The sequence below is a fragment of the Centruroides vittatus genome, unplaced genomic scaffold (assembly GCF_030686945.1).
Source record: "Centruroides vittatus isolate TY-2023 unplaced genomic scaffold, ASM3068694v2 scaffold_1014, whole genome shotgun sequence".
Taxonomy (NCBI): domain Eukaryota; kingdom Metazoa; phylum Arthropoda; class Arachnida; order Scorpiones; family Buthidae; genus Centruroides; species Centruroides vittatus.
Window position 1 is genome coordinate 260,473 of NW_027122665.1, and position 214,377 is coordinate 474,849.

At 33.8% G+C, this 214,377-nt stretch overlaps 9 protein-coding genes and 2 non-coding genes across 19 annotated transcripts in view; 7 read left to right on the forward strand and 4 right to left on the reverse strand.

The window, feature by feature from the left end:
- LOC136986140 (uncharacterized) overlaps positions 1 to 10,060 on the reverse strand; it is a 16,575-nt gene extending 6,515 nt beyond the window's left edge. Inside the window, exons 1-3 of the mRNA XM_067283611.1 lie at positions 9,931 to 10,060; positions 9,575 to 9,630; positions 9,384 to 9,485 (exon numbers count right to left, since the gene is read on the reverse strand). Coding sequence (XP_067139712.1) covers positions 9,384 to 9,485; positions 9,575 to 9,630; positions 9,931 to 10,036 — 264 coding nt within the window. The 5' untranslated portion in view covers positions 10,037 to 10,060. The remainder of the gene's footprint in view (positions 1 to 9,383; positions 9,486 to 9,574; positions 9,631 to 9,930) is intronic.
- LOC136986136 (uncharacterized) overlaps positions 1 to 20,864 on the forward strand; it is an 88,230-nt gene extending 67,366 nt beyond the window's left edge. The window contains exons 1-7 of one of the 4 annotated variants that reach the window (XM_067283607.1): positions 13,371 to 13,455; positions 14,592 to 14,687; positions 14,980 to 15,035; positions 15,125 to 15,226; positions 16,796 to 16,882; positions 18,373 to 18,408; positions 20,640 to 20,864. In XM_067283607.1, coding sequence (XP_067139708.1) covers positions 14,994 to 15,035; positions 15,125 to 15,226; positions 16,796 to 16,882; positions 18,373 to 18,408; positions 20,640 to 20,690 — 318 coding nt within the window. In that variant the 5' untranslated portion in view covers positions 13,371 to 13,455; positions 14,592 to 14,687; positions 14,980 to 14,993 and the 3' untranslated portion in view covers positions 20,691 to 20,864. Of the gene's footprint in view, positions 1 to 13,370; positions 13,456 to 14,554; positions 14,688 to 14,979; positions 15,036 to 15,124; positions 15,227 to 16,795; positions 16,883 to 18,372; positions 18,409 to 20,639 lie in introns of those variants that run through there. The other 3 variants (XM_067283604.1, XM_067283606.1, XM_067283605.1) reach the window with 3 other exon arrangements.
- A 5,447-nt stretch (positions 20,865 to 26,311) lies between these two features.
- TRNAG-GCC (transfer RNA glycine (anticodon GCC)) lies at positions 26,312 to 26,382 on the reverse strand. The gene has a single exon. It is a non-coding gene; the product is annotated as a tRNA-Gly (tRNA).
- An 869-nt stretch (positions 26,383 to 27,251) lies between these two features.
- Positions 27,252 to 29,999, reverse strand: LOC136986156 (ATP-dependent RNA helicase DDX19A-like). Its single transcript, XM_067283640.1, has 9 exons — positions 29,887 to 29,999; positions 29,464 to 29,556; positions 29,272 to 29,374; positions 29,045 to 29,159; positions 28,692 to 28,869; positions 28,297 to 28,534; positions 27,893 to 28,055; positions 27,616 to 27,807; positions 27,252 to 27,396 (listed from the first exon to the last, which is right to left on the reverse strand). Exons 1-9 carry the CDS (start codon positions 29,997 to 29,999, stop codon positions 27,332 to 27,334), a joined length of 1,260 nt encoding a protein of 419 aa, XP_067139741.1. The 3' UTR covers positions 27,252 to 27,331.
- Positions 30,000 to 39,327: 9,328 nt separating this feature from the next.
- On the forward strand, positions 39,328 to 40,152 carry LOC136986127 (nicotinamide N-methyltransferase-like). Its single transcript, XM_067283593.1, has 2 exons — positions 39,328 to 39,526; positions 39,613 to 40,152. Exons 1-2 carry the CDS (start codon positions 39,333 to 39,335, stop codon positions 39,950 to 39,952), a joined length of 534 nt encoding a protein of 177 aa, XP_067139694.1. The 5' UTR covers positions 39,328 to 39,332; the 3' UTR covers positions 39,953 to 40,152.
- A 13,494-nt stretch (positions 40,153 to 53,646) lies between these two features.
- On the forward strand, positions 53,647 to 73,684 carry TfIIFbeta (transcription factor TFIIFbeta). The gene is made up of 9 exons (XM_067283617.1): positions 53,647 to 53,775; positions 57,792 to 57,862; positions 57,972 to 58,126; positions 61,546 to 61,578; positions 62,580 to 62,664; positions 67,021 to 67,117; positions 71,148 to 71,291; positions 73,338 to 73,447; positions 73,543 to 73,684. The coding sequence occupies exons 1-9, from the start codon at positions 53,722 to 53,724 to the stop codon at positions 73,556 to 73,558; spliced, it is 765 nt and encodes a 254-aa protein (XP_067139718.1). The 5' UTR covers positions 53,647 to 53,721; the 3' UTR covers positions 73,559 to 73,684.
- Positions 73,685 to 74,877: 1,193 nt separating this feature from the next.
- Positions 74,878 to 183,044, forward strand: LOC136986141 (peripheral plasma membrane protein CASK-like). 5 transcript variants are annotated; one of them, XM_067283612.1, is made up of 23 exons: positions 74,884 to 75,047; positions 77,282 to 77,394; positions 77,488 to 77,593; positions 79,749 to 79,826; positions 82,565 to 82,740; positions 84,474 to 84,649; positions 87,051 to 87,173; positions 88,473 to 88,556; positions 90,620 to 90,728; positions 91,252 to 91,376; positions 103,915 to 103,992; positions 104,531 to 104,617; positions 119,458 to 119,645; positions 124,388 to 124,467; positions 127,244 to 127,329; positions 130,194 to 130,262; positions 148,146 to 148,175; positions 158,919 to 159,156; positions 159,566 to 159,715; positions 165,943 to 166,023; positions 171,519 to 171,721; positions 179,481 to 179,561; positions 182,346 to 183,044. In XM_067283612.1, the coding sequence occupies exons 1-23, from the start codon at positions 74,983 to 74,985 to the stop codon at positions 182,523 to 182,525; spliced, it is 2,706 nt and encodes a 901-aa protein (XP_067139713.1). In that variant the 5' UTR covers positions 74,884 to 74,982; the 3' UTR covers positions 182,526 to 183,044. The 5 variants fall into 5 exon arrangements, with proteins under 5 accessions (XP_067139716.1, XP_067139713.1, XP_067139714.1 ...); XM_067283613.1 differs by having other exon boundaries at positions 91,255 to 91,376; XM_067283615.1 differs by lacking the exon at positions 159,566 to 159,715 and having other exon boundaries at positions 74,878 to 75,047.
- Positions 183,045 to 184,835: 1,791 nt separating this feature from the next.
- Positions 184,836 to 185,586, forward strand: LOC136986138 (uncharacterized). Its single transcript, XM_067283608.1, has 2 exons — positions 184,836 to 184,991; positions 185,060 to 185,586. The coding sequence occupies exons 1-2, from the start codon at positions 184,936 to 184,938 to the stop codon at positions 185,469 to 185,471; spliced, it is 468 nt and encodes a 155-aa protein (XP_067139709.1). The 5' UTR covers positions 184,836 to 184,935; the 3' UTR covers positions 185,472 to 185,586.
- A 5,991-nt stretch (positions 185,587 to 191,577) lies between these two features.
- TRNAG-GCC (transfer RNA glycine (anticodon GCC)) lies at positions 191,578 to 191,648 on the reverse strand. The gene has a single exon. It is a non-coding gene; the product is annotated as a tRNA-Gly (tRNA).
- A 1,009-nt stretch (positions 191,649 to 192,657) lies between these two features.
- LOC136986132 (thialysine N-epsilon-acetyltransferase) lies at positions 192,658 to 203,039 on the forward strand. 2 transcript variants are annotated; one of them, XM_067283597.1, is made up of 6 exons: positions 192,658 to 192,791; positions 194,288 to 194,382; positions 194,463 to 194,514; positions 196,382 to 196,465; positions 197,551 to 197,687; positions 202,761 to 203,039. In XM_067283597.1, the coding sequence occupies exons 2-6, from the start codon at positions 194,323 to 194,325 to the stop codon at positions 202,929 to 202,931; spliced, it is 504 nt and encodes a 167-aa protein (XP_067139698.1). In that variant the 5' UTR covers positions 192,658 to 192,791; positions 194,288 to 194,322; the 3' UTR covers positions 202,932 to 203,039. The 2 variants fall into 2 exon arrangements, with proteins under 2 accessions (XP_067139698.1, XP_067139700.1); XM_067283599.1 differs by lacking the exon at positions 192,658 to 192,791 and adding an exon at positions 192,836 to 192,888.
- Positions 203,040 to 205,288: 2,249 nt separating this feature from the next.
- On the forward strand, positions 205,289 to 207,601 carry LOC136986149 (V-type proton ATPase catalytic subunit A-like). Its single transcript, XM_067283630.1, has one exon. It carries the CDS (start codon positions 205,354 to 205,356, stop codon positions 207,208 to 207,210), a length of 1,857 nt encoding a protein of 618 aa, XP_067139731.1. The 5' UTR covers positions 205,289 to 205,353; the 3' UTR covers positions 207,211 to 207,601.
- The last annotated feature ends 6,776 nt before the right edge of the window (positions 207,602 to 214,377 follow it).

Genomic DNA, 214,377 nt, shown 5'->3' on the forward strand with positions numbered 1-214,377 from the left:
TATAGATAAAATAAAAGATCCTGAAATAAAAAAAAGATTGGCCATAAATATGAAACGCTTGTTGAAAGAAACACACCACCACAGCAGGAACAAGTAGATGAAACCTGGAATCAAATAAGAAACAAGATCAACCATTTACAAGAACACGACATCGGATTCACTTAGAATAGAAAGAGACAGAGACGGATGACATCAGAAATTTTGGAGCTTATGGATAACAGACGGAAACATAAAAGAAACGATGGAAAATACAGAGAGTTAAATAGACCCATAAGAAAGAAATGCAGGGATACAAAAGAGAAATGGATGTCTGATAAATGAAAAGAAATAGAACTGTTACAAGAAAAGTGTGATACATTCAACATACATAAAAAAGTAAAAGAGATGTCGAACCTGTACAGAAAACAACCTGGATCAATTCTTAAAGATAAAAACGATAACATAGTCATAGGCGTCGAAGAAACACTGAAACGATGGAAAGAATATATTGAAAAACTTTTTGATGACAGAAGACCCGACGATCCACCACCTACAACCGATATTAACGAAGAAATTCCTGAAATTACAAAACAAGAGGTTGTTTGTGCCATAAATATGCAAAAGAATGGCAAAGCTACAGGACATGACAGGATCCATTCTGAAGTTATGAAAGCTATAGCAGAACAAGAGGGTACAGGATTTAAATTACTAACAGAATTCTTCAATACCATTTATAAATGTGATAGAATACCTAGAGATTGGCTAAAGTCCACCTTCATTCCTATACCCAAAAAGATTGGTTTGTGGCCGTCAGCCATATTTTAGTTATATATATATATGTATAGTTATAAGTTCTGTATTTTGCTTCTATTTTCTTGTCTCATTCCTACTTTCGTATCTTATTTCATTACTACTTTCCATTGTCTCAAAGCGACTCATACGTGAACCGTTATCGCTCGAAGGGAAGGGTTGCCCTTTCCAAGAACCAAGTGTCGAACAAAGGAGATTAAGACTTTCCCGAAATTGGGGATATGGACAAAGAAAATATAGGCCCAAGGCAGTGTAAGAAAAGAAGAGAGACATCGGACGATACAGACGGAGCAAGTAGTGCTCCAGACTGAGGAAAAAAAGAGGCTACGAAGATCTCTAAGGCATCGAGAGAGCTGAAGAATCTCGACATAGAGCTACTAGAGGAGTAGAGCGAGACTACGATTTTGTGTGTGAGCGTAAAAATCATCGAGGACGTTAACCTCACGACCTGGACCCGGGTACTTCCTATCTGCCTTTTCTCTACTTTTCTTAATCTATCCTTTCCTTTCCTTGTTAGTTTTAAGATAGTTATAAGATTAGTTGTAAATTAGTTATTAGGTTCCATTTTTTATCTTCATGTTCGTTTGTGTTACGCGCGCGATGTATATATGTGTAGTAACAGGAAGTGACTTGCCTTCCCCCCTGTAAAGTTATAGAAGTAACTATATCGAGTTGAGATTCGTGAAATAAAAGAACCGCATTTGAAAGAAATAAAAGGTGAGTAGTATAGATTGTATATTTTCTCTCTGTGTCGTTAATTGTTATCGTTACTCGCGGACTCGCAAATATTTCCTTTCGAACCACCACAGAGGACCTATTCTGAGCTCTTCCGATAACTGAACGAGAGCGATACACGGGACATTCGATAAGTCGCCTTAGCGAAAGGCAGTTAACGAACCTTAGACAAATCGCTATTCTGTGCTTCACGTTAAGTGGGTTTCGCTACGGGTAGTCGGTCGAGATGCGTCTGGGTTCCATGCTATCGATAGCTATTACGCTTTAACCAATCACAGTTTAGTTAACATTGTATTTTGTCACGTGACTGCAACCCGCCATTTTCTAAGCGAAGCACGTGCTTTTAGCATTGTCGTGTACTAGCGCTAGTGATATAGTTTTGTTTTGTTTTAAAATGTCTGGGTCTATTACTGGGTCTATTTTGTCAGCCCATCCGTTAAGCAAATATTTGTTTTTAAAAATTATAATTTATGTGATAGATAGTCATATATGTATAGTGTATAGTTTACTGTTAAGTTACGTATATAGAATGTATTTTTTTTAAACTAAAACTAATGAATTAAAGCCGACATTAAACTTAGATAAAATCTACAAAATAAAGATTTCTATTATTACATAATGCTAACATTTTACAATTATACAAAGTATGTCTAAGTTTCTTTGTATATTTCTATATAACTTCATATAATTAATGTATTTTTTAATTCATTCATTAAGAATAAAATGACAAACTTAATTTTGCCACAAGTTCTACTTCTATAAACCTTATAACCAAATTAGAATTAGTATTATGTTTAAATGTCAAATGCAATACATCTTATTAAATGTAAATATTATTTGCATAGACATGGAGTGACTGGAAAGCAAACATTAAAAGTAAAGTTTCACAAATAAAGAAAATCAACGTTTCAAACAGGAGGTGGGCCTTCAGTTAATCAAAAATTAACTGAAGTTGAAGAAAGAGTATTAAATTTAATCGGTGTTACTGCTGTCCCCTCTCTCCAATTGCTCGTGAAGTAAAATCATTCTTACACGAAAAGACGCCATATTGTTTTCACTTTCGTTAAGTTCCTAACGGCAGCTCGAGAGTGAACGATAACATAGGCTTAGTTATCGCACGTGGCTATCGGCACCGAAAACGAAACGTACGGCTCGGAATAGCATTTTCACAGTTGATTAAACGCGAATCACGTGGTTCCGATAGAAACTGGTTTTTATCGTATTCGTTAGCTTAACGATACTACTCAGAATAGGTCCCCAGGTTCTCGGTGTGATGACTACCGCTTGTTAAATCTAATGTTTCATGTGCTCAAAATCTTTTTAAAAATCATCCATAGACGTATATACAGGAAATGTGAACTAGATATTGATGAAACACAGTTTGGATTTCGTAATGGGCTTGGTACACGAGAGGCACTCTTGCTTAAACGTATTAGTTCAAAGATGCACGGATATGAACGCCGATGTTTATGCCTGCTTTATAGACTATCGTAAAGCTTTTGACTGCGTAAATCACCAAAAGATGATTGAGATCTTAACATCAATTGGCATTGACAAAGGCAGTCTGCGTGTCATCGGCGAACAGTATTGGCGTCAAACAGCAGAGGTCAGACTTGAAAAAGAAACTTCTGAAACCACGTTAATTAAGAGAGGAATGCGCCAAGGTTGTGTGCTATCCCTCCTCCTCTTTAATATATACTCAGAGGCTATATTCAAGGAAGCCTTGGAAGACGGTGATTGTGGGATCAACGTAAATGGCAAATTAATTAACAACATTAGATACGCGGATGACGCAGTGGTTATGGCAAATAGTCCGGAAGAATTACAACAACTGATGGACCGTATTGTCGAGTACAGTGAACCGCATGGTCTCTTTATGAATTTTACCAAAACCAAACTTCTTGTGTTCTTTGAGAACATAAGAAATTCTGTTTTGGTAAAATTCATAAAAGAACAAGGAAAAATGCAAATCTTGTCATTCACAGGAACACTATCGTGCAGGTATCATCTCTCAAATACCTTGGCACAATAATAAACGAACAATGTGACCAGCGTAAAAAAATAAGAGCAAGGATCGAACAAACCAGAACATCGTTTATGAATATGAAAAATTTTTTTATTAGATCCGATTTGAGTTTATGTCTGAGGATTCGAATGTTAAGGTGCTACATCTTCTCTGTCCTGCTGTATGGATGTAAAAGTTGGACTCTAGACCCCAAACTGAGAAAATAATTGAAGCTTTCGAAATGTATTTGTACAGATGAATACTTCGAATGTCATGGGTGCAAAAGATTACTAATGTTGAAGTCCTGAACCGCATGAACAAACAAACAGAACTCCTGCTGACCATCAAGATCAGGAAAACACAATACATAGGTCATATAATGAGAGGAGAGAAATATCGAATACTTAGATTAATATTAGAGGGAAAAATACAAGGAAAACGGTCTGTTGGTTGAAGGACATCACAAGGTGGGTCCGGAGAACATCTATGGAGATATTCCGAGCTGCTGCATCGAGGACACCATTAGCTATATGGATCGCCTACCTTCGACAGGAGATGGCGCATTAAGAAGAATTACACGACTTACCGAAAACAAAATATACAGGTTAAACTACGAAATGATATTTTATTGTTGGACCATAAAAAACTAACATATAGTATTAATACGAGAAAATTAGTTTACGCAAACACCTTTCTTTTTTATCCCAAACAATTATGGCCAGCTGATACCAAGAAAAACAAAAAAATACCCATCAAGAAGAACTCATTACGAATAATCAACTCAACTCTTTTCCGTCGTTAATTGGAACGGTCAAGGAATCAAAAATAAAACTTTATAAATTCTTTCTACTCCAAATATAATCCTGGTTTTTTAGCAATAACTGAAACCTGGATCACTTCTGATCTTTTTTATAAATCTAAATTTTTTAAAGAATTCATAATAGAATCAGTTCCGGCGCAAAAATCAATGGGTCCAGGCCGTCCGAGTAGAGGCATATGTATATTAATAAAAAAGAATTTCTGTAAAATAATAGATACGTTACAGTCAAAACCCGTTTTTAGTTAGAACGCGTTTTAACTGGTTGAAACTAGTTTATACTGGACGTCTTTGTTAAAACCCGTTTTGTCTAATTCATTTTTGACTAGCAGTCAATTCTAGTTTTAACTGTACATGTTTTGATTTTGGATAAAACTAGTTTTAACTTTTAACATTAGTTAAAACTAATTTTAGCTACATAAATATGTTTGGGGGAAATAAATAAAGTTGTGTGTAGTGATTCGGGGAAAGATGCCTAACATTTCGCTTATGAAGGAAATTGTAGCCATAATTTGGGTTTTGGAGGCCTCTGACGAAAATATCATATTCTTGAGCATGTTTTTCAAATAAAACTTTGGAGTATATGAAAAATAATTGTGTATTGTGTTTGCAATGACGACTTTTTTACTGTCTGGCATTTTAGGCATCTCACCCCAAGTATCCGGGTGAGATGCCAAATGCCATTAGGGTAAATAACAAATATAATTGCATAAAATTAATTTTTGAATATCTTAACCAAATTTAATTTATTGCATATGTAGTACAAAGTACTTCATAGTAAGTATAACAGCGCAGTATAAGTATTGTTAAGTTTCCGCCCGTTCTAACGTGCTCTATAGCTAGCCGAAAACTTTTTTCAGTCCAAAAAGTCCTTTTTTTGAAAAGTCCTTATATAATTTCTATGCGTATCCTGCAATAAAACGAGAAAACAAAAATTTATTAAAAATAGGCATATTTGAATTCAATTAACAAAAAATAGGCATGGTACCCCAAGAAAAATGTGGCATCTTTTCCATTTGTCGGGGTAAGATGCCTAGTGAAGTCACGTGTTCTAGCGTGTCTGATCGGGATCCGCGGTAGCTAACAATGGAAACTTTAAAACCTTAACTACATCACACATTAATTGTTTTACGCAATTTTTAATAAATTCTATTTTAACTTTTAGTTTTAAAATGATTCTAGAAACATTTTACAACAAAAACTTCGTTCTTATCTTGCTTTTATTCTTCTCGGGTGTAGAAAATGAGGTAACGGTAGCAAACTACAGCTTTCCGCACTCATTATTGGCCCAACGATTCATCATACAAACACATGACAATATCTGACGTCACCGTTTGAAAATATCGAAAAGTAGGCATCTTTTCCCGAATCACTTTATATGTTGCAGTCAAAACCAGTTTTTAGTTTGGATGCATTTTAACTAGTTGAAACTAGTTTATACTGGGTGTCTTTGTTAAAACCCGTTTTGTCTAGTTAAAACTAGAATTTACTGCTAGTCAAAAATGAATTTGAGTTAAAACTAGTTTTAACTAGACAAAACGGGTTTTAACAGAGACATCTAGTATAAACTAGTTTCTATATAAACTAGTTAAAATGCGTTCTAACTAAAAACGGGTTTCGACTGTAACAGATATAAAAAAATCTAATAACTACATTTTACTCCTCGTTTCATTAAATAAGCCTATACTGTCAAATAAAATTAGCAAATTAATAACACTAATAATTGCTTATATTCCTCCCAACGCTTTAGCTACACTAAAGGATACTCTCAAAATAATAGAAACTTGGCATTATACTTCCCCCCTACACTATTATAATAGGTGACTTTAACTGTCGAATAGGTGAACTAATAGACTCAAAATAATACGGTCCTAATTCTTTAATATATAATACTCGTTATTCTAAAGATAAACAGAGCAATAGGCTGGGAATAAAACTCATTGAGACTGTAACTGACCAAAAGATGTTTGTCCTTAAATGGCCGGATTAAACCAGATATCCCAGCCGAATATACTTGTCTGACTTATACCGATTCATCGACTATAGATCTTACAATTTGTTCAGAACTATTTTTGGATTGTTGCTTAGAATTCTTTACGACCACTTTTGATATTTCTGACCATCTCCCTACTATAGCTAAATTCCTATTATTCCCTGCCAAGAAACTGGATAACCCATATAGCAATAAATTTAACATAAATTATAAAACTTCGAGTTACAAGACGGAAATAGAGAAACGTTTTAATAAAATCCCCGAAGTGACACTTTAAATAGTGAAGACATTTATAAATTAATGATAATTATAATGAATGACTATATATATTAATAATAACGAAAAATTACACTTATTAAAAAACACAGAAAACTTTACGCTTCTTTTATCGATATTCAAAAAGCCTTCGATTCAATATATGTCCCGTTACTAATACATAAATTAAAGTCTTGCGGTGCCAGTGTTCAATTCACCTCAACTGTTTCTACTTTATTTTCAAACTACAATATAAAGATCGAGCATGGAAATAATATCTCCCCATATTTAACCCTTTCTCGCGGCATCCTCCAAGGTGATCCACTTTCTCCATACCTTTTTAATTTTTATCTAAGTAGCATTGACCGTCTTTTTCTCGAACCAAATGACGGAATAGTAATAAGCAATAGAGTCTTCCACTATATCCTATTTGCAGATGATCTCGTTGTTATAGCGCCGACTAAAATTTCATTACGAAGGAAAATTAACCAATTACCAGTGGCGTAGCGAGGGGGTCTATCGTGCACCGGGCGCCACTGGCAAAGGGACGTCCAAATGGTCTCCTAGACAAACTATATGTGTTTCTGGAGGGGGAGAGGGGCGCCAATAAAGTGTCGGGTGCCAGTTATATTCGCTACGCAACTGCCAACTACATTCATACTCAAGTTCGATTTATCTAACAATAAACCCAGTTAAAACTAAAATAATTATCTTTCGTAATAATACCGACAAAGAATCAAAAATTTACTACGATAATACAAATTGTTAACGAAGTAAATTACTTGGGAATCAATTTCGATTGGAATATAACCTTTAAATCTCATATTTCAAAACTCAATAATAAAGTAAAGCAGGCTATAGATAAAAATAAGAGATTACGTCCCAATCTGAAAACGTCCAATCTAATTATTCATATGAAATTATATAACTCTATCGTTAATCCTATTATTTACTACGCTAGCCCCATTTGAAGCCTGGACTATCTTTATACATTAGAATCTTTTCATATCTGCTATCTACGCAAGATATTCCATTTAGAAAAAACTGTTCCTGGTTATGCGTTACGTCACGAATTAAACCGTATTTGGTCTTTTCCGTTCCTATTGAAACGCATCATTAAATTTTACTATAGACTTAAATTTAAAAGCTATAACAATGCAGCCTTTTTACACCGAGAAAATATCAACCAAAGTAATAACCTAAAATCTAAACAGTTATGGCAGTACAAATTAAGTAAAATCCTTAATTCTTTTGGTGTTTCAGAATTACTTTTTAAAGATACTGTAGTATCCAAGACTGGAAATACGGTTATTCACTCCTTTTGAACTCTCCAATATCACACTCCACAAATAAAGGCCAACTCTCTCTAACTAACAGCAACTATCACTCCCGGTACACAGATCTATTTAAAATTCCATCTGTTCAACCATATATGTTGCAATCTGTCAATTTGAATGTAAAACGACTTATCATCCAACTCCTTTTGAATAAACATTCCCTCTTTAATTAATGGTACCTATATAGGTTTCTCGAACAAAAAATGCTTTTTATGTAACTCCGGCGAATTCACACCACATCATTTATTATTAAAATGCCAAAAACTTAATAATGTACGTGAACAATATCAAATAGTTCGTATCTGCAATTGTAACTCGTTAATTGAGCTCTTAACAAAATTAAATAACATCAATAAAAAGGATTTATATAAAATTTATAATTATCTTATTAAAATAATGGACAAATACAAAATTCTAAGTTAATATTATTCTGAAAGTAAATCTTGAAAATTGTAACGGAATAAATATAACCATTTTATCTTAAACAACTTACGTAAGATCCTATGGTTATAATACAGGATTTTCCGCAAAATAAATGTAAGAACTGGTAAACAATAAAATGATGTATAGTAGATATAATACTGCTGTAAATTACAAATGTTAACTTATCCAATTAATCGTTTGTAACCCCCGTAACAAGGAAATTATTCCCATTGCTAAATTGATTGATTGATATTCATTACGCATTCTATTGTTAAAAAACTTGTATAATTATTAAAAATTATTTTTAAAAATTTCATTATAATATAAATATTCTATTTGAACAAAATTTCACACTTATATAATAAAATACACAAATGGTACAATATCAAATAAAAGTTTTATAGGCCAAAATTTAATGACGAGATGCCAATCTGTATAGTAAATCTATGTGACTCGAGAGTCGAATCGGGAAGGGTCTCGGTCAGTGGCGTAGCTACCGTGGGTGACACCCGGTGCGGATACCGTGGTGTCACCCCTTTTAACTCTTTTATAAAACACTGTTAAATTGTAATATCTTCGCATTGGAGCAACTCGAACGCTATATTGAATATGCGACGTCGCGACGTACGAGTTTAGATTTACAGAATAAATCATGGTAAGATTTTCAGCTGGTGCGAGCTCTCGTAGCGTCTCCTACTAGCGAAGAAACTGTCACGTGAAGGCGAGCCGTTGGCCTTCTTTTTTTTTTTTTAGGTACAGGCCTACCGGGTGTAACCCCTACGCGGGTGACCCCGGAGCGGGTCGCCCTCACCGCTTCCCCTCTAGCTACGCCTCTGGTCTCGGTAATTTTTCATAGACTCGCCTCATCATCGCCAACTACCTCCATCGAGGACATGGTCGAACCCAAGATGGGTATAATTTAAAAGGCCTTCTTAATGCCCTCGTTTGAAAAAAGTTTATAAAATTTTTATAGTAAAGTATTAAGAACTATATTTTATATATAAATAAAATATAAGAAAATATGATTACATCACGATTCAAAGAACAAACTTTGTCTAATTTCTCTTCTACGGTTTCATCTTTTCCCGTTTCAGAAACTGAATTATAACAATTTTCAAATATTTCGAAACCCTGAAAGACATTTTGCAATGAATCATTTTCAAATACTTATTATCAAATGAAATTAATGTAATTTTTAAAAATCGAACGTCGATTCTTACTCTTGTAGATTCGAACCTTCGTACACATGCAATCATCGACACTTTGTCTTTCACATCTATTAAAGTATAAAGTGCACAATATTAATTGTTTTACAAGCAGTAGAGTTAATTACAATATTTAAATTGATGTGAGAGACTCGGATCCAGGACTCTGACTCCATCTCGGACCCTAGAGGTCTATATACAAGACCGCTCGAGCAAGATTGGAACCAAATCGGTCTCTGTATCGACCTTAAGGATTCGGTGGTGTCAGTCCTGACGTGTCATCGTGACGTGGTGCCGACTCTCTGGTCACATGTACATATATAGTCAAATTTTATATTTCAAATAGGCCTACTTTTTAAGAAATGTCTTACCGCAATATCGATCTAATAAGCTTTTCGAACAACTCGAGTATAATCTTCCACCTAATGCACCACCTAAGAAAAGGAAAACGATCAAAAAGAAACCTGCAAAATGCATTTTACAGCTTTGTAAGAGCTACGTTTCTTGAATTTTCAACTCTTAAATGATTAAAATCATGCGATATCTTTTATAGCCTGAGAGTCATAATTAGATGCACCTATTGAATGTAATTAATATGCTACCTTGAAATCATCTACTCAAGGATGACACGTACAGATCTAATTTAAATAATAAAAATCGTTTTAAGGTATGTAAAAAAAGTGTCTTTTTGAGATCTGAAAATAACTATTCTTATTAATAATGAAGAAACATATTTAATAAAAATATTTACTTTATTAAATATTAAATAATAGTATTATTATAATTAAACATTATTTTTAAAAAGTTTAATAATTTCAGAGTAAGGATTATAGAAAACCTGTCTAAAACGAATCTTCCATAAAAAATGTTAACGAGAATTTGTCTATTAATTTTTATTCCTGTGTTATAATTGTACGTTAATTGTCCGGAAAGTATGTACGAAAATGCAACACTGGAGTTTCAACTCTATCGAGAAGAGTTTATTAACTATAAAAATAAAACATCCTATAACACTAGAACATACCAAGTAGAAAATTCTATTATCGCATTCCGTTTTATACAGGTATGAAACAAAACACTAGCGATCGAATCCGAATGTTTCGTTTAAAACAAGCTAAAATTTTAACAATTAAGTGATACTATTTTTAAATTATTCTACGTCGAATTTCCGGAACAAACGTCACGTATGCCCGCGGCGTTGCCTTGAAGTCAAAAATTGGGCGTTGTCCGGGTGTGGTTGTCAAAAAGTGCGTTTCGAGAGCCGGCTAAACGCATCACGAATAGTATGTGAAGTATATTTCAGAAATCAAAAGAAACTCATTTATAACATTATTTATTACGTCCAATAATTATATAAGGAAACAATAATTATGGTACACATCTATTAATAATTTAAAATATATTACAAAGTGCGAAAGAAAACTTTTCACCTTTTACAGTACGCAACGAGCCAAAGAGTTTGAAAACTGAGGAGTTATACAATAAAATCAAAGCAATCAATTACTTTTTTCAACGAAACTTCCTCGTTACGTTTACAAATCTTTTCAAAGGACATCTTCATAATAAGAGTTTTTTGTACCGAAATTAATTCAGGTGTCGTAAGTCTAGAATTTGCAAGGTTGTTATTATTCACGGCGCGATTATATGTGAGAATGCGAGGAGTCGAAACAAACAAAAAATATAAAGTGATAAAATTTAAACGTTAAACACTCACCAGTTCTTGATATATAATTTTCAATGCCAATTAAATTAATAAAAATATAAACCGAAAAATCAACTTAATTAAAAAATGTTTTTTATCTGTGATAAAACAACGTTTTTTTAATAACGAACAAGAAAAAAATTATTAAAAAAAGTAAGATTCTAGAAAAATTAATTTAGTGAAAGTAAAACACCGAGGAAACGTATTATATAAGAAGCATAATTAATAAAATACTTTTCTGGTCTTAAAACTAGTCGGAGGTTTATAAAATTTTAAATTGCAAGCCACATTAATCATGTTTAGATGTTTCGTATACTGTATACATGGAAATAAAAATCATATAATTTACACTTATTTGTTAAAATATCCAATTCCTCTCAAAGTACGTTTTAGGGTCTTTTTTAAACCCTTTCTGTCCTGCCTACAGTAAGACGGTCTTTTTAGCGAGCTCACTATGGATTCGGCCATGATAAACCAACAACGGGGCTCCGAATGGTGAGGGACGGAACTCGAGATATCTAGACGGACAACCTCGAAAAACTGTAGGGGTTTATCGACCCGACGGGATTCGATCTCAGGTACCCGAGAACGACTATCCTCACCACTCGGCTATCTAGCTGTCGTTCTTGCGATCTTGTGAATTGTAATTATACAAAATAACACGCGATTTGTAGAAAAATAGTGAATGATAATTATATATATTCTATAGGAATGTTCGTATATAAATATACGTATATAAAATGTAAAATATTACGGTAAAAATATAGGTATCCTGCTCCAAGATTTCCACCTTAATATGCAGAGCAAGCTTGCGTGACTTTTAGATACTGTGAGCTGTTGGCAGCACCTTTACTAGCGACAGGGAATATATCCATGCCGAACGGGTCAGTGGATAGGAGCCAGTCTAAGGCTGGATCACTGGTTTATTATCATACTTAATCGCATTAAACTAAATGACGCGACTAAAAGAAATTGAGAATAAACCGAGTTCAGATAAATCTAATAGTTTAGGCAATGGTTTAGTTAAAAGTAACGTACAAAATTAAACGTCTTGTTACCGAAATTTAAATTGGAAAGTGCAATAAATTTAAAAGCTGTACTGTCGAAAATGGGCATAACAGATTTATTCGATCCAAGCAAAGCAGATTTGTCTGGTATCAGTAATAAGAGAGATTTATATTGGTATTCGTGAAACCGTGCCAGTAATCGTTCAGTAAATCGAACACAAATCATTCATTGTATTCATTCAGACACTTGGCAAATCTCATCATTAATTTTTATTTAGTTGATACGTGTTCATCGTATTTGTACACGTTTCGGGCAGTTCATGCCCCTCCTCAGCCAACTAAAATAGAAGTTCACAAGTTACAACAATATAAAAAACATATATATAAAGACAGCAGCGCCGCTAGCTGTTTGAGCGCCAGTCTGCAATACCGATTATCCCGCCCGTTTAACTACGACTACCTACGCTGAGCTTGCCAGCAATACCAATTTGCTGCCCCCTGGACGTGCCGCCCGCGTGCGGTGCACGTCCGCTTATGGCGGGCCTGTATAAAGATCACGTGTTTTAAAAACATATTTTTAGGTTACAGATCTCGGAAAGTTAAAAGTATAAAAATCCCTTTGCACATTCAACTTCTCGTTATCCAAAGAACTTTATACATTAATCATCACGTTTGAATCGATTTTTTATAATAATACCGTAATTTACATAACTAGTTATTTCATACAAACCGATTCCTTTTTAAATTACAGATCTTTGTAAGGTTTAAACCTTTAAAACTTCATTACACATTTAACTTCTTGTTATCTAAAAAGTTTTACATTAGTTATCCCGTATACATCTATTTTGATAACAATACTATAAGTTACGTACAGTACCTAGTTATTCGTTTTTCATCAAAATCGAAGAAGTTTTTTTATACAAACACATCTCGTTGGCTTTTCCCCTTTTTTAACACTTTTAATTGAGTCTGCTTGTTGTCATTTACATAATTATTAGAGTACGGTACCTTGATATCAGAGTAGCGACAATGGGTTGTCAAATTTTCTATTGGTTAGTTGTATCACGTGGTTAAAATCCCCATGTTCCATCGAAAAGTGCACGCGGCTCTGTATATTTTGAATAGGAAGTGTTTTTTAAAGTCGTTTTTAAATAAATCTAGAAGTTTTTGAACTCATTTGACAATAGGTAAGCATGAATTTGCTACATTTTTATGTTTACGTTCATATTTAAACTTTAATATAAGACAACAAATGAAAAAAGTCGATAGTTAGCGTAGCTGTTTACATCAGATTCGATATCCGCTTAACTCCTCAGTTTTCAAACTTTTTTGGCTCGTTGCGTAGGCCTACTGTAAAAAGTGAAAAGGTTTTCTTTCGCACTTCGTAATATATTTCAAATTATTAATAGATGTGTACCATAATTATTGTTTCCCTATATAATTATTGGATGTAATAAATAATGTTGTTATAAATGAGTTTCTTTTGATTTCTGAAATATACTTCCATAATATTCGTGATGCGTTTACCCAGCTCTCGAAACCCACTTTTTGACAACCACACCCGGACAACGCCCAATTTCTAACTTCAAGACAACGCCGCGGGCATACCTGACGTTTGTTCCGGAAATTCGACATAGAATAATATAAAAACAGTATCACTTAATTGTTAAAATTTTAGCTTGTTTTAAACGAAACATTCGGATTCGATCGCTAGTGTTTTGTTTCATACCTGTATAAAACGGAATGCGATAATAGAATTTTCTACTTGGTAGGTTCTAGTGTTATAGAATGTATTATTTTTATACTTAATAAACTGTTCTAGATAAACTTGAAACTGCAATGTTGCATTTTCGTACACACTTTCCGGGCAATTAACTTACAATCTTAACACAGGAATAAAAATTAATAGACAAATTCTCGTTAACATTTTTTATAGAAGATTCGTTTTAGACAGGGGTTCTATAATCCTTTCTCTGAAATTATTTAGCTTTTTTAAAAATGATGTTTAATAATAATAACACTATTATTTAATATTTAATAAAGTAAATATTCTTATTAAATAAGTATTCTTATTAATAATGAAGAACATATTTTCCGATCTCAAAAAGACACTTTTTTTACATACCTTAAAACGATTTTTATTATTTAAATTAAATCTGTACGTGTCATCCTTGAGTGAATGATTTCAAGGTAACATATTAATTACATTCAATAGGTTAATTATGACTGTCAGGCTATAAAAGATATCGCGTGATTTTAGTCATTTAAGAATTGAAAATTCAAGAAACTTAGCTCTTACAAAGCTGTAAAATGCGTTTTTCAGGTTTATTTTTGATCGTTTTCCTTTCCTTATACGAAACGACCTTATGTGGAAGATTATACTCAAGTTGTTCGAAAAGCTTAGCAGATCGATACTGTGGTAAGACATTTCTTAAAAAGTATTTTTATTTGAAATATAAAATTTTGCTATATATGTACTGTACATGTGTCCAGAGGGTCGGCACCACGTCACGATGACACGTCAGGTCTGACACCACTGAATTCTTAAGGTCGATACAGAGACCAATTTGGTTCCAATCTTGCTCGAGCGGTCGTGTATGTAGACCTCTAGGGTTCGGGATGGAGTCAGAGTCTCTCACATCCATTTGAATATTGTAATTAACTCTACTGTTTGTAAAACAATTAATATTGTGCACTTTATATTTTAATAGATGTGAAAGACAAAATGTCAATGATTGCATGTTTACAAAAGTTCGAATATAAAAGAGTAAGATACGACGTTCGATTTTTAAAAATTACATTAATTTCATTTAATAATAAGTATTTGAAAATGATTCATTGCAAAATGTTTTTCAGGGTTTCGAAATATTTGAAAATTGTTATAATTCAATTTCTAAAACGGGAAAAGATGAAACCTTAGAAGAGAAATTTTACAAAAGTTGTTCTTTGAATCGTGATGTAATTATATTTTTTTATATTTTATTTATATATAAAATATAGTTCTTAATACTTTACTATAAAAATTTTATAAACTTTTTTCAAACGAGGACATTAAGAAGGCCTTTTAAATTATACCCATCTTGGGTTCGACCGGTCGAAGATTTGTTTTCGTTTTGCAGCAGCTTGGATTGAATGACCATTCATCCCTCAAGTTGAATGGGTGAGAAAGAGAGTTGAAGTGCCCTCAACCCTCTTTCATTTGAAACAGCCTGTTTGAAACAGCGAGAGGGTGCAAGGGTGCAACTTGTTACTATACTATGTATTATATTATTATAGTACCGATTCTTATAAGCTTTGTTCATCGCTTAACATCGTATGCACTAATAGAAAGTTTTATAACAACTTCTTTGAAACTTATAATTAGTATGTTTAATAATATATGTATAATAGTATGTTTTAATAAGTATGGTAACTCTGCCTGTGTAGGCAGTGTTACCATACTTAACTTACTAATACACGTGTCCGTACATATTTTTGTGAATTGTCCGTTTTGTCCGCATTTCCAGTGATTGGGCGTTTTTTGTTAACTCTAGTTACGTGGTTCTTAACCTGGTGTGCGTGCACCCTGAGGGGTGCGAGAGAGCATTTCCAAGAGTGCGAGAGAAATTTCAAAAATTTATTTAAAAAACAGCTAATGCGCATATGGAAATGGAATTTGAAAAACTAGACTTAGAACAGTTCTGGTGTAAAGTTAGAAGCTTATCCACAACTGGCAAAAGTAGTGCTAGAGACACTTTTATCATTTGCCACCACCTACCGTTGTGAAATGGGATTTTCAGCACTTTTCCACATCAAAACAAAAGCCAGAAATCTCTTAAATGCATTTGATAACTTACGCCTGACTCTCAAAAGAAGAGCCTCGTTTTAATAGAATTATTATGAATAAACAACAACCTACCCATTAAAATTTAAATATTGCTTTTTGTGTTATATAGTAATATATATTGTAAATAAACGCGGCATTTGTTTATGCAATAAGTGTTTTTTCTTAAATAAAAAAAATATATACACTCATTTTTTAAGGGGGTGCAAGAGCTTATTTTCATATTCAAGGGGGTGCTGACCACTAAAATGGTTAAGAACCGCTTCTCTAGTACTACCGCACATAAAACTGTGAAATTTTCGTTTTTGGTAACAGTGTAACGTTAAATTTAGAATTTAGAAGTTGGCTATCCGATCAGTCAAAATACATCGGTTTTTCGGTCGTGTTTCATTTCCGATATTGCGCCCACCAGTTGATGAAACCACTGAACACTGGTCGTGAATTTGCGCCTCGCTAATAGATTGGCCACGTGGATTTTTTCTTTATTCGCGTTTGTAACATCTAAATAGGGACCAGTTTCCCGTAAAAGACCTCCCGGAGGACATTTTCCTCGGCAGATCACCCATGTCGTGTAGCCGCAATCGAATAAAATCATTTCTATCATTGTTTTCACTTCAACCTTCCAGTTTCGGAACCAATCATCAATATATAAAATATACAGTATTAATTATACAATATTTTTAAAAGCTGTAATAATTTTTCAGGAACACATAGGCTTTTCTAATTGTTGTGAATATGCAGCAAAACTGGACCTCCTGAAAAACAGAGGTAGATTATACGATGTTGTGGACGTAAGTATTAATAAAAATGTATTTTTTGAATTCCAAAACAAAAATGTAAAAATTTTAGGAGGGGGATCAGTTTTTCACCGGTCGCCGTACTTTCTCCCTGTTATTTATAACAGAGCCGGAAAAGTAAAGGGGTTGATTAAATTTATAAAAGAAACTTGAAATACTTTTTAAAGTAAATCCTGGATAATTTTGAAACAGCCTGTTTTATTTACAATCCGTTAGTCTTATTAGTAAGAGTTAAATTTCAAAAATAAAAATTAAATTACGTTATTTGTTACAAATCGAAACGCTCTAAATAGAAATGTACTCAATGTTATATTTCACATTGAGTACATTTCATAATATACAGTGACTCTAGTTTATAATTAAAATTTTTAAAAAGCCTAGTAAACATTTTGGTCACGAACCATTACAAATATATTGGGTCGCACCAGTGGCGTAGCGAGGGGGTGCAAGGGGGTCTTTTTTTTTTCTTTTTTTTTTCATTAGAGATCATCACTTCCCCTCTCGGGGATCAGTCTCCCCGCACCGCTGACGCACAACGGGGATATAAACTAGCATACATGGGAATCCTCATCCAAAACGTAACAACAGAACAGTACATATCGAATAAAAGAAAGTACTAAACTGAGCACCCAGCTCAAAAAGTAAAATTAACATCGAAATAGAGCCACTTTGCTCTTCAAAATGGTACAAAAAAAGTCCTTTAACTTGTTAAAAGTAGTTTCCTTCCTAATAAGATGGTACAACTCACAGGGCCAAGCTAACCCTTCCTCCAAAGCCGTCCACTTTAAGTAATACCTGTCCTCTTCCCATTGAGTACAATCGTACACAAGATGATCAAGAGTTTCAATTTCCTCTCCACAGGCACACGTAGCATCACTAGATAAGTTGAACCTTCTCCGATAATTGCCCAGACCATCATGACCAGAAAGGCACACCAAGATTGTCCGTTGCATTCTGAACCATTTCATCTGACTAAGCCTCTCTTCAACATTGGGTAGAAATGTAAAAGTTCTTCGTCCTTTATCGCTGTGTATCCAATCTTCTTGCCATTCCCTGATTGACAAAATCCTCAGCTCCTTCTTTACCCAGCTGATAGGAACATAATGGAAAACAAAATCGTTACCAATAGCCGCCTCCTTTGCCAAGTAATCCGCACGCTCATTACCAATGATACCGGCATGTGCCCGAACCCATTGGAATCCACGGGTCTATCATGCACTGGGCGACGCTCGCAGAGGGGCGCCCAAATGGTCTCCAACACAAACTATATGTGTTTCTGGAGGGGGGAGGGGGCGCCAATGAAATGTCGTGCCCCGGGCGCCTGTTATGTTCGCTACGCCACTGGGTCGCACGAGCAAAAAGTTTGAGAAACGCTGGGCTATTGTGTCCATGTAAGGCTAAACATATCTTAAATTTTAAAAAAATTTAAAAATTGTACCGTGGATTGCATTTAGATTCAAGATGAATTATTTTTATACTTTCAGCTCTGTTTATACGTTCAAGAAATGACAGAAAATAAGGTAGGTAAAATTTTATCTTAAATTTTAATTTCTTGTAATGTCTTTATTATTTTCTTCATTATACAGTAATTACTTCTTGTTGTTTCTATTAAAGATCTTATAGGAAGTATCACGTTATATTAGTTATTAGCCTAACTTCTGTTACAAAAATTTAACTTTATAAAATACTGCTTATGATAGGGCCTAATACTTTAAAAAAACTTTTAAAATCTGTCGAATTTGATATCTACTATAATTCGTTTTGAACGTTAAGATTTCACTTAGATGACACTCTTAAACTGAATTTTACGTTTCTAAAATATACAATTATCAGTCGAAGCATTCCACATTTTACTTTAATTCGTATAATTATCCATACGTGGATAAATCATTTCGTCGTTATTATATTTTCTATAAGACAATGTTTGACGTAATGTCTAAAACAAATTTTCAAATATTCAATATCGACGATGAGGAGTGAGAAAGTCAACACTACTAATGCAGAACACGACGTTACTCGATTAAATAACGTGCTGCCAATATCTATAAAACGATAGCGTACTTTGAAGCAAATTATTTCGATTAATAATATTAGTTATTAATGAAAAGTAATGATTATTATTATAAGAAAAACGTGGCACTCGGAGTAATTGACAGCTAAAGAAGTTAATTTAAAAACCGGTCATTTCTAAATTAATTTGGGTTTTACTTTTAAAGTAAAGAATTTAAAGCAATGCAAAGGAAAATATATTTCTTCGATATAGGCCTAAACAAAACATATGGACTTAATTAGCAATGCCTTACCGTCCTTATTTGTAAATGTTATTTTTTACTGTCTACTTGGACAATGATTATTACTAGGAAGTTAACTGGTGTTTAATATTTGATACAAAACTGACAGTTACATCAGAAGTCAGATTTAATAAAAGTTTTGTTTTCTGATGTAACTGTCAGTTTTGTATCAAATATTAAACACCAGTTAACTTCCTTGTAATAATCATTGTCCAAGTAGACAGTAAAAAATAAAAGATATGGACTGATTACTGTTATCGATCGCCTCCGTTAATATCTATAGTAAAAAATCCATCGACGAATGGCTTAATTTGCTGGCTTGCTCCCAGCTATATTTGGTCGCGCCATCTGTTACCATATTTTACTAAAAACTTTTTAGTAATATAATAAACTTTTTATATTTTTCACTATTATAAAAGGGCAAAAAGCTTAATTTTGAGGTTAGAGATGAGTTTTATAAAAAAAAAAACAAAAACAAATTGTAAGTGCCAATAACCAGTAAAGTTGTCATTAAGTCCGACCCTACTGGAGAAACACACGACCCCGTTTTCTTCCCACTCCCTCGACCTTTAATTAATCACTAAAATTTAACAGCATAAATCCCGACAAACAAATTTTCCTCCAAAATTCAGAATTTTCGACAAAAACACGGAGTTATTAAGCTTCAAACAAGGTGGACAAAATCGCGCCCCATACTCACACACATACTAACATCCAAACATACAAAAATTACCCCCCGAATTTTTTGCATTTCTTGACGTTGACGTTCCACATTTGTTGTTTGAAATCCAGCCCAAAGCCTAGTCATGTATTGAGGCACATTTAGCGTCATGAACACATCCGTTGGCGATTAGCTTGCTTCCAGCCTTCTAATAAATTTTCCTTCATAAAGTTGTCTTTGTGGCATTATTATTTTGCTGTCAATGTCATACGATAAAGCAGTTAAAGATTCCTCTATGTTGGCATCCTACCGCTCTGGGGGACCCGGAATCGAAAAATTGCCAGGAATTTTTTGGGTGTAGTCCGACCGAATATGTCGACCGTCGTCCCTCACTACCCGGCCTCTCCATTGTTGACCTGGCCGAACCCATAATGGGCTTGCTAAACAAAAGCCCTCTTAGTGTCCACAGGACAGAAAGAGTTTTATAGTCCTCTATGGTTAAACCGCGACAGAAACAATGCCATGCTACTGTTGTACTTTTAAAGAGTCTGCATGTCTGCATACATTGAATTAATTCGTACTTTTTAATGGCGTCTTCAACTACAACCTGGATCGTTTTACTAACTAGATACGTTCACATAAATTGCTTTCTACCTATAGATTAGACGATTATTCTTATTTTCTAACAGACGTGTGTGTAATTCATGTTATGTTGTACTCGAATAATATGATTTGCTTTTTCAAATGATATATTTTAAATTATTATAACTAATTAAAGAAATTTTTTTCTTTAATTTAGAATTGTGGACTCTATACCAATCGCCCTGTCCTGAAGTTTTATGATCCCTGATGTCAGTCTTCGGATGTTTCGATCGAAAGAAGATAAAAAGTGAACATTTGATGTTTTATCATCATCCAATGGCGAAATTGACGTTTAAAATATATTTGTATTTCTAATTATTACCATAAATGTAACAAATATATACAAATATTTTACATGCTAAATAAAAAATTTAAAAAATAATGGTGACTGGGACTAACAAAAATTAAATGAGTTTATTCATTTTTAAATTGAACAATTTAAAATGAATTGCTAAAAATTACATCCGATTTCTATGAACTTAATTTTAATAAAAATAATTGAAATTTTTCTTATATATGTTCCTCCTTCATCAAATAATCAAAGCTAGAATTATAATTTTTAATAGTTTTTAATCATTGCAAAAATAAAAAAAATGTTGCTTGTTTTTTTAAAGTTTATTTTAAAAATTCAATTAATCTAAATCATCTGAAAAGTCAACGTTTGATCATAAAATTGTTAAGATCCTTACAGTAAAAAAAAAAACATTTTTTCTTAAATCTCTGTTTTTTGTAGTGCTAAACAAAGTCAAGTTAAATACTGTACTTATAACACAAATTTTTTAAATTATTAGTCAAACATCAAAAGCTTCACACAGCAATTGTTTTTTATGACGACAACAAACAAGGAACTACAAAATTACAAAAAAATTTGATTTCTCTTGTGACAAACTTTTATTTGTATCAAATTTTTCAAAATGCCCAAGAGCATTACTACGTGTGACAAAATTTCAGGGCAGCGAATCAAGTAAATGTTATGCTGCAAAACTGCTCATCACTACAAGACGCCATGCTACACAATTAATATAAATAGGTCAGTCAATATTAATTCAAACATTCCAATTGTCGATAGATTGTGATAATTCATTTAAATATATAAAAAACATATTAGAAAAAGCATTGAATTGAAGTTTATCTCTCTGATCACGAATGTATACAAATTTTCTTTCAAAGTGTCGAAATATATCACTATAAAATTTTCCTCTATAATTTAATAATTACGTTACATAACTTCTATTCATATTCTTGTTAAATGTGTTCTGTAAATGGTTTAAAACGTTTTATTTTATTTTTTTTCAATAGTAAAAACATTGTATTCATATGAAATTCAATAATAGTATTAATACCCAATGAGCTGTACAATTTTAACATATTGCATATAAAAATGACAGATTTTATATGTATAAAAAAATGTAGAGTATTTCTGTTTTAATAATTTGATGAAAATCACAGAATACGTATCAAATTTCTATTATTCAAATAATTTATCTGAAATAAATGTCAGATTTTTTAGGATGTTTATGTGAGGGGCTAGCCGGGGGTGGAATCGGGATATTACTCGTTACCACTTAATCGGCAGTTAGTCTGCGGGAATAATTCTCAGTTGTCGAACGGATGGTGTTAATGAGTGAAAAATGCGGAGAGAGATTATCTCGTAATCACCATTCTCCTACGTCAGGCTCCAGTAATTAAAATAAGCGCCTTAACTCGCGTTTACTTCTATTTATAGATATCTGTGACGTCTGAGTGACGACGTCCGAATAAAATTATAGGAGTGACTAAAGTACAGTACCTATAATCTTCGTTGCCGCTCATCGGTGGTGACCAGACCCTGAACACTGGGAAGTTCGGTCGTGGGTTCGCGCCGCGACTCGGACAGGCTGGCTGCTAGGAGTTTTCCGGGTTATGTGTTAGCCAATAACGACTGAATAGGAGGCCAGTTCCCCGCAAAAGTTTTTCCGGAAAACACTATTTTCTGCACGTGCGTTTAGGCCGTTCGATATACGGCTGGTTCTTCGGTCGCGTAGCGATTATATACACATGTTTAGTCGGAGAAAGAGCCTTTCTGAGCTAAAATCTCCATATCAAACACCTGTAGGAGAAGAAGAAAAAAAGTACCTATATTATCAGAGTAGCCATACGAGTCATCGCCGCCATGTTCTGTCAAATGTAATCCCGTGGTCTATGGGTTTACATTAAGAAATGACGATTTTTTTTAGTTTAATAAAGCATTTTATTCGTTCTTTTTTATTCAAAAATATGATGGATGAATAAATCTTACAGGCTCGATAAGTTTAAATCTCTAGCATTAGTTTTTTTAAAATGAAAAATGAATTTTGTTTACTTATTAGAAAAACTTCTAGATCGAAATTCCAAACGTTATTTTAAAGCAAACGCAAGAAGTCAGTCAGTAGTTAATGAAATAGATATTCAGCTTGTCAAAACTACTACTGTATTTACTAATTTGACAGGATTTAACGTTGGAATGTACGACGTACGCATGCTTATGCACCATGCAAAGTTAAAGCTGGGTGTGGGCCTGACGTCTCCTCTTCTCTCCGGGGATAGCTTTTGTGTTTTATTATGTTGTTTGCGTTTAACGTCCCGTCTTTATATTGTAAAAACTATCCATTTTTTTCTTTAAATGAAATAAAGTTACAGTAGTTTGTTCTTACACATTGTGGAGTAAAGATGTGTTTCTTTTCTTGATGTGTTATTTCACTATGTAAAACTTTCAATCTATTATATTGAAGTACTATAATACTCAACCAAATAAAAATTATGATATTTGTATTTATAGTGCATTATTGTATGATAAAAAGTAATTTAATAAAATTTTGTACGAGTTTAAAGATTTTTATATATACATAATAATTAAGTAAGTTCATAGTGATAAAGCATATCAAGATCGAAAGGATATGCAGATAAAATATAAAAATTTATTAAATGAACAATATATTTTTATTTGTAACAGTTTCATATTTTATTACATCAATAATAAAAAATATAAAGGTCAAAGGCTAACACCCACCTCTTTAATTGCTAGATTTGAAATTTAAAACAAAACAATATACTGTATAAAAAAAATACAATACAATACATTTGCAGTGGCATTTGATGAACTGAAGTGCAGAGTGAATGTGAAAAAATATGGCTAATTTTGTAGCTTACCCATGGATTTACTTGCATAGGGATTGGTTAAATTTTTCCAAATAAAATTTTTTATATCAATGTTTTGACTCTCGACCACATTATAATATTGGTAGAAAATATCTTCCATGTCTGAAAACATATCAAAAGTTGTATTATTACAAAAAAACATGGAATTAAATGAGGAGTATCTAAAGAAAAGAGGAGTATTTTAAACATGTTTTTGTTATTGATTTGAAAGAAGCATTGCATATGATCCTATTATCTAATCTTTCAAAAAACAAACTTTGTAAATTTCTTTAACTGTATTTATCATATTTTTGTTTTATATTTATATTTTTTATAGATTTATAAAAATTTTCAAGTGTCTTACATTTGAATTTAAATAGAAAAAAAATCTTATTACATGATTACATGTCATATCGCATAGAAGCTTATGATCTGTAGAAAAATAAGAGTAACTACGAATTTCTTCAGTAGTGAAATAATCTAAAAAATTTCATCTCATTAATTAAAAGTCAATAATTTAATAAATCATATCTCAAAATTTAGAATGCATGAAAAAAGAATAATTACTAATAAACAATAATTTTATAAATATTTATGAAAAGAGATATTCACACAAATAATTTTTATTAATAGACTTTTACTAAATTCTCATAACATAGGCCTACCATGTAAATGCATGAAAGATAAACATGTAAACTATATCATATATATATTCATTAGATGCAGTTTGGATTAATAAATATAATGTGATTAAAAGTTTACACGAAGCCTTAAAGCCAATAAAACAACTGAATAGTTTCTACACTCGCAAAACATTTGTAAACAAAATATGTAATCGTTATTTTAAATTTCAATGGAATTGACGGTCAATTCCTTAACATTCTTTCCCTCGACATCCACAAAGCTTACGACTTCGTTAAACATCACCACAACAACTTCTTAACTAACAGGAAGGTTACGGTTAAATGGAGAAACTATCTCTCTTCACAACTCACACAATCCAGAAAATATAAACCGAGAAAACAAATTAATTAAAAAATGTTTTTTATCTGTGATAAAACAACGTTTTTTTAAATAACGAACAAGAAAAAAATTATTAAAAAAAAGTTAGATTCTAGAAAAATCAATTTAGTGAAAGTAAAACACTGAGGAAAAGTATTACATAAGAATCATAATAATAAGATAGTGATATACTTTTCTGGTCTTTAAACTAGTCAGAGGTTTATAAAATTTTAAATTGCAAGCCACATTAATCATGTTTAGATGTTTCGTATACTGTATACATGGAAATAAAAATCATATAATTTACATTTTTCTATTAAAATATCCAATTCCTATCAAAGTACGTTTTAGGGTCTCTTAAAATAAATGAATTTATCTACAGTATTTCTAAGTAAAAATTGAAAGTGTCTGTAGAAGTAATTTTCTAAAATATCCTTTTTCGTGATAAAGTTTTAATACTTATTACTATAATCTAGACATGTTAATCCTTAAATATACAAGTATATTTAAGGATTGGCCACAAGTATACTCCACGACTTCTAATGTGGCCCAGAGAAACAAAAACGTTGGACACTCCTGATCTATACCGAGATTTATGATGTGTTCCATCTTGATGCGTCACGAATATTGATATTGCACGATGATTGCCTTTGTACGACGTTTTGCTATGTTAATACTTCTTTTGTTAAGGTACATTGTCTTTTTCTCACCATACTGAATATTTTTTCTTTTTACCATACAGCATTGCATAGCCTCTCCTGCATTACTGTTCGTCAAAACCATCATAAACCTTACCATTTTACAAAGTCGACCTTTTACCATTGTTTGATTGTATAATGTCTTAAAAAATTTTTTCCAGTTCCAACCAAGGTAATTTTTCCCAGCATAAGCCAAAAAAATTGCATATTGCTAGAAAGGAGGGATTTTCTGTTTCCTCACTCGGCATTATAATTCCTTTTGCACTTTGAAATAAATGTTAAAGGTCTATTTCTAAGAGTTCGCATTTTTTGACTCCCCGAGAACAAATAATATATTTTGAAAGCTGTAAATCAAAATAACACGTGTCCGGCATTATTAAATTATTTCGTTTCTTATTTTAAAACCATCTTGTATAGTAAAAATCATTGTTTTTATATATATAGTTTTTCAGAAAAACTGATTTTGTTTTAAACAATATTCTCGCCAGTTCTAACAAAATTATCGCCTTTTTTCTTTTATTCATTCCAGAAAAGGAACTGCTTGCTATTTTAATAAGAAAAGTGGCTAAAATTCCGTAAATACTCTGAAGTAGAACGTAAAATGTCGGTAAACTCACGAAAGTAGACAAAAACAAGCTACCGTAATTTTATTGGTTTATTATAGGGTCACGTGTTCCGAGTTGCAACGTCAACGAACAATGTGTGACCACGAGAAAACGCGCGCGACTCGCGCTTGTTGCGGTTGCAGTCGCCTGCGCGGCTGGAAATCGCATAGTGTGACCAGGGCTTTAGGAAGCGCTGGGTGGACTTTATGGAACAAAGGGGGCAGTGGATCGAAAAAGTTTGAGTATCACTGCTTTAAATAAATAAATTATTAATCCATTAACATTAAGATAATTAAAAAGGCAGGATTAACTATGTACAGGGTTCCTCCCGACAATCTCTCGACCCTTCTGCTTGTGCAAAATAAAAATGCATCGGCCGGGAATCGAACCCGGGCCGCCCGCGTGGCAGGCGAGCATTCTACCACTGAACCACCGATGCTGGACGCAATGGCACCTCTATTTATACATTTATAATGTCGTCGACCCGTATTCCAAACTGGTTTTCCACTCGTCAACGGAAAAACGATCTGTCTTCTTCCCGCTTACGTTAATTAAAATTACTTTAATATAACACTGCTCGAATTACTTACGGGTGTTTCACAATAATGCATAACGGACAACCTCGTTTACTAGCAAATGCATACGTGACGTCGCTGCTTAAAGACAGAAAACATCATAACGTATATTTAGATTCACGTCTAGGTATTTTCGTTTTGAAATTAGTAAATTAAAAAAACAAATTAAGTTACCGGAACAAGCGATATAAATTAGAAATTGCACTTAAATTGCGTAATAGGTTAAGTGTTGTTATGGAAATAACTGTTATTAGGTTGAAAAGTATTTAGAAATTTAAAGATCCACAATTACTGATTTAGATGCAGGTGTTCGAAAGTTGCGCCTTATTCTGTTTTGCACTAAATAAATATTGAAAAAAATTAAGAAAACTTAAGCCACATTTGTCATCAAAGTCAATAATTTTATTTACAACTAAACATCAGTTTTTTTGCCAGTAAAAAACACTATACAGCATCTGTAAGGCGACCTTCTCACCGGAAAGTGTATTAGAACAATAACGTTGATTATTTTAGATTATCTGTTTACTGGTAATCACATACAAATTAAAACTCTGCACGCTTTCGTCACATCAAACATGGAAATATGATTTCAGAAGAATCCGTAAAATGTGCTTATGTGTATAAAATGCCAACTCGAGGTTGCTCGAAATTTACAAAAATGCACTTAATATAAAAAGCTTCGGGATCATCCTTCGTGTCTATTTTACACGGCTCTATTCCATACGTGGAAATTTCTATTGTTTTTAAACGATATTCCTTTTACAAAGTTGACAAAATATGCAAAATTTTACGGCTCAAGTCGTACCCGAGGACTCAATCCTGTTCGAGTTTTTCGATTTGGTCCACGTCTTCGGCATCCAATAGGGTGATCTTGCGCTCTGAAACAGAAAATTCGCAACGTTTAAAATTTTCGTTCGTGTTCAAACTTAAAAATCGTCTAACTACTAAACAAAAATACAAAAATTTACTATAGTATTTGTTTAAATTAATTTAACAAAAGTCGAGAAATAAAAAATATTTTTGAGTGTGCAGAATAACAATTAAAACATTTGTTTTTCTGCACACATTTACGTGTTAAAGAAAACACGAAAACTTACTGAAGTAATCTTCAATTTTTTCTAACATGTCCATTGTTCTTTTTCCATCTATCATGTTTATGGCAATTCCAGGTTTTCCGAACCTGCCCGTACGCCCAATTCGATGAAGGTAGGTCTGGCAATCCACGTGACCATGCTGATCGACGGGCAAATCAAAGTTTACCACTAAAGTAACTTGTTCGATATCGATACCTATGGAAAAAAATTGCATCTTATTAATATTATGTCCAAGTGAATGCAATTTCCATTAATTTAACAATAATAAGAACTCGCATACCTCTCGCACAAACGTTGGTCGTAATGAGGACCTTCACTTTTGCATCTCTAAACATCTCGATGACAGCAATTCGTTGCTCGATGGACAAATCGCCGGATAAAAGGCCAACTGCGTGTCCCTCTTTTCTCATCTTTTCGGACAGCCAAGCAGCGGCTCGTCTCGTCTGCAATATTAATTTAAAATATTTCAACTTTTTATTATAGGAAATGAAATATCTAATGAGTATTTTCTCATTTCTCTGCTCGTTACGCAAACTTTTGCCTTAAATATAAACGATATTCAACGGCGTATTAACAATTCCTTACAAAAACATTTTAAATACAAGTTTAATTTTCGTCTAATTTTCCATAATTAATTAATTCGCGATTACTAGTTTACAATATACACGAATAAACAAAACTTACCTGGCAAAATATAATTGCCTGGCCAATGGATAAAACTCCGTAAATATTCGCTAACGCATTAAATTTCTCCTCGATATTTCGGCAAAGCACGTAATACTGTTTGATGTTGTTCAGGCTCTCGTCTTCTTTCTTCAGCCGTAAAACAACTGCATTAGGCACAATCAATTCGGCAAAAGCCACGATTTCTTCGGTGTAAGTGGCAGAAAACATCATCACCTGGCACTCGGGTGAAAGTTGACTGTTAAAAACACAAGCCATTAATTCTTTCATCGACCACTCGCAGGCCGTATTTAAAAAGCTAAAAATAACTTAATGTCTCGCTAATGTCCTAGGTAAGAGGCGAAGACTCTCTTTTTAATTTTACAGGGGATTTCATTAAAAAAAGGCTAACTTACTTGTGAATTCGGATCGATTGATCGTGATAGCCGTGGGTGGCGATCATGATATCGGCTTCATCCAGTACAAACACCTTAATTTTCTTCGGGTCGAACAATTTGAATCTCCTGCTCCAATCTAACATTTTGCCGGGGGTTCCAATAATAACTTGCTCCGATATCTTTTCACCTCTGCCCACTAAAGGCAAAAAATAAGCGATTATTTCACGATTACTTTCGTAAATGTAAAGGTTCCAGTGGCCCTCCTCGTTGCCCAATACTCATCAGTGAAGCAGGAATATTGGTGAGTAAGAGGCTGTCGGATGGATCGTTACTCGGACAGAAAGACGATAATATTTTAAAACAAGACTTACGTGTTTGTCCTTTTACTCCAAGACGAATTCCAATTTTCGGACAGAACTTTGTCATTTGCTTTGCAACACATCCGGTCTGTTCTGCTAACTCGTAGGTTGGCGACAGAATTAATAACTGAATTCGAAATAAAATGAATTCAATTTACAAATTCTAAAAGTTTCTATTTGCTTTCCAAATTTAATTCTTTGACAAGTTTCTTATATTAAATAAAATTAACATAAATTACCTGTGGAAATCTCTTATGTGGATCCACTCTGTTCAAACCGGCCAGCAAAAAAGCGGCAGTTTTTCCAGTACCACTCTGAGACTGAGCAATCAGATTTTGAGGTCTGTTTTATGACAAAAATTATCGAAATTACGTACTTTATAATTACAAACTGCACATTTATAAATAAAGTAGAAAAGTAAATGTACTTACGGATCCGCCAGTAACGTCGGAACTGTTGTTTCTTGTATTTTAGATGGCGCATTGAATCCCATTTCGTAAACACCTCTCAGAAGTTCTGGACGCCTGCACATGCGAATAGAAATGTGTAATTTGTATTATCACGTTACTAAAATATAACAAAATAATTGTAAAAGTAACAATTGATGAGATATTATGTACAATTTACAGTCAAAATTTCTAATTGTTTACTGCATTCCGTTTACGCTTTAAAGTCATTTCCTTCGCGTATTTACAGAAATATCCAATAAAGAATTGAAAAACTCATCTAAAATTATACCGTTTTGAACATAAATTTATAGCCACGTCAATTAATACTATAAGGAATAACACTTTTCACTTAAATATATGCCCGATACATAATATTTATTTTAAAGTGTTGAAAATTACACTTACAAGTTTAATTCTTCGAAAGATTTGACGGAAAATAAAGGAGAATTTGGGTTCTTTCTCTCGACTTCCAAGTTTTGAGAGGTACGAACAAGTTTCGTATGTAAAAATTTTCTCATTAACGATGTTTCGGCAAGGGAAATTTCTAAAAACGTAAGAAAAATATTCAATTTCTTCAATAGAATAATATTCGTGTAATACGGTTAATCGCTTTAGCATTAATATGTGAAAAATTGCTAGAATTTAGAAAAAACAAAGAAATTTAATGGATTTAAATCACTTCGTTGCTAATTTTTAAGCGATAACAACAAAATTCATCGTACCAGCTTCGTCGGGTTCGCCATTAACAATAGAATTTTCAGGAAAAACGTTTGCTGCAATCTTCACCGCGGGTGCCAAGTCATTTGCAGATTCGATCTTTATACTTTCAATCTGTAAAATACAATTAAAAAGTATTTAAACTCTCATCTCTTCATTATTAAAATTAAGGAAGGATTTTGTTCGATTTGACTCTAAGTTGGACTTTTTTAAAGTACACATCATACAGGAAGCATCTATGTTTGGTTTAACCGCTTACCTTCTGCGATAGACTTTTCTCTCGATCTTCTGTCCGTAGACCGCAACCTGCCATCTTTCCATCCATATTTAGCTTCCAAATAACAGATTAAAAGATATTTTAAAGAACTTCTTCAATCACAGACAACTATCGAAGTGAACTCCGTAGATTCTCGCTCCCAACTGACCAACGTCACTCTCTCGAAAGACAGACAATGTCACCTGGCGTCAAAAAGTTATTGTAGGGGCTCGAACAAAGCCTTTCGGTGCCGTGTGCAAAAGTGTGTCTCGCATACGTTAATTAGTTAAACGAACTAAGACCCCCAACTAAGCAAAACACTTGGAGCGTGAAAATACGCACAAGTAGCATTGTCTTTAAGCCTAGCCATAAATAAATGGCCTTTTCTTTTCCATTAAATAATAATATGCTTAAAAGCACGAGGCCTTAATTGATCTATAACCTTCGTAGGGTGAGGCGGTATACGCGAATATCTTCAGCTTTGAATCAAGCTCTATACAGAGGAAAGTTAGAAATTAACTAATGAATATCGAATGAAATTTTGACGAAAACGAGTTTTATTCTCCAAATTTAACGTAATTAATGTGATTGAAATTATTATTACACTTAAAAGCCTTAAAATATCACAGAGATATTCTGTATACATTACATAGAATGTATTATGAATTCAAAAAAATATGTTATTAAAGTATCCGAGGAGTTTCTGTTCCTAGATATTGATCTGTATTTATGAGGTGAAAGTAAATTGCTCCTTTTACAGACACCCACGAATCAAGAATATTTTTATTTGTTTTAAAATGCATTCTATTGTTCTATTCGTAAGCCCCTTGCGGCTAAATCCACTTATCTCACTGGTCACAGGTGGGATACGGTTGCCTTCGACCCGCCATTAAAATGAGAAATTTCTGGAATGGCACGTAGTTTCCTGGAATGTATTTTCCGGAAATCTTTTTCGACTCGGGGTAGGGCACGAAGTTACAATTGGCGAAAATATAGAAAATAGTATATGTCTTTCTCACAATACAACAATTCTTTGGCAATCCGTTAATTCAGCCGGAGCGTATAATTCTAATATTATTAAACATATTTGTTTTTACAACAACAAAAGAGTCGTAAACAATACGTCAGGACTTATTACATTAGCAAGCAAACATCTAAAACACTTATTAAGCTTTGGTTATCGCAAAACGCTATAATTTAAATACTACAATTATTACGAACTTTAGCTCTTTCTTCAGTTTAAATATTGTTACACATGAAACCAATGAACTTTATAAAAATCCAGCAACGAGTTGCATTAACTACATTTAAAACTTTTACCATTTAACAATAAGCCATTAATCTCTTTATTATAGAGAACCAATCGAACGACCGAGTACGTGTGGTCAGTGCAGTTCGTGGGGTTACTACGGTATAATCGAATTTGAAACGGTAATAATCTATAAGCTGAAAAACTTGCGCATGGAGCGACTAAAATGGTGATACTGAGGTATATTCTGCACGTTCGTGCAAGTATTAAAGTTCAATACACTACTCGAAATGGGGAAGGTCAACATGTATGATCCTTTGAAAGAAGTAGTTAGGGTTTGGTGAAGTACGAGAAGTAAAATATCCATAAAGCTCTTTGACAACAACACCCCTTTTATATAACCCCCCGTGTGACGTAATATATCGTCGAGATGTTTACTGCGCAATTGTAAAGTTGTCGACACGGTTTTTTAAATATTTGATTGTTAATAGTTTTATCATTTTATCGTTTTGTAATATGTTTCTTCGGTTGTTCAGTTGCGGCAACGCGACACTTGGCGATCTGCCTAGGGGGATGCCTTCCGGGAAATCTTTTTAAGGGTAACTGGCCCCTATTCGGGCTTTACAGAGGTGGGAAAAACCCGGAAAACTCCGCGTGACCAGCTCGTCTTGGCGAATCCACGACCCAACTCCCGGTGTTTTCGGGGAACGGAACCGCTCGGCCACCGGTAGCCCGACTCTTGTAATAAATTCTTTAGGACAATTTTTTTTCCTTATATTTGACAGATGCTCACTTAACTGACCAGGTCTATAAACACCGTTGTCGAAGTGCATTTTAAAAGATACATAAAACATTAATTGTTTCCCGTGTGTGACAACCCTTTCATTGTAATAATATTCTACGTATGCGTAATAAAATATATTTGTTTTTAAAAATCTTTTAGTACTTTTCATTATTATAAAATGGGAGAAAGCTGTTTCGAAGTTTGACAAAAAATAAAATAAAATAAATGCTAATAATTAGTAAAACCTTTATTAAGCCGGAGCCCATTCGAGATACGACGAACAACACCACTATATCTGCCCACCCGTCGACCTTTAACCACTAAAATTTAACAGCATTAATTCACCTAATACACAGACCTCTCTGCCAAATTTCACAAATTTTGAACAGGACCTTTTATGCTTTAAAGTGAATGAACAAAATCGTCCTCTCCTACTCACACATACACGAATTTTTTGCATGTAGCGACGTTACGAGGTTCCATGACACGAAAAATATAAAAAAAAATTTGGCGGGTCATATTTTGACCATTCGGCATACTTTCACTCTTATATACAATAGATCCTGAAAAGTGAAAGTGCTGAAGTAAACTTAATTCTTTTAGATCACACTCGGTAGATTTTACTTTCCATTTTTTTGTCATAGAATCGAGTTTGTTTCTCATTTCCCGGTATTTTGCTTGTCCCGGGATACGATTAATTATTTTCAAGATATACAAAATATCACGAAATCAAGTGATATGATTATTTTTAATTTTTTAAAGTAATTTAAAACGTTCCGCAACCTCCAAAATCATATTAATAATGCCGTGTAAGATATACATTAAAAATTTCCTATGAATTACGTATACATTTTCACATATGGAAAAAAGTTTGCTAGAAACTGCATACAACAAAATGCTTTGAATTGAGTTGAAAATTTGAAAAAAAATTGAACTTAGATCAAACTTCTAACTTAAAAGGTACAGTAGAGCGTCGATAAGTGGAACGTCGGTAAGTGGAATGGCCGGAAAATGGAACGATTTTCAGTCGGACTGTGTCGTGCTGAATCGAATGTTTTTGATACTAGATTTACTTCTAAAGTATAATTTTCATGTTTTTTATATTCTTTAATATATTTATTTTGTCTGTACAAAATGCAGAAATAATTTTTAACGATACGATAGCCTCGATGATTATTATAAAAATTTTCGTTAGGCTTAAAATCGACGAAAATTCAACACGAAGCGACACGCAACGGAGAAAAATTTGAACATCGGACAGGTTAATGTATTTTTTCGTACAAAGTCGGAAACTGGAACAAATCATTAACTGGAAGGACCCCAGTTCCCAATTGGTTCCACTTATCGACGCTCTACTGTAATTTTCGTTTTTTAAATAAAACATAATACGAAATATTATTGTAAATTTTTATAAGATTTTAAAAAGCAAAGATGGTCAATTCTCCAATCACACGATGTAGTTCTAATGAAAAATCTTGCTACCAAGAATTCCCTTGCCGATTCAATCGATGTGGGTGGAATCGTTTTTAATGCATTTAAGAGAAGACGGATGTTGTGTTTTTTCAGATTGTGTTACTGCTCTCTAGTATTCTCGATCTGTCTACCTCGGCTGCTTGAATAGAAACATCGAGCTTATAGCCCGATAATTCGGCAGTCCGTTTGTCTTTAATAATCCGGTTTATGAGGAAAACTTCATACTCGCAGACTCCGTACTCGTTTGTATCCTGGCCCAATTTGCACAACTTGGCGTTACGCTGTTATAAAAGCTACCGGGCATGGTTAAAAATTAAGACAGCGTAAGCGCAATTATTACAGTTTCCGACAAATAAAGAATTTTCAGAGTCCTGCCACACACAAGCGGAAAAATGAAAAAAAAAACTAATAAGTAGGTTTAAAATTAATGAATACAAATGTATTCTGACAGTATATGATTTAATTGTACTTTCTATTTGCAAAATGTTTTCAACCTTAACACAAAATAAGAATAAAGTGAACTTTTAAGAAATTTGCGGGATTTCCGGGGTTAATATTTATATTTCACGATTTTAGACTTTAAATCGATTAGACAGTTTGTGTTCATTTTTAAACATTTTTGGAAGCTTTCGTGAAAAGAAAGAAAAAATAGTCAAAATATATATAGTTAAGCCTGTACATAAATTATTAATATGGGATGCCTTCGAGATTCCCGAGAACTCGGGACGAAAAGGGATTGATGGGAATTATACACGTTTAATTATGGACATGTTAGCGTTAAGATAGGATTGATTAAAGAGTTACAATAATGGAGATTTTGGATTTAGTGTTTATCCGTGTTAAGCCCGTATCTTTTTTTTCGTATTAGGCAAATCACTGTAGTTTTCGTTAAAAACGGAGATACGATATAGGTTATTCACATTATTTATTATATTGGTAATTAGAAAATGTTTTCGTTCGTGTAATGGCAAAAAATTGATTTAATTATTCAAAATTACATTTTCTCTGATCAGAAACTTTGAATCTTATAAACAAAATGTAACTTTTGTTTGTTGCGGTGTTGTACTATTTATAAACGAGTTTGTTTGGAAATTTGTAGTAGAATTTCGTGTTTTCCATAAAATTATCATTCATTTTGGGTTTATTTACATACTCTTTTATGGTCCTGTTACATCTAATTTTATAGAAAAGTTCCCGAAATTCAATTCGTTTCCGCAAATGACGAGAAAAATTCATTATAGCAATTGAATATGTGACGTCGCTGCTTAAAGACAGAAAACATCATAACGTATTTAGATTTACGTTTAGGTATTTTCCGGTATATTTTACTGTATATACCGTAAATATATACCAGGGGTGCCCAACCCGCGGCTCAATAAATGCGTAAACAAAACCGACAAATTTTTGAAATTTTATTTTTATTTATTCATTTTAACGGCATAAACTCAAAAAAGAAGTTTCGCAAAGCCGTAACCCTTTATAAATATTTTATATTTGAGTGGAAAGGAAATGTTTTCAAATACTTGGAAATGTGCGAATGAGGAAAGAATACTAAATAAAGCTAGAGTCGTAACTCAAAGGATTATAGACCCAATTCGGTGAAAGGAGAGAAAGGCCAAAAGATAAAAAGTAGTGAGAAAGGTTAAATAGATCTTCCGTTATGCAAATATTGACCCTTAATTTTCCAACCTTTTTCATTTCATCTTTTGTTTTTTCTCTCCTTTCCCCGCATTTGGGCCTATAATCTTTTGAGTTCCAACTCCAGCTTTATTTAGTATTCCTTCCAGCGTTGCAAAATTTGGCTATCTTTTTTTTTAGTTTGGCGTAAAAAAAATATTATTTGGCGCATTGGATACTTCCTGGGTTACATATTTATAAATATATTAGTTGAATAAAAATGCACTTTAAAATGGTGTTTCGTCGTTTTTTATTAATTAGAGACCCAAATAAAACAAATATTTGTTTTTTTCAAATAAATTTTTGTTTGTCTCCTTTAAACCCTTTCTGTCCTGCGTACAGTAAGACGGACATTTTAGCGAGCTCACTGCGGATTCGGCTATAATAAACGAACAATTGGGCTTTGGATGGTGAGGGACGGACGATTTCGAAAAACTGTAGGGGTTTATCGACCCAACGGAATTCGATTTCAGGTCCCCGAGAGCGGCTACCCTCACCACTCGGCTATCTAGCTGTCGTTCTTGCGATCTTGTGAATTGTAATTATACAAAATATTCAAATTCATCGGGTCAAAATAATTTAACTACTAAACACAAATACTACAAATAAAACTATCGATCCATATTTAATAAATTAAATTGTTGCATTTTGTATTTAAAATAAATAAATTATAACAAAATACAATACGCTGTTTTTGTGTACAACAAAGATGGTCTTTCTTATGACTGTTATGATAATACTTACCAACGTTTTTTACAAATGTGTTTATATTACGCGTATTAATATTTATTATTATTAATGATTTATTTCTATTAGATGAATCACAACAAACAGATTACGTGTTGGTGTCGACTAACATTCGCATCGGGTTCTTCCCGAGAACGTAGATGTCGTAATGTAATGGCGAATGTTCGCAGACCCAAGCAGCTCAGCTTTTAGAAGTTGACAGATGTTAATTTTGTAAATATTAATTTGCTTAAGTGCTGTCTCGGGTTTTGGGAACGGCACCCAGTGCGCTGATAATCACTGGTACTGCTGCTACTGGTTTGTGCCACAATCTTTGGAGTTCAATTTTCAAGTCCATGTATCATGTAAGTTTTTCTTGTTTATTATCATTAACCCTGCTGTAACCAGGAATCGCGACATCAATAATCCACACCTTTTTCTTCTCGACAATGGTTATGTCTGGTGTGTTATGGGCTAGGACTTTATCGGTTTGCAATCTTACATACCATAAGATTTTTATCAGTGACTTTTGTGATATGATCTCACCAGTTGTTCGAGGTGAGTAAACCATAGTTTTTGCAAATGTTCCAGTGAATCATCTTGGCAACGCTGTTGTGCCTCAATTTGCAATCAGTCTGTGCAATCTTTATGCATGAGCTGGAATATAGTCTATGGTTACATCCGATTCATTGCGGTCTGCATTTAGCGTTAGTTGATGAATTTTCAACTTTAACTTTGACGGCATTTGTTCTAATCGCTTGTTCTGTGCAGAGAGAATGAGGCTTTTAATTTCTTTCTTTAATGTTCCTGTTGTCAACCACTGTCATGTTTTGGTTTTGTCCACTTTTCCGTCAATATTTTTCACAAATTGACCATGCAGTGCCTTATTTTGCCAACCTTCTGTTCTTTCCTTCAATGTTTTTTGGTGATATTTTTTTTTGTGCCTTGAACCTTCAACAGGTTTCAAATTCTTCACTTCCATTAATGCCCATTCTTGGCTATTGTTAATGTAATCAGTTAGAACATGTTCTTTTTCTTCCACTGTTTGACGCACCTGCAAAAGACCTCTGTCCCAGATTTGCAGGGCAGATACAGTACAACCTGTCAGTGTCATTGCATGGATGTAGGGCGTAGTGAATTGTCATCAATTTTCTTGTTTTCCGATCTAGGGCATCTAAATTAGCCTGCGTCCAGTTCACAATGCCAGCAGTGTATCCAACAATCGGAATAGCCCAGGAATAAATGTTTATTATTGTATTTCCTCCATTCAGCTTTGTCTTCGAGATTTTTGCGATCTTTTGGGTGTATTCTTTGCTAACAGTTGTTTTTACTTGATTGTGTTTAATGTTATCTAACTCGAACATGTCAAAGTATTTGTAGGCCTGTTGTTGGTTATATTTAATAACCTGGCCATTTGGCATCTTCATTCCCTCACTTCTTGTGAGTTTTCTTTTGGTCACAGACACAGCAGCACATTTTTCCAATCCAAATTTATCGAAATGTCTGAACTGAACTGATACATACCGTGTTAGTCGATGAGTGAATTTCACTTTCTAATTTTCCATAGTTTCAGGCCATCCATATACAGAAAATGAGAAATTTTTGAGCATTTCTAGCTGTTTGATATCCCAAATTTGTTCTTTTCAGGATCAATAACAACGGGACCATTTCTATGACAAACGGAAGAGGTGGCAATGAGTCACCTTGGAAGATGCATCTCTTGATGTTGCCCATTTCATATTTTTCATTACCAAAAAGCAGTTTGTCTTAGACGTTTCCATCGCTTTTTCCGTGAATTTTATTTATAACTATTATAAAATGACAAAGAGCATAATTTTCAGGGTAGGGATGAGTTTTATAAAAAAAAAAAAAAAATTGTAAACGCTAATAACGAGTAAAATTGTCGTTAAGTCCGACCTTACTGGAAATACATACGACTCCTATTATCTCCTCGCCCCTTTAACCACTAAAATTTAATAGCATTAATCCGTCTAATAAGCAAACCATCCTGCAAAATTTCAGAAATTTTCGACAAAAATCGCAGGAGTTATTCAGCTTCAAACAGTGTGATGAAAATCGTGCCTCCACACACAAACACTAACATCTATATATAGAGAAAAAATCCTAGAATTTGTTTGCATTTTTCGACCTTTCAAGGTGTCCCGAACCGAAAAATGTAAAAATCTTGAAGGTCGTTTTTTGACCCATCGCCATACTTTCCCTCTGTTATATATCACAGCCGGAAAAGTAAAAATTGCTTCTACATTGAAAAAATTGTAAGATACAATAAAATTTTCTTACTCAGAAGAAAGCATTGCTAAAATTAGTTAATGAGATAGAATTAATTAGTTAATTTTTACTGTACTTCCCTGCACTTACAGAATATAACATGGAAAATATGGATGATCGGTCAAATTTTATCCTTCCCAAAAGTCTCATTGTATCACAGAACTAGATAAACAAAATAATTTGAAACTTAGAAGGGTTATTTCTATATGTATATATGGGGCATTGATGCAATTAAGTTTTGGTAAAGGTCAAGGAGGTCGTGAGTCATATGTCTAGTAGGGTCAGATTTAATGAAAATTTTACTCGTTATTAGCATATTTACAATTTGTTTAGCTTGCTCCTACTCCCAAAATAAGGCGCCTTTTTAACATTAGCAAAATACAAAGGATATGAACAGTTAATGCCTTAATAATAATGTAAATCCGTCATTTTTTTAAAATCTCTTTAACTTTAAGTAATTAAATCTATTTTTATAATACAGCATAATATATAAAATTTGAAAACTTGAAATTTTAAAACTGAATAAATATTATAAATATTTTCACGACGAAAACAGGACATTCATAGGGAAATTTCTAAGTATTTTTTGTCTCTTAAAATTCATAATTATTGTTTAAATATTCTTGAAACCGTGTTCATAATTATTATTTTTTTGAAATAGAAAGTACTGTATTAAAGGTATGAGATTACTCGACGTTAGATCCGGTCCTACAGTTCACAGGATCGCCTCTGCCACCAAAGTATTTTCGGAAATTGTTCTTTCTGAATATGCCGATGCAAATCGTCAAGAATTACAAAAATGGCTGAACAACGAGCCAAATGCACTCGATTGGTCCGCTTTCGTAGCAATGACAGCCAGACTAGAAAAATATGGGTAAATCCAATTTTACTAATATAAGTCTGGTCGTTTATGGGAAATTTTAATTCCAAATCATTATTTTTGTTATTAATTTTGAACAGAAACACAGAAAAAGGAATTAAAACGATCGAATCGAGAATAAGGCAAAGAGTTAAAAGTGTGTTGCCCTGCGACATCTTCAAAGAAAATTTGGGTCTGAATCCTTCGGACGTTGGAAAATTCGATGTCGTTTTTACTTCTTACTGTTTAGAATGCTCCTGTCCTACCGTCGAAGCTTACACATCGGCTATTAAGAAATTAGAATATTTTCTCGTTCCGGGCGGAGCTTTGATAATGATTGTAATTATCGACAGTTCTTACTGCATCTACGTCAACGACTCGGAAAAACTTAAATTTTACGATTTGTCTGTAAGTGAGCAATTGGTGAAGGAAGCTTTATAAGAAGCCAATCTCGATATAAAACATTGGTACTTTAACAAGGACATAGGAGAAGACAATACTACCAAATGCAAAGGAATTTTAGTTTTGTCTGCGTTGAAAAAAACTGATTAATTTCGGTAAATTAATAATATCCTTCGTACAAATTGTAGCTAATTATTACCCGTAAAGTGGAAAATTATATGGAGTCTTAATTGGCTGTCTTCTGGATTTAATGCTCTGGATTCTATTTTCGTTATTACCTGTATTGAAGTTTATATAATATAACATTAATAATATTAGATTAAAGTCACGTTGCAATTAATTTCATTGGCAAAATGAATTGACTAAGTTTTTGTTTAACGTTTCATAACGTTGCATATTTTTGTTTTAGTTGAATTTTTAATGCAGATATTTAAAATTATTTAAGAGCGAGTCATTTCATCGATTTCGGTATGAGATCTAATTATAAAATTATGTTACTTATTGTTCTTATCTGTGTTTTAAAAATAAATAAACACGTGTTTAAAGCACAATTTATATACGAACGAATTATAAATTTATTTATGTTTATATAAGGAGAAAAATGATTAATTTGGTTGATTCATATTCTTATTCTCCAGTTATTTCGCTGAATAATTGGTCGCGGCGGTTTTCTTTATTAAATAATTTTTGTTGATATACAGTAGAGCGTCGAAAATTGGAGTCAATTGGGGACTGGGGTTGTTCCAATTAGTCATTTGTTCCGATTTCCGACTTTGTACGAAAAAATATATTAACCTGTCCGATGTTCAAATTTTTCTCCGTTGCGTGTCGCTTCGTGTTGAATTTTTCTCCGTTGCGTGTCGCTTCGTGTTGAATTTTCGTCGATTTTAAGCCTAACGAAAATTTTTATAATAATAATCGAGGCTATCGTATCGTTAAAAATTATTTCTGCATTTTGTACAAACAAAATAAATATATCGAAGAATATAAAAAACATGAAAATTATACTTTAGAAGTAAATTTAGTATCAAAAACGTTCGATTCGGCACGACACAGTCCGACTGAAAATCGTTCCGATTTCCGGTCATTTCGATTACCGACGTTCCGATTAACGACGCTCTACTGTAATCGTGTTGTAAATATAATTTTGGCAACTAATAATTGTAATCTTGGCTATTTTCGATAATTGTATTATGAGTACATTGTATGCGCGGAGAATTATTGCAGGTTAATGTAAAGAAAAAAAAAATGATTAAGAAAATAAAGTTATATGCAGTTATATAGAAATAAATAAAATTTTAAAAATCTATTTTTAATGTATGGTTTCTGTAATAAATTAAACTGTAAACAATGTTTTATCGAAGCATTCTGATTTCATTGATTTTGTGTAATATAACGAATAAATGAACCAGGAACAAGTTGCTCAACTTTCCCGGCAACATTTAAAATTTTGGTTGCGCCATCTGTTATCGTATTTTATTTTAAAAACTTTTTATATTTATAACTATTATAAAATGACAAAGAGCATAATTTTTAGAGTAGGGATGAATTTTATAAAAACGAAAATAATTGTAAACGCTAATAACGAGTAAAATCGTCGTTAAGTCCGACCTTACTGGAGATACACACGACTCCTATTATCTCCTCGCCCCTCGACCTTTAACTACTAAAATTTAATAGCATCAATCCGTCTAATAAGCAAACCATCGTGCAAAATTTCAGAAATTTTCGACAAAAATCGCAGGAGTTATTCAGCTTCAAACAGTGTGAACAAAATCGTTCCCCACACATATAAGCACATACTAATATCCATACATACAGATTTTTTGCATTCCTTGACGTTTCAATATGTCGAAAAATGTAAGAATCTCGAGGGGGTCATTTTTTAATCGATCGCCATACTTTCCCTATGTTTTACGGCATATTCAATACGTTTAATGTTGTTTTGGTATGATTTTTAACAAAATTACAAACACTGTTTGACAACAGTTATTTTAAATTTTTTTTTGAAATTTCTGTCGGGTGTACTTAGTCTGTGGAAAATATTATCTGCAAAACTTCGATAAGATTTTCACACATTAAGCCACAAAGCCACGTCAAGGCGACACCCATTTTGTGGTAGTTTTTTGATTTCCAGAAACTGACCCTGATTGCTCGACAGAATAGCAATCAGAGAATAAAACTGGATATTCGTTGCTATTCGATTTATTCAATACACTGAAATTATTTGCACAAGAAACAAACCAGAAATCTCAATGCTTGTCGTCGCAATTAATTGTTCTTATTGGAATTTTCAGTACAAATTTCTCATTTAAAATTAAATATAGCAACGAATAAAAGATTACTTTGAAAACGTAAATAACTCGTAATAACGTATGTGTATATTAATTTAAAATATATAATTATAAAATACGTATTACATAAGTATAATATATAAGTATATTTAATTTATAATTAAATTCATATATGATTTCTAATCATGATAACCAGGTCGATGTAGGGCACATCAAGTTGCTGATTTATTTAGAAAATGTAGGCCTATGTAGAAGCAAAACAGGAAGAATATGAAAACCAAAATCGCAAAAAGGAAGTAAAAGAAAATAGATTCAAATACTGTAGACAGAAATTTTATGTACAGTACTTTGTTTTCGTAATATTAGACGTTACTTATGGAGAACTTTTCGGTATAATTAATGAATTGCGGATTTTTTGTGTTACCGATTAAGAAGGAATGACAGCAAAATTATAAATAATATTGAGAAATTCATAATAGAATGTTGTTCTATTTAATAAATTTATATTTTAAGATTGGTCATTATCTGTACGATATGTATAGTTATGTTATCTGTAGGATTATGTATAAGATTACATAATAATGGGCAATTTATACATCAGAATTATGTGACTGACATAATGCCAGTATTTTGGTTTCTTCTGTTTTTGAAAATATCATTCATAAAAAAATTACTCTTTATGTAGATAAATATAACATTTTAAATAGTAGTCAGTATGATTTCAGACAAGGAAGATAAACTCAAGAAGCCGTCAATGTATTCTAAGAAAAGCTGGTACCTGCATTGGACAAGTCATACTTTGTTTTGGGGCCTTTGTCGATTGCTATTGATATATTTGAATATTTTAAATTACAGAAAATCGATATACTGCATGTGGTGTTATGTATAATTGATTTCCATCATATGTAACCGAAGAAAACTGTTAAAATTGAGACTGTTTGTCAAAGACCTACTGTTTTTATTTAATGAATATTTCAATGGCTTTTTTGATTTTATGAACGACGTTATAAGTTATGTTGCATTACTTATGGAGATCTCTTAAAATTCAATATACTAGTGAATAATATAAATTTCAAAGTACAGTAGAATGTTTATGAAAATATATTAGGAACTGTTTCAAAAATCGATTACACTTTGTATAAAATTAATTATTAGAAACTACAGAACGGATGATTTTATATTAAAACAAGTGAAAACTGTTAAATCCTGGCATTATATTAAATGAAATATTACACTGCATGAATGTATCGATGTGGTTAGCATCAACAACTGCACTCAAATAAAAGAAAAATAAAGAACGGGTATATGCCTATTTTTATGTCAATACTTTTTAATGGTTTTAAAAGGTCAACTAATTATAAAATTAGCAGATATTTAGGCTACAGTTGTAGTGTTGTCGGTTATCCGTAGGTCAGCGAATGGCCTCGCTGTCTCTACAAAATGCCACAAGAGTCCTACGACGGTAACACAACGTGGCGAGATCATCCCGCCACTAAAATAAGCATGAAACCCATTGGATGTAAGTGTAAGTATGGATACTCGGTTGAAAGTTCGAGGAAAAAACGATCAAGTCTACTATTACGCGTTTGTAAACTGAACCTACCATTTTCTAGATTGAAAAATATAGAACAAGATGGTGAACTTAATTTAGTGAAAAAACAATCATAATTCTCTCCGGAGCCATGTAAAGAAAACGCAGTTGCTGGAAAAACGATTATAACCCACTACATTTGCAACGACAATCAAAAGTCAGTCACATGACTGCAGTAGCCAATAAGAGCTTGATTTTTCAACACGGCGTTGACAACGTACTGATTATTGCGATAAGTCACAGTTATCAATATATGTTACAATCGCCACTAACCTCGTTTCATGTGGTTATATTTTTCGCAAACCCGTACACGTGCTAAAACTCGGAGGCATCCGGCCCGAGACATCAAAAGTCGCAAGCTTATTTTAGTGGCGGCATGATCTCGCCACATTGTGTTATCGTCGTAGGACTCTTGTGGCATTTTGTAGAGACAGCGAGGCCATTCGCCATCCCACCACGTCCTGATAGCAACACCGTCACCTGAAAATAAGGCTCTTACCCGAGTATCCATACTTACACTTACATCCAATGGGTTTCATGCTTATTTTAGTGGCGGCATGATCTCGCCACGTTGTGTTACCGTCGTAGGACTCTTGTGGCATTTTGTAGAGACAGCGAGGCCATTCGCCATCCCACCACGTCCAGATAGCAACACCGTCACCTGAAAATAAGGCTCTTACCCGGGTATCCATACTTACACTTACGTCCAATGGGTTTCATGCTTATTTTAGTGGCGGCATGATCTCGCCACGTTGTGTTACCGTCGTAGGACTCTTGTGGCATTTTGTAGAGACAGCGAGGCCATTCGCCATCCCACCACGTCCTGATAGCAACACCGTCACCTGAAAATAAGGCTCTTACCCGAGTATCCATACTTACACTTACATCCAATGGGTTTCATGCTTATTTTATTGGCGGCATGATCTCGCCACGTTGTGTTACCGTCGCAGGACTCTTGTGGCATTTTGTAGAGACAGCGAGGCCATTCGCCATCCCACCACGTCCAGATAGCAACACCGTCACCTGAAAATAAGGCTCTTACCCGGGTATTCATACTTACACTTACGTCCAATGGGTTTCATGCTTATTTTAGCGGCGGCATGATCTCGCCACGTTGTGTTACCGTCGTAGGACTCTTGTGGCATTTTGTAGAGACAGCGAGGCCATTCGCCATCCCACCACGTCCTGATAGCAACACCGTCGCCTGAAAATGAGGCTCTTACCTGAATGTTATGAACGTGAAAGTTTAATCTTGTGGATTTATATTCTAATTTTCGTATTACAAACTTTTAGTTCCTCCTTAAATGATTATTAAATATTTGATATAAACTTACTAAACGTATTTTGTTACTATATATTTTTAATTGTTTACCTAATAATTACAATTGTAAGTGAAATATTTGTGTGATTATAAGTCAGTTCAAAAACGATTTTAAACATTTGCTAATCAAAATGTTTAGTTTAAAATCGACTCAATTACTACTACTAATGTCCGGTATGGAGCCGAACCCAGGTCCTCTTCAAAAAACTCCAACGAAAAGAGGTAGACCACCAGCAAACCGAATTACGCAATCTTCTTTTAATACAAAATCAACTGAAAGTGAAAGCAACTTGATTACCGAGTAGTATACTCGGTAATCAAGTTGCTTGGTTGTACTCCACTCTTTGTGGAGTACAACCAATGCAACTTGTTGTGAATTCAACTCTTTGTGTTGAGTATATCAACCACGAAGAGTGGAATCGACTGCTCCGGTAAGTGAAAACTCTACTTTGAATCCTTCATGTGCAACTTTAAATATGGAACTATCGGACACTACAACTGCACTTCCTTGGACGAAGCTAGTCGATTTGATTACTTCTAGTAACGAAAAAATAGAAAATCAATTTTCTTTAATCCGTAAAGAAATTATTACTATCCATAATTAAATTAGTGACTTTACTAGTCAACTTCAGACTATTAGAGATAGAAATGATAATCTTGAATCTGAAATTACAAAATTAAGAAAAGAGAATGAGTTGCTCCAGTTTAAGATTGATGCACTGCATAATAAATTAAATAATAATAATAATTTAATAATATATGATTATTCGAAAACATTTGCTGACGGGAATGAAGAAGACATATTGAATTTCTTGAATCATTCACTAAATATTCCATGCAAAATGGAAGAAGAAATTAAATCAATTCACAATATTCTTAACTCAAAAATTAATATCTTATGCTTCACTTTAAAATCTAATCAATTGCGAAATCAAATTATGATCACCTTCAATAAACGAAAACAAAATAAATCATTGGGACCATGGCAAAATTTAAACACGTCTGTGGATTTGGTTGTTAATTCTCGTAAGAGAAGAAAAGCTTTATTACCTCACTACATTGATTTAAAAAAACGAAATACACAGGTTAAATTACGAGACGATTTTCTCCTAATCAAACAGAAAAAAGTAACTTATAGTTTTTCAATAAATCAACTGGTATATGCAGAGAATTTTTTAGACTATACGACTTGAATAATTCCGATAATCATCAACCTTCGATAATACTTAATAATGAAACTGATTATAATAAAAATCAAGAAAAAACTTACCTAAACATAATAAATTGGAACTGTAATGGCTTATTGAAAAAAATTGTAGTATTGGATTTAAATATTTATTACATAATACTGATATAATGGGACTAACGGAAACCTGGTTGACTTCGTCACATGAAGGATTAAAAAATAAATACATTGAATATACTGATATATCAACCGTGGCGCATAAGCCAGTTGGCCCTGGTCGTCCGTACGGCGGTTTAAGCTTACTCATTAAGAAAAATATAGGGGTAATTAAAAATATACAGAAATTTGATAACTGTATAGCAGTCTCAATCCAAATTACCAATCCAGACTTACATTTTTTGGTAAACAGATTGATAGCCATTATACTAGTTTATATCCCTCCAGATCAGCTTCAGATTTTAAATGACGTCTTTAAATTCATTGAACAATGGAAAATCATTACTCCTTATGTTATAATTATAGGCGATTTAAATGCGAGAATTGCAGAAAAAATGGATATGGAATATAAGGGACCCAATTTATTAATCCAAAACACTCGTAAATCAAAAGATAAAAAATATAACAAAACAGGACTTCGACTACTAGAATATATGGATCAATTACAACTTTATATACTGAATGGTAGAATTAAAAATGATTATCCGTCTGAATTTACTTGTCTGACTAACACTGGCTGTTCAACAATAGATTTAATGATATGTTCAGAATTAATGATAGATTTATGTACACAGATTCAAGTATTAAATTATGACCTCTCTGACCATTTTCCCATAAGATTGTCCATTCAAATTTCAAAAAGTCAACTATATAAGATTGAACCAATATCATATCAAATAACCAACTATAACTATCAACATTACCAACTTTCAATTAGTAACAGAATTAAATATTTATTGAACCATACTCCAACGGAGGGAATAGAAAAATATTTACAATTTGAACTAGTATTAAAAGAATTTATACAAATACGTAATTCGAAATATAATATATCACATAAATTTAAGAAGCCGTGGCATGACATGGATTGTTACAAGCTTAAAACTCAGAAGAACAAAGCTCTAAAACAATTTAGAATAAATTATTCTGATGAATCTTTTAATTGTTATAAACAACTTAAAACATCATATTTCAATCTTCTAAAAGTAAAAAAATCAAACTATTTTAAAAACCTACAACAACGTATCAACTTACCCGTCATCATGGAATTCCGCCAATCTACTTATGATCTACAAAAAAAAGGGGGGGGAAATAGAATAGCATTAAAGAATTATCGACCCATCGCACTTTTATCGACTATAAGAAAATGTTTCACATCCATATTAGCAACACGTTTTCAAAAATGGACTACAAACCAAAATCTAAATTCGAAATTTCAATTTGCTTTCATCAAATCTAAAGGAACCGAATCGGCTATATTCTTGTCAACTTCTCTAATTCAAATATACTTAAGGAAAAAATGAAGGAAAATTTTTGCCGCATTCATCGATATTACTAAGGCCTTTGATTCTATACACTTACCGTCTTTGGTTAAAAAACTAAAAATACTGGGGGCAGGTAATAAATTTGCAACTACTATTATGAATCTTTTTTCCTCATATAAAATCAATATTATTTACGGAAATCAGCGGTATCCTGAAATTACTATAAATCGAGGAATTCTACAAGGTGAGTCTCTGTCTCCTTATCTGTTTAATTTTTATATTAACGATATCGATAAGCTATTTTTAAATGATTCAGAAGGCATTTATATATATGGAAGAACATTTCATTACATTTATACGCAGACGACCTGGTTCTATTGGCCCCAACCAAAGTGACTTTACAACATAAACTTAATAAAATCAATGACTATCTGAATTCCATATCCTTGTCAATTAACATTGCTAAATCAAAAATAATTATTTTCAGAAACAATATCAAACTTGCAAATCTAGAGAAATCTTTTTATATAAATGATCAACCTTTAGAACTGGAACTGGTCAACAATATAAAATACTTGGGTACGATTTTCAACTGGAACGGTAAATTTCAGACTCACTTGAAATATCTCAATATAAAAATCAATCAACTAATTAATAATACTCTCTATTTAAGTGCTAGTTTAAAAATTACGAATTTAAAACTTCATATGAGACTGTTTAACTCAATAATAATGCCAGCTATTTTATATGCCAGTCCAATTTGGGCCATAGATATATTCTATGACTTGGAAAAATTTCACATCATATTTTTACGTAAACTATTTAAACTCGAACGTACTGTCCCAGGATATGCAATACGTGCAGAAACCAACAGATGTCAACTTTTCCCCTTCTTTATGAAAAGACTAATCAAATTCTATTACTGATTATTGAACACAACAGATGATGATAATAAATTTTTACTTCATATTATGAATACTCAAATGAATAACGACAATATCAACAAAATGACATGGAGCTATAAGTTTAATAAAGTTTTACAGTCATTTGGAGTATCTATATCCCTATTTGACAACTATACTGACAATTGGAAATATGCCTATACTATGATGATAGACTCAGTAATCTCTCATCCGATGATTGGTGATCAAAACGCAATACTGAATTCAACATACCACGCTTGGTATTTACATATTCTAAGCCTACCTGCTCAATCAAACATATCACAATGGATACAACTTTAAATATTAAACGTTTATTACTTCAACTGAGACTCAACCATCACTCCTTAATTGTAAACAATTCATATATTGACTTTTCAAGATCGTGTTATTGGTGTAACTCTAATTCTTTTTCTGCACTTCACCTCAGAGATTGTTCTGCTTTGAAAAATTATCATCAAAAATTCCAAACATCAGTCCTATTTTCTACAAATAATGAACTAAATTATAGATCCACACTGGGCAATCTAACAAAAATGAATATGTACAAAATTGTTTATTTCTTTACTCATATTACTAACGAATTGAATGTTTATTGTACGAAATGATTATATGTTTATATTGTCTATTTGTCAATATTCATGCAACTAACTTAATGTTTGTACTTTGTTTCTTTCTCGTACATTAACCAATTCCCCCCTGTAACAATGTCTCCTTACTATGAATAAAGATTATTATTATTATTTAAATAATCAAAATGTAATGTTTCTCAGTAGCGCGTTATAGTTTCAAGGGACCGAGACAAATTTGAATTAGGGCGCCCCATTTAGCCTAATCATCAGTGTGACATCATACATTTTTCTTCGGGGTAATTTTTGAGAGAAATATTTTCTTGTAAAAGATTGATTCTCGGTTTCTTGTTGCTAGGGGCTCTAGGCAATTGGCCTTTTGCCCATAGGATAATGGGCCACTGATATTTTTACCGTTATAAGATGTCTTGTTAAGGTATATTCTAAACTTACGAAATACTTTCAATGAATTTCAAACTATTACGTTATTTGAAATTCAAATGTTTCTTCGTGTTTTATACAGGAAAATTGTGGAAAATGATCATTTATATTAAATATAATGTCAAGGAAACGCTTTTATATAACTGCGAAATTCTTGTATTTGTGAAATATAACGTTTATACAATTTTTAAAACTCTTTAATTTAAAAGAACTAAAGTCGTTTTAAAAGTTAAGATATTTAGCAAAAATAACTGGAATATTCAATCACAATTGAATAATTAAATAACTGCAATTAATTCATTACAACGATAAAGTTATAAATGGCAACTACGATCCAGACCAGAAATGATCAAATCTCCTCAGAATCATAAATATATTCAATATCCAAAAATCTGAGTAATTAAAATGTATTTTCATTTACGAAGGCAGCCAATTAAAGAAGTGTGTGAATAAGACTGTATAGAATTAAAAATACATTACCAGAAAATTAAGACATACAAGGTGAGTTAGAGTTACCGAAATGATTATAACTGTCTATCAGCCTTAAAAATCCGGTTAGTGTTTGTATACTACTCGATTTAAATTGTCTATTAATAATCTTCGAATTCCAAGAGGGATTGTCAAGTCAAAAGATCAGCGGAATGAAAAATCAAAAGAATGGAAATACAGTCAAACCTGTTTTTATGCGGGGGATAGGGACCGCATTAAAAAAGACGCATTAAAAAAAATCGCACGAAACTTCACGAATGGCTGTAAATAATAGTTTTCGCAACACAATTAAAAAATATTTTTTTATGCGGTCAACAGGGACCGCATAAAAAAAGTCTCACATAGAAAATAACTCAAAACCGTACGAAATAGAATTTATTGACAACAGATGTCAGCACTTGACTGCATCGTCTGGTCTATCGTCTGTTTTACATATTTTTGTCCAGGTGGTGTTTTGTTGACTTAACGTAATTTATTTCATTTTTCGCATATTCATGCAATAATATTACTATAATAAGTGCATTTATGCTATAATAAGTTTATTTAGCTATAATAAGTCAACGTGAGACATGACGAATCGCACGAGACTAGTCGCCAACTATACCGCACAAATAAAAATCGCACATAAAAAGAGCGCATAAAAACAGGTTTGACTGTACTTCTATTAACAATACACGGTCGTCATTAGCATATTTGCATCTCAAGGCAGTGTTAAGCGTGTTTTTTCAACTTACGTTAAGTTGAAAAAACGCAAGTTAAGTTGCAAGAACGTAAGTTAAGTTAAACTTATGTTCTTGCAAACGTTAAATAATTTATATATTAGCATTGTGCAACTTATAAAATATCATTTTCTTTAAAATAGTTTAATTATATTATGTATACATTTTATCTTAATAGTTAAATTTGTGTATTCAAAAAATTAATTAATCAAATTAAGTAGTTATTCTTCTAATCATTATATAACTGAAATTTAAAATGTTTAGTGATACCACTCGTATTATAAAATTTAAGTCATTATTTACAGACCATTCAAATTAATGACAATTCAGAAATCGGATTAAATATTAGAAATTTGTCATAAAAATTAAAAATTACTGTAATTATTGATAGAAACTTTTATCAGATTGGAATTAAAATATAAATTTTCTAATAATAAATGAAATCTTATCGAGAAAATTAAAATAAAACTCGAAATATTATTCAGAGGATTGTCCAATAGTTAGTTAATACAAAGTTTCTCACTAGTGACAGAGTGGACAAAACAAATGACTACTGATCACTGGTAGTTGGCCCTAACCAACAGACTTCTGCATTTTCTTCACGTGTCTAACGCATAAATACAGGCCAATTTCCCACAGAAATCCCTCCTCGGGTACTCACGCTTCAGAGATCGCCCGTCTGTTGTACTACCTTATCCCATTAATTCAATTAATAATACAAAATTTTAAATCAACTTTTAAGATGAGTTTGGTTTATTGTATAGACCTTAAAAATTGCAGCTTTTAAAGTAATTAATTATTTTATCAAATATTACAAGAAGTATACCTGACTGATGGGTAGTTGAAATCTGTCAGTGAACTGCCTACGACTTTGAAGAATCCGGAATCAAAATCGGGCGAATACTCCAAGAATATTTGGATAGAGCTGGTCTGTCTCGGATATGTCGGGCCCCGTCCTCAACATCCTGTCGAACGCACAATAGGCATGGTTAAAAAGGTCCTCTTACAACCCAAAGGGCGGTAAGAGCCAAATGAGAAAGTATATTTACATTAGAGTATGTTCAATTTAATCATTATATTAAGAATTTAAAAGAAACATCTATTGAAATACTGAATAAATATAGAACAAATTAATAAAATTTTTAAAACGTCTTACTTTTTACTTCGTTCAGAATCTTCGAAACTAACAATAGTCTTGTTCTCAACAATGGCAAATGTTTTGTTGCCCGAAACAATTTTTGTTACTGTAGAAACCTTTGACATTTATTCGAAAATACATAAAAATAAATTTAAAATATTTTTTATCTATAAATAAAGTATAAGTTTTGAAAACTTTATTTCAATCAACCAGAGACGAGTTGTTCAACTTTCCCGGCAACATTTAAAATTTTGGTTGCGCCATCTTTTCAGGCAAATGATTTTCAAACATTTTATAATCCACCTATGAGGTAAATAGTCATATGTCTTTCTGTAGTCAATCCATACCGTGTACAGATTTATTTTCTGCCTTCTGCAGTTTTCCAGGATCATTTTGTCAATCAAGAGTGGGTCTTCTGTGCCTGTGCTTTTTCTTTTGTTCCCTTTTTGTTCTGCTGGTAGGATGTTGTTTAGTTCCAAAAATGTTACGATGTTATCAGCTATAATGCCAGTAAGTGATTTGAACATAGTTGGTAGGCATGTTATTGGCTTGTAATTCGATGGTATTGTGCCTTTTGCTGGGTGTTTTTGTATGAGGTAGGTTCTGCCAGTTTTTAACCATTCCTCAATTTCACAGTTTTGCAGTGAATTGTTGAAATGATCAGCCATGATTGGATCTAAACTGGTCAAGTATTTCAACCAAAACTCATGCACTTGATCGTTTCCAGAAGACTTCCAGTTTTTGATTTTTTAAATTCTATTTATTTACCATATCTGTTGTTATTAGCGAGGTTGATGCCGAAGTTTTAAACGTGAAAACGTGCACGTCTGACGTTCAGCGCCGCTTTCCTGTAAGCCTAGAAGTTTGACAATGACGTTTGGAATGTCGAGCATGATTCCACTGACTTTCCAAACACCATTGTCAAACTTCTAGGCTTACAGGAAAGCGGCGCTGAACGTCAGACGTACACGTTTTCACATTTAAAACTTCGGCCTCAACCCCGCTATTGACAGACTATCCACATTCTATTCACTTGTCTCCTCTTCAAACGTTTTTATCCAGCTTATGTTATGTTTATATTCTTTTCCATTTTCCCATAAATTTCTTTAAAACTGTGTAATTTGATCTTTATTTAGTTCGGTGATGATTTTTCTATCACAGTTAATGTTTTGATGGCCGGATGGCTGAGCGGTCAAGGTTAGCAGCCTGCCGCCCTGGGGGACCCGGGATCGAATCCGGACGGGTCGAAAAATCTCCAGGAATTTTTCGGGGTGGTCCGTCCGGATATGTCGGTCCCCGTCCCTCACCACCCGGCCGCTCCATTGTGGGCCTGGCCGAACACATAATGGGCTTGCTGTAAGAGGCCCTCTTAGTGCCCACTGGGCGGAAAGAGTTACAAAAAAAAAAAGTTAATGTTTTGGAAGAACCTTCTCTGGTCAGAATTATTATTATTATTATTTTACTTTATTTATTTATTTATTTATTGTTTGTAATACAAGAAACGAAAGCGTACGTTTTGCATCTAGCAAATTACAAATTGTTTATCTCAAAAACTGGCAACACTAGTTGAAGAAAGTATAAATAGTGGCGCCCTCTGGCGAGAGCAGCAGTTTAAAGTAAGTCGCGGAATTCGTCGTCATGAGCGGCGATTTGGATTGTACGAATGCTAAAAGAGGCGTTTGGCTGGTCAAGGTAAGTAAAATAAAAACGTTTCGAAGACACATTTGAAAAAATTTCAAATTTTTAATCAATTTTTACGTTATTTACGTACTTTGAAAGCGCTATTGAACGAACGTGGCAGGAGTTACTTTTAGTTCATTCGCTTAACAGTAGTCTCGGTAATCCGACATAATACCGAAACCGATTAAGGATTAAGGAGATTGCCGGATTATTGGAAGTAAGACGAATTCAATGGCGCACAAATAAGTTTGACAATTTAATAATGCATCAAAACATAATTTGGATTGGATTATTGATCAAAACATCAGTCAAGTGTTGCCAATGTAATTTGGTGGATTTACACTAAATTTAGTAGAAGTACAGTATTTTTGATGGGATTTCGGGGACTCGTTTTATATTTACAGTGTTTTGTTATGGTACTGTACTGGTTTTGAGTGGCCCGAGATGACGGGTCTAACGGTGTCTTATGTGGTGCCCGAGCTTCGGTGTTCGAGCTCGGGCTAGATATCGTGCTGCTTTTAGTGGAAAGTTTGTGTGATTTGGAGATGGTGCTAGCAATACCCAAGAGTTGACTACGGTCTGTGTATGGGAAAGATTGTCTTCAGTGGTAAACTGATTGGCACATTCCCTACTGATGATGGCAGTTTTTGCTTAATGTGTCGGGTAATATGTGAATTTCGTTTTATTTCTCTCGCTAGTTGGCAGAACGACAATTCTGTTAATTCTTATAACATGTGTTAATTGTAAAGAATTGTGCATTTAACAACTACTATAACAAACTTCCTTGTATTCCAATACCGGAATGTGAAGCTTTCGTAATGCTGTTTATAATGGCAGTGACAAGTTTATCAAATGGGGAAGAAGCTGGAAGAAACTTGCCACAACTAAGCGATTGATGGCCGATGCTCATTGGTTAATATCCGAGTTGATTCTTTCTGCAGGCAGACTGTAGTATCAGATTAATGGATGTGTTGAACTAGTAAATGGCCACATTACTGAGACTGTATCGTATTTATACAAAAAGTATCGAAAAATATTTTTTGCTCATTCCTTTATGATGATGATAAGAGTTAATTCGATGTTTTTCTACCTTTTTCTAATAGCTGCATTCCCCAACTTGGTAATTTCTTCTGGTTCCCCGTTTCTTTATTGATGTGGAGTTGTATAGTGGGTGATCAGTTAACGAACAGTTCAGATTGTAAACAAATCGGACAACGAACACTTTTGCAGATGATTTTTATGTTCGGACATCAAACACAAGAAGCAACACTCCACTTAAGATTTGTAAAACTATATTTTATTGGCATACATGGTTTATGGAACGAGACTTTCACAGTTGTATAAATAACTTTTTTTTGCACTAGTTAATTTCTGTTCTCTGAATTTTTATAAGTGATTTTCTGAACTTTTTATTTAAAAAACTGATAATATTATGGGGCCTAAAAAGAGTGGAGTGTCAAGAACTTTGTTCACTATAGAAACTAGGCAAGAGATAATAGTCAAGGTAGAGAGTAGGCAGATGTCTGATATTGTAGGTAGATACAATCTTAACTAAGAAAGATATAATCAAAAAGACTGAAGCATATAAAGGAGTAATGAAAATTGCATCTGAGAAACAAAGATGTGCCATCTGTGAAAAAATGGAGAGATTGCTTTTAGTTTGTTATTAGGCTACATGTAAATAAACATAGTAAGAAACTATGTAATTTTTTATTTACTTTTTAGGGTCACCAGAATGAATTAAATTAATCAAATTCCCACAAAAATCTATGGTAAATCGATTATCAGTTAATGAAAAATTCGGATAGCAAACGCGGTCTTGGAATAGATTACGTTTGTTAACCGATCACCCACTGTACTTTTTTCATTTTTAATATGTGCAAGAAGTGTTATGGTGCTACTTTGCATAATATTTTGCAGCACCTGCAAAATGTCGTTGTCACCCTAGTGGAAAATCAATAAATTAATCTACGGAAGAATGCTTTATCACTGCGTCAAGGGATACTTTACATATCAATTAGTTGAATTTAGTGTGCACAGATGACGCAATGTGATTTGATGTTTTGTAAAATGTTTTTGCTCATAAATTGGCCCATATTGAACTATACCTATACAGCTGATCCTTGATAATCCGACAGGTATGGGACCAAAGGGGTGTTGGATTACCGAAAGTGATTACATATTTGGCATTGTTTTGCTAGCAGTAGCCTACAATATTCCTACATTTTATGAGTAAAATGCTGCCTAAGTTAATATGGAAATGAAACACCCATTTCGGTTAACTAAAACATGTTTATTAAAAGAAATATGGAAGCCAATAAATGTACAGTACATACAGTATGTATAGGCATAAATAATACAGTACGTACAGAACTGCTTACAGAAAACACAAGAAATGTGTGTCATTGTGTAAGAATTGAGTGGGGAGGTTCATGTCGTGACATCCTTCTGTGCAAGCAGACACGTAACGGGACAGGGACTACGGTGGCCTTGATGGGAGGTATGTCGGATTATCAAGGGTCAGCTGTATATTGAATGGTAACGTTAATCTGTTGAACCCAGTTTATAAACCACTAATTGTCACTATATTCTAATTCTAATGGTAATGTTGAATATATTGAACCCAGTTTATAAGCTACTAATTGTTACTACATTCTGATTCTTTCCTTTGATGGCTAACTTGCATATTGAATGTTTCCTTAAAGGTAATTGTAATTGATGCTTGATGATTCACTTTATTTTATTGATAACATTGTTTGTTAATGATGTGATTATTATTACAGTAGAGCATCGATTATCCGACCCCCGATTAACCGACCGCGTTCTAGTCAGCAAATTCAAATGTCCGCTAGTGATGTGGTGCTACAATATTTGGTTATGTCTTGGCTACTTTAATATTATTTTTGTTAAATTTTTGCATGTTTTAGCTGGCAGCACTGGCTCGACCATGAAAGGGAGGCTAGTATTTAAACCAGGGCTAATACACTATACTAATAATGTATTTTTTCATACTTTTCGGTTATCCGACCAACCCCAGTCCCCAATTGAGTCGGATAATCGATGCTCTACTGTATTATTATCTTTTTATACCATGCATAACTGTAGAGTGGCAAATTGGCAAAGGTACAATGTGGGGCAAACATGTCTGTGGTCCTACCACCTTGTTAACTTAAGTCCAAGAAATTTGTGTTTTGCAGTTTCATTATTATAAATATTGAGGTGGATAAATGTGCATTTTAGTTACTACGACTCTTGTTTTTATCATTCTCCCAACCTGACCTCACCAATTCCCCACCCCCCTCGAAAGCCCAAGCAACACCAAGTATATGCAGATAGTATAAGGTATAATGTAAATTAGAGTTTAAATATATCAGCCAAATTTTACCAGACTACTTTTATGTTAACGTGAAAAGTTCTGGTAGCATTTGATTTACAGATCAAAATAGATTAAGTATGTTACTGTGAAAAGACACTCATAGTTATTAAAAACATATACGAATATTAAGTTACAAAGCAGCAAGTGTAAAAGTACAATCGAGTTTTGATTTAGTGACACCACTTATTTGCCTTTGAAATTGTTTCTATGTTGAGTGCGTAACTATCTCAAACAATGAAAAATATACTTAGGAATGAGATCTATATGCAAGTTTGGGAGTTTTAAATGAGTATTACCTATCTTTTGGAGTAAGTTTTGTTTGTATCAGTACATTGCAAATATTCTACATAAAATTTTAATTTTGTACAATACAAATTTTATTTCTCAAAAATATAATTTGGTCACCTCTGCTGATGAGAACGAAAACATCGGTTGTCGTCTGAAGGTTATTTTGTATGTATTTCAAAAAGACACATTCCGGGAAAAGTGACCGTGTTTAAAGGCAGATGAAATTAGAGGTTCAACTGTTTTTATGAAAACTTAAATATGGTACAATTAGAGGTTCAACTGAATTAGAGGTTCAACTGTACCATATTTAAGTTTTCATAAGAATGTATTATTATTCTGTCTTAATAATATTTTCATTGTTTAGGTTCCCAAATATTTATCGTCCAGATGGAAAAAAGCTCCTCCGAAAACCGAAGTCGGACGTTTAAAAATAAGGTTTAAATTTTAATTTTTGTAAATAATATCAATTACCTTCAACATTATTTTTAAAACTTATATAACTGTTTGAATTTAAGTAAACAAATATTATTCTCAAATTGATTAGGGGTGCTATGGGTAAGCCAGACATTAAATTCACTCTGAATGATGAAATAGTAAACATGAAAGAACCAACAGAGAAAACGGGAATTCCTAAAGAACATCAGTTTGCAGTTAATAAGATTTTTAACCAAACTTTAGCAGTTTTTTCTAGTACAAAAAGTAAGTTTTTAATATAATTTTAGTTTTTAAAACTATTTGTGTAGAAATACGGGTCTTCCGAAAAGAATGCTATTATTTTAAATTACAGGTATACCTCGAGTTACGTCATTCTCGATTATACGTCGTTTGTCAAAAAAGTATATGGAAAAATAAAAATCGAGTTTAAGTCATTTTATTCGACTTTACATTTGTCCGCCACAAATATTGAATTTGTAATATCACTAGAAAAGCGTTAAAAGCACATAAAATTATATTAAAATATGTACATTTACAATAAATGTTAATATAATTATTGTAAATCCTAGAGAACGAAACACGAAAACATCTGTGTTTCTGTGTTGTCGTCTTATTTAGTGGTCTTTAAGTGCTCATTATTAGCATTTTTCACCGTAGTTTGACTTATGTCATAACTACATCAGTAAATTCGACTTACGTCGCCTCTCCTGGAACCAATTACCGACGTAAGGTGAGGTATACCTGTACTATAATTATATTAATTACACTGTTCTACATCAAAATCTTCCTGTGAAAGAAAACGTGATTTTTTTTTTTAATGTACTTTAGTGTGCAGAATATGAATCTGCAGTCCAAAATCTTCTATTAACTGGTTTTTTTTTTTTTTTTAATACCACTTTCTTCAGAAAAATGCCTCTTTAGACAAACTTTCTGTTACCATTGTTTGAATAAAATATAAAATTGGAGAAATCATATTTGCTTAATATCAGGAATATTTTTAAAAGGACTCTCCTGGGTCAGGTGCTACATCTTAGCAGACCACATGTGTTGAGTGCCTGGGGACCCCCCCGTTCACCCACCTGTTAGATGTGGAGGTGTGTCCTGTCAACTATATAAGATCTGGCAGAGATCCAAGGAACTCGGACACACTGTTTTTCTCTGACTCAACATGTCGTGTATGCAAAAACCAGCTGGACTGTTTTTGTTACATTTGTAGAGAACTGACTTTGAAAGCACAATGAAAACACCAACTTCTCTAGAGAAGAAACATTAGTTTCCTTAGTTAGAAGAAACTTGGACAGTTTTCCAATATTTTAATGTATGTTGCAACATCTCATATAATAATTAACATAATTATAATAATTTAAAATGGTAGCATTGTTTTTAGAAGATCTGATATTTTAAGTTTTTTTGTTATTTACTACTATTAGTGAAAATAACAAATGTATGTTTGTTTCATATATTACATTGTATTAAACAAATCGAGTATATGTTCCTTTATCAGAATCTAAACGAATATAAAGATTCTTGCTTTAAATCTTGCTGAATTTATTTTAGTATTTGAATTATTTACATATTTTCTGATAATTAATTAGTATTTTTAATTAATATCTTTGTACTTATTTAAAGTAGTAATATTTGTTTTTAACTTGAAACACTAGACTATTTTAATATGACAAAGTGCAGTTCTATATTCTAAAAAGATATACAATAGGGTCTCGATTGTCTGAGGTAAGTTGGACAGATGCCACCTCAGATAATCAAACTTTGGAAAATGGACAACTGGTCATTTCACATTAAAAATTAAGAATGTAAAAGATTTATATATTAACACCTTTAATCCTCTCTTTATACTTTATTTTTACAATGTTTCTTATATTTGTGAGCCTGGGAGAGTGTCAGAGGAAGTCCGACTGCCCCTTTCATGGCAACAGGTCGTTGACCTACCCACTTGTCAAGGATGGCTGTTACGTTTTGTTACGCGTTAGGCGTAACAAAACGCGAGTGGAGGGGAGGTGAGATGGGGTTGACGATAAGGTGTGGCCGACGGTCAAGTAAAGACTTCATTTATAACAACAAAACAATATTTATTAAAATCAACGAAAAATTTACTTACAATTCTAAGTTCGCTAAGCTACAATTCTAACTTTCAATTATGCGTAGGAGGAGCTCGAGAGAGAGAGTTTACAGATATCACTTCATACCTCTTTGCAAAGTCTGTAGACGACAGAATATCCAAAATTATAGGCACTAGGTCAAATTTCCGTGACTCCGCTGAACAATTAATTCGTGGCTCGTCCAAGAGCACGTACGACTGGCAGACCGAATGAGACTCCCCTGAGGGGGGGAAAAGACGCAGTTTTTATAGATTTGCCGTGGGAACTAAGTCACGAAATCATTGTCGGACGGAAGAAAATGATGAATTCGGATGTTGAGTGTACAGTTTTATGATGTTACAGTGTGCGATCGGTTGCCTTAAAAGGAAGAATTATAAAATTTCCCACAAATTCTGTTTTTCGTTTTTTTTTTAAATTGTAGGAATAATTAATTCGGAAAAACTAGATAAAAACCCGAATTTCACATACTGTAATCATAAAAGAAAGTTTAAAACTTCCATTTTAAGCTTTCTTTTATAAATTACTTTCTTATAAATTCTTTTATAAAAGTAGTGCATTCACTCACCATTTTGCCCTGGATAATGCAAAACCCTGATTAATCGGGGGGTTCTGCCATTACAAGCATATAAATGGATGTGTTGTTAATTTATCATTTTCCATGTTTTTATTATAAATTGCATTCTAAAGTTTTTAGCTGTGTATTATATACTATTGTTGATTTTGAGCTGAAAAAATTGTAGACGTATAAATTCCCCACTTTCGTCCATCTGTCTGTCTTTCCATAATTTCTAGAACAGAGTCAGATAGATGAAAGAGAAGATCCGATAAGGAGACCCCGGATTAACTACGTACAAACTTCCAATGGAAACCGAAAAGTCACGTTATTTTAATTCAAAAAATTTTTCCCTGTAAGGTGATAGTAGATTTTTCCCTGATTTCCCTGATAGTGACTGGCACGATTCTATTTGTAAAGGAAAAGTATGATGTACGGTGTAAGCCACTACTAATTTGAGGTAGAGAGCATATATTTTAAATTAAATAAATTAAAAATTTGATTAAAAATTGCAGCATGTTATGATTAGTTTCTCATTCCGTTAATATCATTATTAAATTAAAGTAAGACTTGTCATTCTTGAATTGCACTTTTAAGAAAGATGCAATAATAATTTATGCTTTCAAAATACATTTCACTGGTGTTTTTTAATTATAAAACATATTTTGGGTCATTTCGTTGTTTCATTTTTATCCAAACATAAAAAAATTGATTGATTGATTTTATTTGGATATCAAAATTGAAAAAATTTGAGGAAACGAAGTTGCCTTCTGATGATTGGACATTGAGGAAAGAAGACAATTTAGTTTCTTTAAATTTTTAATTTTGGAAAATTTTGTTAGTCATTTTGATTAGGTGAAGATGAAACAAGAAAATACTCCAAACTGTATTTTCTAACTAACAGAAGTCACGTCAGCTTCTTAAAATGATCAGTTTAATGCTGCCTTAGGTGAAATTAATAGTTAAATTTATGATTTATACAATAATTTTTAATTAAATTGTTTTTTATTTAGATGATAATTCCTGTGGACCAGAAACTCAAACAGGTATTACATTTTTTTTTATAAAGATTTAATATATTATAATTTTGTTTTTATTTCAACACTTTAATTACTGATAGGCACTACTTAACAGCTGGGATTTGTTCCAAGAAATGCATCATTAAATGGCTTTGTTGTTACACAAACATCAAAGCATGTACTGTACTTAAACAAATTTTATATGGTATAGTGTACTGCTCATTTAGGCTATATGTAACACAATTGTAACACATTGATAAGTATTTGCCTCTCTAAATACATCTATACTTAAAAAAAACAGGCAGTTATGAATTTTTCAGCTCCATTATAATTTATAAGACCTAATTCATAATTTGAACACTAAACTATGTGACAGATTAACATACAATATATGCATAAATATATTTATGAATATGATTTCAGATGATGCTCCCAGTGTTATTGGATACTGAAACTTCAGTATCATTGAAAGTAATTAAAACTCGATTCCAGATTTCTTGAAAACTTTGATTTTTATGAGATACATTAAAAAAATAAATTTTTTTTTATTATATCATTTACAATATACTGTATAATTTTAATATTTGTGATTCAAGAATATAATAGATAAGGTGTGTTTAATCTTTTTAAATGGCAGACAAAATAAAATGTGGTCTCCATATACGGAACTTTACATTTTCTAGGTCTTTGCAATTTCTGTGCAGCCTTGCCAACAAGTTGATTGTAATCATTTGCTTGATTGAAATAAACAGTAAAAACAATTGATAAAGAGTGTACACAAAAAAAAATAATAATATAATATATCAGGTAACATACAAAAAGATTGATGTATAATAAAAAGTTACAACAAACCTATCTGTGGGATCTTTACTATATTTGTCCTGATGGACTGGATTATGTATGTTAGAGGGCCATAGGTTGCCACCACAGGAATAGGTTATTATTTAAAATAAATGTTTAAAAATTCTCTAAAAACCGTTGATACTGAAAATTTTATTAATTATGGAAAAAATTTTGTTCTGATATAGGAAGTGGACTTGTTTTGGAAGGTCACGTTATACGTAAAGGAGAATGCCGTCCCATGGGAGACGATCAATATATGAAGTTAAAAATGTAAGTCGGTCTTTTGATATTCTAATGTGTAATGTACTTAGAAATTTTTTATAATTTATTCAATAAAAACTGATTATGAACTAATAAAAACTCAAACTGTAACTTTCTTAATCAGTACAAAAATCCACTTTAATAACTAATCAACAGGAGTCAGTATATATAAACTGGGAAGAAATGAAGATCATAAGATCTTTAAAAGGGAGAAACAACCTCAGATATGTAGAGGCTTTGGAAATCTAAGTCTGAGAAATAGGAAGGTCAGTGAACTTTAAAGACTAATGAAGGGACAGTATGATATTGGAGGAATTCTAAAGGTTTTAAGTGATTTGCAATTTTAAACCTCAGTTTTCTCATTTAATTTTAAGTATTGTGTATTACTACTTGGCACATGTCAGTTGTTGGAATGCACTATAACCTCACTGAGTTTAATCAAAATCGGTAACCTGAACTTCATCCTGCTTCTTTGTAAGACGTGCCTTGAGCTGATGATCTTCTTATCAAGTCCCTAGATGAATGTAATTTGCATACTTATTCTCTTGTTACTTATTTTGATGAAATGTTATAAGTTTAATTTAATTAATTTTACTCTATAAATTTCAACCAATCACAAGATTACACGTTTTGTAATACATTTGATGTTTCACATTCCATTGCATTTAAAAAGATTGTTCTAAATGCAGTACAGCCTGACGATGGCCTTTTAAAAGGGCTGAAAATGTTTGCTTTTAGTTATTAAATGGGTTTTTTATGTTGATTTAAGAAAGGTTATAATAAATTAATAAAACTCAAACTATAATTTAGATTCTTAGTACCTACACAATAAGAGCTATTTGGGTGTGATTTTGTTATGTTTTACAATAAAAATTTAGCCACTTTAATTTTATTAATTATTTTAAGAGTTTCTATTGAAAAGTGTTTGAAGTTTTTAAATCTTTCTTTTTGAGTTATGAAGACATTTTAACATTTTATGTTTAAAACAAAATATGAAAATATCTTAATTTTTTTTTTTTCTTAATATAACAAAAGAAATGTAGAAGAATATCTTTACAGTCAAGGACAGATAATTACTTCAAATAGAAGAATTGCAGCTCAAACTAAATCTTGGGCCCCTGGAGTCGCATATGGAAGCAAAGTTATCGTGTTAGTTAGCAAGTTCAAAAAATGCCATCGGGCAGAGTTTGCATTTGCTAAACAAATGGTCTTTTGAGAAATGAACTTCAGCAGACATTACCAAAACAAAATATTGTTGATGATTAAATTTATTTCTAAAAGAACACAAAATAAAATTTGTAAAAATATTTATGATCTTTAAATCAAAAGATATAAATACAGGCACTCCTCACTTTATGACCTATCTGCTTAACGACCACTTGCACTTACGACCAATCGAGTTTTGACCTGCAATTCGGGGAATCCCCTTTCTCAGCTTGAGTGGTGAATGGTGGTTGAGCTCAGTCAGTGGTGAATGGTGACATGCGCACTAAGCGTACTATAATAGTCTTATAGTAATATAATAGGCTAATAGCATACTATAATAGTCTTTTTATGAATAAATTTGAAGTTTGTTGCATAATTTGTATAATTTTACAATGATCCTATATTCCCGGCGCAAGCTCCTCGCTTATCAACCAATTCGCTTGACGTAGTCGTCGGAATGGAACTCGGTCGTAAAGTGAGGAGTACCTGTATATAAATTCAATGATTAAAAACAATGGGATCAGTATAATTAATAAATACTAAAAATAAAGAATATTCTTAGTTTAAAAACAAGTAAAAAAATACTCTGACTTCTTCCAACTTCAAGGAACATCCACTGATGAGGCTTACTTGTGAAGCGAAATGCCTTTGGAGTATATCAATTGTAGAAAAAAAATGGAATAAAAATACTGGTAATAATGAAAGTTTAGGTTTTTTCATCATTTGTTTATCTGTTTAACTTGTATTGTTCCTCGAAGTCAGAGTATTTTTTACTTGTTTTTAAACTAAGAATATTCTTTGTTTTTAAACTAAGAATATTCTTTATTTTTAATATTTATCAAAAGATATGTTTTATGATATTTTATATAATATCTTTAAATCAACACAGCATTATTTTTGTAGATTTGAGTAACTGTTTAAGGCTACTGTTTCTAAATAGCAAAACCCTTTTATGATCACAAGTTTGCACAGAACCCAAAACTAGTCATGGAACCCAAGTAGGCTTAAGCTTAGGTGCCTAGAAGAGAGGGTGCCTGAGAACAAAGAAAGAAAACATAAAACTAATGGTTTGATTGATATATTATTTGATGTCACTTCATTCTATTCAGCAAAGGAGGGCAAACTCAGGTGGTACTTAAACTGCTACCACCCAATATTACTCTAGTTTAATTTACTTTAATCTGTGGTCAGACATCTGATTGAATGGACATTTGTCTGAATGGATACTTTTTTCTCAATGATACCCCTCATGTTAATTGTCAACTTCTACTCAAAATGCTCTTTTTTTTAGTTTTGAAAACTTTGATTAGTTTCATCATCTAATGATGATTCTAATTCACTGAAGGTATGATTATGAAGCAAAAGCTTTCTATCTCCTCTTGTCATTGGTATGAATTCCATGATCTGTAAATAATTAAAAAATATGATACGTAAACGTTCTGTTTAAATATCATATTTTTAAAGTTTAAATTCTATGTTCTACGATACTGTAAACTATACTGAAAAAACTTCAAATTCTATTAAAATGTACCAAATGAGGACTACTCCTTTATATTGTTATTTATGTATTTTGGTACATTTATTGCTGTAATTTTTACATAACATGTTATCTTAGTTTACACACATTATAATCATTATTTTATTTATTGTTGTAAATACACTTTATTATTATTATTACATTTATAATAATTTAAGCCAATCATCATTTATTTTTACGCAGATTTTTATTGATTTTATTTTTAGTTTTTAATATTTCTACACTTTCAATTTCCTACAATATGCATTATATTTGTGATAAGATCTTGATGCATTTTTCTTCAATATTACAATTATTTAGTTAAACTTGATTTTCTTTTCCGTCATTTCAATACTTCAATGACAGTCCAAGACAATTTTCACATATGGAGATGACTTTTTATTGGAAGTCTGCCCCTGTAATAAAGTGCAAATTGGAAACAGCATCCTTTGGTAATTTTTGCCAAATTCATAACATAATACATAGGTTTTTACTTATAATTACCTTTATTTCAACTTTTACAATTTCTTTATATGGGAGTTTTACACTTTTACTTATTATCTGTGAATAATGTTATCTTTTCACATTCTTAGTCTAATTCTCTGACTCTTATTAATGGGAATGTTGCACCTGCTTGTCTGGGTACATTTCTTGAAGACTGGAAACATGGGAAACAGTCTTCGAAAAATGATGGTGCATGGGTACAGGGTGCAGGACAAAGGGGCCTTGAAATGGCATATCAAAAGAATGATCAGTATTATACTTTCATTTTCAAATTTTAAATTTTAATGCTTTAAGGGCCAATTCTGTAATGGTTTTGGCTTTTTTTTTAAAAGATGAAGCCAAAAATAAAATCTAGCACAGGGCACATGAAAGCTAGTTATGGCACTGATGAGAGATTTTTAATGCAATTTACAAGCGTAGAGAACAGTTTTCGTAGAGTTGTTTTCTACTCACTGTGAAACCTCAGACATTCCACGGTATGTCTTGGGGTTCCACTCCAAGATGCAATTATGTTCTATGGAATACTGGTGGAGAAATGTGGGTTTAAGGTAATAAATTGACAAATTAAAATACACCTATTCCTCGATTTGCACGGTTTCGCTTTTATGCGGATTTTAAATGAAAACAAAAAAAGTTTTTGAGACAGCTGTTGGTGGCCGTTCACGGGTTATTCTCATATAAATATCAGGGAAAGACAGGTTCCTAAACAAATGTGCATCAGTTACTGTAAATACTGAAATACATCACGATTTTTTCAATCCAATACACTATCCCTATAGATAGGGAGCAAAAAAAATTGTTCAAAACATAAATTTCTATTTGGTGTAAAATTACGAAATTTGTTGAGGTCATAAACAACATCCATTAGAATGTAAATAAGCATTGTTTGAATTATTTCGAAAAATTCTATTGGGTATCTCATTTTACACGGTTTTGGTTTGCGCGATTTTTCTAGGATGTATCTACCATGTAAATCGAGGGATGAGTGTAGTTCAGAAATTTTGTCTTGATAAATTACAATTTATAGAACACGTAAATCAATTTATTTATTTATAATAATAACTTTTAATTAATTCATAACGATAAATTTATTTAAAATAGAAAAATTTTGTATATTAATTAAATTTAATACTTTTAAGGCATACTATAATTCAGGCAAGTCAACCCGAACGTCAGGTGAAGCATTTGAAAAAAATTGTTCAAAATTATAAACCGATATCGGATCATAAGAATAATGTAAGTGATTTTAATTTAATAATTTGTTGTAAATACATGATGTTGTACTACCAAAAGTATTAAACATTATGTTACATTGTTTTCAAAATCGTTAATTTTATAAGCAATAATATAGTAATAATATTTCATGATAATGATTATAGGAAGGATAAAAATTAGTGATGTAACGAATATTCGGTTACTACCCGGTATTCGGCTTATTTTTTCACTATTCGGCCGAATACCGAATATTTAATCACTATTCGGCCGAATACCGAATACCTAAAAACAGGAGTAAGAAATAACAAAAACACAGTAAATTAATCATTTTGGTAACTTTTATTAATGCTGAACATTAAACTATCATTATTAAAGTTAATAAGAAATAGCGTCTAACTCTAGTATTAAATTCTTTCGTAATTAAATAATAATATAGCCTTTATCTAGTCCGATATCTTATGGCATTGATGGCGTGTAGGTTAGAATGTATCGGGCATCAATGTTATTGTTTAGTTAATTTTGTTATATTCGTATTTGTGTATATTTTAATATTTTTTACGATATTTTAAAATGATTTACGAAACGTTTCATTGAAACTTAGATAAATAATTCTTTCATTAAATACGATATTTCTAGAAGATGAGTAACTAATATATAAGTTATTTTATATATAAAGCAAAGAATGAGCATTTCTCCTTATAAGCAAAAGATAATATTTGAAATCATGTTAATTTAAAAAATATTGACAAAAACAATAGAAACAAAATATCACAAAACTTCACAAATAATCTATATATCCCCAATAATCTATTTGAACTGTTCCACAACTGGAGAGAAACTAGACCATATGTCCCCACTAAAGTATATCCTTAGGGTACACTATTCAGTCTACAAATATGTAGTAAAAACAAATTTTAGTGTTTAATTAAAGAGTTAGAAAGATCGATTGCAAATAAAATAACTTATAAGTTATAACTTACATCAAAATACCAACAACTGCCAAATCATGTCGGGCTATTTACGGTTATTAAATAAATTATAAACCAATTTGGCACTGGAGGTAGACGTTAGGCTCCATTTCATATTAACTTTAATAATTATAATTTAATTAATTAATTTAAATAATTTAGACTTACTGGAAGAAAAAATTGTAGTGACAGCGGGCCAATAGAGAGCAGGGTGCGCGATTCTTGCCATAATGCGGTTTGCGCGCCAATTTTTGTACGTGCGTCAATCAAGCCAAATAGTTTGGCCAAATATTCGGCCATTCGGTCACGTTCCTGGCTGAATATTCGGTATTCGGCTGAGGCCGAATAAACTATTTGTTACATCACTAGCACTAATAAAAACCCATGGTTTCTGAAGGTACAATATTTTGAGTGGTGCTGCAGGCATTCAAGTAGATCTGCCATATTAAATCGGGCTACTTCTCTGCGATTATTTTTAATTAATTTCTAAATAATTTGTCACTAGAGGCAGGTAAAAATAATTGTAGAGAAATAGCTCAATTTAACATTTGGTACATTACTAATATATCTGTTTTTGTGATGATTGTGTTCAAGTAGATTTTGAACCAATTGTTATTAGCCTGTTTAAGTATATTCCTCTATCTACAGTAGATGTAGAAGGATCAATTTTGCTTTATAAAAGTATCATATCAGATAAACAATGTAATTTTAAACCGAAAAATTTAGAAACGTGTTGTTAATTTTAGTAAAATAAAGTAATTGTTGATGTCTGCATTTCCAGTTTCCAATAGGTTGACAGGTTAATTTTAATAAATTAAAGTAAAACCTAAATTTTACATTTATTCTAAACTGAGAACTGCGTGTATATAGAAATAAAACTACTGTGGATTGGAATTCTAACCTTTAACACACACATTGGATTAGTGTATTTTTGATTACATTGAATTATTCCAACTTATCTCCACCCAATTCTAATTACTGTTTTAATGGAACACACTATCAGTTTTATTACTGTACTGATTAAAGAGATATTTTTTAAATCATTCCTAAAATGAGATGTTGTACAGGAAAATGTTAATCTGGAACCTGTTATCTATTATTCTAAATAGGAAAAATTATGTTAAGACATGATTCAAAACAACTAATTTCTGAAAATATAACTAAAACTCAATGCAGTACCTGTACAGGATGTATAGTAAAACTCGTATACACTGATATGTGAGTGACACAATATTCAATGCACAGTAATGAATTCAGCACAAAGACAGAAAAATGAGAAATACATGTTATGAGAAATGAATGAAAACACATAAATGAACACATGAGAAATACGTGTGTGCATGAGTGTTTATGGTAGCATTTTGAGCTTTCTGTTTACATTATTTGTGTGCAAAAGGCATCAATTTTGTACTTAATTGGTTGTACTCTATGAGTTTGTAATTGATTTTTTTTGCTGTCATGCATTACTATAAATCCTGTATATAAGTTAGAAAACTATTACAGTTTATGAAATGGGGTCTATTCCGCCAATTATAAAAGTGCAGATGATCGTGTACATTCATTCTCATGAGTTTCACATGTTGAATAGTTTTGTGTCTGTAACTTTTACAGATATGTTGTTAAATACAGTAGAGACTCGTAAATCGACACCCCGGTAATCGGCACAATTTTCAGTCAGACTGTGTCGTGCTGAATCGAACGTTTTTGATACTAAATTTACTTCTAAAGTATAATTTTCATGTTTTTATATTCTTCAATATATTTATTTTGTTTGTACAAAATGCAGAAATAATTTTTAACGATACGATAGCCTCGATTATTATTATAAAAATTTTCGCTAGGCTTAAAATTGACGAAAATTCAACACGAAGCGACACGCAACAGAGAAAAATTTGAACATCGGACAGGTTAATATATTTTTTCGTACATAAACCGTAATAGGAACAAATCCCTAATCTGAACAACCCCAGTCCCCAATTGATTTCGATTTTCAGTTCACTACTGTATTCTAAAATATGATTTGTTGGCAAACCAATCATGCTATACATGTGTCAATATTATAATGTAGCATAAAAGTGTAATCTGCATATCTGTACTCACATAAGCCTATGTTTCTATTTGAAGAATATATTCCTATGAATAGTGTGTGAATATCAGTGACATTAATTCATACTTTATCTTTACATTTGTCAGCTACCAACTATTTAGATATTCATGAGAGTAATCTGTTTTGCTTTGTAAGAAGACACATTAAGATATTTCGGAGATACATTACTGTTTTGAAGAAATCTCTTTTAGATTGTTTGCACTTGTGTGGATTAAAACAAATTTGCCAGCCGCCGTGATCTGTGACATACGACTCTGCTCTCTTTCTTCCCTTAGGGAAATGGCAGAGAATACACATATCAAAGTGCCTTAATTAAAGGAAATGGTATGATCATTAAAGAATTTGATACAATACACTCTGACTCTGTTTTGGACATTTGTGCTTAGTAAAGCAGAACAATACGTTTGGCAAAGTAAATTCTAGTTTTAATCATTTATAAATGCTGATTCTTATGCAAGTCAAGTGTCCTCATTCATCAGTTTGTTTTTATGGTGTGTGGTTTGTGATTTAATTCATTTTTACACTGCATTTGCTATTGCTAACAATATAATGGGCACATCTAGTTGGCAAGCAGGTATGCAAGTGAACTGACAACAGACTGTTTCGTACAAAACAAACTATCTTATTGGCTTGCTTGCTTAGCTACTTGCCACCTAGATGCAGCCATAACTCAGAGATTTTACAGATAAACTTCTTGCTCGTATCATGTATTATAAAACATATTATTTATTTAAATATCTAAAAAGAATTAACTAATAGTAAGAATTATCAAATTTTCCAGCACCTGTCACACTATATTAGATTTTGTTTCTCAAAATTGGTAATTTGAATTTGTCACTCCTCATTTGAGTTCATCTTTAAGCTAATTTAATTGAATATTAAAGTTAATTACAAATATAATGAATTTTACATATTTAATATACTTTTGTGAAAATAAAAATAAATTCAACTAAACAAAATGAATTGCCAATTACAGATTGAATTTGAAATAAAGAAGAAAGCCGAAGGAAAGAAGTCTCGTGAAGACAAAGAAAAAGTAATGGATCTGTTATTTTCGGCTTTTGAAAAGCATCAGTATTACAACCTAAAAGACTTAGAAAAGATTACACATCAACCAGTCGTAAGTTATTACCTCGTACATATATTATGATAGCTTTATTTGATACATTATTTAGATTAGTCTGTATAAAATGGGCGTTTACAGTCTGCCAGATATCCAGTAGAATTCCTTCTCTTGATAAGTTTGAAATATGTTGTTTGATATTTTTAATGTGCTGTGAATTCAATTTAGTTACACATTTTCTTTTAGATTCTTTTTGAAGATCTTTAAGTTGTATTATACAGTATTGTTAATTTTTCCTTCTGTCGAAAGTTCGGATCGGTTGTTTTCTTTAGTTTTAGTGACTCTGTAGAAGTTTGCTCTTTAGTTTTTAATTAGAAATTTAAGCGAGAAGTCCTGTTACTTTCTCATTATGTTCGGATAACTTGGAAATATTCAAAATAAGCTATTAATAAGAGATTGCCAACTCTTTTGTGATTGGCATTTATGATCGAATCAAGGACTATTGATAATTACTGCCGTACTTCAGTTACTTCAATAAAGATTGATAGAATTGGCATTGGAATAAATTAATCTTTTGTTTGATCTGGCTATCTGTGTTTTCCCTCTGTAGAAACTGAGTGTTTTTTTTTTTCCCCGTACCCATTACGGGTTTGGCCGGGTGACAAGGGACAAGGCACAATGCATCCCACTTAATTAAGAAGAATTTGTAGAGTCAATGACTCTGGTGCAATCCTAGGTCCACCGACGGCTTACATGCCACGGTGGACCTAGTGCCATTCATCGTCCGAACTTTTCTAAACTCGATTGACGAGTGGATTGTCGAAACTCTAAATTTTTTAGGCCAGGTTGACACAGATTCTGTTGATCCAAATTTAGAATTTTGATGATTTGCTGCCATTGACCAGATTTTTAACAATAGGAAATTTAACCAAAATTGTAGACAAATTCTTCCCGAAAGGGACCACCATTTATTTCTTGTGTTCCATGATATACACATTTGTGGTGACAGACCTTTCTTTATAGGCTACATGTTACCAGAAGTAAAAAAAGTCCTTTATAGGCATGTAGCCTGTAAAGAAAGGTCTATTGCCACGAATGTGTTTAGTCTGGAACACAAGAAATAAATGGTGGTCCCTTTCGAACAGAATTTGTCTACAATGTCGGTAATAATCTCCATCAGACGAAAAAATTTACAAAGGAAATTTAAGGTTTTAACGACTTTTTTTGGATGGATTTTTTCACACAGAAAAAGTATTTAATTAAAAGATATATCACAATTTCCTCTTTTGGTAAGATGTTTGAGTGAATTTATAATCCGGATTTTAAATAAAATCTAAGCAATTAAATGAAATTGTTCAGATTTTATTTAACTCCAGAAATTTGAGACTTATAAATCCTGATTAGGATTATGCCTTAAACATTTTATACAGATTTAAAAAAAGGAATTATTATAAACATTTGTGAAGAAATATTCTATGCTAAGCAAAAGGAAACCATAAGTAAGAAATTAATTTTCTGGAATTCGGGAGAAATTAAAATATATTAACAAGAAAAACCTGTTAATTTAGATAATCCTCACATTTCTTAAATAATTTAAACTCGAAATTTGTTTACAGAATTTTAAATTAAATGCTATTTTTTTATCCATCTGAAGTCTGGGATTAAGTAGGACAAGGCTTTAAAAGTGGCCAGGATAATGATAATTAAAGAGTAGGAGTTTGGAGCTTCACACAGAAAGAACTATCGGGTAAATCTCGACTAAATTTGGTATACATAACGTCAGGAGCATGCGGTTTCGATTTTCGGGTTGAAAAAATGTTAGTTTGAAATTCAGCCACCAGGAGGAAATTGGCGCTGGTCAGAACGTAGAATCGCTTTTTTAAGAGTGCCAACAGTCGGAGGATTGCCGAATTTCTCCCGATCTGTGCAGAAAAACATTTTCGGGAGATACTCGCCTGGCCCGAAATGCTGTAGAGTGGCATCACTTCGTATGATTTTGGTTCCAATCGAGTTGTTTTTTTTTTTAAAGCAAAGCGTTAAGCTTTAGTTAGTTAATTTTCGGTAGCTTGCGGAGTCCTAATTGCGAATTATTGTCGTTTGTAGCCTTACCTGAAGGAAATACTGAAGGACATATGCAATTACAATGCCAAGAATCCTCACAAAAACATGTGGGAGCTGAAACCAGAATATCGACATTACAAGGATTCCAAATCGTAAATATTTTTCTTTTGTTTCCTTTGCATGCGGATTTCGCTTAGAAAAATTGGCCAATTTCATTTTAATTCCCGGAAACTTTACTTTTTTCCAGCGGTTCCTGCCCCTAAAAACGTCGTCCGTATTTATTTGAACGTATTTTATATGGATCGAGGAATTCGCCAACCGCTTTTCTTTATAACAACGCTCGATTGTACGAATAAAACAATGTTTAAATAATAAAAAAAAAAAAAATGTTTGTTTGTCGTTCATCGTTATAACGGGGTCTCGGTTATCTTAGAACAGTTTCTGGTGTAAGGCAATTTGGCCGCTCGGTTTAAATAACGGGATTTAAATATGGACACCCATTTAATAGGTCTCTGGAAGCTCGTGCTCGCCCAATTTGCTAGGTATGGAGAATTTTCGAAATATCTAAATTAACGGTTAGTTCCAAAACGTGAGAAAAACATTTTTACGCTTTAAAAGTATCATCCGAAGCTAAGATTATGTATTAAATAAATATTAAAGAGGATGATTTAAAGGCGGAGTGACGGACTTGAACTATCGGACGGAGTTTAAGACGTGAGATTATTGCATTATTAATTAGAACACTTAAGAGTCTCTCTAATAAATATTCATTTAGGATCGTTAAATATCGACCGTACCAAAACATCCGCTTCGTGACTTTCGTAGACAAACTACCGGTCCACTCTCACCGCGTGACTCGAGTTTCCGCTCCAAAATCTAATTTTCAAATTTTTTTCCGCCTTGTCTCTACGCAACGCGAATACAGAGCGACATTTTTCCCCCCTACATAAACACGCAGAGTGGACGGCGCGTTGAAAGTTTTCGTGTAGTTTTATGTCGGGCTCGTCGGAATACGTGTTACTTTTAAAGCGGTTCTTCGCAACCTTCTATAAAGGGAGAGTTACGATAAATCGGGGTATTTTTTTAAAATCCTGTCTTACGTGAAAAAGGAAGTCGATAGAGCTTCCCAACGTCTAACTTCCGGGTGGGAAAGCGCCCTCTTTCGGTCCGTTCCGGTTGCGACCGGAAGAGGGGACGCGACGGGTTTGGCGGAAGGGAAAGCCGGCGCGCTTTCCGGAAGCGCCACACACTTACGGGATATTTACCGACGAAGTATTTTCGCCTCCCTGCCCGAAAAGCACATAAATTTCCTTTAAAATATTTTCTTTACAAAGCCAAGTAAAGGCGTTCGCGTCGAACAGGGAGTTGCTTCGCGCCCCAGTGTAAAACGGAAACCGAGTCGTCGGCGAAGAGGATAAAGAAAACGTCTCCCGGGAAACGTTAAACGTTCCGACTCCCTTTTAACCGGGAGGAAAGAAACAGCGGAAAACCCGAATCGGAGGGGAAAAAGGGGTCGTTCGCGGGAGGAAATCGGCGCGCAGCGGTGTAGAGGCATCGGAGCGTGCGCGGAGGGAGCGAAGGCGCCGATCGATGCGTCGGCCGACGTCGGACGAGAGGAGGATCGGGCGGAGCGGGCGGACGCTTGCCCGGAAGCGGCGGAGCCATCGCGGTCCGAAGACGCCGGGTCATGGCCGAAATCGACGACGAAGTCATCTTCGACGACGTCTACGAGCTGCGCGAGGTGGTGGGAAAGTGAGTAGACTTTCGCGAGTCCCCCATCCGTCTACTTCCGGTCCCCGCGGATGAAAGGGGGCATCGATCGACTTTCCCCTCTCCTCCTCCTCCTCCCGTTCCCCGCCTCCATTCGCGCGGATCAAACGTTCCGAAGTGCGTGATTTCTGGAAAATTCCGTCGTTGCTCCTCTCTCCGCTACGGAATCGACGCGCTCTTCGACCCTTACTTCCGTTTCCGTTTTTTTTCTCCCGGGAGAATGCTTTAAATCCGGGTTACGGATGTTCCCTCGGTCCGAATCCGATTGGTTCGGTCCATTTTCCGAATCGCCGACAGCGCCGAATCCTCGACTAACGGACGTCTCTTCGCTCCTTCCGATAACTGTTTTCTTCGCCGGGGATGTCAGTTCGAGGTCGGATGCGCTCCTGGACCCGATTTTCGCCATTAAATTCTGCGGCGCTTTCGTTACTTAAAGTGTCCTTCAATCACTTTATTAACCTTTTGTTCTCTCGCAAAGGGGTGTTATTTACTTATTTTCTCCAGTTCCTGTTCTCTTCCGATGTCTATGAAACGAAGTCTCTCTTTCCGGAACGGTTCGGCGTCTGTTTATCGATATCTAAGATTAATTCGATCTTTTCCTTGAAATTTTAAGATTTTTCTCGTGTTTTTTTAAAATTATTTTCCTCCCCTACCGTTACGATCTCGTAACTTAGCAGGAAGAGAAGAGAAAAATGAGGAAGGACGGAATGATTCTCGTCTCGGTCGGCAGATGTCGCTTTTAAATATCGATGCGCCCCTTATCGGAAGATTTTAACCACGGAATATTATAAATGCACGAAATAAATAACCGGAGGGATTCTACTTAAATTATTTAATCTTGAATCGATCGTAATTTTTTGATATATCGTTCGAATTCTGTTGTTTCGTTCGCTTCTTTTTCTTACCATTTTTTTTGCCGTTCACGTCACGATTCCGGAGACGGCAGCGGCTCGACTCGAGTATACGAAGAGGAAGAATATAAACTACCGAATGGCAGTTTATACCAGGCTTATTCGATGCACGTTTATTCCGGAAGTTTCGGATACAATCTTTTAAACAACACGAAAACAAAAGTAACGAGATATAACGTTTATATCCGGATTTCGATGGAAGAATCTCGGGAGACCTTTTCAGTTCTTCAGCTGGAATCCATGGACTCTGAGTGTTTGTGGATAGATTTCAGAGAGCCGTAAACTTGAAATACAAAATTATTACATCTTTATTGTCAAAACTTCTTTGTTGAGTTAATAAAGAAACACGAATTCGTACATTTAAAATTTTGTGAACTGTTTCAATATACAGTTAACAGACACCTGTCCATAACGGTCAGATTTTTCGGTCACGCAAGAATACATTATAGAGAGTTTTCACTGTATAATTAGTTTCTTTTATGATCCTTTGTATTTTATTTTACACGTTTATAAACATTATTCCGAGAAAGAGTACTCTCAAGGGTTCATAGCGCAAATAATCTATTATATACAATTCACGTGTATTCAGGCAAATATAATTTCTTGTATAGAGCGGCGTATGACATCAATTTGATGTCATATTCAAGGTCTCAAGGTGTTCTCCTGCTCGATTAAGATCAGTTAAAGGCAAACCTTATCTAGAATCGTATCACGTGCGCTATACCGACGTCTTTGTTTACGAAATACTTCAAAACAATGCTCTGATGTTTTCGAGTATATTGATGGAAGAAAATTAGTGGTTTTTTTTCGAAAGCATGCGATTTCCTTTCAACTACCAAGAAAGCGAAACTGGAGGTTAAAAACCGATGCGAGCACCCCTAGCCTCGTTAATTTAAGTTAGAAACAATGGGGCGTGCTCATTAACAGAGATTGTGTTCGGGGGCTTAAATAGGAAAGTAGAATTTCAGAAACGAGGATGACTTAACCCTATATTTTTCGGCCTTTTTCTAAAATTGGCATCCTCTAACTTGAAAATTTTTCTTGCAGCACCCCTACTTCTGTATCAATGTAGACTTATTGCTCTTTTCGTAATTTTAACACGCGTAAAACATGTTATGGCGCTACTCGGGTGTATATTTCACTCTTGAAATGTCGTTCTGGTATCCTTGTGTGCGAAAACCACCCACTTAACCAGTCCATCGTGTGCATGTTTACGGACACCTTTCTAAGGAAAACTCGATATCCGCCATTTTGTTTTTGGGGAGTAGGAAGTTATACCGGATTTATATTTATGTTTCGGTTTAGGGGACCCGTCAGCATGGTGAGGAGATGCGTGCACAGAACCACGGGTCGACAGTTCGCCGTTAAAATCGTAAACGTTAATAAATTCACCTCTCTGCCTACCCTAGGCATGGAAGGTAAGTCCCTGCTTTTTTTTTCTTTTGTCACGCGTTTACCAGTTTCTATTGACGAACCAATGCCTTTTTTTTGTTGTTGTTTTTTGTGAGCAGATCTGAAGAGGGAGGCCACCATTTGTCATATGTTGAAGCACCCTCACATCGTAGAGTTGTTCGAAACGTATAGCTCTGACGGTATGCTATATATGGTGTTCGAATAGTACGTATTCGTTTAGTTTCTTAGCGTAAATCAATTACGTAATAAATCACTGTAAGATACTTCCTTTATTATCTATCGATCGATCGATTTTCGAACTCTTCCGCTGGCTTTTCCTAACCCATATATGGTTCTCAGCAATACCAGATCCATAATCTTTAGAAAGGAGTGCACGAGGAAGCACAATACCTGAGGCTTAACTCAGGAAAACCCGTTGAAGGGTGGTGCAGCTGCACTCTGCGCACCCCCTAAATCCGGTTTTGGTTCTCAGTCGAACCTGGTTCCTCCAGATTGGCAAACTGATTGAGTTATTACCTAGGCATCTGGCCAAACTCCATAGGCTGCAAACTATTTTTCCTACATTTTGATTAATATATATACATATATGCAATTGCTGTTGAAATATATGCAGAATATAACGAAATTTAAAATCAGTAAACCTTGGAACTAAAAACAAGTCGATGCGACGGATACAAAAATGGCGCAACATTCAGTTTCGTAGGAGATTCTTAAGCAATCAGAATATTCATCTATGACAAGTTAAAGTGGCTCGGAAGGTCGATCGATTTGCTATCGCCAAATGAATCGTGTATCCTTCGATCAGCTTCATAATTGCATCATTTTGATCCAATCAATCATGAATGATTCATCACTAGTGCTGACGTAGAGCCTAATATAATAGCGCGTGCTTTCTTATTACGTTTTTGTATACGTAATCGTATTTCTCGATCAAATTAAAAATTACTTCTTTTCATAATCTATAATATGTAATATGTTTATGAACTATATCATCATCGATAGATAGAATCACAACTTTAAGCTTTTTTTGCTGTGATTGTAAAATAACACCGTAGATTAACGACGTGGCTTGGAAATACGCGTCTTTGCGCCCTTACAACCACCAAATGTTATTTTAGTAAGGAAACGTTCGTGAAGCCAGACATAGGTTTGTAAATATGGTTGATCGAATAAAGCAACGCAATGCATGAACGATCTTCCATGTGGATGCTTCTGGAAGATCGTCCGAAAATCTCCCGGAAGGACTTTCAGGGAGATACCTCTGGAAGGACTTTGTATAGGAAATTGCGGTTTATTTAGGCTTTAGGCAGCTCGAAAAAGTCGGCATGGCCAGCCCGTTAGTCGGGTGAGAACCCATGACTTTAGTGGTTTTATCCTTCTGGTTGTTAGTGGGAAAATGTCTACAATTTGCCATTTTATTCATTCAATAGATCGTTATCGACATAGGGTTTTGCATGTTAATCCTTAAATTATATTTAAAACTTTTCGTCGTAAATATGTTGTTTATACTTTTTTTTATTCTCAAAATATTAAGAAATTTATTAAATTTTTTTTTAAACTTGTGTAGTAATTTCGTGAATAATTTTAAACGCTATGATAAAAAATTTAATATATATTTATTCTCTCACTCCTCTTTTTTAATAAAAATCTTTTGGAAAAATATTTTAAATAATGCTACATTTTTATGTTATTAAATTCGATTGATTTTTAAAATTAATTTAATTTTCTTACATACAGAAAATTAAATAAAAACATTTTAAAAAAATAATTTATTCATATACTTTTTTGTAGCTAGGCGGACATTTTGAACAAATTTTTATTTTTATTTCGATATTTAATTGTGAACGATGACGAAATCATCCGTAAAATAGAGGGCGCATCGAGATGGCAAGCAGCTAAGTTATCAAACCAATGATAGAGTTCGTTTCAAATGAAAACCGATTGCCACCGCGATGCGCCCTCTATTTTAATGTTTAATTGTTCTCAAGATATCGGATTTTTCTAACATTAATTATCTTATTTAACATCATTTATTTTGACAAAAAACCCTATTAACGTGCCATTTTGATACTAGAAAACTTTTACAAATATAAAATTTAATTTTACGCCATTTTATTTTGGTATATATACTAAATTTAATTAATTAATTAATTTATAATTGTTATAATTAACAAGAGATGGCGCTCTGGCGGCCTGCCTCATGCCAAGTTGCTTAGTAATTATTTAGTCTTATAGCCCGATAAAGAATCGTTTATTATTATTATTTTCTTTCAAAAAATTAAGAAAACAATTTTAAAGTAATTTATAAATTTACAATAAAAAATAAATAGAATTCTTTTTTTAACATTTTAATTTATAGCATGGAAGGTTCCGATTTATGTTTCGAGATCGTGAAAAGGGCATCGGCCGGATTCGTTTACAGTGAAGCTGTTGCGAGGTAGGAATTTCCACTCCCTCCTATTTTTTCCAATATTTTTTCATTAATTAATAAAAATGTTAATAAACTATTAAATAATTTATCAATAAATTTTCCGAAACAGTTTTTAGTTTTATATACTTTAATACAGTCAAAACTGAAAAACGGCCACTGACGGGAACAAAAATGGCCGCCGTATGGAGATTTGTTCTTTATACAAATCGTTATTTTTGAACCGATCTGGACGAAAATTTGTATGAATATTGCTTAGACCCTGGAATCGACACGGCTATATATTAATCCCAAAATATTGGCGTAAATATATAGATTCTGCTTCCTTTACATGTAGTGCCATCTGTTGGCAAAAATAATAAATAAATGTTAATTGTTGTTGGTTTGTTGATAATACATTGTTTGCTTTTTGATTGTTGATAATTGATTGTTAGTTTGCCTTCCGACTCCTACCGACCCTAGCTTAATGACTGCCTAATGGCATCATCATTGCGGAATCATGTTAAAAAGTAGTCCCTTTCAACGAATATGAGGGTCTATCTATTGGGAGACAGATCTGCAGCGAAATTTGCTAAACAACTTTTGCATCTCGGGATGGCAAATTCACTGAAGATCCGGATACTAATTTGATAATACTTACTTATCCACAAATGGATATACGAGAGAGCAATATTTGCATTTAAAAACAAATGCCTTGGCGAATGTACCCTTGAAAATACCAACCTTATACCAGCTTGAACCTTTCGGCTAGAGGAGTGTGTAGTTCATATGTGGCTTTAAACTCCAGAAGAAACAGGAGAAGTGATCGCACAGCGACCGAAGAGACGGCCTTATAGAAGATGGCCAATCCGGGAAGACAGAAGAGAGGTCACAGACGCGACCAAAGCCGGCCTTATAGAAGACGGCCACCGCGAGAAGGGGAGATAGAAATGCCTTCCGGGAGGACTTGGGGGAAGCTGGCCCCTATTCAGGCGTCATTGGCAAGGAGGAAAACCCGGAAAAAACTCCCGCTGCCAGCTCGTCCGAGTGAGGCGCGAATCCCCGATCGAACTCCGGTGTTTAGGGTCTGGTCACCGCCATTATGAGTGGAGACGGAGTCCACACCAGCTTGAACCTTATACCTGATGAGTTTTTAAACCACCAGGTATAAGATTCAGTTGGTTCCATGTTTTTGCTTTGGCGAAATTTGGATCACCAAAGTTTTGCAATGGAACAAGAATGATCTTTTATCTTTGTCTCGCAAGCCTGAGCAATTTTTTTTCGGTTTCATTATTATAAATACTCGGGTCAATAAATGCAGATTTTAGTTACTAGGAACATTGTTTTTATCACCCTCTTTCAATTCCACCCCTGAAAAACCCGAGCAACCCGGGCACACGTCGCTAGTAGTTGATAAAGCCTTATCACAACAGCTTGGCACGAAATTTTTATTATTTATATTTAATTTATTTATTTGTTAATATAGTCATGTACTAATTTATTTTATAATTAGTTAAATAGAAACTTTTAATTTTAATCTTATTTGAATCCTAAAATTTCTCCTTTACTGCATATTATTTTTAATTGTATTCGGAAACGGTATCGACATTCACCTTTCCTTAACGAACATCGTCCATCGAGAGATCAAATAATTTAATTATCGATTGAGGGCCGAAATATTAAAATATTTTCTTGCCTCTTTGTAACGCTAAATTTTCAATTTAGTAAATTTAATTTAGTGTTGTTTATTTAAAGCTAATTTTATTCTAATTAATGTAATTAATACTATGACTATTCGTCCTTTCTATACCGCTGAATTGCAAAATGGAATCTTAAATATTGTAGCAATTCGCTTGTGCCAGTAAATATTGGTGGCGTATGAGTCGACCAAAATGGCTGCCACAAAGGGTATAGCGTGCTTGACAACGTACGAGAGTTACTTGTGTGTTGTCTTTTTAATAACTTTTCTCTCTGTAGTCAAAACGTTTTATTCGTATTTGTATCCGACATTAATCCTAGTTGATTTCGTAGTTGTTTTAGTCACGAAGAAAGAAATGATTTAAGGGTTTTTAAGTGCCATTCTTTTTTTTATTCTATATTTCCACACTGTTGGAAGCGCATGAGCATCCATAGCATTTAGGCAACGGTTTTTCATTTTACTTTTATAAATTTCCACCTTTTCCATCTCCAACGCAATGGATGGAGAGTGCACCGTTTAAATGACTTTAGCCTCTTCCCATTTTACAATCGCTCCTTCAGCCTGTGCCATAATTGATAATAGTGTTGTGTCCTTTGTCAAAATTGTATGTATGTTCTCGCAGACGTGCCGCCAGGTTTCTTCTAGTCACACCCACATAATCTTTTTCGATTCCTAACTGTTGATCTTCAAATGGAATTTTATATACCCCAGCTTTACTTTCTTTTTTACGCTGTCTTTATAGTTCCGTAGCAAGCTACAGATATTAGGTGCTCTTTTATAGATCATTCTCGATTTTTATAAGAAAAAGAGCATTTGATACAACGTTGACAAACGACACAACAACAATTTTAAACTTTGTTAATTTGTTTATTAGACATAAATATTTTTTGCCGGGAAAGTTATGCAACTCTTTCCTGGAATTTTTTATTTATTTTTTTATTTTTACCTATTGTTTGTACATTTGGAAAACTTGTAAATACTTGTAGTGTACTGTATATTTAAGCACAGATATTAATTATATAATGCTTTCATGTACAGTACATAAAAACGTTTAATAATTCCTTTTCAGCCACTACATGAGACAAATTTTGGAGGCGGTTCGTTATTGTCACAGTAATAATATTATTCATCGGGACATCAAACCTCATTCTGTATTATTGGCATCGAAGGAAAATTCTGCTCCTGTGAAACTAAGTGGATTTAGTTCCGCCATCCAACTGAATAATGCCTCTTCGGTAGAATCGGGTAAGATGTAACTTTATATTAAATTTAATACTAATTTGTAATATTTTATAATACGCGTGTGGCCATGAGAAAGGATTGAAATTTTCTGTGTGAAACTCGTGGAAAATAAATCGTCTTATATCTGCAATTGACATTAGGATTGTAGGATTAATGGATAATACAACGCAACACATAGGCGATCTGTCAAGTTGGTACCTCTCGGGTGGCTTTTCTACGGGAAACTACCCCCTGTTTAGATGTTACACATGTGAAGGAACCTGGAAAATATGCGGCAGCTCGTTGGTCAGGTGCAAACTCGTGATTAGTGTTTAATGGTTTTGTCCACTTGGCCATGGCAGGCACTAAAGTAAAGGAAACGATCATTATTCCTTCAAAAATATATGAAAATAGAAAGTTTTAATGTCTATTCGTGGACGGCCGGATGATCGAAGCGGTTAAGGCATCAGCCTACTGCTCTGGAGCACCTAGGATCGAATCCGGATGAGCAACACTAGAAATCTTTCATGGACGATCTAACCTGGATTTACTGAGCCTGGCCGCTTACCATCCGGTCTCATTATAGGCTTGACCGAACCCGTGAAGGGTATGATAATAAATCTAGTTAATATATATCTTTATAAGAGTGTAAATCTATTCTAAAGTTAAATATTTTAATTATATAATGTAAAAAATCTATTCATATTATCTTAAATATACCAATTGATATTCTTTCTTGCTAATGCAGTATGCGATAAATGTGCCTCAATACACTGCGATGGCAATGGTCCTCGAGCAGCCATTATCCCTGTCCTGCGTAAAAATTCAAACGTCTACTATCTAATAATTACATGATGTATTAACCGATTATACTATTCATGCACTCGATCCTGCTCAAGTTCCAAGTTTGTGGAAGAAACAATAGAACTAATCTCTACTATCCAATCTGGATATCCACGGTAAAAAGTTAAGAACTCGCGTGACGTCAGTCACATCTGACCTCCAGAGAGCCGACCAGTGGTCGAAGTGGATACAACTATCGAACATGACTGTCGGTCGCGGGTTGGCGCCAAGTGACCAGCGCTCGAAAAACTTCACGTGACCAACACATGAAATTTTTCGAGTTTTCTTCATGTTTGTAAATAGGCGCTATAGAAAGTCCTCTCGGTAGGACCTTCCCCATTGGAATATTGCTCAAGTGTTGCACTGCCTTATTCCACCAATCGACTTTCTGGAGGATCAGGATTGGCGGAATACGGCAACGCAACACGTGGACGATATGCCAAGAGGAGGCACCTCCCGGGAGGACTTTTCACGGGAAACTAGGTATTACACCACGTTAAGTAAACCCAGAAACTGGTCAGTCTGTTGATCAGGCTAGTGTTTGGTGGTTTCATCGACTACTATTATCCACCCTCCAAAAGATAGGGAAGATGCCACGAGCATCTTCCCTATCTTTTGGAGCCCTATTACAACTATAGTGTGCCCGTCCTTATGTCCGATTCTGTATGAAAACTCAATTTATTGCATGCATTTTAATAAAACTAATTATCATAGTCGTATACTTAATATCAGATACACGAATGACACCAATTATAATTTATACATTTTAAAATAAATAAATAAAATTTGATATTGTTGTATGAATAACGTTTAAGCCTTTTGTTGGTTTATGTGGTTACAATATTAAAAATAATAATAATAAAACATGTGGAAGGCATTTGTATGCGAAATATATTCTTTGATGTTTATATTAGGTCACGTGAGCAGTCCCCATTTTATGGCACCGGAAATGATCAAGAAGAAATCGTGCGGGAAAGCTGCCGACATATGGAGTTGTGGAGTATTGTTATACGTTCTCCTGAGCGGAAACCTACCTTTTCTGGGCAATAAGGAACAGCTACACGAATCGATTTGCAGTGGGCGGCTTAATGTACGCACTACGGGGAAGACCTCATTACTTCCTAAATGGCTAGTTGCTGTCCTCTGTCCACACTCTGTCTTCACTTTAAAAAAAACCACTTCTATTTATTAAAGTTTCCTTTATAAAATTACATATTTAAAAAAAATATATATATATTATATATTAATATGTTAGAATAACTTGAAATAATTAAAATAATTCTATTATTATTATTAATTTATGTAAAATTCGAATTTTACTTTTTCGAACAGTTAATTCGATTGAAATAACCAATGGGGTTTCGGTACGTAAGCGTATCCTCACGCGCGATTGGTCATTGGAGTATTACGCTATCTTACGTAATCGTAAGTGCGGACCGGTACACGTTCAGGTCGCTGATTGGTTAAGCTTGTAGGCACGATCTGGGACAGATCGTGCCTACAAGCTTCTAGCGAAGGATTATAACGAATATCTTAGGTTTTATCCAATCAACGATTAATTCTTTTGGAATTTCTTTTCGGAGAAAAATTGGCTCTCGTTGTAATGGCGATTGGCTCACATATTTAGAGAAATACTACACAGTTAGTAAATAGAGCATGCAATGCCCCAGTTCAAACATGACTCGTGATCCTCTGTGATGGATCTCGTAACGATTCCATAAAGAATTTGGTGGTTTTTCTGTGAGTTTCTGAGGGGATTATATCATTTGCGAGTGACCATCGAATTCTGCAAAAAAGAAAAATAATTGCCAACATTTATTTTTAGGGGTAAACACGTCACGATGGCGATATAAAAGATCTGCAACGTTGATGTGCTGGACTTTTCCGGCATTTTTTATTTGTTTTTATCCCTAATAATTGCTAGCATTGCTTTTATAAGTCTTCAGATTGGTTCGGGAGAAATTAAGGGGATGAGGCCGTATCTCCCGAACCAATTGTCCGATTTCGCTGTAAATTTCTGAAAACATTCCTTCCCAATATATAAATTTCCCTGCAAAATTTCAGAAAATTTCGACAAAAGACACGGGAGTTATTAAACTTCAAAGTTGGTGAAGAATCGTGCCTCCCCACACGCACTAACATACATACATAACCTACAGAAAAAAAGAAAACTCGAATTAATTGTTAAATGCCAGGCCTCGCTATTCGGTCGTCCCCATTGTTGGCCTGGGCAAAAAAAGGGCCCTCTTAGTGCTCACAGAGCGGAATTTACACATAAGCTGCAGCTTAGGGCATTGTGTTACGACTCTATAACTTAAGGCCTCGAGTTTTTACATGTATCAATATTTAGTGGAAGGGAAGGGTTACAGCTTAGCGCCCCGGCCAAAAATGAAAAAAGGCCCCATATAAATTAGCTTCTAATAGACGTTAAAGCAAAGAAAACGTTACTGTATTAATCTTTGGCGTTTTAATTCGCACTTACTTATAAGATTGGCCTCCATTTTGAATCATCGGTCATTAAAGATACGTAAATAACGGCAAATTAAGACAAAATTTATCTATAAACTAGCTGACCCGGCAAACGTTGTTTTGCCATATAAATTATTTCTAGGTAATTTCTAGTGTAGACAAAAAATAACTAACTTATTGTAAGTGTGTAAGGATGTGGTATATGCGTGAAATAGGCATGGAGCGTTGTGAACGATGAGGGAATATAAAAATAACAAATGCCAAACATTATTATTTTTAAGTTATTATAATTTATTTTTTAAAATTATATATCATTAATTAATTACGACAGCAACACTAACAAACAATATCAATTTCTTAATGCTATAGCGTGAACAATATTTTTTGTTAGCCCATCTTTAGCTAACACAAACAAACTGGATGGTTTACCCACTCGAGAGCATGCCACGTATAATTGTCCGTGTGAAAAACATGGCGTGCTCAAATCTAAGCCACAAATAGACATCGTTTGGCCTTGGGATTTGTTGATAGTCATTGCAAATGCCAATCTAATCGGAAACTGAATACAAAAAAGATGATAATTGATCAGTTATCGAGCGGGATGAAAAATGATTAAATTACTAAAATGGCTATTAAAAAATAGGGGTTGGTGATAAAAGGGTAAAAATTTAGGGTTGTATGTATTTTTTAATGCCACATTATAGAAAAATAAAAACAAAAAATTTTGTCCAAAAATTAAAAAAAAGGTTAAGGGTCAACAACCCTTATCACTTAGGGGTATGAAAAATAGATAGTAGCCGATTCTCAGACCTACTGAATATGCATATAAAATTTGGTAAAAATCGGTAAAGCCGTTTCGGAGGAGTAAGGTAACTAACATTGTGAAGACGAAGAATTTATCTATAAGATTTTGATATTTAACAACGAAATGAGATTTATTATTATTATTATTATTATTATTTCTGAATTAGATAACTTTTTACGGTGTTTTCTAACCTTGATAAACTATATTTTATCGGCAGATGTCCAGTTTGGCTTGGCAATACATCAAAGAATTTGCCAAAGATTTGGTAAGGAGGATGCTGGTTTTGGACCCTTTCGAGAGAATTACGGTGGACGAAATTCTAAAACATCCTTGGATAAAGGTAATTATAGGGCATAATTCATTATCGTTCGTTTGTGACGTAACAGAAGCCCTGAAACATCGGTCATGAAAATCCTTCGTGTTAACGTAACGAAGAAGGGCAATTTTCGTGTTTTAAGATAAATTTTAAAGTGCTGCAGCTACGTGACGTCCTGGCAGAAATGGAAAACCTGCAGAATTTATAGAATAAACCCGATTATTAATATTCCCTGGTCGATAATTACCCCGAATTAACGTACTCGGATGCCGTTCGATAAATTATGAATGCTCACTTTTTAGTATATTACAGAAAACGTTAAAAGTTTTATAGTCTTTTTTAATTAAAAAAAAATAAATAAATAAGATAGATAATGGGATTATTTAATAAGTAAAGGGTACTTTAAGGGGCAAGCTTCTTCTTCTTCTTCTTCTTGGATCGAAAGTGGTAAGCAGCTAAGTAAGTAGTCTCTTTAAATATGAAACAGGACACGCTATTGGTTTGTTTTCTTTGCTTGTACCTTAAAACGTATCCAGAGTTTTATCCACTAAACGTTAGTCGTGGGTCGACTAATAAGCTGATCGTGTGGTTTCATTTACATGTAAATAGGGCCAGTTTCCTACAGAAGGTCTTCCTCTCTTGACAAATCGCCCAGGTGTTGCTTGCCTTATCTTATTCACCTGTTCTTGGCGCGGCATACTTTCGGAGGACGTAATTTTTATAAAGGTTAATTCTTTAAAGAAATCGCAATTAAAATTAAAAGTTTAACGTAAAAACTCGTGTTTTGTGTATATATATATAACAAATAAAGGAGTTGGAAACAATTCTGTCGGCTCGGGCCTATCATTCGCGAGTCTAGGGCCTGTCCTGAGCATATTAACTACTTTTTAGTTATATTTTACCTTCTGTGACGTTCGATAAGAACGTCACAGAAGGATTTTATATTTTCTTTTCATAGAAAGAACGTTTAGGCAGGTTGAAAAATGACGAATCGTCTATCCTCTTCTATTTTGCATCGATCTGCCATCGAATAAATGCAACGAAATCCGGAAATTTAAATTATTTATTACTCTATTTTTAAACTTTTAACCATTATTATTAATAAATAATACATTTTTCTTGTCTATTCGTTATTTTTTCAAAAAGTAAACTCGAGTAACGTTCCGAATAGTCAAACAAAGCGAATTTTCCATCATGGAAACGTAACTTTGTCTTCTCGATTCGGATGTAATTTTCGTCGCAATTGTTCCATTTTTTTTTTATAAAGAAAATAATTTATTTTTCAGTTAATTATGGCTTTAATTGCTTCATTTTTTCCCGTAGGACAGAGACAATTGTGCCTCTAGGGTTCATTTACAAATCACTGTCGAAAATTTAAAACGATTTAACATTAGAAGGAAGTTAAAGGTAAGTGAAGATATTTGCTCTTCGTTTATATTACTGTGAATTTAATTACACGCGAGTAATTCAAAAATGTAATCGTCATTCAGACGATTACAATTTTTAATCCTGAATGGATGAAATCATCGCGTATCTTACGAGAAAAATCAATGAAATCCGGATGATGAGGATGGTGGAGCACGGAGATGAAGAGAGTGTGGAGAGTCAAGCGTAACTTACAAAAATATACGTGTGTTTTGAAAAATTACACGCAAATTACGCAGGATATTACGTAATTATTCTATTCTAATCGTCATATTTGCTCGAAACTCCAGAAAGGACTCAAGTGTTGATCAGAAAGGGCCAGCATCACTCCTTTCTGGATTGATGCTGGCTCCTTCCTGGAGTAATGCTTAAGTTTACGAAACAACAATGCAATTTAATAATTGAAATTTAAACATTTTATTAAATTATGACGCATATTTAACATTATTAGAATCATCCCAGAAAGTAACTTAACTTATTTTCCAATTTATCAAGGTGATGATGAATCTCGATTTTCTCTTTATTACTTGACCAAAAAGGGATGTGACGATGTCGTCGGAATATTAAGCGGATCGTTGGTGGCGTTTAAACGATTTTTCTTTTGTATTATGTTTTCGAAATAGCGTTTTAATGCTGTTAATTCGAGGTTTCTTTCGGATAATTAACCCATCCAAGCGTAGCGTGTAGTATTTATTCACGCATTAAGTTTTTATGAAAACTATCTGCCCGCAAACTCTCGGGATTATCCTAAATCATTGTTTGGCCATAACAGAGGCCTACCAGTGGATTACGTGTTATGGGTTCGCACCTGACCAATGCCATGTAAAGTTTACCGGGGTTTTCACGTGTACAGGGGCTAATTTTTCAACAGAAAGTCCTCTCTGAAGCATCCCTCTTGAGAGACTTACCCCATCAAATCAAACTTTAGTCATAAGAGAATCTCATGCTTACAAGAGATACGAAAGAGGAGGAGGAGGAGGAGGAGGAACAGAGAGGAAGAGGGATGAAATTTTTCCTCCTCCTCTCTCTTATCTAATATTTACTAAAGTAAATTTGCTCTCTCTCTTCATGCCAGTCCCCATGAACACGATCCCTCACTTACCCTCACAAATTTACTCTAAATACACTGTACAACCCGAAGAAAGATTCAGTTGTTTCACGTGATATTCGGACAGACAGACAAATAGACTCCTGAATACACGTACAAAGTTTCATACAAATCAGTTCGTGTAATAAACGAACGAACGTACAGAAAGATAATGGAGGAACCTGTCTGCCAGCTGTAAAAGGTTAGTATAACCCCTGTTTTTCCAGACTTATGGGGCACCCTGTACAATCATCCTAAGGATTCGTTGGTTCTTCCTTTTTATATTTTGATCCTGCATAAAGGAATTACTAGCTTATTTACTGATTTATGGGGAGGTAGATTAGATAAATATTTGGACGAAAATACTATAAAATTAAATATTAAATGTAAAGTTATGGTCTCCCATAATGGTGCCGTTAAATCTAAGCATGGTTACTGATGAATTGATGGTATAGAGGCGAAGCTACCCCTGTAGTTCCTCATTAAAAATATATAGCTGTGGCTTTTATGTTTGTGGAATGTTAATTGGGCTACGAGTCTTAAAAAAATAATATAAATTTTCGTTAAATCGAGGGATGATGCTGATTATATTCGTAAATTTAAAAATACTATAGTGAGGGATTTTTAAATATTAATAATTAGTTAATAGGTTCATCAGTGTCTGCAAATTACTCGACTCGATTTAGTGCCAGTTTCAAAACTGAACAAATTGTGGCGCTAAATCGGGGTTTGACTTAACGCCATTGTTAAGAGCCAACGATTTGGCTTAGGAATACACTTATATACACAGTCTTTACGAGCGCCTGAATGTATGTTTTCCCTCGTATTTCTCCGCTTAGAGGGAAAGACTGATTTACAGGATGGCATTTCGAACGGCGAAGATAAATATAGAATATTATTCACTATATACGAGAAAATATAAGCGTGTGACGTATCTATAACGTTGTTTTGTTTGCAGGAAATGGTATTGTCGGCCGTATCCAGTCCCAAATGGTACAATACGTACGGAGACCAGACCTACGACAGGTTATCCACGTACAGCATGGAAGACGAACTTACTTCTTCGGGTATTACTTCTTAATTCTCACTTTAATTTATTAAATAACTAGCTGATATTTTATTTAATGTTTTCGTACAAAAATACACGCATTAAAATTTATATAACGAGTAAGAATGTAATAGAAATTTACTCTAAATACACTGTACAACCCGAAGAAAGATTCAGTTGTTTCACGTGATATTCGGACAGACAGACAGATAGACTCCTGAATACACGTACAAAGTTTCATACAAATCAGTTCGTGTAATAAACGAACGAACGTACAGAAAGATAATGGAGGAACCTGTCTGCCAGTTTCGAAGAGACGTCGTTAGTCGAAATTTTGTCGCTTCGAGTTTCTTTCGGATTCGAAAAATACGTCTCGGTTTACGTAATTTTCCGGCATTTTTTTTTTTTTTTTACAAATAAGATTAATTTCTGGGTTAGAAGGGGGAACGAAGTCGTTCGTTACTCCTTTACGTAACGTTTACACCCGTTTATAGCGACGACGTTATTATTGAACACGAGGAACTAATTATTGTAATTATTAGCAGGCGCAGTTTCCTTGATACTGGACAGTTTGGAAGGCATTCAATGCCTGATTGAGAGTCGAGATCAGGATTGGACTTATCTCTCATCCGTTTTGGAGAACAGACAACTGCACAGTCTCTTAGAGGTAAGGCTTCTTTTCGTAACATCAATAGCCTACATCTTTCCCGTTCCTTCTATTAAACGTAGAGTATAGAGAACCGCTTGGTTATGTTACGTTCTAACCTTCTTAGATGCGCATTTGGAGACATTTTTACGTCGATCATTTACAAATATATATTTTAAACGTTTATACATTGCTTGTTACGCTCCTTCCTCCGTTTCCAGTCAATCGCTTCTAGTCCTATGACCCGAAATGCGCGTATAATTAGATTTCCGGTGTTAACTGCGCTAAATCGGGGCATTAAAATATCGACGTTACGCCGTAGCTCCGATAGTTACAACTTTTTCTCACCAGATGTCGCGACAGTCGTTAGATGGGGGACATTTTTCTAGCCGGTTTCTATTTATAGCGTAACAGAGAAACGAGACGTTACGATTCGCTTTTCTTTATTTACTCGGCGTAACAGCGGTAGGGAAATTTAGAATTTATCTACAACATCTCGGAATTCTCTCTAAAAGGGGAAGGAAAAATTAACATTTATCTCGACGCGAACACATTTTAATATTTTGCAGACGGACAGATCTACGGACGTTCGATTTTCCTTGTTTTAATGTTGAAACAATCGACTTCGGAATCGAGTAATTTCCGCATCTTCCGGTTCCGATTCCGGAAGTAGAAATGTATCTCGGCTCGTTACGTTCTGACCGGAAGCGATCGTATACGTAACGATAAATGGTAATTACCATTCCGGAAGTGACGGCATCATTTCTCAATTACGTAATGAGAAAAAAAAAAGGATTCCGGACGAGAATAACGACCGGTTACGCCTTGTTTAGAATCGTTACACGGATTACAATACCTGGGAACTGGATAATTGATAATTTACCGTCTGCTTTAGAGTTACGTTACGTTGGTATTTAAATATGGAACGTTGCGGATGTCTTTCTTCTTAAGTGGATAGCGTAACGAATGTAAACGAAGGCCTTTGTTTTCCATCTCATTTGTAAGGAGATGGTTCGAATCCCACTCGTCGTTAAGCTTCCGCCCGCTTCGTTACGGAGAAACTCACAAAAAAAAAGACTCGACGAAGTAGAGAAATCGAGCGGAAATCCAGGCCGAATCGACTTCCGGCCTCGTTCTCGGTCCGAAAGGGGCGGTGACGTAAAGCGCGCGCGCGCGCGGCGGAGCGGGAAAGGAATAAGAGGGGGGAGAGTATTCTTCGGCGGTCATGGACGGAGGGCGGAGGGTCCGTGCGAAATGTTCTTCCTATACGGAATGGTCAAGCGTCGGACGCGTAACGACGCCTTCCGAACGCCCGTCGAGGTGAGTTTACGTCACGTCACTTCCTTTACCGGTAATTTCCCTACTTTTACCTTAACGTTTATTCATTTTCGGGATTTTTCCCTCGATTTTAAGCGCGTTATACATCCCGCTAAAAACGTAAATCTCGCGCCTAACTCTGCAAAATAGGAAAAAAAAAAATCCCTAAATTCGGACGTTTCCTGTCGGGAGTTAGGACCGCTTCCCCCGTATAACAATAACTATGTCACTTTGGCGTTTGACTACTAAAGAGGCCTCCTCTTAAATTATCTGGAGGGTAATTTCCGGTAATTTAAGAGGAAGCGACTCAACCCCGCTCTTCGTAATTAAACTTTGACACCCTCGAGACTAACCCAGGGCCAAACGTAGTAGCTACTTAGAAATAAACGGCCGGGCGGAGAGACGACGGCGCTACTTCGAGGTGGGGCGACGCCACACTTCGGAATAGCGACGCCCGTTGGCAAATTGAGTTTGGGGAATTTTCGGAATTCTTTGACGTCTCTTGGAAAGTTTGGATGTGTTAGATCGACGTGTTTCGTGGAGTGGGGAGGAAAGAGACGGATGAGGTAATTTTACGAAAAGTTGGAAAACAAACGTCTCTTACACGTGACGTCCCTGGAGGTTTATTCATGTGACATCACACAAATACATTTCTTACAATAGATTATCTGTTAAAATACAGTAAAACCGAGTTACCGCTTTATTCGGGTCCCGTTTTGGGCAGATTTTACCTTAATAATCTACGTAAAAAACTGAAGTAACGCGTAAAGGGCGTCGCTATATGCGGGAACGGTTGGTTTAAAGTGTGCGCCGTTGAAGACGCGGTTTAAGTGAATAAAACGTCCCCGTTTAAAGCGTTATTTATAGAGAGCCGTAATTAATATACAGAATACGCCTTAGGAAATTTTGCCAATATCGAACTCTTCCTTTATAAATTTATCTCTTCTATTTTATTAACGAACCGCCATTTTTTCGACCCGCCCCCTGTCGTTATTCTAAGAAACGGCGATATACAAAAATTATCGGCCGAAGTTTCTTTTCGACGTAATATCGGGGAATAAGCGTTTCTCCTTCGGAGTTACTTTTCGCGATTAGTTCACCTGTAGGTCCGAAAGTCGCCGAGCGATTAATTAATTAATTCGTTCTCGCCCATCCACTTGTCCTTAGATTCGGCGTTCTAAATATTTAATTAAACTTATAAAATGTTAAAATATTTAAAATCCCTATATAAAAAATGCAATAAAAAGAAGACATTTTTAGAACTAATTTTCGATCGTCGTCTTTCCTTTTTGGTATTCGTCCTTTAAATTCGGATTAATTTTTAATTAGTACGAACGACTTTTTACAGTTTCATTAATTACGAAACGAATATTTAATTATTCGATTATTTTTTATTATTATTAATTTTTACAAATTATAATTATTTATTAATGACTTCGAAGACAGGTGTAATATTAAGGTATTGGTTGTTGCCATTTTTAGAATTTAAAAAAATAGACCTTAATTTCTTAAATGTACGTCACAGAAAATGAATAAAGTAACGAGGTGGCGCATTTTCATTTTATCCCTTGACGTTGGGTGTCGCCTTAATGTTGTCCCCCTACGCGTGCAGACGACAAAATTAACGTGACAACGTCAACGAAAGATTAAAACAATTTTTAATTAATACGAACAAATTTTTATATTTCCGTTAATCACGAAACGAATATTTAATTATTCGATTTTTTTACATTTCATACAAATTGTAACTATTTATTAATGATTTCGAAAACAGATGCAATATTATCGCCCGTTTCAGTTGTCGAAGATGATTGGTGGAACCAGTTGACGTTGGCTGTCGTCATATTGTCGCCCCGTGTATATCGGCCTTTAGATATTCCGTATACATATAGGCCGATACACACGGGCGGCAATGAGCGCCAACGACAGGTTTTTCTATTGTTTAGGTCAAAAGACATGATTCATGGAACTAGACGTTCAGGCCGATTATGGACTCAATTTTGAAATCGACGGGTTTTATTTTAAGGTATTACACTCGTAGAAGTAGAAATAAAGTAATGGCGAACAGACGCCCGAAAATTGAAGCTAACTGACGCAAAGCAACATGGGATTTTAGTATAAAAAATTATTGCCTTTCTGCTTTCATTAATGACAATACTTAATTTTTTTTATGACATTTGAGTATTGCGCTTAATCGTACATTTAATAATTCACGAATAACGAAGCGTTCTATAATGTTTACGAGAAAGTTCCGATCACAAGTATTCATGAGCTTTTTACAAGAGTGACGCTATTTAGGAAGGATACCGAAGTTTAATATAGTTTTGTCTATATATGGATGTTTACTACAGATTTATTTTAGAATTCGCTTGACTTCACAACATAATCGTCTGAACATCGTGATCCGTTTTACATCCGCCATATTTAATCCAGCTATTAATGTTTTACTCGCTGTATTCTATAAGTTACGTTACTTTACATTAATAAAATGCTTCGTTGCAGTAAAAAATATCTCGTAAAAGTACGTAAGTAAAAACGAACGTTCTAAAATAGCGAAAATGTAAGTTTTAGATAGTAAGAAGGACTAAATATGGCGGCACTCTACTGTATGCGCTATTCGATAAATCTAAAACTTTATTGTTTACTTTTGGTCAAACCCTAAGACTCCGCTGACATGTTTTTAGTCTAAATATAGGAATCGAGAAAAATGAGTGTTTTCGTTTCATTTCTATAGCGGGGGGTGAAGAAAAACTTAATCCCCGTCTTCGTAACTTTGAAGTTTCTTTGAAGTGGCTCAACTAATCGAACGATTCGCTTGGTCGAGTCCAAATAAATATATATATTTGTCTCTTCCGGTTCGGTCGCTCGGTTAATTCCGAGGATGGAATTTTCCGAGATTTCGAATTGGGAACGACGACGTTAGAGGAACGTTCGCGACTAACAATTCCGTTTCGAGTTATTGTCCGGAATGCCTAATTTCGAATCGAAAGTATAATTAATCAGAACAAAGGAGGAAGTGCAACGCTGTTAATTAAATCCTGGAAAAGGAAACGAGAGGAATTGGTAAGTAGAATTTTATAGACAGAATGTAGAAATGACTACGCGATCGGATATTTAATATCGTCCACCCCGATTTAATGTCTATTTTCTTTTACGTTCTACGTTTTAAGTTTTATCTCTGTCTGCGTTTTTCCGCGGTCATCCAGAATGTAACGAAATAAAAATTGTGTAGGGCACCTAATTTTTCGGGGTCCAGTACAATTTTATCTTTTCGCGCCCTCTGTATGTTCCTGCTTTTATCAACTCGAAGCTAAACTGAGCCTGGCGTTGATAAATGTAAATAAAGACAAGGCATATATAAGGCCTTCGAAAGCTTTGAACGGGCCCCCTTTGCTATTTTTTAACAAATAAAATACGTAGAATGTTTCTTTATTAGTAAGTAGCGGTTCATTTTTTATTAATAAAAATAGCTATTGGGGTAAAAGCACTAGGGGTCTTTAAGATTTCTTCAGGTCCTAGCTCCCCTCGGGTATATGAGGTCTAACAATTTATTTATTAAAGGAACCGCTAATTACTATATAACGCATATTAAATTTGGAGGAGGGGAAGACTCTTCCCTCCCCCAAATTTAATATGCGTTTCGCTGTATAAGGTTGACGTTTCTGTTATTCTTCGCGTTAAACCGGATAGGCGATAATAATACTTTGATGAAATAGAAAGATGTAAGAATAACAAACACATAGATACGTGGAAATGGTTTCACTATTGTTACCACAGGCAGAATCTGTCGATAGATTTATTGTCCCTTCGGATATCTCGAAATAGTGTCGCAGAATATAATAAAATGTCGAAGTTAAGTCGAAATCGAAGAATTATTACGCGAGTTTTAAGAGTTTGAATGTAGATTAAACGTATTCTCACTCGTCTTAGGAACACGCAATATCGAAAAAATTACGCTTCTTAATACGTAAAAGCGGAGATAAAGAAACTGACGTAAGCAATGACGTGGTTTTATATAAAACGAAGTGTTATTGGATCGCATACGTCACAGACAGATCCGAAATTCTCCTTATTTCGATGCCATTTTTGAATACAAAAAAGAAACATTCCGATAATTAATATAGTTTACACGCCATATATGTCAGCTTCCGAAAGATGAAATGCCAAATAATATATCTTAATAATCGTTAAAAACTTGAAATGTCAAGCGGACAGCCGGACTTGTTCATTGGGCTATTAAGGCTAAATAATTGATAAACAATTTGACAGGAGGCAGACCGCCAGGCTGCCATCTCTTGTTAAATATAATAATTATAAAAATTTGATTATAGCTAGTGACGAGAGTGATGTACAGTACCTTTGCCGTTTTATAGGAATTATACATTTGATATACTGTATAAATAATAAAGATTACGTCGTACATGGCGTAAAAAAAACGAAGATTAACACTTAGATTGAATTTTTTCCTCATCAATTACGTCAGAAAGTGTTCGACGTTTGGATAAAAACGAAGAAAATCCACACCTTTTTAACTCTCCTTATACTGTAATTAAAATTTATAAGAAATCTGTGATAAATGGCCGTACGTTTATGAATCATCCATCAAAAACAAATGTTTATTTCTTTTTAATTTTTTTAAAAATTACTATTGTCATCGGACATTTAATACAGACGGAAAAGAAAGCCAATGAAATAGCCCGTTTCATTTGAAACGGGCTACTTCATTGGCTTGTTTATCCGGCTAAAAACTCCGTTTAGCGTATTATTAAGTGTATTATGTTTTAATACTGGTGTTAACGTTATAGGTAACGAGATTACGTATACGCGTGATGTGACGTAAGCGGAAAGATTGAGGCAAACTTTACCCGTTTACGTTGCAAAAATTTAATTCTTTACTGCACGAAAGGTTCATAAAGGTCGTTTACTAACGATAAATTACAGAGTGGGGAAACGATCACGTGATAAAAACAACAATTAAGCGAACATAATTAGCAAGTGTTACGTCATTAAAGACCGATCATTAGCAATTGATACGCTTCTCTACTTTCGAGTACAGCCGTACTTCTAGAAACGGAAATTCAATTATTTTCTTGTATTCTTCTTTTGTATGAAGTTGGAAAATGTTATCGACATGTTTGACGTTCTGTCCCCTCCCAAATTTCCGAATTCCCCTCCGACAAAAAGTTGGCTGGAACAATTTCTAAGAGGGGGGAACGTATTGAATTCTTTAAACAAAATGGCGTACTATTTGTTCGAATGCCGAGATTGATTCGTTATTAAAGATGAAAGAACTGGGAACCGGCATGGAAAATATCAAAAATTGATGTACTTCGTTTATATTTCTCAAATACGTCATCGATTCATGTAAATATTTTATGCAATTCCCGCAGGAAAACCGTTCTAATTCTTTAGAAATCATTCCGCTGTTTACATTTTAAATTAAGTAGACTTACTCTTGTTGTTTACAAATTCCTGTTTCTCCTTCTGTAATAGTGGTTTTGATTGTCGAGGCCCCAGGCAAGTGTAAACAATCGGGCCTTCTGTATATTGTGAATATTTATTTATTTAATGTAAAGGCCGTATCGCACCGTGTGAAACCAGAGCTTTCGCTAGAGACCCGCGTAACATTTAAATGACAATAGTCAGCACGCGATTCAGAAATCTTTAGAGAGGGTGTAGAAAAGAAACAATCTTTTACTACCCGAGATACCCGGCTTTATTCGAAAAATCCTCCAAAAGGGGGTGCAGTTTCGCCCTGCACACTCCTAAATTTGCCTTCGCACAAGATGGCCTGTCTAGTTCTTCTATAAGGGCAGAAGTTCGATGGGATATTTGGAATTTTTTCCTTGTTTTTCGTGTGTTTATTATTCATCACACGTAGATAGATGATAGTGTAAGTAGAAACAGACCTGTTTAACACGATTTTAGTGAATCAACTGGCTGTTTAGTTGATCTAAATCGTACGACCTGCTTCGCCCTTGGTATGGAGACTCTTAAAAGAGCGAAATCTTAGACCAGGGGTCGATAACCTGCCGTTCTGGAACCGCACGTGGCTCTTTGAGAATGTTTATGTGGCTCCAAACGTCACTCTCCGGTATATAGAACGTCTCCAATACACTTCAGCAGCCAATAAATGACTATATTTTTCAGAACCACGGGTTTGAAAACGATTGTGTCAGAGCCCTTTTTTCGTTGTACGCAAGTGTGAAAGCTTCACAGGTTTTTTTGAAAGCTCGTGGCCAGTATCTGCGTGGCTCTTTATGTATCTGTGGAGTGGGAAATTGATACTGAATTAATAATGTAGGAATTTAGATTGAAAGCATTTTCAAGCTTTCAAAGAAGGCTGTAATTAGAGAAGTCTGTACAACGATGGCTAAATAGATAATTACAGAGCAGCGGAAGAATTTGTAACGAAAGCTCCTTCACAAAATTGCTTTTGAGCACAAGCATTTTGCACGGAAGCACACTTCGTTTTCAATATTTATTATGCAGCATTTTCAATCGACAATACTTATTCAAGTGTTTGATACGCATTGTTCATTTGCATATCTCGAAGCTCTTGGCATTTCGGTTTGTCGAAAAATTGGCCCTTCTGGCAAGAAAGGGTGCAAAGATCTAAGTTACGCGCGCGCCTGCTGCCATTGTGTGCTTCATTTTACATTGTTAATTAATTTTTTATAATGTATTAGTTACGTGACTCGTTCGTCGCGACTCCTACTCTTACCGATCATTAATCGGCGAGGAATACGAAGAACTCGTTTCTTTACGCGCAATTTGATTGGATGCTTATGTATTGTACGACCACTCTCGACCTTTGATCTTTTCCTTTCGAGAAAATGGAAAACGTTAGTGTAAAAATGAGAAAATGGACGATGAAAATTAGTTTCTAGATCGATTTTTCCAAAATTTTACTTCGAAATTACGCGCAATCGTTAAGTTTAAACGCCATTTTTTTCCGCGTAATATTTATAAAAACTATTTCAGAAATTAATTGTTGTTCAAATATACATTTACGAAAATAAATAATTAAAATTAATTTATTTTATATTATATTTTAGCGCGTAAAATATTTAAAAAAAATTAATCTCACTAAGAGGAACACTAGTCAATAAAAGGGTTACATTATGACGTATTATGACGATTATAATTAATCATTTCGAAACTTTATACAGAAGTAATCGAATATTAAATCATGGTTTAAATATAGATTTAATAACGAAACATTTAAATACAGTAAAACCTGTATAAAACGGAATCGCACGATATCGAATATTTTTTTTTTCGGTACTCTGCAATGCCGGCTTACACGGGTTTTACTGTATCCCCAATCTTCATCTTCTATTGCAATCTGCAACCCTTTCTTTAGAATTTCGTAAATATATGAAATTATAATTTTTCGGGTTAAGTAATAGAATTTCGCCCTCCCCGAAATCGCTTAAGAAGGGGGACGTAGTTTCCTTTCACGACGGGAAAATCGAAGAACGTCATATATCATTGGCAAGATAGGAAAGTTAAGAGGAAGATCGATGGCGACGGAGACGATCCCCTCGAGATTTTCAAAAACGCGCGGGGAATATCGCGTGGAAATTCGCTTCGAATGTCCTGAACACGGACTTCCATAAACGAAAATTGGAAATCGTCCTAACCTCGCGGGTCTTATCAATTCTTCTATCACTTTTACTTCGTCTTCTTGGATCAATAGAAAGAAAGAAAGAAAAATTTATCACCATCCGCTCCCGCTTATTAATTAGAATGGGGGCCATTCAAGTATTACATCAGCAGTTTATGGGTCAGGGGGATTCGTTTGTATCTGACGATTGCTGAAGAGTGGGTCCAGTATTTGGTGTGGGTTTGCGCCTGAGGAGTTTTTTCTTCAAATTTGTAACACCTAAATAAGGGGCCAGTTTTCCATAAAATACCATCCGGGAGGGCTTTCTTGGTGAGGCACTGGCAACATTAGGAGATACATAGGAGTTTAAAGTAGGAACAGACACGAATTTTAATTTAAATAAATAAATTGGTCACGTTCTTTGATAGACTGACAGACACAAGATATTTCAGGGGGTACAGAATAATTTTGACAGTTGCAAGCCCCGAAATACCCTCGTAACTACGGAAAATACGCTACGTTGGAATGTTTAGGGCCACTTTTCGACCTCCATATCTTATTTAAACAAATAATAATATTAATAATAATAATAATTTTGCGTGCATCTCCGGAGACGTAAAGTGGAAGAATTTTTAAGATCGATGAGCTCAATTTCCAATTCTCGTTTATCGAGACGAGATTTGGTGTGATATTCGAGGCGATCGCGATCACGCGATATTCCCCGCGCGCTTCTCTAAATAGTCGGAAATTCTCCTCTCTTAATCGATCTTGCTCCCGCTACTCCTTAAATTTCCTTTATCGAAGACGATTGAAGACGACAGGAGGAGGGGGAAAACCCTCCATTAATCGTTATTAAGAGTTTGTTTTGAAATTCGGATTAAATGTCGTTAATTTAATTGTCCGACGAAGAATAACTTTGAGGAACTCTTATGTAAACCCCGAGAATAATTCGTTAAATCGGGGGAAACGTCAATGAAGAATATTCCCTCCCTACCGGGGAAGGCCTGACTTAAGACTTGTGGGCCTAAGCTATAACATATAACATCGCTTCCTGTCCACCAAATAATGATAGATTTAAAAATGTCAGGCCCTAATCTATAGACTACTAACTCCAGGCCCTAAGCTGCTTACTTGCGAATCCGGCTCTGCTGCCAGTTACACTTTTGAGGCCTTACTGTGTATTAGAAGCGAGGTAGCTTTAAAAAGATTTTAAGTAATAAAATTTAGTGGGGGGTTAAACACTTTCTGTTCTTATAATACGAGATGCGATGGAGTGAAGTCCTTGTAACAAATGTCTTTTTGAGGTTCTCATAAATGTCGAGCTGCGGCCAAACAGTGCTGCTGGCCCTGACCTGATAAGGCCTGGTCTCTTCAAGTGCAAGTACAAAAGGGAATTTTACGTAGGGAATTGAATTGTTTCTCTGTATTCTTCTTGTGTAGCATTCATCTCTCTTGTACTAACGAAGCCACTGGATAGACTAATTATCTGTCCGAGTCGACTTTGTCTAATTATAATTTAAATACTTTGTGTATTAATAACCAGAAGTGTTTAAATTATAATTAAAATCGATCGAATTATCCGCCGTTGCCGTTTCGTAATTTAATGACGTCATTCGTAATGCCCGTTCGCCTCTCTCCTTCGGGATTTGTTCGCTTCTTTCTTAAATTAATGCGCATCGCTCACTAACGTTAACGATCTATTTAAATACGAGAAAAGGAAAAATATTATAAGAAACATTCGAATAAAATAATAAAAATCGAAGAAATAAATAAATAAAATAATTCCCCGAGTTATTTCCGACTTTCGCCGAGAGATGGCGGCATGTCCGTCATACTTTAATCGCCGTATTGTTTTAATTGTCGGGTAAAAATCGAAAGTTGGTCCGAATTATCTGCGGAGAAATAATTAAAATAATTAATTTAAAATTATAAATATTATTAAAATAAAAGAAATAACGTAGATTTCATTCGAGTGACTACTCTCTAGTCTTCGTGTCGTTTTCCCTCACCATCCGGTCGCCCCATTGTGGGCCTGGCCGAACCCATAATGGGCCTTCTAAAATAGGCCCTCTTAGTGCCCACAGGGCGGAAAGAGTATAAAAAAAAAGTTTTCGTGTCGCTACACGTTTCTGCCTTTGTGCGTTTTGTTACGTCTCGATTAACTAAATAAGTGTTCTACCCAGTGGTGATATTCAGCGGGTTCGCACAGGTTCGGCCGAACCCGTTGTTAAAATTTTCAGTTTTTCGAACCTTGTTAAACACACGGAACATTTCTCAGTGGTTTTTTTTAAATATATTAAAATATACGTATTATACTCTGTAATACTACTAAACTAGGGTCTTATACCCCGTTCGCACAGAGCATTTCAATGTAGATTGTGAGCAAGGTCGGGGACTATGCCTTGGTGCGATCTCTCTCGACCGTTTCGATCTCGACCGAAACGAGGTTTAATCGCGATCGATTCAAGAGAGTTCTTGAAACTAGATCCAGTCATAAGAGAGATTCCAGAATCTCACGCGCGCGAGATAATACAAGATGGCTGTGGAACATGTGTCGGGCTACGGACAGCGAAATAAAAAGGGATATTGTATTACGAGAGATGATGACATCTGTCTACTATGAGTAGTGCCATTCGGGGTGAAAAATTTCTCTGCCTAAAAAAAAAGGGCGACAGCAGTAATATACTAACTATTGTTACCTGGTCTTCGCCCAGGGCTCGTTACGTTTCAAATACGCCACTGATTATTAGATATATCGCAACGAAAGGTATTGTATTTATTTCTAGCCAAAACTTCCATTTCGTTTGTCGGTGATTGTCAGGGAAAAATTTTCTGCTAGCGAACCCTTTGTTAACTATTTCGAATATCGCCACTGGTTCTACCAATTGTCAAATTTGCATATAAAGTGTTGTTTCCGGGTGTTTGTTCTTAGTGTTTGTTTCTTATGTCTACGCGTATTAGAATCGGGAAGTGAACTCGCGAGTACGAAACTCCGGAGAGCGTAGTTAACGCGTCAATGCATTGCATTGTTTCTCATACAAAGTAACAATACAATTGTTTGTAAAGATTCTTTCTCCGTAACGAAATTGCCGTAACCTGTGCCTGGAATTTCATAGAATATATTGAAATTCTGAGGTTGAAGAGATCAAATTTAATCTTTAACACATTTTTTTCGGCCGTTATTTTCGTGTAAACGCATAAAAAACCGTAAAAATTAACTGGTATACTTATTAAAATTATTAAAAATATATATTTATTTATTTAAAAAATTTAATTTTCGCTCCGAATTGCGCGGAAATGAATTTCTTTAAACGCTGTAGTGACGACCGGTTTCTTAGTGTAACTTTACGATTATCGATCGAAGTTCGGTCGCACGTCACTTCCGCATTAAATTTTTACGACGTTTCTCTTCTTCTATAAACATCGATCACTTTTCTTTTCCTGGGTAAGATTCCAGCCCAAATGAGGGAGTGGCGACCCCCGGGGGGTCAAACACCTCTCATTCAGAGCTAAAATCTTATCGTTTTCCTCGTACGCTTTCGTCGCGCCGAAAAAAAAAAATTAATTTTTCAGATTTTTTCAAAGAGTGAAATTATGAATGTTTACAAAATGAAATCTTAAAATTTCTTTCAGCTTTACGATCAGATCCACATGAAATCCTTAACCCCTTTGAGATATCCTTTCGTGGACGCCATCACTGCCGTCAGAGAGGTGAGTTTCTTCTTCCTGGTTTATCACCCCTTATATCTATTAGGATGTGTTGATTAAAATAAAAAAGAAATCTCGAGTCCCGTATTAACGTTTTCTCGTTTATACTTCACACTTTCCCATTTATAAATAATGAAATAAAACAGTTGGAAAGTGGTCATTCTCAATGAGGATCGGCCAATTTGAGATTTTGTAAGAACGAATGGCGAATCCTGCTTATTGAGGCGTTGAATAGGTTAAAACACGACCTTTCGACATTCGGTGATCGAAATACACGTCACTTTTTACACGATTTAGCACTCGTTACTAGCGGGCTCGACCCGCAATGGGATCAAAACTTCGAAAGGAGGGATGTAAAACAGTTTTCTAAACCTTGATACGTGCTTAGTACTGAAATAAGGCGATAAAATTCGGCAATTTAATTAAGAAACACGCGTGTATCCACCGTAAATTTAATTATTATTTCGGAAAATATACTCCAAATAAAGTTTTTTAATATAATTATAAATTGTGTTACCGTACGACGTTTCTTTCTTTGCAGGTTTTGGATATTCTCAAAGAGTGTCCTGTTGATCTAGAGACTGAAGCTGAAGAACTGAGAATGATTCTTTGTAAAGACGATATTAAAGTAAGTACTGTATGTTGTCCATATTAATTAAGTGTTAACATACTGTTGCCTTTATGATTCGGGTTCGAGTTCGGGTCGCGGTCTTCAGTTTTTCACAGGTCGTCTTTTTCGGTTACATCGGGCTCACCTCTCATTACCCGGTCGTCTCCATTATGGGTTTAGCCAGACCTATAATGGGTATGATTAAAAGTAGTACACACAGGACTAGGAAAAATGTGTTCACAGATAGAAAAACTTCTTAATAATATTTAAATTAACGAATATATTTCATACATTAAAATTTATGGTTTGGTGGATGAGATACGTCACATGGGCGATCTGCAGTGAGAGGATGCCTTCCAGAAGACTTTCTACGGGAAACTTGCCCCTGTTTAGGTGTCAGACAGACGGCCGGATGGCCGAGCGGTCAAGGTGGCAGCCTACCGCTCTGGGGGACCCGGGATCGAATCCGAACGGGTCGAATAATCCCCAGGAATTTTTCGGGGGGTGGTCCGTTCGGATATGTCGGGCCCCGTCCCTCACCACCCGGTCGCCCCATTGTGGACCTGGCCGAACCCATAATGGGCTTTCTTAAAAGAGGCCCTCTTAGTGCCCACAGGGCGGAAAGAGTTAAAAAAAAAAAAAAAAAAAAAAGGTGTCAGACACGCGAAGGTAACCAGGCAAATGGATAAAAAAGTGAGCATCCGATTCAGATTTACCGTCATTCGTATGGATGAAAAATTAAAGAGGAACTCGAAACGTCAGAACTGATACTCACAATACAATTGAACGTCGAGATTGTAAACTTAATGTCGAGAAAAGCGTTTATACGCTGCAGTGAAACATGACACATCACATATTTCATCCACACGTTGAGCGACATTAGAAATATCTGGTGTCACCCACAACTATCGTGCAAAGAGAAACATTTCTTTTGGCTTTTTTCTTCTTTAAAGTGCTTTTCTCTCTGTGGGCACTAAGAAGATCCTTTTTTATATTCATTGTGAGTTTTCCCAGGCACACAATGGGATGAGGCCTCAATATATTCGAGACGAACCACCCGTGATATTTTGCCGCTCAGATTCGATTCCGGGTGTCCTAGAGCAGTAGGTTGACGCCTTAACTAAGTGAATACAACTACTGAACTCTGGAGGTTGGTTGCGGGTTTGCGCCTCACCGTCCAGCTAGTCGTGTGGAGTTTTCAGGGTTTTCTTTGCATACCTAACACCTAAATAGGGACCAGTTTCTTATAGGGTGTACTCGGACTTGGACCGGTTCGACCGAGTCACTCCGGATATGGCCGTTCCGTTCAAAATTGAAGCCTTGGATGTCCCCATAGCGTTCAGAAAAGGAGTCGATGACATAATATGGTTGTGATCCTGTCTATATGAACCGATTACTTATGCTAGGACCTTAGTCTCCGCGTGCCACGTGACTAAGATAGTGATGCCGTTGTTTTCATGGGCTCGGGCTGTCATGCAACATGAGATGGTTTTGAAGACATGCGGGCTCATATTCTGCAGATAAACGAGTTAGGGATTAATAATAATAATAATAAAGGTTACATAACGTCCATCTCGCCAAGCGCTATCCCTCCAAATGCTAACCAAAATTTAAGAAAGAGGGTTCTAAAGTCCGCGCATAAGCCTATACGACAACGGATCTATGCAAGTTATTGATCACTAATCAGCAACTTGCTTACGTACTGTAATACTGTACTTTTTTTTAACTCTTTCCGTCCTGTGGGCACTAAGAGGGCCTCTTATAGCAAGCCCATTATGGGTCGGGCTAGGCCTACAATGGGGCGGCCGGGTGTAATACTGTACTGTAATACTTTATAACTTTCATCTCACCCTGGCCGCGTTTCTTCATGCAGCGAGAGTGTAGCGAAATGACGTCACGAGCAGTGTTGATCAATTAGAAACCAGTTTCAATGTATTCGCGGCAAAGCGCTTCTCGAGCGCTGCATAAAGAAACGCGGCACCTGTAACGCTCCGTAAGGCTTCGGACATGGTGACCCCGAAATTACGTACCGCATATTCTGGACTCCCTTTATTGTATTGAGGAATAACAACACGGGGTACCGAACGTTATTTTATTAATTACGTATATAATGTATAGAACCGTGATATAACAGTACGGTTCGCTATTCAACACGTCAGAAACAAAATTGAATCATTTTGTTATCCAAAGGCATATCCCTAGCATTTCTCTACTCTTTATAACGTATTGTAACGATTACCCGCATACCCACTTATCCACGTTACTTAAGTATTGTGAAGAAAATCCGGAAAACTGCACGTGGCCAGCCCGTTGATAGGGTGCAAACCATTGTTCAGTGGCTTTATCCACTCGACCACTGGTGGGCTACTCGTGTCTCGAATACGAAAAATTTTTATTCGAATTAAAGTTTGAATTCGCGAAAGAGTATTGACCACATTACACAATATCTGAGAAGAATGCAACGCTAAAATTAATTTTTTATATCATATTTCTCTCACGCTAGATCAAAAAATATGGCTTCCTTTTCATTTTAACCATCCGTTCTGTTAAAATTATTTTACTTAATCGCTACATAAAAACGGAGTATGCCACGAATTTCTCGTAAAGATTCCACGAAACTTTCAAAAATTATTTTAAAACGCTAATTGTTTCTCTGCTTTTTAATATTTGAAGATTCTTAATTTTACTTTCCGTCTAAAAACAGCATTTTTGATGCCACCTTGGCTCATTGAACCATCAAAAATTAATATGTGCCACGAGCTCAAAAAGGTCGAGACCCTTAATCTAGAAGATGACCATTAAAAATATATCAAAATTTATATTAATAAGATAGATTAATGTTCAAAATATTGTTTAGGGTTGATTGTGATTTCTTTTGTTATATACGCAATGTCCAGCCGATGGCGTTAAAAATTTAATGTTTTTTTTTTTTTTTTTTTCCAGCGAGCTATAATATACTACATACAGTAGCTGTGACTATGGTCACAACGCTCTTGGTAGCAACGACGGTATTACCATTTTTACACAACGAGTTGGAATATTCTAACTCGTTGCCTTTAAACAACACAAATGCCATGCCCCATTGACTAAAAGGAAAATGGTGGACGTATATTCAGTTTTCCTCAAACGTGGCGTCGCTTCAGCCACTGTATATAGTACATTCTAGCTCGTTGGTTTTTTCCTTTATCACCTGGAGTCCCATTGTGGCCTTAGCCGAACCCACGACGGGTATGATTATAACGGCCTTTTTAGTGTCCATAAAGCGGAAAGAGTAAACAACAATAATAATAAATTACAAGCGTTACTTTAGTGATTTTTATAATTTTTCTTAAGAATTTCTCTCTTGTGTTTTGATAATTTTGAGTTGTTATTAATTCATCCTTTTTGAATTTTAATTAACAGTTAATTATAAACCCCGGGTACTATTTTAATCATTTAAATATACTAAATTGCCTTCATCTTAAATAAATGAACTTGTAAATTTTTTATACATTTTCCAAATAATCTGGTTTAATATTAATTACAAAACACTACATATTAATTATAATTTATGAATAATTAACACTCGAATGCATTAATTAGTAACAATTGGCAGGAATTAGACAATTAAGTCAGAAGTGTTTAAATGATTTCCACAGGGATAAATAATAACAAATTATAAATTTAAATATTACAATACTTGAGAATCACAACGTAGTATTGTATTTTCATAATGTCAGATAAAGACGGTGAGTCAACCAACTGCTCTGGGGGACCCGGAATCGAATCCGGGAAGTTGGAAAATCCAAGGGATTTTTCGGGGTGGTCCGTCGCGAATATGTCGGGCCCATTCTCTCGATTCCAGGCTACCCCATTGTGGGCTTAGCCGAACTCATAATGGACATGCTAAAACTGCCTTTTTAGTGCCTTCGGGGCGGAATGTTAAAAAAAGAACAAAACAAAACGGGAACACACATAGGAACGTGCAAACATACAACCGTTGTATCAGAACTTTTACATACAGGCCTACTAATGGCCGAGTGGATAAAACCGCTGTACACTGGTAGTCGGTCGTGGGTCGCGCCTGGTCAACAGGCTGGCCAGGTGGAATTTTCCGGGTCATCTTCGCGTTATTAACATTTAAATAAAGGCACAGTTTCCCTTAGAAAATTTTTCCGGGAGGCATCCCCCTTCTGCAGACCGCCCAGTTGTAATATTGCCATACACAAATATACCAAACCTTATATATTGTATATACATGTGTATAACTGGTTTGGCATATCCCAATTTTTTTTTTCCAGTTCTTATTTGAATTTTTTCTTAATTAATTTATTTACAAAGATAGGGAGCGTGGCCTCCCGGGCCTATCTCTAATTACGCTATTAATCACCGGATTCAGAAAATTTCGTGATATCCCGAACCCGGATCCCCAGAGAGATGGCCGCCATCTTTATCATTCGGCAGCGTTCGATCCATAAGTAGCTTCTCTCTCTAATTATCAAATTATAATTTAGAAAAGAATCTTGTTCATCTCCGGTGGTGTGAAATGTAAATAATTACCCACAACTAGTGCTATAATGGTATTTAAATGGCCAAATTCTAAATGGGATATAACATAAGCGAGCCGACGTCGCCATTTGTAAAGTAGGAATTATCCAATTGTTTACGAAATTGTACAAGATCCGGGAGTCGGATTCGAACCCGGATTCTTATCGACGTTAAGACGACGTTTTGTCTAACGCAGACACTGGTATATTAATACTATACACGGGCGAATTGACTGTTATTGTCCTTCCAACACAAGTTGGCAGTTGTCAAACCAGACTGAACTACTTTTAAACCATTCATAAGAGAGAAAGGAGTACCCAATGTCCCAGGCCTGCAATATACAATTAACTATTTAAACTAATGAAGCAGTCTCTCCGTACAACCGGTTGAAAAGGGTTTAGTCTGGTTTGGCAACTGCCATGTTGGAAGGACTATATTCTGTGACGTAATACAAGATAGTAAAAAAAATGCACTTAGCGATAAAAATCATTAAAAAATAAAATTGACCGATTTAAATGAGGGAAAAAACAATAATTAGTCTTAAAGAATTTTCTAAAATCTTTTTCGTTTTTTTTCTTCCGTGTAAGAAATCGAAATTGGTTTCGCGTCGCGCTGCGGATTGCGCCGACGCCGCGACGCGATGTTATTAACACGTTTCGTTCTGCAGGATCGATGAGCGAGTAGAAAAACGACGATGGCGATTTTCTTCGTATTTTAAAAATCTTATTTCCCAAATTATTCATCTGGCTATTATCTTCCATTCCTATTATTATAGCAGTGGCGTTTTGGCGTCGTCGATGGCGAATTTTACACGCGGCATTAAAGAAAATCGCAAAAATTCAGGAAACTGGAGCGCGAAAATTTAAAATTTCGACTCGTTTATCCCGAAGGGACGATTTCCTAATTTTTACACCTACTCGACCACGATAAAATATATATTTGAGGCGATTACATCCCCGTATACCGTTACATTACGTCGATTTACACGTGCGATTCCCCTTAAGCGCAAAGTAGTCCTCGTCTCGTAATTAATGCAGATTTAATTGATAAAGGAAGTTCGACAGGTAAATCACGGTTTAAAAATGTCTTCCTCCGGAACGACAGGAGGAGGAGGAGGAGGAAGAGAATTGATTCGGTGAAGAGGAGGGAGAGACTACTATCGATCGGTCGCCGGCCGCATCGCTCGCCGCCTGGCGCTAACGTAAGCGTAATAGCAGGCAAGATCCGTGTATACGCTCCAGTAACGCCAGGAATAGGGAGAGTTTCCGGTCGAACCGCAGGTATTTCTCTTTCCGTTTGTTGTGTCGTCCATCCTCCATCCCTCGCTTACTTACCATCTTTGCCATTTCTGGGTTTCGGTGACGAAAATCGATCGCTTCGACCCCCAACATCCGACTTCTCGTGTAATTCGAGTATATGATCATTTCGTTTCTCTCCTTTTACTTTGAACTCTTAAAAATCGAAACGTTTTCCTCCTTATTATTTTTTCTTTCGGTCTCGCGCATCTAAAATAACCCGACGTATATTTTTAAATGCGCCTTTACTTGTCCCACTCGACTATTTACACATGCATAAATACAACAATGCGAAAATGAGATTTAAATACGAGCTTGTAATGGAGAAGCGTTTTATTGTTGAAACGTACAACGTTTAATACATTTCTATGAAAATTTCTCTCCTCCTCCTCCTCCTCCTCTCTTCCGCATCTTCCTTTTAATTTGCTTTCCGAGTACGTTTTGCATTGTCGTTAATGCACCATGCTGTGGCTCTTCGCATCTCCCCCCTACATCGATTCTCCGTGTCTTCTTTAATTGATGTTTTATGAAAGTCTCGTCTCTCCATTCCTGTCTTAATTTGCTACAGTTATTTATAATTATAACGTCTTTTATTTATTAAAGTTTTAATATATTTGGTGTTGTGTTCTGTTCTTGCACTCTGTTTACATTGTGTTAAATACTCCTCCTTTAATATAAGAAGGTAGTTTAAGTTATCCTCTGTTTTGCATGAATTGCCAGAAGTAAGAATGCTTTTGTTTACCGACGGAGAGATGTACTGTTATAAAATGGGGTGAAAATGATTTATGCGGACTGGGAGGGCGATATTTATAAAGAAGGGAAGACTCGATTAGGGGGCATTTAAAATTAAAGGCGAGGAAGATGCCGAAGTGACGATAACCGACGACGCTATATAACTATTAAGTCTGCTATGGCCAATTTGCCGGATACGTTGCCGATACTTCTACTGACGTGTGATGAAAATGGAGAGGAGCGAAAGTTCTAGAACTTCAAAAAGAATATTTCGTTAACTGTTAAAGTAACCACATTTTGTACCTAAGAATGAGAATATTAATGAGTGAGTTTAGAATATTTTCTTGTTTCTTTTAGGATTAAATTGAACTTTTTAAACTAAAAATCATAAAAGAATTCCTGCTTCATACTGGATAAATTGAATGACATTATGATAGGAGGCTGAACAATATTATCATTTATAGTCTTTGTACTTTGTAATCCTTGTTTTAATTATTGATCTAACTAAAGTGTTTTAATAATCTGATAGTTTTAACCATAAATTGAACTGTTAAATTTGATATCTAGATGATAGCTTGAACCATTAGTTTGTCAATTAGTAAAATACTCAAAGGATTTTAAGGCTTTTTAGTTATAATGAGTTGTGTGGCATGTTGTAAGCATCTATATAAAATCATCTTTTGAAATCATATTTTTTTATTTCACTATCAATCACTATAATGTGAAATTCAATTACAGTTTTAGTGGTTTGACCTAATTCTATATAATATAAAGTTCATATTATATTTTAGTTTTGTTTAGTTTCAGATGACAATTGTAGTGTTAATGAAGCCACAAATAAGACTTTATTGGAAATGTTTTGAGCAGCTTCATCTATATACTGCTTTGTTCATTTCCAACCCTCTTTTAAATTTGAGGCATCCCGCAATCCCTCAAAACATTATAAGAAATTCTTGAAGTGTGAATCCCATTTTAATTCTTCTTATAACGGTTTTTTTCTGTGAATTTTCCCATTTATTGTTGGTGATTAATCATCTTATTCAGTTTGTAATAAATTTAAATGAGATTGTCTTCTGACAGAAATTTATTCTGATAAGATCAAAAAAGAAGAAAGACAAGTCAAGCATTGCTCAGCCTTTGTAGAAACACTTGTATTAATTACTTTGAAGTGTCATTTGCATTTGAAGTGCATTTGTTTTCAATTAATTTTCTTACTATGTTTGGTATATTTCAATCTTTCACATGGCTGGGCATAAAAATTCTTGAATAGAATGTTGTTTTAAAGATTTTAGTGATTATAAGATGCAGAGAATCACAAAATTTTCCAGAAGGCATAGCTTGGAGACAAATAATTATATCAACAAATTTTTATTTAATTATTTAATTATTCAATTTTAAAAAAAATAAAATACAGTATTGCATCAAAGTATATCTCAATCACTTTTCTGATTATAATTTGTGGAACTTTTTAATCAATCCCAGGGAGAAAGGCCTTGTTTGACTCGCTCCGAGGACATCCGTGCAGAGAATTATTAATGCTGCAATCATTTCATCCATCTGTTATTGCATAATAATGCATATAATATATATATATATATATTATGTAGACCTATATAATATTAATAGACTTATTAATGTATTTGCAGGATAATATATATGTATGTAGGCCTATATTTTTAAAATAATATAAAGAACACACACATATACACACACACACATATATATATCTGTTAAATTGCTTGCTAACAATATAATTAAAAAAAAAATTCACATCTGTCTCAATTGTAGTTGTAAAATACAAGTTTGTCATATTTTCTCAATAAACAGATAGATAAACAAATGTTTAACATATTGCTACAGTTCTGAAGAATGAAAACAAATGTCAAACACACATTTTATTATGTAGATGCATTTGTGAATGGCAGTTGTGTAAGAAATTAGGTCACGAGAAATGTAAATCTTCAGGTTCTTTACTTCCCATTGGAAGAACATTACTGAATGTGGCTATTTCTGAATTTATAAATAGGAAAATTTAGAAATATATACCACAAAATGAGGATTTTCAAACCCCTCTTTGTTAGCTTGAGGGTATTCAGAACTTTGGTGTGAATTGTCTTCATGTCACCCTCACATCTTTCCATAAATGTTATAAAATGATAAACAATTTATAGTGATAAACATACAGAAAGCATTTATAATATATAGCATTCATTAACTATCAGTGTATATCATGAATGAGTAGCTTTTCCAAATCTGTTTCTCATATGGGAGATGTCAAGTTGGGAGTTTTGACATGGAATTTTGCCCTAAAACCGTTGTTTTTCAGTATTATTTTTTTGTAGTTCTCTTTTGTAAAACTCAAACTCGAATGGCAATTTTTTAAAATTAATTTCATAAAAATAAAAAATTTATTTTTTTGTTTTTTGAGATACTATATAATTATTTTAAGTGATGAGAGGTACAAATGTCTGTGTTAAAATTTTGTTTTATTTATCACAAAAATTGTATAAAAGCAAGCCCTTTCAATGTGCGTAACCATCTCGGCAATATTCAAACTGGGATATAAATTTTAAAAGTGTTTTCGAACAAACGTTCGAAGAAGAGAGCATGTTTTTAAACCTTACAATCAGAGCATGTTATATTCGAAATAGTTTCAGAAAAAGAGCGTTAAGCTTTGTGTACTATTGAGATTTGAAAATACATTCTCCTCTTTGAATGTTTGTTTAAAAAAGTTTTGTAAATTTATATTGTACTTCAAATATTGTCTAAGGAAGACTGTTATGCACTGCTGAAAATGCTTACTGTTTTATATTTTTGAGGTAAATAAAATTGAATTTTAATGCCTAAACACAGCTGTAATTCTCAGTATTGTGATTATTGGCATAAAGTGTATTTTGAATTTTTTAAATTATTTTTAAGACGGGACAAATTACCATTGGATTTGAAATACCACCAGACATTAAAGCTGACATCTGGTTATCCTATTTTAATATAATTTCATAAATTCATATTTTTGCTTACGCGTCTTAGACATTCCATCGCTCATGTGAGGACCACCATTTCCTCCCCTCCAAAAATACCTCGATGTTTACATTTTGTGAACTACTGTTTACAACATTTGTAATATAATAATATTTACTTAATCACTTATTTTTACCTTTTTTTGATAATTATGTATTCGCGTGAACTTTAATTGTATTTTAAACAACAACTGAAGTTGTAAGAGGAAATTCTCCTACTAAATACCGAACCTGTTACCGGTGTAATTTGCGTGAAAAAATCTTCTTTCTACAAACGTTTTCGAGCTTTCCAAACAGCTCTTCTTCAGGTAGAGAAAAAAAGAGTTTCTCTACCTGAGAAGTCGAGAAAGCTTCTTTTTTTCTCTACCTGAAGAAGAGCTGTTTGGAAAGCTCGAAAACGTTTGTGGAAAGAAGATTTTTTCACGCAAATTACACCGGTAACAGGTTCGGTATTTAGTATTTCATCCCCGGTGTCAGAGTGAAGTGTAATTTTACTTGAAATTCTCCTATTTTACCAATCTAGGGATCCCCCTTTTCTAAATTTTAATATTAACTTAAAACGATTAGAATAAAACAGTTTATTATCCAAATCTCACAACATGCCAAGGGAAAAGTGACAAAGCAATCAATGAGTAATGATGAGAACTGCCTCAAAAACAAGATGAGTCACACCGACTCAATGATGACTCTACAAAAGCTAGATGTCATTGCCAAATAAAAACAACAGAAAATAATCATCTCAGCTGCGATGACGACACCGCAAATAAATCGTCACCCGATGATGACACCACAAATGGATCATCACCGGATGACAAACCTTTCCATGCTGGAAATATTTAAAAAGGAGAATCCCAGTCCGACAAAAAGGAGTATCACTTTCATACTCAGAACAGTACAAGCAAGAAAGAGCGAGAGTGAAACAGGATCAAGAGATTGACCAACTGTCGAAATAGACGAAAGAAGACATCTTGTTTAAATGATATGTTGTGAGTCGCGTAGTTCGAACCCCCCCCCCCCCCCCGTTAGTACCCCTCATTGTATAGATAGATAGGTGGATTTCCAAAAAAATCAGATTTGATAACTTTGTTCCGAACTTTCGGGTTTTTTTTTTTTTTTTGCTAATAAATTCCTTTTAATTGATTATACCTGACTCTGTATTCTTCCTCCTGAGAGGCTCATTCCTCACTTCAGAGTGACTCTTACCCTCGCGCCTTAGTCATTTACTTCATCCCAATCGGTGGTGTGTCCGGAAAAACACCCCTGGTGGCAGGATCCTATCAAAAAAACGTACGTAATAAAACATCTTGACGGCCTCGAACCCCACACTCATTAGTGGTTTCAGACAGGAATATAGACTTTTGCTAAGATCCTTATACTTTTAGACATACACAGAACATGTTTGTTAATATTTAGTTTTGCATAGTTGATATTTAATCCAGCATGTGATATGGCTTGATGTTATGTAAACTTATGCAGAAAGGACTTTTGAATCCAAGTTTTTTTAAAGCTTCATATAACCTAAAATCATCACTTAGAATAAATAGAAGTTGTTATATTTAAGTACTAAAGTATCTTTGAAACTATATTCTATTCTTGGAAGATTTTACAATTAACAAAATGAGAGATTCAAAGGAAAATTAAAAGAAAATTGTTTTTAAATCTCACGTATTTGTAAAAACATGAATAAATAGAGAATTTTAGTCAACTTGTCTTTCATAATATCGGATAGTCTGTTTAATAATTTAATAGTAAAATAGTATCATTTGAATTTAAAAATTATTTACCTATATTTTTCTAAACTGTTAACTTTTCACTAAAGTTTTATGTATATGTTAATTGCATATGGCAATTAACATAAACATGAACCATCTGGCAATTTATGTCTTTGTTAATATTAATAATTAATCCACTCCTTTTTCTAATGCAAAATATTTTAATTATTACTATTACTATTTCCTTAAAAATTCTACACAAAAGTAAAGGTAGAGTATCTCTTTCCTGATGTAGAATTTGGGTTATTTAAGGTATTAAAAATCACAAGCATATCATATTTAATCTAGTGTATCTTTATTAGGTTCTATTCGTGTACTATCCTTCTTGATTTTCTGCATTTGTGATATTTAATGTATTGGCATGATAATGTTTGTAATTTTTATTAATTTTATTTTGTAATTTACATATTCCTGGCCTTAATATATTATATGACTTTTGGTATTCTACAATCTAACTTAACTTTCAGATAAATTATACTCGTCTTTCTTATTATTATTTTTTGAAAACTCCTTTATATTATTTTTTAAGTCTTTTAAGTCTTTTTTTTTTTTCCATATACATCATGGGTTCAGCCAGGCGATGGATGCAACCGGTTGCATTCTTGTTCTCCGACATGATGCAACCGGATGATGAAGGATGGGGTGTGACATACTGTCCGTGAGAAATTTCTCAGGTTATTTTGACTGCTCGAATTCTATTTGTGGCACCCTCAATGTAACACTGACCGTAACTCGACTTATATACAGAGTAATAGGCCATTCAGCTGTTTATTTTGTTTTCTTCTGAAATTGTCCTTTTTTGCTATGAGATCACTATTTCCTTTATTCAACTATCATAATTAATTCTCCTTGTCAGAAATTTAATCAGAATGTATGTTTCAATTGCTATTTTTTCCTCTATATTTCTTCATATTTAGATCCAACTTTTTTATTTTAAGTAGAAAATGAAACCAATGAGCACATTTAATCTAATATTATTAACTCGACATTTATATTACTTTCATTTCACCTATTTCTAAATAGCTTGTTAACATTTATTTTACAAATAATTAAAAATCATCCAAGTGTTAAAATTTAATAATAGATTTTCTGTCATAAATTGTTATTTTACTGTAATTTCCGCACAATCTTAAAGATGCTGACATAAAATTAATTGAAATATTTAAATTTTTTACCCGAATGTTATAAATTAATTAAACCTAATACTGTAAACATAATATTTTTTAAAGATCTGCTTATAACATTTTTCATTATACACTGTAGTTTATTAATCTGAGTGATTTAATATTTTTAACTGTCTCACTATTAAAATGATTTTTTTTTGTAGTTTATGAGTAATTATTACTGTAGATATCACATTTAAAGGAAAATTTTAGAAATTTATGTTATATTTTACATATATTTTCTAACATAAGCATTGTCATTGTAAAAAAAGTACAAGAATAAGCTCTTTGTTTCACATAGTAACTGCTATAGTTTATCACTTGACCGTCATACACGACCTTGTTCAGCAGCAAAAAAGGTTTATTAAACTAGAAAAAAGTAAGGTTTTTAGCAAGGGCGTCGCCAGAGGGGCAGTTGCCCCTCCCTAGACATGCGAAAAAAATTATTTAAATGCTAAGTCATTTATTGCCCGATTTATAATTCCCGCGCGAAAAACCCAAGAAGATTATGTTTTAATTAAAATAATCTTAAGCTTCTTAAAATTTATGAATTGTTTTTATTTTACCTACATACAATTCATATCCTCTATCAATTTATATCATCTTGCCCCCCCTGGCCCATTGGCTGGCGACGCCCTTGGTTTTTAGTCATATTTAATGACCTTCATCAGATTGTTGTTTGAAAAATTGAACATTTATAGGTACAGTACTAATGGAAATAGAACAGAAATATGCAAACACTGAATGTGTTTAAATATAAAAAATAAAATGAGGTAGCAGATTATAGAATTTTTTGGTTAATGTTACCCTAGGTATTGAAGATGGCGGCTCATCTCCGATTCCTGAGATTATAAGACGGAACAGTGGGATGCATGTTCTAACCTAACCTAACCTATTCTAATAATTTGGTTGCTAATAATAATAGTAATTTATTAGAATAGGTTAGGTTAGGTTAGGTTAGAACGTGCGTCCCCACTGTTCCCTGTCTTCTGATTGGTGTCATTTTATTAACCAATCTTAACATTAACCAATTTTTTATATTTAAAGATGTTCGGTGTTTGCACATTTCTGTTCTATTTCCGTTAGTATTTGTAAATGTTTGATTTTTGGAACTTTGACCTAATGAAGATCATTAAATGCAACTGAAAATGTTAGTTTTTCCAGTTTAATAAACCCTTTTTGCTGCTGTACAAGATTGCATGTGGTGTGTAGATGATTAAGTTCTTTGTTTTGCAGGAATCTTTTTATTTACAAGGTCACCACTTATGTAATACAAGACCTTAAACTCTGTACCTAGAAGATAAATGTTATGCATTGATTAAATATCTTAATTTGTTTTTATCCTGTATCTTATATACAGTTTATAACCGTTCTCTACAATTGCTAAATTCCTAACTGGATGCATCTCATTCAAACTCTACAAGACTAATTTACTTTTTTTTAAAATATTTATTGCCTTGTCTTCATTGATATAAATTATGTGCAGTTTTTATAATCAAAATGATTTCTAGATTATACAATTCTCTTTATATTTAGAGCTATAGAAAATATTAAGAATATAATAATTTTCTAACATTCTGAAAACATTCATTTGATACGGTAAACATGCAATACTTAAAAATTCACTGTTTTGTCTTAAAATAGCAGAAAAACAAAATTAATTTTCTGGAGATTTTTTAACTCTCCTTACTGTGGACACCAAGAAGATCCTTTTTCTTGTGTCGGTTATGGTTTGGCAAGGCCCGCAATGGGCACAAGAAACATTAGATGGCAACAGATGGGAACTCAACATATCTGGGATGGACCATCCTTCAAAACATTCTTAGGGTTTTTAAACTGTCTAGATTCAATTCTGGATCCACAGAGTGATAGGCTGTTTTTTCCTGTAATCATTATGGGTTTGCCAGCCCAGAATAAGGGTGGTCAGGTGGTGAAGGATGGGACCTGGCATATTCGGGACAGAGCATCCACAAAAAATTCCTGGGGAGATGCTAACCTGGATTTGATCCCAGATCTCCCAGAGTGACAGACTGATGCCTTAATTGCCTTAGCCATCCAGCCAAATGATTTTGATTAGGAATTTTAGCAGTAACCTAATAGTTTATAAATTGATACTAAGTTTTTATTTTATATATATTTTACTAATTATATCTTCTATCAGATGAAATAAGTAGTAGTTTTGATCATTTAATACTTGTCTGATTTGCTGTAGCTTTAGTAGTCTTAATGACATTCAAATATTAATAATTTTATGAGTTTAAATGTTTTTTCATTGTATGAATCTGAAATTAAAGATATTAAATATATAATTATAAAAATGTAAAGTAAAATTTTTCTATTATTATTTAGGCACTTCTACAAGCCCATGATGTTTTGGCACATGAGGTATATGGGAAAGATGCAATTCATGTGACTCCACAACTTATGTTGCCTTATGTGAACGGTACTAAAGAAATGCATGCTGAAACTAGCATTGATACGGAAAATGTTACGAGAGTACGACTTGTGCAGTTTCAGAAAAACACGGATGAACCAATGGGAATTACCGTGCAATTGCTGTATAATGTATTATAATAAAATTCATAATCTGTTAGTGTGATATCAACATGTAATCTATATTGATATATTGTCTGCTTATTATAAACTAGATGTTAAAAGTAAATATTACACAATAATTAACATATCAGTTTATTAAAATTATATGAATTGATAAGAAGCAGTGGCAGATTAACCATCAAGCTGAAATTCTTAAGCTAGGAGAGTCCTGAAATGGAGCCCAAGAATAAAAAAATCAAACAAATAAATAGTTTAACTGATATTTTATTACACTGATGTGTTATTTATCTTATTTAATGTAACTTAATGTCACTTTATTCTATGTTGTTCTATTTGAAAAATGCTGGGATGGGAAGCCTTACTAAAGCTCAGCCTAGGGGATCAGGTGTTAGTTAATCCACCACTGTCAATCAGTCTGTGTGTATTTCTTATTTTGATTCTCTTCATTTATTCACATATCTTACATTTTTTTAAATATAAAAGTGATTGCCTTATAGTGGGACAAGTGAGTGATCCAAAAAATGAATTTCTCGGAATCATGATTCATATTAATCTGAATGTGAAACGTTAGATATTATGCTAAAAGAAAGTAAAGAAATCAAATTTTCTTCCCGTAAATGTTTTTGTGATGTAATAAATATTGAAATTTTTAATAGAAGGATGTTTTATTTTTAAATAATGTTTAGATATTGTTGCAAAAAATTGACAGCACCATTTATTTCTGGACATTTTTATATGCTTTTGTATATTTATAAACACAAATATTCCAATCTGACAAGGAGACAATGCTCAGAATTTAAAAATTGTATTCTATTTTAATGTTAAACCTCATTGTTGAAGAAGACAAAACTACTACAGGATGTCCAAAAAGTTACTGTGCAGTGGAAAAGGTTTAAGTGGAACATCTAAGCATCTGGAAATTGCTGGGTGAACCTTTGTTGCATTGTATCTGTAAATTTCCATTGTTATGGGACACGTGCTTCATCAAGAATATTTACTACTCAATCATCAACTCTATTATCACTTGGCCAATATGGATCTGCAATCTCACTCTCAGTCAATTGTGTCTGGGCAAATGTGGGTAGGAATTCCATAACATCAGCAAGCTAGCAGTAACACCACTTATTGCAAAGTGGAAATGCGGGACATACAGATGCATGTCCCTTATGCAATACCATACATATAACTTTAATGTCATTGCAAATCTCTCTTGTTACACATCTAAGTTTTCAGACATCCTGTATAATAAATCTTATATTAATATAATATATTTTATAGAACAGTATTTGGATGTTATTTATTAGTTTTGAAAGTATTTAAGGATTATACTCTCTATTATATAGCACTTAGCGTTAATGGATGAATTGTAATAAAGTTAAATGCTTTATAGTTTTTAAGAATTTAATATCTTTGCTTATAATTACAATATAAGCAAAGATATAAGCAAAGATATAGATATAGATCCCGCTTCGGGCCGATTCTTTTCTTCCAGTTAGGCCTAAATTTATTTAAATTATTTAATTAAAATTCTAATTATTAAATTTAGCAAGAGATGGCGCCTAATGCCTAACTCTAGTAGCAAATTAACTTTAATTATTAATATTACTATAGCCATCTGCTAGCCCAATAATTCAGCAGTTGTTGATCTTTAAAGATATAAGCAATAATTACAATATACAAGTGGTTATACAATTCCATTTAAATTGTTAAAGAATGTCCTGTAAGCTTAACTTTCAGTATTAGCTTTAAGAGAGCGTCATGTTAGAACAATAGTTTAATTGTACCAGTAACTGATACTACTAAGTCTGTTTTAAGTTTGATATGTTGAGAAACACGTACAGTACTTGTAAACATAAACTTTTCTTTATACAAAAAGCCATATTGAAAGATGAACTTTTACTTTATTGATAGCTAGTTTCAGGATTATTAGAAAACAAATATTTTTTTGTCAGTTGTATACAAAATTTCAATAATTACAAGCTACAGTTAAAATATAATCTATAATTAAAAACAAATTTTTAATATTTGCAGCACGAGTGGTCAAACTTTGTCATGATAGGAGCCCTATATCACCTATCGGAAATACGTGGGAGCTGCATCCTCTATTTATATGATGTATATAGTAAATATCACTGTTACTTAATTGATACTCTATGACTGATAGGACAATCATTTAACTCCTTCAACTTTATGAATGTACTGTACCCTCATCTTTCAGTTTCTTGCTTGAGGTTAAGTTGTTAGTCACACTTATGATCCATCTGTATATCATACTATATAACAGTCAGAAAACTTAAAAACATATTATATATGTGTAAGTAATATGTACCAAGTTTATAAAAAGAGACTATAAGTATATGGAAGTCACAATAAGGTTCTAGAAGAGCTGCATGCAGCTCGCAAGCTTCAGTTAGGCCGCTGTGGGTTTAAACTATAATTAATTACAAATAGAATATTTCCTTAAAAGATTTTTTTCTAAAGTATTGTACAGATTTGATCAACTTATTCTCAACAGTAATATTTTACCAGCTAACTGATGTATTGAAATCTAATTCAAAAATAAAAGCCTTGATGGCTCACCTTTGGAATAATGATTACATTATACATGTTTATTTAAATTCTCTAACAGCAGATAATGCAGCTGAATATTTTTTATGTTTAACTAGCTTATTTTAAAATTTATTATTTCTAAATGGCACAGTTACTGCCATTATTTAATTTAAATATTTATCTTTAATAATCAAGTATAATACCAGGTTAATTTTTTGTGATTTCGTAATTTATGATTTCAGAATTACTCTCGAAATATTACGTTTATGTTAAAAAAATTCCTTAATAATTTGTTTTTATTTTTCTCAATTAATTAGATATTTTTTTGTAATTGCATAATTACATTTGCTGATCATTTTTTAAGTTTTGCTTATGCATTAATTCTAGATTTCTAGCAGCATTTTTCATAACATACGAGTCATACACATATTGTATGGTATTTAGTTTTAATTTTAACATTTTTCATGTAATTTATTTTCTTGTCTATATTATTATTATTAAATCATTAAAGACGAGAATGTTGCTCGAGGCAGATTTGTGAGGACCGAGGCACGTTTCCCTGTTTTTCGGAGGACGTTACTCAATTACCTGAGAATTACTTTAGTTGTGTATTCTCATATAATAAATATGCGTTACTATATTTATTTTTATTTTAAAGTAACAAAAATTGATTGCTTTGGGGTGCTGCAGCACCATAAGCACTCCCTGGATATGTCCCCGTTCATCAGATATTTTGTTTTTCTTACTTCTAAATAATATCCTATTGTTATAGGCTCCTGTAATTGTAAATTGTTTTTTTCTAAATTTTATTAACTTGACAAACATTTTTTAAAATTGATAGATCATCATCAGTTATACAAGTTACAAGGAAGAACACTTTAATCATTTAACTTTTCAACTCAAATAAATTTAAATTTGTTTTTTTTTTTTTTTATTAGACTTGCCGGAGGAAATGTTGAAACTAGATTTTTGAAAGATTTAATGACAGAATATTTTGTTGTTGCTATCCATCTTAAATACAATCAATAATTCCAGTGTTTGATATATGTTATTTGTCAAAGAATTCTTGTTATATCATATTATATGATATGCTTTCTTTGTTTTTTTTTATATAAATGTTTTAAATAGAATTTTATCTATTTTTATTGCACATTTATATCGAGACAAATGTAAATAGTGAAAATAGTTTTCTTTTGGATAGATTGTTTGATTTGTTCCATTTCTTTATAGTTGAATTTTAAATGGGAACATTTTGAATTTACGCTGTTATTATAACGTAAGAACTAGAGAAATTCTCCATGTCAAGCATGATGGACTACTACCTATGAGAAAGTAGAACATCAATAATAGAATATCACCTTGTCGGTATGGAAAGATTTCTTTTTTAATTTGTTGTAAAAGCAATGCAGTGTAACTATTATTAAGATAAACAATGTCACTGCAACATAAGCATCGTAACTAAGCTGAAACTAGCAACACCTCATGGATGAAACATAAATTTCTTTACATCTGGATTGGACAAAGACAATGTGAGTTATAAGGAATTCACACGCACACACACACACACACACACACACACACACACAAATTAAGACTATTATATTAATAAAGACAAAGGTTTGTAGAAAATAAAAATAATAATGAAAAAGTATGGACCAAAAAGACCTTTGTCTTCATTTCCTACAAACATAACACATTTATGGTCGGACCGATACTGATATAGCAAGTTATGGATCTGTTTGGGATAGCGTGATATCAAATTTATGTAAAAATGTGCACTATCCTAATACCGGTTGTGCTCTGCAGTACCGGGCCTGTACTTTGTATGGCAATAAAAGGATTGATTTGATTGATTGATTGATTGATTGCACTGTCCTAACCACTAATCAAACAGATAGTGTGTTTGTTACATTGTTAAATTCATTTAACAAAGTAATACACTGTATGAATTTTTTTATCAGACTGATACATCTCTCTCTACATCTCTGAGTTCACCCTGTTCTGTCCAATTTTCTTTTGTCATCACTTACTCTATTCAAGCAAGCAATATCTGTCTTCTCTCATTTCCCTGTTATTTCTCTCCATATACATTGATTTTCCACTGAATGTTACAATGCAAAATACAGAGAACTTTATGTGTTGTATTACATTACATTTCTGGTTTTATTTTTTAGGGAATTACCCTGAAATTGGATGAAGAGGGAAGATGTCTAGTAGCTCGTATAATGCATGGTGGAATGATACATAGACAAGGTAATTAATTTCTAATACGACTTAATAATTGATGTTAAAATTCATTTCTGTTTAAGATAAAATTTGTGTAATTATCTAAATGATTTGTTCATGAATTTAAAAGTAATTTTAAAAAAGATTATATTCGTTGATTATTGCATTTGTTTTTTATTCCAAAATTAATACTAAAATTTCAAGCAAATATAACAGAATAAATATTGGAATAGCAATTTAAGTTCCATTGTCAACAAAGCTTATTTTATATATTCTGTCATTTAAAATATGATTGATAATTTTGATACTTTATAATATTAAAAATAAACTTTTTAAAAGTTCTCTAAAATATTTTAAAAAACCATTAAAAAGACTTTCTTTATAATTTGTTTTCTTTACACATCTTGGGGAAAAAAGTCAAACAGCAAAGTTAGCCTTTATTTTGAGGCTCTTCTCTGCCTCAGTGTGTAAAATATACTAAAAATGATCTCTGTTGGAGGCACAATGTAAAAATACATTGTGGTAAAAAATCCAGGACAAATATATAATTAGAAAATTTTCTAATACACTTCAAAGAAGAAAAAATGAAGAGAGATTGACTCTGTCATTTGATTTTCTCATGTTTCTGAGGTACGTTAAAAAAAAAACAAATTAATGTGTTCTCTTGTTTTTTAGTGTTTCAGAGAACTTTTTAATCATGTATTTGTTCTGGATTTTTTGCCAATTAAGAAAATTCACTGATATAAAAAGTTTAATTGAAATGACTGTTAGTTTTATTAACTTCACTTTGAAATTGTAAAGAGATGCTAATACTGTTAATCATTACTTTCCTCAAAAAAAAAACTTCTAATTCTAACCTATTATTCTTTCAATTAAAGCTTCTTGTTTAAAATGTATTCACAATAGAATTCCCCAAACAGTTAATTTGTGGAGATTTATCACACTGGTATTAGGAACATTACAATGACACTTTGATGTTTGATAAGTAACCTTTGTTACTGGTATGCATTCGGTCACAAAGACCCTTTTCAGACGTATATGAATATAATGGTAACTACAACAGATATAAATTTTAATTAAATGTTTATATCTGTTGTAGTTACCATTGTATTCATGACCAAAATGCATGCTAGTAATAAAAGTTACTTATCAAACATCAAAGTGTCATTGTGATGTTCCTAATAACAGTGTGATAAGTCTCCATATACATCTTCACAAATTGTTTGAGGAATCCTATTGTATCTAACTTGTTATATTTTGTGTTATAAGTCATACAGTTCTTTTTCTTTATTTAATCATACTTTTTTTTATTACTGTCTATTTATTGTTTATGACAAGCATATAGATTTCTTAATCTATATCAGCGTTTCTCAAAGTGGGCGATAATGCCCCCTTGTGGGCGGTGAGTAAATCTAGGGAGGCACTGGAGACAGGGCACTGAACGGTGATCAAAGGCAAAAGTTAGGGTCACTGACAGCCGTTCTCTTTCCTCTGTTAAACGGATAAGAGGAAACATTGTGTTTAATGGTTTCCAGATGTTGAGAACAATGTACGGTAAGGGCACAAAGTGTGAGATTCATAGAAAATTTTCCTAAGAATATTTCCAATCCTTTCTCACACAAGAGAAAATGAATTAGGGGCGTTGGGTATAACTTTACGAAACAAAGGGAGCAGTGGATCGAAAAAGTTTGAGAATCACTGATCTATATTATTGAAGAATAAATATATAGGATCACATTAACTGTATGGTATTAAGGACTTTATTCCCAGTTTCTACCATGGCTGTCAACAAAGAAAATTTTTACACTAAGCCCAATTTCATTATCTTATAAAACTTTTTAGAAGACACAAGTATATTCTGCTTATTTTAACTTTGCCATCTTTATGCAGATTCTTGTGTTAACAATAGACACTGATGCCCAAAGTATGAGAGATTATATTTAAGGAAAATGTTGTGTATGGAACCCTAGAGATACTATTTGAAACATAGAAGGAACAATAAATGTCTTCATTATGTCCTTTCATACACCTCAGGAACACAATTGTTTTTTCCCAATAAAGCTCCTGGCTTTTTTTGTTTTTTCCCCCCTTCTTTTATCTTTTTAAATATTAATGTCATCCTGGCCAATGTGTTAAGTAATATGTTTTTATTATTTCATTGTGCCATCACCCTGGAAATTTTTAACTGTTTTTTGCATATTATGGTGGATGAGTAGCAGCTATTAAAAGGTTTACTTCATAAGGAAAAAAGTTGTGTTCCTGAGGTATGTGAAAGGATATATATATATATATATATATATATGTGTGTGTGTGTGTGTGTTTATATTAACACATTATATATTGTGTATTGTGTATTAACACCTGTATATAAGTACTACTGCAAGAATGTTAACTAAAAGACTGGCAGAACATTTGGATGACATTATATACAAGAGGCACACCACTAAAATTGTCAAGGAAACTTTGGATCGTCTCTATGAGCCCAATATTTATGATGATCAACAAATCATTTCATAAAGTAAACTTGTCTGTTTAATACTATTTAAATTTCAGTTTTATTTACGATTAAGATTATTATAATAAAGTTTTTCTTCAAATGATAAAATATGGTAAACTTAGTTAATTTTTTAAGTAAATGAATGGAATCAAACCCTTGGTAACATTGTCTATTGTATTGAATAGATTGAGATTCAGTTAGAATTTAGATAAAATGACAAATTTTAAATTATGTGCAAATATATATTAATGCATTTCATATTTTAATTTCAAATAATTAAATTAATGATTCATTTTTTTTTATTAGCCACTCTCCATGTGGGAGATGAAATCAAAGAAATTAATGATGTTAGTGTTGCTAATCAATCAGTAGATACGCTTCAAAAAATGCTGGTGAGTAAATTTATTCAAAATATTTTTTGAAAAATTTGTGTTAAATGTACTTACTTTTTACAAAACTTAAGTAAAAATACACTGAACTATATTTTTTGTACCATAACAGAAGTAGAACTTGGGTTTCATCTGTAGATCATTCTGCTGCTGGCCATAAGTGGTCAGCTTTATGAACGAATTTATCAAACCTAAAAGATTGAATTAAAGTTTTGTGTTGTATGGGTATTGGCTAAAAATAAATAGGTTCATATATATAAACATTCAATCCACTAACCTGAATTTTAATTAAAATCAAACAATCTGCCAGATCATAGGCTTTATTAAGACTAATGTTAATCATTAAACATAAAGTAATTTGTTAATTAATAAACTGAAACTTTTCAATAAACACTGGCAATCACCAAAAAAATCTTTTTTACTCATTCTCGCAAAGTTTATTCTGAATTGTAAACATTTTTGGCTTTATTTAGCGGCCATTTTAAGTAAAAAGCTGTTCCGTCTATCAAACTGTCAAAATTTAAAAAGATTTTTTGAATGTTTGATGTATGGAACAGCTTTTTACTTGAAGAAAGCCTCTAAATGTGGCCAAAAATGTTTGTAATTTCGGATAAACATTGCTGGAATAAGTAAGGAAGGTGGGTTTTTGTGAGTGTCAGTGTTTAAAGAAATTTGACTAGCTGTACTTGGTTAAACTACCATCTTGTGATAAATTTATTAATTATAAATAAATAAATTTTTAATTTTAATTTATAAAGGTTTAGAATAAAAGAATTGGCCACACGTCTAGTCAAATTACTTTATACGTAATTATTAAAATTATCCTTACCATAGCCTGATAACCTAGTAGATCATTTGGCCATAAATTAAGTTCATATGTTAAATATAATATATAATAACAACTCATTTATATTTGCATTAAATAAACAGTAATGTATTTTTAAATAATAATTTATATGTAATGATAAAAATTTCAAAGTTAAAAGTTCTTTTTCAGCCTAGGATGGTGTTTAATGTTGTTAAAGTTTTATAAAATATAGTCCCATGTTGTTTAAAAACATTGTCAAAGAACATTTGTGTAATAAAGAATTGATATTTATATTCAGACAATTATACATTTTTATATCAATGTGAGGATTGCTTTCTTATTCTAATGGGAAACAAATTCTAGTGATTGTTGTGGTTTGTGGAACTTCCAGTTAACCAGTAATAGAAAATCTGACATTTAAGTCTGTACATATTAGCAGACATAAACAGAACAAAGATAATGGGATTAAATGAATCCCATATAGTAACATAACACTTTTTGGAAGACTTCTATAATATCTTTTTATATTCCGGGCTGTTATATCTATAACAGAGGGAAAGTATGGTGATCAGTCAAAAAATGACCCCTAGGATTTTTACACTTTTGGACTCAAGACATCTTGAAATGTTGAGAAATGCAAAATAATATGGGGGTAATATGTATATGTATGGATGTTTGTGTGTGTGGGGCACGATTTTGTTCACCCTGTGTGAAGTTCAATAACCCCTGTGCTTTTTGTTGAAAATTTCTGAAATTTTGCATGGAGATTTGTTTATTAGGGGGATTGATGCTGTTAGATTTTGGTGGTTAACAGTCAGGGAGTGTGGAGATAAAGGGGTTCGTATGTGTCTTCAGTAGAGTTGGACTTAATGACTATTTTACTCGTTATTAGCACTTACAATTTTTTATGAAATCTATCCTTACCCTGAAAATTAAGCTCTGCCATTTTATAATAGTTAAAAATATAAAAGGGTTTTTTATTAAAATATGATAAGAGATGGTGCCACCAAATGTTTATGATCTGCCGGAAAAGTTTAGCAACTCATAGCTGAATTTTTTCTTGTTTTATTTCGCCCCTAACTTTTTACTCTTCCACAGTGCTTTACATTACAAAATTTAAAAAAATTATTCCTAATTAATAGAAATATTATTATTAATACTATATATTAAAACAAAAAAAATAAAAAGTATTTTGTTTTAATGAAATAAATGGAATTCTGGGATTCGCTATGATGTGAATTCTATGATTGTCTGCAGACATAAACTCATCTGTTCTGATTTACTAACATTAAACAATATACTTAATTACCAGATTTAGATGATCTTTAAATAAATTATATATGAATTAGTTAAATTTCTAACTTAAACGTAGCCAAATAAATCTGGCAGTTAGATATTTGATTTAAGATTAACTGTCTGAATGAGAAAGAAAAATGACTCGTGGTGATAGAAAATAATAAAGAATTTTAAAATATGGATAATACAAAAACTCATAAATAAAAAATATGAATTTTTTAAAGCCAAATGATCTGCCGTATTATCAGGCTATATAGCACGTGTGGCTATTAGCCACAATTGCTAGACAGAAGAATGAAGGAGGAAGTGTGATATAAGTGTGAAAATTAACACTTTTAGCTGAACTGGGAAGCAATGTTAATACTGCTGATTGGTCAGATTTCATTTTAACAAATTCGAGTGAAAATGTATGGTTTGAATTATTGCTAAACCCATCAAAAACGAGAAAGTTCAAAAATGTATCATTTTGAAATATTGTTTGATATGTGAAAAATGTTGAAATTCGATTAGAACTTGTGTACGTTAAGAAGCTGAAGCTGCCCCAAAATAGAATGAAAATGTTCCTTTGTGAAAAATATTTAAACATTTGGCTACCTGAAAGTATGCATTTTTGTACAAATAATTATTATAAAACATTAATATTTAAAAAAAAAATAGTAATAGCATTATATTCTGCTAATAGTTATTATCATAAAATATTAAATACATATACATATATTATAATTTAACAATTTCATCATCTAAGATTTAATTAATATTTCAGAGAGATGCAAGAGGCAGTGTAACATTCAAGATTATTCCTAGTTATTATAGTGGTCCAGCATCTTGTGAGGTAACATTTTTATTCTGTAATAATTATACTTAATTCTCATATTTAATTTACATAACCAATACCAAACATGAAAAACATCTTATTTATGGTGAATTATAAAACATCCTGAAATTTAATGTTAGGTTTTATTGATCGGCAATTTCAAACAGATATCAATGTCTCGACAGCTGAGGCAGTTAACACATCAGGATATTATCATGTGTAATTCAGCAATCTTAGGATATTATCGTGAGTAATCTCTCCTGGATATGTTTGGGCTTGTCCCTCATCATCCAGCCATTCTATTATGGTATGACTGTCAAGGTTAAACCCACGACGAGTATGGAAAGTCCCTCTTATTTAAAGTATATTTGCTGGTATATTTCTGAAGGTTTTGTCGGTGTTATTTACTAATATATATCCAGCTGCAGGAAGATTTAGGTCCCTCTTATTGGCCGTACGGTAGAAAAAATTAAAAACAAAAAATCTAACATGAATCTTTAAAATGTATTTAGCAATTTTACTTAAAATTTTTTATTTTTAAGTCATCGTTATAATAGTATTTTTTCCTTTCTTTTTAATTTAAAGACATTGTACATAATTATTTACTTGTCAAATATTAGTTTACTTTATTTTTTTCCAGCGTAAATTTAATGTCGAGTTTTTATATTTAATTAATCAAAATTTATTTCCGGGGATGTTTTTCATGATAATCGTACAGTTATAATAATATTATTAAATTAATTTTAAAGAATTTTAATATATTTATTAAGGTAAGATTGACACGAAAGAAGTTTTTGAGATGTAATTGCATCATTTATTATTTTTGTTTTTTCATAAAACTTAACGTTTACAAAATATCTATTAAATGTATCATTAAATTAAGAAAAAATTTCAAATATTATTTTAGCTAAATTAACTTTAAATTTACTGAGCGTAATAATAATTTAAAATTTATTTCATCTCAACGAACGTAATCAAAATATAATCATCGAGGGATACTTATACAAAAATTTAATTATGAATTACACTATTAAAGATATTTTCTAATTTGTTTTGAATTATAAAACAGATTTAAATTTGTTGTGTTTTTTTTTTTTTTTCCCTAGATAATGGCGTAACTTAATTACATAAGAAAATTTTCTAATTATAATTTTGAAAAAATGAGATTTTATTATATAAATAAATATTCTTTTTTTAAATCCAAATTAAGTTTTTTTTTCTAAAGTTTATATGATATAATTTATTGATGTGAAAAAATAAATGTACAAATTCTGTAAAAATTCATTTATTCGTGAATAACGGAACAGGGAATTTCAATTGGAGAAGTTTCAAAATATTAAAAGATTTTTTAGATTTAAGTATTAGTAAATACAGAAAGTGTATACAGTATATACATATTTTAAAGTGGTAAAATATAAAATATTATATGTTAAGTTTGTTGATGAAAAAATAATACAAAAAAATCTCAGTGTTAAATATTACACGAGAACAAATGGCACCAAACACAGTTATGAAACATTTATTTTAAAATACGGGCAATGTCTCGAAGACAATATTTGCACCTCGATACGACGAACAATTAATGAAAGCCATTAAAATATATATTAAAACAAATTATTGCAACAGATAAAAATATAATCGGGTTTAAATGTTTTCTAACAATAACAGCATAAACTTAAGACATTAAAGAAGTTATTAATAAAGAATTTAATTGTTAAAATAACCATAATAACAACTAAAAATTAGAAAAAAAAATGGGTGTATTAATATCTGTTGATTCTTATCAAAGGATGTTAATGACTAATTAAAAATAGCATGTTAACTATAAAATATCATTACACATTCAAGATTTAAAGGTATGAAAAGTAATATTGTTAATAATTCAAAATAAAATAACAGAATGTATAATAAATTAAACTAAATTAATTAAGATAAATTATAATATTCAAATATAAATGTGGATAAATAAATAACCAGTCAGGGCAACCCTCCATGCTGTTGCTTTAAGCTGGTTATTTATTGATCCACCTTTATGTATTTGGAAATGAATTGTTATGGAATTAGGATGGACACGTGCATTTACCCTTGGAGCAAAAATTTATATAACGATAGCGCAAATCCATGAATTTAAAGAATAGAACTAATATATATGATTCTCTCATTGTACCTTAATAGTTTTGATGATACAATAACAATCTTAAAATTTATCAACAAAAATACCTTTGCCTGTTATATAATTAAGGCTCCATTAGACCGAATAGTTCAGATTTAAGGTTTTTGTTTTAATGCCATGTTTGATTTACAAATAAATTTAAATGGAATATTTTAAAACATAATCAAAAATGATACAGAAACAATACTTCAAAAACCTTTAATATGCGGTAAAAATTATCACCAACAATCTAACGTTTTCGGTCAACTTTATTGACCCTTTTCAGGATCAAACAAGAACCGTTATTTCAAAAAAATTCTATTGCCAAACATATAATTTAGAACGTTTTAAAAAACCAAAGCCGCGCAAACTCGGTTTGCTCTTTTTTATAGATGCATATCGGCCGCTTTCCAAGCCGATGGGACCCTACAGGATTCTCTAAAATTAATACTTTGCTCTTTTTCACTGTATTTACAAATATGCCAAGCCTCCGTATACTTAAGCTGTCTTCTATTTGCTACTTTTTGTATAATTTCTGCACCGTCCCAATTGATCGACACCTCCGATGGATCTACAGTCGCATAATTTGCTAATGTCGTAATGGGTTGCCCGTACCTTATGTTCCTTTTATGCTCTTCTAATCTTATTGCCAGTGATCGTTTTGTGGCCCCTATATAATATAGTTCTTTTTTTTTTTACCTTTCGTCCTGCACCAGTATTCTGTAAATGCCTGGAACCATCTTTCTGTCTATGGGTGCTTTGTCATTTCTTAGCAACTGAAATATAGCAGGGTTCCTCTTATAGGCTGTTTTCTTATTTTTCTCTATTTCTATTTTCCTGTATATGTTGCTTAATTGTGCCCTATACTCCATTATGGTTAATTCTTCTTCTTTTCTCATCCCCTTATATTCGTTGCTTCCTTTTTCTGCTTCCTGTACTGAAGCCTTTACTCTACTTTTCTTTATTCCTACTCCTTTTGCTAGCCTCGTGATGTAATCCACTTCCTTTCTTGCGTCTTGCACCTTGCTACAGTGCGTGTACGCTCTTTTAAGCAGCGCTCTGAATGCTGCCATCCTATAGTTTGCAGGGCCATGGGAGGTCCCTTTAAAACGTTCTAAATTATATGTTTGGCAATAGAATTTTTTTTGAAATAACGGTTTTTGTTCGATCCTGAGGAGGGTCAATAAAGTTGACTGAAAACGTTAGATTGTTGGTGATAATTTTTACTGCATATTAAAGGTTTTCGAAGTATTGTTTGTGTATAAATAAAAATGTTTTCAATAACAGTTATTTAAAAGAACAATAAAAGTAAATCTAACCACAGGCTAACTATTTTTTGCACTACTTTTTACTAATTTATTTAACTTTAGATTTACACTTATATGTAAAATTTACTGATCTAATATATATTTTCACATTTTGGATAGTTGCAAAGGAAAGTGCATTAGATTATTCAGATTGAGCATTGCTGTTTCTGTTATAACTAGCACTTTAATGTTAATTGTATTGTTTTCTACAATTGACATTAAAGTATTTCTTCCAAATCAGATTACATACTTTTTTCTATTACCATGTGGCTGTACGCCATATGTTTGTATATAGTTTATATTTTATTATTATTTTTAATTTCACTTCCTCACGCTTTTATCCCCTTTTTTTTCTTTACCTATTGTTTTTCCTCTTTGGAATGTCTCTCCGAAATTCCTTTCCTTATATGGTCATCGTATATCCCCTAAAACAAAGAAAGGGTGCACAACCCCTGAGGGGTCGAGTACAAAACTAGAGGGCAGGAGGGTCGTGAATGAGAGAACAAAAAGGATTCGGACTCAAGAAAGAGGGGAGTGAGAGGAGCTTCTGGTGCGTTCTGGCAGCATGCAGAAGAGAAAGAGTAGCATTTCATAGACGGACTAAAGAATTCGTTGTGATTGATCCATTTTGTTTGTGATCGATTCATGAGAATTAACTGTGAATTTTGGCATCTGAATGGTCGACAAGCGAATGAACTGAAAGGAAGAAGAGAACCCCCTCTACATATTTTGTGTAAGACCCTCGCCAAGGACATTATAAAAGAGACCGATTCTTCGAAGACCTCAAAGACCAACGCTGGGTACCCCCTTTCCTAACTTCTTACATTTTCTTACCTGTCCTTTATTCTCCTCCTTTAGTTTAATATTAGTTTTAATTTTCAGTTTTTATTCGTGTTTGTAATAGTATAAGATTAGTTTTAATTATTTTCCCTTTGTTGCAAGCTATATATGAGTCAGGGAATTTTTGTACACTATTGCTCGCTCATATGATTATTTCCATCTGTTGGGACAGAAAATATACTGGCATCCTAAAAGAACCTGTAGCTAATAACTTTTACCTAAATTACAATTTACCTTTTTCATTTTTATTTTGGTTTCACGTGTATTTCTTTTAACAAAGAAAATAACTCATTCTTACAATCATTTATGCTAGGGTTGTGTTTTTTTTTTATTGTTCTAGTGTCTGTATTTTAAAACTTATTCTGACGTTATTAAGTTTAATAGACAGTCAAAAGAATGTACCCCTATTTTTTTGTTTGTTATCATTGAGACTGTTATAAAAGGTTCTTCAGCAATCTTCATTAGCACTTTTTGTTTAAAATAAAAGTAAAGAAGTGTATTTCACAGTGTGTATTTGAAAAGATTTTAGTTCTTTTATCAAACTGCAATTTATAAATACTAGCAATTATAGTAATAGAGAGACTGTAGTCGGTAAATATGCACTTTATCACTTCCTATTAACACTTGTCCATATATTAATTAAGATAAAAGAAAAATAAAAGAAGAAACAATAAGATTAACTCTTGGAATACCAGTGTATATCTACTTAAAAAAAATGTGTAGTCTTATAACTCTTTCCTCCTCCTGGGTGCTAAGAGGGTCTTTTTTAGCAAATCCTTTATCAGTTTGGACAGGCTCACAATTGGGATGTTGGGTGGTGAGGGACAGAGCACGACATTTCTGGATGAACAACCTTCCAAAATATTCCTGAGGTTTTTCGACCTGTCCATATCTGATTTCAGGTCCTCGGAGTGGTAGGTTGCACTTTAGTTGCTTGGCTATCTGGCCGTCTGTAAGATTACACTATAAAAATTTTTCAAAATAATAACTTACTTTATTTGAAGAATATAAATTCATAGAAAAAATAGTTCAAAAGCTTTCAGACTTGTGCCCATTTCTACGAATTCAAAAATCTTAAGTTAAAAAGAAAGAATAGAACAGTTTACCTTAGAAATATTCACTGATCTCTAGTCTTTTTACGACTAGAGATTGGTGAATATTTGAATACAAGAAATTATTTTAAATCTCAAATGTAATGTTGTTAAAAAACTAAATTTTAATACTATAAACACTTCCGATATTGTGTCATAAGTACAGACAGAGTATAAGACCTCTTTGGCACCTCTGGTTGAATTTGTGACAAGAATAGAAGCACAATAGATCTTGAATGTGTTTGATTGCTTTGAGTGCTTCTTTTCTTAAATAAAAATCTGCAGTAGATGAGAATGAAAACAATCTTTAAATATATTAAAACAATTATTGATTAATCTATAGTAATTAAGATAACAGTTTCTACAAAGAAAATACCTCAAAATTCAAATTTTAAGTTTCGTTTCTTAGAATTTAGTAAAGTTTTTTTTTTTACTTTTTGTTTTACTTTATTAATTTATTAATGTATTAAAATAAATAAAACAAGTTAATAATTTATTTAATGTGGCACTCAGCTACAAATTGTATTATTATTTATGAACAAGTGGCTTCACCCGCTATTATATGATACCACTAAATAATAATAGAATTTGTAGATAACTGGCCAACCCTCCACTCTCTTCACTCCTAACCTTGCTTGCTTCACTTCCTTTGCTAAATCTCCATGGGGCAACCCAACTCCCCCTCACTTCGCTTGTTTCAGCAACTTGTTCACAAATTTTGTGATGATTTATCAGTTTCTGGTGTCACCATTTTTTTTTTTTTTTTTGACAGAAAAAGTGTTGTGATGATTGTGAGGTTTGCTGACCCAGAAAGGGGAAGTTAGTTAAACTCGCATCAGAATGTACGAGGGGTTTATAACTGTATATGGGTAGTGGTGGACGCATACTGCCTCAGGTACCTTTACAAACAAAACCTGTTTATTTTATATAAGAAGGACTTACGAAGTGTTTCAGGAGATGCTCTTCTGATGAAGATCTATAAAGAGTTCATGGATGCAAATTTGTAGCTGTTAGAACCTCGTTGAGTCATTGGGGCTTCGGGGTTGTGTCGTGCATAGTGGATGGAGGATAACGGCAAAGCACAGGCAGGAACGGCAGAACTTCATTAGGTGCAAAGGCACACAAAGAGAAGAGGAGTGCACGGGTCACTTTGGATGGTACAAAATGTCAGAAATCTGTGCTTTGCCCTTGAAATTTGGGGTTTTAAAGGATTTCATCCCCGAATTTCCTACCCTGATTGGTTCTGGTTCTCTCTTGTAGTTTCCCAATTGGTCTCCTCCCTTGTTTCCAGATGGAAATATGATTGGATCGTGTCACGAGAAAGATTGCTCTTCAGTGTTCAAATTGACACCATCCCTTGACTCTGACTGGGAGGTGTTGATGGAAATTCAAAACAAAGGTGTATTTTTGATCTTTATGGTCTCCATTCTGACATTTTAGAATGTTAACAGGCAAACTCAGTAGTTTCCTTTTGTGAAACCTCCTTATTTCCCAACTCAGTTTAACTTTGATCATTTGTATACAAGCGTCAGAGTCAAAATTCGAACTCTTCAGCATGACTCTGATTTATTGCTTAACACATATCTGAGTTGCACTCTGGACTCACATTGTTTACTTTAGTGTCATGTTCATTTATTACATTTTTCTATTTAAGATATTTTTAGCACAGTAATTAATGGGTTTGGACTTGGTATGGAACCTCACATAATTTTAAGCTAAATATTTTATATATATATATGTATGTATAGAGTAGATAAAATGATTTTGTTCATTAAATGTTTGAGATATTAGAGTATTCATGATCTGGTTAATGTTCAAATTCAAGAAGAGTGATATTCACTTATCTCTAAAACAGAATATTTTTGATATCAATATATTAAATGTAAAACAAACTAAAATAAAATAAGAGCCAGGACATTTATAACATCTTCATATGAGAAGCAAGTATTTCCAGACATTTGGTAGACTGTCTTGAGCATTCACAACTCAATTTTCCAGATTTCTTTTATAAATCAAAATGGATTTTGAGTACTGTTATTTCCTGAATTTAACTTCTTTGGCTTAAGCACTTTTAACTTTATTTCAAAGAATAAATCGAACTCACTTGTGCCTATTGACCGGTGTGAAATAAATAACTTCAATTCAACGAACGTTTTCTGGACGCCTTCCGTGTCCTTCTTCAGGTTAACTGCTGGATTCTATTATTTTTAAAAAACTGCGTTCCGATCTTTTAAGAACAAATTCAAATGAAGATAGTTCGAAAGCGCGATGACCATCGCGCATGCGCTATATCTGTCGTGCTCCTTGTCGTACTGTATCATATTCTTTTTAATCTTTTTATTCTTTTTTATCTTTGGGTCACATGATTTCATGTGTTATCGGACCCAAATAAATCTTTATGCATCCTCTTGTAATAAAGTTTGCCAAGCAAGCGAAAGAGTTATCTCGTCGCGTGAATTAATGCATGTTGTTTTAGTTTGCGCTTTATGTATCTCTATCGCTTCCAGCCATTTGAGGTGTTCCATCCGAGTCGTTTTAGTTATTAGCGTGGCCCCCGCGAAGTCCACATTAATGCCCGGTTCAGAAGCGTACACTGCAAGCGACGTGGTAGCTCTGTTGTATCTTATATCCGCCTCGTGTTCTTTAACCCTGACTTCCATAGAGCGTTTCGTTGATCCTATGTAGATCAGATCCCTATTAAATCTCTCGTCCTTTATCGGGATTCGGTATACGCCTGCCATTCTATTCGGGTCCGATGGGTCCTTTCCGTTACGTAACAAAGTGTAAATGGTTGGGCCTCTCCTATAAGCAACGGTGACCTTACGTCTCCTTGCGATAGACGCGTATACGGATTTCAAGGTCGGGTTATATGTGATGGGTATTCTCTCCACCTCCGTATTTTGGTTGTTAGTTTGTGCCACTGCAGGTGCGTTTTGGCTCATTCGTGCTCTTTGGCGTTCCGCCATTCTTGGAATAATGTTGCGGTAGCCGTGTATATCCGCAATCTTCTCAATATGTTTCAACTCTTTCTTAAGCGCTTGTTGAGTGGAAGAGTGCGTGTATGCCCGTCTGACCAATGATCTAAATGCTGCTATTTTGTATTGGATCGGGTCGCATGAGTCACTCGGGATGTATGTGGGGCTTGCACATTGTTTGCGATACACAGAGGTATGGATGTTGTGCGAGTCAATCCTGATATCCACATCCAAAAAATGCACATTGGTATCACTATGTTGCTCAACTTCGATTGACAGACCATACGTGTTATCATTCATCTTTTCTACGAATTGCGCCAAGTTCGGTGTTGTCTTCCATACGATGATGACGTCATCTATATAACGTCTGTATAGTAGGATATCGTTGGTGAATCCCGGGAGTGTTTTGGATTCGAGTTGTCTCACCACCAACTCACACAAGTCCCCTGACAGTGGACTTCCCATCGGGACACCCCGCGATTGTGTGTATGTTACATTTTTAAATTGAAACACCGACCCGTAACACATGAGGTGCGCTAATTCCAACACATTCTGGTGGAGGGCTGTGTCATTTACTTTCGTAAACAGGAAGTCTCGAAGTGCGCAAAAGCACGGTGGTATCTTGATGGAAGGATACAACGATTTAAAATCCAGCACCGTTATGTAAGCTGGGGAGGTGATCTGTTTCAACTGAATGATTAATTCTTCCGGATTAGAGATGGTGAACTGATATCCGCTCATGTGTGGAACAATTATGTTGTGAATCGCTTTTTCCAACTTACGGGTGGGAGCCTTGGTTTTATCCACAACCGGACGAAACTGTTGGCCTTCTTTGTGCGTTTTCGCGAACGCAAATAATTTGGGTACGTCCGGGGTATCCATTGTGATGTTCTTTAGTTCTAGCTTCTTGGCCAATTTCGAGCACGACAATCTCTTAACTCGTGAATGTAGTTTTTCTACCCAGTTACTTCCAACCTGATTGCATTGAGTTGCGTCTATGTATTCCTTCAGCCCTTTCTCGTATGTTTCCCTTTTCATGATTACTATGTTCTTGGTTTTGTCTGCTCTGGTGATCGTGACCTTGTTCAGACGTGCCCATCTAACCGTGCGTTTGATATTTTCTCTCAGAACTAGAAGTTCCTTGGAACTCCTGTTGTTTTTAATTTTGAGTGTGGCTACCCATCTGTAGTATTCTTTCTGCGTGTCGGTGAGGCCTCTTATCAATAGCTCTAAATCCGGTATCGTGGATGTGAAAGTTTCTGCATTAGGACGTGTCGGTGCGAATGTTGGCCCAAACTTGAGAATATCCTTGACAAATCCAGGGATTTGTAAATTATCCCACACAACGTACGGGCATTGATGTTGTCTTTGGTCTTTAGGGATTTGGAACCTTAAAATCCAATTCAGTTTCTTGCTGTACCGCTTTCTTAGATTCATTCGAAGTCTATCGGCCATGTTTATGATTCTATTATTTTCCATCTCCAAAAGGCGGGGGTCCTGTTGGAATAATATGTTTTCAACTTGTATTAGTTTCGCTAGACTGGAAAATACTAATTTTTTGGTCGTCTTTATGGCCCTGTTCAAACACATCCATCTGACTTTCTTCTTTATGCTCTCATTGCCTGGCGGTAGGTGGATGCGAAATATTGTCATTGGGAACACTCCGTTTCTCTTGCATGTGTTCAGGAAATCCAGCCTTTCTCTTGCCTTAGTTAGGCCTACTACTATCTTCCGGTAATCGTTAGTCGGCATCACTGATTAACATATCATCATCCTACACACCGGGGTGTATAAAATAAATCAAACTCACTTGTGCCTATTGACCGGTGTGAAATAAATAACTTCAATTCAACGAACGTTTTCTGGACGCCTTCCGTGTCCTTCTTCAGGTTAACTGCTGGATTCTATTATTTTTAAAAAACTGCGTTCCGATCTTTTAAGAACAAATTCAAATGAAGATAGTTCGAAAGCGCGATGACCATCGCGCATGCGCTATATCTGTCGTGCTCCTTGTCGTACTGTACCACCGTGCTTTTGCGCACTTCGAGACTTCCTGTTTACGAAAGTAAATGACACAGCCCTCACCAGAATGTGTTGGAATTAGCGCACCTCATGTGTTACGGGTCGGTGTTTCAATTTAAAAATGTAACATACACACAATCGCGGGGTGTCCCGATGGGAAGTCCACTGTCAGGGGACTTGTGTGAGTTGGTGGTGAGACAACTCGAATCCAAAACACTCCCGGGATTCACCAACGATATCCTACTATACAAACGTTATATAGATGACGTCATCATCGTATGGAAGACAACACCGAACTTGGCGCAATTCGTAGAAAAGATGAATGATAACACGTATGGTCTGTCAATCGAAGTTGAGCAACATAGTGATACCAATGTGCATTTTTTGGATGTGGATATCAGGATTGACTCGCACAACATCCATACCTCTGTGTATCGCAAACAATGTGCAAGCCCCACATACATCCCGAGTGACTCATGCGACCCGATCCAATACAAAATAGCAGCATTTAGATCATTGGTCAGACGGGCATACACGCACTCTTCCACTCAACAAGCGCTTAAGAAAGAGTTGAAACATATTGAGAAGATTGCGGATATACACGGCTACCGCAACATTATTCCAAGAATGGCGGAACGCCAAAGAGCACGAATGAGCCAAAACGCACCTGCAGTGGCACAAACTAACAACCAAAATACGGAGGTGGAGAGAATACCCATCACATATAACCCGACCTTGAAATCCGTATACGCGTCTATCGCAAGGAGACGTAAGGTCACCGTTGCTTATAGGAGAGGCCCAACCATTTACACTTTGTTACGTAACGGAAAGGACCCATCGGACCCGAATAGAATGGCAGGCGTATACCGAATCCCGATAAAGGACGAGAGATTTAATAGGGATCTGATCTACATAGGATCAACGAAACGCTCTATGGAAGTCAGGGTTAAAGAACACGAGGCGGATATAAGATACAACAGAGCTACCACGTCGCTTGCAGTGTACGCTTCTGAACCGGGCATTAATGTGGACTTCGCGGGGGCCACGCTAATAACTAAAACAACTCGGATGGAACACCTCAAATGGCTGGAAGCGATAGAGATACATAAAGTGCAAACTAAAACAACATGCATTAATTCACGCGACGAGATAACTCTTTCGCTTGCTTGGCAAACTTTATTACAAGAGGATGCATAAAGATTTATTTGGGTCCGATAACACATGAAATCATGTGACCCAAAGATAAAAAAGAATAAAAAGATTAAAAAGAATATGATACAGTACGACAAGGAGCACGACAGATATAGCGCATGCGCGATGGTCATCGCGCTTTCGAACTATCTTCATTTGAATTTGTTCTTAAAAGATCGGAACGCAGTTTTTTAAAAATAATAGAATCCAGCAGTTAACCTGAAGAAGGACACGGAAGGCGTCCAGAAAACGTTCGTTGAATTGAAGTTATTTATTTCACACCGGTCAATAGGCACAAGTGAGTTCGATTTATTTTATACACCCCGGTGTGTAGGATGAGGATATATTTCAAAGAATTTTAATGTTTTTATTTAATATTTTTTTTTTGTATTTTTATGCTTATAATGTCTGCAGGATGTTTCAGAATCAGAATCCTTTTGTTCAGTTTTCATTTTAATAACACTAGAGTTCTTCACCCACCAGTGGCCAAGCGGTTCTGTTGCTAAACACTGGGAGTTCGGTCGTGGGTTCACGCCACGCTCGGATGGGCTGGCCACGTGGAGTTTTCCGGGTTTTCTCCACGTTTGTAACACTTGAAAAGGGGCCAGTTTCCCTTACAAGACTTCCCTGAAGGCATTTCTCCTCATGTAACATTGTGCACCAGAGAAGGCAGCGAGGAACCACTCTGTTGTAACTTCCCCCAGGATACACCTTAGCGCCTTACTAACCACTTATTAACCTGCGCCAGGTGCTTGCCGACGTCAGGATTTCTGATATGGCATGCAGAGAGAGTGAGTTCTTCGACTTGAGTGTATTGGAAATAAATAAATAAGCACTCTTGCTGTTCTTGTTAACAATTAAATGCCTTATGTACTGTACTTCCATTAGAAGAGAGGTGTTATTTTTTCACTTAGAACTTATAAAGTTTAGGCATTTCTTTTCAGCACAAAATGACAATTAATTTTCTTAGTTGCTTTTATCATAGATAGAATGTTGTTTGTATGGTAGATGGCTATTTTCCTTTAATACCATCTTATGTTATGTAAGCACTTATTGACTTGTGCGGGTAAAAAATATAAAACTTTTAGATATAACAGAAGGCAGTAATTACCAAGCATTTTGCTATAACAAAATAGCAATTGATTAATCTGTAATTTGTAGAAATTAATTTATTGTTCCTGGGGCAAAGTAAAATAGAAAAGGATTTGGTAACTCAATAGCTTTAATATTTCAGAACAATATTATTTAAAGGATGCTTGTGACAAGACTATTGAACTGGAAAATTATTATTATCATTTTGTTGATAATGCAGTACCAACAAAAGTGGTATAATATTCTTTTAATTACCAAAATAGATGAAACAATGCCCACAAAGATGATGATAATATTGTCAAGTCTTACATTGATACTCAGATTCCAATGTTTTACAAAAGTCTCTGCAATCTTTTTCTTGATTATCATGAATGATCAAAAATTCCACTTTAAGAGCACAGTTCTCACTCCTTCCTGCTGAACCTCTTCCTTTCCACATGACTCTGTTCCTAGAGTTCCCTGCACTTTTTCACTTACCTCTTTTATCCCCAGGAGACAGTTCAGAACCAAATGGATTCACCCGAACAGATTTGGCTGGTAATGAGTAATTCTAAATGCATAAGACACAGACTTGTTTCTTGAAAATCGTGCAAATCGTTTCTTGAAAATAGAAGTCATATAATAACATGTAAAGGCATAGGTATATGGGAACACTGTGGTTAAAGGGGCAGAGAGGATTGATTTGCTCAAAACTTTACATAAATAAAAATACAAGTACCAATTTTTTACTTATCATCATCACTGATAATTTGTTAACCTTTATGCTTTCTATGCCTGATTTATTTTATTATTATTATTATTTTTTTGTCCTTGCTTTGTCCAAATTCGGAAGAGCTGTTGACTCTTGCTCCCTTGACTCATATTCTCATGCTTAAAGAGTAAACAAGATAATTGATGTTGTTTTTCTGTTTACATTTTTAACATCTCATCTCAATTAATGCAAACTTTATAGAATATAAATAAAATTTGTTTATTTTATAATTATTTATTTAAAATTTGTTTTAAGAACTAATATATTTTGTAATTGTGAATACTTTTTTTATTAATGTATAATTATTTTATGTGAAAGATCACATAAAATACATCTCATGTATTAAAAATAAAAAAAATTACAGTGAGATTAAAAATGTAAATAAAAATTATAAGCTTAAAAAGAAACTAAAAATTATGATAAATTTAAAATTCATATTAAATGCAATAAAATTATATTTTAAGATACATACAGAAATATTTTAAAATACTACAAAATTCTTTTTCTGAATAGTTAACCAGACCAGTTAGTAGCTACGAATTGTTTTTATCTTGTGTTTATCCATCAGTTCTAGATTTAAGACATGAAGAACCTTTTTAATCGCTTAATAGTTGAGTTCTTTTGTAGATTATCTGGAACCATAATTGTTTTTTTCTACCAAAGCAATAATGATAGCTAATGCCTTGCACTCGCTCTAGGTCTAAGCCTTGGTCGGGGAGGCTTGCACTATTGTTTGCATCATGTAAACCAATCTCCCAAATGCTGAAAAAATATTCAGTTACATCGCTTGCATTAGAGTCTTTTTACGTTCATTTTTCTGTATTTGATATTATTTATAATTTTCTCATATAGAATATTAATAAATTTTATTTATAATTCTGTATACATAATTTGCAATCAACTTTAATTCATTAATTTACATCATTATGATCTTGTGAGAGGTGTTATATGTATTGTTACTAGTAGATGGGTGCACAATAGTGAAGGTTATTGGGAACATTTCAGTATGCATCAAACAGCACATTGGTGAATGCAGATGTATTAAAATGTATTCTGATATTCACCAATGAGTTTCAGTGCAGCAACCAATACACATCACACTCGTCGGCTATGGATACGGTGAGCTCTGATGAAGCAATGCGAATGACCACCTCCATGGTTATATTATTAACACCATTTTTGTTACCCGTCTGTATTAATACAAAGTTATTTTCATAGAATTAAGTCTACAAATGCCAGTGTAGCATTTGTAGACTTTATTCTATGCCAATGTTACAACATAGGTTGCTAGGCATTTTTGTAAAAGCTTTCAAACTGTTCACTGGCACAGCAGTTAAGGCCGAGACCGATGCACACAGGAATGTATGATTTCAGATGTAAAATTTGCACAATACATTAAAACCAGTTTCAAAATTAAACATTCTAGTTTCAAGTTATATAATTTTGTTATCTGTTTTAATAAAATAATCAGAATCCTACAACTGATAGTCATGTTATGATAATCAGATTATTTGCATTTTTTTTTGTTTCTTCTATTTAAACATTTTTAGAATTCTATAAATTTCATCATCAGAATGCTTTAAAAAATTGTCAAAAGTAAACTTATAACAAATTTCTGCTTAGTTCTCTATAAATTATTAATTTATTAAATAAAAAGGTTAATGTTACCTATGGTTCCAAGATGGCGGCTCACCTCTGATTCCAGCAAATAGAAGAAGGGAAACAGTGGGGATGCACATTCTAACCTAACCTAACCTAACCTAACCTATTCTAATAAATTACCATAATTATTACCAACAAAATTATTAGAATAGGTTAGGTTAGGTTAGGTTAGAACGTGCGTCTCCACTGTTTTCTTGCTGGAATCAGATGAGCCACCATCTTGGAACCATAGGTAACATTAACCAAAAAAAATAAGTAAAAAAAAAAACAATTTCTATAAATGATCCGATTGTGCTACTTTATCATAAAATACATACAAATATATTCATGCAAATTTTTCTAACAATTATTAGAACTTGTATTTATTATTTTATTATAAAAAATACTATATAATTGTTAAATTAAAATTTTTTTTGAATCTCTCCTAACATTTAATTTTTCTTTATATAGTTATAAATTATTTGCATTGTGTAGAAAGGTTGTTATAAAAATTTTCCTACACAAAATCATCTGTATCAACATCTAAAAGCTAAAACTCAATTGAACAAGATTTTTACTTTTCAGAAAATGCCAAAAAAAAAAAATAATAAAAAATTTGACATCGAAAGGAAAATGTAACGTTGTAGTTACAAGGTAAATGGTTTCCGTAATGCCGATAGACAGTTGTGCGCTAAACTTTTTGCACAGGGAGCATTTTCCCAACATTGTCTGAGAAAATGATTGAATTTTGAGTCAAGACACATGCATTATTTATAGATATATGAATGAGAAATAGTTACAAACAAACACCTTAAGTTGCTGAGAAAATTTAATAACTAACAAACGTTTTCAGCCAAATCTGTTGGCCATCATCAGGTTAAACATATTCGAATGCAAACACAAAATGGAACAAAAAATTTAAATACAAATAAATAAAATAACGGATAAAATATACATATAAGAAAGTAAAAATTAAATATAAATAACAAAAATATATAAAAAATATGTATAGGTTAAATAAATAAATATTAATAAACTACACGAAACTCTAATAAATGCAAGAAGTGCATTTATCAATAAATTATACGAAATTCTGACAAATACAAGATATGCAGTGATAACAAAATCAAGGCATTAAATTAAGAGCTATCAGACCTCTTAATTAAATATTTCCATGCCGAAGGCAACCCTTCAGCATCCCTGGCATTAATGCAGGCATTATGTAATCTGCTCTTAAATATTTCAATTTTTTCGGCACAAAACGCTAAAGTCGGTGAGTGTACAGGTTTAATGATGTCTGCTTCACCCCACTTGACTACCGAGCCTTCAACCTGCGCCATCTGAGATAGAATTGTGGCGTTAGATCTTTTGCTGATGTTGTATTTGTGCTCCCTCAATCGTGAAGCAGACATCATTAAACCTGTACACTCACCGACTTTAGCGTTTTGCGCCGAAAAAATTGAAATATTTAAGAGCAGATTACATAATGCCTGCATTAATGCCAGGGATGCTGAAGGGTTGCCTTCGGCATGGAAATATTTAATTAAGAGGTCTGATAGCTCTTAATTTAATGCCTTGATTTTGTTATCACTGCATATCTTGTATTTGTCAGAATTTCGTATAATTTATTGATAAATGCACTTCTTGCATTTATTAGAGTTTCGTGTAGTTTATTAATATTTATTTATTTAACCTATACATATTTTTTATATATTTTTGTTATTTATATTTAATTTTTACTTTCTTATATGTATATTTTATCCGTTATTTTATTTATTTGTATTTAAATTTTTTGTTCCATTTTGTGTTTGCATTCGAATATGTTTAACCTGATGATGGCCAACAGATTTGGCTGAAAACGTTTGTTAGTTATTAAATTTTCTCAGCAGCTTAAGGTGTTTGGTTGTTTGTGATTTAATTTTGCTGAGTGAGTTCACTTCAATGAGAAATAGTTAATTGTAATTACCCATAGTTCTTAGAGTGATTTCTATTGAATAAGTTCTGGAATCAGTTACAATTCTCGTCCCTCTGACCTTTATGTTGTGCCCCCAAGGAATGGGCTCTATCTCGGCTCATATGCAGTTAATAAGAAAACAACAGCCCGAGTGTCATTTTGTTTGATGAATAAATGAAATTATATTGTGATGAATTTAGTAGCAGAATGTAATAAATTGGCAATAGTACTGCGTACTATCCTTTGCAGTTATCACATCAAGAACATTTTAAAAAGTTGTTTGAAATTTAAACTGAGAGAAACTGAATGTGCTGTTGAGAATGAACAATAGGATTATATTTTTTTGACTTGCTACTCATTTAATAACTCTTTGGAATTAATTTTGTTTCCTATGAAATTTTCCTAATAGACTGGAAAGTGTATTGTTCGAATCACAATGAGTTTTGGCTCTTAACATATTTTTGTGTGTATAATCCACAGGTTATCTGCATTTAAAAGACAATTTGTAAGATGGTATGGGTTATATTTTAATTTTAAATCACTAATTAATAACTTGTGCTTTGGAGTGACGGCTGCTTCATAGGCACATGGTATACAGTAGTTCTATAAAGGACATATAGGCAGTTTTTAGTATAACACACTTCTATAGGGGTGGGTTATACAAAAGTTTTGTTTTTGTCTTAGCAATTTTCTGGAAGTTATACACTAATACAGTTTATATGCACAAAAATATGGTAGATGTTGCTGCAGACAGTTTTGAGTAGATATGTTTAATTACAGTCATCACATACATCAGTGTTAAATTATTCATTATACGAAATCAGACATTATCTTCAGGCAGTTAATAATAATACAGAAATATTTTTATTTTATTAATGCTGCTAGTATGATAGGATAGAACCACCACCTGTGATAGTAAGTATATTTATTATATATATGTGCGTGTATATATACACCCACATAGTTTATTTTATATTAAATTTAAAATATTTTGTTGTAGAATTTTCATAAAATACTCTATACAGTGTAATATTATATTATATAAATCAGTGTAAATTATACAAAATGCAATAGAGATGTTACTCAAAACAGTTAATGTTACCTTACGTATATAAAATGGCAGCTCGTCTCTGACTCCAGTGTACAGAAGCAAGGAAACAGTGGGGACGCACGTTTTCTAAACTTAACCTATTCTAATAATTTAGTTGCTAATAATTATGGTAATTTATTAGAATAGGTTAAGTTTAGAAAACGTGCATCCCCACTGTTTCCTTGCTTCCGTATGCTGGAGTCAGAGACGAGCCGCCATTTTGTATACCTAGGGTAACATTAACCCTCAAAATATAAATAGAAATTTACATATAGGTTCTATCCTCTAATATTTATTTAGTTTTTACTTTGTGCTAGAGATAAATAAATGAGTTCCATAATTATTGTTTTTCTTTATGTCTACAGTGGTGCCTCGTACTTCAAATTTAATTAGTTTCAGGAGTCTATTTGAACTCTGAATCATTTGAAATCTGAATCAGTTCTCTCCATTAGAAATAATGGAAGGTGAATTTATTCCAGGCCTTAAACAATACCCATTTTAATAAACTTGAATAGTAAATACGTATAAAAATAGAGTTTGTGCATAATGTATTTTACATTATAAAAACATCAAGTAAAACTTTATGCATAACATACCAGTATAAGTATAATAAAAGTTTCACATTATAAGTTTATTTTATAAAATTGCAGAACCTATCATATTTGATCTTTTATTGATGTCAATGCATTATCGTCATTATGCATGACCACATAAGAATGCTCTTGGTGTTTGTTGGCCGTATTTCCAGTTGGTATCTTACTTATAGTATAGTATAGGAAAGGAGACAAGGTATATAATATTTTCTGCTTTTTCATTGCTTTTTTAATGGTTAATGTGACAACATAATCTTTGAAATCTCCAGAAGAAAACAAAGTGAGAGTTTTAATATTATCCATCCATGCTTCTTATATTTTTACAGCATAATGGACTTTCATATGCAAATGCCATCTAACATTGTGTGTTTATAATTATAACATTTGGGAAACATAATGTAAAATATGTTGTGTGCAAACTCTATAATTTAAGATAAAATAACACAATTAAATGCCCTAAATAATAAATAAAATACTTAAATACTGTATAATAAAATGAGAATTGCATTTACTGGTTTTACACTGTTGACTTCTGCATCTTAGCACAGCTGTCATATGTGCCTCTTAGGCTTTGTTGCTTCCACACTTTTCTTGGATGTCATGGTTAATAAGTAGGGGTTAAATATATAACCAAATACACCAAAAATAAAATGAATAAAACACTTGAAAACGAGCATAATGCAAGAGATGCTTTCACAGCAAGAGTGAGAGATGAGTTGGTTGCACAATAGACATTTATGCAGCAAGTGCATTTTTTCACAGCATGCACAGTTTGAATGTGGATGCATCATTCAAACTCCAGAATTGAATTTCTCTTGAATTTAACATTCAAATTCTGAAAGGTTTGAAGTACAGGTACCACTGTATTACAAAAATATAGATTTCAAAAATTATTAGTCTCAAATAATAGTAATATATTTAAATCTTTTTATTATTTTGAACCTTTTGTAATTATTGTTATGTAATATTTAGTAGATTTAAGAAATAATTAATTAGTACTATTCTGTGCTTAACAATTTCATATAAGAATATAAAGTCAAGTAACGACTAGCAATTTTACATTTGTCTAAAATTGTTCGAATTAAACACGGCAGTTTGCAAATATTATGGGAAAGAAAATATTTAATATTGCAAGTTGTATCCATGTATTTTAACGAATTTCTTTAATATACATGAAATGCAGTTGAACCTGTCTATCTCAAACATGTTTATCTTGAACTTTTTTCCCTGCATTTTCAGCATAAATTTAATATATTTTCCATGTTTATCTCAAATAATTTTTTCCCAAAGCCTCTATATCTCAAATTACGGACTGAAGTGTCGATTAGCTCAGTGACTACATTTTGATAGCATAAATTGTAATTGAAAAGCACCTCTTACAATAAAATACATAGTTGCAATTTTCTCTGATTGGCTATGAGTTTGGCTTGCATCTTATGGCTCAAAGAAAGATGGGCATCAGGAACTATTGACAAACTATTTGTTAAGGTATGTCAAAAATCTTTTATTAATACCTAATACAGGTATGTACTTTTACTTGCTATTGTATTAATAAAATACCTCCGAATCAAACCTATTATTGTTTACTGTGTAGGAATTTCTATATCTTGAAACCTGTTTACCTTGGATTCTGGTAGAAAAACTACACTGATTTCGGCATTAAACTATTTCTTTTTTATTACCACTAGCACTTTCGACGAGTTTATAATCGTCATCTTCAGGTGAAAAGAATTAATTTTAAAAAACGAACGTGCAGAATGTTCTAAGGAGAACAGAATTTTTGAATTTACCTGTTTACCTTGAATTTTTTCTCATTTATGTGAAATTTGAGATAGACAGGTTCAACTGTAATTGATTTAAAATGCATACATCACAAATGTAAGTTGCAAGTATAACAGGAGAACAAAAGACATATGTTGACCAGAGTTAAATACAGTGAAATATAAATAGATATCAAGACAGCATCTAGTTACTTTGATATCTGATTGCATGAAATAGGATGTTTGGTACTCTCTAAGATGATGAAGTATTTTTAATTTCCTGTCTATAATCCTGACTGTGTAAAAAAATTTTTCAGCTTTAATGATGTGAAATATAGGCTACGTTTTATTTTTTATTTACTTATCATAGCATCTGACCTTGATAGTGTGTTGGATGCTACAATAAGTCTCATCATTTTCACTCTTGTTATGGAGAAATTTTGGAAGTTTCAGTGAGGGGTCCAAAAAGTTCATATTGACAGATGATTTAATTATTCATTCACTTTAAGTTTATTATAAATTTGAAATTAAAACTCCGGATCATACAGCTCACAAAAAATTAGTTTTACTAGAGGATGGCCTGCAGTACCTGTTGGATAAAGATATCAAATAGAAGAAGTTAATTTAGAATTAAAAATTAGAATTTAATGTCTGTCCAAAGTTACTCACAGTATGGACTATGTGAAATATTGATATATTCACATTCTCAACACCAACTACAAAAATGGATTACAAAACTTCTTTAGTATACCACATTTTAGATGGTAAATCGAATAGAAACCAGTACTTTTCTGATTAAGAAAGAAATAAATGAGGCACAAATTTGGAATCATCACATAATAGTATATGATACAATAATTATGTAAAAGTTATTTAAAAATGATCAGAGGACACTTACAAAGCACAGACTCTCCTACACATATTGACACCTAATTCATTCAGATATGTTGAGAAATTACGGAGGAATTCAGCTAACAATATATACAGGGTGAACCAAAAGTAGATGGATAGTAAATGTTAACATTTATTGAGATTACATATACAATTATATTTACTAACACAATGCATTACAATACAATTTTATCAACACAAGTGCTCAAACTGCTGTCCATCATAATTTACACAGCTTTGAAGTCTATATTTCACCATTTCACACTTCAACAAACATTTTTGCACAAGTATCTTTGTGTATTAATTTCTTACAATGCATCTCTGATGTAATGTTTCAACCATATCCATAACAAAGTTGAATATACACCATTGTTATAGTATAATCTTAACACAAACCTTATTCCACCTACTGTCCACCTACTTTTGGTTTACCTTGTATACTACTTGTATATAGATTTTTATTAGGTGCTAACCGAAATTATAATTAAACACAAATAAAGTTATGAGTTATTGTTATGTAATGTGTATTTATTGTTCATTGTAGTATTATATTTAACATTTATACATTTATTAAATGTATAAATGTGTCATATACTGTGTGTCATTAGTGAATGTAACCAATTATATGGACTCAAAACTAATTTCTGTAAGACTTGTCAACATTTTATAAATATTGAGAAGAAAATACAATTGTTTAATGAAGCTAAATAGTCTAAAATGAACATTAATGTTAATTTTATGTAAGATGAACATATATATTGCATCCACTTACAGTATGTAAGGCAATAATTTTCATGCTTTATAAAGAAGTCCCCTCTTTTTTGTAAAAGAAAACATATCTTGCACCTCTATTTTTTCATAAACATATACAGGTATACCTCACCTTATGTCGGTAATTGGTTCCAGGAGAGGCGACGTAAGTCGAAAAACGACACAAGTCGAATTTACTTGTGTAGTTACGACGTAAGTCGAAGCTACGGTGGAAAACGCCAATAATGAGCACTTAAAGACCGCTAAATAAGATGACAACACAGAAACACAGATGTTTTCATGTTTCATTCTCTAGGATTTATGATGGTTATATTAACATTTACTGTAAATGTACATATTTTAATATAATTTTATGTGCTTTTAACGCTTTTCTAGTGATATCACAAATTCAGTATTTGTGGCGGACGGATGTAAAGTCGAATAAAATGACTTAAACTTGATTTTTATTATTCCATATACTTTTTTGACAAACGACGTAACTCGAAGTATACCTGTACTAAACTTCAGAAATACAGTTACTTTAAGGAAATCAATTGGTTTCTTGATACTCAAAAATAATTTTTTATACAACAATTCATACTTGTAATGGCAGAAAGTAGTATAAGTTGTGAAGTCGTAAGTCGGAAATTCATTATATTTTATAATTCTTGACTTTGCTTTAAGATAAATTGTTTAATTTCTTTTCTAGATTTGAAAATATTTTTTTTTTAATTAATAAATGTTAATGAATGTTGTATCAATTTGTTGCTGGTGTGCCAAAAAAACAAATAAATGACAATGCAAACTTGGGCAAATATATATATGACAACAGTGGCGTGCCGTTATTGGAAGCGATGGAAGCGCCGTTTCCACCTTCCAATGACCTTCCTTGTATTTTATAAAATATAAATTTTCATATTTTAACGTACTTTAAATTAATTAAAATGAATATTTTATTATAACTGCATTATGTATCTTTTACAAATTTCTATACTACATGTGAAAAAAAACGATAAGATTGCTATTGTATATTCGAATAATTCGGTGGCAGAAGGAATGTCGAAACCGGGTCAGTTTCTAATCAGCCAGATTACATAGGCATTAGCACATGCGGTTTACAGAGCACCAACATCACGGTTTAGCTGGTAGAAGCGACACACGCGTAAAGAGTACGCGACTTTATATCCCAGAGCGGTTGTGGGCTGTTAGCCGCCTGCTAGATATTCGGCCACCCTCGCCCAATTATGTGAATCATGAGCAGACTAGATCAACGGCGGGCAACCCGCGGGCTAGCTACGGCTGGCGAAAAGTTTCTATCCGGCCCGCAAGATCTTTAATAGATTATTAAATTGGAAAAATAACTAATTAATAGTTATTTTTCCAATTCTTTGTAATTTTCGAAAACGATAAGAGAAATAAATGTAGTAATTAACTTTTTATATATTTATTTCATATTTGCAGACTAAAAAAATTACGAGTCACAAGACGGCGTCAATTAACTACTACGGCGCGGAAAAAAACGTAAAATTTATTCTGGCCCATGTTATAAAAAGGGTTGCCCACCCTAGACTAGATTTATAACAACCCAACCGATAGGAGTTTACTGGCACGTTTTTATGATAGTTCTGTATAGTTGACAGGAGTTTTAAAAAACTCCATTAAAATATTTGATATATTTATTCTGCGTTTATTCTGCTCTCCCATCTTATATTACTTACAGATTTCAATGTTAAACCGGTGATATTACGATTTAGTACGTCCCATCTGTAAGGGGATGCAGAAGAAACGTATACAATTCTAGTACAGTGTTAAAAATTAACTGTTACTTTGGCAGCATCATTTACAACCAAATTTAATGAATGAGACGTACAGTACATACAATGGTACAAAAAAAAGCTCTAGAATTTATTTTACTTAAATTTACGATTTATATATCCGTCGTCATAAAAATTTGTCTTTCCACTGTTTTCCCAAGACTACAGATATTCAGGTACAAAGTAACTGGTTTCGACTTATTTCTACTTAAGAAGTGACTAAATAATTAAGAGATTAGGGAATGGGGACATAAATAAAACCCTGTTGAAAGAGCCAGAATTTTACTTCAACAAAAGCTTAACAGAACCAATCACTCGCTCAGTACAGTGGGAAACTGATTTCCGTGTACACCTGGTATTAAAACGAATTAGTTAGAAAACGAATGACTATTAAGTTTAACATAGTTAGATTTTTACAGCTACGGTGAGAAACGTTTAAAATTTACAACAGCCCTGTGGCGTCCTTTGAGATATACTAGTGATGCGACAAAAGAGGCATTTGACGTTGACCGGTATCGGCACCCTCGGGATTTGGCACGCACACACTCACTACACACCTACCTGGACCGTCACTAGTTCCATCCATTAGCTACTCGTATCAAGATATTTGACTAAGTGGATTGTTTTAAGATTTAAAAAGTAAAGAATATTTTATGTTATTTTTATGTACGTTTCTTTACAAAGCTATATTTTAATTATAATTTTTTTTTAAAAGTACATTAATATAATCGAACAATACATTGTACCAGGTATGTATATCCACCGCACATTTTATTTCACCGAGTAAGTTTTTATAATTTATTTTTAATTTTAGCCCTTATATCGTGCCTAGCGATTCAGAATGTAATTGTGATATTAAAAATACGTTTAGAGAAGTCTACAGTTTTTACTGGCTTATCGAACAAATGAATACGAATGGACCCTAGACCAGTGATTCTTAACAGGGGGCCGCGGCCCCTGGGGGTCCATAAGAAGTTTGCCGGGGGCCGCCAAATTATGCAAAATTTCCTTCGGAATATAATAAAAAGAAAATTGATGTATAATCCGAATATCGTATTGAAAAGTGAAATAAGAAAGATAAAGTTTTCCTATTTAGTTTTTATTTATTTATTTTGTATTTCTTCCTACATACAACTTTGTTAGTACAGAAGAAATAAATGTAAATATGCTACTTACACCGCAGTATTTACTTCTTTTATTCCAAAGCAATTTTAAGAAACTATTAATGCTTGGAATTTTAAAAATAATTAGGAAAAATAGTAGGCTTTGAAAATTTAAATATTTTTGCAAAAGTTATGCAAAATCCTTACGACAAGTGGGCGTTTTAGTTTTAGTTTAGTTATAGCATCGACATTGGATCGATTTATCGACATGTTTCTTATTTTATTTTCTGTTAAAAATTAATGAGTTTTCGTGTTTAATTGTGAAGTTTGAATGTTATTTAAATAGATAATGAAATAATAAAGTTATGATTTACATTTATTATATAAAAAATAAAGCAATAATAAAAAAATCAATTTATTATAGATAAATTATCAAATTATCAAATATAAATTATTATTAAAAAATGGGGGTCACAAAAAAATTATGAAATATTTGGTGGGCGGCGAGTATAAAAAGGTTAAGAACCACTGCCCTAGACCATCACTGACGCGCAATTAACTGATTACCCCTGGAAGTCGGCTTCTTACAGAAACACAGCTTCCCTGTCATCAAATGTCACGGCACGCCACTGTATGACAAATCATTTTTTGCCCATAAAAATTTGATCCTGCATTACAGACAGGAAATTAGGAAGTTTTTCTATTTCTATTGTTAATAAGTGCACTTAGTTGCACTAATTAATAATACTGTACCTGCTTTTAATTAAAATAATTTCCACTGGTCATATACAAGTGGATTGCAATGTTCTGGTGTCTCAGATCAGTTAATTGAGCCGTCAGTCGTTTTATGATCAATTTTGAAAATTCTTTGAAGTATTTCTTATTCATATCATTGAGATTAGGCCTAATTATTTCAATTATAATTTGAATTTATTATTATTCATATGTAAATCTCATTCAATTTATGATTTGGAAAGATTTTGGTATACTTTGTTTCTTTATTAGTACAAGATTGTTAAGTGATAGTCTGCACTCGGTGTTAAGTTTTGTGGACTTGATGATCTTTATAAAAATTTTAAAAAATGGACCAGATAACTCAATACCATGAATAGTACTTGAACTACAGGATGGGTGAAAAGTAACTAGGCATAGAGAAATTGCTATACCGTATATCTCGGCAGATAAGACGACCTTCAGATAAGACGAGATATAAATTTTTTTCAAAGTTTTATAGTTTTAGCATATATCTGTCCTATAAGACGACCCCGAAACTATCAAGGGCCTATGAATTTAGTTTAGATCAGCGATCATCTGGATAATAACACTGTATAGCGTATATGGAGTTATGTCCTATTCGTAATTTTTTGAAAGAACCTCACATTTTATTTCCTTGCATCTGGCAGCACTGCTTTGTGACTGTTGCAAATATTCGCACTGATTCGGGCATTCGGGTAATGACCTTGACTATTCACAAAAACATTGTATGGCCTATTCTATTTTGTGGACATACTCTACTCTCTGCTAGTAAATAATTATGGTTTGTCCGTTTTACTATAATGGTTTTAATTCACATAAATTTCAATCTAATTTTTTTTGTATCTGTCCTATAAGAAGACCCCGGATTTTCGGGGCCTTTTTTTATGATTCAATTATCATCTTATCTGCTGAGATATATGGTAATTTTTGTAATAATAATATAATTTAAATCAAAGACACACACTCCCAATTTAGTTTTTTAGGTATTGTCTCCTTTTCATTTTGATTAAATTATGGATGGTATTTATCTTCCTGTATTAATAACCGTCTTAATATTAATTATTAAATTTTTGTGACTCCATAGTATAGTATCTACTTTTATTTTTTTATATACTTCTTTTTCCTTTTCCACTTTCTTTCGAAACAATCTTTATCCAGAGTAATGCTTTTCTATTCCTTACACTCTATATATTACACTAGTATTTTTACTTTTCTAAATTGCCTTTTCAAATTTTTAAGTATGGTTTTGGTCCATATCTTATACTCTGTCTCAATCTCTGCTTTTTATCTTATCTCAAAAATAATACAAAAATATATGACACAATTAGCCTAAAACAGTTGGAAATACTTGAAATTTACAATGCAAACAGAGACCATGGATGTGTTAACTATTGGAGTGCGGACTCGTTTTTCCATCATCTGGAAATCATTATACGAAATGTAACTTCATATGATGTGCCGATTTTGTTTTATGAATTTTTCTGGCACTTGCATAGTCATGTGGCATGTTTATCAAATGTTTTAAAAATTAAATTTTGTGTATACACTGATACATTCAGTTGCACGAATAGGATACAAAGTAGAAGATTCGTTAAGCTGGATGAAAAACATTATTGGTTACATTAAATAATTGCTGAAGTGTTATAAGTTGTTGGTTTTATTTGTTTGTTTCTCCAGTTTCTATTGTTATTTATCAGTGCAAATTTAAAATTTTAGTGAATTTTTGTGTAAAACAATTACGTACCGAGGAAGAAAATATATAGAATTACAATAACAACTTAAATCTTTATCTTCTTCCTTGGAGCCGGACAAATTGTCTTCCAAAATCTCTTCCATGTTTAAATCAGAGTCATTGCTTCCTTCAAACAATCATTTTTAGTACCATCAATGGGCATTAATAATGACACGCTTCTTAAATAACTATTGCTGGTTTTATTGCATTTTGTGAGGTTTTAAACTAGTGGGCATTACTGCTCCTTTGAGGGTGGTAGAAGACTCAAGGGGACACTGGAAGGCAAGAGGCAGTAAGGTGTTGGAAGGCAAGGGGGACAAAAATTTCGTTTTGAAACAAACAAACACACACATACACACACATATATATAATACATACACTAAAAAATATATATAAAATACATACACTAAAAGGAGGTGGTAATCTGAAAAGTTTCAGAAGCACAGTTTTAAACTATTTGCACACTTCTGAATTTCAACCCTTAGTGTATAAGACACACACTGGTTTTGAGATAGATTTTTAGAGAAAAATTTTATGCTGTGTTTTAAACCAGAAAATACAGTATGTATTTATTAATTTTTTTTCTTAAAAGAGGCAAAATGAGAATAATAATAGCTTCTTATTTGGATGCATTAAAACTTAAAAAGTATAAAGAGGCTGTTGTGTATCAGAATTAACTTTGTGATTAATTTTACAATTAATGGAATTTATTTTTAATCTTAATTTTTGAACAGTTCTATTTTGATTACTTCATCCATATATGTGACTTAATTAAGTAAATTTTATGAATATACGAATAAATTAAATGAATTTAATTAATTATTTAGTAGATAATATAATTTAGCATAAAAGAAGTTTGCTTAAAGAATAGCTTTTTAACAAAAATAAAAAGAGTAATTACAGCTATAAAATAAAATCTACAAAGTAAAACTTTGATAAAGAGAATAGTTAAATTAAGAAAGATGTAAAAACAACAAGCCTAAGAACTTGCAAAAAATTAAAGAATTAGATCTAATTATGTAATTATCATATATTTTACTCTATCAAATATTATCTTTACTCACTTTCTTTATACTAATTAGAGTGTAAGGAAGTCAATGAACTAAAGTAACTGATATAAATGTTACTTTTTTGAAATAATATAATTGTTTTTTTTTTTTCAATTAAAGATTTTTGTGCGTGCCCAATTTGATTACAATCCAAACGAAGACGAACTCATACCCTGTGCTCAAGCCGGCATCCTCTTCAAAACGGGTGACATTTTGCAAGTGATCAGTAAAGACGATCATAATTGGTGGCAAGCAAGAAAAGAAGGAACCGATTCGACGGCCGGTCTCATTCCTTCTCCGGAATTACAAGAATGGAGAATAGCTTGTCTAGCAATGGAAAGATCTCGTAACGATCAAGGTAAAGAATCATTAATGACTTTAAATTATTTTATAGTATTTTTTATTCTAATGCAATAATAAAAATTTTACTTAAGCCAAGAAGTATGGCAAAATAATCTTAAATAAAAATCTTTGAGCTGTAATTATATATTATAATTACAGTTCAAAGATATAAAAAGCTTATAATAAAGTAATTCTTAAAATCTATAGGAGATGCATAAAATACCGTACTTGAAATATTTTCTTATCAAAGATTTGTTTAAATTTGGACACATTCAAAGCAGACACTTCCATTTTTCCATATTTTGTCTTATAAAGATGTTTGTCAAATAAACTTAATCTTCATTTAGTTTCCTTAATCCCAAAATCTTTCATTTATATGTAATTTAGAATTTCATTTTAATTAAAATTATTTTACTCTTTTTCAGTGAATTGCTCAATATTTAGTCGAAAAAAGAAACACTTTCGAGATAAGTACTTAGCAAAACACAATGCCGTATTCGATCAGTTAGATTTAGTTACGTACGAAGAAGTGGTAAAATTACCATCTTTTAAAAGGAAAACTCTAGTTTTACTTGGTAAGAAAATGTTATATGCCGTTTAATACAAGTGATCTTTAAGAATTATATTGAGTAGATTTTTCCGTAATTTAAATAATTTAAAAATAAACGAAATATACGGATTGTTTCATATATCTTGACTGGGTAATGTGCAGTACTGTATTGAGGCTCTGGAAGTTTTATGAAATTCGGGAGCTTCTTTTTGGCAATATGTAGTAACCCTGTCACAGATTCATCAAATGATCTGTTCTCTTTGCTAAGTAAATAGATTAGTGTCTGCTACTATGAATTTTTACAACCCAGTTGAATTTGTGAAACAAGCTGTACTTAGTTTAGTGCAACATAAATGCATTTACAAATCAAAGATCTTTGTCCTTTTAGATACAACTTTCTAAAATGAAATGTTTCTTCCAAATTGTTTTGATTACTTTTTAAATATTATTGGTGTAATATATAAATTAAACTGTTGATACAGGTATGCACTGCTTAATAATGATTACATATGTGATTATAATACAGGGTGGTCTACTTATCATTTATAATGTTCCCAACTTTTTAATTTCATAAAAATCAAGTCAACCCTGCTTTGTTAAAGGAGGCAGTGACAACCACTTCAGAATTTCAAATGGGACAACACTTATTTTTTCTATTTTTGGATTCTCACTGATAGAATAATAATAATTTATTTCCAAAAGTGTTAATTTCCAAAGTTATGAGATTTTTAGTTACAATTGAAAAAATGTTAGAGTTCTATAGTTGACACCAGCCCCTACAATAAGGCAGGGGTGAATTAATTTTTATGAAATTCAGAAGACTATCCCAATCAGTTTTAATTGGATGTACAGGTATACCTCGAGTTACGTCATTCTCGATTATATGTCGTTTGTCAAAAAAGTATATGGAAAAATAAAAATCAAGTTTAAGTCATTTTATTCGACTTTACATCCGTCTGCCACAAATATTGAAGTCGTAATATCACTAGAAAAGTGTTAAAAGCACATAAAATCATATTAAAATATGTACATTTACAGTAAATGTTAATATAATCATCATAAATCCTAGAGAACAAAACATGTAAACATCTGTGTTTCTGTTATTTAGCGGTCTTTAAGTGCTCATTATTGGCATTTTCCACCGTAGTTTCGTCGTTTATGTTAATTTACTTGTGTAGTTACGACGTAAGTCGTAACTACACAAGTAAACTAACATAAACGTACTCAGCAAAAATATATACTCCAGTAACCACCACCTTATAAGTTGCCAAGGGAATTTTTAATTAAGAAAACTAATGTTTTTGATCTATTCCGTAGATCATCTTCAGGTTTAAACTGACAAACAAAAAATAATTCCAAAGAATAGAACACAACATATTTAAATTCAAAAATACCAACAACGGAGCAACTAATTAAAATGAGAATTAAAGTATAAAAAATACACAAATGTAAAATAACAGACACGTAACAATTCCAAAGTTATTAGTACAAGCTAACACCATTTAACAGATAATAAAATATTAAGGTTCTCCAAATACGTAACACGTTACAAATCATGAGCCATTTGTAAGTCTCTTAATTGCAAACTTCTAAGCTGACGGTAATCCCTCCACGTCCCTGGCGTTAATGCATCTATTATCGAGTCTACTCTTGTATATTTCCATTTTTTACGCCGTCTTTGCTAAAGTTGGGGAATATATTTGTCTGACGATTTCCGCCTCTTCCCATCCAACGACGGATTCTTCGGCCTGGGCCATCTGGGCCAGTACCATTGCGTTCGAACTTTTCCTCACATCATATTTGTGTTCTTTGATCCTTACACCTAGGTTTCTCGTTGTGACCCCTATATACTCCTGTTTTAATCCTAATTGCTGGTTTTCATAAGGGATCCTATAGACCCCAGCTTTATCCTCTTTCTTAATCTCCCCTTTATCAGTTCTTAAAATTTTGTAGAGGTTCGGGGCTCGCTTTAAGATCAATGTTGATTTTTTAATGTCCACAATCTCCTTCATAACGCCTCTTACATTTTTGTTGAATATAAACTTAGTATATTCACTAGGTCTTTGTTTAGAGGTTCTTGTGTCACTTATTTCAAACTTCCTCATGATACCATTAATTACGTTTCTTCTGTAGCCCAAGGTCTCTGCTATTTGCACAATCCTGTCAATTTCGTTAACCCCGTCCATAACGTTGTCGCAATAAGTAAAAGCCCTTCTGACTAAGGCACGAAACGCTGCCAATTTATAACGAAATGGATCATTTGACTGTGGAGGGATGTAGAGTGGGCTATGCAGTTGGTTTAGTATACACTTTAGTGGATAGATGCCCTCTCTTAAAGGTGATATTGATGTCTAAGAAGTGTATCACTACTGAACTTTTCTACTCTAGTTTCAGACGTAGGCCGTCTTCGTTATCATTAATTCTTTCTATAAAGGTACTGATTTTTCAATTACTTCTCCATATTATAAGGATATCGTCAACATATCTCTTGTAGTAAACCATATCATTTCTGAAGCTGTGCAGAACTTTTTCTTCAATTTTTCTAACGCTAATTCGGATAGAAGCCCCGACATAGGGCTTCCCATAGAAACTCCCCTGTTCTGTTTGTAAGTATGGCCTTCGAAGCCAAAGAAGGATTCACAGCATACCAGGTTAGCCATCTCCAAAACTTCGTTCCTGTGGTGTAACAACTCTGGGTTTACTTTAAATAAGGATTCCATTAGCGCTTCCAAACGACTCAATTTTTACAGATGGGTACATGCTCTCGTAATCTAATATAGTACCCACTTCCTCATCCATCAGAGTTATGTCTTGCAACTCTTTAACTACTACAGTAGGATCTTTTGCAACTAATATACTGCCTTCCAGTAGGGAGGAAAGATAACCATGCAACCTTTTTTCTAAGAAAAACGTAGGGGCTTTAATTTTTTCCACAATTGGCCTTATTCTCTTGCCTTCCTTGTGCGTTTTAGCAAACGCAAATAGCCTGGGACCCCAGGTCTGGGTTTGATTACGGCACTTTTTGATAAACGGTAAAACCATCGAGAGCTTACTTCCTTCGAGTTTTTTGACCCTCCTATCTATAATCTCAACAATTTTATCGTTGGTCCTAACACACTCCATCTCTTCGCGGTACTCTTCCAATGCTTTATTCTAAGTCTGTCTTTTCATGATAACTATTTGTTTACTCTTATCCACTCTTGCAGCAACCAAATTGTTTACTTTCAGCCAATGCTTAGTGTAACGGATGTCCTTGTTTTCACTTCCTCCTCCTCTCCACTTTTCCTGATTTTTAATAATCATTTTCCAACGTAGATAATCCTTCTCTATTGGATCTAAGCCAACTAATCCTCTTTCAATCTCCTGGATGGAGGTTTCCCAACTCACTGCGTTCTCGGGGATGAAGTTCAGGCCGTTGCTCAGTACTTCCTTTACTCTTTCCGGAACTTGAACCTGATCCCATACAACATATGTAGTAATGTTCCTTCCAATCTTTCTCATGATTTGTTTACTAATAATCCATTTCATTTTCTTAACATAGCTCTTTGTTAAACTCTTATGGATATTATCCGTAAGACCAACAACCCCTTCATTAATATTTATTCATTTATCCTGATTTTCCTTAAAAATCTTATCTTCGAGGTCAATGAGGTGATGCAGGAGCCCATATTTTTTGTTTCTTACTAATCTAATAGACCTTCTTAGACATGCCAAACAAAATCTGAACTTTAGCGAGTGGCACTCCCTTGGGACGGAGAGTCTAAACATTGACATGGGAAAAACTTTGTTTTTCAAACATTCCCTTAAGAATTTGAACTTAAAATTAGCTTTGACCAATTTCAGCGGTGAAATAGTTTAGTTTTAATTAATCTGCCAAGTCGACAACATTAAATGTTTCAAGTTTTACTTAAAAATCCCTGTAATAAAATAATGAGTATTTTAATGCATTGAACAGTTTAACATAAATACGAGGGCTGTTCGGAAAGTTTGCGGCCTCAAATAGAACAACAAACAAAATAATGTTAAAACTTTTTTTATTTTTCAATATAGTCTCCTTTATTAGCAATGCACTTATTCCACGATGTTCTAGCTTTTTTATGCCATCACAGTAGGTCGATTTGTCAAGGTGTGCAAAATACTTATTCACTTCAGTGATGACTTCATCATTTGAGTGGAATCTCTTTCCAGCCAAGAATTTTTGTAGGTTTGGAAAAAGGTGAAAGTCACTGGGGGCCAAATCAGGTGAGTATGGTGGATGTGGAACTAATTGGAAGTGAAGTTTGTTTATCTTTTGTTCGGTGATTCTGGCGGAATGTGCAGGTGCATTATCGTGGTGGAATAGAGCCTTTTTCTTCTTCAAGTGTGGCCTCTTTTCTTCGATTTATTTCTTCAGTTTTTCCAAAAGTTCACAGTAATAGACAGCATTGGTGGTCTTTCCTCTTTCTAGGTAGTCAATAAAGATGATGCCTTTAGCATCCCAAAAAACCGAGGCCATCACTTTCCCTGCTGATGGAACTGTCTTTGCCTTCTTTGGTGGTGGCGAACTGTGGTGTTTCCATTGCTTCGACTCTTTTGTTTCAGGAGTGTAGTAGTGGATTCAGTTTCGTCAGTAGTTACAAACCGACGCAAGAATTCCTGTGGGTTTTTCTGGTAGAAGTCCAAACACTCCTTTGACATCAAAGTGCGAACACGTTTTTGCTCGGCAGTCAGCAGACGCAGCACCCACCTTGCTGAGACCTTCGTCATACCCAAATTTTCGGTTAAGATGTGGTGCACTCGGTCGACAGAGATGCCTGTTGTCTCAGCTATCTCACATGTTTTCAAATGGTGATCTGCTAACACCAAATCGTGAACTTTGTCGATATTTTTTTCGGTGACAGCAGTTGATGGCCATTCGCTGCGAGGGTCATCTTCCACACTCTCTCTGCCAGATTTAAAAAGGGCTGTCCATTTTTTCACAGTGGTGTACAAAAGAGCAGACTCTTCCAAAACTTCATCCATGTCAGCTTTGATTTGAGATGGGGTCAACCTTTTTTTGTCAGGTATTTTATGACTGCACGAATCTCCGTCTTCTCCATTTTTGACAAAGCACTCGCACACTGACTATCTGCTAAGCTGCATTTGTCGTAGCAAAACTTTACGACAAATCAAGCAGAAATTGGTATCGTATCTTTAGCAAAGATGGCTGAATTATTCCCGCCAAAAATTAAATTGATCGCAGCGCCACATATAGGCAAGGCCGCGAACTTTCCGAACAGCCCTCGTATGTAATAAGTAGGTTGTCGGGCTGAAATTTTCTAATAGCAGACCATTCCTATTGTCTTATGTTTGTCCATCCATTCCTTGGTAACCTTGAGAATGAAGTTAGATAGATAAAAGTTCAGATTAGATATATGGAAAGCTTAGGTAGAGGTCTGATTAACTAAATATGAACTTTTGGTCTGGATTGGAAGCTGCATGATTTTAGTTTCCTAGCTGTTATAACAGAGGGAAGGTATGGCAATCTGGCAAAAAATGACCCTCCCAGATTTTTACATTTTTGGACTTAAGACATCTTGAAACGTTGAGAAATGCAAAAAAGTTTGGGGGTAATTTCTGTATGTATGGATGTTAGTGTGTGTGGGGCGGCACAATTTTGTTCACTTATACGAAACTTAATAACTCCTGTACTTTTTGTCAAAAATTTCTGAAATTTTGCAGGTAGGTATGTTTATTAGGGGGATCAATGCTATTAAATTTTGATAGATAAAGGTCGAGGGGTGAGGAGATAAAGGGGGTCATGTGTTTTTCCAGTAGGGTCGGACTTAATGACAATTTCACTTGTTATTAGCATTTAGAATTTTTTATAAAACTTATCCCTACCTGAAAATTATGCTTTTTGCCATTTTCTAATAGTTAAAAATATAAAAAGTTTTAAAATAAAATATGATAACAGATGGTACCACCAAAATTTTAAATGTTGCTGGGAAAGTCTAGCAACTCCATTGCTGGTTTATTTTAAATTAAAAGATGATTAAAAATTGCAGACCCACATTGTGACAATGTCACAATACTTAAATGCTCATTAATTATTGTTAAAATGCATGATTATAATCATCGATTTCTAATAAATTAATTTTTTTAATAATTTATATTTGTTTTCAATTGAAATTAATAAATGTCTTTACGTTGTTATTAACGACGTCAACATATTTTTACGTGGTAATCATTTTAAAGTTTAGTTAGATAAAAGCAATTTTGTTTTGTTTTCAGGTGCTCATGGAGTTGGGAGAAGACATATAAAAAACACGCTTATTAATAATCATCCTGACAAATATGCATATCCACTTCCATGTAAGTTAATTTTATTTAGTTAGATACAGTTGGACTTCAGTATTGCAAAGTTCTATGTTACACATTTCAATTATCATCAAATTTTTAATGGAATCTTTGTTTACATTTAAGCATTTAATGTTATCTATTTGTTTAATACCCTCTGGACTGGGGGTAAGTCATTGTGAATGTCAGTGCAGATGGGTTTTTTGGTTATTTTCAAAAAATCATAGAAAAAGAACGAATATTTGTCATGATATTTTGGAATTTTTTCTTTGACTTTTGTTAACATGAAGCATTTAACAGAATAATCATTAAAAAGAAAAAATATTTTAAAAAAATTAGAATAAAATTCAATTTTAAAAAAATCTGATATAGTACGAGGGTAATCCCAAAAGTAAGGTCTGCTAATTTTTTAAATACAAAGAAACGTTTATACAAAAGGAAGTTCATATCATTTTAAAGCTTAAACATTTATCTATTTTTCTACATAATCACCATTTCAGTCGATGCATTTTTGTATGCACTGTGGCAATTTTTGTATGCCGATGTCATACCAGCTCGCTGCCATGTGTTAAACCAATTGAAATTCATTGCCAATTGACGGAAGTGTGTGGCGAGTCATGCGTAGATGTCAAGAACGTCTTCAAGTGGTACAGGGAGTTTGCAGCTGATCATGCTGAAATTCACGACGAAGAAAGAAGCAGGAGACCGTCAATTTCCGACGAGACAGTCGCAAAGGTTGAGTAAACCGTGCGTGAAGATCGGTGAATCACTCTGGATGATCTCTGCATTTTGGTTATTGGGCTTTCTCCAAGCACAATTCATAGGATTTTAATGGAAAAGTTACAATATCAGAAGGTGTGCACAAGATGGGACCTGCAATGTGGCGGTGAGCAGGTATGACATGGGTATACAAAAACTGCTACAGCGCCTAAAAAATGTATCAATCGAAATGGTTATTATGTAGAAAAATAGATAAATGTTCAAGCTTTAAAATGATATGAACTTTATTTTTCTATAAATGTTTCTTTGTATTTAAAAAAATAGGAGACCTTACTTCTGGGATTAACCTCGTACTTAAATTGGATTCATTTTTTGGTTTTGACATTACAACTATGTATTTTTGACCTGAGAATATCATTTATTAAATATAATGTTCCATCTGTCGATAACTTTCTGTGCATGGCCATTTTACAAACATAAAAATATTAAACAATGCATACCCCTTAGCAGTGGAAATGATAATTTTTTCATTAAAAAATGTACTTCCACATGGTGGAGACGGAAGTGTGGAAGTCATTTTATGAAGTGCTGTAATTCAGATATTTCTATCTCCTTTGCAGCACCGACAATATTTGTTCATCTAATACACGTACGTCATCTGTTACACATGTTGTTGCAACCAATAACAACAGCACATGTGTTTTTTTTTTTTTACTTAAAATCTGTTCTAATTACAATATACAGTGAAATCTTCATTAATGGACATACCCGTCTGGTTGTTCGTGGAGAGAGGCTTGTAAACCCGTGAATGCACGTTACAAGTATGAACACAGAGACTGATACACAATTAAAAGTTCTTTTATTTCTCCTCCGGAACACAGTTCTTTCCTTTTCTAATTACAAATGATCCCAACTGGAATAACTTCACTGAGGAAGGGGGTCGCCACATACAAAGAATCACACCCGCGCTCGTAACACAAACTTTTTACACCCGACTTAAAACTAAACTTATATCTACCTTAAAAACTAAAAAGGAAAGGGGAAACAGATAGATTTAGGAAAGACGGAAAGTATATAGAAACAGATGGAAGGTACCCGGGTCTACGTTGATCGGTATTTTCGCTGGAGTGTATTTCCGCAGTAGCAGACGTTTTTCGATTCCCTCGGTTTTGTGTCTATATTCCTTTGGCCTTGACAGTCCTGTAGCCTCCTTTCGATTTTTCCCGTTCCTGGTCGATCGCTGGCTCACACTTCCGTCCTTCTCGAGGTCCAGTAGAAAAGTGTCCCTTGTTCCACCACTTAGCCTTCAGGGCGTCTTTGCCTTCTTTTGTTCTTACTTAGGAGGGGTAATCCTGCCCTCCAGCGATAACGGTCAGGTTGTTGAGACAAAGGAGAAAGGAACGGAAATAAGAGAATAGAATGAAGGAAGAAGGAAGATAGAAAATATATATATATGTATTTACAACTTATGAACTAAACAAAAAATAAACAAGAAAACAATATGGCTGATGGCCACACCTGAATAGCAGATACCTCTATTTAATGGACATTTTTACAGTCCCCAGTCCCTTCAAATGGGACATCTATTATATTTACCTCTAAGTAGCAGACACCGTCTTCCACAACCAACCTTACGAAAACACAATGTCCCGCCTTCAATATTTCAAAAGAATTAATTATGTATGAAATATTTTAAAATGAAAACAAAGAATTGGTTCAAATACTCTTTTGGACAATGAATTTTGACTATAGACATCAAATAAAAACTGGCTTAGAATAGGAATAGGGGAGGAGGGCAGGTTATAAGAAGTCAAACAATATTCTTTATCTGTTAGAGAAGTCTAATCTGGTTAAGTTGACAATCGCCATTTATTGTGATACATATTAATGTTATTAAACTTATGTCTTATTGTTGGAATTAGGTTTATGATACCAAAAAACTATAAACTTTTCTAAAGTTTCATTCGACAAGAATCATAGTATAGTAGTAATGAAAAGAAACTTAAGATCATAAATGTGAGAAAACTGAATATCTTCACGCATTTTAAAGTGGTTGGCAAATCACCTTCGTAGCATGACCTTTGAACTTTCATCAAACAAACACTTGTTGTAACTGTTTTAACAGCTTTGTGGTGGCCAAAGGTGTAGTTTTTAATAAATCAGTTAGCCTACTGAAAAAAACAATGTTCAAAAAGTTACACCTACTCAATAAATACAAAGCAGACAAATCCTCGTATCGATTTTTATTAGTCACTTAGATTATAAATGGCGTTATAAATCTGACAATTCCAAATATATTTCCCACCCCTTGAAGTGGATAGCAAATTGCCTTTGTAACTCAACGTTTAAATGAGATTTTTACAGCTGAAAAAATAAATAATATATTGTGTATATATTTTAATTATATATGGTACATATACATTTTGGTATATTCGCATTCCTAATGCAAATTTGATGTTTTCATAATCCATTGTATTCTTCACTTTATAATGACTAGATTAAAACACAATATGGCCACCAGCATATACCTCCCAATAGTGGACACCTCAAAATACAGACAAACTTCTCGGTCCCGATGGTGTCCACTATTCGGAGATTATACTGTATTTGAATGTTACAAGTTAGAACCTGATGATGACCATTTAAGATGTTTGAAAATATTTATTTGTATATTAGTATTTATGTTTATCTTGCTACAATATCATCTGCTAATATTTTGTATCAGTGCATAGAAGCTGCCAAAGAAACTATTTGTTTTTACACTTTTGAGAGTATTAATGTTACAAATATCAGACAGATTGATCATGTTTCTGGAAGCATATTTATATCTTGATACAATTTTTTTAATCTGATTTTTGGAAAGCTATGATTAAAATATTAGATAAATGAAAAATAGAATTAATGCTGCTCACCACAAATTCCATACCAGATTTTTAGGTGCGTCGTATATGTCGTGCATCACACTTTGCGTCGTATATGTCGTGCACTTTGCGTCGTATATGCCGTGCACATCACAAATGCACTTTGCGTCGTATATGTCGTGCATCACAGAGCATGCTTTGCCCAGTGATGCATGTTGTGATTGTTATACATTCCATTCCAGCAAAATAGTGTTTTGTCAGTCTGTAATATGTGCTGAAGGCATTGTGGTTCATCATGATGTAAATTTAACATCATATTGCACCTTTCAAATAGCTGTAAGGCATCCTCTGCATGTTATGCTAGTTGCAGGTAGCAGTGAAATGGGTACACCCTATGGTGACATATCTGGTGTATTTTTGTCTACTGCAGTCAGGTTTATACAGTATCCATTTTACTATTTTTGGGTGAAATTTGTATTTTTTCTTCCATCTACAACAGAGTGGCCTGTGTATCTGACCAATGGAATTGTGAAATTTTGTAGTAATAGAGCACTTCTGAAAATCATGCTGTTAGCAAGTATGAAGGTATACCTAGAGATTTTCAATGGTTATTTTACATTATTATTATTACTGTGACTGTACGCAATTGTATAATTTTTGCATAGTCATAGTTTTAGCATATTTCTTTTGTTCTTTGTTCCGTCTTACTTCTAGAACTTTCTATTCTTGCTCTATTCCTTTGAGTGGTGAGAGCTGATTTGTGGAACCACGTGAAACAAATAGGGGAAAGGCAACCCAAGCGCACGTGTTGGAGCAAGTTGGTCATCTTTTGGCTGGTCCTCGTAAAGTAAGGAAGGAGAAGATAGTGTTTCGTGTTGTCGAGATCAGTGAGACCAGCGAAACAGAACTAGTCTGAGAAGGATTAGTAAACTTATTGAAGTGACAATACAGCAAGTCTCAAATCAAAACACAAAAAATGAAAAGGAAGACGACGACTGGAAATCAGTCCAAGCAGGTTCCACGTGACCTCCCATTGAAAATGTGTAACATTTGTACATCTTGGGTATTTTATTCTTTTCTGTTATCTATCTTGCTGTTTACTACCTTTCCTTTCTGACTTTCCTCTTCTTTAGTATAAGTTAGTTTTAAATATTAGTTAGTGCATCACCCGAGCTCAGTTCGCTATACATGTCACAATATTTCTGTCACTTGTCCATCAATAAGTTTTGGTGACTCTCTGTTATCATTTATTGTTATTGAGTTGGAATCCTTAAGAATCTGTATCTATTCTGCAAAAATAAATACTTTGTTCAACTATTTACTGTACATGGTTCTTTATTCAGTACATTCACCTTCTTCAACTAATGATTATCTACTATGTACCATACATACATTACATTACACTTTTTTATGCAGTTCTTAGGTTAAGCTTCCAAATTGATACCTAGCTTTTGTAATGTCACAACTAGTCTACCTTTCGGATTGATCAATACTTTTCTATCGCCAAGAGTGAGCAGTTGTTCAACAAAATGGCCTGCAGATAAATCACTTTGTAAATGAACTTGTATGCTGGTTTTCAGTTCAGCTGTCTTTAGAGAGACATGTGCAAACTGGTTTCCAAGAGACAAGTGCAAGAGTAGTTTACAAGCAAGCTTTAAGTTTGTTGATCATTGCTCCCTTTGGAACAACAGACAGTGTTTGATAAAATTGTATCACCTTACCTAAAAACTAAAAGCACCATACATTAGTCTGCTTTATACTAAATATTTTTAAATGCAGACAATTTTAAAAAGAGGCAATTTGCAATGTCTAGGGTGCAATATAAAATTTATCTGAACAATGCTGGCTATCGCCATTAATTTATTAATTAAAGAAGTTGTCTTTTTTTTCTAAAGTATTATTACTAAATTAAAATTTTATATTTTAAAGATACTACAAGATCTCCAAGAAAAGGAGAAGAAAACGGAAAGAACTATTATTTTGTTACTCACGAAGAAATGATGGCAGATATATCTGCTAATGAGTATCTTGAATATGGAACGCACGAAGATGCAATGTACGGTACAAAGTTAGAAACCATTAAACAAATTCATGCAAATGGACAAATGGCTCTCCTCGATGTGGAACCTCAGGTAAGAGTTTACTAAATGTATAGTTAAGTAATATATACACCGAGCTTGTTTTCAAAAATCAATCATTAGGATATAATACTTATTATTATTTGGTAGATTTATTTATAAAAATTTTAGAAATTATTAAAATTATCTAGAGGGAAAAACTTTCATTTACTTCACTTGATAAAATGCTCACTTTGGATACATTTCAATGTGCATCAAACAGCATATTGGTGAACCGAGATGTACTAAAATGTGTTCAAATATTTACTGATCAGTGAACAATCACTGCACTAATCATTGGTGCAGTGATTGATGCATATTGCACTTGTAGGGCCACAGATATAGCAGGTTCCGATGAAACAATATGGCATGGTCATATCATTAACACCATTTTTACTACTCATTTGTATTAACCCAAAGTTATTTTGACAAAATAAGTCTGCAAATGCCAACATATCACTGTTTATTTCTGCCGTCTCATCAGGTTGCCATATGTTCCTGTTAAAGATTATTAAACCGTTCACCAGTGCATCAATTGTGACCGAGACTGATGTATACAGGAATGTACCTTTTACCTCAGACTGATATTATTTTACTCTTTTAAAAATTTATTGTTTACTAAAATTAAAGGATATAATCATGTACAGGATGAAAGATAAAATATTATTCTTATACAAAATTATAAAATTAAGCAGGACAATATCTATAAAAGGAGATTAAAAATTATATGTATAAATAGTTTATTCTCCTTAATGAGAAGTATATTTAATAAATGCAGCTTTTATTAATTATTTTAGTTCTAAGTACATCAATATTCAAACACAAAAATAATAGTCAACAATAAAAACAAAAATGTGTGTTTTCGATTTAGGCAAAGAGGATATTCAGTCATACAAAATAATTATGATAATTACATATATAATAACTTGACACATTTGTAGTATCAAACAATCCACTGGATTTTGTATTGGGCTTTATTAAGGCTAATTAATAATCGGATAAGAAGTGATTTGGCTAGAGGTAGATTGTTCAGTACAACTGTTAATAAATGTAAGAAAGTTCACCTAAGTAATTATTAAAAACACATGAATTGAAATGCAGACTTTATAATTTATGATCACAATTATAAGTGGATAGGAAGTGTGAATAAATGCTGTTATAAGAGAGATTATTGTATTTTGTGGACATTTTATTCCTAACTTCTTGTATGAACCAGTTAATGTGAGAATTAGTCAATAAGAAAAAGACAATCCTAATAACAACATGACATGATTATTTTTGTTTTATCATCATTTTTACATACAGTAATACCTCGACTTACGTGAACTTGGAGTTACGCAATTTTCAAATCTCGTTGATTCGTCTTTAGTTTGAGCGCCACGCAACTCATGATTACTCACTCCCCCCCACACTATTGTTCAGCTTACATGTTCGGACATGTCGCGTGGAATCGACGCATAGCTACAATTTATTTTGTGTTATTTATTTCTGTCTTTGTTATATCTACGGAGACTTGAGCGACTGTTCAATTGAAGAGAGAGAGTTCAATTGAAAAGGGGTTACAAATTTTAGAAAATATAGACTCCAACGAAGAGCGCATTTCTTCTACAAAACGAGAAATAAAAAAATTATTAGCATGCTACGACAAAATTTTGCGGGAGGAAAAAATCTTTGAGCCGTCATACGAATTTGTTCAATTTTATGAAGCCTTCTACATCAAAATAACTTCGGTTTACGATTTTAATAATATAATTTGTCATACATGTGTATTATCTAAGATTTTATTAAACATTTTTTCTAAATTATTGTTTTCTTTAGTCTGCGGCCCCAATTAAAAATAATTTGTATGTATTTATACGTGAAATTATACCCCGACTTACACGAATTCGACTTATGCGGTTATCGCTCAGTCCCACCTATCACGTAAGTTCGGGGTATTACTGTATTTGAGTAACTGAACTAATTTATAAACTATTAAAATGTCATTGGATTGAAAGTACAGTCAAACCTGTTTTTATGCGGGGGATAGGGACCGCATTAAAAAAACGCATTAAAAAAAATCTCACGAAACTTCACGAATGGCTGTAAATAATAGTTTTCGCAACACAATTAAAAAAATAATTTTTTTATGCGGTCAACAGGGACCGCATAAAAAAAGTCTCACATAGAAAATAACTCAAAACCGTATGAAATAGAATTTATTGACAACAGATGTCAGCACTTGACTGCATCGTCTGGTCTATCGTCTGTTTTACATATTTTTGTCCAGGTGGTGTTTTGTTGACTTAAAAAGTAAATTATTTCATTTTTCGCATATTCATGCAATAATATTACTATAATAAGTGCATTTATGCTATAATAAGTTTATTTAGCTATAATAAGTCAACGTAAGACATGACGAATCGCACGAGACTAGTCGCCAACTATACCGCACAAATTAAAAATTCGCATAAAAAATATCGCACAAATAAAAATCGCACATAAAAAGAGCGCATAAAAACAGGTTTGACTGTATATAATTTGATTGTATGTATCAAAACAAAACTGAGAGTTTGCATTTCGACAGTTGCATTTCACATTCTTTCTGACAAACAACCCTTTGTATTTATATTCCTCGTAGCAGCTCTTATTCTTACTTTGTATTGCATCTGATTTACAGTTACTTCTTTACGGTAGTAAATAAAATACTTAACTGCAGTCTGCTAACTAAATGTTTGTCCAAATGTTTTGATTTATGACAAGAATTAAACAAAACATAAAAAATGTACAGTTTTCTCTGTAGTGCATTGTATGTTTCTGTTTTACACATTATTACAAACTTTCACTGGAATGTTTAGTTTCATAAGCATAGTAAGGAATATTTAATATGTTTTAAAAAAATGTGTATGGTGTATTTAATACCAAGCTGTCAGTGTAAATACAGTCAACTCTGCATAAGTCAACACCCAGAACACCCAGGTAACTCGTCACTTGTCGGTTACGTAGTGAGATTTCTGTGGTCCTGGCTGACTAACATAGGCATTAATGTTATTAACCTTAAAAATCTCGGTTTACTCGACATCGTTTGACTCGTCACTACTGGATAAATCAACATACTTTTCCTGTTTCACACTTTTTAGAATTCTGATAAGTCAACTCCCCCCTGAAAAATGAGTTCACACCACACAGCTTATTGTACGGTGTGAACTCATTTTTTCAGGGGGGGAGTCGACTTATCAGAATTCTAAAAAGTGTGAAACAGGAAAAGTATGTTGATTTATCCAGTAGTGACGAGTCAAACGATGTCGAGTAAACCGAGATTTTTAAGGTTAATAACATTAATGCCTATGTTAGTCGGCCGGGACCACAAAAAATGACTACGTAACAACGAGTGACAAGTTATCCAGGTGTCAACTTATGCGGAGTCAACTGTATTAAATATTTCAACAGATAATACTAGTTTTTTACGATATAATAAAATAATGTTTACTCGTAGTTATGACATAAAACAAGTATCAAATTAAATACATAATTTATCATTTTCCAAGTTTTTTCTTTAACATGTGTGGTGTTATTCAGACAGTGGTCTGCAAACAGTTTATTACCAGGCTACAATGAGATTTCACTTAAAATTTCATAACGCTTATACATTAAAGGACATTTTAAAAGTAATTTTTTTAATGTAAAGTTCTTTAAAAACGTATTATTTTATTACTTTCATTTTTTTTATTATTTAAACACTTACTGTCAAGGGAAATTAACTTGAACAAACCCATTTTTTCAAAATGATTAGAATCAAATTTTGTTTCTTACTATAAACTGCCTATGGAAAGTATTGACTTGAGAGCAACATCACGCATGATGCCACTTCAGTTAAACAAATTGGCACATTCCTTAATGATGATGGCACTTTTCGCTCGATGTGAATTTTATTTTATTTTCTCTCACTAGATGGCGGAATGACTTTTCCATTACCTGTGTTCATTTTTTTATGGCATGTATTAACTGTAAAAAATCATACATTTCACAACTACTATAGCAAATTTCCTCGTATTCCAATACCGGAACGTGAAGCTTTCGTAACATCGTTTATAATGACGGTGATGTGTTTGACGAATGATGAAGAAACTGGAAGTAACTTGTCACAACTTGGAATCTTAATGGTTGAAATCCATAAATAAGATACATAACTACAAAAATGCATACAAAGATTTAGTCTAGTCAGTTTAGTGTTTTTTCTATAGACTTGGCTAAAGAAAAGTACTTTGTCATGAAAAAACATAAGATGTACTGTATGTATTTTATATAATTTCCTATTTTAATCTTTCACTAAATTACAGTTAGTTTTCCGTAAGTGAAAATATTTCTTCCTGCTCCCAGATTCTTTGTTTTAACAATGATTTGTTCTGTATTTATTTTTTTGATGAAGTTTATGTGTACCTGGCACTTGCTAACTTTTATGTATATAAATAACATATAATGATAATTAATAATAATTTTACTGTTTTTTTTCTCTCTTTTTCTAACCTGAGGTGCTAAAGAGGGCCTTTTTTAAGTCATTCCCATCTCGGGTGTGGCCAGGCCCACAGTGGGGTGGCCGGGTAGCGAGGGATGGGGCTTGATGCATCCGAGACAGATAGCTCAAAAAAAAAATTCTGGGCATTTCAACCGTCGGAATTTGATCCCGGTTCTCTGGAAGATAAACCAAAGCCTTACTGTGGCCATTGGTTATACTTATTGGATTGCATAGTACACTCACTTGTTTCCTACATAATTCAAATTCCTTTCATTATAAAATATTTCTAATAATAATTTGTTTAGAAATTTCTTTATTGTTTCAATCATTTGTAAATATTAATTTATACCATTCTTTTAGAGCCTTTGTAGTATTAGTGATAAAAATTACATTTTGAAAATTATTTGTAATATCCCATCTAACATCTACAATTTTGTTATTCTCGTACAAAAATAACTTACTTCTAGCTTATTGCTTAAAGAAATTGTTAAATTACTTTAAAAATTCTGTTATTGCTTTTATAGAACATACAATTGATCATTTTATAATATTTGATTTTTATTTGGAATGGACTGCTACTGAAATATTTAGTTATTCAGTAGAACCATTTCAAATTGGAATTTAAAAAAAAAATTAAAAGTTATGAGAAGGATTAAATATTTGAAAGTATTCGCAAGTATCTTTTCATTAAGATAGGCTTTTCAGTATGTTCTCCGATAGCCCAGTCAGTTGACACTTAAATTTCAATCTATTTATTAAATTAAAATGATCCAAAACATTTATTTTTCAATAATGTTTGACATCTATAAACCAATTTTATAAAAAATGTTTAATCTAATTTTTATTTTAATACATTCATTTGTTGCAAATTTATGTGGTAATAATTTGCTACCACTTAAAAATTACAGTTCATTTTGAGAAAATGTTGAACATCACTATCTCTTTAATCATATGTAATATAGGGTCTTCCAAAAGGAATGCTACCATTTTAAATTATTGTAATTACGTTAATCATTATCTGAGAATGTTGTAACATACATTAAATAAATATTGGAAAACAAGTTTCACATTTGCCAATTACAATTTCTCGACGCGTGCACCTTGTCACACGACACACGTCCAATTGATACTCGTTCTTTCTACATTTATTAAGGTATATCCGTCGTCGCTCCTTCCGTGACTCCTGCGGTTTGCTCAATGACAAGTGATCGTAATGTTCTAGGCTATAGAACAGGATATGCCTTTCCTGTTGCGGAGTTGCTAGTTTTGTTTACAATGCCTTCTAGAGGTAGTAGATGACAAGACATTTCAATGGAGATGAAACTCTGACAGATACTCTATCAATTGATGTACGTCACATACTTCCTAGATAATAATTAACATAATTACAGTAATTTAAAATGGTAGCATTTATTTCAGAAGGCCCTGTATACAAATGAGCAATTTCAATTTTGAAGGTTCCTTTGTTAATCTTATTAAATCTTGTAATGCATTCAATATATAAGATAACGCTATGAATTAACATTCTAAGAAATGCTACTTAAAAGCCCATTTCTTATATTTCTCAGGATTTCTGTAAAATTGGCCACTGTACAGATCGGTTTTGAAGTGCCGGATGTAGACACGTGCTTAGAGAAAAATGATGAAATTCATGAAGATTGCCAAAGTATGTAAGAAAGTAACAGTGAAACTTAGTTAATGGAGTAAAATATGTTTACGTAATATATTTTACAATTGCGATGCAGTAGAAAAAAATAGATAGATCTAAGATTAAGGTTGAATAATTTTAATTGAAATATTGATTATTCAAGAATGAATTATCTGCATACGTAACAACAAATCCGATTAATAATTAGATATAAAGTAATTTGACAGTTAGGCTGGCCATCTTGTGGTAAATTTAACAATTAGAAATAAATTTACCATAAGATGGCAGCCTAACTCCTTACTTCTAGTCAAATTACTTTATTCTAATCATTAAACTAGCCTTAATATAGCCCAACAAATCCAGCAGATCGTTTGGCATTTGACAGAATTATCTACAAAAATATAATGATATCCTCCAATGTATACTAAAGTGCTCTATTATTATTGAATAAAATATTATAAATGATTCATTTGAAGTAATAATGAAATACGGTACTTTCATTATAGTTTGAAAAATTAATTTAAAAACTTTTATTTTAATTAAAATAAAATAAAATCTGATAGTGATGTAACAATAAATAAGCAAGGATGACATTTATTATCATTTTCTTGATGGTTGCCTTTTAAGAGTGAAAATTTGTATATTTAATATTCAGATCTACTATAAAAATATTATTCTGAAAAATCCAGAACATTTTAAATTTCTATTTTTTCATAAACTATCGAATAATAATTAAAACTTCTCTTCCTCCTTAGCCAAGTCTACAGAGAAAAACTGTTAAACTGAATAATCTTTTGAGAGTCTCCACTTAATATTTTTTCAAGGGTCTTAATACCCTTGAAAAAATATTAATCCTCGTTGACATCAAAGAAAATATTGATCGAAAACAACAATCCGTTTTTTAATAGCGAGGTTGAGGCCGAAGTTTTAAACGCGAAAACGTGTACGTCGGACGTTCGGCACCACTTTCCCGCGAGCCTAGAAGTTTGACAATGGCGTTTGGAAAGTCAGTGGAATCGTGCTCGACATTCCAAACGCCATTGTCAAACTTCTAGGCTTACAGGAAAGCGGTGCCAAACGTCCGACGTACACGTTTTTGCGTTTAAAACTTTGGCCTCAACCCCCCTAATATTCTTTATAAAAACTGGTTTCCGTTCACCAAAAGCTGTGATTTAACTTTTTGATCGAGCAGAACATCAGAATTAAAAATTTTTACAGAATTTAGCAGTCTTTAAATCAGTGGCCTGGTGTGAATCATATCTAGAAATTTTCAAATATTTCTTCAAAAATTATATATGGCTTGTTACCGATTATATGAAATGTTTTATTTTAATAATTTTTCTTCTGTTTCATTCAAATTTTTGTCTTATATCTTCACACCTTACAGTAGATTTAATGCTAATGATTACTTTTTGAAAATCTGTGGATGATACAAATTGATGCCAGACCATTATTTGGACAAAAAAAAATAATCCGACAGCTAGAGTTTAGTTAGGTTTTATTAATATGCAGTGGAGCCATAGAACTTATTTATAGATTTGAAAATCTATTATAATCATAACAATTTTTAAAATTAAATTATTATTCTCTATGATTTTTAATAACAAAGTTATTGTTATTTTTATGTTTAGGCATTAAAGATACTCCGTACGGCAGAATACGCTCCATATGTAGTGTTTATAGCTGCTCCTTCTTTAACCAATGTTCAAGATGTAAGTTGCAAACTTTTGTTATAGCAATCCTAATAACTGTTCTACATGCAAATGTAATTTAAAAAAAAAAAAAAAACAGTAACAGAGTTATTACAGATTAATCATCTGGTTTTAAAACCCCATAACTTTCAAAGTGTCGAGATGGGTTGTCTATACGAGACCATACGAAACGAAAAAGAAATGCTCCAAATTTGAAACATGTGCATAAAGACTTTTTTATGATACACCAGATGGCAGCACAAAGGCAATAATGCGTCAGAAGGCATTTTGTGTTGTGGAGTATGGGAAGTGCTCATCCTCAGTCACCATACAGCATGCATTCCAACAATACCTGAATACAGAACTCTTATATCAGTGGATTGGGCATTGTTATAACAGTGACAGCACTGTACAGATAGCTTCCTAATCTTCAGACCTCACACCATTTTTTTTCTATGATGGTGTGTAAAGGACACAGTTTATATGCCTTCATTACCCACATCTTAGGCAGAGCTCAGGATGCATTACTGCTGCAATGATGACCATGCAGGGAACATGCTGCAACATGTAGGGCAAACTGGACTACTGCTTGAACACACAGAACATCTGTCGTCTTACGACACAAGCCTAGACAGTTTTTAGTTCTTTTAATGTATCACTTATTGTTAAATCTGAATTATTGTCAAAATACAGTTGCTTGAAAACCAATGATTCATTTGTAATAACCCTGTATGTAAATATATTTATAAAATAACTTTGAATTGACCAAATAATGTAGATAATTAAAAAACATTTTAGGTGATTTAAATTTTAATACGATAATCATTTTCAACTTTACAATTAAATAATATGAGAAAGGAAAGTGAAACATGCAGTCTGTACACTAATGTGCATTTATAAAACATTACTTGTAGCAAGTAAACCTCCAGTGTGATGTTTAATTGTATATGTTTTAGTAAAGTTGAAAGTTGATAATATATTACTTTGGGATCTCCAATTGAATATCTGAATGTTGTCTGTTATCATCCAAAGTTAACTAAAGGACACAGCAACGATATTTTATACAATGTGGTAGATAATGCCGCAGACATGTGGATTTCCTTTTTATTATTATTTTTAGTAACAGGAAGGGAATCTACACATCTATAAAACAAAACTTTTGACGCAATTAACCCACTGACTTCCAAAATGCACGGTTGCTCTCGGAAAATACATATTCTCGAGTGGAATTCTTCGAGAAGGAAAGATCACATTTTTCAAAGACTGCATGCCACTACCAATTGATTGATGTATTTTTTATTAGGGCTGGCCCCATAGGTAAGATGACAAGGCGACTGTCTCAAATGGTAAAGTGAAAGGGATAGCAAAATGAGTGATTAAAATTTTTATTTTTATAATGTCTGCTCAGACCTTATTACACTGGTATAGTTTCTGATTAGCAAAGAGAGGAAATCTTTAGTCAAAAGGTAAAACAGAGTATCTTTATTTTCACCTGTACATTCTTTTTACCTTGTAGGCCCCTCTTCAACAAGTTTACAACATTTTATAACAATTGTATAAAAACTTTTAAACAATGATATTATACCCAACAATATTTGAGATAAGATACAATTACATTTTCTTTACTTTCCAATATTAATACAACACCAATACCGACATAAAGCGTCAAAAAGACAGAGTGCAACGTAATCATCATAACATTTTCTATTGTACTCCTGTATAAAATGATAAAACTATTAAAAAATTAAAGGTAAAGAAGTGTTTTTTATAATATTTGGGTGGTCTTTCAATTATTTGGTCCTTTTAAAATTGTCACACGAATACTTAATGAATTGTTACATGAATTATTATTTTTAATAAATTTTTTTTTATTTTACCACAGTATTACCAACATGGTTTTAGTAAAAAGAGCTATAAATAATAATGAATTATTGTATAATTATAATGTACTGTATTGTAATTCTGTATAATAATTTAATGTAAAGGGCCATCCATAAATGATGTCCACACTGGAAGGGGGACTAAGCCAAGTCGTACAAAAGTACAATTGTACAGTACCTATACAATTATTATAGAATGTTGTAAACCTGCCGAGGAGGGGCCTACAGAGTTTTGTTTGTTAAGTTACGGCAACACAACACTTGGGCGACCTGCTTAGGAGGAATGCCTTCTGGGAAGTCGTTTTAAGGGTAACTGGCCCCTATTCAGGCGTTACAGATGTGGAGAAAACTTGGAAAACTCCACGTGGCCAGCCCGTCCTAATGAGGCGTGAACCGAACGACCCACGCCCGAACTCCCAGTGTTCAGGGAATGGAACCACTTGGCTACTGGTGGGCCAAGGGTAAAAGGAGTGTATAGGTGAAAATAGATACTTTGTTTTACCTTTCCACTAAGGCTTCCTCTCTTTGCTAATCAGAAACTACACCAGTGTAATAAGTCGTTTATAAACAAGGTCTGAGCAGACAATATAAAAACAAAAAGTAAAACATTAAGGACATAAAGGTAAAAAGAATTAATGAGTGATTAAAATATTCAGAAAAGAGGAAGAGGGAAAATAAAAATATTAAACCAAATACAGTAAAGCCATTAAAGTTGTTTATAAATAGATCATACAAGAGTGCAGCACTAGAGTCAAATGAAAGCAGAAGTGGCAAGAGTTTTGCCTCAGGCGAAAACACTATTCTGGACAGAAATTAAAATCATTCCAAACACTTTATATTTTAACCTTATAATTCGTTTGCAACTCATACTTTTTGAACTATTCATATTCGGGTGTATCACGATACAGAATTGATTTATTTGCAGACGGACGGAAGCCTTCAGCGGTTGGCAAAAGAGAGCGATCTTCTAAAACAGGCGTACGGACATTTCTTCGACCTGATCATCGTCAATAACGATATCGAAGAAACGATACTGACGCTGGAAAAGGCGTTAGACAACATCAACAACACGCAGCAGTGGGTACCCGTCAATTGGGTGTATTGATCTCTCCTCCAAACGTTTTCTTACCGGCACCTTTAATGCGGATATATCTAACGTTGATCGATTCGTATATATTTCGATTGCAGTGTTTTATCTTTATAAAAAAAAAAGAAGCAAAAATGTTATTCATATTTGTGTAATAAGAATTGTTGAATTTTGAAAGAAATATCATGGATTTTGTAATTATAAACAATACACTTTTCTGTTTATTCTATACCTAAGCAGCGCACGTTTAATGGGTTCGAGTGCAATATTTTGTTTACCCATTCTATATATTTTATAAAACTCGCAAAAAACGGTGAAAAAAAATAGTATTAAATAGACGATAATTTTATTCCATTCGATCGATTCCTTCTCGATAATTGTTTCCGTTGTTACCGAGTTTTGTTGACCTGTCTGTTGTTTATCTCGTTAATGTAATAATTTTTTTTTTTTTTTCGTTTCGTTTCGTTTCCCACGTATTTGTAATTTCGGAGAAATATTTTATTAAAAGTTTAAATAAAAACTTTTAGTTTCGAATAAGTCGAGCAAATCTTTTCTAAATTAAAACGTTAAACAGAACTGCAGCGAGTTGCTCAACTTTCCCGGTAACGTTTAAAATTTAAGTGGCGCCATCTGTTATCATATTTCATTTTAAAACATTTTATATTTTTAACTATTATAAAATAGCAAAAAGCTTAACTTTCAGAGCAGGTATGGGATTTATAAAAAAAATAAAAAATGGAAATGCTAATAACGAGTAAATTCATCATTAAGTCCGACCCTACACGACTCCCTTTATCTCCCCGCCCCCTCGACCTTTAAACGCCAAAATTTAATAGCATCGATCCCCCTAATACATAAACCTCCCTGCAAAATTTCAGAAATTTCGACAAAAAGCACAGGAGTTAAGCTTCAAACAGGGTAAACAAATTCGTAAACCCTGCCCCCCATACATACAGAAATTACCCCCGAATTATTTTGCATTTCGAGGTGTCCCGAGTCCAAAAATGTAAAATTCTGGGGGGTCATTTTTTGACCCGTTGCCATACTTTCCGTGTTATATGTAACAGCGGGGAAAGTAATAACTGTCATTACTTATGAAAATTGCAATTGTTTTTCTCCCGACAATGATCAAAAATATACTGTACATCTTATGTTAAGGAAAATAGATACATTTTACTCAACAATTATAAATGTTTAAATTAAATGCACTTTCAATCGGAAGCGTGTTTACTGCCAATGGGTTTAATGGCACCCTTTCGGAACTTCACGTTACAAAATGATATACTTAATTACTCAGTAGAAGTTACAAGGTATGCTTTCTTTATAATACATGTAGAATTTGTCTTTTACAAGGCTCACAAATGGCCGAGCGGATAAAATTATATTCGTCGCGGGTTTGCACAGTGGCGTAGCGAACATAACTGGCGCCGACACTTTATTGGCGCCCCTCTTCCCTCTCCAGAAACACGTATAGTTTGTCTTGGAGACCATTTGGGCGCCCCTCTGAGAGTGGCGCCCTGTGCATGATACACCCCCTTGCACCCCCTCGCTACGCTACTGGGTTTGCACCTTACTAGTGAGCTGGCAATTTGGAGTTTTCCAAAATCCAAAGCGATCTTTGGAATGAAAGATTAAAGTACTTTTTTTGTGTGTGTTTCTTCTTCGTGTTATAAAGAAATTATTCCTGGTATATTTATATTCTCTTACAAAAATTTTAAATTTACGATACTATTTAATAATATAGTACATATACAGAGGTTGACCATAATTTTTTGGACACCAAAACGGAAAAGGGGCCACAGCTGATAAATACAGGCCCCCTCTTACTAAAATTTTGAAGGCTGTGTCTCCCGGCCTAAAAAGGTTCTCTTAGTGTCCACAAAGAAGAAGAGTCAAAATTATGGATCACTCGTTCGCAATGGGCATAATTGTGGTATACGGTCTACCTTATTATCTCGCATTGACAAATATTATTTGCAGAAGACAAGTGATGAAGAAATGTAAAATTACGTTTCCGTCTATTAAAGAAACTTATAATAACGAAAAAATTCTCATCGAAATGAAAGATGAATAAACGATATTTTATGTTGTGATGATTTCAATATATTCCATAAGATTCTCCTAAATTATTAGAGGAGAATGGAACATATCAATGCAAACAATTGCCCAAATTATCGATAAAATGTAAATCGTCGTCAATTTTCCAATGAAATTTAACATCGAAAACTTCATTAATACAATGAATTCCCGTATACGCGAAGAAAGTACCACTGGTACTCATACAAAATTCTAATTTTGTTTTCCACGGGTTTAAACTTTATTTCACTCAATAATAGTTAACAATACCCGTAACTCGTTAACAATAGTCCGTTTATTACTGCATAATTATCGTTAACGCCGGCCATAACCAGCACGTTTACTTCCTACAATGGGATTGAAATCGTGGTGGATCCAGTTAAAAACTATTATGAGAAAGAAAACAGAGTAAGTATACACGAAATAAAAGTTTAAAAAAAAGAATTTCTTGCCGTGACGTCAAATTATTATTTCAGAACCAATATAAAATTATGGCTAGCCGCCATGTCAGCGATTTCTCATAAGACTTTCATACCAAATCATTGGCTCGGCTTCAAACGAGATGATCGAAGATCTTCGTTGGAGGACGGAAAAAGTGAAAGGAAAAATTCTATCGTGGATAAAACGAAAAAATTGTTGGGTTTAACAAATATTCGGACGGCAAAGAATGTCGAAGAAGCTAGCGGCGACCATTTTAAATCTTTTATGGAAAAATATGGCAACGAGGACACGCGTGATGACCACGATGATGATTTGGAAGAATTTCGGTTTCAAATGTTGCTGGGCACCCGCAGATTCAATTTGGATTCATTGACAGATAGGAATGAACTTGCTGCTCCAGAAGCACGTTCGTCTCGTGAAATGCTCGTCAGATCAAAAGGGTCCTAACTCCTAAGCTTTTGGCATGGACATAGTAGTAGTCGAGATATCCGATAAATGATTAAATTACAAATTCCGTTATAAAATTTTTACCTATAAATAATATTAAAATCTATTAATGTACCGGTACATAATATCCACTATTGAATAATTAAAATCTTTATTTTAATTTTAGTAAGAGTGTGTATGTGTTGGTGTTTATTTCGCTTAATATCTCGGGATGAAGTAAAGATTAAGAAACGAAATTTGGCACGGTGACTTGCATACGAGGGCATTGATGCTATTAAATTTTGGTGGCGAAAGATCAAGAGGATGGGAAGATACAGGACGGACATGTATCTCAAGAGGAGCAGGACTTAATGAAGATTTTATTCATTCCTAACGGTTAAATTTCAGATGTCATGCGGCGCTTCTGTTAGGTTAGGTTAGATTAACTATATTTTTAGTCGACGTTTCCTTTTTTCGGGGATACTATAGATTACTATTTATGGAATTTCGGGACTTTGAGTATATATCTGAACTGAGGGGACCGAGACGAGTTCAACGATACCCTACTTTTGGAAGTAGGGTATCGTCGCGCGATCGCTGGAAAAAAGTTGTTATACTTTTTTCCAGCGATCGCGCGATGATAGGGAGTCGCGTCGCTCTCACCGCTAAGTCGGCCTCGCTATCGCGATCGGGAGTCGCGTCGCTTGCCGTTAAAATTGCCTTTAGTAGACGTTTCCCCTCTTTTTTTTACTTTGTTCAATAACTACCGTGAATCAATAACTAGTGACGTTTAGCACATGGCGGCCTGCCGGCGGCTCCCCTCCGGGGGGTCAGTCGGGAGCACGAACAGTTGGGACGGTAACTAACATTAACCGAAATGGCGATCGCGCGATGATCGGAAGTCGCGTCGCTCTCTCTGCTCTCGTATCGTGTGTTTAAATCATGGTAAGATTTTCAGCTGGTGCGAGCTCTCGTGGCGTCTCCTCATAGCGAAGAAACTGTCGTGGGAAGCGAGCCGTTGACCTTTTTTTTTTCAGGTACAGGTCACCATAGGATTCTAGGATTCAGGCCCGGGTGTTCGATCGTTAGCAAAACATAAACTTTTCGTTTTGGACTTTCATTTCGGAAAATTGATCAATCTAGCCGTTTCAGAGTGTCTCTTTCTTTAGTGAGCATTGTTAAAGACAGCCTTTCTTATCATGTCGAATTTCTTAAATAATTTTTAACTCGTTTTAAAACAGAGAAAGATGACGGCCGGATGGCCGAGCGGTCAAGGTGGCAGCCTACCGCTCTGGGGGACCCGGGATCGAATCCGAGTGGGTCTAAAATCCCCAGGAATTTTTCGGGGGTGGTCCGTTCGGATATGTCGGGCCCCGTCCCTCACCACCCGGTCGCCCCATTGTGGGCCTGGCTGAACCCATAATGGGCCTACTAAAAGAGGCCCTCTTAGTGCCCACAGGGCGGAAAGAATTAAAAAAAAAACAGAGAAAGATTCTGCACTGAAGCCGGGCCCCTCCGAATTACGGGCCCTAGACATTTGTCTAATTTGTCTATTGGATAATCCTGGCCGTGAAAATCGGGATAGAAATACATTGAAGAAGGTCGGGTCGTTCTTTAATCGCTCATATTTTAGAATTATAGATTCCTCCATCACGATACTATCGATAGTGCGGACGCCGCCATCTTTCTTTCACCGTCGTTCCTAAATGCCTACAAACAACAGCGCACTCTCGTAGTAGCGGAGTCGCAGAAAGACCGCTATTAACGAACGCACTCCGTGTGTACACAGAACAGGGGGCGTTACTACTAACAGACACAACCAAGAGGGCGGAAATTCAAAAAACAGTTGGAGAAGCACTGGTTTAGGCGGCGAAAGTTCGAATGTCGTGTCACGAAAGACATTTGCTAGCCACATCAAGGGGTGGGAAATCTATTCGATATTCTTGCATTGGAATATTTTCGATCTAAGACACTAATAAAAATCGATATAGGGATTTGTCTTTTTTTGTAATAGTTAAGTCTGTTGCAGTTGGAAGGAGCTTTCGTCGTGTTTGTCAAAAGGCACAATCAGATGCCAAGCGATAAATGTACGTTACAAGAAGTTTCTGGAAAATGAAAGCATGCCGAAACAGCACGGAGGTTGTTGTACTTGTATTCTACTTTGTCTACTTAGTTGTAGGCCTGTAATTAACTAACGTAGCTAATGGCATTAAATGTTTTGTTTGGTTACCACAGATGCGTGATTATATCTCACTTTTCAGACATTTTTCGGAATAATTCGACAGAGCAATGTGGGGGATACGTATCCAATTTTTCAATTTTTATACCCAAACTGGTTTACGTCATTCATTGGTCCGAATCGAGCCTTAATTGAGTTCTGCAAAACTGATTTCCTTTTCAAATTGAAAGTTTCACAGTAGTGACCAAACAATAAATGCCAGCAGCTGGAGTAATGACCGCTGTTATTTCTGGACACTACAACAAATTGAAACGTTGACGCTATGCCGCTCCTTGGTAATCGCGTGCCCATCGCCACCGTTTGTCTGACGTTTCGAAGGACTCTACTAGGAAAGTTTCGTTTACAGAGTCGATTTCATTTTCATTTCGGGTTCAACGTCATGGTGCTATTAAATTTTGGTGGTTAAAGGTTGAGAGGTGAGAAGATAATGGGGATCGTGTGTATCTCCAGTAGGATCGGACTCATTATTAGCATTTATAATTTTTTGTAAAAATCATCCCTACCCTCAAAATTGAGTTTTTTGCCATTTTATAATAGTTAAAAATATAAAATGTTTCTTAAATAATATATGATAACAGATGGCGCCACTAAAATTTTTATTGTTGCCGGAAAAGTCGAGCAACTCGTTGCCGGTTTATTATACTGAAATTGTAATTAACATCGTGCGACCTAGTAACACAACATCTGAAACGGAGGCTCAGAAGTTCTTATTTTCAACTGCTCTACCAAAAGTTTTGTAAATTTGAGTAAAATCAGGTCTTAATATACTTATAAGTAAATAATTGCGCCCGATAGCAAAATTCTGATTTAAGATGTGTATTTCTTATACAAAAGTGCTTCAAAAACACTTATTTTCATTTAAGAACAAAAAAATCCTCTGTAGAACAGTGTCTTGTTTTAATTAGCGAAACGTGACTTCACGTATAATTTTTGAAGAAACAATATGGCATTATTTTTAAAATGTGAAAAATTCTCAATCCTGAAAACATTTGACGCCAAATAATATAAAAAATCTGTTTATCGTGGCTTTTTAAGATTAAAAGACATATCTGATTTTTGAAAATTTCAAAATTTATAATTTGAAACAATAAAATAGTAAATTTAGATTAAAGTTTTTGCATTGTCATAACAACAACAATTAATTAATTTTTTTATTGTTTTAACACCTACTCGGATCGCAAGTAAGAAGAATAAGAAAATGTCGAATGCAACGGCTCCGAAGCGAATTAAAAGGGAACTGATTGGCATGACCGGAGATGCACCAGACCATTGTTGGGCGAAACCTATCGAAGACGACGTGTTTAAGGAGCAAGCCACCATAACGGGTCCACTCGATAGTCCTTACGAAGGAGGCATCTTTTATCTCAATTATGCGTTTCAACCTCCAAAAGTTAAATTCGAAACCAAAATTTACCATCTAAACGTCGATAGAGGGTACGGTTCTTTAATAGCGGTCGTTCCGCGTCGCCGCTACCACGGGAGTGCGCTGTTGTTTGTAAGCATTTAGGAACGACAGTGAAAGAAAGAAAGATGGCGGCGCCCGCACTATCGATAGTATCGTGATGGAGGAATCTATAATTCTAAAATATGAGCTTTTAAAGGCAAAAGAAGGGTCCCAATTGTAAAATTTAATCATAAAATGGATTATTTGTTGAAAGAGCATTCAAAATAGCCACGAAAAAAATTAGAATGCCGGCTACGATTCGAAAAAAATTCGAAGAGACACTTGCGTCACCGCGTGCATTAACTTGCGCTTTCACAACTTCTAAATTTTCATTCATAAAACCACATAATGGACCCCAAACCAAACTATTTGAGCCATGGAGTATGCCATGTTGCTTTCCACCGTAAACTACTGCTGCAAACGGTCGTTTTTGCCGTTCGACGGCGCGCACTCCGACCGGAATTTAGGAACGCGTTCCGCAGGAATTTTTAAACGGATGTCTCTTGCGCGGAGGAATAAAAGAACGCACCCATAGACGGTGACATTTGTCCGGACGTCTTAACCAGTTGGTAGAGATATGAGGCTTATTAAATTGCAATGGAGCCTAAGTAATGGAGATCACATCGAGAAAAGACTTGTTAGTGGAATGAAGTTCGGTCCTCAATAGACCCTCCTCGGCCACAACTATACGAATACAGATACCTACAATATAGTAGGTTACACGGTTACATTGTAACTGTTCGTACTTTCATCCGATTACAATTATTATGTTTCTTAATACACTATGATAACAGATGGCGCCACCAAAACTTAAAATTTCGCCGGAAAAGTTGAGCAACTCGTTGCTGCTCTGTTTTAATGACTGTCCTAACCCGAAGAATTCGAGTAACATTACCTGGTTAACGTTACCCTAGGTATCGAAGGTGGCGGCGCTTCCGGTCGCCATCTTGTTTGCTTACGCACATGTGCAAACAATATGGCGACCGTCGACAATAACCAAAACGCGCCTATATTTAAACTTTTTTTTAAACTAAAATATTTTTAAAACTTAAATTTGCTACTTACTTTTTCCCGAGCCTTTGATTTCATATCCTTATTTTGGATCAAAGACGAAAAGTAAAAATTTCATCATTTTACCTCAAATCCATCGATAACTAGACGTGAGGCCGGATGGCCGAGCGGTCAAGGTTAGCAGCCTACCGCCCTGGGGGACCCGGGATCGAATCCGAACGGGTCGAGAAATCCCCAGGAATTTTTCGGGGGGTGGTCCGTCCGGATATGTCGGTCCCCGTCCCTCACCACCCGGTCGCCCCATTGTGGGCCTGGCCGAACTCATAATGGGCTTGCTATAAGAGGCCCTCTTAGTGCCCACTGGGCGGAAAGAGTTAAAAAAAAAAAAAATACACTAGACGTAGTGATTTACAATATTGGATACATCAGTAGTTCGAACAGAATTTGCCTGGAGTGTACTGTACATAAAGGTTTAGGCCTCTAAGGAACTGACGCCTTCCGATTCACATCTCTCGCCATTTCGGTTGCCAAAGGCTGTGTCTCCAAAGAAGGTGGCACCTGCAATCTACGCCCATCTCATCTTCAATGTGTCGGTCGCGTTGGCTCATGGCGTTGGAAATCAGGAGTTACATATCCATGATTATAACAGATTTAACACATTTAATACATATTTAACACACATTTTACACATATTTAACACGGTAATTACCATTCCCCAAATTTTCCTGCTCGTTAAACTTTAAAAAAAAAAAAAAGAGATAATTGTACTTAATATAACTGTAATAACTTTAAATGAACACGGCAACCTTTAGAAAGCTTAACAACAAGTACCATCCGTCTACATCGCAACAAAAATCGAAATTCACATTATTTCTCATGTTTCCAGAACAGAAACTTTTGATGAAAATTTGCATACAAAACCATCAGTATAATCAGCGCCATCTACATTTCATTTCTAAACACGATTGCCATCGAGATTACCAGAAGCGCCGCCATCTTCGATACCTAGGGTAACACTTAACCAAATGTTCAATATGAATTTCCCGTTTTGTCAATTACTACGAACACTTAAATGGCCGGATGGCCGAGCAGTTAAGGTAGCAGCTTACCACTCCGGGAGCCTGCCATCAGATCTGAAAGGGTCGAGAAACCCGAGGAATTTTTCAGGGGCGGTCCATCCGGAAACGTCGGGTCCCGTCCTTCACCACCCATACAAAAAAAAGTGGCCCACTTAGTACACACAAGACGGAAAGATTTAAATAAAAAAGCCAAACTCAAATACAAATGATAACCGGGAGCACTTAGCTGTACTTAATTTGTATTTTTATTCTATATTATTTCCGTCTTCCCATCGAAAACATTTCAAAAATTGTACCATTAAGAAACTATACGTACTTAAAACATTTAAGCTATTTAAATCGGAAAAAAAACAATGCATCGGCCGGGAATCGAACCCGGGCCGCCCGCGTGGCAGGCGAGCATTCTACCACTGAACCACCGATGCTTGGATATACTAATTTCCCATTTATAGTTTTATAATGTCGTTGACCTGTTTTTCTATTCTTTTCCATTTCCTGTAAAGAAAATAAAGCGATCGCGTCTCTTCCTCTAATGCCAATTAAACGTAACAAACAGGTTACGCAACTTTATATGAAGTTTTCAGACTGTCGAAGAAAAGTTTATAGGAATAAATTACTAATTTATAGATAAAAATTAATAGAAGTTAGTACATTCCATATGTACGGAATCCTTAGTAATACTTCTGTCATACCAAAGCAACCTATAATGTAAATGTTATATGTCAGTAGAATAGTATACTATACTGGGTTGTGGCAGTCGGCGTATCGTTCTGGGGATCCAGAATCGAATCCGAACGGATCGAAAACCCTCACAGATTTTTGGGTGTGGTCTATTTTGATATTTAGGGTGTCGTACACATTAGCCGGTCGCTTCATTGCGGGCCTGGTCGAAACTACAATGAGTATGGAATAAAAGGGTTTCTCAGTGTCCATATGGAGAAAAGAGCCTAAAACGAAAAACGTATGACTAATAAATGTACCCAAAACGTAATAATACAACTGTTTCCAACCTACTATATTAATTAAGGACAACTTAGGAGTTTCCACCTAAATTTAGGGGAAATCAGCGAAGAGAAGAAATAGTTTAGGGAGATATGTAAATTCTGCCCATATTGGTTAGCGATGAGTAGGAGCTTCTAAAAGTCACACGACACACCATTGTTCTCGCGTCGTCTGCGCCCTAAAGTGAAAATCTGTGTTTCGCTGGCTTGTCAAAGAATAATATTTTTTCAATATGCATCGCACCCGATGCAAAACTATTTACAGAAATTTGTTTCAGTTTTTAGAGGAAACTCTTTTAATTTCAGGGGAATTTCGGGTTTGTTTAGAGGTTTCCACGATAGAAGGTTGGCAACGTTGAACGACGCCACGCGGCGGTCGAATGCGAAAACAACTTTAAAAAAAATCGATTTTTCAATTCAGCAAAACATAAGAATGTCAAAAATATTGAAGAATTATCGATATTTTGTAATAATCGATGTATATCGCACGTTACTACCTCCTAAGTTCCGTTCGCGCAGAAACACGTGACACGTTGATAACGAGAGTAGCGGGGATCGAAAGCTCACGTAAGTCGTCAATTTCCGACTCCAGCTGATCGGCGAGACTAGAACACGTGTTTGGCGTGTCGCGTAACTTACGAAATATTAAATCGGCATACGTACGGTACTGTCGTGCCTCCTGTTCGATACTTTACCACTTATTCGTGGACTTATCGTTATTCTGTTTATTTACGAGATGATAAAGCTAAGTCGAAGGGCAAAACGCCCATTCCTTACAGTGTTTACAGTGGCGCACCCAGGGGGTAGACGAAGGGGCTGGCGCCTCAAAGAAACACTAGTAAATTTTTCAAAAACATTCTCCTAATTAAAATTCATTTCTTTATTTATATTGTGTGGTGTGTTCTATTTTTATATTACTTATGAATTAGTGGTCGCATAAGGCGGAAATTTTATTGAGTTTGCATTAAAAATTTTTTTATCCGTTCAACTCTGCTCTCTTGAGATTAAATCTCGAGCGTGCCACCGTATATATGTGTGTTTTAACTCTCTGCCTTGTGGGTGCCGAGAGGCTTTTTTAGCAGCCCGTTGTGGGATGATGATGGATTGATTGATTCCTAGGTTTTTTTCAACCAATAGGGATCTGATTCTGGGTCCCCCTGAGCAGGGGCTACCACCCACCTACCAGTTGAAGTCTTGGTTAATATGAGGCAGGTCTCTGAATGAAGCTGAAAATGTTTGTGATAATAAATATTTTCAGCTTACATAATCTGAGAGTATAAAATAACACATTAAGTTACAAAATATTGGAAATGGATGATATTGGTATTCTGAAGGGCCCCGAAGAGGCTGGAAGTTCACTAGAAGGCCTTTACTGCTACATTCACGTGGGATCCTGAAATTTGAAGTTCCACTGCTGTTCCTACTCCTATAATGTTATTTCTACTAATATAGAAATAAAATCTTTTAAGTGTTCTGAAATTCCAATGGTAAAGATGTATTATTACATTCAACTATGCCATTAGTCAGTGAATTCTGATTGTTTGGACCCAAAAATCATTTTTTTAATATATTAATTTCAGCTGTTTGGATACAGGTTATTGTAAATCAAAGAATGTATTTCATAATTTTGAATTTTAAACTTCTATTATTGGTTTAAAATGGATTGTTTACTTTTTTCCTAGATTTCAGAATACTACTATTAATTATTAAATGCCCTTATATAGTGTATATTTCATTGCTGATGTGCCAAGACAGCAAATAAATGATGACATGAAACTTGCACAGATTATATGGCAAAAGTAAAAATTGCACTTGCCAATTATAAGTAGGAAATTACAGTATTTACAAGTCTGCCCACCGGTGATCGAGTGAATAAAATCACTGAATCACTAGTTACACTCAAATTCATTCTAAATACTGAATTGATACAACTGTTTGTTTAAATATTATACATTATCTTCTAGAAAATTATTTTGTATATATTTTCATTCAAATTATAATTTAATTTTGCCGGCTATATATAAAGTGTAAGCTATAATAATTTTGTTCACTTATACACTTAGGCATTATCTTGTGATATTTGAACTCGAGATTCGTTATGTTTATCCTCAGAGATGCTACTAAAGATGATTGCGGAACAATAATAAAACTTATAAAGGTATCGTTTTCATTAGAGTTATTGAAAGTTAAGATGAAAAATGTATTGTTTTAATTAAAAAATATATAAATTTTAAAAAGGATTTAGCTACTTATGAAAAGATGCCAGAAGGACCAAAAATTGATGAACGTGGTAAGCAATATATAAATGATAAGATCAGATTTGTTTATTAAAGTATAATGCAGTTTTTGATTAAGTTTAAATACATAATGTTTAGTTTTTATTTAAAATTTACAATGGAAACACAATTATCCAAACATAAATGTTTCTGGAAAAACGAAATTTCGGATAATTCAGAAATTTGTTTGTTTTTGTTTCAAGTATATCAAACACTGTGCATTTAAAGTTTCTTGAACAATAAATACTAAATATTTTAATGAAATTACTGTATTTGAAGGCAAATTAATTTACTCAAGTGTTTTGTGTATGTAACCTAGTTTTATTGCACTGCAATTGTCAGATGAAATAGTAATTTCTAATTAAATGGAAAATTTTGTTTCTGTATATTGTATTGTGTTGTGTACAATGCTGATTTTTATTTCTTTTGAAAATTGTTTTGGATAATTAAGTTTTCACTATATTTCACTATTTTAATATAGCCTAGTAATTCGAAGAATTTATAGTTATAAACTTGTATTATATAGCTGAAGTGTGTTAAGTGATTCCTCTAGGCCAAATTACTTCACGTTTAATTAGTAAATAGTAGCATTAATATAGCTTAATATATTCTGGCAATTATTTGGTCATTAAAATAGACACTCTTTACGGCAGTTGTGGGTGTCTATTTGCTATGCATCGGGTTTTGGTTGGTGTGTATATTTATTTAGGCATTACATTGTAATGCCTATAATAAATAAGATAAGTATACTGCATATAGTTTTTTCTTATAAACAATTTTAATTGGTGCCTTACCTCCATACATGGTTGTCCATAATTGTATGTGGGAAGTGGTGTCTCCAAGAAACACTTGCAGAAAGCAACATAGTATTCACCACTTCATAATATTGGATATTGGGGTTAGACACATTGTATATTGTAGTTCAGTTGTCAATTATATTAAGGTGACCAATTGTCCTCCTTTTGTAAGTTTGTCCTCCCTCAAAAAGTGTCCTCCTACATGTCTTCCTTTTCGATATTTGAAGACTAATCTGTAAATCTCTGTATTTGATTAATGCCGAGCCGATCCATTGCATGTGATGCGATGCGATGTGTTTGTATTTGACATAATGATTCATCAAGGCTCGGTACAGTGCAGTGAGACGCGATTATGAGACATATGTGCTCTGCATGAGAGACCGTGAGAGAAAGCGCAGCGCACAAGTCACTTTGTTTACTTCTTACCGAAACACGACATGGCACATATGCATGCAGTAGAGATTATTATAGTGTATTACTGTTGCAATGAATAAAATGTTTCTTTTATTTATGATAATTTTCCTTCGATTTATTTGTTTTCATTGTAAAAAAGTTGGTCACCTTAATTATATAAGCCACCATTGGCCAAGTGGATAAAATTACTAAACACTGGTAGTTAGTGGTCATGGGTTCATATCTCACCCATATGGAGTTTTCTGGTTTTTCTTTACATTTTTAATACCTAAATAGGAACCAGTTTCCCACAGAAAGTTCTCCTGGGAGGTATCTCATCAATGGCAGGTCACCTGCAAATTGTATTGCCATATACAAACAATATATGTTCATTTTGTAATGGAGAAATAGGGCAAGTCTGACTTGAGTTTTGAGACTATCAACATTGTTGAGCGTCTTTCTGTCTTTTTGGGAGTTAGAGTCCAATACTGCATTCAATCAGTCTCGCTAAGTAGTGAAAACTTGGCCTCCTTCAACGTCAGGTGCCTCTTAGACACACAGCAGACAACCATATGTGGGGTTAAAACACCACATTAAACACTTATTTTTTGAAAACTTATCTCTTAGTTAATTTATCTTTCAAAAATGATTACTATAAGACTATATATATATGTATGCTATATTACTACAGTTTTACAAAGAGATGGATTTGGTAAACACCCTTTTTTTCATTGCGTTGTTGCCGAGACTAGTGGAGAAAATAAAGAAGAGAAAGGTTGTTATACTTCCAGTTTCCTAAAATTAATTTATATATGATAAAATTAAATTTTTTAAATCAAAAATAATATTAAATAATATTTCAAAATAAGTTTTAAATATTTTACTTGAAATTTATTTACTACTATTATAAAAAAAAGTTACAATTTCTTTTTTGTTTCCTAATCCCCCATACAGTTGTGTAGAGATGAGATTTAGTATTACGTCCTCGAGTTAGCATTTTTCAATCTAAATTTCTTCATACGCAAATCATCGAACTAGCAACATTGAAACATTTAGTAGAATGATATACTAACGTTCAATAATCTTCTAATATCTGTATGCATCTTTGTATGGAGATGGGGAAATGCATCTTCCACACAACTTTGTTCTTTTTTTTTTCCTCATATTTAAGTATTCTAAATTTAATTGTGCCAATCTTCTATTATTTACAGTTAACAATATTAATTAAACTAAAAGTTTATATCCAAAGTAATTTTAATTATCTGTGATATTTGTTTTAGTTTTTGAAATCTCATCACCATTTCTAAACTTTTAACAACTTACATCATACTTTTCTGAAAACTGCACTTGTCATAAACCGCAGCACTACTACTCAAACCTTTAAAAATGCAATATAATATTCAAAATCAACTTTCCAGCTTTCATTCTGTCCCGAAGAAGGTCGTTTAAGACAACCGAAAATGTTTGAAAATTAAAATTATACCGCATTTTTGATTCAGATCTCTTTTATCTAAATTAATGATGTCATTTCATCATTTCGGAATGATATCACTTGATATCGTAATGATTTCTAATTGATTTCAAGTGATACCAAATGCATTGTTAAACAGTTTTGTAGAGTCAGAAATCTCTAGTTAACAATAAAATGCTTTTCAAGACAGTTTCAGAAGTTAAATAAAAGCATTTAATGGTGAAATTTCAATTTTTACTGGTGAATTTTATGATTTTTTTTAACTGTAATTTGAAAACCTTTTGTAGTTTTTAAATTAAATTTGTCTATCTTAACCTGTTAAATAAAGATATTTTATTTCTATTTAAAACTTAATTTTATTATGAGAAATAAATTTAATTTTTTTCTAGAGATTATCGGATATGTTTTCTTCTATTACACCTATTCAACGTGGGAAGGTAGAGCTATGTATATGGAAGATATTTACGTGAAACCGGAATATCGCAGTAAGGGTGTCGGAACGGCATTATTGAAACGTGTTGCTAAAGTAAATATCTTTTGTTATCACTAAGTATCTTTTTAAGTTCAATCGTATATAATTTATAAGTTGAACGTGATTTAGTTTTTATCATTGGTAAGGAGTATGTGCAGGAAAATTCTTGGAAATCAGTATGCTTTTTTAATGCAGGAAACACGTTATTCACTTGAAATTACTTTTCAAAACTTTTGTTTAGTGGATTATTTGGAATTTAGAGGTTGTCCATTAATTATATGTACTGATTAAGAGGGAGGGGTCATGAAAAGTACATCATTGTATAATATATGATGGAGAGTGGAAGGATTGAAGTATTGTCAGTATGATATGTTTTAGTGGTATTAGTGGCATATAAATTCGTTCTTATAAGCCTATTTACTAGTCATGTTAACTGTTGAGAGCTTGTATGGGGCTTGGGATAGAACAGGCTTCTTTAATCTTTTTTTTAACAGATAAAATACATAGAATGTTTGTTTACTAATAAAAGAACTTTTAAAGAGTTTATTTTCTGTTAGAAAACTAACATTAATTTTATATGGATAGGAACCACTATGTTCCTGTAAGTTTTCTCTGAGTCAGAGAAAATCCTCATCTCCTCTTTCACAGTGGCCTCTGCTTATGAATATACTACTAAATATAAAATATTTGCAGAACTTTTTGAATTCATTTCCTCAATATCAAGGGATCCATGAACTATTGTAGATGTAATTAAAGGGGTGGGGGTTTGTCAAAAGTACATTATAGTGCATAACTGGGAGAGAAGTCTAAAGTGGCTTAAAAAGTGTACATGTAATTAATGAACAGCCTTTTATTTTATTTATAAAAACTAAAATATCAAAATAAAATGAAAACTTATCACTTTCATTTATAATTGTTAAAGTGATTATAGCAATTGTTCCATTATAAAAAAAAAATTTCTAATGATTGTTTTAATTGTACATTTCTATTTGTATTAATTTTATATAATTTTTGGCTGTTTATGTAAAGAACTATTTTGCCTAATCGCATGATCCATGACTTTATCACATTTCTTTTCCACTATCTGTATTAAATGCAGCAATTGCCTGACTCATGTTCACGAACCTTCAGAGTAATTGGTAATTTTTTCGTTTTAATCTGAAATGCATTGCTAACTGAAGGTACTAAGAGTTGGTTAGAGGTCTCTTACAAAACTCTATAGTGATTCAGTTTTGCAAACAAAGTCATAATATCTACAGTAGAAAACAGCATTATATAATAGCAAGGTTGAGGCCGAAGTTTTAAACGCGAAAACGCGTACGTCGGACGTTCGGCACCGCTTTCCTGTAAGCCTAGAAGTTTGGCAATGGCGTTTGGGAATGTCGAGCACGATTCAACTGACTTTCCAAACGCCATTGTCAAACTTCTAGGCTCGCAGGAAAGCAGCGCCGAATGTCCGACGTACACGTTTTCGCGTTTAAAACTTCGCCTGAACCTCGCTAATTTTTTAAATTTTAATACGTATGTATTACTTTATACATAGTTAAAAATATACAAATATAGGAAGCTTTTGTCATAAAACATTATATACAGATGATGATAATTTCTTTCACAGCTTAAGCAATTAAAATGCGAATTAGAAAATTATAACTTTTATATTTAAATTCTACATTATTCAAATGTAATTAGCTATAATAATTTGTAACAAAATCATATTCAGCTTAGCTCAAATGTTAAGTGCCTAGAAATTATCAAAATATTTTTTGTTGTATTTGGATGGCATTAAAATCTCTATGTTTTTACGTACAGATCTAATCCAGTTTGTAGATTTAGCAGATGGTATAGAGAGAGATAATATTTAAATATTAACTTTATAACACCTGTTGCAGCTAGTTTAGAGTTTAAGTGAAAATATCTTTTAGAAAATACTCATGTTTTTACCCTGAGTTACATTCTGTACAATAAAAGAAAACATTATATATCTTTAGCAGAGATGTATAATATTTTTCTCATTCACTGATATGTCCTGCCACCCTCCAATGGCATCCTACTCTCCCTCAGTATCGTTAGTGTTGCCACCAAAGGTTATGTGTCACTTGAAAGAATCAAATATAAGCCAAACAGACTGCAAGATTATTTTCGGGCTATAAAAAATTAGACTAATTTAATGGTTAGATGTGTGGGAAATGCCGGGAGGTAGGACGGAGTCGTACCTCCTTTTTGTCGGCGTTCAGGTCGGCAAGACCCACCCCACTGTCAAGGATGGCTGATTTTGTACGATATCCCGACTTGTCGGGATCGGGTAATTAATTGTCAGGTCGAGTGGAGGAAGTGTGTGGGTTCGACGATAAGGTTAAGGCGATATTCGAATAAACGGACCCAGGATGAAAACACATGACGATTTATTTAGACGGACAAACAATATACAAAAGATCTATCGCGTTCCGTCCCTAATCGCGGGAGAGAGAGAGTTCACAATTGTTGGGGGGTTCATACCTCTCGGATATCGACAACAATCGCAGAATGTTTTTCGGCTCGGGCGGCAGGATCCGGCGTCTTCGGAATGGTCTTCGTATCAGACTCTGTTCAGCCGGGACGTTTGTCTTCTTCGGACGTTCAGCCACACTGTTCTCAGATATCTCCCCCCTATTTATACTCCCGATCGCGTCCGCTAAGATCACCAATCGCGACGGAGGGCGATGATTCGGGCTCCGTGACGCAGAAGTCGAATCCGGAGAGGAGGGAAGCGAGTTTGACGGCGGAAGACTGTACATCCTTTGACTTGTGATTGTTATCTTTGATTTTGATTGTTATCTCCCGAGGGGATTTGAAACAAAGAAATTTTAAAATCGGACCGGCTTAATTCGGTCCTCACAGATGTATATTAACAAACTATGAAAACAAGTTGGAAGTTGATTGTGAAATGTTATGCCATGAATGTGAATTTGTTTCTAGTTTAACAGTCTATATTCAAATTAAACTGATATATTCCTTTCTACATTCTGTTCTGTTTGGTGTATTCTGAAGATGGCTGCTTAAAAGTCAAAAATGTTAGAACAGTAAATGATAATTTTTCTGGTAAAGATTTGAGGGTTGTTATAGTTTATTCATTTTTAGAATTGAAAGTGATACAAGTTTTTCAAATGTTTCTACTATATCTGTAGATTTTTTAACAGTTTATAACATGAGATAGTATCACATGTATGCACGGACATTCACAGAGCACAAAGACAAATGGGGCACTTGCCCCCTTCATGAGATTGAGTAAAAAATTCCACAAATTATAATTGCAAAATGATTGAGATACATAACCTTTCACCTCTGATTATGGGATGCTTTGAAGCAATACTGTATTCTATAATCTACTTGTGAAAAAACCTCAAAAAATTAAATAATTAAATAAAAATTTATCAATGTAATTATTTATATTTGGACTTTGTCGCCCGTGGAAAATTTTTTGTGGATGCCCATGCGAGTGTACGAAGCATAACTGAATGGTTTATTACAATTATAATGTAAAATCTTTACATTCGCATCATAATAAATGAAATCATTCAATTGTGTAGACTTTATTCAATGTAAAGATGGAAGTAATTTTGAATTTGAATAATTCCTGTCTTAAAAATTTTGTTGTCATATTTTTAAGTAACAAATCAATTAAAAAGAAAAACTGATAAATTACTTTTTCAATTTCACACAAAATTCAAATTCTAATTATACCAGTAATTGACATTACAGGACTGTTTTAGGTTTAGTTCTTGGGGGTGTACAATGGACTTTTTAATTAAGTGTCATGAACAAGTATTAATTTATTCCAGAGATCTTACTGGTCATTCCCTGCAATGAATATCTTAACTGTCAACAAAGTGATTGACAAGGCATGGTGATGGTGGTGCAACATGATAAATTTACAGCATAATGAAGCACAATTTTTTTAGCATATTTTATAAACTGATGAGGCATTGTTCCTGGAATGATACCAAGTGCATTTTACCCTTAATATCTGATACTAAATTTAGGGTGAGCAGCCTCTTGGTTCTATATTCATTGATGGTACTCAGAACAGTGGACATACTAAGCACAACAGTGGATGAATGGCTAGACAACTTACTGTTGGCATGACTACACCAGTTTGGTACCTCATTCGTGGACAGATGTGCATCAGTGGCTTTCAGACCAGTTTGGCAACTGCTGGACGACACAACCTACCACGAGCCATCCATAACTCGTGGTCAATCATCTGCATCTTTATATTGCTACAGAAGGTGATCATTTTGAAACATATTTGTTAACAAAATAAAGCTCTTTTGTGTATCAATTCTTATAATGTTTTCTTTGCAGTCGAAGATTATTTGTGTATTATTGTAAATAACCTTAAATTGATTCTTTTCACTTATTTGACACTGAAACAAGCATGCAGTATATGCATGCACTTATGCAATTTTGGAAAGATCTCTTTTGTTCCCTGATAAATGTTTAAATGGACACCCTGCCTGAATATGTTTTTATGGCTGAGGTGGCTAAGGCATATATCTGCACTTGAATCCTGATTGGATTTTCAAAATATTTACAGGCAATTTAGTCTAGATGTGTTGGTACCATCTCTCATCCTGTACAAATTAGCCAAAACTCTTAATTAATGGCATATTCAGAAGTTCTCTTAGTGCTTTTATCAATTTCTAGGTAAAATATGCTGCTCTATTGTTGTGTGTGTAAATCAGGACATATTTGGAAAGAATCTACAACTTTTAGTTGCCATAGTTGACAAGATACACACTGATATTGTTAAGTGAGGATTATATATGTAAGTGTTTTGAACTATATATTCCTACATTTCATAATCAAACAATCATTAAAATCATATAGATGGTAACATGCCTAGCTATAACAGCAAATTCTTTCAATTATAAACAAATTTATTAAACCTAATTATCTGCAAATTATAGGAAACAATCCAAATAATTTGCCAGACAGATACACAAACAGTTGCATATTGTAAACATAACATAGAAAATGGAAAATCCAAATTAATTAAAAAATTTATTTCTTGTTTCTTTTCTATTATATAAATGAAATCTTTCCGACACACCGATCGTGGAAATCACGTAAGTAAATTATTTGTTTCAGATCGGGGTAGAATCTGGATGCGCTAGGTTGGATTTTGCAGTCTTCGACTGGAATAATTCGGCAATATTGTTCTACAAGAACAGAGGAGCAGAAAATATATCCGAAACCGAAGGATGGAACCATTTTCGTATTAGACAAACAGAGTTAGAAAAACTAAGTTCTGAATCTTAACTTTGAGTATTTTAAATAATATAAATGTAAATATATAAAACAGTATTATAGTCAATATTATTATGATAATTGACTAATTGAAAATAAATATTTTCTTTTGAAGATTGTCTTAATGTCTCTGTCTACACTTAATCCTTGTATGTAGAGTGGGATTTACATATAAGCTAAATAAGCCATAGTTTAGGGCAGTGATTCTCGACCACTGTGCCGCCACTGCAAATACCCATATTTAAGTGATATCAGACAAGTAGTTCAATTAATTCTACCCTACCTAGACCGCATTTGGAAATTGTAACTGGTGTTACCGGTAACTGCCAGTAGTTACCAAGGCGTTTAGAAAACGACCTAAATAGCCGTGTTTAAAAATCACTGTTATCACGTCATCGGTTGTCCTGCGGTACTTACAGAAATAACCATGTGTGCCACCAAAATTTTAAATTATTAAAAGTGTACCGTGACAAAAAAAAGGTTGAGAATCACTGGTTTAGGGCCTTGTTCTATTCTCAAAGACAGCTTATAATTATTGCCCATTATTATTTGACGAAAAAAGAAGCCTACACTTGTGGCCCTAAATCAGTCGATATGCGGTTTATCTTCCATTTTACTATATTCCTAACTCATTTATGGTTATCAAAATCCGCCCACTCAAGTAAGGCTTTCACAGTTCTTCATTTTCGCAGAATTAATCGATCGCGATCGATCTGTTCGCGTTTTTTGAAAGAATTAAATGTTTAATTCGCATCTGGTGATGATGCTTAAAATAGAACTAGAGAACATTCTTCGAGGTTTTGTAGTAGAAAGGCACGTGACATCGATTTATTACGCTGTGTTGTGAGTAATCGCATGTTTTCTGTTTTAGTGTTTTTACGGAATTCACTGCTTAATGTAACACGTGCGGGATGTTATTTAATAAATAAAGTCGGTCTGTATAACCGCTAAACACCGACTATTGTGACGTCACCCCGGAAGTAGAGAAACTTGACTTTCGGGAATGTCGATTCGATGCAAAAGGATGCTTTTACTCTGAAATAATTAATCTAATACTAAATAAAAAAATAAAAAATATTTTTAAAAGTTTAGAAACGAATAATTAATTAGATTTTAATTTTTGCGCTTTAAATTTCTCATTTGAAAATAAACGCTATTAAGTTTAGCGGCGTACATCGGAACGCGACATGTCGTGTCAGATAATGAAATAAATTTATTTATAGAAGTTATTCATCGTGATAAACCATTTTCGATTACAGTTAACGAGGAAAAAAAAGTAATTTGATAGGCGAGACGTGCAAAACTCGACTACGAACGAAATTTTTGCTGTTTATTATCGCTATTAGAAAATATTCAGTAACGCGTTTGTCAACGTGGATCGAAATGGCCGCCGAATTATTTTCCTGTGTTGGATGGAACGCGTTTATTCGTCGCAGAATATGTAGATATCGCCTTAGAGTTTTAAACACTTTTTCGATTGGAATTATTTATTGTTTACAGTTACAGTACAGCGTAGCTTGGCTCCGCCTTCCATTACGAAGGGATTGTACGCTTGTGATCGAGCGTGATCGATTACGCCATTCGTTCCGTTCGATAGGCAACAAAGTAACTACGTCATCACTTAAACTTGTGCGATTTAATACCTTTACAGAATCGTACTGAATGTTTATTTCTTAATCGAATAAATAGTTGAGTTCGTTTAGTGGATGAAAGATTAAGCATAAGATTTCCTTTAAATATTCTTTTTTAAGCATAATATGTTTAATATCTAAAGTTGAAGGCCGGATGGCCAGTGAGGTTAGGTGTCGGCCTACTGCTCTGGAGAGCCCGGAATCGAATCCGAGCGGTTGAAAAACCCTAGGAATTTTACGGGGGTGGTCTCTCATCATCCGGATCTAGTTGCAGACCTCGTTAATTGGGTATGATTAAAAACGTCCTCTTGGTGCTAACAGGGCAGAGAGTCAAAAAATAAACTTGAAAATAATATTTATCATTGACTTATTGCGAAATCCTTAAAGTAGATTTTTCTTTCTAATTTTTGATAAAGAGAACGAATTTCGGTAGTCGAATTTTCTCGCCGAAATTTTTAGATCTTTCGGCGAATGGGAAAAGGCAAAAAATACAGTAAAATGTTTACGTTGTCAATAAAATTGACCCCGTTTTCTAGGTGGCGCGGTTTTGAGTTCGTCGTCGCATAAATCATTTTAAGAGCGCGTTTCGGAAAAATAGAAATCCGCGTTAATTTTTATAAAATTTTCAGGAAAATCTTTACGTTTTAGAACAATCAAGAATATAAATATTTCGACATTTTATTCCCAAATTAACTAATAAACGGGTAAAAATGTGACGATCGGGGCGCGCCCTGTCGTCGCGCCGGCGAACCGTCGTATATATCGTAAGAGAGAGAAGGTCGTCAGTCACGAGATCCGAAACGATGGATGCCACCGACGGGAAACTCAAGCGATTTCATGATGTGGAGAAGGAATCTAAATTCGGCTACGTGTTCGGCGTCTCCGGACCCGTGGTTACTGCCGAAAAGATGGCCGGAGCGGCCATGTACGAATTAGTTCGAGTCGGACACGATTCTCTGGTCGGAGAAATTATTAGATTGGAAGGTGATATGGCGACTATTCAAGTCTACGAAGAGACTTCGGGTGTGACCGTCGGAGATCCCGTGTTGAGAACCGGTAAGCCTCTTTCTGTGGAACTAGGTCCAGGGATTATGGGGAGTATCTTTGATGGTATCCAGCGACCTCTCAAAGACATAAATGTGAAGACCGAATCTATTTACATTCCAAAGGGTATCAACATCCCCGCCCTCAGTAAGGTTGCTAAGTGGGATTTCATGCCCACCAACGTGAGAGTGGGGAGCCACATCACTGGTGGTGATATTTACGGAATCGTTCAGGAAAATACGCTGATAAAGCATAAGATAATGCTCCCTCCCAGGTCGAAGGGAAAAGTGACATATGTCGCTGAGGCGGGTAGCTACGATGTGACGGACGTGGTGCTGGAGACCGAATTTGACGGAGAGAAGTCTCAGTACACCATGCTGCAGGTCTGGCCAGTTCGGCAGATGAGACCCGTGACCGAGAAGCTGGCGGCCAACTTTCCCCTGTTGACCGGACAGAGAGTCCTGGATTCGCTCTTTCCCTGTGTGCAGGGTGGCACCACCGCCATTCCCGGAGCTTTCGGTTGTGGGAAGACTGTCATCTCCCAGTCGCTGTCTAAGTATTCCAACAGCGACGTTATCATCTATGTCGGGTGTGGGGAGAGAGGAAACGAGATGTCCGAGGTGTTGCAGGACTTTCCGGAGCTGACCGTCGAGATTGACGGCTGTGTGGAGTCGATTATGAAGCGCACGGCGTTGGTTGCCAACACGTCCAACATGCCGGTGGCCGCCAGAGAGGCGTCCATCTACACTGGCATCACGCTGTCCGAGTACTTCCGTGACATGGGGTACAACGTCTCCATGATGGCAGATTCGACTTCCAGGTGGGCAGAGGCCTTGAGAGAGATCTCTGGACGTCTGGCAGAGATGCCTGCAGATTCGGGATATCCCGCCTATCTGGGTGCCCGTCTAGCTTCTTTCTACGAGAGGGCCGGGCGGGTGAAGTGCTTGGGAAATCCGGAAAGAGAGGGAAGCGTCACCATCGTCGGGGCCGTGTCGCCGCCGGGAGGCGACTTTTCAGATCCCGTCACGTCCGCCACGCTCGGGATCGTCCAGGTATTCTGGGGATTGGATAAGAAGTTGGCCCAGCGTAAACACTTTCCTTCTATAAACTGGTTGATTTCTTACAGTAAATATACTGCTGCACTTAACGATTTTTACGAGAAAAACTTTCCTGAATTTATTGCTCTTCGAACCAAATGCCAACAGATTTTGCAAGAGGAGGAAGATCTGTCAGAAATTGTGCAATTGGTAGGTAAAGCTTCGTTAGCTGAAGTCGACAAAATTAAATTGGAAGTGGCAAGATACATCAAAGAAGATTTCTTGCAGCAAAATGGATATAGTGCTTACGACAGATTTTGTCCGTTTTACAAAACGGTCGGAATGTTGAGAAATATGATGACTTTCTACGATCAGGCTTGTCATGCGGTAGAATCGACTTCTCAGAACGAGAAAAGAATCACTTGGGCAATGATTCGCGAAGCTATGGGCGATATAATGCATCAGCTGAGCAGTATGAAATTTGCCGATCCCGTCAAGGACGGAGAAGTGAAAATAAAACAGGATTTCGAAGCTCTACAAGAAGCTATTGGAGTAGCATTCCGTAATCTTGAAGATTAAGTTTTTTTTAATATATATTTATTGGTGACATTGCAAAGAAAAAAAAAAAAAAAAAAAAAAGGGAATTAAAGAATTAGACCTAATTATGCAATAATTGGGAAAATGTAAAAGTTAAAATCATCATAATTCCAGAAGTCAGAATGCAGGAAAGAATGTTATTAACCCAAAGGATTTTCCTCTAAATATCTGGAAAATTAAATTTTAGAAAATTTTTGTTGGTCGTAATCAAGATCTCGAGAGATATTGCTGTTGTATTTGTGAAAAATATATTGTTATTATGTAAGACTGAAATGAGTTTAAAAAAAAAAAATAAAACATTCCTCTTGACATTGTCAAAAAATCTAGTGAAAATGTAAGTGAAAATTAGCAATAAATATATATCAAATGTTAATATTCATTTTTTTTTCTATTGTATTCATAAATTTTATAACAGTGAAATTACAATGAAGTCAAGCTTTAATATAAAGTAATTGGTATCGTGTTCGTCTTTTAATAAATGAGTATTTCGGATGTTAATATTGTGTACGAACTACTCGTTTGCCGAAGGAAAGGAAACCCGACTGCAAATAGAAACTAAACTCGTTCATATTGAATGTGCCGAATGTGACGTGTTATGAAGTTAAGCTTGTTACCTTAAATTATTTTATCTTAGGTATATGTCCGTTTGAATAGATGTTACCAAACATTATTATTGTTGGTTGGTTTTGAATGTGTGTTGCTTGTTAAGGGGACAAATGCCTTAGTTATTTACAAAACTCAAATTCGATAGTGTACTAATGCATAAAATATTTACATACCTTGAAAGTAACTGAAAAAAATTGTTTTAGAAATGTTCTTAGGCTAATTTAGCCCAGCAGCACTCCGAGCAGAATCTTTATACAGCTCATAAAATAGAATATAAAACTAAACACTTCATGTTTGGAATTGAAATTATACACAGATTTATGGAGCAGTTACATTTTTCTAAGTCACGATGTACAAGACCTACATTAGTTCTTGATTACCAGATAATTTAGATTTTTCTTGCAGTAAATTAGCCAGGCTTAAGGTTAACTCTACTCTGATATTTGGAGTTTTTGTATTGTATTTAATATTTCTTTATAAAATTAAATGTGTATATACTAAATTAGTACATTTTAATATGTTTTAAAATTCAAATGTTTATATCAAAATTGAACTACTTGACTGTTAGATATAATTAACAATATAGAACATAAGTTTGAGTGCTGATGCTAGACTAAATTAGCCTGGAAAACATCCTAATATTTTCTCTGACAAAGTTTAGACATGTCAATATTTTTGTTATAAAGAGTTCAGATCAAATGTGCTAAAATATAGGATATAAATATTCCATTATCTGAATGATCTTGTTTATCAGTTGAGATTTTTAGGGATGATCACATCAGCTAATACTTAATTGTTCTGAATTTCATAAGATGTATACCATCTTTCTCTGGATTTTGAGTGTATACAAGATGCAATGTTTTATGATTTACTGTGGTACAAGACAACTTATCAATAGACTCCATAGTGAGTACCATTAAAGTTTTATCATTGATCCTCATTATTCATCATCTGACCAACTTGTATCCTACAAGTTGTAGGCTGAGTTTGCATGTAATAGAAAAATTGAGACTTCCCCTTGGACCACTGTGATGATTTCTGATTTAAAGAAACCATCCTAGAACTAAAAACAGCTTTTCTTGAAGAATGGACTGCACTGATCAACTTGTTACCAGCATAAATCACTACTGCATCTTGTATAGCAAATAAGCAATGCTTTTATAATGCTTAATCACAAAGTATTTTTTCTCTCTAAATTTTACAATAATCAGCACATTAATTAAACATTGACTATGGAAAACACACACATTAGATTTCAATGTTTTAACTATTATATATAAAAAACATATTTCTTTTTTTAAAAAATCAACATTTAGTTTGTATGTAAAATTCCATCTTTGCATATCTCTATATATTTCAAAAATTAAATTTGTCCTCCAATATAATGTATTGTACTATTACCATAACTTACAATGCATTGTAAGTACAATATAATACAGTACAAGTGATTACATTATACAGAGTTTGGGGCATTACAATGTTTATGATGCAAAATATCTAGTTACAGACCTGTAATAATGTTTTTAATTTCCAGCATATTTTTGCTGCATTTTTATATTGTTGCTATCAAATAACCAATTAAACTTTTTACAATATAAAAGTGAACTTACTTAAGGGAGTGTCTATAACAGAATAAATTGCTATAGTCTCAGTGATCTTAGATACCGGGCACTTTACGGTAAAGAGTGCTTTGTGTTGTTGAACGAAGTAGCTGATAGTTACGTAATCACGTAACCTATATAATTAGGTTAATTATGTTGGCCATATAAAATTCTACTTAATAATAAATATACTATGCATGGTAATTCCGTTTTCAGCCTGTAATTCGGTTGCTACGGTACTAATTATTTCTAAACATCTGCGATGAAGAAGAAGAAGAAAAAAAAAGGTAATAGTCAACTAAACTTCAGAGAGATCGCTATAAAGTCTATTTCAGTAATATTTATTGTCTGTATTGTAATGACGTCAATGTGTTACCAACAGTTCTCTGCTCGTCCTGTTGCAGGCCTGAAAAAGAGCTTTCTTAGCACCCACAGGATGGAAAGGAAAAATTCGTTAAATTTATGTTCTGCAAAAAGAAAAGTTGCCTAGCGGTTCTTTAGACGACCCTTTTAGATTGTTAAAAAAATTCTTCGCCTTGCGGGCACTGAGCTCTTTAAGAGAAGCCCACTATGGCTTCAGTCATGCTTACAATGAGTTGGCTAGTGGTGAGGGACGGACCAAATTTCCTGAAGTTTTCCGGTTCATCCTGGGCTCCTATAGCGGTAGGCAGCATCTTAACCATTCTGCCACCCGGCCGTCGGGTTGAAGATTAGCATTCTAAAGTATTAGCGAGGTTGCGGCCAAAGTTTTCAACGCGAACGTCCGACGTTCACGTTTTCGCGTTGAAAACTTCGGCCGCAACCTCGCTATAGAGAAAAATCTGTGTTGTTTTAATATGCTGCAGTATTCGCTGTATTACTTTTTCAATATATGTATCTGACTTTACACTGAAGACATTATGGACTAAAAATGCATTAGAGGTGCAATTTGTAACGAATATTTTTGAGGCCGGGTTCAAATGGCCCGACAGTAGTTTACGCCCATCGATTTCTACACTCGTTGGCTAGTCTCGAATTGCATAACGTCATAGTTTTCAGTGAATAATGTCAAATTTATTTTTATTAAAAGATAAATTAATTTATAATAAAATTTTAATCACTAATTTATTGCTTCCTCGCTTTTGTATTGTGATTTCTATGCTTCAGTGGCGTGCCGTGACATTTGATAATAGGGAAGCTGTATTTCTGTAAGAAGCCGACTTACAGGGGCAATTAATTAATTGCGCGTCAGGGCCCGTTCGTATTCGTTGTTCAATAAGCCAGTAAAAACCGTATACTTCTTTAAATATATTTTTAATAGATTATCCGACTTACTTAATAAATAGGAAAGTTCAATATAATTACCTCTGTTATTAGATTCAATAAATTCCTACGCCCTCTAAATGCCAATTCTCGCTTTGAGAAAAAACATATAACGTCTATTAATTTAGATATATCTATTAATCGTAATTATCTCGTTATAATTTTCAATATTTATTTTATATTGCCTACCAATGTTAAATTCTATTCCGCTTTGATTTCGAAATTGCTTCAATTTTACGAAAGAATCGTCATTCGTCATAAATTTTATCGTCAAAATGTCGAAATTTTTTGACGACGTATTTATATTTAATTTAGGCATTGGTCTTTCTCTTTTAATAACGTTTTCTTTTCATTATATGGTCTCGAGCCAAGACTTTTTTAAAATAATTTTTTGAATCACTAGCCACGATATAAGGGCTAAAATTAAAATTATCAGAAAAACTTACTTGGTAAAACAAAATGCGTGATGAATACACATACCTAGTACAAAAAATTCTTCAATTGTACGAATATACTTTTAATGAAACTTATAATTAAATATAACTTTGTGAAGAAACGTACATAAAAATAACAAAATATTCTTTACTTTTTAAATCTTAAAACAATCCACTTAGTGAAATGGCTCCCTACCAGTGGCTAATGAATGGAATCGGAGACGGTCCAGGTAGGTGTGTGCGTGCCAAATCCCGAGGGTTCCGATACCGGTCGATGTCAAATGCCTCTTTTGTCGCGTCACTAGTATATATCAAAGGACGCGACGGGGTTGTTGTAGATTTTAAACGTTTCTCGCCATAGCTGTAAAAATCTAAATATGTGAAGTCCCAAAAACGGGTTAACATTAATTACTTATATTAGAAGATTGTTAAAACGAATGTAGAAATTCGTCCATTGTTACAGGGGACAAAAGCCGATCAAAGATCGGTTTAGACAGACGCGTTAGTCATTTGAAACCGCGGCGCATGAAAAAAAAGAAGAAAGATGTCGAAAGGCAAAAAGGGCCTAATGTAAAATAAAACATAATAATTGTAATGATTAATAATTGTAGACGAACGTCCTCCAGCAGAGATGGACCTTTGATAAGTCGCTCGTTTACGAAATTTAGATCAACAAACTTTGAAAAAAGGGAGAGGTTTTCAATAAAAAGAAACATCATATCAAAGCATTAAATTTCAAAAATCTCTCAGACTAGACAACAATGGGGAAAATATGAGCGCAAGTTTCAAAGTTCCATCAATTCTTTCCATCCTGAGTAAACGGAGGGTGTCAAGTAGATTCGTCGAGGCGGCTCTTTCTCGTGACTCTCGTTTTTCGCTTGGAGACAAGCGAGGGACCAATCGAAAAGCGAGAAAGGAGGGACGTAGAGCCAATCAACATGAACAATACGAAAAAGGGAGATAGAGATAATCGCCGAGCGAGGTCTTTTTCCTTCTACGCGCGGGACGAGAGGTCTTTTTCCTTCTACGCGCGGGAGAGGCCGGACAAAAACTGTGAATCCGCTTACGGCTAATACGCGCACAAAGACAATTTATTTTTTCCTGCATCATGCCGATCTGCTAATTAGTGCCACTAAGGACAGACCACCAGTGACCAGAGGCGAACATCTCCACATGTTGCTTCCCCGGGGCCTACAGTAGAAGACGTCAGGAAAACGCCGGCGTGACTGAGACTTTTCGAAAAATTTTATCGTTCGAGAAGAAGTCTGTACTAGGTCTTTTTTTTTTTTTTTTTTTTTTTTTTAACTCTTTCCGCCCTGTGGGCACTAAGAGGGCCTCTTTTTAGTAGGCCCATTATGGGTTCGGCCAGGCCCACAATGGGGCGACCGGGTGGTGAGGGACGGGGCCCGACATATCCGAACGGACCACCCCCCGAAAAATTCCTGGGGATTATTCGACCCGTTCGGATTCGATCCCGGGTCCCCCAGAGCGGTAGGCTGCCACCTTTACCGCTCGGCCATCCGGCCGTCCTGTAGGTGTAAGTTCCTTTCCGTCTAAATAAACGACGTTTTTGTGAGACACTTGTTGTCTGTGTCACCTCCCTCACACCCACACGCGAACGACCCTCTAGACCATCCTGTCGCGGGATTAACGATTCCCCCCTAAAGGTCGGCGGACTTACAAATATGTTAAACTTAACAGATTGTCCGTGGTTCGTTTTCTAACTAATTCGTTTTAGGACCAAGTGTTCACGGAAATTTCCAAAATTTACAATTTTTCGGTCACTCTCATTGAACTGGAAAATTTTCTGTCTTTATTTAATACAGTAGAGAGTCGAAAATCGGAATCAATTGGGGACTGGGGTTGTTCCGATTAGTCATTTGTTCCGATTACCCATTATGTACGAAAAAATACATTAACCTCTCCGATGTTCAAATTTTTCTCCATTGCGTGTCGCTTCGTGTTGAATTTTTCTCCGTTGTGTGTCGCTTCGCGTTGAATTTTCGTCGATTTTAAGCCTAACGAAAATTTTTATAATAATAATCGAGGCTATCGTATCGTTAAAAATTATTTCTGCATTTTGTACAAACAAAATAAATATATTGAAAAATATAAAAACATGAAAATTATACTTTAGAAGTAAATCTAGTATCAAAAACGTTCGATTCAGCACGACACAGTCCGACTGAAAATCGTTCCGATTACCGGCGTTCCGATTAACGACTCTCTACTGTATTTGTAATCCGGTCGGAGCAGTCGGTGGGCTACAGCCAATGAGAGCTTCGAAGCTATAACCAATTAGAGTTTAGATTTATCTGATGTTAGAAAATGACGGAAGGTACAGTATAGTTTTCTCGGAAGCTTTAATAAATGAAGTCAGAAAATATCCGGGAAGATCCAGCTGCGCTTTGTTACCTCCTAACTCCGCCCGACTGTTTTCAACATTTCTTTCACGCTTACTTTGGTAATTCACGAAGATAAATAAAATTTAACATTTTATTTTCAATTATTATTGGCATACTCATTTATGCTGTAGTCATATCGAACGTCGTTTGATGTACGAAAACACCGCTCTACGAGGCACGTTCAATAGAAAACAGGCAAAATGCCATTAAAAGTTGGGAGGACGAGCAATAGCGTTAGTAATTTTGCACACGAAACATCCAAGTCAGAGACAAAAAGTAAATGCGACTGGCAATGTGTTGATGCGCGAGTATATAAGACAAAGGACCGATAAAATGGCGGTGCCTCTCCAGCTGTGCACGAAGGAAGAGCGGTGTAGTGTTGTCCGATTTTTAACAAAACAATGGACATACATTGGTATATGCAGATACAGTAAAGAGACTACTACATGAGTAGCATACAAGTGTACGAGTGCCGCGTTTCTTTATGCAGCGAGAGTGTAGCGAAATGACGTCACGAGCAGTGTTGACCAATTAGAAACCAGTTTCCGTGTGTTCGCTGTAAAGCGCTTCTCGAGCGCTGCATAAAGAAACGCGGCCATACGTCAGTTATCGCAGCGCAATTGCCAGGTCCAGGGCCGAAACGGCAGCGGCCGGATGGCCGAGCGGTCAAGGTTAGCAGCCTGCCGCCCTGGGGGACCCGGGATCGAATCCGGACGGGTCGAGAAATCCCCAGGAATTTTTCGGGGGGTGGTCCGTCCGGATATGTCGGGCCCGTCCCTCACCACCCGGTCGCCTCATTGT

Coding starts and splice junctions, on each gene's coding strand:
- LOC136986156 (XM_067283640.1), bottom strand. CDS start 29,999: ATGAGAAAATTTTTACATACGAAACTTGTTCGTACCTCTCAAAACTTG. Junction 29,160..29,271: donor CACATAAGAGATTTCCACAG/GTAATTTATGTT, acceptor TTTCGAATTCAG/TTATTAATTCTGTCGCCAAC. Junction 28,870..29,044: donor TGGAGTAAAAGGACAAACAC/GTAAGTCTTGTT, acceptor TTTTGCCTTTAG/TGGGCAGAGGTGAAAAGATA.
- LOC136986127 (XM_067283593.1), top strand. CDS start 39,333: ATGAGATTACTCGACGTTAGATCCGGTCCTACAGTTCACAGGATCGCC. Junction 39,527..39,612: donor GCCAGACTAGAAAAATATGG/GTAAATCCAATT, acceptor AATTTTGAACAG/AAACACAGAAAAAGGAATTA.
- TfIIFbeta (XM_067283617.1), top strand. CDS start 53,722: ATGAGCGGCGATTTGGATTGTACGAATGCTAAAAGAGGCGTTTGGCTG. Junction 57,863..57,971: donor GTCGGACGTTTAAAAATAAG/GTTTAAATTTTA, acceptor CAAATTGATTAG/GGGTGCTATGGGTAAGCCAG. Junction 58,127..61,545: donor AGTTTTTTCTAGTACAAAAA/GTAAGTTTTTAA, acceptor TTTTTTATTTAG/ATGATAATTCCTGTGGACCA.
- LOC136986141 (XM_067283612.1), top strand. CDS start 74,983: ATGGCCGAAATCGACGACGAAGTCATCTTCGACGACGTCTACGAGCTG. Junction 91,377..103,914: donor AACTGCACAGTCTCTTAGAG/GTAAGGCTTCTT, acceptor AATTTCTTTCAG/CTTTACGATCAGATCCACAT. Junction 148,176..158,918: donor TAGAACCACCACCTGTGATA/GTAAGTATATTT, acceptor TTTCAATTAAAG/ATTTTTGTGCGTGCCCAATT.
- LOC136986138 (XM_067283608.1), top strand. CDS start 184,936: ATGGGATTGAAATCGTGGTGGATCCAGTTAAAAACTATTATGAGAAAG. Junction 184,992..185,059: donor ATTATGAGAAAGAAAACAGA/GTAAGTATACAC, acceptor TTATTATTTCAG/AACCAATATAAAATTATGGC.
- LOC136986132 (XM_067283597.1), top strand. CDS start 194,323: ATGTTTATCCTCAGAGATGCTACTAAAGATGATTGCGGAACAATAATA. Junction 196,466..197,550: donor AGAAAATAAAGAAGAGAAAG/GTTGTTATACTT, acceptor ATTTTTTTCTAG/AGATTATCGGATATGTTTTC. Junction 197,688..202,760: donor TATTGAAACGTGTTGCTAAA/GTAAATATCTTT, acceptor TATTTGTTTCAG/ATCGGGGTAGAATCTGGATG.
- LOC136986149 (XM_067283630.1), top strand. CDS start 205,354: ATGGATGCCACCGACGGGAAACTCAAGCGATTTCATGATGTGGAGAAG.